The 280,058-nt window shown below is 43.5% G+C and overlaps 7 protein-coding genes and 2 long non-coding RNA genes across 24 annotated transcripts; 4 read left to right on the forward strand and 5 right to left on the reverse strand.

Moving 5' to 3' along the window:
• Window positions 1–250: 250 nt before the first annotated feature.
• Window positions 251–109,119, forward strand: MGAT4B (alpha-1,3-mannosyl-glycoprotein 4-beta-N-acetylglucosaminyltransferase B). Of its 3 annotated transcripts, none has more exons than XM_030572844.1 (15): window positions 251–439; window positions 79,051–79,230; window positions 79,840–79,980; window positions 81,548–81,681; window positions 84,798–84,844; window positions 88,009–88,122; window positions 89,640–89,715; window positions 90,552–90,666; window positions 91,779–91,909; window positions 96,601–96,708; window positions 98,167–98,360; window positions 100,743–100,806; window positions 102,335–102,422; window positions 105,238–105,350; window positions 107,954–109,119. In XM_030572844.1, the coding sequence occupies exons 1-15, from the start codon at window positions 343–345 to the stop codon at window positions 107,975–107,977; spliced, it is 1,626 nt and encodes a 541-aa protein (XP_030428704.1). In that variant the 5' UTR covers window positions 251–342; the 3' UTR covers window positions 107,978–109,119. The 3 variants fall into 3 exon arrangements, with proteins under 3 accessions (XP_030428704.1, XP_030428706.1, XP_030428703.1); XM_030572843.1 differs by having other exon boundaries at window positions 253–439; window positions 100,728–100,806; window positions 107,954–109,116; XM_030572846.1 differs by lacking the exon at window positions 96,601–96,708 and having other exon boundaries at window positions 100,728–100,806.
• Window positions 102,441–126,386, reverse strand: LOC115656308 (leukotriene C4 synthase-like). Of its 3 annotated transcripts, none has more exons than XM_030572852.1 (5): window positions 125,850–126,386; window positions 115,622–115,721; window positions 113,813–113,883; window positions 112,864–112,945; window positions 102,441–102,748 (listed from the first exon to the last, which is right to left on the reverse strand). In XM_030572852.1, the coding sequence occupies exons 1-5, from the start codon at window positions 125,905–125,907 to the stop codon at window positions 102,706–102,708; spliced, it is 354 nt and encodes a 117-aa protein (XP_030428712.1). In that variant the 5' UTR covers window positions 125,908–126,386; the 3' UTR covers window positions 102,441–102,705. The 3 variants fall into 3 exon arrangements, with proteins under 3 accessions (XP_030428712.1, XP_030428713.1, XP_030428711.1); XM_030572853.1 differs by lacking the exon at window positions 102,441–102,748 and adding an exon at window positions 110,055–110,171; XM_030572851.1 differs by lacking the exon at window positions 102,441–102,748 and adding an exon at window positions 110,816–111,974 and having other exon boundaries at window positions 125,850–126,384.
• An 11,452-nt stretch (window positions 126,387–137,838) lies between these two features.
• Window positions 137,839–162,887, reverse strand: MAML1 (mastermind like transcriptional coactivator 1). Of its 2 annotated transcripts, none has more exons than XM_030572190.1 (5): window positions 162,385–162,887; window positions 150,383–151,801; window positions 145,647–145,907; window positions 143,003–143,114; window positions 137,839–139,614 (listed from the first exon to the last, which is right to left on the reverse strand). In XM_030572190.1, exons 1-5 carry the CDS (start codon window positions 162,751–162,753, stop codon window positions 138,626–138,628), a joined length of 3,150 nt encoding a protein of 1,049 aa, XP_030428050.1. In that variant the 5' UTR covers window positions 162,754–162,887; the 3' UTR covers window positions 137,839–138,625. The 2 variants fall into 2 exon arrangements, with proteins under 2 accessions (XP_030428050.1, XP_030428049.1); XM_030572189.1 differs by having other exon boundaries at window positions 150,383–151,804.
• Window positions 162,888–169,630: 6,743 nt separating this feature from the next.
• On the reverse strand, window positions 169,631–201,042 carry CANX (calnexin). The gene is given in 16 exon segments (XM_030571498.1): window positions 169,631–173,170; window positions 175,866–175,960; window positions 176,146–176,290; window positions 176,394–176,513; window positions 177,264–177,461; window positions 177,463–177,480; window positions 178,009–178,165; window positions 179,945–180,058; window positions 182,375–182,564; window positions 184,993–185,185; window positions 186,913–186,994; window positions 187,848–187,989; window positions 188,413–188,471; window positions 189,040–189,113; window positions 189,570–189,755; window positions 201,019–201,042. Coding segments are annotated over 15 exon segments (1,806 nt in total). The 5' UTR covers window positions 189,753–189,755; window positions 201,019–201,042; the 3' UTR covers window positions 169,631–173,134.
• A 20,967-nt stretch (window positions 201,043–222,009) lies between these two features.
• On the forward strand, window positions 222,010–228,711 carry LOC115655747 (leukotriene C4 synthase-like). Its single transcript, XM_030571510.1, has 5 exons — window positions 222,010–222,227; window positions 225,888–225,987; window positions 227,286–227,356; window positions 227,618–227,699; window positions 228,346–228,711. Exons 1-5 carry the CDS (start codon window positions 222,170–222,172, stop codon window positions 228,470–228,472), a joined length of 438 nt encoding a protein of 145 aa, XP_030427370.1. The 5' UTR covers window positions 222,010–222,169; the 3' UTR covers window positions 228,473–228,711.
• Window positions 225,681–254,201, forward strand: CBY3 (chibby family member 3). The gene is made up of 2 exons (XM_030571509.1): window positions 225,681–227,699; window positions 252,685–254,201. Exon 2 carries the CDS (start codon window positions 252,724–252,726, stop codon window positions 253,207–253,209), a length of 486 nt encoding a protein of 161 aa, XP_030427369.1. The 5' UTR covers window positions 225,681–227,699; window positions 252,685–252,723; the 3' UTR covers window positions 253,210–254,201.
• On the reverse strand, window positions 232,254–234,386 carry LOC115655749. 2 transcript variants are annotated; one of them, XR_004001493.1, is made up of 2 exons: window positions 233,709–234,386; window positions 232,254–233,297 (listed from the first exon to the last, which is right to left on the reverse strand). It is a non-coding gene; the product is annotated as an uncharacterized LOC115655749 (long non-coding RNA). The 2 variants fall into 2 exon arrangements; XR_004001492.1 differs by lacking the exon at window positions 233,709–234,386 and adding an exon at window positions 233,519–233,702.
• Window positions 241,278–256,322, reverse strand: LOC115655748. The gene is made up of 3 exons (XR_004001491.1): window positions 256,235–256,322; window positions 245,165–245,248; window positions 241,278–243,821 (listed from the first exon to the last, which is right to left on the reverse strand). It is a non-coding gene; the product is annotated as an uncharacterized LOC115655748 (long non-coding RNA).
• A 167-nt stretch (window positions 256,323–256,489) lies between these two features.
• Window positions 256,490–279,680, forward strand: HNRNPH1 (heterogeneous nuclear ribonucleoprotein H1). Of its 10 annotated transcripts, none has more exons than XM_030571502.1 (16): window positions 256,490–256,573; window positions 257,439–257,543; window positions 262,069–262,146; window positions 266,504–266,539; window positions 270,740–270,874; window positions 271,788–271,943; window positions 272,141–272,284; window positions 273,886–274,024; window positions 275,081–275,259; window positions 275,469–275,540; window positions 275,614–275,753; window positions 275,848–275,983; window positions 276,399–276,482; window positions 276,617–276,667; window positions 278,142–278,228; window positions 278,906–279,680. In XM_030571502.1, exons 2-16 carry the CDS (start codon window positions 257,495–257,497, stop codon window positions 279,022–279,024), a joined length of 1,605 nt encoding a protein of 534 aa, XP_030427362.1. In that variant the 5' UTR covers window positions 256,490–256,573; window positions 257,439–257,494; the 3' UTR covers window positions 279,025–279,680. The 10 variants fall into 10 exon arrangements, with proteins under 10 accessions (XP_030427362.1, XP_030427366.1, XP_030427359.1 ...); XM_030571499.1 differs by having other exon boundaries at window positions 256,523–256,625; XM_030571503.1 differs by having other exon boundaries at window positions 256,523–256,625; window positions 275,620–275,753.
• Window positions 279,681–280,058: the final 378 nt, after the last annotated feature.

Genomic DNA, 280,058 nt, shown 5'->3' on the forward strand with positions numbered 1-280,058 from the left:
TTCGTGGAAAGGCGCGCGGCGCCCTTGCACACGCACACTGGCCCCCTCCCTTGCACGTCCGCCCGGCCGCAGCATGTGCGCGGCTCCTTTAACTCGGTGCCATCCCCGCCCCTTCCCCTCCCTGCTCCGGGGGCCGCGCACGGCAGCCCCATCCCGCTGGAGCTGGCGGCCCGGCCGGGCGCGGCCAGTGCATGAGGGCAGCGGGCGAAGGCGGAGGAGGAGGCGAGTCCCTCCAGCCCACCGCGGCTGCCCCCGCCGCCTCCGCTCCTCGCCGGGGCCCGGGAGGCTGAGGCCGCGCCGCGCCCGGGACATGCGGCCTCCCCCACCGCCGCGGAGGAGGAGATGAGGCTCCGCAATGGCACCTTCCTCACTCTGCTGCTCGGCTGCCTCTGCGCCCTGCTCTCGCTCTCCTGGTACGGGGCCTTCAGCGGGCACAAAGGTAAGGGGCGGCCGGGCATCGCGGCCCGGGGGTCCCCCCTCTGCTGGGGGGTCCCTCCCGCGGCTCCCCTGGCCCCTCGCCTTGCACCCGTGGGCAGGGCCTTTAGTGTCCGCACACCCTGAGCCCTCCCCCGCCACTCTCTGGGAACCCAGCCCCCAAGCTACCGGCCGGGGGACCCTCCTCAAGCTCCTGCCCGTCCAGCCTGGCACCCAGTACCAGGGTCCCCCCTCCCGCCTCCCTTACTCCTCCTAAGGCAGCCAGCCCCTTGCAAGCCCGCTTCTGCAGTAAAGCGATGTCTAAGGATCTCCTCCGGCTCCGACCACCCATTCTCCTCCTCAGGAGTAAGGGGCTGGCAAGTATTTCCTTTCTCCAGGGTGTGCACCCTAGATCCCTCCCCAGTACTTGGGGTATGGGTCAGGCAGAAAGGCAAGAGGGACCTGGGCACTGAATAGCTCTCTGGAACTGCCAGCCTTTTACCCCCTCTGTGTTCAGCTGTGCCTGTCCTCTTCTTTCTGCTGCAGAGTATGAAGTTCCCTCTCTGCCCTCCCCGGGGGTACCCAGGCATCCCCCAGATACAGTGCTGTATGCGTACACACTCCAGGATGCTTTCCTCTCTCGGGATTCCTTCTTCAGCCGGAAGTTTATTCTCTGTTTGCAACCAATTCCGCAGCCTAGAATTGAGCTCTAAAGGCGCATCCCGTGGGCCAATGCTTCCCAACCAATGATAATTCAGGCTTTTTAAACTGGTACCCTGGGTCAGTGGTTCTCCACCGGGGTCCAGGGCCTGCTGGGGGGCCGTGAGCTGATTTCAGGGGGTCTGCCAAGCAGGGCTGGCATTACACTTGCTGGGGTCCAGGGCAGAAAGTTGAAGCCCCACTGCATGGGGCCGAAGCCCAGGGCCCTGAGCCCTGCCACTCGGGGCTGATACTGAAGCCTGGGCAACTTAGCTATGTGGGGGCCCCTGGGCAATTGCCCAGATTACTACTCTTCAACACAGGTCCTGGCTTTTATATGCAGAAAAATAGCTGTGGCACAGATGGGTCATAGAGTTTTTAAATAGCATGTAGGGGGGGCTGAGAAAGAAAAAAGTTGAGAACCCCTGCTGTAGGTTCCCCTTCCTCCCCTCTGAACTAAACTCTTGTTCTCCCCCATTATGAACTTCCCATTGTTTATGTGTGCTCTGACCTGTAAGGATAAGACTGGTGTTGCGAGTAGCAAAAGCTCCTCTTTGGGGTTAGATCCCACGTTCTGAATGACAAGCAGCAGTTAATGCTCGGTACAGCCAAGTTTTTCGTCTGGTAAACTGATAGCTTCCTGAACTTGCTGGGAACCTGTTATCATAAACTGTACTTAATTCTCTCATTCCTGAGTAGCCTTGGCTGGAGACTGGATTTTCCTTTGCCTTGCTACCTTGTCATCACCTTGAGCTGCTTTATTTCTCCTGTAGCTGAGTTCTGAGTATGTCCATCTGTGGGTTAGCTGGTCTGGGGATTTCTTTTTCGTTGTAGCATGTAAGTATTTTTCAGTCATGGCTCGCCCCTCTTTCAAACATTTCTGCTCCCCATCATGGCCACAATTCATGGGCTGAGGAAAGTGGATGCAGAGCTAGCTCTGTGGAGCTGATTTGATGAGAGGAGTCTTTGCAAAGTGATGTAAAGCAAGTGCCTGTAGGTCAGGACCTGGATGAACAAATGAAGACATCTTTACCAAGGCTGTATGTGCTCTGTGGCAAGCATGACCTAAATTCTGTGGCAAGGCCTTTGAGTTTCACAGCACTCCAGTGCAGCAGACTGTAGATACTGCAGCAGCTGCAGAAAATTTAAAAAGAGTTTTGTATTGAATTAAATATGAAAATGAATAATAAAACCAGTGCAGTAATCCCTGTGTTATTAAATATGATATCAAATTAAATTTATTTTACACTTCCCTTAAATATTTAATTTTCAAGTGTGCTGAAATTTGCATTGAGAACACGTAACTATATTGTTTAAATGGTTGGGGGGAAGCTAGAGATTTTGGAAATGGAAAAGAGACATCTGGAGCTTTTGGCATGTGGAAAGGTGCGGGAAGCAGTTTAGGATAAGCACACTAGCTGAATGTTTGCTAAAATGATCAGCAGTGAAATAGTTAATGGTATTAGACACTTACATTGTCATCACTAGGTTTCAAATTAACACCCTATTCACTTTCTCTTTGAACACATATTTCAGATGGTTTTAAAATCCGGTCAGGTAGTACATTGTTGATTTCCAGTCAAATGTAGAACATTTTCTTAAGTATAAGGGCTAGAAATATAACTTAAAAAAATTAAAGCTTAGCTGATGGAGCACAATTCTGCAGAATAGACAGGGTCCTGCTTTTAAGTTAGATTCCATTTACAGCAGGACCCCCCTCTGCCTGCAGTTACATATATACGAGAGATTCTCCTGTGAGGCTTGGCCTTACTTTTTTCTAACAAGGTAATAGCCACCTTTCCCCAGCCTGTCAGTCACAGCTACAAAGTCTTGTTTTTTTACTTGGCTAGTGAAAAATTACTGTAGTTGCTTCTGAATTGCAGCTGTCTCTTTCTGGTTTGAGTTAGTGAGTACTGCACCTTCCTTACTCAGTTGACCCTTCGTTCAGTTAGTGACTCTACTCATTTAGAATGTTTGCTCTTCTAAAAGTCCATAAGTCTGCACTATCCATCTGTCTAAGGTAATGGTTGCCCTGCTCCCTCTCATCCTCCATTTAAACAACAATTATTTTTTATGGTTGTAAAATTGATTTTGGCTTTTTATGAAACATTATTCTGTTTTTCTGCATTACTCATCAACTAAAAGGTTCTGCTAACTGTTTCTAGCATGGTTTAAATCCCATTATAGCCACCTCCCTACAGAGCTTCAGATAGCAAGATTGTTGAGAATGATTTTAGGGCAGAAGTGTCTATAACTGTCTCATTGTCTGAATATTACTTCTGAGATTTCCCCTTTAAAAAGGCATGACCTGCTTTGTTATATTCTTTCAACCAAAAATGCCAAGCCCTGGGGTAACTTGCCTATATGTATGTGTACAGGAATGGTCTGGAAAGCTGCTTTCCTGTGATGGACACAGATGATGATCACTATTTTAAAAGAACCTCAAACACCTCATTGTATGAGCAGAATGGCTAATTAGTAACTGGAGTTTCCTGAAGTGTGGTTGCCAAGTTTAAAGAAGCAGGTGTTTTCTGCAGTATTCTAACCTTTCATTTAAGGATAATATAAGGTGACTGAATTTTTACACTTCCTATCTGGACAGAGGTTGAGGGGTAATAGGTGCCTATATAAGAAAAAGCCTCTATATTTGGGACTGTCCCTATAAAATCTGGACATCTGGTCACCCTAGGATAATACATTTAGCCTTGACACTGTTTTAGTTTATGTCGTGGCATGTTAAAGGATGCCTGCTTTTTCCCTCCTTCCCAGTCCTTGATAAGGTGCTAAACTGACCACACAAGAGACATAAAAGTACAGTGGAACCTCAGAGTTACGAACACCAGAGTTATGAACTGACCAGTCAACCACACACCTCATTTGGAACTGGAAAGTACACAATCAGGCAACAGCAGAGACAAAACAAACAAAAGCAAATATGTTGCAGTACTGTGTGAAATGTAAACTACTTAAAAAAAAAGAGCATTTCTTTCTGCATAGTAAAGTTTCAAAACTGTATTAAGTCAATGTTTAGTTGTTGACAGAACAATCACAGCTTTTTGTTCAGAGTTACAAACAACCTCCGTTCCTGAGGGCTCATAACTCTGAGGTTCTGTTGTATCTCAGTGCTGTTTTGAAACAACCATCTCTAGTGACCTGTTGATGCTCCAGCTAGAACTGTGATTTTGTTTCTCAGTAGTGTCATGGCCACCAGCTGATTACATGTAATAGGGTTCAGTGTGTGTCTATATAGCAGCTTTCCTGCTATTGCAATGGCATTTGTGTCCACACTTAGCTGGGACCAAGGCCAATAATAGGACAAGGGGCCAGGCAGATACCATAGCCATCCCCCTCAACACCCTCCACCTCAGCAGCCCTCTGAGTGCCCTGAGCTCATCACCTGGAAGCCCTCCCCCAGTCATCCACCCAGCACCCTGGCGCACCTCACAGGCACCCCCTGCCTGGCAATGGAGGAAGGACTCAGTGGCCGCCAGTGCCAGGTAGAGGCAGGTGCTCGGGTTGGGCCTGGCCATTACCTATGATGGTCCCAAATACAGCATTGTCCAGGCAGAAACAGAGTGGCACCGCAGAGCCCCAGTTCCTAGGGGGCTGTGGGGTTGATACTCCAGGAGGCCTGAAAGGCACAGATCGTGGGGTGCAGCATCTCAGAGCAGAAACAAACCCTCCAGCTGGCCTGGGAGCTGCTGCCTCTCAGGGTTGGCCCCTTCTCCTCGCCCTCCACCTGTCGGCTCCGCTTTCCCCTCCTGTGGCAGGGGTACTGTTCTCCTCTGGCCATGAGTGGGGGCCACTGACAACCACCACTCTGCCAGCAGGGGGCTGGCGTCCAGCTCCTTGGCACTGTCTGTTTCCCAGTCAGACAGGGTGGTGCCAGGTGCCCTGCGGGTGGGAGCGTGACTTCCTGAGGTGGAGCCATGACTCAAGCTGTTCGGGGGGGTGGCTGAACTTCTAAATTGTCCCTCCCTACTATCAGTCTACACGGTTTGGAAGGGGATGTTGCCTCCCCAAACTTCACCTATGGTTGTGCCAGCAGACCACCTTTGGGCCGTAGCCCACAGTTTGAAACCTCTGCCCTAGTGTATAATGAAAGAAGCATTTATGGTGATCTCTTAGGGGCATCCTTTCATACTCTCCTGGAGGAGAGAGTAGTCATGCAGTTTTGGACTGGGGTTGCATGCCCAGTGTGTGTGCACAAATTCTCTATGTAAGACTAAATTCTAACTTCTCTGTTACTTTTACTGCTATGATGAAAATAAATTATTTTTTGATTTAGTGCTTGTAGAGTTGTCTAGCACCCTCTTTTCAGGCTTTTGTGGTATTTTTAGAAACTGAAAGTTTGGACATATTCACAGAATGCTTTCACAGCAATTAGTATCCATCTTTTACAGTGCCACATATGGTGAGAATCACTTCTCCTATGTAAAGGTTGAAAATGTATTTTGAAAATAAATTTAAGAAATATACATAAAGAATTACCATTTGCATACTGGATTAGTATTCCCATTTCTTTGCTGAATAAGGGATCTTTATTCCCACCGACCGCCCTTGTTGGCTAAGGCTAAATCCTAGAGTAACAGAAGTGTCAGGCTGTGTGATGGGAAGAGGAATAATATTTAGATCACTTCCTGATAATTCCAGTAATGATCATTATTTCAGTTAATAGGTAAAGCATGGACAATGGCAGTAAGCCTTCAGATGAGGTGTGGGGGGAACCAAAACTCTGCTCTAGAAGGATAGTGTACGGAGGTAATTGAAAACATGGGTGGTTTTTAATAGACTTTCCTCCAGCAGCTTGTTGGTCCACTTTGTTAAAGCTGGAACTCCTGCCTGTTGTTGAAGTTTCTTTCTTGAGGGGTGACTGTTGAACATCACTTACACCAATGATGCAATTAGGAAAAATAGTGTAAAGCTTCATGGAGTATTTAATTCCTGATCCTGACTTTCAAGAGCCAGTCAAGGATCCTATTGGGAGGAGACCTCAATATTGATACATTTATTAATATTTTTGCATTATAACTTTTTAAAGTTGTTATAAACTTGTTTACTGCTTTACTGAATATTAAGGTATAGGTACCAGAGTATTATAGAGTAGAACACCAGAGTTATGAACCACCCAGTGAACAACACACCTCATTTGGAACCAGAAGAACACAATCAGGCAGCAGAGACAAAAAAAGGTGGGGGGAGGGGTGCAAATAACTGTACATTATTGTGCTAAATGTAAACTACTAAAAAAAGGGGGGAAAGTTTTAAGAGTTGAGATGATAAAGAAACTATTTCTATGCTTTAATTTAAATTAAGATGGTTAAAAACAGCATTTTTCTTCTGCATAGTAAAGTTTCAAAGTTGTATTTTAATCAGTGTTCAGTTGTAAACTTTTGAAAGAACAGTCATAATGTTTTGTTCAGAATTAACGAACATTTTAGAGTTATGAAGAACCTCTGTTCCCCAAGTGTTCATAACTCTGAAGTTCTACTGTAGCTAGAATGTTTAGAAATAGAAAATTTCACGTTTAGCTAATTACTTTCACTCCTGGCTTTATCATTTTGTAGTCTAAGTCAGGGCACTTACCGGTAGGGCCGGGAGAGAGCCTCTGCTCCCAGAAGGGGCGGGGCCTTGGGCAAAAGGGACAGGGCTGGGGGGGCCAGATCCCCCAGCCAGCCCTTCCAGGTCGCCTGGCTGATGCTGCTCGGGACTCCTGTGTTGATTTAAAGGGTGCAGGGCTCCAGATGCTGCTGCTGCAGCAGCATCTAGAGCCCCAGGCCCTTTTAGATCGGCCCCAGGGCAACTGCTCCCTTTGCGCCCCCCCACCTGTCGGAGGCTGCGGCAGGGGGGGCGCAAAAGAGGCAGGGACATTAAAGCGCTGCAGGGACATTAAAACCTATGCCACGGCAGCCCTTTAATATTGCTCCCCCCCCCCCGACCTGCTGCGACAAGCTAATCAAAGAAATTCCAGAAAATTTCTGCTTCTGTCTTCCAGGGACAAGCAAACATCAAGCAGACTAACCAAGTGAACACTTTTTTAGGAAGAAACGTGATTCTGAAAGGAATGCATGGTTATATTATACAAGCAGTAAATCTAGAAGTCAGATGGTCCTAAACCAATTTCCTCCTCCCCCTTTTTTTCCCCCAAGAAAAACTGGAGTTTAAACCCACACAAAGAATTCTAGAAATATCTGAATTAAAAATGGACTTCTTTTGTAAACACCCTGAAGTCTTCATTCTTCAAACTTGCAGAACATTTGTGGTGGAAAACATTTAACAGAACTGGTTACTTCCAACTTGTTTCATTTAAAGGTAAAAACCTTTGTTTCTCAAATGCTTAGGATGGCATAAGCTTCTTTTAATATGTATATAACTGCAAGCCTTCATATAATAATTGCCTGATATTGTTATATGAATGGTAAGATGTTTTTGTACACATACAGCAGAATCATTTGATGCTAGACTAATTTTTAATGTAAGAAGTCAATTAAATATAGGCTGTTTGTGTTAATGTGAAATTAATTAACTACTGTCAGCGTGCAAGCAAACCCTCACAGAAGGTGGGAAGACAAGAAAATCATTGTTAAAAAGTTCTGTAGAGCAGTGGTTTTCAACCCATGGGTCGCGACCCAGAACTGGGTCACAGAATGGAAGGGACTGGGTCATGGCAGCTCTGGTTAGCACTGCTGACCGAGCCTTTAAAAGTCCTGTTGGTGGTGCTGCCTGGCTAAGGCAGGCTAGTCCCTACCTGTTCTGACACCGCACTGAGCCCCGGAAACAGCCAACAGCAGGTCCAGCTCCTAGGTGGGGGGCCACAGGACTCCAAGCGCTGCACCCACCTCAAGCACTGGCTCCAGGCACTGGCCAATGGGAGCTGGGGGGTGGTGCGTGCAGGTGGGAGCCACATGGAGCTGCTTACGCATCTCTGCCAAGGAGCTGGACCTACTGCTGGCCGTTTCCAGGGTGCAGCACGTTCCGCCATGCCAGGACAGGCGGGAAGCCTTCCTCAGTACCCCAGCTGCGCCACTGACCGGGAGCCACTGGAGGTAAGCCCATGCCCCAATCTCCTGCCCGAGCCCTGAGCCGCACCCCAAACGCAGAGCCCTTTCCTGCACCCCAAACCCTTCATCCCTGGCCCCACCCCAGAGCCTGTACCCCCAGTCCAGAGCCCTGAACCTCTCCCGCACCCCAACCCCCGGCCCCAGCCCAGAGCACTTTCCCACACCCTGATCCCCTCGTTCCTGGCCTCACCCTGCAGCCCTTACCCGTGTACCCCAACCCTCTACCCTAGCCCTGAGCCTCTCCCACACTCCAAACCCCTTATCCCCAGCTCTGTTTGGTCGCAGGCATCAACAGTTTTTTTCAGCTGGATCGCCAGAAAAAACAAGTTTGAAAACCACTGATATAGGGTATGTGTACACTGCAATGTACACATACCCCACAAGCCAAGAGTTTGAACTCAGGCTCAAGCCTAATCCCCTTCATCTACACACAAATCATGCTAACCCAGGGCTCGGACCCTAGGTCCCAGGTGTCCACAGGGGTGGAAGGTCTGAGCCTGAGTCAAGCTGGGACCCAGGGTTCAAGCCCTATTGTTCTGCAGTGTAGACACAGCCCCACTGCATTCTTGCTCTGAGAGTCTGCCAAAACCCAAAAGTATCCCACAATCCCATGGGCTGTCTTTCTTTGTCCTCTGGATAGTCAAGTTTGGTGGACACTCAAGTTTTCTCTCACTGCACCATGAACAAAAGGCTAGAGTGGCCACATTTTGGGGGGAAGGTAGGAAGTCTGGGATATGGGTGGCAGGAGTCAGGCCTGCATAATGTAATGTAGGGGCTGGAGCCCCAGGTTGGGACTCCATTCAACAATTTCTTACTTGGGGCTGCAAATGAGTGTAGATACTCAAGATCTAGTTAACAAACCCAGGGTCTGCTAACTCAAGTTCTACTAACTCTGGGTTTACATTGCAGTGCAGGTATAACCATAGAGTCAACAACTGAGGCTAAATACATTCTAAGAGTTATAGTATTTAATTTTAAGACGGTTTTGAGAGCTAAAACCTCTTATATGAAAAACAGGAATGTTTGGACATTTTAAAAACAGTATTTAATTTCCTGTAAAACTCTAATAAACTTGAAACAACATCTCAGAAGAAAATGGACTGAATAAAAAGGAGCTGAAACAAACTTTCAAAGTTATCTGAATCTTTCCTGCCACAGGAAGAACAAAAGCAGTTAAAGAAATGTTGCATATTAATTAAAACAACTGAATATTCAGGAACTGAAAGTGTCATTAACACAATCCCGAAGGTCTGAAGCCAATTATAAGAGTGACAGCAACCAACTTGAATCCAAACAAGCATGAAAGAGGTGTGTTCTCCTATAATTTAATTAAAATAAGGAGAAGGGTGTAAAAGACTCTGAAATGAGCACCCCATATTCACAGCCCCTGCTACTCTGCTTAGACAGCAAGCACTCCACAACTCATCCTGTCCATCTCTACAGGTAAGGTGCGTCAGACAGATAAGAAAATCAGAGAAGACTCAAGAAGAAAACAATCCAAGTAATCCTTCTCACCACTTTAATGTGGATTGATGAGAGGAAGTTAACTAAGATGGTGCCAAGTGCTTAGATTTAAAATTCTGATAATGATTTTGTTGGAATATTGAAATACTGAAATAACTTAAAAGACTAACAGTTTTTCCTGTTAGTCCCTAGGTCAGGGATCGGCAGCCTTTCAGAAGTGGTGTGCCGCGTCTTCATTTATTCACTCTAATTTAAGGTTTTGCGTGCCAGTCATACATTTTAACATTTTTAGAAGGTCTCTGTCTATGTCTATAATATATAACTAAACTATTGTATGTAAAGTAAATAAGGTTTTTAAAATGTTTAAGAAGCTTCATGTAAAATTAAATTAAAATGCAGAGCCCCCTGGACCGGTGGCCAGGAGCCAGGCATTGTGAGTGCCACTGAAAATCAGCTTGCGTGCCGCAGGTTGCCTACCCCTGCCCTAGGTGGTTAGACCATATATTCCTGGAGAGGAGACGAGGGGTAAATATTGGTGATCAGAGAAGTAGTGGGAATTAATTGGATTTAAGATTCTTAGTATTGGTCAATTGGCCTGTCTCAAGACAACTCCTTAAAAGACTTCCTCTAATAATTGATTTAAATATTTTCTCCTGTTTGCCTAAGATATAGTAAGATTGCTTACTTTAATAACCACCAGCCAGTTTATAGTTGGCAATAACCAACAGGTTCACCTGCCCTGAAAGAAAGCTCTTTTGCCCATCTGTAAACCTCCTTATTTATGTAAGGATATACTCACAAATGGATTCACAATAATTTTGGGAAAGAATATATTTTGTTCTTAGTTTACAGAGAGAAGAGAACACTTGTTAAAAACGCACCATAGACATGTAGAAGAGACTGTAATGCAAGTAGCAAGTTTATCATTTGTGGTGTTTAATATTTTCTTTTCCTTTATTTAATAATAAAATATCTCTGGTTAATAATTGCGATTATTTTGGGTGGTCTTGATCATAGTGTCCCCTAAGGCAGTGTTTCTCAATAACCAGTCCATGGAGAGGCGCCGGGCCCTGAGATTTCCCTGGTGCAGTTTAGGAAGGCAGCAAGCTGGTCCCTGGTATCAAAAAGGTTGAGAAACGCTGCCCTAAGGTATGTGGAAGAATCTTTGTGACTAAATAGCGGGAGCCACACACCTGAGTTGGCACTGAGAGAAGCAGTGGGTCTTCCATTTCTTGTTTCTCTAAGTGAAATATTTTAGTAATTTTTAAAACAAAATTAGTTGACACCCAACGATTTAAAATTACCCTTTTCAACTCCTGTCTTGGTCTTTTGAGTGACTATGTGGCCCATAAACTTAAAGCGAAGAGGATCTCTCATGAGGTTAGATGTTAATTGATACCATTGATATTTATTACAACTTGGCTCACTGTATCGCAAACATTGCAATGATTCCAACTGTAACTTTCTAATGAGGTTGCAGTGGGGCAGGTTTAGAGACAGTGTTGCGGGGGAAATGGTGTTTACTTGACTAAAGCTGGATTTAGATGTCACACTTGTATGGTTTTGAAGTGCTTGCTTGGTAGGTGATTCTGAAGAATAAGGCTTACTGGGTGCCGCTTCAATCCCTAAAGAAAATGACAGTCTGTGACAAAGTCTCTGTATAAATATGCAAGCCAGTCTCTTCTCTACAGGCAGGAGGATCAGCGCTTGCTGTACCGCTAAATAAGGGGGTATATCTTTTATTCCAATATGCAGGACTTTCCTCATTTCCCATGTATGTTTCCTTTCATGTAAATTGTGAATGCTCTTCTGAGGCCTTGTCTGTGCTGGGGATTTGCTCCAATTATAGTTGTTGTTGGCCAGTCACAGGTGTAGCTGCACCAGTGCAACCCACAGTGTAGACAGGATAAATTAAGACTCGTACTGGTGTAGCTTTATCCCACCTGAAACTGGTGTAGACAAAGCCTAAGAGTTCACCAATGTAAATGGTTCCACAGGACAACAATGGCAACACAAAAGCCTGGTTCTAAAGTCCCAAAGAGCCAGATCCATACTGATTATCTACTAGAGGCCAACTCCTTCCTGGAGGCTGCAGAATGTAGAAGGCTATCATTCAAATGCGTGACAAACAAGCTGTGCATGAGCAGATCTAACAACCATCTCTTGCATGGGTATGTTGCTTATCATAACTCGTGTGATTGATGGCTTGAATGCAGCAGGATTTGCACATTGTTTTGCATACAATTTGATGACACTTAGCCTCGGACTGATACATTGCAGTCTGAGAAGACCTGAAGAGGAACTTTTTTTAAGCTCTAAAACTTGTCTCTCCCATTAACAGAAGTTGGTCCAAACACTGTCTCAACCACCTTGCCTCGCTAATATCCTGGGACCAGCGTGGCTATAACAACACTATGTGCAACATCGTGGCGTTCACACACACTTATCAGAATGGATCCCTCTCTGTTTGGAGTCAGCTATACTTCTGTAACTTGTTCTGTTTTTAAGTTGGACATTCTTGTTTGTACTTCATTTACACCTTTTTGTATGAATTATAGGTACAGCTATTACTCCTATAGTGACATTCTGATGAGCTTGAGAATTTTTGGGGCAAGGAAGGATGGTCCAGTGATTCGGGTACTTGTACTGAATTCCCTGCTCTGTCCCAGATTTTCTGGATAAGTCACTTAGTATCTCTGTGCCTCAGTTCCCTATCTGTAAAAGGGAAAATAGGGCAGTGCTATCTCACAGGGGTATTGTGAGGACAAATATTGAGGCACTCAGATACTATGATGACAGGGGCCAGGAATGTATCTCAGGTGGAAAAGTCATAACATACAGAAAAGAGGTAATAAACTGACCAAGATATATTTAGCATTTTCCCTGTACTTGTATACTATGGGTGGGCCAATTTCTCATTCATCTGATTCAATTGGATTCATTTAAAAGAAAACATTGAATTATGCTTATATCTGAACATACATTGACTATTTACTTGGTTTCAACTAGCAAACAATGGATTTGTTTTACATTAAAGTAACGCTGCCAGTCATCTGTAGAAGGCTTTGAAGTCTGCAGAGCTGTGAACTAACCTCTTTTGTAATAAAACGTGGTAAATGATTGCTCTGTCCCAAAATGTTACTACTAGTGGGCAGAGTGGATGAAAATTGATTTAAAACAAAAAAAAGTAGTCAAGGAAATTGGATTTTTAATTTAAATTGGATTCTTTGATTTTATTTAAATCATAGTTTTTTTTCTTTTTAAAAATCTGTTCAAAATGAAATCTTAATTTAATACAAAATATGTTAAGGCCTAAATTTATTATAATCTCTTAAAACATTTAAATACAAAATAAATGGTGCATCCATGAGCCTCTGTCAAAAACTTTGCATTAAAGGCTGCTGTTTTATATAAAGAGACATGTTTTACTCCTGATTCTAACTTTTGAGGTCACAGCTCTATAAATATGGCACAACAGTCACCCCAAGTAACTTCGGAGACTCGTTTTCGAGAGAATTAGGTGAGTAGGAACTTAAGCTCCAGTCACTTTCACTTAGGCATATTTAAATATTTTCCCCGGGCTGAAATGAAATAATCAGTTTAGTTCACTGACTACAGTTAATCCCTCTGTTTAATAAATTATTTAATTGTAAATGTGAAACATATTTTGATAAGAGAAGTTTATGTATCTAAAGTACTTGTTTGGTTTGTTTAAGAAAAGTAATTTTATATCCTGTTTTGTGTGTTTAATTAAAATCCAGTTACCATCCTAATGCAACTTGACACAAATCATAAGCAAAAAGTTATCTACTGAATAAGCAATATCTCATTCACCATTTTCTAACATACTAAAAAGCTACAATTAATAAGACTTTGAAAATATTATGATCTATAATTGCTTAAACAAATGTATATAGTCCTAGCGTACCTTCCTACGTAGCAAAAAGATGGACCAAACCTAGTGTAAAGGCTCTCATGAGTTGTAAATCAGCATGTTTTGGATATTAAGCAGTGAAAATACACCTCATTAAAAAGATAACTGAAATATAAATGGAAAGTTGATTAAATGGGTGATTTAAATTGAGGCTTTCCACGTGGTGATTTAAATCATCTTAATTTAAATGAATCCACCCTGTGAGTACATTACTGCAGATAGACTTTTGTTTGTCCATTGAATTTACCACCGTTCATTACAAAGTGATTTTTTAACCTTTGCACCAATTCTCTTCATAGTAAAACCTTCAGTTAATCTAAATACTTAAGTAAGGAAAATATGGCAAATGCCAATTCTGTGGTATAACTTAGTATTTGCATTACAGTAGTTCTTGGGGGGGTCTTGAAAGGGTTTTAAGGGGTTGTCTACACTTGAAAGGCTACAGCTGCAGTGCTTCAGTGTAGACAGTCACTCCAGTGACAGAGGGATTCTTCTGTTGGCATCGTCAATCCACCTCTCGGAGAGGCAGTAGCTAGGTTGATAGAGGAATTCTTCCATCAACCTAATGCTATCTGCACCAGGAGTTAGGTCAGCGTAACTACATCACTCAGGGGGTGTGGATTTTTCACATCCCTGAGGGACGTTCGACTTAACTTTTGAGTGTAAACCTGGTGTAAGATGAGATGCATCAGGTGGTGTAATAAGCAATGAGAAGGAACATGGGAGTGGGGCGGATGAGGGAAAGGATGATAAGAAATGTAAAGCTTGTGATAAGATAACTCAGTTCCTCTTTTTCTGCAGTATTTTTTCAGCTATAGAAAATCAGTGTTGTGTAGAAGAATTAATTTCAAGCTGAATGCTGTAGAAGTTGGAGATTTTGAAACTGCAGAGGGGTTCCTGTACAGGAGTTTTGCCTTGGCTTTGATATGAAATGTGTTCCAAGATGCAGTAAATCTGTGTGGTGACACACAATTCCCTGGAGACACTTCTTGTTAAAAATTACAAATCTTCATAATCCTCTTCTGCAAAATGAGTGTAGTTGAGCTGTTCTGGAGTGTTAGAAATGGGCTAAAAAAGTGTGAGTGTGTTTGAAAGGGAAAGCAGGTATTTTTTTTGTGTTGTTTTTTTTAAAGATGTGGGAGAAGAAAATAGAATTTTTTATATAGTCTGTCTTCCCCCTTCTCTTCCTGTGAATAGACAATGTTTTGAAAGGCTGTTTCTCCTACCACTTTCCTTGCATATTGTGTAAAGTGTTCACCTGATTCTGGGAAGGAGGAGAGAGCAAATTATAGAGTTGGTGTCTTTTCCCCCCCTGCCCTCTTATCTCCACACTCCGCAGTTTCCATCACAGAAGAGACTGCTCAGAGAGGGAAAGAAGAATGGTATAAATGTGAAGACACATCCCATTACAAGTTGTGGATTTTTATTGTAGATGGATGAATAGCTAATAATTCCTGCTGTGGAGGTGTGCGCAGCATAATGCCATGAAGACAAGAGCGCAAGAAAGTGTGGTGAATTTTCCCCTTTAGAAGCTGGCACTGACGGATCACAAAGATAATTTTAATTTGAGGTGGGGTGGGAGAGAAGATCTGTTTATAGTGGTCCTACCTTCATATCTAGCGAACTTCTCCATAGGCCTGGACATTGGGAACCATGGGCCAATGTGTTACTACACAGATGGCTTTTAGAAGAAAATGTGTTGTAAGTATAAGTGATCACAAACCACATCCTCAGCCCAGTAATGATGTCACCAATACAAAGTTTTGGAAACTTGATGCAATATCCCACTTTCCTTTTTTTTCCAAATCAACACTCTATCCTCCAGCCCTGTTGATTTAGAAGTAAAAGGAAAGTGTGTGTGTATTTTTTTTTTTCTTCCATGGAGAGCGAATATGATAAGCAAATGCAAGACATTTTACACGTTAAGATGAGAGATTCTAGCTCTGAATGCAGACAAAAGGACTGGAACTGCAAAGTTATTTTTGGAATGAGAATGGGCAAGAAAATCATTAGGTAAATCAGAACACCAATTTGGCAGAACCACTACAGAAAAAAAGACGTAACCTGTTTATACACTTCTTTCCGTTATAGGCAAACAGGGGAAGTTAAATAATGGGCAGCAGCCTAAACGGTTGCATTGCGAACATGTTGAGCTTTTTTTGCTTTAAAATGCTAAACTTTAATCCTTAAGTAGTAGCTGGCCAAATGTTTATTCACCATTGTTATTTCCGATGAGGTAAATGTGAGAGTCGGTCAGCATGTTTTAAATTCAAGGGTAAACAAACTCTAGGGTATTCTAGAAAGCTCATTTCTGAATTTGGTGTCTGAGCAGACACCAAAACATTGGATCAGGAAGCTTTATTACAGATGTAGCTTCAAAAACAGCTGCTTACCTCTTTGAGTTCCATTTGCAGTCGACTGCAAGTTTCTTTGCTGGTATCTCTTGGTGACATGGTACGTATGTGGAGGTATTGGAAAACCAAGGTTTTAATTTTTTTTAAGCTGCTATTTGTTAAGGTCAGTTAGTTTTGGATTTCACTTTTTAACAAATAGAAGTGCACTAGGTCAGCTGGCCTTGGTGAGTGGCAATAAGGTTGCCACATAGGCAGAAGTTACTGATCAGATTAAAAGATTATGGAAACTGTAAAAATAAACAAAGGGAGCTTTGCAGCTGGGGCTGGAAGGTTAGCTGTGTTGTTAAAGAGACAAGGGTATCTAGAAGTTACCAAACACAACTCTTAAATTAAAAAAAAAACCAAACGATGTATTATAGATTCCTGTTCCAATTTCTTTTTAACAGAGGGAAATGCAATTTATTTTCTGCCTCATTGTGGTTTTTGTATTTGACAAGGAAAAAAAAATTATTAAAAAGGTCAGTTTGATGTCTTTTTAAACTGCCATTAAAAGACAACTTGTACCAGACCTCAGACTTGAAGCAAGAATGTCCATAGAACAAAAAATCTACTTAAGCAGTCATTTTCTGTTAGCTTTATTATGATATCCTGTCTGTTCATTCCCTTGGGGCATCTGCCATTGGCCACTGTCAGAGGACAGGATACTGGGCTAGATGGACCTTTGGTCTGACCCAGTATGGCTGTTCTTATGTTTTTATGATGTCAGTGCGTTGTTATAGAAATGACTGTGCTGTCACAAAGGCAGCATTGTGACTTCGTAGTAGGATGAGATAAAGTAGGATTATTGTGGTATCAGCTGCCTTGTTGTGCTAGGCACTGTACAAACATAAAAAGACGGTCAATGCTCTGAAGAGAACACACACTTCAATAGAAGTAAAATATCTTACAGTCGGCAAAATTAGCAAAAAAAAATGCGTATGAGTAGATTTGGGCTTTAATTCTAATATATGAAACCTTCTCCAGTCTCCTCACTTCATTTTTTTTGTTTTTATTTTATTTTGCTGAACTGCATAATTAAGCCTGGTCATTGCTTTTGGTCCCTGTCCATTGTATTAGCAACTGGTTAAGCACTGCTGTTTTGCTGCTAAGTCCTACCATGTTTACCTTGACCATAAGGAACAGGGAAGGGATGGCCAGCAGGATTTCGGCTACGGAGTAGGCATAGCAGAAGATAAGTTACCTGCATTTCTTAAATTTGTTCTCAAGACTTTATGAATCACCAGTCAAAATATTGCCTTGAAATTGCTGTTCTAGAGGTCTCTGTAGTGCTAAGAGCTTTCTAAAACTAAGATCTGACCTGGAGATTTATACTGGGACAGTCTGACACCCAGTATTTGTAGGTGGACATGAGCAGCCTTCTGTCACTGGTTCAGCTGACTACCCGTATGCCATGATACAGCAATTTTCATAAGAACAACTTCACAATACTAACCAGAATGCAGAAGTTGTACAGATATAGTCCCCAAATTGTCATAGCTTTGTACTGTATAAATTACTTGTTCCAGCTCTGAAGAGTTTCACACCTTGATATATTTGCTGTGAGGGCTAATGGCACCAAGGAATTTGCACAACCTTTAAGTGCTGTTATATGTGTTCATAGAAGCAATAGCAGCAATGTGAGATGCCTTGCTTGAAATAGGCAGGTTAATAATAGTACTTAGAGCAGGGATGGGCAAACTATGGCCCACGGGCCACATCTGGCCTGTCATACATTTTAATCCGTCCCTTGAGCTCCATTGCTCCACTCTGGTGCTCGCGCTCTGCCTGCCCGGGACTCCAGCTGGAGAGTGGGGTCGGGAGCTTGGCCCACTCCGCCCGCCTGCCGGGAAGCTGGGTCAGGGGCTTGCCCTGCTCCAGCTGCCCAGTGCTCCTGTGTTACGGGTGTGAAAACACGCGTTACTCCGGCTGCACAGCCCAAACACACGTCATATGCAATCAGAGCCTAGAATGTGCTAGCCCGGGTGCCTGCTACTTGTCAAACTATTCAGCTAACATATTGGTGAAATCTGAACAGTATTTTTGCCACCGTCTGTTTGACTGTTCCTGCTTGCTTGAACTTCCTTGCTTTTGTTTGAGCTCCATCCTTTTCCTGCCTCAACTCTGCTAATTTTCCTATCACAGATCATAGTGTATTTTTTTTCCGGAGCTTTGGTGTCTGTTTCCTCTTTGCTTCTCTCTCCCTCCATCCTTGTACTCCCCCTGCCATCTCCTTCCCTCCGTTTCCCTTGTTGTCCCACTTCTGCTCAACAAAATCACTCTATTTTGTTGAACTTATTATAATAACCTTTCCCTCGCTTATCATCCCACCCACTCTCATCTACTCACCCACTCTGGAAACTTTACCAGACACTTAATAGCGAAGTAAACCTGTTAGCCCATAAGTCATACCAAAAACAGTGTGTGGATGGAACACTGCCCAAGAGTGACGTTAATCACAGCCTTTGTCTCTGGGAAAGAGAAGTGCGTTAGGATTGCATTCTAGACGCTTACAAGAGCTCCATCTTTTGTATCCTCTTCCAGCTAGTAAGTCTGTGATGGATTTGAAGCCTAGATACCACTCAGGGTACATGTGCACTTCAGCTGGAGCTGTAATTTCCAGCTGAAATAGATGTCTATATGCTAGCTTTGACTGAGCGAGTATGCTAAAACTAGCAGTGTAGCCATGGTGGCGCAGGTGGCAACATGAGCTAGCTGTCTGAGTTCAGTTTGGTGCGAGATCCTGGATAAGTATTTGGACAGCTGGCCCGTGCCGCTGCCCATTCTGTTACACCTCCACTGCTGTTTTGTAGCACACTTGCTTGATCAAAGCTCGCATGTGTACCTCTACCCAAGCTGGAAATTACACATCCAACAGCAGTAGATATGTACTCCTAGACTCCTCCAGCAATGGGCCAAGTTTTCCCCCATGATTCTTCAGCAGCCAGGAAGGACATGAGGATTCCCATGTGCAGGCTGGAAAGTGTGTACAACACTCAGTACTTAGTGAGTGACATTAGGTAAGATTCAGGCAAAGATGACATTGATCCCCTTAAAATGTTTCCCTCCATCCCTCTTCAGGAACAATGTGACTTATTTGCAAAATATCTTCCCAATGGGAGGAACTTGATTTGGGCACCATGCATAGCCAACCCTTGCTGCCTGTGCTATGTGCCAGCCCCAAAACAAAGCTGCTGATTGAGCCTCTGCAGATGCTGTGGGGAGAGTCAGTTAAGCACTTCTGTGCCTCCTGCAGAACTGTAATGAAAGAATTTGTCTCAATGAGCTTTGCTCTGAGATTTCTGCCCCTAGTACTTCAGCAATCTTCCTTCATGTTGCAATTGTCTTAGGCCATCCATAAATTAAGATGATCTTTTGAGGCTCAGGCCAGGAAGGTGGGGGGGGGGGTGGAGCGTGCATGGTCGGGGATGTGGGCACCTTATCAATGGCTGAGTACAAAGAGCATTAAAAAATTCCACCAAACCATTGACAGAGAGGCTGCTGGCAGGGCAGCATTCTCTCTCAGATCCCTCTGGAAACATTCAGGGTCCATTAGTTTCCTAGGGCAGTCTAACAAAACAGGTCAATTCCTCCAGCTGATGAGTGCTCCTCACCCTTAAACTGAAGGAAGTAACAGCCCGTTTGTGACGTGAATATACATTGTCCAATCTCTGATTCCAGTCCCAACCCAAATGCACAAACAAGAGTGAAGCTATCAACCTCTTGGGATAGCCGTTGCGGTAGCTGTGAAATCCTGAATCCAGTTGACTCATCCTCTTTATGGGTGTTTTAAGTCACTGCGTAGTATCAGCTATGCACCCTCAACGCCACGGTGGTGAGGAGCATCAACAGCTGACGGACCATGCAATACAGTGGGATGGTTGATGTGCCCAAACCGCCCAACTGCCTGTATTCACTTTTTGTCTCTTGTCTTACATTTAGAATGTAATCTTCTCCTGTCTAGGATTATCTTTGTACAGGGCCTAGCAAAATGGAGCCCTACCGCAATACAAATAAATAACTTAACTCCGTCAAGGGATTCTCATCAGAGAGGGACACACCTGATCAATAGTGAACTTAATGTTGCTTCAGTGCACAGATGGCTAGTTACATCTGATATTGAATAAGTTGTTAACTTTGAGCAAACCTCTACAATAGCTCAGCTGATTGAGTTTGCCTTTGTGAGAAAGCTCTGATGTCAGTGGAGAGCAGGGGATCTTTATGGACATGATGAAACTGGGCCAAGGAGCGTCGGGTGCTGGCACTACATTGCAGCTTATAGAATGACAGGTGGCTCTGAGGAGTAGGGCTTCCCATAACTCGACGATTGTGGCTGAGGTAAATAGTGGGGGCGAGGGAATAGCACTTCCAGCAAATGACAGGAGAAGTCATTTGGTGCTAATGGCAGATACATTTGCAGATATCTGGAAACAGGATTAACAGAGTAAAATAAAATACCTATTTAGAAAAAAAAAATTGGAAGTGCAAACTTCTTGGTTTGTATCTTTAAAATCTTGTCTGCTTTATTGTTCCAGTAAACTTGCATGAAGTAGCTATTCTGGCTAGTGTGATAATAGGCAAAAGCTGATGGGGTTGAGTGTGTTGTATAGGGAGGGAACATAACAAGAATATGGGCTTTGGGTTCGCTGCTTATAGGTCAGTTTGTGTACTATTAATATCTGGTTCTGCCCTGCCTGCTGTCTTACTAGATTCATTTATTACTTTTAAAAGTACCTCTCCAGTGAGTTGCTAAAATATCTAGAGTCACTAGAAGTGTTTAGATTGTTTGTCATGTGCGTGACAAGCATTAACTATCTTGTGTTTGTTTTGTGATTGTTTAAATCTTTTTACCTTGGCTGTTGATAAGGTTTCCTATGGCCTTGTTAATTATTTGCTAATTTTGAAAATAATGATTTAAGAGATCAAATTCCCCTTACTTATCTTACAAGTATCTTGATGTGCTTTCCTGACAGAATGGAAGCTGTACTGCATCGTTAGAACTAGTTACTTGTGAATATATGGCATCTTAAAAAGCTCTTCTGTCTTGAGAGAATAACAACCATTGTTGGTATCTTCATCTTAAAACGGAACACAAAATTATAGACAGATTTTCTAACATTTTTATCAGTAGGAATGGCTAGATTCTATACAACCAAAATAAGAGGGGGAATAAATGCTGATTAGTTGGTTTGGTTTTTTTTTAAATGTTCCACCTTCTGTCCTTTGAAGAATTGTTTGCTGGTTGTGACTCATGGGGTAAATCTGTGAAATGGACGGCAGATATGTGGTGGTTATGAAACAGCATAGCATCTTCATTTGGAGGGGGGAGAGATGAGAAATATTCTGCAATATTTGTATGGTATCAAAGAAGTGTGTTAGAGTAGTGACATATCTTGCTTTCGGGGAAAACTGAGAAATGGAAAGTCCTTCACTGAGAGTTAAGAGAACTGGTACCAGCTATCACTATAGCTCCTGTCTTTATAACTCGGTGTAAATACAGCTATGTAAGACAGCTCTCCCATGGAAACAGTTGCAGAGCTGTAAAGCATATCTGTTAAGGACTTGCGCTTGTTAAAATGAGGTCTCATACATAACTTCCTCAAGTTTCTAATAATTCTGATGGAGAAAAAGACAGATCTTTTTTTCCCCCTGTTGTTCAGGAACACTTTCCTCACTATTACACATACTTTAGTTTTGCCCTCTGGTTTTTCCTGCAGTGCATAGCTGTAGCCAGATGAGATCTGTCATTAGGATAGCAGATTGAACATACTGTCTCACTGTCATGGTATAATTCCCAAATCTGAACCTTAGAGTCCAAAAATATGGGGTACCAGCATGAATTTCTCTAAGCTTAATTACTAGTTTAGATCTGTTAAGCTGCCACCACCCAAAAATATATAGTGTTTTGGGGCACTATCCCCCCAAAAAAACCTTCCCTGGGGACCCCAAGACCCAAATTCCTTGTCTCACAACAAAGGGGAATAAACCATTTCCCTTCCCCCTCCTTTCTTCCTCCCAGCTCTTTCCCGTCCTGGGTACACTAGGAGATCACTGTGATTCAAACTCCTTGAATCACCACACAGAGTGGAATGTTACCTTCCCCCCCCCTCCTCTTTTCCCCTCACCCAGAGGCAATACAGATTCAAACTTCATGAATCTAAAACAAAAGGATTCCACCCTTCTCCTTCCCTGTTAAGTACAGACTCAATTCCCTTGAGCCTTAACAAGGGAAAAAATCAGACAGGTCTTAAAAGCAAAACTTTTTTAATAAAAGAAAGAAAAAAGATTATCTCTGCAATTTAGATGATAAAAAGTTACAGGGTCTGTCTGCTTATAGAAACTAGAAAGAAGCCTCCTCCCAGCAAAATACAATTTAAAATACTTCCAGCAAACCACACATTTGCAAATACAGAAACAATCAAAATACTATAACCGCCTTTCTTACTAAAAACACTCACTATTCTGAATATATAAGAGACTGTAGCAGGGAGATTGGCAAGAAAACTGGTTGCCCATCTAGTCCCTTCCAGGACCCAGAGAGAACAAAGCAAAACCCAAAAAACACAAAGGCTTCCCTCCACCGAGATTTGAAAGTATCTTGTTTCCTGATTGGTCCCCTGGTCAGGTGTTTGGTTCCCTGTTTGTTAACCCTTTACAGGTAAAAGAGACATTAACCCGTAACTATCTGTTTATGACACTCGGGCAGAGGCCAGTACCTGGAACAACACTTAATCTCTGTACTAGAGACCTTGCCATTTGTGTGTTAAAGTAGTTGGGTGAGGAATCTCTTCCTAATCGCTACAGGTCTCTTAGGCCCTGAAGCAGGGGATTTTGTTGACTGTTGAATTATCTTGGTGTTATCACTTTCTTATTCAGAATGAGGTCCATAGATCCATGATGTTGGGCACTCTTCTTTATGCAGCCTTGAAGGGAAACCAGACTTGTAAATCAGAGGCTTTACCTCTGGAGAAACCGCTAGATTTTGTTCCCTCTCCAGCTGTAGGAATGTTGATCAGCACCTCCCTGCTGCAGATCAAATTTAAAAAAGAAAAACAAGAGTGGAAGAAAAATTTGAAATCTCCAGACTGTCAGGGTCTGCCTTTATTGGTAGAGAGAATTCCCTTTTTCTTCAGTTGCTAGGACTCTCTCTGCTCCCGGCTCACTGATGCAGAGTGCAGCATGGCAGACAAGGCTCAGAACATATCTGTGCTACAAACATCTGGTGATTCAAGCTGTCTGCATACAGCTGCTGAATTTTTTATATCAGTTGTGCGTGTGCATACTTGGCTGCTTGGATCAGGATTGTGCACACTTACCAGGAGGCTTGCTTTGATGTAAATAGTGTGGTGCACCCTTGTAGGTATCCCGATGTGCCACATGCTGCCATCTGGCACAATGCCCTTTTGGGTATTGTCTCAGTGTTTTGTGGGATAGTAACAATTTGTGTGGAGCCAGCATGGTTGTTGGACACAAACAACAAAGGTAAGGAGGTAGGTGTGCTCACTGAGGTGGGCGATCAGGTACTTAAAAAACACATGGCGTTTTTAAAGGGGTGGGGGGCAGGGTTCTGGTCTCTGACTCATAGGCAGTGGAGCTCAAAATTGGGACCAGAGCAGTCACTATTGTAGAGACTGGGGCCATTACGGGACAGGACTGGAGGGCTGTTAAGGTCAACACAGGCAATGCAGTGTTATACACGTACTGTGTATAGTCAGTCGATCATGGCTCTTCGGTGGTTTTATAACAGAATACTTACATTGGCCAGATATGGGAGCAGAACTCTGACTTGCTTCAAGTGCTGATCGTGACAGACAACACCTCAGCTGGGTCATATGTCAACAGATGTAGAGAACAAGAACTACAGTCCTTCAAAGAGAAACCGACCTTCTGATGACTTGGGTAAAGGAGGATCTGTAGTCAGTTTTCATCCTTTACATCCAAAGCAAAACTGAATGTTACGGCTGATTGGCTCAGCAGGCAAAAGTTAGATCATCCAGAATGGGAAGCACACAAAAAAGTGTTTAATTAGACGTGTTCACTTTTCACCCGAATCACACGGTGTCAATGTTACTCTCTTGCTGGTGAGATCAGAGGCAATGCAACAGATTCCTTGTTTCAAAGATGGCCAAAATATACTCTATCTTCCCTCCCATTCCCTCTCCTCACCAGAATGCTAGAGAAGGTCAGGAGAGAAGCAGCACTCGTAATTCTTGTATCGCCGTTCTGGCCAAGGAAGCCTGGATTCTCTGATCTCCTTGACAGGGTGCAAAGAGCTCCATCTGCTTTCCTTCTAGAAGAGATATTGTATCGCAAGGACCAATCATGCATCAAAATCCAGACACTCCGAGCCTAGCTGCCTTGTTTTGAACAGACCCTCTTAAACCAAAGAGGTTATTCAGAGAGGTAATAGCCACAGTTTTAGCTTCCAGAAATGAGTCTACTAACTCAGCATATTCAGTGGCCTGGATGAGCTGTAAACATTAGTGCCAGGACAAGGGTTTCCCCCCCCACCCTCCCTGCCCCATCTGCAATGATATCACCAATTCTTGAATATCTTCAAAATGGACTCAGGTTAGGCTTGGCGGTTCAGACTCTCAAAGGTCAAGCATCCTTTGTGCAGTAGACAAGAATGAATTTTATCTTGCCCAGATAATGCAGCATTTTTCTTATGAGAACAGCTTCTCTTCTATCTCCTCCCAACTAACAAGCATACATTTCTTTTATGGGATCTTATCTGCCATAACAGGCCCTTCATTTGAACCACCTGTGAGGATGCCTCTTTACTTTCTAACTGCTAAATACCTTTTTTTGGGAGGAGCAGGAGGGGAAATCAGGTCTGTTCACAGGGTGTTCGTGTTGGGAGTTCTTTTCCTGGAACCTCCATACTATATGTTCCATAATGCTAAAGTGGTATTCAGAATTGACCCTGCCTTCATACTCAAGATTAACTGTAGCCTCCGCAGAGCATAGGAAACTGTTCTTCCATCCTTCTGTCCAGTCCCAAAGAAAAATTGTGGGATGCCGTACTTGGGATGTCTGCAGAACCCTCAAAATGTATATTCACCACTCAGCTCAGGTCAGATAGAAAATGCTTTATTTGTGCTTTATCCAGTGTCAAAGGGAGAAAAAAAGGGTTTGAAATCCTCCATTTCCATGTGGCTCAGAGATATTGTCTGACACAAATCAAAAAGCCTAACTCCATCTTCCAATATCACAACTCACTCCCACAGAGCTGTGTCGGCCTAATGGGCAGAAAGATTATATGCCTTATACAAGAAAATCAGTAAAGCAGACGTCTGATCATACCACCTTCAGAATTCTACAAGCTGAACATCCAGTCATCATCTGATGCTGCCTTCAGCGGGTGGATGCTCCTTGCTGTAGCATCTCAGTAATTATTAGGAAAGGGTTATCCCTTTTTGCATCTGTCCATAGTATCTTTATATAGATCTCCCCCTGAATGGATATTGCTATAAAAAATCCCGGTGTCATGGTGTCACAAAGTAGGGGGAAGTCAAGGCCCTGCACCCCCGGCTTCCTGCGATTCGCCATGACTCTCAGCCAGCCAGTGATTCAGAAGGTTTATTTAGACGACAGGAACACAGTGCAAGACAGGCCTTGCAGGTACAGACAACAGGACCCTTTCAATTAGGCCCATCTGGGGGGCCAGGGAGGCCAGAGCCGCACTGGGAGACCAGAGCGCTGTCTGAGCTCCCCTCCATTCTCCCAGCCAGCTCCAAACTGAAACTCCCTCCAGCCTCTCACTAGCCTCCTCCGGCACCTCCCCCACCCTTTGTCCAGTTTCCCAGGTAGAGGTGTCACCTGGCCTCCAACCCCCTTCCTGGGTTCTCATGTTACGTGCTCAGGTATCCTCCCTTAAGGAAAGTCTCCCATCCCCAATGTAGACAGTCCCAGCAAAACTCCCCCTGCAACCTCCCCAGGCCAACACTTCCCACTCAGCATTCAAAGAACATTCCCAGTTCATCATACATGGATCTGTGGACCTCATTACAAATAAGAATAAGAAAATGTAATCATGACTCACCTGAAAAATTTCTTTCTTGGAGTAAGGAGGGCCACAGAACCCTGAATGCGTTGTTAATTGGGAAAATAAATTTAATCATTAATAGGCACTTGACATTTGTTGTTCATTGCATTCCTTGTTCTGTAGAAGGATTGTTCTATTCAGTCTTAATGCTTAATTTTCCTTACTGCTATAAAGGGTCTCAAGTGGTGGTTTCTTGGAGGTAGAGCTGCACCTTCCCTGCCTTTGACAGGTTTGGTCTGCCTCCAAGGGTGCACAGAGCTGAGTACTCAGTTTCATGGATCTCTGAAAGTTGTGTCAAAGCAAGAGCAACCTACTAGAAGGCCACAAGTTAATGCAGCTGTGATAATTATTTGGAACCCAGGCGATAAAGGAATCTCAGAAAAGAGTGCACTGCAGCTAGTCTTGGAAAGTGTGTAATCTTTTCTTGATACCAGAGTATAAAGATAATTCCAATTGGGATTGAAACAGAGGGCAAATAATAGTTGAGGAATCCGCTTATAGTATTCCAGGGCATGGATAAAACCCACTAATGGGATAAAGAGGGATCCAAATAATTATCTCAGCTGCATTAACTTTTGGCCTTCTAGTAGGTTGCTCTTGCTTTGACACAACTTTCAAGTATATAGAAAGTTAAAGCTATCAAGATACTTTCAGGATCTAACTGGTTATTTTTTTCTAAAATGGGGTATTTTCCCTTCAGGATCTGTATCTCTTTCCTTGGTGCCCATCTGCATTACTCCTGCTTGTTGGTCCCAATGAATCTGAATATGTTCATGTCATGTATGTCTTGTCTTTTTGTATTGAGGATGGGTCATGCAAAGCCAAAGTTTTTGAGTCAATGTTTGTTTCTTCCTTGTCTAAACAAAGGTTGAACAAATAATTACTCAAATAAAGCAATTGATCTGTAGAGTTGAGGTTATATTTTTTGGCACTATTGGTGCATTGCTCAAAGATTTGGCAGTGAGTAGTCAGAGATGGAAGATCTCTCTATCCTAGTCCTCTTTTCTACAGGAGATTAAAATTAGGTGATGTGGATTTCATATAGGCCAGTTTTGGAAACCTTCTTTGTATCTTTGATTGCTGTGATTATTAAAAAAAAAAAAAAAAAAAAAAGAGTAAAAACTTGTAGTTGAAGAGCTGCTCGTAACTTTAAGGTATAAGAACACTCTTTATTTACGTAATCACGTTATTTTTTTCCAAAGGACCCCTGCCTCATTTATTGGACAGGGTGGACTGTGCTCAGTTTATCAGGGTTGTGTAGTTGATGGGACTGTTGTCTGTAGGACTCCAGCTTCAGCAACAAAATCAAGCAGTAAGGTGAGTAGAAACGTGGCAGGGAATTGCAGGAAGAGAAAGGACGTTCTTGTAGTTAAGGCATTTGAATGTTGCCCTAGAGAACAGGATTGTATACCTGCCACAGAGTTCCTATGTCAAGCTGGGCAAGTCACCTAAACTTTTTGCAGATTGATGCAATCTGTAAGTTCTTCATTTTCTGGGCATCAATCTTGAGGCAGCTATAATCTGATTCGCTGAAGTGCTAATCACTCACAGTGCAACTGAATCCGTGAAAGCTATTTTCTGAATCAGTAATATCTTATAAAATGCTAAATTATCTGAAAAATCAGACAATCGGCATCTCAAATTGGGCATCCAAAATTCATTAATATTTGCAAAGCACACAGATGCTACAGTGATGAGCATCATAATAGAGACTATGAAGAATTAAAAAATTCAGCATTCAGAGGAGGGTTTAATAATGTGCAGAAAATAAGGTATGGGATTGCTCGCTGAACAATGAAGATGAAATAAAATATTGAGTAGCTACTCATCAGCGAGTTCCACCCACCCAATGCAATGAATGAAGCTGGAGTCCTGTGAACTAAACAATACGTGATGGTGCAACTACAGAATGTATCATCATGTATAGGCAGAAGGTTACACAAGCAGCCTTAGTTCTGCCATTTCCAAACTTCTGAGTGTTTGACTTGTAATCTTAACGTTCTATTAATTTAGTTTTTTATGTAATTATTTAGATTGTGACTGCATCTAAAACAGAAGTGCTTTCCAAACAGAAAGCCACAGTCCCTGTCCACAAAAGCATATCTGTTAACTTCCTATAGTACTAAAAATGATTTTTTTAAAATGTAATGTATTTGTCACCATTCTTGTGATTTGCCTTATGAATTCTCTGTTGAACAGTTCGTGTTAGGCTAGTCAGTTTAGCAGTGTGGATTCCAGCACATGAACAGTACCTGATGTGTTGAGATACTAACATTGAAGGGGACTGTTTTAAATCTAAGCAGACTTTGTTTAAACTTCATTTAATTAAAAAGAAATTCCAGTGTATCTCTTAATACTGTGTTGTAAATCTTTAAGCAAAGCCTATGTTTTGACCCTAAATTACCTAACAGTTTCTCTTCAATAGTCTTGAGTTAGCAGCCTAGACTGTTGTTATAATCTCTGTTTAGGGCTACCCTTGAAATCTATCTACAGAGAACCTCAGAGTTACGAACACGTTGGGAATGGAGGTTGTTCATAACTCTGAAATGTTTGTAACTCTGAACAAATATTATGGTTGATCTTTCAAAAGTTTACAACTGAACATTGATTTAATACAGCTTTGAAACTTTACTATGCAGAAGAAAAATGCTGCTTTCCCTTTATTTGGAAGTAGTTTATATTTAACAAAGTACTGCACTGTATTTGTGTTTTGTGTTGTTTTTTGCTGCTGCCTGATTGTGTCCTTCTGTTTCCAAATGAGATGTGGTTGATTGCTCAATTCGTAATTCTGGTGTTCGTAACTGAGGTTCTACTGTAGAGCATAGTAGCTCCACCTAGCACAGCTAGCTGCCAAGTCGCTGAGTGGTTTGGTCCAAGGTGAGTCATTGTATTGGCTACTTGTTAACTTCCAGATACAGTTCAAGGTGTTGATGATGATCTTTAATGGTCAGGTAAGATGATGACCCTGTAGTCCTTCATGGCAGTTAAGATCAGCAGGACAGTGTTTACTGCTGGAATCTAAGGTAAACACTCTATATGAGGGATTTCTTAATCAAGACTCTCCATCTTTTGCAGTTCATTTTCCTTAAAACATCAGAACCAAAGATAGCAGCCTTCTTATTCGTGTATCACAGTAACTAACGACTGCCCTATTGTGCTAGGAGCTGTAGTACACACAGTGTTAAAAAAGTAAGTCTCAACCCTGAAGAGTTTCTAATCTAAATACTGTAAATAAGACTGACAAGGTTTGGTAGGGGAAACAGAGGCAGAGAGAGGAGATGTTATGTGGCCAAGGAAATGTAGCAGATCTGTGACTGAACAGGAAATAAAACTTAGATCTGCCAACTTCTTTTCTAGTGCCCTCTTCACTGGACTTCACTGCAATGATGCACACATCTTAAGTTTTGCATCATCATAGCAAAATGTGTGTTGCTCAGTTCTTTGTTTTTATGTCTTAATGAACCAGAGGTTTTCCCTGGGCTGCTTAAAGTTTTTTTTTCATTCTTTTGAATATCTTTGTCATGCTGGAGTACTTACATGAGCATAACAGTATTTGAAAGAGTTTAGCTGCTAGACACACAGGGCTGTAATTTCACTCTGAATACAAACTTCATTCTAAAAAGTTAAAAGGAAAGTAATGAGGTAGCAAGGCTCTTATTAGGCCTACTAGACTTATCAGGAGACTTCTAGAATTGACTGGAAGTGTAGACGAGAAAGGGAAATGAGTGAATTCATTGATGACTGGAGAGTGGGGTGAGGCAAAGGCTAGTGGGTGAAATCAACTCTCATGAGATGCTAAACAGCGCAGAATGGATGACCGTTCCCCCAGCCCACCATGAAAAGAGAAGTTTGTTTTTCTTTCCCCTCCAATTTCCAATTCATTCTCTCATGGGCAATTATCTGCCTGCCTAAATTTCCTCCAGCAGTTTGTTGGATATAGTATTCTTTTCTCCTAAACTGCCGTAACTTGTAGCTGTGGTCTGTAAAACACCTGCCATTTTCCAAACCTAGATGTGTCTGGACTTCACTGATAAGTGAAATGATCTTTGTGTATAACATTTTGTAAAGCACTTTGGGATTCTTCAAGATCAAAAACGCTGTATAACGATAAGATTACAACCTGTTCTTACATTATAGAGGATTTTGATTTCGGGTGGGGAAATAATGATCCCTTTAGTAAGAGACCACTACAGGTAATATGAAAAGAGAGGCAGAATTGTCTTTCAGTGGAATATTAAAGCTTTTCATGAAACCTTAGTAGTCTTTTAATGGGGACATATCTTGCTGTCAGTTACATCAATATAAATCCTGAGCGACTCCATTAACGTCAGAGTTACCTTTAGGTTTATGTGATTGTAGCTGAGAGCACTGTCCGTACCTAGATCTTATCTGCTGAAGTAATGCAGTCTTATCAAGATTCAGTCTCAGTGCAGAACCAAATTCAGAGAAACTACAAAATTGGACAGTTGAACCTGCCCGTTTAGTATACTAAGGTCACTGCTGCCCTTTTTGCCTGTACAAAGTTAATAGTTGGGCAATAGTTGGGCAATAAACCAAAAGTATTTTTGGCCTTTTTTCCTCAATTGCTAACTTGTAGGGCTGTAAATTAATCGCAGTTAATTCATGCGATTAACACTTTTTTTTTTTTGTTAACAAATGTTAATTGCACACCTCTGGAGACAGGATTCAGTGGCAGCCAGGTGGGGAGGGAAGCACCAGCAGCAAGCAGGAGATGGCCAGGGACAAAAGACTCCATAATAGCCCGATGAAATGCGCAGCTTACTGAAATGCCTGCCAACTTCTTGGAGCTGGTTTCGTGCCTACTCGACCCCCCCCCCCCCCCCCCCCGTGATAATCTAGTGATTTGTTTTACATGAGGGGGGAGGGCTAAGGGCAAGGGGAAGTAGCCACGAGGACATGAAGCAGGGAAAGGGTGCTTTGGAGCCACTGTCGCAGGACCTCACCTACCCTGGGTGACTTCAGCAGTTTTCTCCACCCCACCCCCCTCCGCTCCGCTAATGAATCTTGATCTTGTCTGGTAGTCTGTAAATAAGTGGGCAGTATTATCAGGGCCGGTTTTAGGAAGTGTTGGGCCCAATTCAAACAGTTTCGATGGGGCCCCGGCAGGGATGACTCAAACAAACAAAAACCACATATAAAAAAACACATAGGGCTTGTACTCACTGGGCAGTGCTCAGTCTTCTGCGGCATTTCAGTGGTGGGTCCTTCACTCACGCCAGGTCTTCAGCAGCACTGAAGGACCTGCCGCCGAAGTGCCGCCAAAGACTCGGAGTGAGTGAAGGACCTGCCACCGAAGACCCGGAGCACCGCCAGGTGAGTAAAAATTAGAAAGGAGCCTCTAGCCAGGGAAGGGATTCTCACTGGGTGTGGGGCCCTCTTAGGCACGGGGCCCAATTTGGGGGAATTGGTGGAATAGGCCTAAAGCCAGCCCTGATTATTATCTACTGTAAATGTAAACAAACTTGTTCGTCTTAGTGATGGTTGACAAGAAGTAGGACTGAATGGACTTGTAGGGCTCTAAAATGTTACATTGTTTTTATTTTTGAGTGCAGTTATGTAAAAAAAAAAATCTACATTTGTAAATTACACTTTCATGATAGAGATTGCACAATGGTACTTGCATGAGGAGATTTGAAAAATACTATTTCTTTTATTTATATTTTTCACAGTACAAATATTTGTAATAAATATAAAGTGAGCACTGTACACTTTTGTATTCTGTGTTGTAATTGAAATCAATATGCTTGAAAGAGTAGGAAACGTTCTATCATTGTTTAACAGTTTGGTTAAAACTGTGATTATTCACAATTAATTTTTAAAATTGTTTGACAGCCCTACTAATGTGCTAAAGCTGAATGAACTCTTCCATTATACTGGAGAAACGTGTCTTATGGTCTAAATTGGATTTAATGAGGTTGAATTAAAGCATGGCTAAGAGTTTAATGGTGAACAACGAATATACAAATCCTGGTTTGCAAAATGATTCTCTTGTACCTGTGTGTCTTATCAGAATGTGAACTAGCACAGTTTATCTAAGGAAGTGATTTTTTTTTTTTTTAGATGGAAGTGGCTTGATACAATCAATTTGAAATCTAATTTATTTCTCATTTCAGGCCTATATTTTTTTGCATTCCTTCACAAGTCTTCCTGAATTGCTGATCAGTAGTCCTTTCTTTATATGCAGTAATGTGTAATATTGCATTCATGGTAAATCTGTGTCAAAGGTCAATATTTATGGTAATACAAATAATAATATGTGAGATTGTTATATGAAGAACGTGCCCTGTTTGTGGCTCAGCCATTTAACAGATTGGAGTAATTTTATAAGAGAAGTATCTTAGGTTTGAGGAGCTTTCCAAATAAACTCCTCAAGGACTCTGAATACAATATGAAAGTGCTTGTGGAGGCATATAACAAATCACAAGAGTGGTATTGACCAATGACCTAAAATAACCTTAGTTTCACACTGTTCAGTAAAATAAACATGAAAGTTGTAACTTTCTGGCCGTTGGACAGTAACTTGTTATTCAAAGTGCCTAACTTGATGTTGCTTATGCTTCTTGGCACCTTCCTACTTTTGAGTCTTTAGGAACTGAGCTATCATAGACTGAATGTGCTGACTTGCTGTGAGATAAGACTGTTTCCTAAGGTGGAGGAACTGTCACTTGGGGCATGTGACCTGTTGTTTCCTGTGTTTCCTTAGAAAATATCAGTTCCTTTGCTGGTATCTTAGAAGTGGTTTGTTTGGAAAAACTAAATCTTGTTTGTAAAAATTTGAGAGGGGTTGGGATAGAAGCTCCATCACTAAAGTACTGTGGCAGAGCAACTGTCCCAGACATCACTGGTGTTGGTGATGGTGCCAAGTACAACTCTAAAGAGAATTGTCATGTGAGCATTTAGGACAGGAGTGGTCAAACTTTTTTTGGCCTGAGGGCCACATCGAGGTTCCAAAACTGTATAAAGGGCCAGCTGTGCTCCCCAAACCCTAACCCGATCTGCCCCCTCCCACTTCCCACCCCCTGACTGCGCCATCAGACTCCTCCAACTGCACCTTCTCCTTGTCTCCTGACCATCCCTTCTTGGGACCCCCACCCCTAACCACCCCCCCCAGGACCCCACCCCCATCCAACCCCCCCCTGATCCCTGATGGCCCTGACTCCTATCCACACCCCTGCCCCGACAGGCCCCCCCCGGACACCACGCACCATCCAACCCCCTTGTTTATCCCCTTTCAGAATGCAGCCCTGTGAACATGAGCGAAGGACTCAGGAGGAGCAGGGGCAGCCACGCAGCTGGAGAGAGGCAGCGGTTTCCCCTTCGTAGCGCCACTTCTCTCCGGTTGGCTGTGCAGCCACCCAGTGCTCCTCCTGAGTCCTCTGCCCATGTTCGCCACACTCCCGCCACCCACACTGCCCACCTGCTCCCCTGAGGCTGCAGGTGAGCTTCACTCCCTACTCTCCCCTGCCCCCGCATTGCAGCCCCCTCCCGTGCTCGTGGTGCGGTGAGGTGAGGCTGTGGGGGCGGGGGGGGGGACAATGAGGGAGGAGCCAGGGGCTAGCCTCTCTGGCTGGGAGCTTAAGGGCCAGGCAGGACGGTCCTGTAGGCCGGATGAGGCCCACGGGCCATAGTTTGCCCACCTCTGATTAGGACCAGGTTTTCAAAAGCACCAAAGCAGGTTAGGTCCCTAATATATTGATTTCAATGGGAGCTGGGCATCTAACCTGTTTAGGCGCTTTTGAAAATCCCACTAGGTGCTTATCATCATCTTTAGACACTTAAATACCTTTGAAAACCTGGCACGTAGCTCTTATTGGCAGGGAGAGCTGCAGAAGCAGCTCGCTCAAATTGTTTAGGAGTGCCTTGCATCACTCTGTAGTGACTCTGTTGACTGACTGGGAAATGGCATTATTGGATTAAGAGTGGGCTGTGTGCATCCTTCTTGGCCTTGAAAGATTGTCTGACAGTGCAGGACTCTTGAGAGTTGGGCAGAGCAAAAGAGAGGCATGTCCTTGGAGTAACTGTAGAAGCTGCATGGGATCCCTGGAGAAGACATCAGTGTTTCTTGGTGCTGAGATACTACAGGTGGATTTGGATGTCAGGATCTTATTCCATTCCCCTACAGTTTGTACAACAAGACTATTGCTTTGGCAACTACTTCTTATTGCATAGCTGTTACTGGAAAACGGCAGTTAACCATTACTTATCCCAACCTTAGAGTGAATTAAATTGATTCTCCTATTGTGGAAACAGTTATGTTTCCACAACAGCAGATATGTTCTATATATAGGTCCCCCTAGAATCTGCTACCATTGCAGATGATTGCAATAGATTTTCTTTGCATCTTTATAATACCTCTTGTTATCTGTCTTCATATTTACAGCCTTGTGAGTATTTTTGGTAGCCTGGACACTGTAACGTCAAACGATTCCTTGGTAGCCAGGAATGAACTGTTCTAATCATTTATAGAAGGTGTTTGTAATTCTTGGGCATTCCTCTTGTCTCAGAAGAGACACTGTCAACTTGAAATCTAGACAACTAAAAAAACTCCAAAAACTAAACTTAGTTTTATGTGCTATGCCTGCCCTTGAGCAACTCTGTCAATTTCCGTAGTCTTCCAATCACACTCCTATATATTTTTTTAATAATGTATCTGCCATCTCTATTGCTTCTGAAAGATCCACACAAATTGATTAACTCGCTCACTGTGGAAACATGAGACACTTCTGTATTATTTCTATGACTATTAAAGGTGCTTCAGTTTACTCGCTCAGTTTTGTAGTGCTGCATATCTGGACTCTCCAAGGGTTCTCCTATCTGAGCCACGATCTGTCTGTATGACTTGAGATAAGCCTAGTACCATATTCAAAAGGCAATACACATGTGAATTCCTTTGAAGGCCTACCTCTGATAGAAGTCTGCCTGGGCTGGCAACACCAAGAGAGGAGTAAGACTCCTGGGGAGAGGCATAAACTGGTTCTGTCTAGACCAGGGGTCGGCAACCTTTCAGAAGTGATGTGCTGAGTCTTTATTCATTCACTCTAATTTAAGGTTTTGCGTGCCAGTGATACATTTTAAGGTTCGTAGAAGGTATCTCTCTATAAGTCTATAATATATAACTAAACTATTGTTGTATGTGTAAGCGGGGGAATGGTCCCGCTATTATGGGGAACTTTCCTGGTTTCTGCACTACCCCGGTGAAGTGGGCTAGCGAAAGGATCTGAGTCCTCGCTCCCACTTCCTTTACCCAGAGGCCTCCCTGCCCTTGAGGACTCCCCTTCCACTCTCCTGTCTGGCAGAGTCCTCGTAACCCCAACAAGGCTGGGCCCAGGATTCCTGGGGGGCTCAACCCCCAACCCTGCTGTGGTAACCCAGGACAGGGGCTAGAGTGTCCCCACTCTGGGGTACTCTCTTTGCACTGCGCACCTCCCTGACCCACTGTTCACATCATACATTTAAAGCTAATACAAGTTATTTAATTAACAGTTAATTTAAAAAAAGAATAAGGAAAAATGGGAAAGGTTAAAGGAAAACACATCACCCTGCTCTGTGGCAGGGAACATCACAAACAGTGTCTCTGGAATGTCAGGGCAGTTCAGTCTGTTCCTTGTAGGCCCCAGGCCTCCTTCTCAGGCCCTGGCTGTGCTGCAGGGACGCTGCGGGTCAGACAGTTGCTCTGGTGGTGGCCACACGCTCTCAGGCTCTGGGTGGCAAGACCCTTCTTCGCGGAACCCCCCCGCCCTGTCAGGGTTACGATCCCCCTCCAAGTCTGGTCTGCAGGGCCCTGAGCTGGGCCCACTGCTCAGGGTCCCCCTTGCTCTCCCCAGTAGCTCACCACACCCAGCTCCGGACTGCTCCAGCTCCACTCTGCCTCAGCACGAGTGCTGCTGCTGCTCTGCCTTCAGCTCCCTGGGTTGCTTCTCTGGCCTCTCTGGCTCCAGTTGCTACAGCTCTGCTCCCAGGGCAGGTCTGCTCTCTCTGGGCTGTGCTCTGGCTTTTTGGGCTGCAGCTCTGCTCCTAGCAGCTTAGCTTGGGCCCTTGCTGTCTCCTTAGCTTGGCCCCCCTCCATCTGACTCAGACAATTCCAGCTCACACGGAGGATGGGACCCCCCTTGGTCGCCTGACTCCTTGATTAACCTGCCTGCCCTGTCAATCAGGCTGATCAGGAGCATTGGCCTCTCCACATTGTTCCTGGAGACAGTCAGTCTCAGGCTCCTGATTTCCCATCGACCCCTCCCCTTTTAGTGCTGGAAGTTAGCAACCAAACACCCCCACTGAATGTTAGTAAGGGGGCAACAGTCCCCTTACATATGTAAAGTAATTAAGGTTTTTAAAATATTTAAGAAGCTTCATTTAAAATTAGATACAATTCAGAGCCCCCGGAACCAGTGGCCAGGACCCAGGCAGTGTGAGTGCCACTGAGAATGAGCTTGCGTGCCGCCTTCGGCACCCGTGCCATGGGTTGCCTGCCCTGGTCTAGACTGAGAGCAAATGAAAAGACTTGGAAGATGACAGCATGGGGGAAAATCTGGAACAAAGACCTTTGAACTGGACCCCTGTCACTCGTGTGTGTGTGTGTGGTGGTTGGGGGGTCGGGGGAGTAGGACTGTGGGAGAGGCTGACTGGGAGTCAGAGGTAGAAGCGGCAGGCATGCGAGCTCTCTCTTCCAGCCCAAGGCTAATGGTTGCCTGGGCTAAGCAGGGCCTATGTAACTGAGGAAGGTAAGAGTCGTGCATAGAGGCTTTTGTTGTTTTAATCCATTTCTCTGACTAGTGTTGACTAATAAATACTTCTTTTTGAAAAGGCTGAATGGTGCCTCTGCGTACATTTTCTGGCTACAGAGCTCCCAAGAGAGAAGACTCCGGCAGGACACCAAGCCCAGTTGTCCCTGCTAAAGGAGCCACAGTGAGAAATCTGGGGTGCTGAAGCCCTGGGGCACAGTCTATGAGTGCAGAGTTGCAGGACTCCCTCTTGAGTGAAGTGGAGGCTGAGGGAATGTCACTGGGAAGGGTGCACTCATGGACACTGCAGAGAGGTACAAGACATGGCATATTCTGTCATCCATGACATTATAAAGGGTAACTAGATAAACTGATCATAAACAAAGTGCTGTCAAATGCAATATAAACAAAATGCAGACAAAAATATTTATTCTCTTATCTCTGTTACAAGAATGCTCGGGGATTAGAAACTGTAGGAAGGAAACATTTTTTAAGTAGAAATGATTTTTTTCTTAAAATGACCTTTTGATTTCTAGGCACTGGCTGACGCATAGTTCTTTGTCTCTTGTTGCAGTGCTTGCTTTATTTCTTCTCCATTGCAATCAAGATAATCCAATAAAATACTGCACTAAGAATTTCAGCTATTCACTTACTTTTCAGAAGTTGGCTTAATTGTCTCTTGCTTTGTTAAATGATAACTCTCTACTGTACATAGTCACACTGAATGAGGGAGCATTAAACAGATAAAGGATTTGGTTTTGATAAGTAAATAAAGGCTTTTGAAATATTACTACTTACAATTGTAAATAGGGTAAATTACACAGAGAAGAATGGTCCTAGCATTCTGTTGGGCACAGCTGTATAACAAAGCAAGAACTCTTTGTTGCAAGCAGGCATTGATTTTACTGTGCATTTCAAAGAAATCCAGTCCTTTTCCTCTCAGATGTTTTCCTATATACAATATTGCTGAAGACCAAAAAAGTCTGTGCTGCTGAGCTTAATACACACAGTTTGGAAGATCCTAAAATACAGGGAATGATCAATTAGTTTACACCTCAGAAATTATGCAAATGAATATGTGACATGATGAATAATTCAAAATGATGATGTGAGGCAGAGGGAGATTCCTTGGTTCTAAATGGCATGTATATGAAAAATGAAGTTCTCCAATGGCAGATACTCTACAAACTGGTAAAGAAGGGAGCTCCCAAATTATGAGAGAATAATTATTTTTATTAGTCAGTAGTTCAAGATACTTATAGCAATTGAGGGCTTTAATTCCCATTTACATGTAGGGAGGACTCTAGTCCATTGCTACTTATCCATTGATAAGAAAACTCCCTGTATTGTGGGGTGCAATACTAGGAGTGATGGAGGGCCGTAAGCCCTGTTCAATGAGAGAGAATTAAAGGGTGTACTGGAAGTCAGTGCACATTGTCTCCTTGTAGAACCTGGGCATGGGAGGTGAGTGGTTCCACAGTGGATGAAAGAGACCACCAGGTGCCTGGACAGACAGACTCCATTGTGTTAAAGCAGAACAGTTCTGCATGTGGTTTTATCCGTGCAACCTCCTGACTTATAATGTTTACTAGTGTGCAATGGTAGTGGTTTTGCATTTATTATATTTGTTTCTGCCGCTGCTGTTTTATACTGGTGTTCATGATGCAAAGTACCCTTTTTTGAATCTGCCACATTCCTAGTTCACCTGAACAGTGTATTTTTTAAATAAAGTTCCCAAGCTCTGTATTTTGTAGTGAAATTAGATAGTGATGAATTTGAAGGGATGGAAGTAAGGAATATGTCCCCCAGCCTCTTCCCTCATCCCTCCCCGCAAAATCTGTTTCTGGGACTAAACTCTCAGCACATTCACAGGAGTGGAACGTGTATTCTCTTATTTCTCCACTCCCACTATTTTTTCTTTGGTTTGTTTTACTATTTGTTAGCCCCGCCTTGCAACATTCAGCATGTCCATTAACCTGGGGTAAGTCACTTTGCAGTGCAAAATTGGTGGGTAAAATAAATAAATACTAGGGCTGTCAAGCAATTTAAAAAATGAATTGTGCTTTATCACACTATTAAACATTAATAGAATACCGTTTATTTAAATATTTTTGGATGTTTTCAACATTTTCAAATATATTTATTTCAGTTATAACACAGAATACTCTGGTGCTCACTTTGTATTTATTTTTTATTACAAATATTTGCACTGTAAAAAACCAAAAGAAATACTGTATATACTCACTCATTAGCCCGTTCATTAATAAGCCAACCCCCCCCCCCAAGAGTGTTAGGTCACAATAGCAAAAACTATATGACCCTTTCATAAGCCAACCCTGTATTTCAGGGGTTGGCAAACTTTGGCTCCTGGCCTGTTAGGGTTAGCCGCTAGCTGGCCTGGACGTTTTGTTTACCTGGAGTGTTCACAGGCACGGAGCCCCTCAGCTCCCAGTGGCCACGGTTTGCTGTTCCCAGCCACTTCCTGCAGCTCCCATTGGCTCAGAAAGGCGAACCGTGGCCACAAAGAGCTTGAGGGGCTCCATGCCTGCAGATACTCCAGGCAGGGGCGGCACAACTCATTAGGCACCTAGGCGGTTGCCTAGGGTGCTAGCATTTGACGGGCGGCAACTGGATGTTCGGCTGCCCCGGTCGTTGACAGTATTTCAGGGGCAGGACCTTCTGCTGCCTCTGTCGAGGGTGCCATTTCGGGGGCAGGACTTTCCACTGCCTAGGGTGCCAAAAAAGCTGGCAGCGCTCCTGGCTCCAGGTAAACAAAACAACAATGTATTAGATAGTCAATGATTCCATAGAGTTTTAAATCATCAAATTTTGGTGTAGACATGTTTATAAGCTGACCCCCGCTCTTTCATGCATCATTTTTTGCCAAAAAGATTTGGCGTATGAATGGGTATATACAGTAGTAGTTTTTGATTCACGTAATACAAGTACTATAGTGCAATCTATTTATCATGAAAGTTGAACTTACAAATGTAGAATTATGTACAAAAAAACCCTGCATTCAAAAATAAAACAATATAAAACTTCAGAGCAATGGTTCCCAAACTTTAACAGCCTGTGGACTCCTTTCACTAGCAGGTCAAGTCTCGTGAATCCCCTCTTAAAAATGAATATTTGCAGGGATTTTCTCCTTTATCTGATTATAAATTATAAAAACAGTGATCTTGGAAATATAAAATTTGTTTTATGACATGATTATGCATTATTAATTATTTATCATTATAGCATTTTTATTACATTATGAAAACGGCAACACTCTTTCAAGATGTCACTTTTGTAACTTGTTTCACTTTGAATAAGCCTGTTATAAGACAAAGCTTCTGTGTTTCATCAAGGAATGTCAGATGTGAAACAGCGTGAAGGTATTTAAGAAGCCAACTCCAAAGCGTTCCTCCTACAAGCATTCAGGTCTTCAGCAGTCCAGGCAAACAGCGCACGTTATAACAAAGCTTAAACTTGTTCTTCATAATAATTTTAAAAACAATACTAGCTGCCTATTAATTTTAAAAACAGCAAGAAATATTCACCTCCCTTTCCATTTCTTATAAGGAGTCTTGAAATTTAAATCTCCGCTTGATAGATATGTTTGCTTTGATTTGCTTAGCTCTTGGAAGTCCAGGGGCTGTGGGCTGCTGGCCCTGTGCTGCCTGGAGTCCCTAGGGACAGTTCTGTCCACTATTAGGGAATTTTTTCCCAAGAGCTCCCTATAACATTTCGCAAACCCTCGGGGTTCACGAACCCCAGTTTAGTTACCACTGCTTTGGAGCCTACAAGTCCACTCTGTCCTATTTCTTATTCAGCCAATGGCTCAGACAAACAAGCTTGTTTACATTTGCAGGAGAGAATGCTGCCCACTTCTTTTTCACAGTATCACCTGAAAGTGAGAACAGGTGTTCTCATGGCATTTTGTAGCTGGTGTCGCAACATATTTACATATCTGATGCACTAAAGATTCACATGTCCCTTCATGTGTTTCAACCACCATTCCAGAAAACATGTGTCCCTGCTGATAGCTGGTTCTGCTGGATAACAATCCAAAGCAGTGCAGACCAACACATATTCATTTTCATCATCTGAGTCAGATGCTACCAACAGAAGGTTGATTTTCTTTTTTGGTGGTTCGGGTTCTGTAGCTTCCACATTGGAGTGTTGCTCTTTTAAGACTTCTGAAAGCATGCTCCATATCTCCTCCCTTTCAGATTTTGGAAGGTACTTCAGATTCGTAAACCTTGGGTTCAGTGCTGTAGCTGTCCTTAGAAATCTCACGTTGGTACCTTCTTTGCATTTTGTCAAATCTGCTATGAAAGTGTTCTTAAAATGAACAAAGTGTGCTGAGTCATCATCAGAGACTACTATAACTTGAAATATATGGCAGAATGCAGGTAAAATAGAGCTGGAGACATAGAATTCTCCCCCATGGAGTTCAGTCACAAATTTAATTCATGCTTTTTTTTTTTTTTTTTTTAACAAGCATCATCTGCATGGAAGTATGTCGTCTGGAGTGGTGGCTGAAGCTTCAAGGGGCATACAAATGTTTAGCATATCTGGCATGTAAATACCTTGCAGTGCCGGCTACAAAAGTCCAATTGAATGTCTGTTCTCATTTTCTGGTGACATTGTAAATAAGATGTGGGCAGCATTATCTCTTGTAAATGTAAATAAATTTGTTTGTCTTAAGTATCAGAGGGGCAGCTGTATTAGTCTGGATCTGTAAAAAGTGACAGAGTCCTGTGGCACCTTATAGACTAATAGAAGTATTGGAGCATCAGCTTTCATGGGTGAATACCCACTTCGTCAGATGCATGTTGTTTGTCTTAGCAATTGGCTGAATGAGAAATAGGGCTGAGTGGACTTGTAGGCTCTAAAGTTTTGCATTGTTTTCTTTTTGAGTGCAGTTATGTCACATACAAAAATTTCATTTGTAAATTGCACTGTCATGATAGAGAGTTTGTACTACAGTACTTGTATGAGGTGAATTGAAAAATACTATTTCTTCTGTTTATCATTTTTACAGTGCACATATTTTGTAATCAAAAATATAAAGTGAAGAATGTATGCTTTGTATTCTGTGTTGTAATTGAAATCAATATATTGGAAAATATAGAAAAACATCCGAAAATATTTAATGCATTTCAATTGGTATTCAGTTGTTTAAGAATGTGTGATAAAAACTGATTAGTTTTTTTTAGTTAATCTTATGAGTTATCTGCGATTAATCAACAGGCCTAATAAATACTTTTTCCCCTTTGTCGTTTGAAGGGATAGATGAATAGATCTCGTGTCTGATATCTTTTCTTGACAGTCTTGTAAGACAAAACCAAGTATATTATTATGCACCTTAGGCTGCAGATTCAGGACGTTTTATATACCTGTTCCCTTGTAGGAATTTAATAAATAAATCCGTGAACCAAGTTGTATCTTGGATTTGGCATAGAAGTGTGCATGTGTATGAAGCCTTGTCTCTTTTACTGTACTTAATTGAAAATAGTCTAGAAATTGTGGTGTTTGCCAGAGTGCCCTGATACACTTAGTAGTTTTAAATGTGTTGTGTTTTTTTAATTTCTGATAGTTTTCTTTGTGTCGCCATTGAATGGTGGTGGTTCCATACTATATCAAATAACCTAGATTTAATAATTTAATAAAGAGTTGTTCCGTAGTAGTCTAGTATAGTCCTGCACTGGCAGACAGCAATAGGACTAGAGACAATCTAACATAATTTTGTACACTTTCAATTCATTTTTGCCACAGTGGAGTTTTGCTGATCACATTAATTACAGGATTACCCCCATGTTTACTATGCAGAAAACCATTTGATATGCAACACTTTTTGGTTAACATTCCTGTAACACTTTAGTTGCTGTATTGTTCGTAGCTTTCTCTGTAGAGCATTGGTTAATGCAGGCTGGGGTGATGGGAGAAAACATTTTCTCATTATGAGTCCATATTGGGGTTTCCTTTGCTCTCAGGAGAGGGTATTAGGATGGAAAGCCTTGTACATTTTACCATCTGCACAAAAAGAATGGAGCATTTATTTTTCAAATGAAATTTTGTGTCTGCTGCATTACCAACGATGTTATTGAGTCACTATTTTAGTGAAATATAACCTGAGAATTTGTATTGACCTAGCACTTAAAATGTAGCCAGAAGAAGGTGGAATATTCATCTTTATGATATTAGTTTTCCCCATAATGAGATATTACTTCCTTTATGATAGGAAGTCATCTTGGGCCCAAACCTACTGTGTGCATATTCAGTCATTTCTTCCTGCTCCATTAATTTGTTCAGAGTCCTTTTATATGTGTGGATGCCTTTCAACTCGGTTATAATCCCTGCCAACTGCTCTTCCCCTTTCTGAAATTCATTTCTCTAATGCTGGGTATTACACAAATTTGCTGGAGCTCTTAATGCAGATAATGTGGGTGTGAATCTATCTTGCCCACTCATTGCATTGCGACTTTCTAGTTTTCATCAGAATTACACAAATGGCTTTATTTCTCACTGAAGGAATAACATGTCTGCAGTAAAGAAAAATAAAATTTGAAGGAGCAACCAGAGTACAGTAATAGCACATACATACTGCTTTGTAAAGTCAAAACACTGTAAAAATGCTACTGCCAAATGTATACTAAGGAAATATTTTGACATTTTTCCACAATTGCTAATGCTGGGGTAGCAATATTGAGAGCCCTTCTGTAAATAGACCCCTGGCTATTATTGCTATTTTAACTACTCTGCCATATAAAACTTTTGGGGCGGGTCTCATTGACATAACTAAAATGGTGATGAGAGCTGGCAGCCTGGCGGCTGATTGTTTTTATGAATAGACATATGAATCATTTTATTATGTAGGTTGTAAAAGGGCAGACCATTGTATTGCAGACTGATTGTTTTTTGTTGTGTGCATTGGGTGTGAAGTATTGTTGGACTGTGTGTTGCATGTGGAGGAGGATGTGTATCATGATGGTAGTGTGCTACTGCCTGGAAACTAGAATTGTGCTGAGTGTGGACTGTTTTTTTAATTTGATTTCTCTGATTTGCGGTATCTGTGTAGAAGTGTCTAGTAGAAATTATGATGCTCCTGACTGTTGTGCCATTCTTTCCCAGCTGTTTTAATTTATTGAATTCACCCATAATACTGTGACCAACAGAAATTACTACCTGCCAATACCAACAGTACTAATACCTGTCTGTGCTTTTTCTTTTCCAGTGAAGTATTGTGGAGTTCATTCAGGCTCTTATTCCTCAAAATACTTAAGCACATACCTAACCTTAAGCATATAGATAGTCCCATTGAAGTGCGTGGGACAACTTGCATGCTTAAAATTAGATATGAGATTAAATACCTTTCTGAATCTGGGCCTTAATATCCCACTTCCATGAATAACAAAAGGCATCAGTGCTTTGTGGCACATTTTGATGACTTGCATTGGGAAACTTCATTTTATAATTTTTTTTTCCTTTCGGATTTCTTTCCTAATTCTTTATTACTAAGAATACTTGCAGAATCTGCTTTTAATCCTTTGACCACATAATCATTTCCACAGTGACCTACTTTGATGGCACAAACAGGATTTTGACATTAAATGGGGAATAAGTTGCAGGACCAGATGAAGCTTCAAAAAAGATGCTTTTATGGCAAAAGCCTAAACGATAAACTTTTAAACAAAGCTCTATAGTTATGCAAGCAATAAATACCGCATAGTAGAACAGCGCAGTCAGACAAAGCTTAGGGGAAGAAAGTTCTTATGTCTTACGGCTTTTGTTCTGTTCCTGTTGATTAAAATAGTAGAACTTGTACTTTTGTCTCAATGGCTGTCTTTAAAAGATGGTGTTGGCCATTTTTTAAAATATATATATTTTTTGACTGGGCTTTTCAAAGTAACCTAAGGGAAAATGTATTGAGATTTGGGAACCCAACTCCTTAATGCTTCTTTGAAATTCCCAGCTTATATTTTTTGTACTCGGATAAGAGGACATGACAAGGTTATGTTGCTTTCTTGCTTGCTTTGTTTTTTCTTTTTCTTGCATTATTTTTTTAAGGATATGACACATTTCACAAGCATGGAGTTCCATCCCTGTAGTAATTTCTCTTAGCTACAGAATCTGTAGAGGAGAGCCCATGACAGTGCAAGGTGCCGCAAATTGCCCTGCCAAAGTGTTTTAACCGCAACCTTCAGGGACCACTTCTATCAGCGAGAGGGATTGGTTGGATTAACAGATCTTTTCTCAGTGCCTGGCTTTGGTTTATGTACAAAGTCTTTTCTGACTGTTTAAGGTAAATTAGCCAATTAGGCCATACTGCTTATGTAACTTTTTAATTTAGAAAGGAAGCTAAGGGTATGTCTACACTACCCACTGGATCGGCGGGTAGCGATCGATCTGTTGGGGATCGATGCATCGCGTCCAGACGAGACGCGATGCATCGATTGCCGAATGTGCTCCCCGTCGACTCCAGAACTCCACCAGGATGAGAGGCAGAAGTGGAGTCGACGGTGGAGTGGCGGCTGTCAATCCCGCACCCCGAGGACACGAAGTAAGTCAATTTAAGTCAATCTAAGATACATTGACTTCAGCTACGCTATTCTCATAGCTGAAGTTGCGTATCTTAGGTCGATTCTTCCCCCTCCCGCCCCCTGCAGTGTAGACCAGGCCTAACTGAATAAGATGCAACACACATCTGGAAATAGTGTACCAAACATGCTGCCACCATCTGAGCCAAGGAAACTTGAACGAAGTTATTTACGCATACGAGATGCCCTCGGAACAGCAGGCCATAGGTAAATTTAGTCTTATTCCTGAAAAGGTTTCAGTCTGGAGCTTGTTCCTCTTCATAAATCAGGGCCCTGTTTAAAAAGTTTTTGCACAAAAATTGACCAGTAGCCTGTCCCTTAACCTGCATATTCATCTTCAAACGATCTTTCATGAGCTTTGGGGAAGCATCTAATGTCAGTACATCCAGACTACAGCTCACGAGGTTACCTGATGTCTTAAATGTGAATTTAATTGTGCGCCTCATTCATGTGTGAATCATAACAGGTGTATGTTACTACTAAAATTGCAACAATTATTTTTCCTTGAACAGAATTCATGAATTGTAGGGAGGAAAACTAGAGCAGAGGAGCTAATCAATGCTTTAGAAATTTAATGGGATCTGTCACTTTGCTGGTCTTGGTAATGTAATTCTTTAATGTCTGTGTAGTAAATAACAAATGAATGTTGTAATGGGTAGAGTTATATAGTTCAGCAATTCTGTGCTTCAAGAAACTTGGCCAAAACAGATTTCTAAGAAATCATTGCAAGTTTTGGGGAAACTGTCTTAGGTGTCTGTCCTGCCATTGATGCATATTATTCTCAGTAAAGGAGTTATGAGCATTAACAGCAAAATAGATTTCCCTTAATGTATAATGTTACAATATAACAGCACTTCCTCCCTTTCATAGTCTTGTAATCTGATGCTGAAGTCGAGAATGAATTTCTGTTAACATGCATAGTGAAACAGCTTAGTATGCAAGATTATGTATATTTCTATCTATGTATTGATCATTAAGGCTCCATCAATATACCACAGTGGAAAGTTGCATTTTAACGAATTCTTGAGTTGGAACTTATTATGTTGACAATTTAACAGAAGTGTCCTCTGTAAACCCATTCTCATTCATAAATGATCAGGTACCAGGTGGTGGTGATATGCAGTTGTTCTTGCCTGGCTATAAAATGTTTATGAATTCAACAGGGAATGCCTCAGGGAATGCCAGCACTGCCACCATTGTTGCAACACCCACTCCCAAAAAGGATGCCAAATCACAGCACTTCATCCTTGCAGCCATTGGGCATATCTTCCATGTGTAGCCCCTCCATGTTACTTCTGGTCCAACTGATAGGGCTGCACTTTGAAAGCATTTTGAGTCGCTTTATCTCCATTTCCCTACCTTGCCAGTAGGTGTTAGGCAAGCTGCCTCCATGGTTCTGCCAGCTCCTGCTTTCCTCCAGCGCAGAGGGCCCCAGTTTCAGTCCCCCACAAAAGCATAGTATACTATCATTAGACCACCAAGTTGATCTCCATGAGTGATGATCTTCAGGTAACTAGTTGTGAGGGTTATTAATATGGAGGTATCCACGGTAATTAACCTCAAAGTGCTATAGTGAGGACTCAGTGGGAAGTTTAGGTTACAGGGGGCAGGAGGTATAAAATAATGGCCCCTCCCAATAAATAAAATATTTGGTACCCCACATGCCCAAAGGGAGAGGTTACATCTGTATTCCAGTATAGTTGAAGATATTGACAGGCAATGAGTGTATAAACAATTTCCCCCGGCCATTGCAGTTCATTTGACTCTAACAAATCCTGCTTTCTCAGCACAGTAGGGGCTCAGGTTGGAGGATCAAACCATTCATGTCTCGGGTTCCAAGCATGAGGCCCGTTTTAATCTGTGTCTATTAAATTTGGTTTCTTGTCCTGTTCTATTTACTTGTTGTCTCTTTTGATTATGGAGCTCTCTTCCCACTGGGGGATTTGCCCCGATTTCACCCATCAGTGCCCGCTAAGTAAGCAGAACCAGCGCAAACCCGCAGTGTAGACATGGTACAGTGCCATAAACCATAGTTCGCAACAATGTAGCTTACTGTGGTTTCAAGCAGGGGTTAGCTTCAGCAGTACAAATAGTGCCCTTGGTTATCTAGACAAGGAGCTTTTATTGCGCAGCTGCCCCAGTTACAGCTCTTTGGTAGAATATCCAACGTATAGAACGTCTGAGTCTCTTCTTTTACCTTTCCAGAAACCATCTGGACTAACTCCCCACCCCTCAACAGCTGAGTCTCCTTTATCAGTAGTCCAAGTAGAATGTATTTTTCTTGTTTGCAGTGCATGAGAGGAACACAAAGGGCGGGCACATGACCTCCCCATGTGACTCCTTCTTGCCCTGTCCCCAGCTGGGGCCCCCACGCTCTCCCCATCCTAAGTTACCTGGAGTGGAGGTCCTGTTCTCCTACTGTTCCGGATACCCCAACTTCTGAACCACAGGGCTCTCCGGAACCACAGCAGCAAAAGGAGCAGAACATGGGGCCACCGGGTGGCCCCATGCCAGCAGCTCCTCCAGCGCAGCTGTACAGCCCTGTCCTCTGGCGGGGCCGTACAGACCCTAGACAGGAGACGCAGCTGCATGGAAGGGCTGGGGATGGTGCAGCCATGTCAGAGGAACTGCTGGCCTGGGTCCGCCCGGCAGCCCCACATCTGCTCCTGTGTCTTTCTGGTATGGCATATCGGCAATAAATGTCTTAATGGTACAGTGAACCGGACCGGACTGCCCTACTCGCACCACTGCCTTTTCTTTGTCTTTTGTCTGTTTCCCAGCCCCAAGTTCTTTCCCTCACTGTCACTTTAACTCTCATTTCTTTCTGTTGCCCAAATTAAAAATATATTTCCTCTTGTCAGAGCCTCACTGTCTCCAGTATAATATAAAATTGATTGCAGTTTGTGTTTTTGTTTATTTCTGAGATATGGTTGACAGTGCACCAGGTTCATCCAAGTGAAACTCAGCTATGCATGAAAGAGTGCATTCTCCTTCCGTGGTCTGGATGTTTCCTTTTAACTTTGTCTTGGAATGAGAATGTCCTCTTTAAGTATTCATAGCTGTGCTGGTGCTTTCTGTGCTGAAGTCAGTCATAAGATGCAATTGTTTGTCATATAAAAATCCTTTATGGGCTCTGACATTGATTGTTGGCGTCCATTTTGTGAACTCCTGTAAGAAGCTGAGGTTTTTTTTTTCTTCTTGAATGAAGAAAGCTCTTCTTGCATTTTCCTTGCAGCAACTAAATGTGTCAAATTGGATCTTGCTTTTAACATGACTTCCCTGTGGGTGTAAAATCTGGAAAATTGAGTCATGGCACCACATAGAGTAATTAGCACCAATAAAAGAGAACCTTGTGTGAAATACTGAAAATCCAGCTTTATGTACTTAACGTATTTAAATGGGCTTGTGCTAGGCAAGTGGACTATCTGAAGAGAGTATTTTTGTAGAGGTTTTTTCTTTCCAAAATGTCTTTGTTCTGATTTGATCTTCGTCCAGCACTGATTCCTGTACTCTGCTTACACTAGCCATTGGAAAACAGCGTTTTAGGGACTTCAGTGAAATAATGTAATGTGGCTTTGAATTTTGCAGGGCTTGTTGTATGATATAGATAGTGTACAAGTAAGAACTGGTTGAAAAATGCACCAAGCATCTGCTAGTTGGAGGTAGGCACAAAAGAGAGTGAGAAGCACCAGTAAGGTCTATCTTCTCAACCCCTGCCCAACCTGCCCGCTTGAATTGGGAAGAGTGAGATTTCTAAGAGGATAATGTCAGTGGACACTGGTTAGGAGCTCCATCTTTTTGTACATACCTGAGGCTACAAGGTGTCAAGATTTATTCAAGTTTTTCTTCTGCCATTTCTAAAACTGCCTGGCTGCTGTCAGATGGGAGGGTCTCCGTTACTCTCTATCCCTTTCCCACATCATCTTGGATGCAGGGTGGAAGGGAAGAAGGTCCTGCTAATCTGCTACTCCAGCAGTCTGTGTTTTGAGGTCTTTCTCTCCAGGAATTATCCCAGTCCCTGCTTCTGTCAAATAAGTTTCCACCACATGAAATTAGTTTAATGCCCAAAAGGTTTTGAAACTGACTAGTCTTACTAATTACACTCTGCTGCTGCTTGTAAATGCTTTGAACAGAAACAAGATACTAAAGCTGTCTGTCTGCAATTTCAGAAAAAAAACCCAGAATTATTTGGTGTTCATATTTGGAAGGTTCTCTTTGCAATCTTAAAGACTAAAAACTTTTTAAAAAACAACTTAAATTCTGAATAAATCAGTAATGTTTGGCCCCCTAGTTGTTAGGGAAAGCTTTCCACTTGCTACGAGCCAGTGGATTTTTCAAGTCCTGATTATATGAATTCTATGTGTAGGGTTTTATACTGTGCTCACCACTGTAGTATCTGAGCACCTTCCAGCAGTGCAGTAAGCATGGTTACTAAGGAGCCATAAGATGCTGGGTTGACAACCTTGCAGTCAAGCCAATGGACATTCCATATCTTAGCACCATGTGTATATATTTTATTTTTTATTTAGAATTAATAAAAAGTCCCCACAAAGGTTATCTAAGCACCCTGCCAATTATTTAAAATTATGAAAACAAAGTGCAGTTCTGTCAGCTCACCCCATAATCTGTATGTGTTGGTTAAAACGATGATTTTTTTTCCTACCCACTGGTACATCTTGTGCATCTGATCAGACGTTAGTACAAAAGAGGAATTGTAATTTGTTTGCCTCTGCATTATCTCTAGTTAGAGAAGAAATACAGCTCATGGGCACAGCCAGCGGAGTTGATGTCTGAAGGGTAAATGCTGAACACCCCTCCACTGTGATACAGTCTTCAGTGCATGATAAATAAGCTAAGAACCAGGGGTGAAATCCTGATTCCACTGAAGTCAGCTCCCATTAACTTCAGTGGAGCCAGCATTTCCCCCTAGATTTCGTGATCTGCTAAAGCCTTGCTGTATGACCTAGGGCAAGTCACTTAACTATTCTGTGCCTTTTTTCCCATTTGTAAAATCATGTGTAAAGTGCTTTGAGATTCTCAAATGTGCTGAAGATCTGTTAGCTAAAAAAAAAATTCCAACATTTCTGCTTGTTTCTGTTAATAGCTTCAGTGTGTAACACCAGCACTAAAAGGCCTTTTTGATGAAAAGGAACAATATCTGCATGTATTTTTTGCAGGGATTATGATGAATTCAAGGTACTTTTTAAGGTAAAAAATACCACACTACTTAGAAGTATTTGAAGCTTCCAGAATTCCACTCTTGGAATAATTGATGCTGCTTTCTTAACTTGCCCCTCTGTGAGTTTATTGAAAAGGGGTGATAATAGCTTATTCCATACAATAAATTTACCAGTAAGTCTGCCGATTTGAGGGTTTTTCCTTCCACTAATTCTCTATCTGTTCTGGATGCTGGTCTAGCTAATTCATCACTTGCTACCCTAAAGTGTCAGTGATATGTCGTAGTTTGAAAATGTTGTTGTTGGATCACAGTAATGTTACAAGAAGGATTAACAAGAATTTTATTTTAACTCCATCACAGGTAATTAGCCGCAGCTGCTGTTGGGGAGAAGGGGAGAGATGATTAACAGAGTGACATTTCCAAAGATCAGCTTGTCTTCCTGAAGGAATTCCTTTCTAGTCAAGCTTATGGGGGAGGTGGATTGGTGTGGTGGTTCAGCAAAAACAAGATCCCGTGTTCCTGTATAATGAAGTTAATTTCAAATTAAACACCAAAATGCTGTAGAATTCTGGCATTGACTAGGCTTGAAGTGCTTTTTTGGAAAGAAACGTTCACTTTTCCAGTAAGCTATCTTTGTAGTACCATTGGAGCAGAGCAGTGCTGCAAATTCCAGACGTTTGTACTAATGTCTTTATCTTAGGTTATACAGTTCATAAAATTCTGACTACTAATTTATTTTGGAACCCACTATGAGCACTGTATTAAGAGGAAGGGGAGGACACAGGGTTTGGAGGCTCGGAAGACCCATGTTGCGAGCAGAATGAACTCTTAATTTAGCTTCGGGTAAACTAGCGTTGCAGGGACATGCAATAAACCCTAAAGCTGGTATCCACAGGCATGTCATGGGGTGTGCCACTTATTAGATTCCAAGACCAGAAGAGGCCATTGTGATTATATGATTTGTTCTACTGTATAACACAGGCTAGAGAACTAGGTAATTCCTAGAACATGTCTTGGAAGTTTTTCTAATTTTGATTTAAAAATTGCTAATGATAGAGAATCCACCACAAGCCTTGGTAAATTGTTCCAATGACTGACAACTCTCACCGCTAAAAATGTTTCTTTCCAGTCTGAATTTGTCTAGTTTCAACTTCCAGCCATTGGCTCATGTTATATCTTTCTCTGCTAGATTGAAGAGCACATTATTTAATATTTGTTTCCCGTGTAGATGCATATAGATTGTAATCAAGTGACCCCCTTAGCAGTCTCTTTAAGTTAAATAGATTTAGCTCTGTGTGTCTATCACTAATCCTTTAATCATTTTTGTGGCTCTTCTCTGAAGCCTCTCTAGTTTATCAACATCCTTCTTGAATTGTGGGCAGTAGAACACCAATGCCAAATACAGAGGTGAAAGAACTTCTCTACTCCTACTCAAGATTTCCATGTTTATCCATCCCAGGATCTCATTAAATCTTTTGGCAACATTATCACATTGGAAGCTCAGCGGATTATCCACCATGACCCCCAAATCTTTTTCAGTTACTTCTTTCCAGGAAAGAGTCCCCTACTGTGTAAGTGTGGCTTACATTCTTTGTTCCTAGATGTATACATTTACATTTAGCTGTATTAAAACACTTTTTTTTTTTGCACCCAGTTTACCAAGTGATCTAGTTCACTCTGAATTAGTGACCTGTCATCTTTATTATTTACCAGTCCACCAATTTTTGTGTCTTGTGCAAATTTTATCAGTGATGTTTTTGTTTTTTCCAAGGTCATTGATAAAAATACAAAATAGTGTAGGACCAGAACTGATACCCCTTTGGAAACACAGCCATTTGATGATTCCCTGTTTTCAATTACATTTTGAGACCTATCTGTTACACATTAAATGGATTAAAAACTGGTTATGCCATGTTAATTTTGTATTATTCTAGTTTTTTAATCAATATGTCATTCAGCACTAAGTCAAACTATATTATGTTAACACTATTACCTTTATCAACAAAAATGATAATCCCATCAAAATATGAAAGTTAATTTGACAGGATCTGTTTTCCATAAACCCATGTTGATATGCATTAATTACGTTACCCTCCTTTAATTCTTTATCAATCAAGTTCGGTATCAGCCTCTCCATTATCTTGCCTGGGATTGATGTCAAGCTGACAGGCCTACAATTACCCAAGCCTGTTTATCTTTTTTAAAAACTTTCTTCTAGTTGTCTTGAACTTCCCCAGTAATCCAAGATTATTGAAAAGCAACATTAATCGTCCAGCAAGCTCCTCAGCTAGCTCTTTTAAAACTCTTAGATGCAAGTTATGTGGATCTGCTGATTTAAAAATGTCTAACTTTAGCAGCTTCGGTTTAACATTCTCCAGTGGATTTAATGGAGACTATAGGCTGATAGGCCCAGATTTAACTATTTGAAATATCTCAGTTAATATCTCTGTTAATCCCTGAAAATATGTATTGTTCCCCCAAATAAGGCTGCAAAATAAGTAAAATCTGTAGGGTTTCCCTCAGAATATCTAGTAGCATATTTAGGGTGTTGCGATTTATGCACACCTAGCTAAGGCTAAGTGTGTTGTTTGGCAATTTGATAACTAGTGATTTATTAAAACATACAAATCATTCATTTCCTGACTCTTCTTGAAGTTAAGATCTTCCCAAAGGGCAGGTATCAAGTTAGACCAAATTCTAGGCCTCAGTTTTGTGTGCCCCCTTTAAAAATCCTGTAGAGCTATGCTTATTTTTAGGTTTAATGGCCCAGGGTTTCTGTCTTATGTTATTCACTTCCAGCATGTTTTTATTCCCCAACCAAATAAGAGCTTAAAAAAAACAGCGAAGCCTTTTGCTTTGTATGTGAGAGAAAATGCTTAGAGAGCTTTATTTGTGCTGCACAGATAGAATAATTAGATGGCTAATGAAGTTCTGCTTTGGAAAAAAAAACCCATAACATTGCATTTGCAATATCCATGTAAACTTGTAATACTTGTAGGAACTTTCTGGCCCTGTTTATAAATGTTGGGAGCATAGGAATTGCTGCACTGTGTAAGACCAGAGGACCATGTAGTCCATTATCCTGTCTCCAATGGAGGTCATTTCCGGGTGCATCAGAGGAAGGTGTAAGAACTCCGTGGTAGGCATGTGTGGGATAATCTGCCCCCACATTCCATCTTAATCTGATCTCTAAGGATATGTCTACACAGCAATTAAACACCCACAGCTGGACCAGGTCAACTGACTCAGGCTTTTGGGGCTCAGGCTGCAGAGCTGTAAAATTTCTGTGTAGATGATCAGGCTCAGTCTGGAGTCCAGGACCCTCCTCTCTCACAGCGTCCCAGAGCCTGGGCTTCAGCCCGTACCCACATGTTTACACAGCAGTTTTTAGCCCCACAGCCCAAGTCTCATGAGCCTGAGTGAGTGACCCAGGCAAGCCACAGCCATGCCATGGGTCTGTTACTCCAGTGTAGATATACCCTCATCTTTGGATTTAAGCCCTGAAGCACGAGTTTTTGAATCCTTTAAAAAAATGTTGTTAGCATTAATTATGATAACTCTGCATGTACTTGATATCAGTGTAAATGTACAACTCCTTTTTGAATCTTGCAAAGTTCTTGCCCTCAGTGACTTCCTGTGGCAATGTGTTCCACGGTATAATTACATATCATGTGGGAAAAGTGTTTCCTTTTTATCAATTTTGAATTTGCAGCCTTTTAATTTAATTGAAAGCCCGTCTTGTTCTTATATCGAGACAGAGGACAGAAGTGCTTGATCTACCTTCCCTAGACCATTCATTCTTATGTACTTTCTATCGTGATCTCTGTTGTTCATCCCCTTTCTAAGGTAAACAATCCCAATCTTCAATTTCTCCATCATTTTTGAGACCCTTGACCATTCTTGTTGCCCTTCTCTGAATCACCTCTCATTCTGCAACTATCCTTTTTGAGATGGGTAACCAGTATTTCACATGGTATTCCAGATTAGGCCACATCATTGATTAATATAGTGACATCGTCCGTATTATTCTTCATCCCGTATTATTCTTATGCATCCTGACATCCTTTGTTTTTTCAACTCCAATTGCACATTGAACAGAGCTCTTAATTCTGCTGTCTACAATGACTGCCAGGGCCCTTTTCTGAGCTGGTAGTTAATTTTGAACCTTGTAGGGTGTATGAATATCTTAAATTTTTCTCTCCAACATGCATTACTTTGCATTTATTGACATTCAGCTTCATGTGCCTTCATGTTGCCTATTTCCTGTGCTTGTCTAGTTCTCTAAAGTTCCTCTCAGTCCCCTCTGGTTTTCACTAACCTCGTTTCATCTGTAAATTTTTGCAACTCACCCCTCAGATCATTAATAAATATATTAAACATTGAATTTGGTATATAGAAACTTGAGGCCTTCATTGTTAACTGGGTGCCAGGATGAAAATTAGTCATTTAATCCTGTACTTTTTCTATCTCCTAGCCAGTTTTTGATCCATGGTGATACTTCTCATCTCACTTAGTCATGAGAATACTTTACTTAGTTCCTTTAGTGCCGTCTTGTGAGGGACCTTGCTGAAGGACTTTTGCAAATCTAAATAATAGGATTGTCAAGCGATATTAAAAAAATTTATCACGGTTAATTGCGCGATTAAACAGTAATAGAATACCATTTATTTAACTATTCTTAGAGGTTTTCTACATTTTCAAATATGTTGATTTTAATTACAACACAATACAAAGTGTACAGTGCTCACTTAATATTTATTTTTATTACAAATATTTGCACTGTAAAAAACAAAAGAAATTGTATATTTTGATTCACCTAATACAAGTACTGTAGTGCAATCTCTTCATAATAAAAGTTGAATTTACAAATATAGAATTATGTAAAAAGAAAAAAAACCTGCATTCAAAAATAAAACAATGTAAAACTTTAGAACCTACGAGTCCACTCAGTCCTACTTCAGCCAATCGCTTAGACAAACAAGTTTGCTTACAATTTGCAGGAGAGAATGCTGCCCACGTCTTGTTCTCACTTTCAAGTGACATTGCAAGCAGGCATTCACATGGCACTGTTGCAGCCAGCATCGAAAGATATTTAAATGCCAGATGCTCTTAACATTCATATGTCCCTTCGTGCTTCAACCACCATTCCAGAAGACATGCATCCATGCTGATGGGTTCTGCTTGATAACAATCCAAAGCAGAGTGGACTGACACATGTTCTTCGTTTTCATCATCTGAGTCAGATGTGACAACCAGAAGGCTGATTTCTTTTTTGGTGGTTTGAGTTCTGTAGTTTCCACATCCAAGTGTTTTTCATTTTTAAGACATCTGAAAGCATTCTCCACACCTCATCCCTCTCAGATTTTGGAAGGCACTTTAGATTCTTAAACCTTGGGTCGAGTGCTTTACCTATCCTTAGAAATCTCACATTGGTACCTTCTTTGCGTTTTGTCAAATCTGCTGTGAAAGTGTTCTTCAAATGAACATGTACTGGGTCATCATCCAAGACTGCTATAACATGAAATGTATGGTAGAATATGGGTAAAACAGAACAGGAGACATACAATTCTCCCTCAAGGAATTCAATCTCAAATTTAATTAACGCATTATTTTTTTAACTAGCGTCATCAGCATGGAAGAATGTCCTCTGGAATGGTGGCCAAAGCATGAAGAGGCGTATGAATGTTTAGCATATCTGGCACGTAAATACCATGCAGCGCCGGCTACAAAACTGCCACATTAAAGCCTGTTCTCACTTTCAAGTGACTTTGTAAATAAGAAGCAGTCAGCACTATCTCCTACAAATGTAAACAAACTTGTTTGAGTTAGCAATTGGTTGAACAAAAGGGAGGACTGAATGGTCTTGTAGGCTCTAAAGTTTTAAATTTTTTGGTTTTGAGTGCAGTTATGTAACAAAAAAAATCTACATTTGTAAGTTACACTTTCAGGATAAAGGGATTGCTCTACAGTACTTGTATGAGGTGAATTGAAAAAATACTATTTCTTTTGTTTATCATTTTTACAGTGCAGATATTTGTAATATAATACTATGAAGTGATCTCTCTACACTTTTTCTGTGTTGTAATATAAATCAATATATTTGAAAATGTAGAAAAATATCTAAAAATTTAAATTTAAATTGATATTCTATTGTTTAACAGTGTGATTAATCATGATTAATTTTAATAATGATTAATTTTTTAGTTAATCGCGTGAGTTAACTGCGATTAATCGACAGCCCTACTTGCTTCTCTTTCATCCACTAATGTATTGACACATTCAAAGAATTCTAAGAGATGAATTAGAGATGATTTTCGTTGACAGAAACTGCTGGTGGGAACCCATCATGACATTTTCTTGTTCGTCATCAATTTTCTGCAATTTAAATGCTAAAGCTAGAAGTGCAGGTTGAGGCTCAACCCATTCAATCTGATTCACCCCCCTTGGATCTAATTGAAGATTTGTCACCTAAAACCTGTTCTGGGAGTGGGTGATGACAATTTCATTGTTTCAAGTTCTCTCCCTTCTCTAAAACTGGAAGCGTCAGGCAGGCATACATGATGGATTCATCACCTCGTTTTTCAAACAGTGAGTCATAGACTGCATGGATTATAATCCATCAGAATGTTGCATCTGTCAACTATGTGCTCCAGCAAGCCTCTGCATCACAGCACTGAGCACTGTTTTGGGCCGTGGATCTAGACGTTATCTCTGCAAACTGATTCTAGTCCCTCCATTCCCATATGGCGTGGGATATGAGCGTTTATCTCCGGTATCCATGTATGTAGGGGTGTGTGCACCGAAGATGGCAGTGCTGCCAGTCTCTGAAATAGAACGTGCTAAAGGTGTGTCTTTAATGTTTTCAGAAGGTGTGGCTTGCATAGTTTCTGAGGGTAGATTTGAAATGCCAGCACCCACTCCTGCTCTGGAATTTTGGAAGTACAATATGGGGTACTCCATATAGATATATAGATAGATGTATATTTTCCCCTCCTTTGAGTGTGTGGTGGGATGAAACTGAAATCAATAAGGAGATGGATTAGAATATCATTGCATATTTTGCTGTAAAAATGGTAACTGTGTGTTATTGAGTGTTCCTCTGATTGGTGGTTCTTCAGCATCTAATCACACGTTGCATTTCTAGTTCATTCTGTGGAGTTGTTGCAGGTTGAAATGTTAAATATACCACAGGCTCTTACTAAATGACTAAATACAAAATCCATACAGATTGCAGTCTGTGGGAGTGTTTCCTGCACTTTTTTTTTTCTTTCTTTCTAACAGTCTGACATTTAATAAATCTATGAAGACTGACATGTTGGCTCAGCACAATAGTGGTGTAGTAAGTGTGCTGATTTGTCTTTCAAATCCAGGAGCTACTGTCAACACTGGGGCTGGAAGAAGTGCTGTGAATCAGGGATTAACATGCTAGTAACATCAATAAGGTGCTGAGCTAGCATGTTGGCCCTTGGGAAGACTTACTAAAAATCTGCTTGTTCTCTAAAAGGCTGAATTATATTTCTGACAATCTCTGCAGCCAGACTGTTTTGTGGCGTGAAGAGCTTACTACTACTTACCAATCTGATAAATCTACTAAATAAATACTCTAAACTCGACCTATGTGGAAATGCAGTCTCTCTTAAGCCATATATCCCCAAAGCAGGAAAGCACTTAAGCATATGCTTAAAGTTAAGTATCACTGATGTCACTGGTGCTTAAGTGCTTTTTTGATTAGTGGATGCTTTCCTGAATCTGAGCCTTATGTGTTCAAAAAATTCACAATTGTAAATAATCCCAGTTAAGGAAAATTAGAAAACTCTCTAGAGTTCTTAGTCAATGACAACTTCTATTTCAAGGCAGTTGTTCAGTGAGAATGTGCCATACTGCATCAGCCATGAGTTATTTGAAAATGGCTCAAAAGAGGAAGTAACTTCCTGAGTTGTACAAACAGTGCCTTTGTATATAATTGCTGTTGTATAAAATAAGATTCCAGCCAAGTTAGGGTTTTTAATCCGATCTCTCTTCACCTCTTTGACAGGCTATTTAATAGACCTAGTTAGAGCCCTGCCCAGATACAAAATTTGTATCTGCATCTGATCCACGATTCACAGAAATGGTCCACAGATGGTCCATATGCATGGACATAAAGTGGTTATCTGTGAATTTGCAGGATTCTAGACATTGTAGTTACTTTATTTAAATAATAATCCCCAAGAAAATTTTGAGACCACTGTCACTCCTCAGAATAGGGGAGGGAGGCAGTTTGACCTGCTATACGCTACATCTGAGCTGAACACTTTTGTGTGTTACAGTGATTTGGAAAATCTCCTGCTTGTTTTATTTTTTACTTAGTTTTGGATCTCCTAGCTCCATGAGAGTCTAGCAGTATTTTCCAATGATAAGCAAAAATGAGCATCCCAGTATTACCGGTGATTGTTGTCCATATTGCTTTACTATTGTGGCATAAGGTCTTCTAACACTGTAAAATGGGACAAGATGTATCCCTTCTTTGGCTTTTGATTAACAGTCTGGGATTCCTTGAGGCTCTTGAGTGGCTTAAATCAGATGGCTGGTGAGCATGGAGTAATGATCACTTGGGATATTTACAAAGTGGGAGTGCGGATATCTTGTGAACAAATAATGGATGTCTCTCTTACTTAAATAACATTTATCCAGCTATTGCATATACAACATTTTATTTAAGGGAAGCAATTAACTCAAGGTTACTCAGAGCTTTTAATTCTCTTAAATGTGGTGTTGATTATGGATAAATCAAAATAAAACTGATTTTTTTTAAATTTTTATTTATTTATTTTTGTTAGGGGAAGCACGATAGGCTATGATTGGGGGGCATAGGGAGCTGACAGGCAAATTAACTACTAGGCCATGAATATTCTCATGGATGTGCAGACATTGGAAACAGAATCAGCTTCTGTGTGGCATAAAATGAGGGTTTTTAAAATTTTATTAATTGTTCCATAGAAAGTGCATAGACCCAGGATAAATTGTTGTAGTGCTAAATGTACATATTATAAGGTAGGTATAGAATCATAGACAGTTAAGGTTGGAAGAGACCTCAGGAGGTATCTAGTGCAACCCCTTGCTCAAAGCAGGACCAACCCCAAATAAATCATCCCAGACAGGACTTTGTCAAATCGGGCCTTAAAAACCTTGAAGGATGGAGATTCCACCACTTAAGTAACCTATTCCAATGCTTCGCCACCCTCTTAGTGAAATAGTTTTTCCTAATATTCAACCTAGACCTCCCCCACTGCAAGTTGAGACCATTGCTCCTTGTTCTGTCATCTGCTGCCACTGAGAATAGCCTAGCTCTATCCTCTTTGGAACCTTCCTTCAGATAGTTGAAGGCTGCTATCAAATCCCGACTCACTCTTCTCTTCTGCAGACTAAATAAAACCAGTTCCCTCAGCCTCTCCTCGTAAGCCATGTGCCCCAGCCCCCTAATAATTTTCTTTGCCCTCTGATGGACTGACTCTCAAATTTGTCCACATCATTTCTGTAGTGGGGAGCCCAAAACTGGATGCATTACTCCAGATGTGGCCTCACCAGTGCCAAACAGAGGGGAATAATCACTTCCCTTGATCTGCTGGCAATGCTCCTACTAATGTAGCCCAATATGCCTTTAGTCGTCTTGGCAACAGAGGTACACTGTTGACTCATATCCAGCTTCTTGTCCACTGTAATCCCCAGATCCTTTTCTGCAGAATTGCCACTTAGCCAGTCGGTCCCCAGCCTGTAGCAGTGCATGGGATTCTTCCATCCTAAGTGCAGGACTCTGCACTTGTCCTTGTTGAACCTCATCCGATTTCTTTTGTCCCAATCCTCCAATTGGTCTAGGTCACTCTGAACTCTGTCCCTACCCTCCAGCGTATCTACCTCTCCCCCAGTTTAGTGTCATCCTCGAACTTGCTCAAGGTGAAAACCATCCCATCATCCAGATCATTAATGAAGATGTTGAACAAAACCAACCTCAGGACAGACCCCCTGGGGCACTCTGCTTGATACCGGCTGCCAGCTAGATGTTGAGCTGTCGATCACTACCCATTGAGCCCGATGATCTGTCCAGCTTTTGTCTACCTTATAGTCCACTCATCCAATGGTAAAGAAATAAGTATAGGAAACTTAAGGTACATTTTGTGTCAGATTATTATAAAATGTCTATTTTAGACCAAGATCTTGTAATATCCAGATGTTTCAGAATATTTTCAGCATATTATATGTTTACACAACGGTTCATCTGATCTTTCTCTGAGCAGACACAACAAGAGCTGTTAAATCTAATGTTGGCACTCCCTAGCATCTATCTTACCTGACATGGGGGAGAAGACTATTCATTCTGTGGCTGAATGGTGTTGATGCTTGTCTTTGTCTGGACACTCAAGTTCTCGAAGAAAATGTAGTACTTGTATATGGGCCTGTTATATGGACTAACTTCATGACTGTTAATGATTAGATGCTTTTTTCTCTTGTTTTGTTGTCTCCTGAATTTTACCTAAATACTGAAATATTAAAGCAACTGATTCCGATTTGGGATTTCTAGTAGCGGTTTGGTGCCAGATTTTCTAAAAAGCTCAGTTTGCATTTGGACACCAAATGAAATAGCCGGATCCTCAAATGAAAGCAGCACTCCCTTGAAAATCCAGCTTCCGTTTTGGATGTTGTGCATTCCTGAAAATCTGGCCTTGAGTCATGATTAATTTGTTACATAGTTTGCTCCTTTGCTGACTTTGAAGTGGGTTAGGGAGTTCTCTATGTTCTCTTTTGTATGAGTATACCTATCCCATTAAATTAAAATAGTTCAGTAATAAGATATAGTTCCCTAGTCTGTCTCTAGACTTTATGCATCAAGGAAGACACCTTGTCAATCAAGAATCTTCCTGGTGAGGGTAGTTACTGTGGTGTTGTGCTGAATCAGGCATTCAGCTAAGTGAAGGAGACAGCTAACTATTTTGATTTCCTGGTAAATCAGTGCTTGCTTGAACTCACTCCGAATGCTACAGGCTGTCACAAGCATGATCTGTAGCTCCAGATGGTCCAGCAGAATTGCCTTCTGCTCAGGTTCCTTGTGGGATACATCTAAAATCATGTTTCATGCAGCGTTTTTCTCCTTCTAGGAACAAATTAGCAGACGAGAGGTCTAATTTAAAGACACAAACTTATTCTTGGTGGCATGAACAGTTTATTATGTAATCATTACTGATACCTGTGTAATCCATGCAGGGGTTTTCACGCTCATAGTTCTGGTTGCAATGAGGTTTACATTTAGAAAGAACTAACGTTCCTCTTTTTCACACTTAAGTAATCGAATTTAGTCCCCAAATTTGGGACAATAATTTCACACATGCAAACTCATTGGTTCTATGGAACTTGTTGAACCAGAACAAGATACAGTGAGTGTAACTTAAGAAACCTACACGGACCCATTCATAACTCACTTAACTACCAGAACACGCAACCAGTAAATACAGTCTGCGTTCAAGGGTGCCTGGTTGGTTTACTTAGGATGAGGTTGGTGAGATGTGAGTGGCAGCAGGGAGGTAGCCAAAATTGAGCAGGGGACTGAGGAGTGGAGTATTCTGGGTGTTGAATTACTTAGAAGCTTGATTTCTGCTTTCTGCAGTTTGCCTTGGTGGACAATGCTGTCTAGCAACCTTTACTCAACCTCACCATTTTTTGTGAGAATTTTAAAGTACTGGCCTTTGCACTCCAGACAGGTCCACCTTGTGATACTAATGCAAAAGTGTCTGGAATTAGTAAATTGTATTGCAAGGTCTGCCGTATATAATTTGAGTTGTAATATTAGCTAATTTAGTGCCCATGAGCAAGGCCTCAGAATCAGATGCTTGCATATTAGAGCTACAGTGTGTTGGAGGCAAATATAACCTGTTCTAGCTTGATGATAAGCATTTTACCCATATTTGAAGCAAAACCAGAAGGGGTGATCCTCTCAGATTAGAATTAAATTCCTTGTTAGAGAGTTCGCAGTTACCTGCACTAACTAGGCTTGGCTTGTAAGCAGAGATCGGGAACTTGTTTTCCAGCTAATTGTATTTGTTTCCTTACCTTTCTGCTTTTAGGAATGAGCATATGCTTCACAAGACTGGAGAACTTGAAACAAAATAATCAAAATATACAGTTGCCCTCCCAAAACCAAGATTTTATAAAGACAAAAAGTCTGGGTTTTTTAAATTTTATAAAATTTTATTGAGTGGCAAATGCAGTTTGCAAAGACTTGGTATTCATTTGCTGAAAAACTAAGGTGGAGAAATCTCAGGCTTTGGACATCAATATGCTCTGCTGAGAAAAGTTATCTTCAAAGAACAAAAACAAAGCTAGTTGGTCCTGAAATGCTGACTTATTTAAAATGCACAAAGGGCTTTCTGGGAGATTATGATGCTGTTTTAAAGACTAATACAGACTGAAGACATAGAACTCCTGACAAATGTGGATGTGAACTAGTCTCAGAGGCTCACAGGCCTGGAATTTTAATTGCACTTGTGATACTGTGTGACTACCCTGCTTAATTCTAAAGTTATATCTCTGCTTCAACATTGAAACTGAAAACCTATGAGGAAGTGGTAACCTTGCTTCCTCTCCTCCCCAACTAGCAAACATGGTCATTGTTTTTATAGCAATTTAAGAAGAGCAGAGCCACAGAGACTTCTCTGTGGTGGTGAAGTATTTGCACGTTAAGTGGGCACTGTCTTAGCTGGCCCAAAATTTTATCTGCTTCAGTGTTTCTGATCTGTTTGCAGAGTCCATATAAAGCTTATTTTATTTCCCCAAACAAATGTTTCAGTCATCTTAAGTGAGTCAAGAAAGACACGTGGGTGGGTCCCACCACAACCAAAAAAACTATGATGTATGCATGCCATTGATTTCAGTGGGGGCTGCTCAGCATCTCTGAAAATCAGGCCGCTTGTACAGGTGTCTAAATATGGACTTGGAACACTAACTTTAGGCACACTTTTAAAACAAATCTTGGCCGTTGTTTTAAAGAGCAAACCAGTGCAGGGAAGGAAGCCAGAGAGAAGAGCCTTCTGTGTGAGACTGTAAACTATTAAAGTGATTCTGAAAAATGTCACTCTAGCTGTTCTAGTGCAGTTATCCTGACCGCCAGCCTCGCTGTGCTCCAATAAACTTTGTTTGTAAGATAATAAGCGACACCTTTGAGAACTAGCTGACTGTTCTGGGACTCAGTAGCTAGTCTGTAAACCGAGCCATCCCCTGTGTAGACTGTACAGCTGTACAGCCGACTGTGTTGTAGAATAATTTTCTCAGTTCTGACTTTGATTCCTGAATGGGGATAGGTTTCAAGAAAGACTGTCGCTAATGGCTAAGGACGAAACATAGCAACGTGTGAAACCTGGCATTCTCCCAGGCCTGTAGATTTTCATTTTGGCACAGAATGTTCACTGGGTAGCAGAATACCATGTCTGAGATATTCTGGTATCCCATTTGTTGTTATCAACTCTCTCACGCAGCACAGACATGCACTACATCACAGGTCAATTTATGTTATGTTTGCTTTCTTTGCAGCAATATATTGTATATCCAGAAAAGGGAAACCACAAAGTAACAGACACACTTTTGGTTTTTTGATATGTACTGTGAGAATTTGTATCTGGATCTCAATGTGCTTGATTCTCCAGATACTTTACGAGAACTACTGTTGCGATTATTTTTACACCTGAAGGCCGTGGAAGAAAAAAATGTGTTTTTTTTCAGAATCTGTCTATTTGAGAGGTGTAGCTAGGAGCTATTTTGAACAGACACTAGCACAGAAATTTGTTCAGCCTAATTAGAAGCAAGTCCTGTCCTCTGTGTTTTGAACTTGCTTTTATGTGTCGGAGCTAAGTCTGTTTTTCCTAATGACTTTTCAAAAGATACCTTCTGTCACTCAGGAATTGGGCTCTTTTTTTGTGAGGGCAAGGGAAGGAATCTTCCAACTACACATTATGTGCTGACAATTACAAAATTGCATGATTTGTAATCCAGAAGAAATAAAATCATTCTGTAGTTGCTTTAATGCTTGGTTCTCACTTGTCCAAGCAGGAGGCACTGTAATTAAATCACAAGATCACATGTAACTTCACAGGGAAGTGAAAAATCTTCTATAGACATTATAGAATAGAAGCATTAAAGTTAGATACAATTTCACTTTTTCTACTGTTAGCTGGAAATGCAGCAAATTGTTACAATTGGGCATCAGCACTCCGGTTTAATGAAAAGTACTGCTGTCTGCTTGAGCAAGCAGGTCATTAGTGAATGAATAATCAGTGACATTTTCCATTTAACTCTGACATGAGCAGAGAGTAGTGCTCTAGAAAAAGCCATTAAGCAATGCCTTAACCCTGTTGCAGACCAGGCCCCAATATCCATCTTCAGTTATTAGGAGAGGAAAAAAAATTAGATGATGTTGTTTGGTTTGTTAGTAATTACGTTGCTACTGCAGTTGCCCCAACCATACTGAGAACCCATTGCAGTCGGCACTGTACAAATATAGTAAATGACAATTCTTGCCACAAAAATATTCAGTCTTGTTTAAATAGCTCTTGTTTTTACTCCTTACTGGATGCTCTGTATGTATTGTTTGGCTCTGTTAAAAGGCATACATTCATAACTTAAGGTCAGAAGGGACCGTTATGGTCATCTAGTCTGACCTCCTGCACAATGCAGGCCACAGAATCTCACCCACCCACTCCTAAAACAAACCCCTAACCTATGTCTGAGTTATTGAAGTCCTCAAATTGTGATGCAGAGACCTCAAGGTGCAGAGAATCCTCCAGCAAGTGACCCATGCCCCATGCGGCAGAGGAAGATGAAAAACCTCCCGGGCCTCTGCCAATCTTCCCTGGAGGAAAATTCCTTCCTGACCCCAGATATGGCAGTCAGCTAAACCCTGAGCATGTGGGCAAGACTCACCAGCCAGCTCCAAGGAAAGAATTCTCAGTAGTAACTCAGATCCCACCCCCATCTAACATCCCCTCACAGACCATTGGGCATATTTCCCTGATAATAATCAAAGATGAATTAATTGCCAAAATTAGGCTATCCCATCATACCATCCCCTCCATAAACTTATCAAGCTTAGTCTTGAAGCCAGATATATGCTCACCAGGTACAAAGTTCTGCATAGGTTTTCAGTAGAATTTTAACAAACCCTTGGATTCAGAGAACACAAAGTTGAGACTGAAACACTGATCTGAAGTGAAGCACACAGCAAAAGCAGATGCAAACATGAAGAAGTGGAAGACCACAAATTTGTACAATGCATAAATGGTAGAAAAGCAATACTCTAGAGCATTTGGGAGTTCATGGGCGTCTGCTTGTATTTGAGTTAGACATCATCAACCTAAAAAAAGAAAAAATGTTTCAGGTGCTACACCCTCCTCTGAATCCCCCTGCCAGTTTTTTGTGGTTTTCAGAATTTTTTAATGTATCTCTAAATAGACTCATAGACTGTAGGACTGGAAGGGACCTCAAGAGATCGAGTCCAGTCCCCTGCCCTCATGGCAGGACCAAATACTGTCTAGACCATCCCTAATAGACATTTATCTAACCTACTCTTAAATATCTCCAGAGATGGAGATTCCACAACTTCCCTAGGCAATCTACCCTGACAGTTAAGAACATTTTCCTAATGTCCAACCTAAATCTCCCTTGCTGCAGTTTAAGCCCATTGCTTCTTTGTTCTATCATTGGAGAATAAGGTGAACACGTTTTCTCCCTCCTCCTGATGACACCCTTTTAGATACCTGAAAACTGCTATCATGTCCCCTCTCAGTCTTCTCTTTTCCAGACTAAACAAACCCCGTTCCTTCAGCCTTCCTTCATAGGTCATGTTCTCAAGACCTTTAATCATTCTTGTTGCTCTTCTCTGGACTCTCTCCAATTTCTCCACATCTTTCTTGAAATGCGGTGCCCAGAACTGGACACAATACTCCAGTTGAGGCCTAACCAGCGCAGAGTAAAGAGGAAGAATGACTTCTCGTGTCTTGTTTACAACACACCTGTTAATGCATCCCAGAATCACGTTTGCTTTTTTTGCAACAGTATCACACTGTTGACTCATATTAAGCTTGTGGTCTACTATGACCCCTAGATCTCTTTCTGCCATACTCCTTCCTAGACAGTCTCTTCCCATTCTGTATGTGTGAAACTGATTGTTCCTTCCTAAGTGGAGCACTTTGCATTTGTCTTTATTGAACTTCATCCTGTTTACCTCAGACCATTTCTCCAATTTGTCCAGATCATTTTGAATTTTGACCCTGTCCTCCAAAGCAGTTGCAATCCCTCCCAGTTTGGTATCGTTTACAAACTTAATAAGCATACTTTCTATGCCAACATCTAAATCGTTGATGAAGATATTGAACAGAGCCGGTCCCAAAACAGACCCCTGCGGAACCCCACTTGTTATACCTTTCCAGCAGGATTGGGAGCCATTAATATCTACTCTCTGAGTACGGTTATCGAGCCAGTTATGCACCCACCTTATAGTAGCCCCATCTAAATTGCACTTTCCTAGTTTATCTATAAGAATATCATGCGAGACCGTATCAAATGCCTTATTAAAGTCTAGGTATATCACATCCACCGCTTCTCCCTTATCCACAAGGCTCGTTATCCTATCAAAGAATGCTATCAGATTAGTTTGATGCGATTTGTTCTTTACAAATCCATGCTGGCTATTCCCTATCACCTTACCACCTTCCAAGTGTTTGCAGATGATTTCTTTAATTACCTGCTCCATTATCTTCCCTGGCACAGAAGTTAAACTAACTGGTCTGTAGTTTCCTGGATTGTTTTTATTTCCCTTTTTATAGATGGGCACTATATTTGCCCCCTTCCAGTCTTCTGGAATCTCTCCCGTCTCCCATGATTTCCCAAAGATAATAGCTAGAGGCTCAGATACCTCCTCTATTAATCTCTTGAGTATTCTAGGATGCATTTCATCAGGCCCTGGTGACTTGCAGGCATCTAACTTTTCTAAGTGATTTTTTACTTGCTCTTTTTTTATTTTATCTTCTAAACTTACCCTCTTCCCGTAAGCATTCACTATATTAGACATTCCTTCAGACTTCTCAGTGAAGACCAAAACAAAGAAGTCATTAAGCATCTCTGCCATTTCCAAGTGTCCCGTTACTGTTTCCCCCTCCTCACTGGGCAGTGGGCCTACCCTGTCCTTGGTCTTCCTCTTGCTTCTAATGTACTGATAAAAAGTCTTGTTTCCCTTATTCCCATAGCTAGTTTGAGCTCATTTTGTGCCTTTGCCTTTCTAATTTAGCCTCTGCATTCCTGTGTTATTTGCCTATATTCGTCCTTTGTAATCTGACCTAATTTCCATTTTTTATATGACGCCTTTTTTATTTTGTAGGTCACACAAGATCTCGTGGTTAAGCCAAGGTGGTCTTTTGCCACAGTTTCTATCTTTCCTAACCATCGGAATAGCTTGCTTTTGGGCCCTTAATAGCGTCCCTTTGAAAAACTGCCAACTCTCCTCAGTTGTTTTTCCCCTCAGTCTTGATTCCCATGGGACCTTACCTATCAGCTCTCTGAGCTTACCAAAATCTGCCTTCCTGAAATCCATTGTCTCTCTTTTGCTGTACTCCCTTCTACCCTTCCTTAGAATTGCAAGCTCTATGATTTCATGATCACTTTCACCCAAGCTTCCTTCTACTTTCAAATTCTCAACGAGTTCCTCCCTATTTGTTAAAATCAAGTCTAAAACAGCTTCCCCCCAGTAGCTTTTTCAACTTTCTGAAATAAAAAGTTGTCTGCAATGCAGTCCAGGAACTTATTGGATAGTCTGTGCCCCGTGGTGTTATTTTCCCAACATATATCTGGATAGTTGAAGTCCCCCATCACCACCAAATTTTGGGCTTTGGATGATTTTGTTAGTTGTTTGAAAAAAGCCTCATCCACCTCTTCCACCTGATTAGGTGGCCTGTAGTAGACTCCCAGCACAACATCACCCGTGTTTTTTACCCCTTTTAGCCTAACCCAGAGACTCTCAACACTTCCATCTCCTATGTCCATCTCCACCTCAGTCCAAGTGTGTACATTTTTAATATATAAGGCAACACCTCCTCCCTTTTTCCCGTCTATCCTTCCTGAGCAAACTATACCCATCCACACCAACATTCCAGTCGTGTGTATTATCCCACCAAGTTTCAGTAATGCCAACAATGTCATAGTTGTATTTATTTATTAGCACTTCCAGTTCTTCCTGGTTATTACCCATACTTCTTGCATTTGTATATAGGCATCTAAGATACTGGTTTGATCTTGCCTCCCAGCTTTGCTCTGACCCTCCTTTCTCTCTGCCATTATAGCCCGTGCTCCCTCCTGTTTCCAACCCATCTTCCAGGTCTTGTTCCCCACTTACCTGTGGGGTTTGCTCACCTGTCCCCGTCGAACCTAGTTTAAAGCCCTCTTTACTAGGTTAGCCAGTCTGTGCGCAAATAAGGCCTTTCCCCTCCTCGAAAGGTGAACGCCATCTGTGCCTAGCAGTCCTTCCTTGAATAGCATCCCGTGGTCAAGGAAGCCAAAGCCCTCCTGGCGACACCATCTTCGCAGCCAGGCATTCATCTCCACGATGCATCTGTCTCTGCCCGGGCCCCTACCTTCGACAGGAAGAATCGAAGAGAATACCACCTGCGCTCAGAGCCCTGTAGTCACTCTTGATCTGCTCAGTGTCATGCCTCACAGTATCATTTGTGCCCACATGGATGAGTAGCATGGGGTAGTAGTCAGAAGGCCGGATAATCCTTGACAATGCCTCTGTAACATCTCGGATACGGGCCCCTGGCAGGCAGCATACCTCCCGGGATGAAAGGTCAGGGCGACAGATGGGTGTCTCCGTCCCCCTCAGCAGAGAGTCTCCAATCACCACTACCCTACGTTTCTTATTATTAGTGGTGGCAGCAGACCTCCCAGTCTTAGGGGTACGAGGCTTCACCTCCTTAACTGTTGGGGGTGATTCCTTCTCTCCTGTATCAAGAAGAGCATAATGGTTATCTATTACCACAGCAGGAGGGTTCGCAGCAGGGGTGGAGCACTGCCTGCTGCCAGAAGTAACCAGCTGCCAGTGTCTACCCTGAGCCATCTCCTCCTCCACTGGTGTGTCAGTAGTCCTGTGAACTGGGACAGCTACGTCAGCTGTCTCCACATGGATACTGTCCAGGAATTGCTCATGGATACGGATGTTCCTCAGCCTAGCCACCTCCTCCTGTAGCTCTCCCACCTGCTGCCTGAGAGATTCCACCAGTAGGCACCTTTCACATTGGATGTGTTCTCTCTCTTTCTGCAACATTGCAGTGTGAAAAACTCAAACACAAAAACCAGAGAAAACTAACTGTTTAGAGGGGGGGGGAAAAGTAGAAGGGCTTATACATAAAGTGCTGTCAAATGCACAAAGTAAACAGGGAGGTGGAGGGAGTAAATAATTTTTCAGTAATCTTAGCTATTGCTTGTAACAGCCTTAATCCTAGTAGAGAGGATAGTCTGTTTTATATGATTGAGAGCTTCACAACTTTGAACAAATTTGAAGCCCTGGTTTCATCTACTTAAATTATTAAACCTTTTAAAGGGGTGTGTGTGTGTGTGTGAGAGAGAGAGAGAGAGAGAGAGATTGGGGGGAAATTGGAAGTGAAAATTAACTTTCCCTGCAAATTCCAGCTAGGGGAAAGGATTAATTACAGAATTCACTGAAAACATGTCATGCCTTGGAAATAGCATTTTATAAGTTATTATCCACAGTTTTAAGAGGCAAGCTGCTTCTTATTTTATCATCTAAACTCTCTCTTATGAACCCCAAAACTGAGAATGCTCATGGAATCTTCTCTCTCATTAAGGGGCCTAAGCTTATACAGTATTTAGAATTGTATTTGGAAATTTAATTGTAATGTTTCAGTCCAGCCAGTTTGCAAAACTGCAGAGTGGTAAACTATTGGCAGAACCAAACTAAGCCTCTGGAGTCAACAAGAAGCTTACATAGCCGGTGCCACAGTCAGCAAGGTAAAAACAGAGCTCTTTTTCCTCTTTAATTCATTCTCAGACAGAAATGCAGATTATATGTGTTTTAGCTGTGTGTGACACTCTCTTGTTCTAAGGTAATATTTTTGGGGCATTCATAACTTCTAAAAAAGAAAACCCATCTTTAGCTTCGCTAGCTGTTTTCTTGCCTTCAATCCAGGGTGACTGTGTGTAAAAGTTTGTTAAAATCCCGTTTTTCCACTGCAGATATTGAAATGGGGAAAATGTGCTTTTCATGCTTCTAATAAACTTCCTTTTGTGCATTAAACTTAGATGGTTTCATTTTTAAAATTAAAACTTTGCAATGCCTGCCTTCCTTATTAAGGAATCTGTGTAAAATAGCAGATAGTTTGGGTTAGGAATAGATAATAGAAAATCTGTACTTGTGGAGCACCCTTTGTTTATCAGTCTTTTTTAAAGCCTGCACAGAATAGTGTATCTGCACTTTGAAATAAAGGTAACTGCTGTTAAATGTATGCTACAAATACTTGTATGAGAACACAAGATAGAACAAACGTTGCAGACTCAAAGCATACCAAATAGTGGTTTCTTGCAATCCTCTTCTTGTCAGTATAGACAGAGCCCTCATCCCATATCTGTGTTTACTTAACAGATATGCATTAATTCATTGTCTTTATTATGAAAACTGGCATGGCCTCTTGCCTGAGTTAGATTTAGTAGTCTAATATTAGTTGAATAAATTTTCCTTGGGCTAGGGTCTAGTAAGTCATTCTGTAGCTTCTAACTGTGGTCAGTCGCACAGGTGTAATACTGAATTGCCCAGTTTCATGAATAATAGAGTAAGAAGAAATACAGGAAAATTAGAAATGGTTAATTTATTAAAGTTTCTAGTCTGTTGTACGTGTGTAGTCAAATACTACTGAAAACAATTCTTTCCATGTTTGCTTTAAAAAAAAAAAAAGGCAGACTGACATGTCATTTTGCTTTGAAATAAGATTACTTGTGTGTTTGTAGTGCACCCTTCACCATCGTCTGAGGGGATTTGTGGTTATATAAGCAACTAGGCAGTTTGTTGCAGGAGTCACTCTGTGGAATTCTTGGCCCTGCATTACACAGGATGTTGGATTAGATTATTGTAATGATCCTTTCTGGCCTTAAAATCTATTAATGTGAACATACAAATGGATCCCTTCTTAAGCACTGCGGGAGAGTGCGCTTGGTTGGTTTGTTTCTCCTCCCACCTCACCCTACTTCTCTTCCTTTTCTTCTCACATTCTGTCTGTCCTCATTGAGCTATTCTAAAATTGTTGCAAAGAGAGAACTGAGGTTTACTGTTAGTTCCTGAGTATGGAAAGCTTCATGACTATTCACATGCCTCATGGACAAGGGATCCTTCACCTCTTAGGGCCAGCTACCATGCAGGCCTGTTTCCCAGCTCCTGTTAGCATTGTTCTTGATCATTACTGATGACCACAGCTATGGTCTGAGGTAGCCAGGCCCAGTCTTATTTGAAAGCCTTGAAGATTAGGGTCTTGTGTGGAATCTCTTTTTGGAAAAGGGACTCAGTGCAGCCTGAGGCATGCTGTGGTGGTGTGTCTTATTTGGCTTGTGTGGCTTAAAAGATGGTCTACTGTGTGTGGGACTTGGGTCTGTTTTGTGAGAGTTTGTGTGAGTTCAATCCTTGAGGGGGCCACTTACGGATCTGAGGCAAAAAAATCTGTCTGGGGATTGGTCTTGCTTTGAGCAGGGGGTTGGACTAGATGACCTCCTGAGGTCCCTTCCGGCCCTGATAGTCTATGATTCTATGATATTAAGTGTCAACCACAGGTGCTGTGCATTGCAGTAATTGAGCTTGGAGGAGATGAGCATGTGGATCAGTCGCAGCTACATCTTATAGCAAGGAATGCTGCTTCCTGGCCAGTTAAATATGGTAAAAGGCATTTCTGATTATTGGTGCCCTTAGGGTCCCTAGGAAATCTCTAAGACTGAGTACCACCTTTATTCCTTAATAAAGAGTGTTTATAATGTTTTCCTCCTCCTAACAGTATTGCCTCTGTCTCTACAGGTTTTCATTTGCACCATCTAGTTGTTATTCAGGTGCTTATCTTCCTCAAAAATCAGGGCAGCTGAGTTCCTGGGTTCTGTGTCTGATGTGAATGTGGTGTAGAGCGGTGTTTCACGTGTTCACTGGTGTAAAAGTCCATGTCCTCTCACAAGCTCTAGTAGCAGTTTTATTTAAGTTGTTGGAGCAGTTTCTCAAGTTGAGGGGGAGAAGAGAGGGCTAGAATTGAGCCATGTGGGACTCTGCAGGAGAAAGCTATCAAGGCATAGGAGCAGCTTTTTCTCTATCACCACCTTTTGGGTAAGACCTGTCTCAATTACTGTGAAGCTGACTGCCTCCGTGTAAGTTCTAAAGCTTGTCTCTGTCACCAACAGAAGTTGGTCCAATAAAAGAATTACCTCACCTTCCTTGTCTCGCCAATACCTCTAATCAGAGACATAACTTACAAAATACTTTAACAAAAGGCTGTTTATTAATAAAGTATATTTCTTTAAATGCCCACTCCACCCACAAGTTTTTTGGGTGGTTGTTTATCATCCCAAGAGCCTTCTTGTGCCATCTGACAAAGAACACACTCTGTGCAGGCTGAGGTCCTGCACCCTGTCCTTAATTATACACGCTGATCCACTTGAAGCAGCTGGGACTATGGACACAGCTGGAGATTTGGCTTTTGGTCCTGGCTGTGATTTCCATACCCCATCCTGGAGTGGGTCGGAGTGATGGTTGCACTATTTCTAGCTGTATGTCCAAGTAGTTCATATTTATGAAGTAGGAAGCAATGTTATTACTGAGCTTTTAAACTACAATTTTAATCTAACCAGTCTGTTTTTCCTTCTTACCAGCTTCCCCACTTCTTGGATGCCACACTGCAATTGGTACACAGTACTATCTGGAGAGTGGAAAATAAACTTTCATGCAGGAGTCGGGCTATTTTTTGTGTCTTTTCTGGCTGCTGTTCTGAGTTGCCATAGTAAAAACAGTAACATCGTCTTGTGTGGAGGCATCCCCTTTTGCAAAGTGATTGAAAGCCAGTTCAAAGAAGTCCTGATAACTTCACCCTCACTTGGACATAGCTCTGTCATTTTCAGAAGCTTCTGGTGCTGCTTCATATACGGAAATCGCTTAGGGCAGCATGAACAAAAGATGAAAGTGCGGCCCTGAGCGACTCTTAAAGCTGTGACCTACAAAGGATTTTTTTTTTAATCGGGCTCGTGCCTTCTTTGGTTCCCCTGTGATGTATAATAGAGACCCAGGATGTGCTGTGCTGTGTTTTGTTTAAATGAAGTTTCAAAGTTTCCAAAAAAAAAAAAAAAAGGCGGGGGGGTGGAGGGAAGGGAAAGAGAAGCCAAGGCTATCAGGAGCATCAAGCTCATAGACTCTAGGACTGGAAAGGACCTCGAGAGGTCATCGAGTCCAGTCCCCTGCCCTCATGGCAGGACCAAATACTGTCTAGACCATCCCTAATAGACATTTATCTAACCTACTCTTAAATATCTCCAGAGATGGAGATTCCACAACATCCCTAGGCAATCTATTCCAGTGTTTAACTACTCTGACAGTTAGGAACTTTTTCCTAATGTCCAACCTAAATCTCCCTTGCTGCAGTTTAAGCCCATTGCTTCTTGTTCTATCATTGGAGGCTAAGGTGAACAAGTTTTCTCCCTCCTCCTGATGACACCCTTTTAGATACCTGAAAACTGCTATCATGTCCCCTCTCAGTCTTCTCTTTTCCAAACTAAACAAACCCAATTCTTTCAGCCTTCCTTCATAGGTCATGTTCTCAAGACCTTTAATCATTCTCGTTGCTCTTCTCTGGACCCTCTCCAGTTTCTCCACATCTTTCTTGAAATGCGGTGCCCAGAACTGGACACAATACTCCAGTTAAGGCCTGACCAGCACAGAGTAAAGCGGAAGAATGACTTCTCGTGTCTTGTTTACAACACACCTGTTAATGCATCCCAAAATCACGTTTGCTTTTTTTGCAACAGTATCACACTGTTGACTCATATTAAGCTTGTGGTCTACTATGACCCTTAGATCTCTTTCTGCCATACTCCTTCCTAGACAGTCTCTTCTCATTCTGTATGTGTGAAACTGATTGTTCCTTCCTAAATGGAGCACTTTGCATTTGTCTTTATTGAACTTCATCCTGTTTACCTCAGACCATTTCTCCAATTTGCTCAGATCATTTTGAATTTTGACCCTGTCCTCCAAAGCAGTTGCAATCCCTCCCAGTTTGGTATCGTCCGCAAACTTAATAAGCGTACTAAGCTGGTCTTCTCTAGTTTTGCTGGAGGAAGAAAGCATGTGTATCATGAGTGCTCATGGCTTAATTCAGCCTTGCAGAACTACCAAGATTTGACAGGCAAAAATCTGGTAGCCTACCCTTCCCATCCGCCCCACATACCACACATCGATGCTCATTTGCATGTGCACACCCCCTCTTCTCTGACTCATAAACATCCCTTGGACATGTGCTCGCAAACTTGCACAGTCTTAGAGGCATGCGTATTGTAATTCAGACTCTCGTGTGTTGTCAGGTACACACACCTGGACATGCTTTCTATTTCACACACACTTGGAATGTCTTTGTTTTGTTTTTAAACCCAGCGTTCAGGTCACCTTTACACCGTACATTATAAAGAAGCGGAGAAGGGCAAATGCCCAATTTCTTTTCCCTTGTAGGAAATCTTTCACAACATGGGCAATTTTTATATAGCACATTTTCAACTCAAGGTGACTTTAAAATCAGCCAGGTTATATATTAACCCCCTGGAAAACTGAGTCGAAAAGAGAAATCGAGATTGTGCTTTAACTATAGCTTTGCTACTGTAATTGCCTGTAGATTCTGGCCTCTTGTTCCAGGCTATAGACTTGAGGCAGAGCTTTAAATATTTAATGTTCTAAATGGGATTACACACACAAACCAATGTTCAAAGAACACTATTAAGTTTGCAAAGTCAAGCACTCAGTCCCAGCATTAATGGTGCCTGTCCTAGACCGGGGCTATAAGGGCTTTCAGGCTCCCAGCTGCATGGTAGGAAACCTAGAAACCCTGGCATGGTAGAATGGCCCTGGAGCTGCCGGTCCCCAGCGGCCCACCAGGCGAGCTGATAGGGAACCCGGGCAGGTATCTGACAGAATCCTGCCTGTGTTTTGACAAAATTTCTTCAAACCTGAGCTGTTTTCACAAGACATTTCTAGTTTAGAGTAGCATTTTCCAACAAAACTTGGTTTCAGGGGAAAATTTCCAGCCAACTCTATTCTGGATGTGAGTGCTCAACACTTCTACAAGTCAGACCGCAGTATATCAAGTTGGGCATGTAGAAATTGATGGACATACAATTAATGGGCACCTGTGAACAGTTTGGTATAAGTGACTAGACCGGGATCATATAAGAACTCTGTGGCAGACATAAGGATAGAATATAATGATCCAGGGCAGTACCATAAGACGATCCTTTCTATTCCTCACCCACTCTCTACATCCTTTCTAACTTCCTCAACAAATGAGGCAGAGATCTTACAGACCACAGTCTTTTACTACACAGTCCTGGTTCAGCCATCCTGTGCACTAAATGAGCCAGGGGTCCTTTGGAAAAAATAGTAATTAAAGCATATCATAACACACATGCACAAGGTTGCGCAGGCAGTCTTAATTCTGCATTTCCAAACTTTTGAGTGCTTGACTTTGCAATATTAATGTTTTAAGTTAGCTTTCTTATACGTAATTTCCTAAGTTTCTAAAAAAGCAAACTGCAAAACTAGAAATTCTCTTATGTGGCGGTGTATTGACAAACACGTGGGTCATCCGCAGGATTGGAAGTTTTAGATCCACTGCATAGATCTCTGCCGCTGGAAATAACAGAGTAACTGATAGGAGCAGTAGTTTGTAATGGGCTCCTCCTCTCTGTTGCATCAAACATAAATTACTTGTCGTCACTTTCAGGGCTCTTCTCTTCACTACATATCACTATCGAGATGTCAGCTTTTGCCACCAATCAGCCCATGATGCCTGCTTCCATTGTTCCCTTGTTAAACTTTCAAACAAACACCTTTGTGCTTTATCTTATGCTGCCACTTGCACTTGGGAGGACCTCCCCTCAACCATCTGCAGAGTTGTCTCCTTAGCCTCTTTCAAACTCTGTCACAGGGTCCGGGCAGGTTTCCTCCTTCTCTCCCTGTGCTTAGGCTGGTAAAAGAAGAGTTCTCACGCCTTCTTCCAGTGTTTCACCCTTGTGCTTTGTTGTACAGTGCCACCGTGTAATCCCCTTTATCCCCTTTCAAACCCATTCCAGGGTCTCTTGGCCCTTGAGGCTCCCTTCCTGTGGTGAAGAGACAGAGCTGTAGCCTCCTGTCCCCTCCCAGGCTAGCGTCCTATCCTATCTCATAGAACTGGAAGGGACCCCGAAGGGTCATTGAGTCCAGCCCCCTGCCTTCACTAGTAGAACCAAGTACTGATTTTGCCCCAGATCTCTAAGTGGCCCCCTCAAGGATTGAACTCACAACCCTGGGTTTGGCAGGCCAATGTGAGTTTTGTTCATGGCTTTTATAGGCCTCTTAGCCTTCAGCCCAGCTGTCCCTGCTTAGCTTAGTCTATTGCAGTGAGCCAGCCCTCATTAGGGCCTGCAGCTGGGCTCCCTGCTGGCTGCTTTGAGCCTCTGCTCCTGGCCTCTCTGCCCAAAAGCAGGGCTTAGCCAGCATTTTAGCAGGGCATTCAAGGGGTGTTACCCCTGCCCTGCCACACTTTCCTTTTCCATGGAGCCTACAAAAACTTAACAGCTGAGCTGCTACTGTGCTGAAATCTCTGCCTATCATGCTAACCCAATATTGTTTCCTTTATACTCCCCAATCTGTCTGTATTGTATCATCTGTTGTCTTATATTTACACTGTAAGTTCTCTGGGGCAGGGGCCATCTTTTTGTTCTGCGTTTGTACAATCCACAACACAGTGAAGTCCGGGTCCGTGACTAGAGATTGTATATGCTATAGTAATTCAAATAATAATGATGGAGGGTGAGACACCCGCTCTGCCGGTGTGTTTCACAAGGATTTGCTGCCTGCAGAGGAATGTTGAGACAAGAATCTTGGGTTCCATTCCAAGCTCTGGAGGGGCGTGTGCTCTCGTGGGCACAGACTCTTCTCCAAGCGTAACCCTTTCTGTGCTGTCTCCTGCAGCCTGTCCCTATCCTGGCTTCTTGTCTCAGTCTCCACTTCCTCAGGCTAATCTTCTCAGTTCCAGTTTCCTTGGCCATGAAATCCTGGTTTCCCCATCTGTCAGATCCCCAATTCCCACCTCTTCCCCAGTGTCTCCTCCACAGTCCAGTCCCAGTTCTCCCACTCCTGCCCCAATTCTTTGTCCCCAGTCTCCTCGCCCAACCAGTTCCACTCCCCCACCTGCTGACATCATATCTGGCTAGCCTCTCTCCTCCCTAGTCACTGGCTCTTAGTCCTAGTCTTCCTTTTGGGGCTGCTCATCCAATCTCAATCCTCATCCCTTAGCTTCTTCCCCAGTCTCCCCCCTAACTGGCTCCTTCACTCATCTCATTGTCCAGGCAGTCTAGGTTTTCCTCCCACACCCCAGCTCATGGGCGGCCGGTGACCCAGCCATCCGGTGAGGCTAACTCCTGGCCCCTCCCCTTGTGCCCAAGACCCTGCCCCCTTCTACTTTCCCCTCCCCCACAGGAACCCAAAGCACCCCCACTGTGGCCCCACTGCTTCCAGGTGTGGGAGGGGGCAAGGCCCCAGCCTGGGTGCGCCAGCCTCAGCACCCACAGCCGTTGGGTGGTGGGGTCACTGCGTCCCCAGCCTTGGGGCTCCAGGCAGCCAGCGCGGCCCAGCACCAGCCGCCCTGGTGGGCCCCAAGTTGCTGGAGGAGGCACACTGGCCTCGGGGTGGTGCCATGGTAGGCTGTTTTGGGAAGGCAAAGCCTCCTCTTGCCTATGATACTCACCACCCAGGCCTCAGCTCCTTGTCAGATCTGTCTCCCCTGCCCTCATTCCCTCACTGGTTCCTTGTCCAGCCGCTCCTAGTCTTCCCGCTAAGCCTCATCAAATCTGTGTCTCCCCCAAGGCAACTGGGTCCCAGTCCTGTTCTCCCCCTTCCCCACTGCCAGTTTACCTCACAGTGGGAGGGGAAGTTATAAGCAACTGACAACAGGGTGTTTTAACAGGAGGGCCAGGCAACATTAGTAAGTGGTGCTACCCGCTGCCTGTATTATAGAGCCCTCAGGTAAAATGGCCAGTGCTCTGAGAATTTTACTTGCTGTGAAGTGCACATGGGTGAGCAGTTACCTTGGAATCAGCCAGTGATTTGGCAATACTTCTCCCTCCCTCTGTTTTAGGTTTGGTGCCTAGGGCTGCTGAGTGGGAGAATGGCTGACTAATGACACTTTGCCTTTTGGAACCTGTCACAGCAGGGGAAAAAATGTGTTTACTCACTCTTCCCTCTCCACAGGTGAGGTTGTGGATATCTATCAGCGAGAGTTCCTAGCGCTCAGAGACCGTCTGCATGCTGCTGAACAGGAGAGCCTGAAGCGCTCCAAGGAGTTGAATCTGGTCCTAGACGAGATAAAGAGAGCGATCTCTGAGAAGCAGGCCCTACGGGACGTAAACCGGACATGGAGCAGTTTATCTGGTGAATCAAACTTTTAACAGAGAGCAGCTGTTGCTATAGAGGAGGTAGCGAGGTGTGTGTTTGTGTAGGGCTGCAGATAGGGTGGGCAAGCATAGGCCAAGGTCCAGATCATCTCTGATTTAGCATGAGGGGCTTAAGAGGTTCAGAAAATCTGTTTGAATGGAGATGGCCATTAGACATGCACCGTTAGGCACTGAATCACGCTTCTGCAGATAGTATGCGCTAACTTGCTTGCTCATGAGCTTTTATCACCAATTGTATGCTCAGTATTGAACATTTATGAAAAGCAGGTCACAGTGGAGGGTTTAGATTTGCTCTTATTTCAAAGTGCAAAAGTTGATTGGATAGGAAAATTGGATCTTTTTGATAAAATATGATTGATCTTCGTTCTCCTCCCCTCAAAGATTTTGGACCTTATTCAGTTCCTTTACATACAACTCCCACTCATGTTAGTGGGAGTTGTGGGTGCACACTGAGGAGGCTGGGTGGATTAATCTAGTGATAGTCTAAAATAGCCAGATTACCCTGTGAGGGGGTTTTATTGCTAGAAACCTTGTGATCTCTTCCTGTGTGGTATCCTGCATATTAACTTCCTTTTCCTCCTTTAAGATGAAACCAAATTAAAACTCTGGAATATCACCAACAAGAATGTGCTGCATCTTCCCACCATCTTTCATCATTTGCCACATTTGCTGTCCAAGGAGAACAGTCTACAACCAGCTGTGCATGTGGGACAGGGGCGCACTGGAGGTAAAAGCGGCTGCTCTTCCCTTCACTTTTCGTGTGCCCTTCTCCTCCCCTCCATTCCTGGCTCGAGATGAGCAGGACTGGAAGTAGGGGAGCACATTCCATGCAGGCTTCCTCACTGCATCAGTGCATTAGGGTGGATGCACAGAGTGTAACCCTTGTAAGTTAAGAGATGCAGGGAGATACTGTCTGTGCTTTAACCGGCCCTAAAGTGATATTTGACCCTTCTCTCTGTGTCCATCTGACGGTTTTACTGCCACCCCTCAGGGCTTGTCTACATCACAAAGTTGCAGCGCTGGTGAGGGGGTTACAGCACTGCAACTTAGGAGGTGTACACATCTGCAGGGCATCACCAGCGCTGCAACTCCCTGTTTGCAGCGCTGGCCGTACTCCCGTTTTGTCTCGGGTGTAGAGGATCCAGCGCTGGTGATCCAGCGCTGGTAATCAAGTGTAGACACTTACCAGCGCTTTTCTTGACCTCCGTGGAATAAGCAGGTATCCCAGCATACCTGAGGAAGCCTCTGGTAATCAAGCTGATCTCCTTCCCTGGTTTGCTCTCGCGTTCCCCGAACCCCGAGCAAGCAGGTCTCCTTCCCTGCGGTTTGCAGGGTGGTTCGGGGAACGCGAGAGCAAACCGCGGCGAAGCTGGTCTCCTTCCCCAGTTTGCTCTCGCGTTCCCCGAACCTCTATGCAAGCAGGTCTCCTTCCCTGCGGTTTGCAGGGTGGTTTGGGGAACGCGAGAGCAAACCGCGGCGAAGCTGGTCTCCTTCCCCGGTTTGCTCTCGCGTTCCCCGAACCCCCCTTGAAGCCGCCCAACAGCGCTGCAGTATGGCCACATCTAACACCACTTGCAGCGCTGGTTGCTGTAAGTGTGGCCACTCTGCAGCGCTGGCCCTATACAGCTGTACTAATACAGCTGTAACAACCAGCGCTGCAAAATTTTAGATGTAGACATACCCTCAGTATAGTATCTGAGCCGCTTCCATGTAAAGTCAATGGAATGGCAAAGCCCCTAGTGGACTTCATGGAGTCCCTGACACTTTTCCTCTTCTTGGGGTAACAACTCTGCTTGGGATAGGGGTGTGTGTGTGCATGTTTGTTTGTTAACTTTTATTAATTTACTTTTTGTAATGTTGATTTGTTAAGGGGTTTGTTGGTTGGCCTGTTCTGGGCAGAAGAGGTCTCAGTGTTGAGTGTCTTTTTAGGGTTGAAAGGCCTTTCTGAAGAGGATCATTTTGCAGCATTTCCTAAATATCAGTCTTAAAGTTGTAATAACTGTACTGAACACTTCAAAGGGAGGCCCTGCATGCTAGCACACCGTTCCTTTTTGTTTCCTGGCCAAACTCTTCATCAGAAAAAAGTTAACCTGCTGATGGGGATAATTCAGTGAATTAGCCCTGGGTAGCCACAGGTGTTTTGATCACTAGGCCATTTTCCTGTTGATGGAACATAATGCTAAAAGCCAGTAGAAAGTGAGACTTCGGGGGCTGAGTGAACAGTCTTGTTTGTTTTCCTGGCCCATTGGCTTGTGTTCGTCTTTCTGAAAACACTTTGCTTTGGTTCTGAGCAGTGTCCATAGTGATGGGAATCCCCAGCGTGAAGCGAGAGGTGCATTCATACCTTACGGACACCCTGAACTCCCTGATCTCAGAGCTCACCCAGCAGGAAAAGGAGGACACTGTGATTGTTGTTATGATTGCTGAGGTAACGTGACTTTTGTATCTATTTATCCCGCTTCATCAGCTCTTCGTCCCCTTTCTCCGTCTGACAGGGATTTGGTGCTGGTCCAAGAGGCTGAATGCAGCCATAAAACAAAAGGATGTCTTCTCATGGATGGGGGCCAGATCCACCGCTGTAGAGGCAGATAAGCCCAATCTTGGGCTGTTGTCTGACAAGGTTCATCAGGCACATCCCCCTGATGGGGGCCAGCAGCCTGTTTTTAATTTGAAACAGTGCTTGGATGTGCTCTTCTACAGAGGATCAATATATTAGCAGATGTTTACATTATTGCTGCCAACATGGCCCATGCATTCATCTTTTTCATTTAAGTTGTGCTCTTTAACCTCACTCCTACAAACTCCAAAGCATCTGTTGACGAAGCCCTGCAAACACCACTTCACCTCATTCATGTTGCCCTCCCAAGACTCCATCATGTTTTCTCTACAATCCCCCAGCCCATTTCTCCAAGGCTGAGACTAGCTTATTTTGTTGCACTGATGCCTGGGGTCAGAATCGGTTGCTAAATTCAGGAGCTATAAAGCCTTGGTGCGTTAATCCACTAGAGCTGCTTTTATCTAGGGGTTTATATGGTTATTTTTCGCCACCGCTTTCCCCTGTGGATTATTTTCTCAAGCCTAAAATGCATTTGTCTTAGTTTTCAGAAATCCACTGAGCAATCAAAACCTCAGTGGTGTTTTGCTGGGAGCAGAGTGAAGATAAATGCCTGTCTTTTCTACCTGTTTACTAGCAATTAGATGGTTTAAGTGGCGTTATGCTTACAGGTCTCTAGCTTGCATTTTTTATACAAAAGGAAAGCGAACTCTTGAGGAGCGAGTGGCTGTTATCCAAAGTGCTAAGGGTGGGGATTGGATTAGTAGGTTCCTCCTGGGACTGAGGGGCCTGGGTTTGATTCTCTCCTAATCTGCTTGATTGGCAGGCTGTGATTTTGGGCAATCACTTAATGCCTTTGTGCTTTAATGTACATATCTGAAATGTACTTCACAGGTTAATCGTTTGAGGATTTAAAGGGAAGCATCAATGTGAAATTACCTTTTTTTTTTTTTAAATCGATTCACAAGAATTTTCAGGTCCTGAGTTCCCTTGCCAATTTTTTTCCCTTTACTATATTTTAAAAATGTTTGTTTTTTCCTTCTTTTGAAGTATGACAGACTATCTCAGATAGGGGAAACTGATCGTGGAGAAACAGTGAAATTAATTCTTAAATAAATTGCCAAATGCACAAAAACAGAGGAAATCTTTCTCATGTCTGTTACAGTCATAGTAGGTGTTACAGGTAACAATAGAAGGTAAAACTACTTCAGACAGAAGGAGTCAGTAGACTTTATCCTTTTAACTGTCAGATGTTGCAAGATCTGCAGGAGGGTGCTATAGAAGTGTGAACTTTTGCTATGCCTGTTACACACCCAGTCCTGACAGTGCATTTCTTCGTACATCACTGCCTGTGGGTCACGAGTCTTCAGGCCTTGGGTAGAAAATTATATGAAAGATGGTATGAGATTTTGAACAGTCATCAGATAGCTTGAAGAATCTAGGCAACATCAAGCTGCCACTGTAGTCTTAGGAGGAGCAGGGTCAAAGATAAGAGAACTGACATCATTGTGATGATATGGGCCCCACCCTGAGTGGTTTTAATGGCTACCTTTAAAATGTAGAGTATTTCAGAAACTGAGAACCAACTCCCAGTTCAACAGTATCTGGCTCTGGCAGCTAACTTCCATCCTATGAGTTGTGAAAAAATTCCACTGGGTCACCGAGAGAAGCAGCCTGCTAATTATGTTGTAAGACTCCAGCCTGAGTCCTCTAGCTGCATTGGCACTGGGACAGCTGTGCCTGTCAGAGCAGTTAGACACAGCTGTAATAGGAAGAGCCCTCTTGGAGTGGGTTTGCTGCATTGCAATTTGCTGTCATGGTGGGGAGGAGCCCCATTCCTCCCCTACATCATCATTTAAAGCAGGCTGGCATGTGTGGGCAGATGTGGTGTTTGGTATTCGATGCCAAGTGCTGAGGCAGTTATAGTGACAGATGGGAGTTGTGTGTTCACTCCCAGAATATAAGACCATATTCTTTCCTTTTTGTGGTTGTTTTCCCAGCTCTGCCAGTGTAAGAAATCAGTCTCTCGTGGTGGTTCTGAGAACCCCTGGAGAAGGGGAGCTTGTCTCTCTAGAAAAATTTGACTTCTCTTTTTTCTAAGTAAAGCACTGGCCTTAGCTTCTGACATAAACCCCTGACAGCTCACTCTTCACCCCAACGTGGCACCAAATCTGACACCACCTCAGACCGAGCAGGACATTGCAAGCAATTATTTAGCACTTACTCCGGGTGATGGTAAAAGTCATCGTCTCTATTTTTCAGATCCCAGCTTAGGACTAGAATTCGCTGTTTCAAAAGCAGTGGAACCACTCAGAGCAGTAAAATCTTTGGAGGCCTCTTGATCCAGCATTCTGGAATAGAGGGCATGGGATCTTATTTTCTCTCCACTGGCCCCCTGCATGAGTCTTTGTATTTATATCTTTTCTATTATTGTCATGCAGCATGATTAGCCTTTTCCCCTGAGCTGCTGAGAGTGACCAGGTCAAATCTTAGGATCAACTGAGAGATTCAGGTTCGCAGCTGAAATTACCCAAAATATAAATACACGTTATAGTAGAAATCCATCTGTTTTGCTGACAAAGATAGAATTCCTTTTCTGTCGGGGACTGTTCATTTAGTTAAATGCCAGCAGCCTGCTTGCCACTGTACAGAAAATAGAGGAGGATGTGATCCTTGGCCCCTGACAATTAGTATTTTTATTTGATTTAACACTGGTCAAACCAGAGAGATTTGAAGAAGAGTTTGGTTTTGAGCCACCAAAATGGGGAGGGGATTTCAGGCACAAGGGCCGTACAGAAGACGGCCTGGAGATGAATGAATAAATAGAGTATGGAAGTGATGACAGTACAGACTAGAGAGTACTAGCAGTGGCTTCTGAGATGCAGGCCCGGGCAGAGAATAAATCCGGATGAGGCATTTCAAGTATTGATGGTTGGTTTCTCTGAACCTGAATGATCTCTTCTTACAATTTTTTAACTTTTTATTTTCAGACAGATGAACAGTATACAACTGGAGTGGCAGAAAACATCAAAAACTTGTAAGCAATTCCCATTAATTACCCTGATGTGAACGAGGCGTGTAACAATGTAGCAGCCTCGTTAAAGAAAATAAATGTCTTTTTGTTTGCTTGATTTTTCTATTATAAATTCTAGAGTCTCATCCTGTCTCTTAAGCTGATCCCAAATTCATCTCAGTCTAAAACAATACATGGTATTGTAACTTTAATTTCTTTCTGATCGTATCCAACCAGTCTTGTGCTTTCATGTACTCAATGCACATGATCATACCATCTGAGTCACTCTTCCTGTCCTGTGTTATGAGAAGATGGATTATTTATATTTACAATCATCCTGTGGGAGGTCCTATTCTCGTATAGTTCAGCATCCTGCCTGCTCATAGAGTCAGAGCAAGTGAACTGCACGACTGGCACACGTGATCTCAAAGCAAAATAAGGCTGTTACTGCCTAAGTGTCCATTTCTCTTCCCCTTTTTGCTACACCAGGTTAGGTTGCGTTCATTCTCTGGCACGATAACTGTGATCGCTCTGGAATTACATGATAGTGTAACAAACTTCTGCCCCAGAGTTACAGCGGTGGCCGCAGCTTCACAATTGTTAAGTGTGGGAGAGAAACCTGTGGTAGATGGTTATTAGAGAGCTGGTTTAGGCATTAGCAGCATCAGCGCTCAAAGAGGAAGAAGAAAGCAATTTTAACAACAGAGGCTTTGAATCCAGTCCAGCTTCTGTGCCTGCATGTTTCCAAAGAACCCCAGTAACCTTAAGAGCAAGACTTTTAAAAGGACGATGTGACCTAATGGCTCAATTCAATTCCTGAGCTGGTGATGGGAGAGGGCTTGGGACATGCTTCCAATAATAGAGAAGCAGAAGAGCATTGTATTCCCGCTGCACTTGTAGAAGAGCTGAAACAGAGCCCTCTGTCTTGCTGTGCAAAGTGAGGCAGATCTACCCTTCTGCCTTTGGTGCCGTGAGTGTGTACTTAGCAGGGGATAATGAGCTGATTGTCTGATGTACCCTGATGGAATTAGCAGGCACTATCGAAGGAAGGGCTCCTCTGTGAAAGGTCTAAATCTTTAATTAACTTAGTGATTTGATTTCCCCCCCAAATAAACTCATAAATTATCTCTTAAATTCAATTGGAGGGGGAAAGCCTACAGTCTAAGCGTGTGTTGCTCAGGGAAAGTACAAGTGCTCCTGTATCAACGTCCCAGCATTTGTAATGAGAAGCCATGTTTCAGATATCGCTTGAGGAACGATAATTTAAAGGGACACCATGACGTCAGCTGGAAATGGTATCAATTATAAAAACAAGTTAAAAGTAGTTTTGGGGACTACTGTCCTGGAGTCTCTGTCAGTCGTCTCTGTTCCGCCCCTTGCTGCGGAAATGCTCACACATAAATAAGGGAGACTGGCCGACTGACTATAGGAGTTAAACAATGAAACTGGTGATTAAGGCTACGATTGTCATGGAAGTCATGGAATCTGATTTTCATTGACCTCCATGACATTTTCTGCCCTGGGGCTGGAGCTCCCAGCCAGCCCCGCCCTTGCAGCTCCCAGCCCCCAACCTGGTGGGCGGACCCCGTGCTGCAAATAAGCAGGAGGGGGACCCTGTGCCACTGCCCAGGCAGGCAGGCAGGGGGACCCTTCAGCTACCAGCTGCCTGAGGGAAGGGGACCCCACACTAGCCCAGCTTCAGGGGCAGGGGGACTCCAGAGCTCCCACGGATATTTTTAGTAAAAGTCAGGGACAGGCCGTGGGCTGCGATTAATTTTTGTTTATTTCCCATGGCCTGCCCCTGACTTTTACTAAAAATATCTGTGACAAAAACTTAGCTTTATTGATGATACACAGACTGCTGTCAAAATGTACAGTGTAAAACACTGGGGAAAAGCTGCCTTTCTGTTAATTCCTTGCAGTTACAGTAATACTGTATTTGGATATTGTTTGTAACAATAATGGGTACACATTTTTCAGACAAGTGACTTTTTTTAATTGACCGTGACCCTTTAAATTGTTCTTAACCATATCACAGAAAATATACTTTGGTAACTTTGGCACGGTAGGAAATCAAATCAGCAGTAGAAAACAGGCAACATTCCTGGTGGTCTTCTAATAACCACTAAGACCAACTACAATGGTTTTGATAACCTATCAGATAAGCATAATATAATCTCTGCAAACTGGCATTTACTTTGACACTTTGCAAACACCTGTATATTCACCTTATATTAGTAAATCAGACTTTGGTCCTCCAGATTTCCGGGGTCAAGCTAATTGTCTGTAGGGTTTGACCTGTAAATAAATGCTTATGCGTTTCTTCAAAACAAACTAATATTTTTAAGGGGTTAAATGCAGAAATGGTAGGTGGGACACTAAAACATCAATGGATCCAAATTGCTTCTTCAGGTTCCCCCACCTTTAAGTGGCAGCTGGTTTGCTCCCACTCTTCTGCGTCACAACTACCAGGGGAACCCACTGGAGTGAGTTTGTGGGGGAGGGTCTCGTAAATGATCTTTTTTAAAGCATGTGCTGGGGCTTTGGCATGTTACTTTTAAAATATTCTAGAATCTTTGCAAAACCTCATCATATGCTTATTAACACCCCGATGGTATTCCCCTCCTCTCCCAAATGTGCCAACTTGGTGCTCCTACAGGGATGCTGCCTTGTAGCCATGTTGGACTATTATAGCACAGTGAGAACTGGACAGGGTGACTTGAGGGGAGGAACTTAAAAGGAAGAAATCAGGCTTAGATTCTCTTGTGTGGTGAGTGTTGTTCCTCCTGCCAATGTTTGAGGCATTCCACACACAACACTTGTGGATCACTTAAAAAAGAAAATCTATGCTATCAGCCCAGCATCCCTGAGCAGCCTACAATAACAAATCAACATGTTTGCATGTAGTAGAGAGACAAATACTAGTATACAACAGATGGCAGTTCCAGGCTTACATGGGGCTGTTAAACAGTTGTGGGAAGAGAAGATTTAAAATCCCATGACAAAGTACCCTGCTGCTGTCCTTTTGTTAGAACTAAGCCTGCAAGTGCATTCACTACTATAGAGGTTTTATCTTGGAGGTTAATTTTATTTGGCTCCACTGTCTGGTGTTTTCCAAGTGACTTCAGTTTGAATCTGTCATGTTACGCCTGGTACAGCAATTGCCTGCTTCCACCTTTCTCTCTCAGGTTCCCCAAGGAAATACACTCTGGTCTCCTGGAAGTCATTTCCCCCTCTCCACATTTCTATCCAGACTTTTCTCGCCTCCGGGAATCTTTTGGCGATCCCAAGGAAAGAGTCAGGTAATATCAGAAGATTTAAAACTCTGAATAAGTAATACTTACATTCTCTATACTCCTGACTCAGAAGGGATAAATGCTTCTGTAGATTTATGCAGGGCCCTTAAATTTGCTTTTTGTGAGAATTAAGAAATTAGCAAACATGCATTGTTGTTAGCTTCATTTGGCTTGGCTTGCTCTGCTGTGTTTCCCATGTGTATTTTCCACAAGTCAAAACTGAGACAGAGCTGCTAACCTACAGGATACTTACCTTGAGAAGCCACTTGTTTTCCTGTTAACTCCAAACTAATCATACAGTAAAGAACAGGCTTTCTTTATCCCATCTTCTCCTCTCGTGAAAGTGAAAAGTGTATTGTGTTGGCTCCCTGTGACATTACCCAGGGTACAATCTGGACTGATTAACAGCTCTGTCCTCTCAGTTCTCCAATCTGGGATGCCTTTTAACACTGCTTCGCTGTGAGAGCAGCCACTCCTGGTCTGCTCACACACAGTCTCCAGCATGTAAATTACTCCCAGTTATAGTATGAGAGTGCTATAGCCAGCCACTCATGTGTTACACTGCAGAGCAACACCAGCAAATTCCCAGTCCCAGGCTTTCCCCCAGAAATGTGTCTTGTACTGCCCAGCCCTCTCCTGGACAATGCAAGCTCATATAAAGTCTGTCATTTTATTGATAGAAAATGATATGCACACACCCTATTATCCCAAATGGAGTGTGTCTGTCTCTCTCTCTCTGTCTCTCTCTCCAAAAGATAGATTTTAAGTGACTACAAGTAATGAGGCATAAAAGTCAGAATTGGGTTACAAGAAAATAAAAGTAAAATGCAACTAATGCCTAATTTAACAAGCTAAGTGAATTCAAAGTAAAGTCTCTCTCACCACATGTTCTAGCAGTTTTACTGGCTGACTTCCTTTTAGTCAGGATCCCTTCCCCCATCCAAAGCTTTTTCCTTTGTCCTTCAGGTGTTGTGGATGCCATTGAGAGAAAAGGAGGGATCATTTGTGATGTCTTCTCTCTTATAGTTGTTTCTCGTATTCAGGAGTCATCTCCAACTGAGATTTAGGAGACAAAGTCTGTGTGGATGGGAACCCCCAGCTATTTCTTTGTCATGACGTAGATTTTTCACCCACATCCTCTTTCCTGCCAAAGAATGGCCACTTAACCAAGCAGTGGTTCATTTGATTTTTGTAGACACCTGGCTGAGGCGTTGGCTAGCCTTTTGTCTCTGGGGAACTGGTCTGTGGTTGCTCCTCCAGACTTGGAACGTGTCTTAATACCATACAGAGGAATCTTATAAATTTACATGCAGTGTTGCCACACATACTTTACCAGGACAATAATGATCAGCAAATTATGAGTTTTCAAATGACACCTTACAAGGCATACTTTGTACAAAATTTATCATAGTCCTGTAAAAGGGTGAATATATGGGTGCACAGACTGTCACACTCCCCAAACGAAGCATCTGCTGGCTGGTAGTAAGGCAATGTTGTTCTCATCACATTTGTCTGGTTTGCAGGTGGAGAACTAAACAGAACTTAGATTACTGCTTTTTAATGATGTATGCTCAGTCCAAAGGCATTTACTATGTGCAGGTAAGTTTGGTGGTGGGGTGGGAATGTATGAATTCCCTGAGACACGTATCTTGTACCAGTGAGTGTAGGGAGGGGTGTGTGTGTGTAAAACATAAAGTGGAGTATTTGATGTGGGGGAGGGGAAAAAAGGAGAGGTTAATTCAAATGGTGTTGGAGTGTTTCTGGTGTTGACTGTTCTCCACATGTGACACCCATAGGATATGCTGTCTCTTTCACATCCAGTCCTCCCAAGTCTGATTCAGGAACTCCTCTGCATTTCTCCTTCAACCAATATATCTATATATCTGTGTGTGTGTGTGTGCGCGCCCGCGTGCACAGCTATTTACTTTGGACCAGGTTAGATTAACCCTTTGCAAGCCAAAACATAAGTCTTCATTGTAGCGTGAAGTAGATTCTCCTGAAAACAAAGCATATTAGTTCTACATTATGGGCAGCATGCGACTGTGGGAGGGATGACTCACTTTGAAATATGCCGACCTTTGGTGCCACACTGCAGAAAAACTTTACAATGGAACCTGGTCTAATGGCTAGAAAAGTAGCAGTGCCTTTGCTGTCATGTATGAGCTGCAGCTTACCCAACGCAGCTGTTAAAGTTCCCTTTGGCCAAACAAGCTAAAGAATTTTGCCCAGGAATGGAAGAGGTGGAGATTCAGAAAGAGTAGGAGTCAGTTTTCCTTTAGCCTGTTGGATTAGATTAGAAGTGTATGTTCCCACAACAAACTCTGTCTTTGCCAAAACCTTCCCCTGCCTTCCTGTGTCGAATGTTGTGCTGCGGAGAGACTGGAACAGAACATGTGTTTTTGTTGCATGTGCTAAGTTTCCTTTTCCCCTTGCAGCTCGAGGACGACATTGTAGCCAAACCAAACTATCTCAACACAATGAAGAACTTTGCTCTGCAGCAGCCATCTGAGGAGTGGATGATCCTGGAATTCTCACAGCTTGGGTTTATTGGTAACTTACTTCCTCCCCCTCCCCCCCAGCACCTTCCATATGTGGCTATCACATAGCTGGCTAGATCTTACAAACAGCAACCTCCTTGCTTAGAGATGTTTTCCCATAGTAAGGGTAAATTCCGTATGCTTGGCTTCTTCTAACACTTCTATAGTGACTCTGACTTGCTCAGGAAATAAACTATCTCCAAGTTTTCTGTCATGAGCCTCCTGGTCCTGGGGTAGTTACACAGCTGGAAGGAGAACCTGTGTGTCAGTCACCTTCCTGTTGACGCAGTTCAGCTAAAACACAGAGCATGGCAACAGCAACTGCTCCTAGCTTCTCATTGCCTTTTATGTGGCGTAATGTTTTACTGATGTGGTGAGTTAAACAGGCCAAGCTTCCTATGAGACTTAGCTTACAAGTGGGTAGGGATGGTGCTTGTCCAAGTTACATCTTCCACAAGTATTAAACTTCTGATATTCTGATTCATTTTTAATTAAAAAAAAAAAAAATCTGCCCAGTGGCCCAGCAGAGAGGCTTGCTTCCTGGATGTGACTGGTTGCTTCTTGGTTGGACGGGATCTAGAAGCACCTGCAATAACACGCTCAGTCTGAGGGCCGGAGGAAGTTTTATATCAGCTGAGAACTATTTCAGGAGCAGCACTGTATGGTTATGCAAGCAGTTTGGATATTCCTCTGCTGGGTGTTGGCTACATTCGTTTAACGGGGTTTGATGTTTTTCTGAAGTCTCAGGGCAGGAGAATAATCTGTGCTAGAACTGTGCATGAATTCCATTTTCACCCATACCTCTCTGGTGTCCCCTCCCCACCTGGTGTGAATGTTCCATGCTATTGACCTTGACTTCAGTGGGACTCACAACGGTGTGTGTTGCTAACTCGCTAGCAACAGTTCTATAATGAATGCTAATTTTAGAACTGTGCAGGCAGCATCAGTGATGCTGATGCATAAGCTCCAACTGCGCAAATCCATGGTTACTTGAAACTCCGTTAGAGATGCAAGGAGAGAAACCAGTTTTTCCCCTGAGGAACCTGTAATTCTTTTCAGTTGCTGGATCTTGTTTGTTTCATACTGTATCTGCTTTGTCTCTTCTCCATCCAAATATGCTTTCAGGAAAGATGTTCAAATCACTGGATCTCAGCCTGATTGTGGAGTTTATACTCATGTTCTACAAGGACAAGCCCATTGACTGGCTCCTTGATCACATCCTTTGGGTGAAAGTATGCAATCCAGAAAAAGATGCGGTAAGTAAACAATCCCCACGGAGGGCTCGGAGAATCTTTCCACTCTGCACTGCCTCTGAATTTCCAGAACTTGTTGGGAAAGATGGGAAGATCTCTTTTTATAAGAAATAGTGATGATGAAATTTTGTTCTGAATCTTTGTTAATCTCATTTAGCCAGGAAAGCTTCCTTGGGATCTTACCTAGGAAAAAAATGTTTGGAAAATTCAATATGTTGCCTTCCAGATGAGCATGTTGCTAAGAGATGCTTTATGGGGATTCTTTGTGATGGGTAGAAAAGTCAGAACCTCCCTTCTGTAGAAGGATACTTCCCATTCCCATAATCTCTCCGATGCTAGGGGAAATTGAGACCGGCTCCTTCTTTAACTCCATTATTAGAGGATTTTCCCATAAACCCTAAAGAGAGTGGTCTCTTCCCCTCCATGCTTTTATCTTAACTATGTGTTCCCTTCCTTGAAGCCTGTCTCCCCTCACTCCCTTTACTTATTGTAACAGCAAAATAACCCTTTAGAATTGCACTTGAGTGCCCCTGTCAATTTGGAGCACACGTGCATGCTGACTTGTGTGTTTCTACTTAACCAGAGCAGATCAAGGATCCCATTTCAGCTCCCTGAGCTTCTCCACAGCCAGGAGGGTGGTAACCATGTAGAGACGTAAAGGGTGGGGGAGTCTAGGGGAATCCTTATTGCTGTTTTGTGGTCATTTTGATCTATTGTTTACCGTGCAATGTGTGTCTGATGCTTTACAGATGACAATAAAAAAGCGACATCCTTTCTGGTGTTCTAAATGAAACTAGCAACAAGAAATCAGAGTAACCAGGATGGAGTGGAGTGGAGGGTATGGGAGGATGAGGGTTGCAGCCGTGAGTGTGAGATGAACTCATTGCCAGATGCACACCCTGATCTTGTATTTGAATACATTTAAATCTGAGGCAGAGGTCAGTGCCGCAGAGACCCCCAGAGAAGCAGGGCTAGTATCTGTCTCTAGTAGGTTTTTATCTTTTCTCTTCTGTTCACTCTGAGAGAGAGGTAGCAGTATCCATTAGATCCTCTTGCGTGTAGGGTGATTTGTGGTCTGAACACCATTTGTTTGTTCTCCAGGCGGTTTTGGCCTGGTGTGCTCTTGGGTGACAGACCCATTCTCAATCAACATATCCTACAGAACCTCTTTTGGTCAGGGCAAGATTGGGATTTGTTTGTGCATCTGCTCCATGCAGGAGTGATGAGATGCAGCTGGTGCTTCCCCGCCCCCTCTCTCCCCCCCCTATTTAGCTTGAGTGGTGGTTTAATGCGATTCCCACTGCACAGCCAATTTAACTCATACTCTCCTACCTGACTGCTTCGCCTCCGCTATCTTCTCAGGGGATGCTGCAAACCTCTGAATTGTTGCTTTTTTACAAATTTAACCTAATTCTAGTGTGGATTTCTCACTCCTTCTCCCACTGTGTGCATGATTAACTCTCTGCAGCGCCCCTTTAAATGTGACTTGTAAATCAGATTGGTAGCTGCTAGGATTTGCTTTCTTGATTGAAAGTTTGCTTGACCTGAGCTCTTTGGAAAATGCTTTGCCTGATCTGCATACATCCTGTTCTCTTTACATTTGAAAACTAATTGTAGATTTACTTGGGATAAAGTTGCATATGAAGAGCTGACCTTGCTGTGACTAGCAGAGCAGTTCTCTACCCTAATGTGCCTAGAACAATGTTGCTTTCATTAAATGTGTCCTTAACAAAATGAGTAAAGGAGGGGGGGAGGGGTGTTAAGGGCACTAACAAATACCCTAACCTGTTTTTCCCATCTACGTTAAAATAAGGACCTGAAATGAGCTGGTTTTTTTGCTGGCAGTGCAAAGAGATTCTCCCATTAACATGGCCAGTTTTAATTTTATAATGTAATGAGAGTTGGATTACGGGATTAGCTCTGCAGGCTGCGTTTGAGAATACCCTGGAATGTCCAGGTTCCGGGGAGGCACAGCAGACTTGCCAACTCTTGCGGATTGATCATGAGAGTCACAATTTCTGAGTAAAATTATTTCACAGTAGAACTCTCAAATGTCAGGATTGTGGGCTGGGGGGTTTCCAGCTTGGGGGCTGGGGGGAAATCCTGACATCTGAGACCTCTAAAAGTAAGGCTTGATTTTACTTAGCAATTCTGTCAGCCATAGCGGGGGCTCCCCCTGTCAATCCTCGGGTGTGGGGCGGCGGGGCCAGACTCCTGCTGTCAAGCGCAGGTGACTGCTCCCCTGCCAGCCTGGGAAATGGGAGAGGGGACCCCACTTCAGGCTGGGAGGGCTGAACCATGGCCTGAGGGCTGCAGGGGGACTGAAGTGAGGAGGGTGGGGACTGATGGTGAGTTCTGAGCAGATGGGGTGAGTTCTGGGAGGGTGAACTGAGGGCAGTAGGGGTTGATGGGGTGAAGAGCTGAACTGATGGGGTGGTGGTGATGTGAGTAGGAGGACTGAATTGAGGGTGGTGAGGGCAAACTGATGGGAGGGCTGGGGGACGGGATTAATTGATGGGCAGATGTGGGGCATGAGAGCTCCTGCAGCAGGGGCCAAAGTCACCTTATCCAGTACATATGGGAGAGTGGGCAGCACTACTATGTGCTCACCCTGGGGATGGGCGGGGTGGGGGCTCAAACATCAAGAGACTGAGCTAAAAAACACATCATGGGGTCAATCTCATGATTTCCTGGAGTCAAACATGAGTTTTGGTCTCTTGAAGTTGGCAGTACTGCACAGATAACTGGGGCTGTGCCAAGGGCTTGCTTAGCAGGAAAGGCTTGAGCACCACTGATGGGATTCTATGCAGCTTGTCCCCCTTTTTAGATGTTAGTATAGTGCAGGGACTGCATTCAGAGCGCCCATCATAAAGGGTACGTAGACAGACCTCATTGAATTTGATGCTTTGCAAACATCCTTATAAGTGGGGTCACAAAAATTTTTGTACCCCTTCTTTCCCTGTGCTTAAATCCATACTTGCATTCCGTTTCCCTCCCCACAAGGAAAACTTAAATATATTTCTAGCTAATGCGACTCCTGTGCAATGTACTGTGGATAAATCCCCACAAGCCAGAGGCTTCTAATAAGTGTCCTGGATATGATATAACTATCAGGGGGCAGCCGTCATTCTATGACAGTTTTAAAAGTCACTATTCTTGAACAAAAAAACTTCAGAAACAGACTTCAAAGAGCAGGCATCTGACGAAGTGGGTATTCACCCACGAAAGCTCATGCTCCAAAACGTCTGTTAGTCTATAAGGTGCCACAGGACTCTTTGCTGCTTTTACAGATCCAGACTAACACGACTACCCCTCTGATACTAAACTTCAAAGAGCAACAGCAGAACTAAAATTCATTTGCAAATTTATCATCATTAATCTGGGTTTGAATAGGGACTAGGAGTGGCTGGCTCATTACAGAAGCAGCTTTGCCTCTCCTGGAATTGACATCACCTCATCTATTATTGGGAGTGGACTACATCCACCCTGACTGAACTGGCCCTGTCAACACTGGTTCTCCACTTGCGAGGTACTCCCTTCTCTTCATGTGTCATTATATAATGGCTGCAGCTGTAACTTTCATTCCATGCATCTGATGAAGTGGGTTTTTTACCCACGAAAGCTTATACCCAAATAAATTTGTTAATCTTTAAGGTGCCACCGGACTCCTTGTTGTTGTTTTTATGATATACCTAGACTGTCTTTTCCCTAGACTCCTCTCTGCTCCTTTCCCCAATCTCTCTCTGTCTGGCTTCCTCTCTGCTCAGGGCCGGCTTTACCATTTTTGCCGCCCCAAGCAAAAAAAAAAGAAAAAAAAAGCCGCTCAGACTGCCGCCCGAACTGCTGAAGCACACTTGGACTGTGCTACCCTGAGAATGGATGGAATGCTGCCCCTTAGCATATATCCCCACTTAGCATGTGCCACCCCAGGCACATGCTTCCTCTGCTGGTGCCTGGAGCCGGCTGTGTCTCTGTTCCACGTTCCACAATATTTTTCTCATTCTTTTTTCCCTTTGTCCCTTTCTGCTCTCTCTCTCCTCTGTAGAATGTGAACCTGATAACAGTAGTTCAGATTAGAGTTGAACTTTCAACTTCACCTTGTTGGGGTGGTTTGAAATCAGGCCAAACAGCTTTGCCAGAGGAACTAGCAAACTAATAAAAACCCTACCAGAGCTTGTACCCAGCTTGCCCAAAGAGAGGAGCATTGTTTGGGAGGAAGAGCTAAATCAGCTGAGCTCTCTGCTCTTCAGTCAATGAAAATCCAGGGATTGAAGGCAGGAGCGAAATGAGTTTCCTGGGAAACCAGAGAGGTTGATCTATTTTGTTCCTTTGAAATTAACAGCTGAGAATTTAGGGAGGAAGGGCACTGATTAGGCAGACAGCAGAATACACTTGGCAGTGTTGGGTGAGGAGGAAGAGTTTTGAAATTTAGGCCTTGGAATTAATAAGAGCATAGGTGCCTTTGCTCATGCTGGTGGACCAGCTCACCGAATCCTTCTGCATAATGAGTTGAAAGTCACTGACAGATTCATCTTACTTGCAAATCAAAAGCAGAGTAAAGGGTGTTTCCCACAGTTCTCTCTCCCCCATGATCTGACCTGACCTTACCTTTGCTTTCCCCCACTCCTGGTGATCCAGGCGCTCTGCACGACAAAGGCAGAAGCCAGAGTTCTCACAGTGCTTTCTCATTTCAGAAACATTGTGACAGGCAGAAGGCGAACCTGAGAATCCGCTTCAAGCCCTCACTCTTCCAGCACGTGGGAACCCACTCCTCCTTGGCTGGGAAGATACAGAAATTGAAAGTGGGTATCTGACACCATGGCATTGCATTCTTCCCCCACCCATAAAGATCTCCCGGATGTCAGGCCCTTCTTGCACTCTGGATTCACATGCATTTGCCAACTTGCCACATTTGGAAATCAGATATGGTGCTTGGAATTTCATATCTTAATGGCCAGGTTTCCATTTGGGAGTGGAGTAATGCAGCATCTCTGCTCCCCCTTTTGTCTTTTCAACAAGGGACACCTTCAAGCTCAGCAAATTTAAATGAATATTTTAGACACCTTTATTAAACTCTCCTTTTTCCTCCTGTCATCACTGGACTGCTGGTTGCTAGGTAATCTGTACTAAAAACTGCTTGTTAATGCTACGGTGGTTGGTGTAATGCAAATTCATAGATACCATTGTATTTGAGTTTTCTAACTTTTTGAGCAGGGGAAGCAGATGCTTCATTCAGGGCATTACAGGTGGAAGGGAGGCACCAGACAGAAGAGGAATGTTTTACTTCCCGAGATAATGAAGTTTTTTAAAATGTGTTGAAAGGAAATCGGAATTCAGTCAGGAAACCAGGTCTTGAAGCAGGGCATGTGCTATGACTAAAGAGGTTAGGACACATTCACTAGCCAGGTTTCCCTAATCCCATTTGTTTGAGTGCATCAGAGCTGCAATGTACTTGAAGAGAGGTTGAGGTTGACTGGTGTTTCCATCCGCCTCCAGAGGCTGGAGGTACTTGACCTTCAGTCTTGAGCATCACAACCCAGCTGAGCTTGTAGTGTAACAGCCCTTCTTGTCATGTCGTGGTCATTCCGGGTTGCTGTGTGTTACCTGATTCTTGGTGTTTATTTTTAGGCAAATTAAGGCTCACTTCTTAACCGTGTAAATTGTATGGCGGGGGAGGGGGACTATTTAAATTTCAACAAAATCCAACTACAAAGGAGTGCCACTAATTTTTTTCGTAAAGTATTATGCAATAAAAATGCGAGAAGCATGATTTGTACTCAAGTATGGCTCTGTAACTGATACAAAATATCACTTTATGGTATAATCCAGTCCAAATAACCCAGTCATTCTCTGATATAACTCAATCACTGGCAAGTAATTTGACTCAGGTTAATAAGACTTTCCTTAGCTTGTAAGATGCTTGAGGCAGGGTTCTGTGTTTGTATGGCACCTACCATTATGGGGCCTCGGTCCTGATTGGGGCTCCTATGTGCTACCACAGTGCATATGATGATTTCCCCTTTGCAGCCCTGTGCTTCTGGGAATCGGCTCCCCAAATGAACCCGAGGGCTCTGCTGTTCCCCATGCCCTTTGCAAACCAGCTTCCATCTCACATTCTGTAAATGTTGCATTGATACTTTGGCATTGGGATGTTGGAACCTTTAATCTGTGTCTCCCTAAAGCTAGAAACCCTATTTATTTCTCATTCAATGAAAGCCTTGTGTGAGATTTCACTCTTGCTTTGCATTGTATGTGTTGAGGACAAAGACTTTGGAAAGCAAGCCCTGCGAAAAGAACATGTCAACCCTCCCGCAGAGGTGAGCACCAGTCTGAAAACCTACCAACACTTTACGTTGGAGAAAGCCTACCTGAGAGAGGACTTCTTCTGGGCATTCACCCCCATGGCAGGAGACTTCATCCGATTCAGATTCTTTAAACCACTCCGCATCGAAAGGTCAGTGTGTTGGGGTGTGCTCAGCGGTGAGGGAAATATACAAAACTAGGGGCTGAGATGTGCTTCCCTTTTTCTGTCCCCATATTACCCTGATTTTTATCCCAAGTGGTGCAGGCTGCTTCTCTGACTCCATTTTACTTTCCTTTGCATTTAACTAGTTGCTGCCCTGCCCCTCCTTGCAAAGGCAAGCCTTTGTCATTTCACTCCTTATATTAGATGTCTTGATTTTCCTCTCTGGAGTGTTGTCCCTTGTGCCCAGACAGGTGTCTCATCCTGCTGGCTGCAGAGCAGAAACTCGCACACCCTGATTCTAGTTTTGGCTTTGCATAGCTCTGACCACTGCCAGGGAAGAGCAGCACGATAATAAAAACAGCTGTATTAAACTCCCTGTTCTGTGTTGCTGGCAGATAACACAGCTCTGTGAATGCATCGTGTCTAAAGGGCGGAGTCTCCTGACTCAGGGCAGTTCCCTTGGGAAGCGTCGGGGCCTTTATAAGAGAATAAAATTGGAACTGAGCTGGGGAGAGTAGTTTATGGGTCAGATTTCTTGCTGCCTTGATAGTCAGTAGGAAGGCCCTGACCTTTCTGGGAAACAGTCCTGCCTGGGTTTTTTCATCTCTAAGCATGCCCCAGAGTAAGGCCTTGCTCATCCCTCCCCTCAACGCCCCTGACCACTGCAAGTAACCCTTTCAATCTTTCAGTACCCTGGTAGCAGGTGTTGCAGAAACCCTTTCTCTTTTTGAGGACAAGTAGTGGTATCAATGCTGCTCCTTGGCTTTGCCTACAATATACTTTATACTTCCAAAATGGTATGCAAACGTCCATCCCAGAGCCTCCCCTCCCCCATGAGGCAAGTGTGCACTGTTGTCGCTCTCCCACTTTTGCAGATGAGGGGAAGCTGTGCCAGATGGGAGGGGTCTAGAGGGACCTGTTTTTCCAGAGAAAGGAACAACTCATCTTCACCTAGCTTTGTTCAGGCCCAGGATGTGATGGTGTGTGCAGATGTCACTTCACCAAGCTTGGCAGTTTTGTCTCGATCTGGTATTGAGGCATCTCATCTCTGAGACTCCTTCTTCCACATGTGTCTGTTAGTCATAATCCCAATACACCAGCAGCAATGGTGACATGAAAAACCCCTTATCCAGAAAGTCCATTTTATGAAGCCTGCCCAGAACTCCCGCAGCCCTCCTTCACCCAGAGCTCACTCTGTTACCTCTCAAGATCATAGACTCATAGACTTTAAGGTCAGAAGGGACCATTATGATTATCTAGTCTGACCTTCTGCACAATGCAGGCCACAGAACCTCACCCACCCAGTCCTGTAACAAACCCCTAACCTATGTCTGAGTTATTGAAGTCCTCAAATCGTGATTTAAAGACCTCAAGGTGCAGAGAATCCTCCAGCAAGTGACCTGTGCCCCACGCTGCAGAGGAAGGTGAGCCTGACCCCAAATATGGCGATCAGTTAAACCCTGAGCATGTGGGCAAGACTCACCAGCCAGCACCCAGGAAAGAATTCTCTGTAGTAACTTAGATCCCATCCCATCACAGAGCATTGGGCATATTTACCTGCTAATAATAAAAAATCAATTAATTGCCAAAATTAGGCTATCCCATCATACCATCCCCTCCATAAATTTATCAAGCTTAGTCTTGGAGCCAGATATCTTTTGCCCTCACTACTCCCCTTGGAAGGCTGTTCCAGAACTTCACTCCTCGAATGATTATAAACCTTCTAATTTCAAGTCTAAACTTCCCAATGTCCAGTTTATATCCCTTTGTTCTTGTGTCCATGTTGGTACTAAGCTTAAATAATTCCTCTCCCTCCCTGATATTTATCCCTCTGATATATTTATAGAGAGCAATCATATCTCCCCTCAGCCTTCCTTTGGTTAGGCTAAACAAGCCAAGCTCTTTGAGTCTCCTTTCATAAGACAGGTTTTCCATTCCTCGGATCATCCTAGTAGCCCTTTTCTGTACCTGGTCTCGTTTGAATTCATCCTTCTTAAACACGGGAGACCAGAACTGCACACAATATTCCAGGTGAGGTCTTACCAGTGCCTGGTATAATGGTACTAACACCTCCTTATCTTTACTGGAAATACCTCTCATTGGGATGACAGCTGCTCCCATACACACTGGAACCCTTCACTTGTAAATGCAATGAAACAATAATCCATAATTCGCTGTTTTTGCATAAGGAGCCATCTCAGTGTCCCCATTGCAATGAAAACAACTCTCCATGAGCGTAAAGCTGCCTGTTGGGTTCAGACATTTGATAAATCACTCCTGGCAGGAGACATGATGGTCTCCCCCAAACCTCTAAAATCCAGTCAGATTCTTACAGTTTTGGTCTCTGTTACACAGATTCTTCTTGCGCAGTGGCAACATTGAACACCCTGAAGACAAACTCTTCAATACGACTGTGGAGGTTTTGCCCTTCGATGTAAGTTTTGCAGTATCAGGCTGGAGGTTGAGGGTAGAGAGAAGTGGAAGTTTTGCAGGGGGGGTGTGTGTTAAAATTCTAAGGGAAATGTTTAGTAAGTGCATGTGATCTATTGGCTGTGACGTGTTTGCTGGTCCTGCTAATATCAGACTATTCTGACTTTGTTATTAATAATCGTGCCTTTAGTGCCTACGGTTTGTGTTAGGCACGCCACAAATACAGAGCAGCAGACAGTCTCTGCAGAGCTTACAGTCTAAACAGACGAGACGGACACCGATGGGGGAAAAAGTCTAGCATGCCAGCAGAGTGATTGCAGCAAATGTCATGTTTGTCCCATGACTTTTGCTGTGCATTTGGTTTAGTTCAGAGGGGATCAGCTAAACAGACAGAAAGATGAAGAGAAAGGAGCTGCTGAAGGGAAGTGGGGTGATCGGGACAGGGCAGGGGACAAGAGGGTAAGAGGGGCAGGTATAGAATGAAGCTGAAGGGAAGGGCAGGGAGAGGGTTGGAGTAAACAGCCAATCAGCACAGGGTAGAGAGAGCCCCGTCAAAACTTTCTACAGTTTTGAGTGTCCAGTGGTCCCTGCTGTGGCTACTTCTGCAGCTGCTCCTACTGCCTGGAGTCTCTGGCTGGCTCCATTCTGCAGGTTTCCCCTACAACCACATGGGGAGGAGAGGCACTGGGTGCTAGGGCCGGCAGAGAGGGGCAGAGGTCTCCCTTGCATGCTTCTGAGTTGGGGCAAGAAGTGGCCCAAGCAGGGCCCCACCTTATGCTCCTCAGTCCCTGCTTTGGTTGCATCTGCAGCTGCTCCTACCAGCTGAAGACTCTGGCTGGTTTCTTGCTGCAGTTGTCCTCAAAGTCACATGGCTGCCTGGTGTTGGATATATAACTTCTGTATAGGTTAAAATTAGATTAGGACCTGCAATTCAAAACCAATCAAATGTATAAGGTGAGTGGGAGGGCAGGTAGATTCAGATTCCCAATCTGAACCATCCCCCTATGGTTTTTGTTCCAATTCAGATCAGAAACCATTGGGTGCATACTTTCCAGTCCAGAGGCCAATGGAATCTTGCAGAAGACCACCTGTTCTCTTGTGATTCTAATCCAGGATCTCATTAGGCCTAGAACAGATGATCTTGTCAGATTTCCACCACTTTGGGATAAAATCTTTCAAGAAGATCATGTAAAACTACTGTGCTGTCTAATCGGAACCCAAAACCTAGTCCTGGCTCATACCCGAAGCCATGGGGTAAACCAGGTGCTGCTGCTGCCTCTGTGTAGTTAAGACACAAGCACGTGGCAGTAGACACACCTCATGGTTTAATACCTCCCCTGTATGTTTTAATATACTATACTTGTGCTTGAAAGGAAAGACCTTACAACAAGTCTGCATGTTGCTACAGTGCTTTCCTTTGAAACTTGCAATGCTGTTTGCTTTATGGCTCTGGCTATTAATGCTGTACCCACAGCAGGCTTCCTAAATTTTTGCCACTGGCTTTCTGCAATGACTATCTGTTTCCCACACAGAGTCTCCAGTCAGATAAGGAAGCCCTGCAGGAGGGAAGAGGGACAGCGTTCAAGTACCACAGGACATCAGATGGCTACATACAGATAGGTAAATTACTGATTCAAGGCAAAAGCTGGCCTGCTGTTTGCTGATAATGCACCACATTTGTTGATCTTTAAATGAATAAAGACCACTAAAAACCTTGCTTGGAACTGATCTGCCTGGAAATGAGATTGAAAGTCAGTCATGTAGAGCAAGTTAGGCTTTTATTCTCTCCATGAGCCAAAACTTGGATGGGTTTTAATCACAATTCTCCTTTCTGCAGGACACGCTCGCGCTCTCTCGTGCTCTCTCTCTCTCTCTCTCTCTCTCATGTAACAATATAGCAGGATTAAAGCTGATTCCTAGGGCAGGCAAAGAGGAATTGAACAGACCTGAAGGGAATGAACAAAGTTGGCTTTCAGTTAAGCAAAATGCTGTTGTGGTGCATTCATTAGTAACTTCCAGCAAGTTTCCTCTCAGCACCAACAGCAGTAGTGTTCAGAGGCCTTGTGCTAGGATTCTTGCTGCTGCCATGTAGCTTTGAGGGTTCCCAAGTGGGGCATTGTTGGAGAGAGCAAAGATTTCACCATGAGGCGAAAATTATAGATGTGATTTTTTTAAGTCAGTTGCACCTTCTTTTTTCTGGTTCTGCTCTGCAGAGCAGACAGTACTGTGGGCTCATGCATACATTGGTGTGGACACATGGACCAAATACAGTACCTAGGGAGATCCTAGGGTTGGAAAGGTCCCTACAAGAACGATTTCTTCATCACACCTTAAAGAGCAGAAGAAAATCTCTGGAGATGGTGCTCCTTTCTCACAAAGTACAGGCTCCAACTTGTGGTTCAGGGTAGCCAGTGCTGTGTGGGGAATTCCTGTGTTGCTGTTTGCATTCTCGTGGCTTTTGCCACCATACAGACATGTTCAGGAAAATAAAGGGACGAAATATTCTTCTTACAGTGTCCTTTTCTCCACTACCCTGTTCAGTTTCACAAGATTTAGGTAGATTAATTAAGTCGGGGGTCGGCAACCTATGGCACACGAGCCGATCTTTAATGGCACGCTGCTGCCTGCTGGAGTTCCAGCAGGCAGCATGTCATTAAAAATCCTGCCCAGCCCGGCCTGACCTGCTCTTCTCTGCCCTCCGTTCCCCCCCCCCAACACACACACACGTGGGTTCAAGGGGCAGAAGCTTGGTCCTGCCGGCTCCCCTGCCTCTTCCTGTAGTGTGCTGGGTTCCTGCTCTCCTCTGTCTCCCCGTCTCTCCCTCCCGCCCTGCCGATCAGCTGATGGCCCTTGCGAGGGAGGGGGTCAGGAAGGAGCAGAGTCAGCGTGCAGAGGCAGAGAAGAAGCGGGGACAGGGCCTTAGGGAAGGGGGTGTGTTGAATAAGGGCATATCTCCTCCAGCCCCCTGCCTTGAAACCCACCCCCCAGCCCTGCACACCCCCCATGCCTGTGGCCTGGCCCCTGTGCCCCACACACAGCCCAGGCCCCTGCCTTGACTCCTGTACCCCCCTCATACACGCCAGCCCTCTGCTTGACTCCTTCACATGCACCCCATGACCCCAGCCCTGACTCTGCCAACCCAACACATGCCCTGCCCCCTGCATACCCCCTCACATGCCCCCAGCCCTCTGCCCTGACTCTTGCACCCCACCCTGAGCACCAAATGGGAGCTCCTGCACACACACACCCCACATTCCCACCTGCACCCCTCACACCAAGTGGAGCTGCCCAGGTAAGTGCCCCCACACCCAAACCTTCTGCCCCAAACCTGAGCCCCCTCCCTCATTCTAGCCCCTGGCCAGACCCTTCACCCCCAGCCCTGTGCTCGGTCCACTCCCATCCTCAGCTCAGTGCAGAGAGAGGAAGAGAATGGGCCAGAACCAGGGAGAAGGTAGGTACCCACTGTATGTGGGCAGAGTCGGGACCCCAGACCGGCAGCGGGCTGAACAGGTCCAGCAGCCGGGATCCTGGCTGCCAGGAGCCAGCGGATGGAACCCTGAGCGACTCAGCCCACTGCCGGTCTGGGGTCCCGGCCGCCAGACCCTTCCCAGCTGGGGTCCCGGCCGCAGGCCCCACTCAGCCCACTGCCGTCCTAGGTGAACAGAACCCCAGACCAGCAGCGGGCTGAGTGGGTTGGTGGCGTAAGATCAGCTTTTTAATTTAATTTTAAACGAAGCTTCTTAAACATTTTGAAAACCTTGTTTATTTTACAATACAACACTAGTTTAGTTATATAATATATAGACTTGTAGAGAGAGACCTTCTAAAAAACATTAAAATGTATGACCAGCACGCGAAAGCTTAAATGAGAGTGAATAAATGAAGACAGCACAGCACTGCTGAAAGGTTGCCGACCCCTGCATTAAATGTTAACTTATGAAACACTTCCACCTACTGGCCACGTAGGGCTCTGCATTTCTAGACTTCTGAATCCCGTTTCTTTGGTTGTGAGAGACATCACTTTTTTTAAAGGTTTGCTATTCTGGGAAGGGCTTATATTTGACCTCACAATGCCCTGAGTCCCGTTCATTTGAGAGAGTGCAGTGGATCAGTCAGGTAGTTTGGTGCTCTGTGCAATCTGAAAACGATGAGCACGTGCAGTTACCCTCTCACAGGTTCAGTGGTAAGCAACACTTAAATGTTGCAGCTGCTTAAAGAGTAAGAGTGGTTTGTTTGTACAGGACCATAATCTATCAAAGGCTCCCAGCGAAGGCCTGGGTCAGAGCTCTGTAACAGTTACTGAAAACAAGACTGAAAATGACTCTTGATGCTGAGGGAGTCCTCAGGGACCGTGCGCTTAGCAGTTTGTCTAAGTTCAGTTCAGCTGCTCTTGGGAGGATATTCTACCCCAGACCTGTCTGCTTTTCTCCATCAGGCTCCTTTTCTAAGGGTGTTGCAGAAGGAGAAGTGGACCCTTCATTTGGGCCTCTAGAAGCCATCCGTCTGGTCATCCAGACTGATTCTCCAGTGTGGATCATCTTGAGTGAGGTAACCTGTTTTTCTGGCTTAAAAAAAGCAACTTAGATCTGGACAGTGCCTTCCACCAGCCTGGAACAGACAGAAGCCCTCCTCGCCCCCTGAATTCTTCCCACGCGGGCAGAATAGATATCAGGGTAAAAGGGGTGGGGGGGATTTTGAGTTCTCCTTGAAAGGAGAGAGGAGAAGAATTAAAAGGCCACTCACCCTGTTGAATCCAGAGTCCCTGGTCTTAGAAGCACAATCCTGCTCCCATGAAAGCTAATGGAAAAGCTCACCTGGATGTCCATGGGGAGCAGGATAGGCCCCTAAGTGGCAATGCATTTTGTATAGAACTTTTAATATAAAGCTGAACCTTGGGGTTCTAGTGAGTTGCACAGTGGGACTGTTACTCTAGTTGGGGCGAGTGCTTTCCTGGCAGTGTGACTGTTAAAACCAGTCCTTTGGAGAAAGGAATAGGTGCTTACCCCTTACTACTGGCCAGACAGCTGAGAAGGGAGAAAATGGGCTTGTACAACACAAGTATTCTTTTAAACACTAATTAAATTCTTGATAGTGTCCTTTCAAACCCACTACAGTTCTAATAGCCAGGGGTCGACAACCAATGGCACGCGTGCCGATTTTTTATTGGCACGCTGCTGCCTGCCGGGGTCCCTGCTGCCAGCCTCGCCCAGCCCGCTGCTGAACCCAGGCCAGGAGCAGGCCGAGCAGGGCAGGGCCGGCAGCCAGGACCCCGGCAGGCAGCAGCTTGCCATTAAAAATCTTGCCCAGCCCAGCCTGCTCTTCTCCGTCCCCCACCCACCGCTCTCTCCTGCAGGGGCAGGAGGCAGAAGGTTGGTCCTGCCGGCTGCTGCTGCAGGGCAGCTCCCACCAGCTGCCAAGCTCCCTCCTCCCCCACCTCATCCCCCAGCTTGCTGGGTTCCTGTCCCTCCTTCTCTCCCTCTCTGCGGCAGAACAGCTGATGGCCCTGGAGAGGGAGGGGGAGAAGCGGAGTCTGAGCTGCAGCCACAGCGTGCTCGCTGCTCCAGAGAAGAGGCGGGGACGGGGCCTTGGGGAAGGAGGGTGGAATCAGGGCATATCCCCTCCAGCCCCCTGCCATGGCCCGCTCAGGGCACGGGGTTGGGAGCATCCCCATGACTCCATCCTGCCCCCTGAACCCCTTACCGTGACCCCTGCCTCCCACACAGCCCCCTGCCCTGCCCCCTGCCCCCTCACACATGCACAGCCCCCTGCCCTGACCCCTGCACCCCCCACGACCCCAGCCCTGATTCTGGCACCCCACAGTCCATTCCCTGACTCCTGCACCCCCCTCACATGCCCCCAGCCCTCTGCCCTGACTCTTGCACCCCCCACATCCCCCCACCCTGAGCACTAAATGGAAGCTCCTGCCCCCCCCATTCCCACCCGCACTCCTCACACCAAATGGGAGCTGCCCAGATAAGTGCTCCACACTCAAACCTCCTGCCCCAACCCTGAGCCCCATCCCTCATTCTGGCTCCTGGCCAGACCTTTCACCCCCAGCCCTGTGCTCGGTCCACTCCCACCCTCTGCTCAGTGCAGAAAGAGAGGAAAATGGGCTAAAACCAGGGAGAAGGTAGGTACCCACGGTATGTGGGCAGGGCTGGGACCCCAGACCGGCAGCGGGCTGAGCGGGGCCAGGACCCTGACTGGCAGGAGCCGGCGGATGGAACCCCCATACCGGCAGCAGGCTGAGCCCCCCCACTGCCTCTCAGCCCACTGTCTCGGTTTCTGGCTGTCGGACCCTTGCCAGCCGGGGTACCAGCCACAGGCCTCGCTCAGCCCGCTGCCAGCCTAGGTGAATGGAACCCCAGGCCGGCAGTGGGCTGAGCCCCCCACTGCCATTCTGGGGTCCCAGCTGCCAGTCCCTCTCAGCCCACTGCCAGGCTGAGGTTCTGGCTGCCGGACCCTTGCCAGTCGGGATCCCGGCCGCAATCCCCGCTCAGCCCACTGCCGGTTTAGGTGAATGGAACCCTAGGCCAGCTGTGGACTGAGCGGGCCGGTGGCATAAGCTCAGCATTTTAATTTAATTTTAAATGAAGTTTCTTAAACATCTTTAAAACCTTGCTTACGTTACATGTGACAATAGTTTAGTTATATATTATAGACTTAGAGAGAGACACCTTCTAAAAAACTTTAAAATCTATGACTGGCATGCAAAACCTTAAAGTGAATAAATGAAGACTCGGCACAGCACTGCTGAAAGGTTGCCGACCCCTGTAATAGCCCGAGGGTCAGGGGATTTGGCTTTTTCTGCCCTCTAATATCATTTGTGTCCTGCAAATGGGGCTGTCCCCTTGCTTGCTGGTGCCCACACTAGCATCGTTAAGTAAGGGGTGTGTGCACTGCCCTTTGAAGACTAGTCACAGGCTGCAGTCACGTGATCTTCTGGTATCACCTCAAGATGGTGTCTTGTCAGCAACAAGTTAGCAGAAGAAACCCACCCTCATTCTAATGCCCTTCATAGGTGTCTTCACCCTCATGTCCTCTCTCCCTGCTAGCGTGGGGACTGCCTGGAAGTTTTCTACCTGAGAAAGTGCCCTACCCTGAGGCCTTTTGCTTCCTGTCTCTTATTCTCCCCCATTCTATCTTTTCAGATTTTTCTGAAAAAAGCAGAATGAAATTCCCAGGACGAAGGGTGGATGCGCAAAGGAGTTGCTCAATCCCTTTTCCCAATCTTCCGCTCCCTTTTATTCCCTTCCCTCAGCCTGCAAACAGTATGAAAGTGTTGCATGCAGCGCACCACCACCTGCTGCAAGCCAGGAAGAAAAAAAAAATCTGTGGTCAAAACACACAGATCCTGGCAAGCTCTGCAACAGACTACATGGAGGGGAAACCTTTCCATAGGTGGGTGCTGGCTGGAATTAAACAAGATAACACCAGTGCCTGCACTGGCACATGTTGGCTGCAGCTGACTTTGCGGGGTGGTGGTCATACTGTCCGCTCTTGCTGTATAGAGACCAAGGGAAAATAATCCTAGTTTAAAGGTTTGGTTTGTTGCCCTGGGCGAGGACCACACTCTCACTCATCCGCTCAGGGATATGGCTCCCTGAATGTAGCAGTTGGGTCACACTACAGCATAGTTTGGCATGCTTACAGATCAAAGGATCTAATGAGCAGGAAGGCCAAACGTATCTTCAGCCCAGGAAAGGGCAGACCCTAGCTATGGTGGGTGAGTGGGGGGCTTGGTAGCCCTATTGCCAGAGCAGTGGAGAGAGACAGTTTTTTGGCTCTGGGCGACTGAATTCCCCTTACAAACTGCAGAGCAGGGTTGAGGTGTATTGGGGAAAACAATCACAGCTTGAATCACTTCATTTCCCCTTGCCCCAGCAAAAGGCAGTTCCTCCAGGACTACAGCTGAGGATTAAGTGAGCAGGAAGATGGAGCTCTCCTCTTGGTCCAGGAAGGGTTATGGTTCTGCCAGAGGGGATTATGTATATCGGAATGGCAGGGAAATACTAAACCACACTGTGCCTGCCAGGGTTGAACACGGCCCCTGAATAAAACTTATGTTGAAGGCCCCAGTGTCTTCATGCCTTGAGATTTTGAGTGCAAAATCCATCTTTTTAATAAATATTTCAGTTACTGGTTGATGTGAATTTTGAAAATAAGAAGCCCAGTTCTAAAATGGTCGGGAGTCATGTAATTTCTCAGAAGTTTTTTCTGAAATCCCAATGTCTCTTCAGCTATACACTGGAATGCATAATACTACTTTAATGTGCTGTATTTTTTATTATTGGATACATTTGATTTTTCAAGTACATCTCTATATAAATATATATTAAAATAATGTGCACTGTAATAAAGTTTAATTAAATTTAAAATCCTTGCCCTTGTCTTCACTCAGGTTTTAACTTTCTAGCAAGAGGCTCTTCATATTTGACTTGCAGATTGTAAAATTGCTTTCCCTTTCCATGGCTAAGCAGTGTAACTGTTGAATAGGGTTATAAATTAGCCAAGGGAGTGCTCCTCGTGCCAGGGGCCCTGCTTTTACAGGCAGGTTGCTGTAGTTGCATAACTGAACAGACTGTAGTGCAGCTCTGCATATACTAGGAAAAGGAACCATTGCTAAACTCTCACTCACTGTAATATATTACATGTAAAATGTGCCTTTTTTTTCCCCTTACTAGTCTACTATTGACAAGGGCCACCTGATGCTGAAAAGATCCTCAGTGGCTCTGTATCCAGGTAGAGGGGCTTAATTCCTCCCTCCTCAGTTCACTTATTAAAACCAATGCAAGTTTCTGTTGGATTAGGAGAGAGCCTTTCTTTGAATGGCCTTTGCTTTTAAAGTGTGGTTATAAAAGAAGAAAATTGCTAAAGTACTGTGTGTTCCTCCCCTTCAAACCAGTATATCTAAAGCTGTACGTTTGGGAAACTATCTCTTCATCTTTTCTGGCTATTTTCTGTCTCCACTCACCAACTGTGTATGCAGTGCACCCCTGGACTGTCCTATGACAAATGCATTGACTCTGATAGCAGAAAACCTGTGTATGTTTCCCATTGCACAGGTAAGTGCAGCAAGAAGTAACTACAACAGAGTAAAAATGTTAAATGTTTGAGGCAGCTTGTAGTTCAGCAAAGGTCAGCAACATTAGGTGGATGACAAATTTGACAAGGCCATGCCTGCAGGTGTAAGTTCTGAGCAGTATTAACTGATACTTGCTTAATCTAACTCACTGGCATAATTAAAATCTATCTTCAGAGGACCCAAAAGGAGGGTAGAATTGTCACCGGCTCTTTCCTGAGATATAGTGAGTTCTGCTAATTTAGCAGCTTTCTCACTCCATAGGTTGTGCAGAAGGATCCACAATTCTGTCAGACAAAGTTTAGGTTCTTGCGAACATCAGATCTACCTCAGTTCAGGGCTATCCAGTATTAGCAAGATAGACTCTCTAGGCCAGTGCTCACCGACCAGTCGATTGTGATCGACTGGTCAGTCCTGGAGCCTCTCCCAGTCAGTTGTGATCTCCGGAAGCTGCCAAGTGTGGCCTCGGGGTAGAGGGAACAGGGGTCTCCACGGACTGCTCCTGCCTGCAAGCACTGCCCCCACAGCTCCCATTGGCCGGGAACAGGGAACTGTGCAGGGTGCCTGCAGAGAGGAGTAGCCCGCGGAGCCATGTTGGTCCCTTCCAGGAGCGGCGTGGGGTCACAGCTGCCTGAAGTAAGTTCCACCCCCTTCAATGGGCAGGTTCTGAATGGCTCTGCAGCATTAAGACCAGGCGTAGTACGAGTACAGCAGGCCCAGCTATGCTGGACCAGCATTTCTCTTCCCCACCCAACCTGCAGCCTCCCAGAGCCAGCCCCAAATACCCCCTCCTGCACCCCCAGCCCTGAACCCCTCCCAGACCCAGCATCCCGTACTCCCTCCTGCACCCCCAGCCCTGAGCCCCCTCCCAGAGCCTGTACCCCCTGCACCCCAACATGCTGCCCCAGCCCAGAGCCCCTTCCTACACCCCAACTGCCCCCGTTGCAGGCTCAGCCTAGAGCCCCCTCCCACATTGCGAATGCCCCAGTCCAGAGAAAGTGAGTGGGGGAGGAGAGCAGGGCTTTGGGGAAGGAGCGGGGTAGATCCTGGATTGCCCTTAAATTCAAAAAGTGATCTTGGGCGTAAAAACGCTGGAGACCACTGCTCTAGGCTAAAGACTGTGCCAGCTCTTGGTTTGGCCATGGAAATTAAGGCTCATCTTTTTCAGTTATTGTTGCGCTTTGAGTGCCCAGTTTGATTGCTCGGCTCTCCTTTGTTGAAGTTCGGGGTGCTCCTAGCAGCTTAGGTGCTCAATGCCACAAGCCATTAGAAAAACATGGGCCTAACAGCGTTTAAAGTATTATATGAACAAATGTCCTAGAAGCAGGTGGTCTAGACCTTGCCTCCCACTGTTTTCTAATACTCTATTTGAAGTACTGCTACCTGCTGCATAGAAGAAACAGTTGAGAATTACAACATCCTCTTTTTATTAGCTTAAGCAACATCCAACAGAAGCTGATTCTAGTGGCAAAATCCTTAATTTCAGCTGGGTGCAGAAAAGCATGTGCTAATAATCACATCTGTCTTCAGCTTCTCGAGCAAGCCTGTGCTTTTCTACATGCACAACTTTTAGTGGGGGAAGAGAAGGCATTTTAAAAGCCAAATGAGGGAAATTAATGTAGCATTGCTCTATTCTCCACTTGCGATTAAAGCTGTTTCCTGATAAGTGGCACTTGCTGCGTATAACTTGGGGTGGGGAGAGGGAGAGAACCACTTTCTCCCTCTTGCCTCTCATTAAGGGAAGAGAATTGATGCAGGGGACAAGTGGCTGAACATAAGTTTGGGAGTATTTTAGGTCTCTTCAGCCACAGCACGCTGGTGCTTTTTAGCTCTATTTTGAACTGCTTAAGTGTGAAGAAAGTGAAGGTTAAATTCTCATCAGCCTGGAGGAGTTATGGGAGATGCTGAGCTAAACCCACAACTCAGCAGTCACAGGGGCTGTTTACCACCGGAAGAGCAGTTGCAGTTTGCTTGGAATTGCCATTCTCCCCACAAAAGAATTCAGAGACAGGAAGTGACCCAAGAGCCCAGCTACGGACAAACCAATCAAAATCCACAGAACTTTGGCACTGAAGTACATGGGCCCCAATCTGTGTGAGGAGAAAACACAGTTAACTTGTGGATAGTCAACCCTGGGCTATTGCTACTGCAGCGTTAATACGTTCATTAAAAGAGAACAATGTCCTCCTCTGACAGGAATGATTTTTTTTATGTAACAGGCTTTGCAAACAGCCACCTGCCCTCAAAAATCCAGGGTGTTTTAAAGATAGTTATTTTCAGTTCTGTGCAGCCTAGCAAGGCATCTTCACCACTGACAAATAGTAAGACCCTCATTCTTGCGTAGGTGGTTGTGACACTGAAGACGCTACATGCTAGAACAGCCAGCTTCACAAGTGCTTGTGGGTGACAAGGTGGGACGCACAACCTCAGTCAGCCATTGAGAGGCTGGGCCAGGCAGTTATTTAACAGGAAACTTTTGTGTTGGCTTTAGCATGCATAAATCCCTTCAGCCAGTACAGAATCCAATTACTTTGTTATAACCTTTGTCTCAAACGAGTAACCTTCAGCAGCAGTATGTTTAACGCCATAAAGCCAGCTGGCGAGAGTTAGTGTTCAGCACCATGGAGTCAGCCTGGAGTGCAGACTGAGTGTTATGGACTGCGACCGTCCCCAGGAAAGATGGACTCTTCATTTAGAGGAACTGCACTGCCCACTGGTACCCTCCAGTGCAGAGAACTTCTGCAGTTTGGTTTAGACCCACTTGATGAACTGGTAACACGTTCATGGTGCTGTTGCCAGGGGCGGCAGGGAGAAATTAATAGCAGCAGTGGGTTTCTAACAGCAAAGGGGGTAAGGAGACAGGCCCAGAGCTGCCTCTTCAGGTATTTTAGCACCTGCCTCCCACTGATTTTAATGTGTAGAAGGCAGGCTCCTTGGGCACTTTCACCCACCTGCTTTCATGCCTGGCTACTTACTCACCTTCCACGGGCAGACAGCCTGTATCCCTGGAAGTACTGGTACCGAGCATACAGGTAGAGTAGCCCACAGACTGCAGCCACCCCTAGACGTGAAGCCAAGAACCAAAATTATTATTGGGCAGTGCCCCAAATGCTTCACTGCCAGGGTCTGAAGGCAGGGATACACAGGCTGACAAGTAACTGGCAGAGAACAATTCAGCAAAATCAAAATTACAAATTGACAGTGAGACACCTGCCCACTGCATCCTGTGCTGCCTGGGAGGCAGGGGCCCATTGCCCTCCCACTATTTACTGGCCATAAGGACAAGTAAAAGGGGGCAGGGCCTGTGGGGAGAGGCGGCGTTGTAGTGGGGCCTCAGGGGCAGCTTAGGGCCTGGGACTTGGAGGGGAAGGAAGGGATGGGGATATGGGGGGAAGGAAACCTGCCACCCCTGCTGGGAGGGGTAATCATGGCTTTTTCCCCAGGCTACAAGCTGTATTCCCACACCCCTCCCTCTTTAGGAGAAATAAATGAATAGTAGTACAGTGCCTGAGCCTTTTAGGAACTACTGCGTGTCAGGACCAAATATGAGCAAAGTTAGCAGCTTAAGTAGGAGGAAGACTGGACTAGTTCATCTCCAAAGGCTAGAAGCACTAACTAGCCAAAGGACAATGCAATGATGTAAATGTCTCCCTTGGGAAAGGCACAAAGACCTCCCTATATTATCAAGTGGTTGGCATGTCACATTTTCCGTATTAAAATGTAGCTGCCCAAACCAATGGAGGTTCATTTAAGTCTGGCCTATTTCTCCCCTTTCCCCTCCCACTTCTGCATGTTGAAACAGCTCATCCTTGAGCTGTAGGACGCTGCTTGCTTCCAGCAATTAGCTAGCCACAGTTTGATGTAAGTGCACCAATGTTATAAACCCAAGCCAGTGTCTGGATTTTGGTGGGATTTTTAGTTATTTTACCTTGTTGGAAGAAGATTCCAGCCACCCATAGGACAGACACAAAGATTGGAAAGTATTCAGAGCAGTTCGCCCTAAGGAGAACCAGAGAAGATAAAGTTAAAACTGCATCACTACAAAAAGCAAAATCCCATATAAACCCCCTTCCAGGACTGTGCATTTAGCAATTCAGTTTCAAAAATATATTTTGTCGCAAGTGGGCAGGATGAGTTTGTGGCATTGTGTGCAATGCGCTCCCTTTCGGCACTGTAGGGCAAATATGCAGCACAGGCTAGGGAAAAGCACCAGTAAACCAATATTTGCAGTGCTTTCAGTCTTCTGAACACTGCCAAAATTAGCATTTCCCACCAAGCCTGAGTGGAAGTGGCAAAAGCTCCTCTTCAGAGACTTACGCAGGGGTTATGTAATTTGCCCCAAACCACAGGCTTTCTGCATCAGAGCTGGAATTAAACATGTGTAAGGTATTCCCCCCTTTAAATTATTAACAGGAAATTACCCAATCACCTAAAGCATAAAGTCATAGGTGTTTAAGAATTGCTCTGTGCCACGCTACTGTGCTGAGTCAAACTTTTGCTCAACCTTAAAAGTCCCCAGCATCCCGAAAGGAGCATTCTGGCATTCGTCACTTAGCAATGGGGAATAAAATCTCCAGCTCTTTTTTTTTTTTAATGGCAAAAGGCACTAAATCTTCTGCAAGCAAGTACATGGAGCCTCTTCCAAATGTGAAAAGTTTTACAATTCCATGGACAACTCATCTAAAATTTGGCCAAAAGAGTCTCCTCTGGTCTGAGGGGCTATGCCACGTTTGAGTCAGAAACAGGAGTGCTGCAAATTTTATAAAACACATGCATTTAAACCCTTAGCTAGAGAGAGGGGCTGCCGGTTTTCCACTATGAAGTAATAAATCTGTTTTTAAAAACATCAAAACAGCTCATCCATCAGAATCAATTTCCACAGAAATAACTTTTCCCAAGTAATAATTATCACATCACCTCCCCCACAAAAGATGCAATATTGAGTCTCAGTCTCACATCTGCCATGCACAGAATTAAACAAAGAGGTTTGTGGTCTGGAACTGGCTGTTGCATTTCACCCTTGGTGGCATTTCCGTGTGTCTTAAATGAACTCAAGGGAACATTTCGGACAGTCCAAACATTTACTGTTTGCTGGGTGAGGAAATACAGCCTGTTAGCTGTTCAAAATTTACTGCTGTATTGAAAGTAGCATTCCAATTGTCAGCAGGAATCGCAGCCTATTTCTTGTAAGGCTCTATTGAAATAAGCAGCAGACCATGGCTAAAATGAGCAAATTCTTCCTCTCCTCTTCTGACTGGGGAAACAACAGAGTCCCATGTTCGTTAGCAGTGTGACGGACCTGAGCAAGAGCCAAGGCCTTGTGTCTTTCCTCAGGAATCGCACTGATTCAGTGGTCAAGGTGGGTGCATCCTCACTGACCCTCCTCAGAGTGGAAAGACTGAACAAAGGCTGGGCCTCAGGGTTCTTACAGATACAGCAGTCCCTTGCCTTGCACCCCTTCGCTCAACAGAGCAAACGGGAACACAGACTGGGCAGAATTAACTTAATGAGCTGGCTGGAACAGCTCAAAATAAACGTTTCTGTTACACTTCAAAGGAAACCTGCATGACCCCTTCAAAAAATGAGCCTGGGCGCTTCCAATCATAACTTTGCTAGGCAGCAGCGAGGATCTGTGGCTGGATCAGTCTTCCCAGGAGCTCAAGGGAGGTTGGACGTAGCGCCTGGCTCTAGCCTCGGTTTAGATGTGAACACAGCGAGTAAAGGAAAAATCTCATACTGAGCTCTGAAGACTCTCTCAAATTCTGGTGGGCCTGCTGTATCCGGGGGAGAGACGTTGTACTTCCGCCTGGCATAGATCACCTGCAGTGCAAAATAGGCTGGAAGAAACGAACAAAGAAAGTAACACTGATAGCTGTACATTGCATGTTACACTCATTACACTACCCCAGGGGTCAGCAACCCTTTCATAAGTGGTGTGCCGAGTCTTCATTTATTCACGCTGATTTAAGGTTTTGCGTGCCAGGCATACATTGTAACATTTTTAGAAGCTCTGTCTAGCAGTGTATAATAGATAACTAAATTATTGTTGTACGTAAAGTAAATAAGGTTTTTAAAGTCTTTAAGAAACTTCATTTCAAATTAAATTAAAATGCAGAGCCCTCGGGACTGGTGGCCAGGACCCAGGCAGTGCGAAATGGGCACGTGTGCCATAGGTTGCCTACCCCTGCACTACGCCATGCATTATCTGGTTTGAAACTAAGGGAGTTCTAAAAATAGCCACCCTGCTTCTAAATTTTCATTACAAAGTCTATGAAAATCAGACACTGTTAATGAGTGGACTAAATAAATTACCCCACTTATGTTATGTATGTGCATTGTATGGAACAGATTGTATGGCACAGACAATTTAGACTTTGCCTTGTGCTTTGCATCGCAATCTCACACACAGCCAGCAGCAGCAGCAGCAGTAACGGACACTCTGGCGTATACTGTTTCATAACAAGCTAAAGTTAGCCACAGTTTTGGCCAGTCTTCTGGTTAACGCCCCTAATGATGCTCACCATGTGTGGGGTGATTACAGCATACAAATGATCATAATAATTAATATCCTAGCTCTTATATAACACTTCTAATCAGCAGCTCTCAAAGCGCTTTACAGAGTGAAGTATTGTTGTAGCCCCATTTTACAGATGAGGAAACTGAGGCAGAGCCAGAGTCACTTGCCCAAGGTCACGCATAGTCCAGTGACAGAGCCAGGAGTGTAACTCAGATCTATAGAGTTCCAGTTCAGTGCTCGTCCACTAGCCCACAGGTCCTCTGGCCCCAGGTCCTCTGTGCTCTGCTTCTCACAACTGGCTTCCCCGAAAGCTGGCCCACCTCCAAGGGCCAGGGCTGCCCTGGGAACGTACCTCCATTAAAACTGCCTGAGGTGAGGCTGCAGTGCAACAGCTGAGCTTTGGGAAAGGAGGGGCGGAGGCAGGAACACAGCCATACAGCGCTACTCCAGCTTTGACCCACTCAGCTTGGAAAGTGGCGCCTGGCGGCTGAAGGAGGAACTGCGGGCAGCGCTGGCCAAATTCCTGAGCTGCCTGTGTTTTCTGGCACGACCACATAGTGCCACCCCAATGATAACAGTGGGAGGGTTGGTGACACAGGCAATGGCGCTGCCCCTCAAGCCCTAAGAAAAAGGAGCTGTTTAGGGTGAAAGCAAAGAACAAAGGGACCTCATCAAAACCCACTTCCTCCTTTTGTTAAACACAATCAGTGAGGAAGTAGCTGGAGCCAGGGCCAGTGCAAGGCTATTTTGCGCCCTAGGCGAAACTTCCACCTTGCCCCCTCCCTCCTTCCCCCACTTTATAAACTTTCAAAAATGAATCCTGCATAATGTGGCATTGTTCATTAGCATTAATACACATTTGGCTTGAAAATTTATTAATTTCATTACTTAGTTTACATATTTAATGAATAACCTGACGGGGGGGGCTGGCTGGCTTCAGGTGGGGGGTGTGGCGGGGGCTGGCTGGAGACCAGGTGGGGCTGACTTTGGGCATGGGGGGGGGCCCTGGGACAGAGCCAGAGCAGCAGGGAGCAATGCTGCGCCCTTGGCAGCTGGAGGAGTAATGACATCACTTCCTGGCTTGCCAGTCGGAGCTGATCAAAGCCGCAGCGCCCCCTCGCACAGCGGCGGGAAGAGGCTCACACGTTTAGCTGGCGCTAGGTGAGCATCCCAGACATTTTGGGCACCGCTTTTTGGTGCCCTCAAATCTTGGCGCCCTAGGCGGTGGCCTGGTTTGACTAGTGGTTCCACCGGCCCTGTCTGGAGCCTGGGGAATGGACAGCTGACACATAAGAAAGTGTCAGGATCCAGGCACAAGGACTAGGAACACTGATGCTGCCAGAGCTAGAGCCAAAGACTATCAGCTGGCATCTGTGTAAGGACCAGCAACACTCATCCCGGGAAGGATGATTGTTACAGCTTTCGCTCTACGGTGTAGCAGCTTGCGTCTTTTTAAACTGAACTTTGCCAAATTCCATTCTGTGCCTTCTAAGAATGGCTGCTGGCTGCTCCTTTGAGGCCTGTACCCGCTTGCTACACTCAGCAGCATGTTCACCAGGGTCAGATTCAGCTGTTCTACCGAAATTCAGTGCCTAAGGCAGCAGTCAGGTGCAACGCACGCAGCAGATGAAAAAAAAAATGTCATTTTGGAAAAGCACAACCTTGTGGGCTTTCAAGTCACTAAATGCAGTCGCTGTAGTGCACACACGGAAGAGGGGTTAAGAATCCCCCCCCCCAACACACACACACTATTGTCCTTTTTGCCCCAAGCTTGTTTACACAATACACATACTGAAACCTAACTGGAAACCTGGGTGATGTAATTCCCTGTTTTCATAGGGCAATTCCAGTAAGCAGGGGCTCCTCCCTCTCTCTCTCCCTCCAGTGTCATATTCTGATGGGATCAATGTGTCAATAACGATATCTATTATCTTAGCGGTAACCTGCAAAACATTCACTCTTGTGTAGCCATACTGGGTTTTTAGCACCTCTAGGCTGCAGCCACTAGAGGGAGACATTTATATGGCTTTGGAAAGCTACAGCGGCTTCACAGAACATACAAAGATACAGTCCCAATCCAGAGCCCTTACAATCAAGTGACAACCAGGACAGTGGTTCAGATAAAGGAAAATACTGAGAGATCAGTACAGATGGGAATAAGGAACAGAAATCAGTTTTAAGGAGGAGAAAGCCATTAGTCGAGCGGCGCTCATGTCCCGTATAGTACAGGAGGCTGGTATAGACACACTTGGAGGAAAGAAGAATTATATTAGAGATTTAAATAATCTGATGTTGTAATGCAACTTCAATAAATTTTACTTAATTATTTTAAAAACACACACTTCCTTATCCAATTGTTGATCTGTTCAGCACATTTCTCCCTATTAATCAGCATTCAGCTGTAAATATAGTATTGGCGGGACCTTACAGAAGAGCTAGAACCCGGTGAATAAGAGCTACAGCAGCACTTTGATTGTGTTATGATAAACATCACCCATCTACCATTCAGCTACAGAGTTCAGTAAAACCCCAAGAAAACAGCCAGAGAGCAGATAAGTCTGATATGATATGAACCTCACAGTTCAGCGCTATTTACAGGATATGTGGGGAGAGCTTCAGAAGAAGATCTAATCAAATATTAATTCCTGTCAACTCCTCTGTGCGTCAGTAAAACACAGACCCCTAGTAAATGCTTTTTCTTTTCCTCTTAATTTTGTCATTCTCAAGGCACCTCTCAAAAAAGTGCAGGCTGATGTAAAGTCACTGCATAGACTAGCACTAACAAATCTGTTAGTCTTTAAGGTGCCACCGGCCTCCTTATTGTTTTTGTGGATACAGACTAACACAGCTATCCCCTGACGCATAGACTAGTGATCACAGTGCTAGATTTTTGGCATAACACTGAGCACATCAGGTGTCACCACATATGCTTAATTCAGTCCTATAAACAGTCAATAATACATGCGATTAGTTTCTTTTTTTTTTAATGCTTAATCAATAAACCAAGTTTAAACCTGTTACAAGTTTACTTGCACCTGGGAACAATTGAACAGTGAGTTCCCGTAGGAAAACGCATGTGCTCAATGAGTATTTATATAATTAACCATCACCATCAGAGGGCAATCAGGTCCGCTTGAGACCCCCTACCCCCTGCCATAGGGATCTGAAATATCTGCACAGTGTAAGAGTGAAGGATTACACACTACAGGTGGTGCTTAGAATGATACATTACAAAAAACCCACCTCGAGCTTTGCAATACCCACATTCAAGCTTTTTCCTCAGAGGCAACTCCCAGAGGGAAGCCAGTTGAATCTGGTCAGACTTTATGTTTTTTGTCAGTAGAGCCTTTTATGCATCGCTGGACAAACACAATGTTACACTGACACAAGGGGGGGCAAAAGGGGAAAGCTTTTCCTGAAAGAAAAAAACAGAAGCCCAGTGTGCTTTCAACACTTTGGTATAGGACATTTGTGTGCATTTACTGAACGCTAAGCTTTCACCTTTGTTAAATTGTGATTAAGTGTTTTAATGATTTACTATCAGCCAAGCAACCTGTGACGTTGCACGCTATATGATTTTATGAACGTACGCTGATGACTGTGAATATAATAGAACTAAAGTATGCTTCATGCAAAAAGGTCTCTTGTAATCTACTGAGTGTGGTCATCCTATTCGTATAAATGTATCACTCTTGTATCTGAAACTAGAACTATGAAGTATAACTCTGAGGGCCTATTGTAATTATGCAAAGTGTGAGCCAATAATGGTTTTGAATCTTGATGGCTGCCATTAATCAGGACAATTGACTGTAGACGGCGCTGCTTTACTTGCAAGTCTTCCTGGATACCTGTGTGCTGGCAAGTGGGTAATGAAGTCTTACAGTGACATGTGATCATGTCACCTGAACTGGAATCCATCTTTAACCTGTTGTTTTTCCATTGAGAAGGAAGAGTGGGAACCCAGAGGGACAAAGGCTTCTGGCCTTATGCAAAAGATACATAAGTGGGTGGAACAGACAAAAGGGGGCTGCAATCATGAGAAATCCCCTAGCTACCACCTGAGCTGGAACAAGGGCTGTACCAGGGGAAAGGATTGTGCCTAGACTAGGAAGGCGTCCAGTCTGTGAAAGAAACTTATTGAAACATCTCTGAGGGTGAGATTTTATCTGTATTCAATTTTATTACTGTGTTAGGCTTAGATTGTGGGTTTGGTTTTTTTTTTATTTGGCAATTCACTTTGTTCTGTCTGCTATTACTTGGAACCACTTAAATCCTACTTTTTGTATTTAATAAAATCACTTTTTATTTATTAATTAACCCAGAGTATGTATTAATACCGGGGGGGGGGCGGGAAACAGCTGTGCATACCTCTCTATCAGTGTTATAGAGGGTGAACAATGTATGAGTTTACCCCATATAAGCTTTATAAAGGGTAAAACAGATTTATTTGGGGTTTGGACCCCATTGGGAGTTGGGCATCTGGGTGTTAAAGACAGGAACACTTCTTAAGTTGCTTTCAGTTAAGTATGCAGCTTTGGGACATGTGGTATAGACCCTGGGTCTGTGCTGGAGCAGACTGGCGTGTCTGGCTCAACAAGACAGGGTGCCGGAGTCCCAGGCTGGCAGGGAAAGCAGGGGCAGAAGTAGTCTTGGTACATCAGCTGGCAGTTCCCAAGGGGGTTTCTGTGATCCAACCCATCACACAGCCCTAACTCAGCCTTGTCGCATCGTCCTCAGAAATGCTGGGAGAAATCTATCTGTCCACAACATTTTGATCCCTGTTTCTCCTCCTTAAGTCCCCAAATAAATGAATCTTACTTTTAATTGTATAATTCATGCAAAGAACATGCCTTTGTTAGTTCCAGAAAGAGACCATCGCATTTAAGTAACAAAACAGCACAATGAAGGCAAACATTTTTTGCTATTCAAAAAGGGAGCATGTTCGACAATAATCAGATACATAGCACAAAGCTACTGTACCTAGGCCTGGTCTACATGAGAAAATTAGGCGGCATAACTACATTGCTCAATGATGTGAAAAATCCACCCCCCTAGGCGGTGTAGTTATGCTGACCTAAGTCCACGTGTAGACAGTGCTAGGTCAATGCAAGAATTCTTCTGTCACCCTAGCTACTGCCTCTTGGGCTGGTGGATTATCTCGATAGCACAGATAGCGTCTACATTGAAGCACAGCAGCAGTAGCATTGTAAGTGTAGACAAACCCATAGACAAACTTCCTAGGCATAAAATGATGCTACTTTGCATGATCAAGGCTGTGGCACAGTACAATATTTGTTAGCAAAGACCTGTAGGTATCAAACCAATGTTCTGTGACTCATTCCCTATAGGCCATCTGTAAAATGCAAGAAGCCTACAGCAGAACACTTCTAAAAGCCCCTGGAAAAATTCCTTGATCTTTCCTTGAGACAAAGTTGTCAAAGTGGAAATTGGATGTAGGGACATTCTAGGGGAAGCTGCTCTAAACATATCTTAAAAACCTAAATAATAAGCAATTTACTACAGCCAAACAGTAACAAAAGATTTATAAGCATGTGATCAAAATACTTACAAGTGGGCTAAACCCAGGGGTATTTAGACCCATTTTGGTTGGCTCCAGAATGATCAGGCAGATATTCGCAATGACCCCTTTAAGCATTTACTTTTTAATATCCTTAAACAAGCGATGTCACTGCCAATTACTGACTTCAGCACAAAAATTAAAAAAAAAAAAAAAAAAAAGTTAAGGCCTGGTCACCCTTATTTTAGAAGAGCGGCAAATTACTCTTTGTACTGAAACTAGTTTTGAGACCTTAACTACACAGGGATGACCAGCATCTTTACAATGACAAAAATCAGGTGAGATAGTACAAAACCTGAGTCTTCAATTGCAAGTTCAGATGAACTGAATGTTTTGAGGGAGGTAGAATTCCTCTGCTCAGCTGCGGCGTACACTCAGAGTAATTGAACAATTAGACCTGAAAAAGCCAGCTCATCTCACTGGCAATGGAGGATTACCTTGTTACACTACACTTTCAAATTCCTTGTTCAGTCTAATTTTAAGTGTTGTAGAGCAATGGTGCTTCCACCATCTACTAATTCTTATGGTCAGGAAACATTTCTTTAATCCCAGACCAAGCCTATGTTAAAATGGAATTAAAGCTGACTTCTAAGTAAAATACAGTACAGGGATATTTCAATTATTCCCCCAATCAAGCCTTAAATACCCAAGAAATTTGGAGTTAAGCTTAAAATTAAACGAAATCCTGACATGGAAACAAACACGCACTCAAAATGACCTTCTCTCTCTCTCTCTCTCCTATAGTCACAATATGGCTAAAATCATGATAGTGTTTGGGGCCCAAATTAGGTTAAAATAATTTCTGAGGACACGTTACTTAAGGCAGGCCATTCATCTGGTTTTAAACTGAATGGTCCTGTTTTCTCAAGTTTGCCATCCACCTGGCACTGAGGCAAAATCAGTCATGGTTTTGTCTAGCTGACAGGGGACACCATGTTGAAGAATGCACTACCCTGCCCCTGTGACTGTGCACAAAGGTGACCTGGGCGGGGCAGCATGCGCTTCAAGATAGCTTGCCAGGTAACCTTGCATGCGCACATGCCAGCATGGGCAGGATCATGCAGGCCCATGTCATTTCTAAAAGTACCAGATTGTCCAGTGTTGTGGCGATCTGTGAGTGGCCAACCTACATTATTTCCACCTCCCCATGGGAAATTAGGCCTTGTCATAATTTTTCATAACAAGTTTGTCATATCAGAAGCTGACACATAAAAAATCTCTTTCAGAGGAACTCATGAACAAGCGCCCTCTTTCAAAACAGCCACCATTTCCCACTGTTCTCAATGGGATTGAGCTGACACAATGCTCCTCTGTGAAAATAGTGTCTATCCCTTTCTAAAAATGGCAAATTGAGGGCACGCTGTAGCCTCACTCCCAGTGGGAACAATGGTCAATATAGAAGCCATTTTGAAAGAGGGCAGTTCTTTGTGCAAGTTTCTGTAGAGAGAACATTCTTCAGCCTCTACTTGAAGAAACTTTCAGTTAATGAATATGAAAAATGACTATTAATTCCAAAAAGTGTGGCCTATGGCCATGATTTCAGTTGGCTTTAACTGAAAGAAAAGTTTGAAGAGTCTGTATCATTCCATTATTAGGACTTCTAGGGACAAAAAAATGGTCTGACAAGGTGCCAGATTCCTTAAAGGACATATTTTAAAATTAATTATAACTCCTAAACTAATTAATAGATTTACTTGTAAATTCTCAGCAAATTAATTCAAACTCTAAAATGTAATTGTAGTGAGATTTCTATGTATGAAAAATATAGTGTAAAGAGATTGAATCCCTACCTCAAGTAAAAAAACAACCTCCCTCCGCCCCCAAAACCCATTCAACTCAACCTTCTCTATATAGCTGCAACAGTCTCCTCCATGATATTCAATCTGAGGATCTCGCCTCTTAACTCTAATTCCAGTACTGCTTGGACTAGACTAAATAAATTTTCTACCTCTGGTATATATTGTTCAAATACTGGTTGTATGTAGTGTTGTTGTAACCATGTTGGTCCCAAAATAACCTCTACCCCATTGTAACGCCACCCGTTATAACACGAATTCGGATATAACATGGTAAAGCAGCACTCCAGGGGGGCAGGGCTGCGCACTCCAGCGGATCAAATCAAGTTCGATATAATGCGGTTTCACCTATAACGCGGTAAGATGTTTTGGCTCCTGAGGACAGCGTTATATCGGGGTAGAGGTGTATTAGAGAGACAAGGTGCATGAGGTAATATCTGTTACTGGACTAACTTCTCTGGGTGAGAGAGACAAGCTTTCAAGCCATATGGAGCTCTTTTTCAGGTCTGGGAAAGGTACTCCCAATGTCACAGCTAAATGCAAGATGGAACAGATTGTTTAGCATATTCTAATCTGTTCCACCGTATATTAAGCTGTGACACTGAGAGTACCTTTCCCAGAGCTGAAGAGCTGGGTGGCTCGAAAGTTGCTCTCACCAACAGAAGTTGGCCCAGTAAAAGATATTACCTCCACCACCTTGTCTCTAAAATAGGGGTTGACAGTTATAGTCTGCCATACTGCTCCTCTCTCCTCTGCAGTCATTACTGCTTAATCAAGAGGTACTTCTTAAAAATCTCTTACCTCAAAAATTCACTTTCTCCACCTCTTGATCAGTTTTGTTGCTTTTTTCTGAATTCTTCCAGTTTATCAATACCTAAAATTTAATGCAGGGATCTAGGCACGGGCTCAGAGTTCAAGAGTAGTGGTTCTCTACTGGGGTACATGTACCCCTGGAGTTACACAGAGGTCTTTCAGGGGGTACCTCAACTCACTAGGTATTTGTCTAGTTTTACAACAGGCTACATAACAAGAACTAGCAAAGTAAGTACAAATTAAAATTTCATACAGACAAAATGAGAAAATCAGCAATTTTTCAGTAATAGGTTGCTGCGACACTTTTGTATTTCTATGTCTGATTTTGTAAGCAAGTAGTTTTTAAGGAGGTGTAACTTGGGGTGGTACTCAAGACAAATCAGACTCGTGAAAGGGGCACAGTAGTCTGGAAAGGTTCAGAGCCACTGTTCAGGGAGTTAGACTAATTAATGCCTCCTGCTCTGAAGCATGTGATGATACAGCCTAGAAAGTCACACTGGCTTTTTTGTTACATTGCATTATCAGCTCTTCTGCTTCATCATCCACTATTAATACATTTAATAGATTTAAATAAGCTGTATAGAAACAGAATACTTACTACAGAGAATGTAGTGTACAATATGTTGGCATTGCTTGTGAAGCAAGAGGAATAGATCTGTATGTGACAATGTACATCTGTGCCACAGAGATTTTACACCTCTGCGTGTGCGCCCGTACTTTAAAATACCATAAAAGTCTCTTCAAAGCACTGAGAGTATCCCCCTGACTTTAGTTTGGATACGTTGCCACAGCTCTTTTATTTGTGCAAAATTACGGCAACTTAAATAATATAAATATAAACCGTGGAGCCTAGTTAATCGATAAGGCCAGTGAGTCAATTGTTAGTTTCCAGTTAACACTGCCTTTCCATTTCTGAAGATTTCAGAGTAGCAGCCCTGTTAGTCTGTATCCGCAAAAAGACCAGGAGTCCTTGTGGCACCTTAGAGACTAACATTTATTTGAGCATAAGCTTTCCTGGGCTACAGCCCACTTCAGCGGATTCGTTTCTGTAGCACGAGGAGGTTTGAGGGCTGAAAGTCATTTGAGTTCTTTGTAACTCAAATGCCAGCGGTGGCGATAACCGTTTTCATCCCGAGCATCCCCCAAACCATGTGCATCCTTTCCTGCCCAGGACAAAAGCAGCCTTCGGGTAACCCCGTCCCCGCCCCGGCGCTGCACTGACTAGGCGGTAGGCTAATGGGAAAGCGGCCGGGCACCCCACCTTGCTCCAGGACTCCCAGCACGGTCACAGCGGCCAGCAGCGCGATCTGGTCCAGCATCTTGGTTCTGACGGGCGCTGGGGCCAAAGAACCGGTCCCAGCTCCGGCAGCGGAGTGACTGCGGAGTGCGGTCTGCTCCCCCTGCCCCGTGTGCACACCGCCACCTACTGCTGCGCGCTAGCACCTGCTTCCTCCTCGCAGCGCTAGTTAACCCGTGGGGTGCTGCAGAGCTGTTGCTGGACATCGGCGGGGAAGCCGTGGGACAGCAGGGAGCTGGGGCCTGGCCAGCCAGCCCCTGGGGACCGAGGGCAGAAAAGCAATGTCTTGCTCTTGAGTGGGCTGCGGTGCCCAGAGCCCTTCACGTGCGGGCCCCCGGGTTCCCTGCTGTGCTTGGAGGGGGCGCCCCGTCCCGAGGATGCCGCTTTGCTCCGCGGGGCTCGCCCCGCTCCCTGGCTCTCAGTTCGCGCCGGGGGGTTCCCAGGCTGCGCTCCCCCACGGGCTCTGCACTCGCGCTGCTGCAAACGGGGGTCGCCGGACTGAGAGAGGCGAGCAGGGGGTAGGGAAGAGGCAGGAGAAAGGGGTGGGAGCGGAGCCCGGGGGAAACTAGGGCATGCCTGCCTGGAATGGTACTAAGGCAGAAGGGGGGAGAGAGGAGTTGTTTTTCCTTTTCTTGCCTAGCTCCAGGAGCCTCCAACCCGCACCAGCCAGAGAGGTTGTTTTGTTGGTGTTTTCTTAAGCTGCAAACCAAAAGTTGGAATCTCTCCCTCTGCTTTTTCTTTGGGGCTGTTAGTCTTGGGCATCTTGAAATACTTAAATCAGTGGTTCTCAACTTTTGTACTGGTGCCTCCTTTCACACAGCAAGCCTCTGAGTGCGACCCCCTTATACATTAAAAGCAGTTTTGAATATATTTAACACCATTATAAACGTTGGAGGCAAAGAGGGGTTTGGGCTGGAGGCTGACAGCTCACAACCCCCATGTAATAACTTCGTGACCCCCTGACGGATCCCAATCCCCGACTTAAAGACTGTACCTGGAAGAGATCAGGTTCTAGCCTGCGCTTGGGCTAGGGATTTTAGGGAGGCTGCACTGCTGTTTTTCTTTCTCATTACATGTTCCAGCTTTCAGCAGCTTTTTACATCCCACGCAATGCATTTTTTTCCCTGGCCAAATTCTCAGCTCAGGAAGGAACTGTTAGCATAGCCAGTGGGTAGCTGGGGCAGTTGGAACAATATAAAATACATGGGAAAAGATTAAATATTTTTTAAGAGATAGTAGTTTACCAACATTAAAACAGGCACCATTCATTCACTTCTGCTCTTAACTTACACAGCAACATTTTCCTGAAGTAGGCAAAAGTGCAAGAAAGCACGTTTGAAAATATTGCCCATAGTTCTTCCGGGTTCTAATTTGGAATCTCCCTTAGTTGCTGAAGTGGAGCAACTGTTTCCTTGTTTAAGGGAACAGAACAGTAAATTGAGTAGAAGATTATGGGACAAATAATTTTAGACTGGCATCAGAATCTTCTAAAACACAAATCTAAGATGTAAAACTTGGGTAACAAGAGTTCCATAACTCTTTAACTATGCTTCTCCTTGACCCACAAGTGCCTAATTTGCTTTTAGTAAAATGCTAACAACTTCGTGCTCCAAAACATGGGATGTAAATGGAGATTGATTTTGACTTCCCCTCTATAAGAAAACAAAATATCGTTCAACATCCACTGAGGATGTTTTCCTTAATTTCTGTAGGAGAGGGAAGATCTTATGCCTGAAAGAGCCTCTTAAAAATTCCATAGACAATAGGAACAGTGGCTTGCCAATAGCCTCAGTGCACCAGCCAGAGAAAAATACACAGGCTGCTGTCCCCACTGAGGTAAGACTTCATGATACAAGTCGGAAGCTAGAAATTGTAGTTTAGATTGTATGTCACTTATCAAGTTAAAATAATTCAGTAAATTCAAATGTCCACTACAGATAAGCCCAAATTTTGCAATACTCATCCAACATGACTGTTTCCTACGAACTTAGACTATTTTCTTCCAATTATATTACATCTTTAGGTGTCCTAACATTTTCATAAAATTTAGATTTTATCCATTTTAGGTCTCTATTATAAATAGTATGGGAAAGGTCACTTAGGGCCTGCTCTCACTCCCATTGATTTCAATACAGTAGATCCTCAGAGTTATAAACCCCATGGTAAGGGAGGGTGCTTGTAGCTGTGAAATGTTTGTAACTGCAAAATTATGGTTGTTCTTTCAAAAGTTTTACAACTGAACACTGACTTAATACAGTTTTGATCCTTTACTATGCAGAAGAAAAATACTGCTTTTAACCATCTTAATTTAAATGAAACAAGCACAGAAATTTTCTTTACCTTGTAAAAGAAAAATTTAAACTTTTCCCTTTAATTTTTTAGTAGTTTATGGTTAACACGGTACTGTACTGTATTTGCTTTTCTTTTCATTTATTTTATTTATTTAGTTTGGTCTCTGGTGTTCAGAACTCTGTAGAAGCACAATCAAGATTTAGAATCTGCTGATAAAACCACACTTATTTTAACTGCAGACAAAAGTCATCAGTTTACAAGCGAAAGATACAGACAAGTAGCCAAACTGACAGACAAGAAAGTAGAAAAAGCCAATTTCAGAGCTAAGGTTGCATTAGCCCCCAGAGTGTGCAGTGTGCATTAGCCCCCAGAGTCCTTGGAAACTCACACGCGTGCACCTATGCTGATCATATAGCTGGGTAGCCTAGAAAGATCAGCATTAGTCAACAGTAAGTTACAAAATAATCTCTTTAGTGTGAGAATACATTGATTGTAATGGAACTGTTCCACTGAGGTTACAGCTGGTGCCTTCTGGACCTGATGCTTTTATTACTCAGACATGAACTGGATGTACAGAGTTGCAACCTCCCCCCAACTCCAGCACAAATATATCAAACATAAAAAGGGCAGGAAACAGACAAGAGTTTTGAAGGACACACAGCTGAGGAGTTTGCAGGGTTGTGAGCAATTAGCTCTGTTGCGATGAAGTTTTTCCTCTACTACATTTGATTGTTTGGGGGATGAAACTAGCTGAAATCAGACTCCTTTCCCCAAGAACTGACTGATGGAGAACCTAGAAGTTTGGAGACCCTCACATCTAGCACAGACTTCTAGATGTAGGCCAAAGTCACACGCATTGGCTGTCTGCAGCATCCTCTGGCTAATGGCAGCCCTCGGTTGTAAGGGAGGCTGCAGTGAATTAATTCCCAGTGCTTTTCAATAGTTGGGATTAGCTGGCAAATGAAGGAAGAGCAGCAGGAGGGAGCAGGCCTCTTTTTAATCCACCCTCCACTGTTAAAACATCCCTCCTTCCTTCCCTTTTCTTTTGGGTTTAGTGGTTGGATGTGGTACACTTGTCACACTACATATATCAGGCTCAGGTTGATCATAGCCACTGGTGGGGCACAGACGCATCTGGACATTGAAGTCAGGGGCGGCTCCAGGCCCCAGCACACCAAGCGCGTGCTTGGGGCAGCAAGCCGCAGGGGGTGCTCTGCCGGTCGCCGTGAGGGTGGCAGGGGCAGCTTGCCTGCAGAGGGTCCGCTGGTCCCGCGGCTTCTGGACCTCCCGCAAGCAAACCACTGGAGTGAGCCTGCCTGCCGTGCTTGGGGCAGCAAAATGCCTAGAGCCATTCCTGGCTGAAGTAGTCTGTGTACCATTTGACTGGTGCAGGTACATGTCGCAACTGATGCCTTCAATGTACAGGATCACACTTTCAGCAGCTGGTGCTAGTTTTCCCTCACAGGAGCCAAAATTAATGGAGGATGTAATTGATGCGCCTAACTCCTCTAATTGTGAACTCATAGTCATCTTGTATGTGATGTTGGTTTAAGTGATCAGGCTTGTGACTAAGGTAAGCCCCATAATTCTAGGAAATGTTAAAATGCAATGAATTTGCACATCAAGAGGGTGCAGGCCCAGAGCAGTTTCAGTGAACAGGGGCCTGAGCTCCCTCAACCCTTCACTACTTCCAGGACAAGGAGCTGTTACGAAACCTTATAGTTAGGACCCTACCAAATTCAAAGACAGAAAAAGCTGTGAAAGCTGGTCTTGTATGCTTTTGCCTTATTAAATATGGTTTTCACAGAGCAGTCTAGTGTTTTTCAAAGTGGAGGTCCTGACCTAAAAGAGAGGTGCAGTGCAGTTACTGAGTGGGCTCATGGTATTGCCACCCTTACTTCTGCACTGCCTTCAAAGCTGAGCAAATGGAGAACAGAGGCTACTGAGCGGTCACCCAGCTGTGAAGGCAGCACCCCAGCAGCAGCAGCACAGATGTAAGGGTAGTAATACCATACTATATGTTCTTGCTTCTACTCTGCTGCTGGCAGGGCCTCTGCCTTCAGAATTGGGCTCCTAGCCAGGAGCTACCACTCTCCCGCTGCCCAGCCCTGAAGGCAGCAGCGGTACCAGGAATGGCAAGGGTAGCAGTACTGCAAACCCCCACCCACATCCTTTTTGGGTCAAGACCCTTACAATTAAACTGAGAATTTCAGATTTAAATAGTGGAAATCATGAAATTTATGATTTTTTAAAATCCTGTGACTGAAATTGACCAAAATGGACCTTGAAGGTGGTAGGGCCCCACTTCTAGTAAAAGGTATGCTGCGGTAACTTGGCCAAAAGCTATCACTCTTATTTCTGGCCCTGTACCATTCACAAAATAATTAAATCCAAACCCCAGCTTAACACATTGAAAATAGATGTAGCTCAACAGCATGAACTGATACAAGAAAGTACAGGGTATCAAAAACATCTCTTCACAGGAAGTCAGGCTGGATCTGATTTCTATTGAAAGTCCCTAGAATGATGTTACAAAACTCATTATGCAGAAAAAAACTGCAACAAAGCACTTAATTAACTGATCTATCTAAAGATTATTTACTAAGATTCAGCATAAATAAGAGGATGAATGCCATCCAACCCCAGTGCCTTGTTTTTCAGCTTCTGCAGGTTTTTTACACTTCTTCGATTTTTACCTCAGATACATCTATATCTAGGTCTAATGGTTTTGTCAATGTTAAATTCCAGTCTTGTAAACTGGTTCCAGGTGGTTTAGCACTTCATTGAAGCAGTTCACCAATCTAGTTTCTTGTTCCTCCTCTGTTTTCAAATTTTCTCCTCGTTTCTCATTTACTGAGACACTTCTGAATTTTGATCCATATCCTATTAACTATTTCAGGATCATGTAGATGGTTCTGGTATTGTTTCTTTCCCCTGCTTCAGCTTCACTAGCCTTACTTTCTATCCAATTTTGCTTATCTTTTTTGCATTGATTCTTTACTGCTTTATCTAGGTTCCTATAGGTTTGTTTAGTTTCTTCAGTCGCATGTTACGGCACTAGAGCCTTTTACTGTCTTCTTTTGTCTATAATTTTCCATGTTTTGTCTAAGATCCACTGTTCTTTATTGCTTCCTCTCTTTCTACCTATTAGCTATGTTAGAAGCAGCTGAAAAAGATGTTTTGAAAAGATCCCAGTATTTTTCCACTTCGTTTTCTTCAAGATCTTAAGAGCCTCAAACCTGTTCTGGCCCTCTATCTGGCGCTCCTTTTGTATCCTCCAATCCTGTAGTTTCTCTGTATTGAATCTGAGTCTATGTTTTCTTTTTTGAGTGCTTTAAACTTCAATTTGATGTTTGCTTTCAGCAAATAGTGATCGCTCCCTATATCTGATCCTCTGAATACTCGCGTCTAAACACTAATGTTTTCCACTTCTGACTAACACAGATACAGTCAATCTCATTTTGCGTACAGCCATCTGGTGAAATCCATGTCTTTTGTGTATGTTTGTATAGTGGAATAAAGAATCGCAGGCGCTAAGATTGTTTTTGGCACAAAATTCAAGAAGTTTTGTGCCACTGTCTGTCGTCGTTCCAGTTGTATGTGGGCCGATGACTGTTTCCCTGCCTCTTCTTTAATTTCCAGTCTGGGCGCCCATAACCAGGACAAGATCATGGTATGGTATTTCTTTCATTAAATTGTTCAATTCTGTATAGAATCTTTTTGTCCTCTTCATCTGCATTGTTTGTTGGAGCATCTGCCTGGACTATGGTGCACTTAATGTGCCGAGAGTGGAACCTAGCTGCCAGTAGCTTATCTGATATTTGCTGCCAATTCATAAGTGATTTCTTTGCAGCGCTATTCATGAGGATCCCTACACCTCTCTCATGTTTGGTTTCACATGAATATAACATTGTTTTTTCTCCAGATGCTATCATACCTTGAGCTTCCCATCTAACTTCACAAAATCTTAGTATATAAATTTTATATCTATCCATTTCTTTGATTACCTGTGCTAATTTTCCTGCACTATTTAAAGTTCATACATTACAAGTAGTTATAGATGTACTCTTTTTAGCCGACAGAATTGGACCATTGAGTGGGTGACTTCCAGGATCAAGACAGATGTAAGGCAGGTCCATCCTGTCTGCTTTTTTGTTTATGCTAGTCATAGACTATGGATTAAAACAATGTGACAGGGATACATATGGCCTAAAATGATCTAGGCTATTTGATCTAGACTTTGCTGATGACATTGCTCTTATCAACGGAGATGCCAATGGACAACAAAAATGCACAAACCAATTAAAAGTAATGGAGAAGATAGGTTTGAGATACAATGCAAAGAAATGTAAACTCATATTGACAGGGGCAGAGGGATAGCTCAGTGGTTTAAGCATTGGCCTGCTAAATCCAGGGTTGTGAGTTCAATCCTTGAGGGGGCCATTTAGGGATCGGGGCAAAAATCTGACAGGGACAGTACTTGGTCCTGCTGTCTTGATGACCTTTCAAGGTCCCTTCCAGCTCTATGAGATAAGTATCTCTCTATATACTGAAGTGAAGGACAATTTTACATATCTTGGAAGTACCATCAGCCAAGATGGTACCAGTTCCAAAGAAAATAAGAATGGGAAAGGCAGACACTGCATTTGGAAGACTCAAAAAATATTTCCCTCAACCCAAAACTGATCATGTACAAAGCAATTATCACATTAACATACAGCAGTGAGACATGGCAATTTACCAAGAAAGATACACAAAATCTGTATGCATTTCATCACACATCTGAGAAGAATATTGGGAATAACAGAGAGAGGAAGACAAATAAAGAAGTTAGAAAAAAGTCACTAGACATGGCACTCTCTCACAAATAATCTACAAAAGACGACAGCAGTTGGGACACATACTGAAAATGGAAAAAGAATGCTTACCAAATACCACCCTTAAATGGAAGCCAGAAAACTCAAGAAAAGAGAGAGAGGGGGAAGATGGCAAACAACATGGAAATGAATAGATCTCAATGACATCAAGCACCTCAACATGAAATGGGAAGATTTAGAGAAGGGCAGCTGACAGGCAAGGATAGCAAATGTGGGTTCCGCCATGTGCAGCAAAGCACAGGATGAACTAAGGTCTAAGTAAGAGGACTTTGCAAATACTCAAACATGGAAGAGAAGTTTTGGACTAAAATATGGACCCTCTGATGGCATATTTAGCAAGTTTTCTAATCATTGGTGTTAATCTGTGGTCAAAGTAGGAGATGACTAAGAGGGAGGTTCAAAACTTAGGAAGGCTAGAGATGACGTTTGTCAATTATTGTAATCTATGCTGTATCAACTGTTCTGATAAACAGAAAACACTAAAAACAACTTTAGGTCTGCTTAGTCCCTTTGTGTGGTGATATGGCTCACCATCATTTTCCAATGTTTTGCTTGTCATACTATGCACAACCTGCTGTCAGAATTTAAGATCCATACTTTCTGAGAAAATTGCAGTGGATGCTGGTATCATCTAAGTGGGCATACACTGACCCAAAGATTTTTTGTTCAGAGCTATGAAGCCTTAAGGTCACACACTATTCTAAGCAGAATAGGCAGCCCCTACCAAAAGAGATGCAACAAGCCATAGCTAGCCCAAAGAAAGAATCTGAAGTAACTCTTTCCCCATTTCCTACCCCATTCTTTCCCACCCACATCAAGCAGCACTGATATGCTTTGAAGGAAGCAGCATTCATTCCTCAGCCAAAGGAAGTCAGAGCATTTAACAGAAGAGGAAGATCAGAGAACTCCACTTCAGCCTTGTGTTTTGATGGACAAGTGCAGGGACTATAGTAACTAGGGTTTTTGCAAAATATATTTCTGTAATGTTTATTTCAGAAAAAAATTCCACACTTTTTCATATCAGTGTCTTTAGTGCAAATTTTGTCATCGAACAGAAGAGACAACAGTATAAGTGTTACATTGTAGAATGTTTGAGTCAGCAATTAAAACAAAAACAAACTCACTTTCGTACTTAAAGTACTAATAACCTGAGGCCTAAATTTTCAAGAACTGAGTTGCGTACATTTTGGTACCAGTCTGAAATTTTTGATCTCCACTGTTAACAGTATTTCTGTTGTCTTTCAATGGTTTAAAATAGGGAGACTGCATGAAGAGCAGCGTAACTTCATTTTTGCAAGTTTTACTAATGCCACCTTTTACTTTTTGGAAAATTGGGCACAATTTAAAAGTTCAAGTAGTCAATATCATCCATAGCAACTCACTGTTAGAGTCTCTCCAAGACAAGTGAAAAAAAACATTAAAAATCTTTTATGCCTAAAATCTGGAAATAAGAGTAGAGAGGGAAGTTTGAAACCAACTCTCTCCACTCACCACCATAGGATCTAAGAAAGAAATGCCATTTAGAAAAGCAATAACCATCACTAACACATAGGATCTAGTTGAATATTAGACATAGTATTTCAAATTTAAGTGAAGCCTCTGGTGGTTGGCCAGAGAATATCCTTATCCTTCCTCTCTTCGCTCCCACTGCAGTACAGGTCTCAATTTGGAAAGGACTTAGAAGGAAGGAAAGTTATGTTATGAAGACAGACAGAATATGAGCATTACTAATCAAAGCAATAGGTGTCCACAAATCTTTTGCCACCATCTATCATTAGGCTAAGGACAAACCTCACTAAGAATGACAAGGCAAAAGTCCTTGCTCAGCTCACACAAAGGTATAAGGTCACAGCCATATATGTTTAATACACTAGCAAAATATTTATTTTTATAACGATAAAACAGAAATGAAGGATTTCTTTTTTGGTGTGCACCAGTAATTGTAGTAAAAGAATAAGGGGATTAATGGGCTCTTCATACATTTCAATGACAAAAACAAAAGTTAAACATCAAATTCAATTATTCTCCATTTACAAGCATAAAACTTAGCATAACCCCCCAAAAACACATATATAAAGAATTATAGTTTTAAAATCTATAAAAAGTAAAAAATATACAGTCAGAAGATCTAACTTATTCAATCTTTAATATAAAACTGTAAACATTTATTTACACAAAGGAAATGTGTATAACAAAAGTTTGAGCACCCTTTTCAATTGAGTTGTGGTTTTTGGAAGGCAGCGGATGTTGCACAGTGACAATTCTGACCCCCTTCCCAACTACCCAAAACCGCAGTTTATAAATAAAGCCATGGGCGGCTGTGGCTAGGTAAAGGCGAACTACATCTTATTGCTCTGAAGCCGCATCAAAATGGAAAACCCAAGTGCATATATAAACAACTACATGTAGAAGAGTTTAAGGACAACGCATAGCCCATCTTCATCCATGCACTTATGTACAACTAGAACCCATTTTCAATGTCCACTGAACTGTCTTTAAACACTGTTTTAAGTTTCATCGTGTTGTGTAGTCGGGGACAAACAACGTGTGTGTTTAAAAATAAAATAGTCAAGACCAAGTTCAAACAGTTCTAAACCCAGGTTTAACACTGTTTGCACATGATGACCAAAAGATGTTATAAACCAGTTTGCCTACAACCATGTTTGAAAAGTGTTTAAACAGTACCGTGGCTATTGCAGACAAGGCCCTACAGTCAAATCAGGACACCACCATGAACAAACTCTCAAGTCATGTAGGGCAATATCCATCAGCTTCCACAACAATGGAGGGAACAGTACCTCTGTAGTTTCTTCTGTGTGAGAGTCTATATGTATATAGACACAGTGTCTTTTTTGGTAGCAGGTATGCTAAACAGATCTTCTGTCCCTCAGATTATGGAATAATGATGAATTATATTTTGTTTTTAGAACTAACTTCCGTGTGTTAAATTCACTGAACAATGTGGAGGATTTCACCACATAATAAACAGGGAAGAAATAGGATTTAAATCCTACCACCCTGTTATTTCTCAGTGTTTGATAAGTAGGAAGAAAAGTGACATTACAGGATGCCACTGTTAAGAATGAGGTCCCAAGCACCCCCAACATAAAAGGAAGGCACACTGGTGCAAAGTTAACACATTAAAAAAAAAGTGTACAATGAATGCCCCTTTCCCCCGTCTCTCCTCCCCCCCGCCCCAGAAAAAAAAAAAAGGTTAATAGGTTCAGAAGACTATTGTGAAATTTTTCTTGGCCCAATTTTTTGTTTAATGCAATATTAAAACCAATCTTACTAAAGTTCCCTCCCCCCCACAGTTGTTGATACCAGAGAAGTTAGGATTAGTAAATTTAAACCTCAGCTATTTTACCTAGGAAAATCTTAAAAACAGTGTCACTAATACCAGTGTCACTGGCACTTACTTCTCATTCAGTGATCAACTTCCTATCTTACCTTGTTTTAAATAACCTACAAGGGATTTAATTTGCTTCAGTGGAATTTCAATCTCTATCTATTCAATGGCAAAATCCACTGGTCAACATACAGCTATCAACAGCATCTATATCATCCAAACTCTGTTTAACAGGGCATAATTAACTCACATTAGGTAAATAAGTACGACAAAACTAGGTTCCTGTGTATTTGGACAGGGTTAAATTAAACTTATTAGTGTTAAAAGCAGTTTGTTTTTTAAAAAGTGCAAGTTGTCTGATAAATGAGCTGCAGAGACAGTAAAATATTTTCCTTCCTAGAATTAACTTTTATCCTTCACTCTCCCCTCATTCCCCCGCCCAAAAATAAAAAAAGCTTAAAATCCCCCATGCTTCTGCAGTGCAGAAAGGCTCCTGAAGATACAAGTCTGTGTTGAAGGAAATCCTTTTAATCATAATGCTGGAAAATTTTAAGCTTTACAAAAATGGAAAAAAGTTGGCCCATTGTTTTTTTTAAATGGGGCTTGGAGGGAAAGAGGTATTTGTGCAGCTAAAACAAATAAAATTTATTTCCATTTTAAATTAAAAGTTAAGGCAAGGTGGTTTGTTGGTGAGAGGGGAATATTTGGTAGCAAGTAAGGACTTCAGAACATTGACTGCTCTCATTGCTTTTCATACCCTGTGTGAGACTGAGCCTAACACATCTGGGTGAGGGTGAACCATCTCCGTGGGCTTCTGTTTCAAGTGAGATTAGAGAAGGCAATCCACCTGTTCACAGAAAGATTAACTAAATACTCCCTCCCTCCCCCCCAGTTTGTGAAAGTGGGAGATTTTCACATTGGAGCAACCTTGAAACAAGGTTAATATTTTTCCAGGCTCCCTGTGCTATTACTTGCAGATATTTACATTTTAATAAGGACTTTACACTTCTCAGCCCAGTGTGGCTTTTATGCACTTGATCCTAAAGTGACAAAATCTTGTGCTTATGGCATTTCTGTATTTAGTTTTGGAGAAGACTGATCTCAAAGTCCACATTAGAAATACACTGCAGAAACAAACAGTAAAACAAGATGAGCTGTGAAGCCCTCATTTAAACACAGCTACCTTTGGAAATGAGTTATGATGAAACATGTGCAAATTAAACTGGTTTATGTTTTAAGTCGGATATATCTGAAAAGTTCTCCCATAAGTCCCTCTATAAACTGAGCAAGGTAAAAGCCAGGAACTCTGTGTCCCTCCACAACAGAGTGCAAACTGGAACTTGGGAGTCCACAATTAGAGTGACCAGACAGCAAATATGAAAAATTGGGACAGGGTGTGTGTGGGGGGGTGTGTGTGGGTGTGGTGGGCAGGGGTGTAATAGAAGCCTATATAAGAAACCCAAAAATCAGGACTATCCCTATAAAATCAGGACATCTGGTCACCCTATCCACAATTCATAAGGAAGTCACTAACCTAGGCCAGCTGGCCGGGTTTTAACACTTTCATCTATCACCAGCATTCAGAAAAATTTGCTGTAAATATTATTGTGAAATATCACTTGCCTGTTGAGAGTACAGGCACACACTTCACTGGTGGGGAAAAAGGACTGACTCAACATAAAGAATGTTTTGCAAATGTACTGAGGTGCACATCTTCTCCTCTGGCAAAAATGAAGTTAAAAATTTGGTAGGGCAATACTGTAGCTAGTAGCATGCCAAGCTGGGAACAATAATCAACTCAAGTATTACCTGCAGGAGAATAAGCCCTAAACACAAAATACTTGCAGTTTTATTTGCTGTCTTTCTGCACCCCCATTGTTGTGGGTTTTTGTTTATTTTTAAATAATTAAAAACCTAAGTTTCAAAACAATGCAAGTGAGATTTCTGAAGGGCCGACTTGGATGCACACAAATTTGCCTGACCTGTTCAAATGTGCTCCACAGATGCCACAAAAATAAACGCATGGTCATTGCAGACCTGCTTGGTGCACCATTATGTGTCGAAGCCTGTTGGGAAGCAGCTCCAGTCCATTTCCCAACCATTTACTTCTAATGCCTGCAAGTCTCTTCAATGCCACAGGTTTTTGGTCCAAGTGTAATTTATATTTCACGAAATTTAAAAAAAAAAAAAAAAAAAAAAGTAGAAAACCCTCAAGCCTCATTTTAATGATTTCCTAACAGTTCATCCAAGTCATTCATCCATTCCTCTGAAGTCCTGTTTTTCAGCAAAGAGTCTATCAGGTCTGTGTCACCAGTCAAGCTCTGCAGTCCATTATTGCCTGATTGGCCACTGTAGGCAAAAGGCAGCTCCTGACTGGTTGTCCTCACAGAGTAACCTTGAGTACAGTGCAGATTGGCTCTATTGGGCAGTTGCTGATTTGGATTCTGGCCAAAAGCAGTCAGATCTGGAACGGCCTGGCTCATGCTAGGCAAAACTTGTTGCGAGGGTACCTGCTGTTGGGTAGGTGGGTTTGTCCTCTGCTGTGCACCTAAAGATGACAACAGCTGCCCAGAGACGGCAGAGTTCATGGAGGCCACTGATCTGCTGGTGCTTAGGCTGACCTGAGGCATCCCTGGAGCAAACTGCTGGCTGGCCATCTTTAGGTGAGTTTGCTGCATGTGGAAAGTGGAGCTAGCAGTAAATGACCCTAAGCCACCATTTCCTTGTGTCTGGTTATTCATATTAGGCATACCTTGGTGTTGCCAAGATGGATTTTGGGCGCCAATAGCTGCTGGCACTCTTGCCATCTGTGGCTTGGCTATGGTTGGATTCAGTGCCCCCTTATTGTGCTGCTGAGAAATGCTTGGGTTTCCCAGGGTGCTCTGCCCATACCCTGCAGGAACAGGAGTGCCCTGACCCAAGCTGGGCTGCCTTTGCATCTGTAGTTGTCCGTTGGCACTTTGATTTGCATGCTGTGAAATCATTTGGGTCATACCAGATGTCATGCTGTACAGCCCCCCTCGCTGAATGTTTTGCATACTAGTATACTGAGTCACACCTCGATCCTGCTGACTGGAGCCTGATTGGAGAGGAGGAACAGAGCTGTGTCCAGATCCAATCTGAATCATGTTCTGGGTCTGAGAAAACATCCGTGGACTGCTGGAGTTGGGCTGTCCTAAGTTACTTACCCCGGTCATGGCTGGAGACGACCCTGTAATACACAGAGATTATTTTCTACATTAAGTATTTCAGTTTATCCAGAGCCTGTCTAGACCTTTAGACGCTATTTCACATATATGTAATAGATGCCTTTAACATACATATACACACACAATATAAATGGAAAAGTTCTATATTACATCTTCTCCTGTATGATCAGTCTTGTGGTATATCAGTAAAGAAGTTTCCAACTGCTGCCTCGTAAGTAAGGCTGCGAGTTGGTCATGGATTTCGTGACCTTCTGTGACTTCCGCAGCGGCCGGTGCACCTGGCTCAGGGGCAGCTCAGGCAGCCCCTGCACCAGTCGCACTAGGTGCTGCTGGGGCAGTCTCAGACCATCGTGCCCCCATGCCCGCCGCCTAGCAGCTGCAGAGTTTGGGTGCGGGAGAAGGCAGGGGGTTGAGGCATGGGATGGGGTAAGCCAGGCTGAGCGGCACTTACCTAGGAGGCTCCCCAGAAATAGTGTCATCCCCCTTACCCAGCTGCTAGGCAGAGGCAGGACCAGGCAGCTCTGCATGCTGCCTCCACCCAAAAGCGCTGGCTTTGCAACTCCCGCTGGCCGGGAACTGTGGCCAATGGGAGCTGCGAGGACAGTGCCTGTAGGCGGAGGCAGCCACACCTCTGCCTAGCAGCTGAGTGAGGGAGATATCGCCACTTCCGGGGAGCCCCCCACGTAAGCACTGGCCAGAGCCCATCTCACACCCCATCCCATGCCCCAACTCCTTGCTCTTTCCACACCCAAACTCTGCTGCTGGAGGGGGGTGGGGGGATGCTAAGGCATGGAGCCAGGTAGGGAGTGTGCCAGGCCCCCCCAGCATCAGCTGGGGTCCAGGGCTGCGCTCTGCACCCCCCCTCCAAAGTTTTAGTCAGGGGTATATAGTAAAAGTCATGGATGGGTCACAGGCCATGAATTTGTGTTTACTGCCCGTGACCTGTCCATGATTTTTACTAAAAATACCTCTGACTAAAATGCAGTCTTAACCATAAATCAGTGCTCACTACTGATTAGCATGCACAGGTGAGATTATAACAGATCAGCAGCAATTTAAATGCCACTTCTTTTGGAGAAAGCAGAAACCAAGATCACAAGGGTCAGATTTTTAAAGGTGTTTAGGCTCCTAAAAATGCAAGATAGGTGTCTAGTTTTTAAAAGCACTTAGGAATCTAACGCTTATTGAAATCAATTGGAGTTATGCATCAAGACACGTTTGAAAATCCCACTAGGAGCCTATTTGCATCTTTAGGCTCCTAAAGATCTTTAAAAATCTGACTTCAGGTGCCTATTGCAGGGCTAATGAGATAAAGATCTAGGTCCTTCACATCAGAGTTCATGTCTGTGAAAGTGCTCTGAACTGGGAGAAGAGGGTCAACTTGCTGAAATATAGCATCAGGCTGAGAAGGAGGGCAGACTCTCCAACTTGTTCATCTAGAGTGGATGCAAATAATTTAACTCATTAGGGTATATGCCAGATCATCTCTTTTACTGATAATACATCTGCTTTATCTGTTTCAGTTTGAATGTTAGGACTTTCAAACCAGATAATGCATCTATTTTCAGTTGAGTACCTTTTGGATTTTCATATTGAAGCATTCACTATGCATCAACACACAAGACTGATATAAGCATGATGAATCACAGGAATAAGCAATATGCTCAGTAAACTACCAAGAGTGTGGCTCCTTTTTAACTCTACTTAAAAGCATTTATGCAGAACAGCTCCCTCTCCCCCACTTAGAGTCCAAATGATATAAAGAGACAAGGGGAATAAATAAGAAAGTGTACAGAAAATAATTCCTAGAAATAGTTCCAATGCATTTTTTGCAATGAGATATAAAAGGAGTCCCAAGTCCCTCTTTCAAACTTGTTAAACTGAGGCAGCCACTCTTACCAGAAAAGCTGAGGGTGAATGTTTCGAATTCAGGATAAGTGCAAACATTTGCTGGTTTGAATGGTAAGGCTTTCAAAGCATTAAACAAGTTATCAGGGAATATACCATAAAAGAGAAGTTCAGAAGTGGAGAAAGTCCATTTTTTGCCATGCTTATAGGCAAAGAGGAGGTACATATGCCTGGATGTAACAATGATAAAATAACTAGAGTTAACATGCCTATAGGATAGAACCAATGGTATTTTTAACTATGCGGTAACTCTTGCAAATTGTTACACACTCAGTATTTCTAACTGATCTATCACTGCATTTCTGGTGGTAGTGGTGGGGAGAAATAAGTACTGCAACACTCAGACTGAGGGACAATACTCACCACCTATCCTACATACCAATCTGTTATAGATGTAAAGCATTTCCTCTCTTATGACTGTATCAACTTACTTCTGTTAAGTATCTTGAGGAATTAATTGCCTGGCCATAGAAGCCACATTTCATATCACTGACTAATATGTTGCATGTTACCATCCATCAGCATTATTAATATAATGGTATCTTGTTTATATTTCCACATTAAGAAGTTGCCCTTCGATGGGGATATTGGAGGTGAATGGAGAGCAGAGCAGGAGGAGGAAGGAAATTAGCTATTTTTTGTAAGTTCTTTTACCTCCAGAGGAAGTGAGTGGACCAATACCTGCAGACTTAGTTATACTCAAAGCAGTTTCTTGCCCCAGTGCAGGTGAAGCCTCTTTTTGGTACAAAAAGATGGGTGGTTATTGGCTTCCAATGTTTTCACATCAATTATGCTATTCCACCTAACTGGTAATTACACCTTCTTGCTACCAGCATTAGTAAGCTAACAGATGTAGCGAATTCCACCCCTCAACCCCCATAAATAAATGCAGACCCGCACCCTAAAATGCAGAGGATCAGAGTTTACATTCCTCACTCAAATCAACAGGGATAAGAGTGGTGTGGACGCAAAACAGCAATGCTCTTTAGTGGGGAAAAAAGGTTCTTGTGTTTTTCTTATGCGGCCCTGGGATGAATATAGGGAGTGATGCCGTTCAGCTTCAGAAACAGCTGTAACCTTCATGTATTGGAGGCAAGGTAACTATAACTTGGGGTCTCCACAGGAAGAGGAAGGAGGAGAAAGTCACTAGATCTCCAAGGGCCCTTGGGAAAATGTAAAGACATTTAAAAATTTTCATACCATCCCTTATCCAAGCCTTACAGACTTATTCTTAGAGATGTATTAAAGAGTTGGATACTTAAGTTGTCATAAAAACATTCAATTAATGTATGTGGGACAGACAGTTTTGTTAAACAGCAACTGAAGTCAGAGTATATATCAAAATAATTTAAAGAGTACCAAAGAAGGTAACAAAAAATATTAACGAGTTATGAAGTCCAGGGACTTTGCTCCTTGGGAATAAACATAGGTGGTCTTCAATCTCTTTTCACCATTATTAATTCAAATCTCATGTTTGTTTACCTGTGAACTGTCCAACCTGCTGCTGGTAAGGGTTCTGTGCCTGATCTTGGTATTGAGGGGGTGGTCGGGTCAGGTGCCGCTGGAGCTGCTGCTCTTGTTGGTGCCGCTTTTCCTACGAAAGGTTCAATACAAGAGTTAAAAAAAAAAAAAAAAGAATCAATACTTAACTTCAAATGTGACTTCAAAGCTATCTATGCTTTGTTCAGAGGTCTGATAACTATGGGGGCTTTAATAGTGTTATATAGCCAACCCAGAAGAATACTCTCTTTTTACAGGGGTCAAATGCAGTAATTTTTATTTGAGAGAGAGAGGAAAGGACAGGAGGGCAGATTAGTGAACAGCGGTTGACAGACTTCTGATACACTCAGGGAAAAAAAAAAAAAGCACCAACTGAAAGCCAAGATGACTGAAACATGCATCAGAGGTTGATGCAATGCACATCTAAATGCTCTCAGATGCTAGGAAAACTGGAATGTCAGTCTTTCAAACACATTCCTATTCAGTAAATAGACCTGAAGAGCTTTGTGTAAACTCAACCTCCCCACCCCCACCTACAAAAGTTGGTCCAATAAAAGATATTACCTCACCCAACCTGCCTCTCTAATATTCAGTAAATAGCTATTTTCAGTAACATTTCTGAAGACACTACAGGGAAAAAATGCACTTTTACACAACATCCCCCACCATCAATACATCTCATTTTAAAGGGGCCCCGCAAAACAGAAAAGTGAATTTTCTTATTTTTATTATGCATCAAGAAGACTGAAAGGTTGTTTTAAAAGATTTCTCCAGCCTCTGCCTATCCCAGTTTTCCTAAAAGACCATGAAACATACTAGTTCTCTAGCTATGATAGAGAACCCATACCAGTGACGTTAACTCAGCTGAAGGAAAGCTCTCCATTAAAGAGTCAGCAATCTTGCCTCTTTAATTTGGTGGAGAAAGCTCCCAAGCCATCTAACAAATCCACCAGCAAAAGCAGGGAACCAACAGTTGACATTCGGGGGAAGTTGGTGGGAGGGAGGAATGAAAGGTATTAAAAAAGTCTTTTCAGGCTCTCTTTGAAGATCATAAACCCAAAGGGGCACTGACACAGTCAGAGGCACATTTGAGAGTAAGCACCGCTGGTCCTTCTTCTGGGGATTGGTCTTGAATGGCCAGGGAATTCTGGGAGACAGTCTCTAGGAGAGAATGATGTAAATTGTAGTCCCAGATCCTGCAACTGCCAGGCTATACTAAAAAGCTACCCCTGGCTCCGAAGATGAGAGCCGGAGTGAGGCAGAGGAGAAGCCTACAGGAAAGGAAGAAAAAGGACTCACATCAAGAAGCAAGCATTTGAAGGAAAGGTTTTCAGAGCAATACAGTAAGGGTATAGGGCTGAGGCCTGTAGTTGGGCTGTATAAGTGGGAGCATTGTCAGCAGATGGAGGGACGTGATCATTCCCCTCTATTCGGCATTGGTGAGGCCTCATCTGGAGTACTGTGCCCAGTCGTGTGTCCCATACTACAAGGAGGATGTGGAAGAATTAGGAGGAGTCCAGCGGAGGACAACAAAAGTAATTAGGGGGCTGGAGCACATTACTTATGAGGAGAGGCTGAGGGAACCGGGATTATTTAGTCTGCAGAAGAGAAGAATGAGAGGGGATTTGATAGCTGCTTTCAACTACCTGAAAGGGGGTTCCAAAGAGGATGGATCTAGACTGTGCTCAGTGGTACCAGATGACAGAACAAGGAGTAATGGTCTCAAGTTACAGTGGGGGAGGCTTAAGCTGGATATTAGGAAAAGCTTTTTCACCAGGAGGGTGGTGAAGCACTGGAATAGGTTACCTAAGGAGGTGGTGGAATCTCCTTTCTTAGAGGTTTTTAAAGTCAGGCTTGACAAAGCCCTGGCTGGGGTGATTTAGTTGGGGGATTGGTCCTGCTTTGAGCAGGGGGTTGGACTATATGACCTCCTGAGGTCCCTTCCAACCCTGATATTCTATGATTCTATATATGCTTATTTAGGGGCCAGACTGCCTAGAGGGAGAAAAACTCTTCAAGCTGTGTGCCAATGTGGGAATACAGCACCAATATTAAGGGCAGTAGAGAGTTTACAGCTGCTCTAAGTTGATGGGAGAGAGCTCTACCGTTGGCTTAACTACTTCCATATTAGGAGAGATGAAAAAGACTAGGACTTCTCAGCCTGGAAAAGAGATGACTAAGAGGGGATATGATATAGGTCTATAAAATTCTGAATGGTATGGAGAAAGTGAATATGGAGTGTTATTTACCCCTTCACACAACATCAGAACCAGAGGTCACCCAAAGAAATTAATAGGCAGCAGGTTTAACACAAAAGAACTACTTCATACAACACAGTCAACCTGGGGACCTCATTCCAGGCGATGTTGTGAACATAAACTACAACTGCTCTCAAAAAAGAATTAAATAAGTTCATAGAGAATAACTATCAATGGATGCAATTTCATACTCTGGGTGTCCTATGCCTACACTGGCCAAGGCTGGGAGTGGACAACAGGAGACAGATAACTCAATAATTACGCTGTTCTTTTCATTCCCTTTGAAACATGTGTCATTGGCCACAATCAGAAGACAGGATATTGGGCTAGATGGACCATTGATCTGATCCAGTTATGGCAGTTCTTACCTGTTCTGCTAGGAGTTGTTGCTGCCTCTGCCCTATTAGGAACTGCTGCTTCTGTTGCTCCATCAGCAAATGCTTTTGTTGCTGCTTCTGCTGGTCCAGTAACATCTGGTGTTGCTTCATTACCACTGCTTGCTGCTGATTGCTGAGATAGGCTGTGTTGTTATGGTTACCTGCCATGGAAATACTGGAAGGCTGAGCACTGACACCAGGGCCTGGGACAGAAACAGGAACACGAGGAACACTGGGAGAAGGGTTTTGATCCTGCAGAATATAAATAACATCAGTTATAGGAGTGACTTGGGTACTAATGAATCTACAAGTGCTATATGAACATATTCAGGTCAGCAAGATCATCACTCATGACAAATGATTACATAACTAGAGAACGGCAAAGTGTTTTTATTACTCTCTCTCTTACAGGACACACATAATATAAAAATATCCCTAAGAAAACAGACACTTGGCAAGCTATATCCATTTTTGTGTTTTCACACAGTCAATTAATAAAATTCAGTGTAAAAATTGAGTGTAAAACAAATCTAGCAAAATATTTTTAATTCTCAATAAAGAAAGCTTCAGATTAACGCATGACAATGCCAGATTAACTGCCTGGGAAACAAAAAGAAACACAAGGTGGCCAAGGAAAAATGTGTATCAAGGGCCATATATGAATAAAATGAATAGAGGACTATCTGGAGCTACACAACATTCATGGAAGGAGACTGCAGTGTCAATTTTATTTACAACACTTCCCCCATACCTCATGCACATGAAATGGCCCTATGTATGCTTCTACACAGCTAGGAGCACACTGCCAGATATTAATAGGAAGGTGTAGGGGGGGAAAAAAAAATTCCACAAATCACCCCTCTGACATCCTGCTACCATCCTGGTAGTGGACTAACTATTAATCTTCATTCAATCCTCTAGAACTTCAGCGCTGTTTTCAAAAGCATGTTGTAAGCCATTAAGTATAATATGCATCTGTGCTCTCAAAACCCTTTTTTGAAATGAAGAAACATTTTGAGTTGTACCCCCATTACGGTTATTTGGGAAATTTATTATAGGCAGAGATTAATTCAATTTAATAAGCTACCAGGAACTATAGCATGTGATTAAGCAATACAAGATACCAATTCTGCAAGAGTTTATACATTATTAGTTCCACTGAATTCTACAGCACTATTCATGTAAGTATTTGCATTCTCCGCTAAGCCCCTGATCCTGCAGATAGCCTTTCAAGTATAATCCTCTCTCTACCATAGGCTTTTGCTTCCTTGATTAGGCTTCATACATCTTATTCATTCAACATTAATTACTCGCAGCATACCACAACTAGGGTGAAGTACACAAACTTTTTACATTTACTTGGGTGGCAGCATTTCAAATGAAGACTGCATTAAGCAAATTTGAGATACATTCTGTTTGAATGTGAAATTATACCTAGTAGATACCAACACAAATATCACAGCAATCCTGCTTCTTTCAGTTTATGATTGTACAGGTGAGCCTCATCTTATGCACATTTAACATGCGTGAATTCAGCTTTGCGCGCTCAGCAAAAACAAAAGTGAGAAAAACAACAATTTTAATACTGTACCTGTAGTGCGGGTGATTCCGCCCATTACACTCAATGTTATTTTGACTATATGCGATTTTCGCTTTACGCACTGACAGCGGAACATAACCCCAGCATAAGACTCACCTGTATAACTGAATTATTGTTAACCAGATAAAACTATTTGGGGTGGGTGGGGGAGTTAAAAACCAAAACATAGTCCAAAAGCATGATTTTTAGTGTCCTGAATCATTAGACGGTCTCTAGAAGAGCTGACAAAAAAAATTAAAAAAAAAAACCAACACAAAAACACAGACTAACAATACAGAGAAGTTTGGGTCTTTAGTTTAGCATCCAATATTTACTGTTGTATTTTCGCCACGTAGCTGAAAACTGCAGTGTGAAACTCTGCTCTTTTAGGAGTAAGAGACTTGAATGAACATAAGTGCTACCTACAAAATAGCAACAATATCAGAGAAGACAAATACTAGGTCTGCTTTGACAGTTTTACAGGTAACCACATCAAAGTCTTATTTGCAGTTCCTATGGTTACCTTCAGACATCTTGCAACCCCAGCTGTAATCTTGATCATATATTTTTCACACTTTTTTTTTTAAATTAAAAGTGTCAGATACTGGGGTGTGGGGCCAGCTCCTCTACTCCCAAGTTAATCAGATACTGTGAACCAAAAGTAATTGATATTGCACTGTATAAGGGCTGGTCTACACAAACTTGCAGCAAATTAACTAGATCTGTTTTAATTAACATCTTTTGTTATTTCAATGCACGCTGATGTGTGGAACTGCCTCGAGTTAGCAAACATGAAAAAAAAACAGCTGTTGAGGTGTTACTTCCCCCTCATTTTATCAGTGCTGTGTTGAAAGTGACTTCCAAAAGGAAAAACACTGGAACGATGCCTTCTTTGCTTTTCATGAACTATAAGGTAGCTCTAATTTACAAAAAAAATTCTGCTTGGTCTTTACCTTAGAATAGGGGTGTGCAAACTTTTTGGCCCGAGGGCCACATCTGGGTATAGAAATTGTGTAGTGAGCCATGAATGCTCATGAAATTGGGGTGTGGGAGGGGGTGAGGGCTCTGGCTGGGGGTGCAGGCTTCAGGGTGGGGCCAGAAATTAGGAGTTCAGGGTATGGGAGGGGGCTCTGGGCTGGGACTGAAGGGTTCAGAGGATGGGATAAAGGCTGGGGCAAGGGGTTGAGGTGGGGGGTGGCGGCGGCGGCTCAGAGCAGCGCTTACCTCAAGTGGCTCCTGAAAGCAGTGGCATGTCCTTTCTCCAGCTCCTACGCAGAGCGCAGCCAGGTGGCTCTGCTGTGCACTGACCCATCCGCAGGCACTGCCTCCACAGCTCCCAGCATGGGAGCCAGAGGGGGGAAAATACTGCTGCCTCCAGGAGCTGTGCGGAGCCCAAGACCCCACTTCCTAGCAGGAATTCGAGGGCCGGATCCAAACAGCCGGCTGGTCGAATCTGGCCCACAGACTGTAGTTTGCCCACTCCTGCCTTAGAAGCATCAAATCATTCTTTCCTGTTTTTTGATTGAGGTAATCTTGAAGAACCATATTACTGGAATAAGAGCTCTAAAAGCCTTTAGCTGGAGGGACAGGCTTACAGTTTTTAAAAAGATCTTTTCTCTCAACTGTTCCACAAGCATGTGTGTTCCAGGTATTAAACACTACAGTTTTAAATATTCTGACAAGTCACCCTTAATTGCACAGATTTATATTTGTGATACCATTTGTTTATTTGTATCCTATTAGTTCTACAGTCTTCCAGGATTAACAGAGTAGACAAGACATGAATTTTTTTAACATAAAACAAGCACTACAAGCCTTTTGGGGAAAAAAGCATTAGTACACCGTAAAGCAAAAGAGGACTAACTAATTTTTTTCATTTGTAGGTCACCTTTTATTCTGCATACTGTACTCCTGGAGGAATTCTGCACCAAAAAATTAAAAATTCTGTGCACAATATTTTAAAATTCTGCTATTTTATTTGTCAAAACACTATATAATCATGGCAGTTTCAGTTATTTTGGTAACTTATTTCAAAATATCTGTCAGCAATTATGTCTGTAACAACACAGACACAAATTCCCCCAGGATTAGAGAGTTAAAGAAACCCCCTAAAACAACCCAGTTCCTGGTTCTTCCCCCTCCCTCAGTCAGACACCGTCAGATACCTGCACCCCCTCCCTTCCCAGAGCCCAGCCACTGGACACCCCCCTACCCGAGACACTCATACCCCTTCACACCAGAGCCCAGGGATTTAGAGGTAGAAACAGCATGATGCTGGGTCCCAGGCTTGTATGGTGTTTCCTACATGGTGCAGCCTTTCTGCAGCTGCTGGAAATCCTCCAGCTCCTCCTCCCACAGCAACATCATCTATTTGAGAGCTGGGTGCTCTGCTGGGTCCAGCAACCCCTAGTGGCAACCAGCAGCTCTGCAGCCCATATTTGCAAGGGAAAAAGGAAATTCTGTGCACAATATTAATTCAGTGCAAATTCTGCATTGCACATTGGCACAGAATTCTCCCAAGAGTAAAACTGCCTCATGTAGACAAATATTACCACTGTCAATTTCCACTGGGGGCTGGGGGGAAATAAATCTCAGCTGTTGAAGAGGTTTGTAAGATAAACAATCCTTAGATTTCACTTAAAACACAGTCCATTTGTTCTCCCAATGGCCCCCAACTGCTCATATGAGCCACAACACCCTCAGAAGTAAACAGACCTAAGGTCTTCAAACAAGTCACCCAAGAAGAGGAGACATTGATTAAAAAGAAAAGTAAAGTTTCTTTGAGAATTATTTTTAAGTTTTAAACAAGAAATTTTAGATAAATGTTTACAAAGTTTTCAAGTATCTTTACAGATAGCGACTTTTATATTAAGGAATTTGGTTCCCACATGCTGTATTAAGTTGGAAATATTTTTTACCGGCCTAGTTATTAGTATTAACTATTAGACACTATACTCAATGAAAATTTGTTTATTTCTAGATGGTTTTTCCTTGGTCATGTCTTGGTTTTGCTTGCTTTAGAATGGAAAATTAGGATATTCAGTAAACTGTATTTCCAAATAATTGCAACTAATAATTGGATTTAGTCCTACCCACCCAGCACTCCAAGATCTGTTACTTCACAATGGTAACGGTCCTGAACATTTACCTGGCTGTGTGGTACTAGAGGTCTGTAGGCAATATTTCCAGACTTCTGCTTCATCAGGAACATCCCATTTTGTTCTTCACTCATCTGAGGCAGTGGCGGTTGCTGGCGCTGCTGAAGATATGCCAACATAGGTGGCTTGTTCTGGCCAGGTACTGTAACTCCTTGCTCACACTCTGCTTTGTAATGGGAAAGGGGTTTTGTGTTGCCATAATCTAGCATGGAGCCTTGGTTATTTACAGGGTTCTGGTTCAGGCTGTTTGACTGATGACTCAACATATTCACATGGTAATTGCCTCCATTCCTGGGAGAACTCTTATTTGTCATACTAGGAATTACGAGTTTCTGGTTACTGAAGTCCTGTTGGTAAACTGAAGGACTGGTGGGATTGTCCATTGTGTAGGGGACACCCAGTGGACTATGAGAAGGTCCAGACTGCTGCCAGCTGGACAGCTGACTGGTTTGATGGACTTGTGAAGCCTGCTGCTGGTTCTGCAACATCTGGTCTCTCTTCTGCTTAGCAGCCATCTGTTGAAGTTGGTGAGCAGAGGACATTTCTTTGGCATTTCCTGTGCCCTGTCCAGATAATAATACATTGGGTAGAGGCCTCTGCACATTTTGAGACTGGTTTGATGCCTGCATCATAGACTGGTTAGGATTTTCAGTCACTGGCTGACTGGAAGACTGGAACATAGTCTGAGAGCCCCCAACTGCTGGAGAAGCAGCACTAACAGGTACAGAGGAGGCTCCAATGAATGTTGGACCTGAAGAAGTGGATCTGACTTGTGGAGACCCCATCTGCTGTTCCTGTTCAAAGGCTGCTGGGGAAAATTCAGTCTTTATGTTAATGTCTTGTGGCAATGGAGTTTGTGCAGCTGAATTTGAAGAATCTGCATCCTTCTTCTCCTCAAAGTCTTCATTAAATAGATCCTTCATGTCTTCATCGGGCACTGATCTATTAAGTTCATCAATGAGCTCCTTCCATTCCTGCTCATTAAGATTAAGATCAGGCATCAAGTTGTTCTGAGATATAGAACCACCTGCTCCAGCAATCATACAAGGAAGGTCATCCACAGGCTCTTGCTTGAGCTCTTTGTTCAAACCCAAAGGAAATGAGTCATCAGCATCACTACGCCCATTCAGCTGAAGGTTAGAATCTGGAAGACACTTTTTACTGATGCTGTCCAGTCCTACTGAATGTTTTCCATTGAGCTGTAAGGTATCTCCACCGGAAGATTTCTTGTCAAGTTGATGAAGTGGGGATAAAGGAGGTATACCATTGGAGGAGCCACTTACCCCACCAAGACCATCCTCACGACGTAATTTCTTGGACACAGAAAACATATCCCCATACCCATTCTGTTGATCTCCATTCTGAGGGGAAGCAGCGCTATCAAGTTTTCTTTTCACCGTCTCATGGAGCTGCTGGAAGAAAAAAGCCATTTTAAATGTTTTATACATTTCACTACAATATGACCATCATCTCCTATCATATCAACAGCTAGTCCAGCTCTTTCTATCCTCAAACATCCAAAGGCTAAAGTTTCTACTATAATGGCACACTGCATAATGAGTGAATGTTTCTGAACCAACGGATTTTACTCAGCACTTCAGGATATGCTGAACACAACTACTCTTGAACACAAGAGCAGCTTACAAAAATGGAAGACAAGTCTTTCCTCTGCCATGAGCAAGCTCTTTTGGAAGCCATCTCCCTATGGAAATCTTCTGCTCAAGAAAGATTAAGCTTTTAAAATTGTCTGAAATCATAACTTCCTGCTTTGAATGGAAGCAAAAAAAGCTAAAGAATCTAAAACCTACAGACAGAGGGGAAAAAAGTGTATAGAAATTATTGAACCTTTCCCTCTTCAGAAATCTAACATATTGACGTAAGGTTTTTTTTGCAGGTTTTTTTGTTTTTTGAATGAGATGTTATATAGATAACTTTAAGAGATAAGTATTTGGGGTGAGAGAAGGTCTGCTATGCTATAAGCCATTTATATAGTGGTCTCATTTATATGCCAAGGTAAATAGATCAATGTAAATTCTTTGTACACAAATCATTGTTTTGTGCAAACATTAACCCCTCTATAAATACTTTATGATTCACGCTTATCTAAAAGCGATTCAAAGCACACTGATCAGTGTTCCTATGTCACATTGGGATGAATTTGAGTGACATTTTCTTCCCCAAGTATTTAATTGCCTAGCATACATACTACCACCATGGACAAATCAAACAGCTTACTGCTAACCCTATACAGTTAGCTTGCCTCACCAGACTGTACATGCAGGTTCTCTGATTTCATAGTGCCATCTAGAAGCAGTAGAGGGAACAGCATCAGATCTAGTCAGTCATGTCATTACAAAAGCTTGGGATCCTCCATTCTTATCTCCTCTGACAGCACTCAATCTATAACTTGCTACCAGTGATGCTAAACAAGGCTTGAAGCGTGAACAGGAATCTTTCCCAGCAAACGTCAGAAACAAAGCTTAATTTAAAAAGATAAACGCCATCTACATTGGGATATTATATGCAAACGCCTAGTGTGTAAACACTGCAACAGCAGAGTGCTGTGTGTTTGGAGCAGGGTGGCTTCTGCTATCACCTCCTCATCTGGGATGCCAAGGACCCCTACACACTGCCTTAAGTAAGGATGGCTGCAGAATCCTCACAAGATGCATCAGCCGTACAACAGCTCTCTGATATGGTAGAAAAAAGCCTGTCTTTTTTTAAAAAATACACTAAATGGAGCCTCCCTACCCAGTCCTCTCTTCCATGTTCTTGAATGGGATAAGCCCAGATAAAGAGGAGGGAAACCTCAGTCTCGCACCACTCAAGCAGAGTCAGTAAAAATAGATTGGGGGGGGGGGGAACGGACATATACACTGATTTAGGGATAGCAGCTTTAGTTAATATATCAAAATGGTAGCAAAGTATCAATTGATTTTAGGAGGGAACATTGATTATTTTGATGTCTGCATGGATAGGGTGTGCTATAGTTTAATTTGAAGCACAGAATTCAACTAGCAGGAGACCAGGATCTTCCAGCCCTAGCCTGGGAATGGTTGGAAGAGGTATCTGACCACTGGGAGACTAGGCACAAATGGGTAAGGCTGGAGGATGAACATGAGATACTGGTGTATTTTGGCTTGAAGAGTAGGCTTACAGCTTAGGCTAGGAAGTGTTGGGTAAATTTTTCAAGCCTTGGCTATAAAGAATAATAAAACCCACACATTTGATAAAAATCTGGATTTGTTTTTTGTTAGAAAATGTTGCTGGCTCTGCATTAATTTTCTTTTTTGTAATTAATTGACCAAGCAGCACAGTACAGATGCAATATTCGCCTTTCAGCATGTTTCCTATTGTTTAGTCAGTTTCTCAACTGGGATAATTGAAGCACAAGGTAGTTGAGTAACTTGCCCACAGTCACATAGTGAGTCAATGGCTCAGATCAAAAATAGGATCCTCCTTTGCTTTAAACCATTAGACAACACTCCCTCAATACTCACATGCAGGTAGCTTCAGAAAGAGCTGAAACCCAAAAGCGGTGATTGAACTTTTAATACTGAATATATTCTTCCCACAGTTGGAGCAAATTCTTATGTTAAGAACATATACCTTACATCTTTCTTAGTATCTCCTCAAACTTTAGAAACTTCCCATTCATTTGAAAGAACACGTGTGTTAAAATGATTTTGTTAGTGCTCAGATATCTGACCACAAATAGTAACAATTTCATCATGGAGACAGTCCAAAAAAAAACAACAAAAAAACAAACAACACAAACCACTTTATCACCTCAAGCTGTACTTGCATCTTCGCTCCAAAGTGGAGTGAATTCAAAAACAAAAACTTACCTTTCATAAAATTACTAAGAGTGTGTATGTGAGGTAAGTTGATTTAAGAACTGATTAAGATACACCTTGCTTAGCCTCATCGAAGTCAGAGGACATTCTAAAGACATCTGGGCCTGTATGCAGCATCCTGTACAGATGCTGCAGAAAAAATTGCCTACATATTTGTTATTGTTGACATCAACGCACAAAGTTTAAGCCTAAGAGAGATCTGTTAGCAAAACACTGGGTTTGGGCTTATATACAAGCTATTACTGACTTCACCTTCTTCCTGGTTTATTTTTTACTTCTAAAAAAGCCAAGAGTGCATTTGGATATGTGGATTTCCCCAATGGCAAGACATAGCTACAAAAGTTTCCAACAGCCAAAATCCTTTTTTCCTGTATGTCAATATTTGTGCCTTTGAAGATTAAAAGTAGTAATGGAACTCAAGGTCCTCCCAATTCGTAAAGTTGGGTAGTTGCCTTGCAGATTACTCACCTTTGTTTTGTGGGGTATCCCTTTCTGAAGAGAAGACTAAACAAAATTTTCCACATATCAGTTCTTGGCTTCTGCTGAGTAGAAAAATGATATGTTTGCCAAATCAAAGTACAGTGACAAGACCTATACTTCTTGGGTGCAGTTCCAAGTACAGCCAGTTCACAAAATCCTGGCAGCTGTGAGTTATGAGTCAGTCAGTCAGTCAAACTCCATGAACAATCAGCAGCCCAATCAAAGAGATCTTGAAGCAAGAAAATCCTGTTCTATTATGATGAAAGCCCAAAAGGAAGAGAAACACTGTTTGCTGGTGTGTAAGGAAAGCTGTTTAGACTGTTTAGGTATGTTGGCCATTGTCATCATGTTAAGTGCAGTGGCCTTTTGGCATGCTGCTCTTGCTAGTTGTTCATAGGACAAATCATTTAATCCAGTGACCCCTAAACTGAGGCACACCTCCCTATAGAGGAACAGAGGAATATATTTTGGGGGGCACAGGGGGGTGGGGGAGAAGACAGGCAGCAGGGCCTGGCCAGCCCCCACAGGGAGTGGGGAGGGAGTGCCACCCAGCTCTGGCCCCAGCCACAGTTCCACTCCCAAGCCAGTTCTGCCCTCACTCTTCCTCCTCCCCCAGCTCCACCTTCAGCCCAAGCGCCTCTGCTGAGCCAACTGTGTTGTAACACAGGGGGTGTATGGACAGATTCCATTACTGGTAAGTCGGGGGGTGGGGGGAAAACACACAACAGGAAAAGTTTGGAAACCACTGATTTAAACAATTTGAGCCAGTGTTTTCCCATTCACATGAGATCAGCGTTGGATTTCCAAGTCTGATTTCTCTCCCTCCCAAAGCTGGAAGCATTGAAGCAGCATCATATTCAGGGCCTTAGTGAAAGAAGAGTCAAAATACTGTGCTGCAGACCTTTAAATTGACTTAGGGCTTACCTACAGTGGCATTTTTGTACCACTGCAAGCAAGTCACCTTATACACTAGTGTGCTGCATCTATATTAGGAGTTTGCACCAATGCAGCAACCTCACTGCCAAAAGGACAAGCATGGACAAGGCTTTAACCCATCAGGTTAGCTTCAATGAAGCAAAGCTCATCAAGCCCTCCTTACTAGGCAAGTAGACTACCAGGATATAATGCCTTCAGGGGAATAGTGATCATAAACTAATGGAGAAATCTAATAAGGAGAACTAGGAGGGCCTCAGGAGTCCAGAAGTGGGAAGAGCTGGAAACCCAGCCATTACACATCCATCTGCAGAGATCAAATCTTTAAAACAGCATTACTTATGGTGAGGAGAAAAAAGATTCTCTTCGGGCTTTAACTATTTCACATGCTATTGTTGGAAGTATCACATCAGGTTATTTAGCAAAAAGATTTAAGAAAAATACTCCTCTTTCTTCAGTTTACCTTGCACATTTGATAGTATTTTCCATATATACTCAGTTTCCTGTTTGTCCATGTCTCTTACAGCAACAGGGAAAAAGCATTTTTTAAAATAGAAAAATATGTTATTGCAAAAGTCACAAAAATTAGCAGAGACCTAGTGTAGTACCTGACTTAATCATTATTTGAAACTGTTCAGATTTCAAATTGGCATCCCTTACGTAGATCAGCTTTACATCAACATTACTAAGTTGGAGACTAGAAATAAAGTGTGGCTCTCACATTTAACAGTAATTTCAAAATAGTAGTGATAGTCTCCTTATCTAACTATAATAGATATTAAAGGGACAGTCAAATCCTATTTTTGAAAATTCTGTACTTTGTTATACTATCTTGAGCATTATAAGTTGAAGGGTAATACAAATTTGGTTTTTTGATGTTTATTTTGTGTATCTGCTATGCACATAGTCAGCAATCCCAAAAGTTGAACTGATCTAGAAAATATAACACAATGTAGTTTTCTCCAAAATCAAAGTTAGTAATAAACACTGATTTCTTAGGGCATGCTTATCTCCCTGTGCCAAACCATGATTAGGAGCAACTGATGGCAAATATTTTTAGAAGTATTATTATTTCAGTACTGCCTACAAGCTCCAGCTGAGATCAGTCTCACTGTGCTAGGCCTTGCACAAACATAGAAGACAGTCCCTGTCTGCCTGGACAATGGCTGAATCTCACTCAAGAGCTAACCTTGTGAGGTGGAAATAGATGCACTATGTGAGGTCATGATCTGGGAGTAAATACAGAGTATTTTAAATGATTTTCTTATTAATACTATACATTAGGAATTTCTCTACTTTTCATAAATAGCTTTTATAACTATGTTCTGCTTCTTTCAAGAAAAGCTTTTTATTACCAAATCTGTTCCCATACCCTAGAATGCTCACCAGGCTGTCAGAGAACCACAACAATGGACTAATTTTAATTTGACTTTTACTTTCATTCCAAAAAATGTGCGCGTTTGGGAGGCAGCTTAGCTTGGGAGGCAACTGACAGACAAACAGCTACAGATGTGCATGTATAAAAATGTAAAAGCAGCAAAGTGTCCTGTGGCACCTTATAGACTAACAGACGTTTTGGAGCATGAGCTTTCGTGGGTGAATACCCACTTCGTCAGATGCATGCATCTGCAGATGCTTTGCATGCATGCAAAGTGGGTATTCACCCACGAAAGCTCATGCTCCAAAACGTCTGTTAGTCTATAAGGTGCCACAGGACACTTTGCTGCTTTTACAGATCCAGACTAACACAGCTACCCCTCTGATATAAAAATGTAAGCACCTGTATTATTCACAATAGGCAGCTTCTGCTACAGGAACTGTTCTGCTGAATCAAAACTGCTGCTTTAAGCAGCAATGCTAGGTTCTCCACCTAAGTTGAACTTCAGCAGTACTGATCACTCCTAGTTCTTTACAGTTTAGGAAACACCACTGCAGGCCTTAGCAATCCAATAAAAAAAGTGTTTTAAGCACATTGCAACAACTTGTGCGAAGAAAAAGCAGACAAAAAAACCTGCTTGAGTTGTTTGGCAACAAACTATCAGACTTGTCAGCAGATGATGGCAATGGTGTAATTATGGTGAGACGACACTACATTTACGAATAATTTTGCAATACTCTACTATATTTTGCTATTTTGGGGCCGAAAAGTAGTTAAACCATTTCTGACATCCACACACAGCTAATGCCTCCTCCTCCTCCCGTTGTCCCCTACGCCTCCCCCGCCCCAAAAAAGGTTTCAAATAAGTTAAATTGCAACACTAGGAACCTTTGCAAGTCCAATCCAAACAATACTTCATTTATTTTCTGCTACTACTCTAGATCTTAAAGTCAGGACACAAGTATAGTTTTCCCCACTTTCTTTTACTTTGTGTCATTCATCTTTTACTTCTGGACAACCCACTGCCATAAGAGCAGGTAAAATGTACTTTGTTGTGGGCAGAAAAACAACCCCAAAAAACAGACTGTCGTTATTTGCAGGAAAACAATCGCTTGGTTTGTCAAATAGAATTTCAGCAATGTAAAGCAAGTTTTTCTTTTTTTAAAATAAAGGTTTTAATATTTAAATTTAAGCAAGGGATAGAAAGATTTGATGTCCATTATAACAGGAGTTAAAGGGGTTTTTTTTACACGTTTAAGCAAGATTTATTTCATTCTTTTGTGGTAAAAACTGTCTGAATTCTGTTTATTTATATATACACATTATATTAACTGACTGTTCTGGGGCTTGTTGTTTGTAGTAGTATGGGGGAATCTGTCCCTCTTGAAGAACTTAAGGTTTTTGCAGGTGAGAGTGGGATAAAAATGCAAGAAATAATGCAGGAGCGGGTACTGCAGGGCAGGACCAGAGTGGGATTAAAAAAATTATCCCACGCAGGCTCTAATCTAGGACACCTTTATTTCACTGGGCTTAAACAGAGCAGAGAGGTAATTTTCAGTGTAACATCTCTTCACATCAGACCCAACTAACTGCTCAGCTCCTAAAGACTAATATTGTGTGCTCTTAAGATTTAAGAAGAATCTTTCCCCATTACAGACAATCAAACTGAGCTTTCCTGGCCACTGTAGAAATATCATTCTAGGTTTTGAGGCAAGACTAGAAAAAGTGAATCATCTATACAACAGCTGTTCACTGATGAAAGCAAGTCATAAGAAATGTGTAAGCAGATCTGTTTAGTGCTGGTTGGTCTCCTGGCTAGGAGAGCACAACATGAAATAAGCAGTGGAGATGAAAATCCAAATCTTTGAATTCTTCCAAATCCTGTATCAGAAAGAGACTTCCTAATAGTGAGCTTTTGCGTCCATGTTAAGAGTCTTTCTAGGGAAATGGAAGGACCCCCGCCCACACACTATGGACATTTACAAGGAAGTTTACCTTAAAGCACTGGAAGAAACTGAAAGCAGCAGTTCTAGACTGGAAATTAGGAAAAGAAGAAGAGGTGTGCTATATGACCTTTAAGTCTTTCTTTTCTAATGTAAATGTTTCTGAAACACAAGATTAACATGAGGGATACCCAGTTATCCAAATACTAACACTTGCCTTCATAAGGCAGAAAATAGTTAAGACTGAAATGGAAATCTGACATTTCTATATAAAGGACATTTTAAAACCTTAAAAATAGCCTCACATTAAAAGAGGAAACTAAGCATTGTTTCCCGTTTTTTTTTTAAACTGGAGGACAAGCTTAGGTAGCACACACCCTCAACTAAAAGTATTTCTGTGTCACAGCATATTCATCCTGGCAAACACACGGAGAATTAAAGTGACCCACACTTCTGTTTATGCCCCAAGACTGTCTTGTTTCGGGGTCTAAAACAAAGAAATAACTATCAGACAAAGCACTTGATTTCTAACATCCCATGTGGGGATCACCACCACATAAAATGCCAAAAAAGAAATGAAGGTGCTCCCCTTGCACTATTCTGAACTGCTATTGAGTACACACAGCACCTTGGAATTCACAAGCAACTAAATACAGTTGTTTAGCATCTGATAACCTATAATGAAAGGACATTTCTGTACAGCTTGGCAGCTCACCTGCATTTTTATTACAAGTGGCTTAAAAAATAAAAACGAACATCAGTGTTCCATTAGCTTTAAATGAAAGTAGCACTATACAGAGCAAAGCCTTCTAGAAAATGTTTTATATGGATCTCTTTCAAAAAAGTTCCATGTAACTCAACAGCAGCATTTGCTGGTGTATTACCTGGTTAATGGCTTACCTAACATTATTTTGAAAGGAAGATATTTTAAAACAAAATAATTTTGTTGTGAAAACACAGGTTTAGTGAACATTTCAGACAATACTCCACCCCCTCCCACCACAGTATGCTCAGTTTTGATATTTGTTACCTGACTGTTGGTGGTGAAACATCAGGATCTGGGTTAAAGTAGTACAGACTACAAAGAACTGAAATAAGCAACATACAAAGAGGGATTTTTTTTTAGTTGAATTACCAAGTGATCCGACTTTATAACCGAGAAACAAGATGAAGCAGCAGCAGCAATTTATCTTAGTCATGTATACTAGGAAAGAAGCAACAGGTCAGCACAAGGAAGAGTCATTCATACACTAAAGGCCTCCTCTGTTGTGTAAATCAACAGTTGGAGGCAGCTTCCTGTACAAGAAGGGCTTCCCTAGATGCACAGTGCACTTCAAAACCACACTGTTCTTGGGGAATTTAGATTCCTCATTATAATGCAAGCTAATAAGACGAAATCCACGTACAGAGCAACTTAAAATAAATGCCAGCAGTGATTCAAGACATTTTTTCAGAGGTTCAGTATGAAAAAGAGTGCTTACAGTCTAAGCAAGTGGATTCAGCGTGTTAATCTATATTATCTAATGAACTGAACGAGCCACAAGTGTGAATCCCCAAGATCCAGATGCAAAGCAAGCAGAAGCCTTAATTTTATGATCAACAAAACAGGCATTTAAATCCTGGGTTCCACCACAAATCTTCATTCAAAATCCAGCCTGCTAAGCAAAGTCTCTCTGAAGTGATATTAGATATTCTCATTAGGAAAGTACAAATTGTTCCTTCTTTCAAGGATTTTTCTCCTCTTCTATTGTGTGAAGTTTTTGATTCAATCATAAGGATTTTTTTCTTCAGAAGGGGACAAGAATCCAAAGGACTCATCAGAAAGACATGCGTCCCACCACTCAAGAGATAAGAAATGATTCACTCAAGTGATACTTGTCGTTCACATTACAGCCATGAAAAATGCAAGTTTGTAATCATAGTCATACTACAGGCTAATTCATTGTGACTGATTCTTCTTGTCTTATGTAGTCATATATTCCCGTACACAGTGAACATAAAATGCTACCATTGGTGCGACCAGACATTTCTGATTTAATAGTATTTTACATCCTTTTTTCACTTGGATAAGTGTAAAAAAGTGGCGAATCATGCCCTCTTTTTCCATCTAGATTTGATCAGTGCTCAGGAAACCAAACTACACTGCATTCCACAACTTCAGTGTGGGCTGCATAACACAAAAGGTAGTTAGTTAATTTGTTTAAAATAAATAATTAAATAAAAGCATCAAGCATCTCACGGACACGTCCAACATGCCAGATTTTACCCTGGAGAATTCACTTCCAAATCCCAAAGGCAAGTTAAAGACAAATTTGTGACTACTACTTTTGGCTGTAACTTGAATCAAGTATCTATAAATGGGTCCTAGTGAATATTCCTCCAAGACAGTTACCTTACATAAAACTGTGATGTTAAAATATGCATATAGCTGGAAAGGTGCTCGATTAATGGCAAGAGGCATCTTGAAAGGGGCTCAGGATAATAGTTTTATGATGGACTTTGGGATACAGTTTAGAAACTTTACTTTTCTATGAAGACAGTGGGTCACTTTTTAAAATGTGTTCTTCTACACTGCATTTCCCTGCTCCTTAGCCATATCATACAGACCACTTTAAAGAGCCAAGAACAAACTAAATACCTATACTGATGCACATAAAACATTATTTACAGGACATATTCACAACCAGTAGTGCTAGTGAGAAGAAAGCTTATCCTTTTGAAAATCAAGCATTTTTAAATGGGTGGCGAGTGATCAGTGTATTGGTCAATTAGCTCACATTCAGCAGAAAAAGTGGCAAATCATCAGCTGCCTTTCTAGCACCATTTCATTTAGTTGTTTGCACTGTGGTGTAGTATTAATGGATGTTATTATTCTGAAAAGCAGAAAACGTCTAGTTTGTAAGAACTGTCTTTACCAACCAACTAGAACCACTGACTAATGCCTGACAGCTTCGATCTCCCTTCTTGTTCATTTCCAAACAAACAGAATTATGTAAACAGTCACAGAACAAGTACTACCCGGTTGCTCCTGCAGAGACGACTGAGAGTCAGGTTTGTCAGAACATAAATAGCCAGGCTACATGGAGCACAATTCTAAGCCGCTAAAACTTCTGTGATTGTTCTAAATGGAAGTTACCCCTGTCCCTTCCATATCCGTTGCTGGCCGCTTCTGCATGTGTAATCAAGGCAGGAGAATGGCAGTCGCTCCGTTTTCGTATGGACTGCACAGGGACCTAACAATGTAACCCTCCCTCCTGCCAGCATGGGCCATGATTCCAACTCTAGAAGGGCTGGAGGGCTCCTCTCCTGCACCAGCCTGGACGGGGAAGTAGCTGTGCCAGCTGGGCACTGTCTCACCCGCCACGACCTCGGGGCCCACTCGGGAACAAGCTGCTCCTTACCGCTATCAGGGTACTGCTGCGGCCGTGCTGCTCGCTGCTCGCGGCGTCAGTGTCGAGGCCGTTGGCTCCAGTCCTGTCGGCGTTGCCCGCAACCACAGCAGGAGGAGGAGGAGGGGCAGGCGGCGGCGGCGCCGGGGGAGGCTGGCGGTGTTTCCCGGCCCGCTTGGCCTTGGCCTGCAGGCAGCGCTGGTGCAAAGCGAAGGTTTGTTGGCGCTCCAGCTCCAGGCGCTCTGGGGACACGGCCTGGTAGCGGGACTCGCAGGCGCTGTGGTGCCGCCGGCACAGCTCTATGCGCCGGCGGAGCCGCTCCATCACCGCGCTGTGCCGCGGCACCACGAACTCCGCCATGGGGCAGGGGGGCAGCACCATGGGCCGGGGAGGCCGCCGCCGTTCACCGGCTCCTCACGCCGACCCCACCATGGCCAGGACCCCGACAAGGGAGAGACCGGGGTTCACCTCGGACCCTACCCAGGCAGCCCTCAGGCCTCGCCCCCTCCCACCCGGGTTCCCTCAGGCCTCGCCCACCCCCCACTTCCTTCTCTCTCGGGTCCGGCCCGACTCCGTTCCCCGCAGCCTACTTCCTCCTTCGGCCCGCTGCCGCTCCCTCCACCCCAGTGCTGCCCGGCCGGAGCCCGCTCCGCTTCCCCTCAGGCGCGGCGGCCGCCTCGCTCAGGCCCAAACCCCCGACTCCCCATTGTTAGCTACGCGGCCGCCATCTTGAATTTGCTTTTCCCCTTAAGAGCCGAGTTCAGAATAAATAGGCGGAGCTTCCTGGGTGGTGTCTGACGTCACATACACGTAAGTGCCGTCGCGGGGAGACGGACAATTTCTCAAGCCCAGCGGATTGGTGGAGCGGGGAGAAGAACGGGTGTGGCCTAATGACGATGCTGTGGGCGGTGACCCTAACCGTATTTAAAAGGCATCGAGGAGGAAGAGGCGGGGGTGGTTTGGAAGCGGCGAATGAGAACTGCGGGCAGGGGTTAGGTGTGATTGACAAGTTAGAACATCCTTCTCCAGCCAGTAGAGGGCGCGGGAAGCCAGCAGGGCGCGTTATCCCCCCCCCCGTCCTGCTAGAGGTCTGATGAATGACGAATTAAAGAACAGAAGTAGTAGAAAGCAGCAAAGAGTCCTAGGGCACCTTATAGTCTAAACGCAGTATTGGAGCATAAGCTTTCAGGCACAAATACCCCCACATGCCATTGATGAAGTAGGTATTCACCCGCTCCTAGAAGCTTATGCTCCCACTACTTCTGGTACTCTATAAAATGCCCCAGGACCCTTTGTTGCTTTTTACAGATCCAAAGTAACTTGGTCACCCCTCTGATACTAGACATTATGCAAGGCGCCAGAAGTAGGTGGTTTGCAGAAAAGAGCCTGTCACCATAACCAGGGCTTTTGAGACTATACATTTTATAGGGACAGTCCCAATTTTGGGGTCTTTTTCTTATATAGGTCCCACCCATCCTGATTTTTCACACTTGCTGTCTACTCGCCCCAGCTAGATGAAAAGTAAGAGGGGTACTGTAACATACTCAGACTTTTATAAAGCATTTGTCTTGGTATTACAGCATTTTTTTTAAAAACAAACTAGAATATAAAATTAACCTGGTATGCATTATATAGATTAAAAACTGGCTAATAAGTGTCACTACATAACTGTAAACAGAAACTCAGGCCCAAGCAGGTGTAGTTTTGAGTAGGGTCCTATAGGGCCTAGTTCTTGGCCCTCTGATTAATCAGAGCTCCAGAACAAAACAAAATCACTGGTAAAGTTGGGATATGAAAAGTGTTAAGGAGTAGTAAGAAAGGAAGAGAACAGAGCACTGATAGACTAATCTGGATCACTTGATAAAGTAGGTGCAAGCAGAACCACATTTTCGTACAGCTAAATGTAAACCTAGATATCTTGGTATAAAGAATATAGGCCATACTCATAGGATAGGGAATTCTATCCTAGGAAGCACTGACTGAAAAAGGTGAGGGGAAAAGGTGGGTGGAGAAAGAGCATGTGATAGTGGATAATCCAGTGAACATGAACAGCCCCTTTGGCCACAATGTTGCAGGGGCAAATATGCTCCTTAGATGCATAAAACAGGGAAACCTAAGGGGAGAGACTGCACCTCTATTTCACATGAATACAACCACGGCTGGAATACTATTACCAGTTCTAGTGTCCACAGTTCACACAGGATATTGGAAGAGTAGAGTGAGGTTCAGAGAAGAGTCACAAGAAGGATTAAAAGAGTAGGAAACACCTTATAATGACTGAGCTTTTTGTGTCATCCACTGATCAGGTTTTAAGTACCCCTAGAGAGAATATTTGATAATAGGCTCTTAAATCTAGCAGACATTTTGTATTTGTGCAGAACACACCCATTCAAAAAGATGTCCATCCAAATAGCATGCCCTGAGGGGAAGCATGCATGGATCAGGATGGCTGATGCTGCCGTTGTGTCAGTAGAGCAAGGAAAGGGAATTGGGGGGCATGCAGAAATGTGACGGAGGTTGGGAAACCAAAACAGTCCAGGCCAGTGTGATGTTATCAGGATAACTGTCTCTGTGTCCTGTTTGACCTTGTGTGGTACCCACAGTATGAGCAGGAGAGGAGGGAAGACAACTGAATTGATCCAACCAGGGTCGGATGAGAGCATCACACTAAGTGCTGCTCCAGACCTCCACTTGAGCATTCACAAAGGATGCAAAGAAGTCTCTGGTCAGAGTTCCACATTTGTTGAAGACGGCTTGTAGTACATTGTCGTAGAGTTCCCACATGTAGTTGTTCACGAACTGTTTGCTAAGTCAGTCTGCAATCACTTCAGTGTCCCTGGGGGAGAGGCTGTAGACTAGATTATCTTGTGGTCGATACCCCAGTTCCAAAGGGTGATTGCTTATGAACACAGAACTGGTGACCTCATACCCAGTTTGTTGATGTAGCACACCTGTCGTGGTATTGTCCAACACAGTAAAAATATGGTGGGAACAAATGCGACGGAGAAGGGCCTGGTATGCCTTTCTTACATCTTAGCACTCCAGAATGTTGATGTGCATCCTGGATTTCCAAGGGGTCCATGTTCTGAGTCATGTCCATCCATATGTGCTCCCCACCCTAAAAAGGGAGGCATCTGTGATAATAGTCTTTTCCAGGAAGGCGGGGTGGGGTGGGGGGCGAGAAGGGAACTCCTCTTTCACAGACCTGATGAGGTTCCCACCACCACTGGAGGGATGAGAGTACCTTTGTGGGAGGAGAGGAGAGCCACAGTATCATGAATGACAAGTAAACCTTCTGGTGCCACATCCTGAGGTTGTGAAAAAGTGAAGACGAGCAAAGGTGGTGAGATACGTGCACAAGGCCATGTAATCCAAGAGGGAGAGAAAAGTCCTGGCCATGACTGACATTGTTCAGTTCTTGCAGAGTTATGAGTTCTTGCAGAATCTGGAACCTGTCCCATGGTAGGTAGGCTTGAGCTGTGACCGAGTTGATTGTGGCCCTTACAAAGTGTAGGCTTTGGGTAAGTTTTAAGGCTGACTTTTCTGTTTTGATACTGACCCCTACGGAAGAAAGGAAGCCCAGCAACAGAGGTTGAGGCCTGAGCTTCTTGTCTGGACTGTGCTGCCAGAAGCCAGCTGTTGAAATGCAGGAATACAATAAGTCCATAACGTCTTATGTGAACTGCCACTGAGAAAAGCTTGGTGAACACTCTGGGAGCCATCATGAGTCCAAAGGGGAGTATTCTGTACTGGAAATGTGAGCTGACCATATATCTGAGGAACCATCTGTGGGCCAGATAAACATCTATGTGAAAGCAGGCATCCTGCATATCAAAAGCTGTAAAGCACATGCCTTTTTCTAATGAGGGGATGATTTCAGATGGTAATACTAGCAGCAATCTTAGCTTTAGGATGAATTGACTGAGAAAACAAAGATCCATAATAGCCAAGAAAAAGGGCGGATGGAGACTTATCAGGAAGTAAGTTGAATAGAACCCCGTTCCTCAATATTCCAGAGGGATATGCTGTCTTGTTCCTCTCTGTAGTAAGGAGCATACCTCCTGGGTGAAGGTGATGATGTGAAATTGATCCCAGAAGAGGGATCGGAGGGGGGCTGTGGATGAGGTAGCATGCTGACCTCTATCATAGCCATGGTGGATGACATTTAGCATCATCTGTCTGTTATTGCACTCCAAACTGAGAAGAATACAGATTACCCCCAAAGGGCTGGGGTGCTTGTATGCAGTAGGTATGTGTGATTTACTGCTCTCTAAAGTTTTTCTGAAGTATTGTCTCTCTGGTGGTTGACATCTGAGAAGAAGAAGAACGCAAAGGTGGTCCCCAGAGGATGTGATCTGAGAGTTTTCTGATGCTTGGCGTGGCAGTTCATAGGACCTCTGATGGAAGAGATGCTTGGTCCTGTTGCATTGTGTAGGTGGAGCTGGGTTATACTGGCACTCCATGCAGGCATCTGTAAATACGCTGGGTATGCACTGTAGCTCTGGAATCCTTGAGGGTATGCAAGGAATAGTATTTTTGGGTTAAAAAGATGGGATTTGTTGAAAGGTAGATCTTAGATGATATTTTGTACCTCCCTGTGTAAATTAGAGGTATGGAGCCACAATTCCTGCCACAAACTATACCCACGGCCATGGACCATGCAGAAGTGTCCACTTCAATCAGCTGAGAACGCAGCGAAGTCCTCACCACTAGTTTACCCTCTTCTATGATCACTTGGAGTAGGTATACACACGGCTGATGTGTGCCAAGCTGTCATAGGCGGTTCGGGTAGAGTGTCGTTGATGAGTAGCTCAACTTTTACCCAGTGCCACTGAATAAGGATGTCCAGGAGCTGGTGTTGGGTATCTCTGTACCTCCTCCAGTGGGAAATAAAGCTCCCTGCCACCCTCCTTAGGAGATCCTGAAATTGGCAGAAGTATTCAAGGAATGAAGAGGACACCAAAGCAAGTGCCACATCCATAGAGGAAGACTGAAATCTCTCTTGCTGTGTTGGTTACCATCGGAACCAGGTCTGAGCAGCTATTCCTCTATCGCTGGTCTGACGTCTCTGGAAGGCACGCAGGCCAGGAAACTGAGAGAAGTATCCCTTGCCAAATGTGTAGATTCTTGCCGATGAGTATTGTGGCAAAGGTCCCCCCATAGGGCTAGTATGACTGATCCCAAAGGTGTTGAGAAGGACCCCCATGGCGTGGGAACCCAATGATCTGAAGCAGCTGCAGCCTAGGATCTAGTGCTACAGTGTAGATGGCTTTCTTTCAGGAGTCCTGACAGCAGTATGTGATGGACGGACCATGCCCCTATCTCACTCATCTGACGATGAGAATCTAGAACAGTTCTTCAGGTAGCACTGTCAGAAGCATGTGGATTGCTGGAGCGGGAGGTGAATGCTAGACCCAAGTGTGGCATGTCTATAGGGGAAGTTACAGTCTCCCCTAGAAGTGGAGGGTCTGGACAGGCACTGGAGAGGTTTAGGTCTCCCAGTGCAAACATGTCCTGGGGTTTGGTGCCCTCCCCGGTGTCCCAGGAGTAAGGGCACTCTCGATACTTGGTAATGGTGCCAAGTTGTAGACTTCCCCACAGCAGAAACTGGTATCATCTTATGGGGCGCTAATGCTGTTGGGTCAGTTCTATCCCTGGTACCAGGAGATCAGTCCCCTGTGGGACCTCTTCTCATGCTTATGAGGTTGGCGGCGTGCTCCTTCACCATGACTGGAGGACAGTGGAAGGAGTGTCTCCTTTCTTGGCCTTGGAGGAATGCTTATGACCCGTATCTTTGCTCTTGACGTAGGCCCCAGCATAGGATCCATAGTGGTGGTACTGCTGGTCCCGGACTCGGATTCTGTAGCAGCAGAGGGCACTCCCACCCTGTCTCAGGCCACTGTACAGGGAGGTTCCCCAACCTGATTCCAAGGCCTCATGGCAACTTCCGTTCTTTTAGGTTGGAGAGTCAACCTTCCAGGGTCACGCTCTTGCACCTAGATGCAACATGGCCCTCTCCCAAGCAGTAGAGGCAGCGTTGGTATTTGTCGCTGACTGAGAAGGAACTGGGCAGGAGGCCGAGATTTTAAGACCAGAGGGTGTGTTCAGCAGAGTCCAGTACACCTGCGTATGGGTACAGAGACAAAAGAAGCCCCCAAACAATTCTACTCTAAAGCTACTAGAAACTACCTAAAAATAAACAGTAAAAATCTGTAAACACTATATACAAGTTTAGAAAGTGTGTCATCAAGCAATGGATACCACTCATTCGACCAAGACCACGTGGCAGGAGAAGGAATGGGAGTTTGCAGTCAGACCACCTGGCTCTTATGACTTCGGAACCTAAACCATGAAGGGAGTTCAGAGCACATGCACAGACTAATGACACTACTACTTTTAAATTCTCTGGCTCCAGCACGCATGGTGTTCCTGTGTAACCCCAGTGGGAATACAACAGGGACATCACTTGAAGAACCATCCATATGAAATAATATTGCTGAATTAAAAGTGAACTCAGTTGTAAACAAGTGTTGGTTTGTGCAGGAGAAATATACAAGTACAGCAGGTTAAACTGCATGTGCAGCAAAGTGGAAAATGAGGTTCTGCTACTTTCCAAGTCCAAGGCTTGGAGCCGTCCAAATCCCACTGCTTATAAAATGGAATGAGACTGCAGTCTCTGGCTATCAAAAAAACAACAACAGTCAACTAGTGGAGTTAGGCAATAAGGTTGGAACAACTTAAATGCACAACACAAGGGCACATCAGAATTTAACAGATTTCCAGAGATACCAAATCCTTGGATTCAGTTATTATCTAGCTTTAAACTAACAATTTACATACCAAGATTTTACTTTATATCTTAAAATATAATTTACAGACTTCATTTAAATGTTTAGGATTCACAGCTTTAGCAATGAGGCAATGTTTAAAGCAGAGCTGGAAGATATCATGGGCTGCCTATGCCCTGCAGTTAGAGCATACATAAAATGTTGGTATTTTATTCATAATTAAAAAAACAAGACAAGACTAGTTTACTTTCATGATCCAGTGCTAAAAATAAATAGTTAATATATCCAAGGCTTCTGGGCCAAATCATAGCTACTAGCTTCTTGACGACGCTACATTTACTACCTTTTCTAATCAGATTGTGGGCCTATAACAAATCCCATCTGGCATTCAGCTCCAATAGCTGCCCCTTTCTCCAGGTGTTCTGTAGAACCTCCTGACGGCACTGTGGCCCTTTGCTCAGTTGTTAGAGTAGCCATTAAGCAAGGCTGCAGCTCCCCTTCACCTCAATACTGAAAACCCAGAGATAAAAGCCTTTAGCTATTTTTTAGCCAATTAGACAAAGAAAGCTGTATAGATTTAAGTTTCTTTATTAATCAGAGTAAACTTACATTTATAACTTATCCAATATATTTATATATGCATACTGCATCTACAATTATCCTTTTTCAAACAGACAGACAGGACTTTTCTGTGAGAGAAGTCACAGTTCTCATTTAGCAACACTTGAGGATTTTGTTTTTGAAACAATTTATGGAGGCAATACTGGCATTTAGAGATAAGTGCATATGGGGATAGCAGAGGGGTGCAGAGAAACTGGTCACTAGCACCATGTTTGCTGCCACAGGTTGGAGTGGAGCCATATGTAGAGGAGATAAAACTTCTTTACTAGTAATGAATAATTGTAAGAATACCCTCTCCATCCCAGAGATCCAAATCTTAGACACTGTCAAATACATTTTAAAATCCACATTCTCAAGTTCTGTTAATTCACTGGATAACCAAACACTCTGAAAGGCCAGTTTACATCCCCACTTACTTTTTACTAAGAAAATATCAGTAAGTTTGCTATGTTTCCTTTACTGCCTTTCACTGATCACAATTCCAAGACGACTATTTTTCAGTCTTTCCAACATACTCTTTACTATTTCAGACATTAAAAATGCCAAGTGAACAGTGACACTCAAATCTATGGTAGAGTCTGTTGGCTCTGTAGAACCAGTTATCTAACAGATTTCTTCATTAAAAAGGTGAGAGAATTCAGGTTTTGCTATATAAAGACCAAAAGACCCTTTATAAGAAGTCCATTAACCACTGCACTTATGTGCAGTCAAACTGCTTTCCACTTACTAAAATGCAGACTTCTTTCCAAGTACTTTTAAGAGTCACTAACTGTTCAAGTCACAGGTGGGAGATAACTGAAGCTTCAGGTAGTCAGAAAATACTGTTAGCCTTAATATATTCTCCTTTTACTTGGAAGTGGATAGCTAACAATGCCAACCCTTTTAACGAAATTGGCACCTTATCCTTTTATCTATTCAAAAGAGGCTTGCCATTTAAACACTGGAGGCAAAGTTAGATGCCATGACAAAAGTTAAAACTGAAGTTTTCTATCCATTGTGGAGATTCACCATTTAATGTAGTGACTATTTAAAAGATTTACATTATGGGACCAAAGAAAGCCATCACATGCAAACAGGAGACCCTTTCAAAGAGGTCCAGTAGAAGCAGAAAGATGTGTACATTCAGCTTTAATGCAATACCATTTAATAGCTGATGTCTGAAAAGCATTTCAGAATTTCACTTCTAGTAGTGTTTTGGAAGAGAGGGTGTGTGTAGGAGAAAGTACTGGAAATTAAGGCAGTTTGTACGTGAAGATAAAAACAGCATTAAGTGAATTGCATTAAAATAGGTTTGTAAATTGTGCCGAGATAGTAGCTGAACACCAGAGGCCATCTATGAATTGGCAAACCTATCTACACCTATTTTTATCTGGGAGGGACTAAATCACGAGTAGTACTGCTACTCTATAAAAGCTATCTGGAAAGCCAAGAAGAATTAAATTAAAAGCAGTGCCTATAAAAACATGGCAGTTTCCAACAGCAGAGCAGAGCTATTTTGGAGAGAGTAAGATGAGGTGTTTAAAAAGTGAAGAGATGTCCCATTTCTAGAAGTAAGTTTAAACAGAAGTCTAAATTTACCATGTTCTACTTGCACACTACAGAGCAGTCAAGCAATCCTGCTATGCATTTACGATCACTGGTATTAAAACAAAACAAACCACCAACTCTCTTGGTTAAGGACAGGCAGCCAGAGTTTTTGTTTTTAAATGTTAGACATTGGTAAGATGGTTTTCAAAAACTGGGGTAATTTTTTTTTCTAGAATTGTTCTTCACCTTCTACCCTACTCTAAACAAAAATACAAATGGAACATGGAGTGTTTCTGTTCAGTGCAAGGAGCAATTTAGGACATTTAAAGTTATTTTGAACAAAGGGCAAAAAGCTAGTCTTTGTAGACATTAACCTTCCCTCTTTAATACATTTTGGTACACTAATGAAAGCATCAGAGTCTACCATCTTAGAGGTATGCTCTGGTGGTGGTCATTTGCATTCCACAAACAAACAAAACAAAACAAAAAAAAAACTTTTAGAACAGTATAATATACTAGACGTGACATTTTTTTTAAAAAAAAATTTATTTAACTGGATTTGGAACCCCCTATATTCACAATATAATTTAGAATGCAACTGTTACATGAAAAGCAGATGAAAGACTCAAATGGTTACACATATCAAGTAGGTTATTCCATGTGCTCCTTCCCCATCTACAAATACTGACATCTTTGCTTCTGATATGAGTCTTTAGGTCTACTTGTCTATTCTTTTCTCACCTCCCTGTCTCTATGCAGGAGTTTAGATACAGGGCAACAATAAGGAGATTAGGGACACTGTCATATCCAGTGTTTGGACCCTAGAAAGAAGTAGGTGTAGCTTAAAAAACAAAAAACACCCTTTTGCCCCACAAAAAACCCAACACACCTATAAAAGTTTGATAGTGAGCCAAGCATAAAGTAGTTTTCAGTAGTGGAGGCCAACCTACACTCTAAAGAAGCTGCATAGTAGCAGAGAAAGCTAGGGCCGGAGGAAGGGAAAAGTATTTAAAACAAACAAACAAACAAACCAACCCCCGAACAACCACTGCCTACTGTGAAGAGCTCAAGAACTAAAGAAATCAGACATCCGGCCTCTTTGAGTCTTGCAAGATTAAGTACCATAGTTAAACCTACCCCCGCTACCTTAAGCCAATTGTGAACACTTAACTGGGCAACAGCCATAGGCAACATGCTTATTTCATTGCTTACCTATGCTTCTCCCTCAACAAGTAAATGAGAGGGCTTTCTTGGGAATATCAACACATCTTAGTTAGATAGTTTCTTGGACTTAAACTTCCTTCCCATCCCTAATTTCCTTATTTGAGAGGACTTAAAAAAAAAAAAGGTGTCAATGTAGCCACTGACAGCTAACACGACCACCAAATTTAAGGGATATACAGGCATTGCCAGTAATTTCCATGTTTATAAAAAAAAAAAAAAAAAAGTTATAAAAACTGCATTTCATCAACTAGCATTTTTCTAAATCTGTTATTTTTCATTGATCAATTAATACATTAAATTAAGCTAAGGTTGAGAGACTGGCAAAGTTCTACCAATCTATTTAAAAACTAAAATAAAAGGTTAGTTTTGTTACATTCCAAAATCCACAGCCCATTACATTAAATGCATCTTTCTACAGGAATGGTGTTCTTTTTAAAGAGATGATTGCAAATATTTTACTGCTAGACACTCAGTTACATTGGATAGTGCGACTGGAACCTGCGGATGGTGAAGTCTTGAGGTTTGTTTGAGTTTCAACATAAGGTATCCAAGGTCCTCTCCCAGAACCATGTTGGGGGAAAATATAATCATAGATGAAGTTCTTATGATTTTTTCAATCTATTCATGCTTTCTTCCTCCTGCAGTATTAAAAGAAAGTGAAAGTGTGGTTTAAAAAAAAAAAAAGTCTGGTCTCTCTCCTTCTGAATTTGCTATTAAGGTAGGAAATACTCTAAAGCTAATTTACAAATTAACAGTTGTAAACTACTGCAATACTACATTGGAAATAGAATGAACCTTTCAACAAAAAACAACAATTACCAAAGCTTCCACTTTGTTTTTTTTCCCCTGTACTGCTGATATACTAACCCACTTTTCAGGGCTGATCTACCGTATTTTACTCTGAAGTTTAGATGAACTGTGATCTTTTATTTTCACTATGAAAGTTCACTTAAATTTGGTTCTTATACTATGATGCATTCTAAGAGGGAAAATAAATACTTTGCTACCATGAACGCACGCACTCCAAATTCCTATGCCTACAGCAAAAGTTGTGTGTCATCTTTTCTTGGCTTACTGGTTTTATGCTCGGACATTTGTCTTTTACTGTAATAGTGTCAACCACAATTTCTTGTCCTCTCTACAGGGCAGCTGCTTACTAGCAGACTTCTAATTTCTGCAGGCTGCTACCATTATTCCAGTCCACCTCTTTGCAATATTAAGGATAAGTTATACTACTCTACTTGTATTTGGGTACCAATGTAGCTTTAGTCAGATATTAAATACAACTGCCATATATACTCGCTCATTAGCTTATTTGTTTATAAGCAACCCCCAAGATGGTTAGGCAAAAATAGCAAAAACTGTATGACCCTTTCATAAGCCGGCTCTGTATTTCAGGGGCTGGCAAACTTTGGCTCCTGCCGTCATGGTAAACGCTAGTGGCTCAGGACGTTTTGTTTACCTGGAGCATTCACAGGCATGGAGCCCCTCACGCCCAGCGGCTGCGGTTTGCCCTTCCCAGCTAATAGAAGCCATTGGCTGGAACGGCAAACCACAGCCACTGGGAGCTGAGGGGTCCATGCCTGAGAACGCTCCAGGTACACAAACAACAAGGTATTAGATATTCAATTCAATGATTCCATAGGGTTTTAAATCAAATTTGGTGTAGACCTGTTTATAAGCCGACCCCCACTCTTTGATGCATCACTTTTACCAAAATATTCGGCTTATGAACAAGGTATATTACAGTACTTCCAAAAAGCCATTGTAGCAGTAGGAATCCTTGCTAGTTTGCCTGAGTGAGAGCAGCAAAATGGTGAGGGCAAGATTTTCCAGAGTTTCATGGAGGTTAGCTACTTCCACTGTCTTCAGTGGGGAGTCTTACCATAGATTCAGTACACTCCACAACCTACTATATGGCAGCAGTCAGGCCAATAAGGACTGCTTTGAAAAAAGCCACCCAAACACACTGTATAGAAGGCTCAACATTCTTTCATCTCTAGAAAAGGTCTCTCCCAAAACAGAGAGAACACATTGGTACGGTAGTGCTTTGCTGCTGCTCTGTATAAATTGAAGGATTTCATTCCACATATCCACATTGGTCCAGGGGTTCTCAAACTGGGGGCTGGGACCCCTGAGGGGGGTCATGAGGTTATTACACGGGAGGTTGCAAGCTGCCAGCCTCCACCCCAAACCCTGCTTCGCCTCCAGCATTTACAATGGTGTTAAGTATATTTTTAAAAGTGTGTTTTTATCAGGGGGTCGCATTCAGAGGCTTGCTATATGAAAGAGGTCACCAGTACAAAAAAGTTTGAGAACCACTGCACTAGTGATTCTGGTACTGTTCAAAATTGCAAAGTTTATATAAGATTTAAGGACCAATATTGGATCATCTGTCCATACCCAGTGCCACTATTACAGATTACTGGATTTTGTACTAGCCAAATCATGAACATCTCAGAAAACTGCACCCCATGAGTACTGGAACCCCCTGCCCAATAGAGTCCACCTCCTGAACCTGGTCCTTCACTTCCCCTGTGCAGGCTCTATCTAAGATGTTGACGATCCCAGGCTGAAGGACTGCGAGAGGTACAGATTGTGTCAGTACTCCTTGAGTGCACCCTCTGGCTCTCTGCTTGCAAAGTACCCATGGCCTTCCCAGCAGAGGAGGGTAACTGTCAGCTGGGTAGCTGTGGCAGTGGATGAGTGAGCGGGGCAGGGAGCCTGGCTTGACCCCTGGAGTGAGGTCACCCACACAAAGAATAAACTAACTGTTTAACTTGTCAGACAAAGCCCCCTCCCCTTCACTGCAGTCCCATCAGGTCCTTGCTCCCCCAATAACCTCATTGTGCTGCTCTTGTGGGGGGCATGCCCCTCCCTTTTGGGAAACTGACATATGTAAGTATAAGAGCTTTATAAGTTTACCCATATTCTCATATCCTGCCCCATCACTGTAGTACTGCAGTGACTCTAGGCAAGTGTCCCCGCTTATGACTTCTCCAATATTTCAGATGTCATAGCCCATTAGAACCCATTTTACTATAGAAACTAGTATAGACCAGGACATAGGGGTTATTCCCTTTCCTCTGTTTTCATATCTTTAGTCTCAAATTCTTATATTAGCACTGTCTCAAACTTCAAAGTATCCATCAGAATTTTTTAAATCATCATGGACTAAGCTCAACTATACTTTTGTCACATGCCAGTGGAGTTGGATCATGTGTTTTAAAAGTTGCTTCTTTTTTTAAGCAAGCTATGCAATCATTAAATATCACTAGCGGACCACCTACATGATCACTTCTACTTAGAAGAGCACCAAAACGTTGCTTTTACCTCTGATGTGGGTTTTCCATCTTCTTCCTCTTCCTCCTCCTCCTCCTCCTCTTGACTAGCACTTCCAACATCAGCATCACTCTTTTGCTTCTCTTCTAACCAAGCAAACATCAAGAATTAAATGAATGTATATTCTGTTGTCTAGGGAGAAATGATTCACCTTAAGTTCTCCACTGACTTCCGTCTAGGTCTACCAATAGCACTACCCTCACTTTCTACATGAAAGAGTAAATCAATTCCAGGTTTCTACTCCATTTCAAGACGCCTCCATTATGCTTACCCTGCTTGTCCTCATTTGATTCCGCTTCCACCTCCTCCTCCTCTTCCTCCTCTTCATCTGCCTTGTCTTTTCCCTCCTCTTTCTCCTCATTCACATCAGGTTGAGGAGCATCAGTCTTTTTGTACTCTGCAGCGCTTGGCTGTTTCTAGAATTTGTCAGAAGAGTCGCACAATAATCAACTGCCCATTTCAGGTTCTTGTACAACCCCATTTTGACTATTTCTAGGTATTTCAGAAGGAAATTTATACCTTTCCAGAACAGCAGAAGAGGACAACAAGGAACACAGGAAGAGCCACAGTTAGGATGTACACCACCCACAGCCAGGGACGCTCTTCAGCAGCTGCCATCATCTGGCCCACAACACCAGGCTAGAAGATAAATTGAATCCTGAAGGCTTGTGTATTCAGCTCTCTTACTCCTGTACACAGCAAGTTTTATGGCTACCCGTGGGCACTAGGTAATTGTCTCCAGTCATACTTAGTAGGAACAGCCTCATAATATACACAGAATTAGTCTGTTATTGCAAAAGCTAATTATTTGCTTTACTGTAGCACCTAGGAGCCCTAAATCATGAACCAGAACAACACTGTGCTTGGCACTGTTCAAACAGATGGTCCCTGCCCCAAGCTTAGTCTTCAATGAATGATTTTAGTCTTCTGAAGTCAGAAAAGTATGTGGAATAATATTCGACAATCTAAAATAAAAATTAAAAACAACGCAACATAGAGCTATGAGGGTGGCCATTTGTCATGGGCAAGATAAAAAAAAGTTATGTTCCCAACAATAAGACAGGAAAAGGAGAGTCCAGCATTCGATGAAGGCGGCATGCCCCACAAAAAATTTTTTTAAAAAGTAACTAAAACACATTACATTTGAACAGAAAAATCCATAGAGATATTTATGTAGCCTGGTTTTGGCAGAGAAGATTATATCCTTCAATTTGAAAGCTTGTATCAGTTCATGTTTGGAGGAAAAAAAAAAGTTATCTTTAAACAAGGACTAGCAGCATAGTTTTTGTAAGAGCGAAAGCTAGAGGAGCTTGAAGCTCTTCTAGACAAGAAACAGATACCACTGTTTATTGTTAGAGGTATACAAAAATAAAAAATTTTGCTCCTCACCTCTGCAGCACCATCAGCTGCCTTTTTTAGACCCCAACCATCATTGGCCCAATCTTCTGCCACAACTCGGTCTGTACAGATGATGAAGTTGTCAAAGAAGATGTCAGAGGTCATTGACCATAGTTCAAGGCCCACAGCATTGAAGGGAGTCATTTTGAAAGGTTCTAGATCTTCAAAGAAATCTGGGTTTGGGATCTTCCCTGGGCTTCCAGATTCCCTGGAGAAGGCAAAGAATACTCAGCATCATGCACCACACCAAAATTTGTTTTTATATTTGGGTCAAAAACTTGGGAGGGGAAAAAAAGTTTGTTTCCCCCACACTGTAACAAAAAGTTGCATTCCTAATTACAATGGATAGTCAGTTTAGGTAAATCTTTATTATGTAAAGAGGTTTACAAACCAACTACAAATCTTCTGGGAAAATATTTAGAAGAAGAGCTTCTCCCCCACTCCACCCCCATTTAAACATTCCCCTGCCACAGCAGCTGTGAGCTTCATTTATTTTGGCTTTCATGGGTAAGTTGTGACATTTGTTTGTTTATTAAGGGGAATAAAAAGTTGAACCAGTCCCCTTAGCATGCACAAGGATTGAGGTTATGGGATTTGCATTCCTGGCTATGCCACCACTTTACAGAGACTACAAGAAGCCTCTTGTCTTTCTGTATCGCTTAGTAAACTGGTATACCCTAAGAGGGAGCAGTGTTCTGATTCTGGCTAGCAAGTTACCTAGAAGCATGAGACCTACCTGGTAGTTGGGATTATCAATCATAGGAGGCTTCCATTTGCCTTTGTAGTTGGGATTGTCAATCATAGGTCGTTGCCAGGTACCACAGCCAGGGGCTGACTCACATTTGGGATTTGCAATCTGAGGTGCTTCCCATTCTCCATCCATATCCTCATCCCTGGAAAAGCAAACATATTAGGGGAAAGAGGGTTTTTTTTTTTGTTCTAGGTCTAAAAAACAAAAACAAGGGGCGTGGGGGTGACTCCTTACCATTTCTACATTGTAAAGTATCATCCCCATCCCCAAAGTAAAGTAGTAAAGAGTTCTATGGATGGAAAGCAATATGAGGGCTAAGCATTAGTCATGTTTTAAGAGTAAAGTTATTGGTATTACAGCCACACCTAAAAGCCTCAGTCATGGCCCAGGACACCACTGTGCCAGAACCAAAAGATGATCCTGCCCCAAAGAGACCACAGAAGGATACAGATGGAGCACAAGAAAACTAGACAATGACTATATGTTCTGTTCTTGCTACTCAAATTGTGTCTTATTCTGGCACAAACATTATTAGCAACTGTGACACTCTGCACCCCATATTCACCATAGTGATATAATTATCATGTATCTAGTACAAAATGTGTCACGTGAGGTGTCAATGGAAAAGTTATGGTTTGCAGAATATGATTATCCTATTTGTATGCATGTATAATTTTTGTATCTGGAGTTATGAATATTGACTACGCATCTGTATTTCAAATGTGCTTGCTCCTGGGTAACTCCCACAAGTTAGTTTACATTCATTATAGCCAGCACATTGGGAGTGGACTATTCAAGATAATGACCCATCGATGAACACAATGGGCCATGGGAAAAGCTTATTCTCACTTGATGGACTTCCCTGTGAATGCTTCAGCCAGTATATGATTAATGGCTGCTATGACGCATCAAAGCATGTAAGGGCATGTGACTAAATCATGTGATTCTGGACTCCATCTTGTGCCTGTACTTTTTCACAAACTGTGCAGGGAGATTTGCTTGGAAATTGGAACAAAAGTTCCCTCCACATGGAAGACGCTATAAAGGGGGAGGTGACATCACCACTGGGGCTCACTCTCCCTACAACTCAACACCTGGAAACACCTTAGGAACAAAAACTGAACTGAGGAAGGTGGTCCCAGGCAGGAAAGAAGGAATCCCAGCCCAAATATGAAAGATCTGTAAACTGCTTGTACTATCAGAGTGAGATACTACTCGATTCAAATCTTGTCTAGTGTATAGAATTAAGACTGCAATTTTGTTTATTTTTTAGGTAACGAACTTTGATCTGTATGCTATTACTCATAATCACCTAAAATCTTTCTGTAGGTAATAAATCTGTTTTATATTTTTATCTAAAACAGTGTGTTTGAAGTGCAAAATGGGAAATCTGCTCAAGAGCAGAGGCTGGTGCATTGTCCTCCCCATATTAATGGGGGGGCGGGAGATACAGGGGGGACGACTGGGAAATAAACTTACACTGGTCAGGCTTTTGACCAGAGCAAGATGGTACAGCTCTGGGGTCTTAGGCTGGGGAGGGGGATTGGCTGGAGCCTCTGTGGTTAGCAAAAAACATTTATGTAACTGCAGCTAGGGGTGTCCTGCCTATGAATGTTTGTGTAAGAGCAGGATCTGGAGGAGTCTGCAGCTTGTCACAGCATCACAGTGAGTGAGGGAGTCCAGGATGGAGAGAGAGAAGGCTCAGTGGTACCCCAGTTCCAGGATGCACCCCAGGGAAGTCCATGACAGCAACACCTTCCTCTAACAGTTTATGTCTGGTCCATGGTAGCTCAAGTGCTGCATTATACTCCTGAAACCCAGTCAGTGCCTTTGGGTCACAAAGTGAGTATCTGATAAACTGAAGCACAGCAATTACTGCTTTCATACAAGACAGACGACTGGAAGTCTAGTAACAGCATACCAGTCCTCTGGTTTCTCTGCATCAGGATCAGCTACATATTCTGGCTCATCATCCAGCCAACCTTCTGGCTTCACAGCATCATCATCTGAAATCTTCGCAGGAGCATCCTCATCCCTTGGGAAAGAGATACAAGGCTGCTATTATATATTCCTGCCAAAAAGATTTGGCAAAAAAAATAAAAATAAAAATAAAAACACAACCCATAAGGCTTAAGGTACTGTTGCACTAGATACAGATCCTCATCTAGCCTGATTCCTAAAACAATGACTATATAAAGAGGATTACCAACTGACTGAGCAGTTATGTTTTGAATATGAAAAGGCTAAGTACTAACTGTGGGAGGCTTTTTGCTACCCCACCATGTTAGTCAGAGTACGCTCCTATTCCTTTATCTGTCTCAGGGCACATTCCTCCCAACACAATGGAGAGAAGTGACAACATTTCATGTATCCTCAGAAAGAAGCAGCCCAGGGAAAGCATGTTAATGAGCAAATATGTCATGTATTGTACCCAGTAAAAACGTTTTCTCTCTCAGGAACAAATTCTATTACCCCTGAACTTTTAATTATTTACTATATGTCTAGTCAAATTGACAAGGGAACACTAGTCAAAATTCAATTGTGTTGATTTAGCATTTTATGACTATCGAGAACAGAAGACAACATACCCCCTTTTCCAAATCAATTATGGATAACAGCGAGGTGGCGAAGTTTCCAGATGATACAAAGTTACTAAGAGTTCAAAGCTAACTACAAAGAGTTACAACAGGATCTCACAAAACGAGGTGACTGGCCAACAAAATGGCACACTTAATTTAATATTAAGTGGATAACAATCCCAACTATACACACAAAAAGATGGGGTCTAAATTAGCTGTTATTACTGAAGAAAGATTTTTGGAATTATCATGGATGTTTTCAGAAAACATCTGTTCAATGTGCAGTGGCAGTTAAAAAAGTTAACAATGGTAAGAACCACTAGGAAAGGGACAGATAAAACAGAAATCATAATACCACTATATAAATCCATGGTACGCTCACATCTTAAATACAGAAAAGGGCAACAAAAACGATCATCGGTATGGAACAGCTTCCATATGAGGAGAGATGTAAAAAACTGGGACTGTTCAGCTTAGAAAAGAGATAGAAGTCTAGAAAATCATGAATGGTGTGGAGAAAGTAATAAGGAAGTATTATTTATCCCTCCCCAAACACAAGAACCAGGGGTCACCAAATGAAATTAACAGGCAGCAGGTTAAAGACAAGAACATAAATACTACTTCACAACAACATGCAGCAAACCTGTGGAACTGGTTGCCAGGGGATGTTGTGAAGGCCAAAAGCATAACTGAGTTAAAAAAGGAACTAGATAAATTCATGGAGGAGAGGTCCATTTACAGCTATCAGCCAAGATAGTCAGGAATGCAACCCCATGCTCCGGGTTTCCCTGAACCTCTAACTACCAGTAGATGGATCTCTCAATAACTGCCATGTTATGTTCATTGCATTTAAAGCATCTGGCACTGTCCAAAGACACGATTCTAGGCTAGATGGAACTTTGACCCAGTATGGCCACTCATGTTCATAACTGTCAGTCTCTCAATGGCTATCTGGATTGAAGGTGTCAGATTTTAAACTGTCCATTTGATCCCCATCACAAGAGCTTTTTTGCCAAAATAAGCTCCAGGTATTCTTTATTTAAGTGTTCTAGCACTTGATCCTATGCCTGATCAGACATCAAATGAAGCACATCTATGGCTAAGCAAGGAACTTCATGTAAATGTTACCTGGCTTGCCAATATTCCTGGCTTGCCAATATTAATTAGTGCTGAACTTCATTCTGACACTTATTCAAGTGCAAGGGCATGGAATCAATCTGCAGTCTACTACCAGTCGGATACTAGGGTTAGGCTTGGAATAATTCATCTAAATAAAACATCATTTACCATGCACACAAACTGACAAAAAAAATTCCAGTCAATATAGAGATAGGCAAAGAACAATGTTGCTTCAGAACTTAAAGTAAATAGCCATAAATTAATGTATGTTTTGACATGTTGACATCTGTGTTAATAGTTAAAGCATTAACTTTTTGAATCTCAGTGTCTACTCTCATTAAATAATTGTCTGACCCCCATAATTTCCACAAATTGTGAAAACTGAAATACAAATTAAAAGAAAAGCCTTGAAAATTATAAAAGATAAAAATTGAATTCTGCCAAGCTTAGCTACAGTTTAAGCAGATAAATAGCTTAACACACAAATGACTGCATGTCCAGTGTCAGATTGGTCAAAACTAGCCAGTTAACTTGAGTACAGGGGACTAAAAAATAAAAATAAAATGGACAAGTGACTAGCTAAGAACTGTTTTAGACCAGCACTAGGTTATCTCGCAACAGCTTTCCCCAATTCCACCACCCAAGCTACTCACCAATCCTCTGGTTTAACAGCATCTGGGTCTGGGATCTTGGGTCTCTCGTCCCAGTCCTCTGGTTTCTGGTCATCTGGGTCCTCAATCTCTCGGGGTGGATTCACAGCAGGAGTCACATCATTTAGGAGATTCCCACTATTCACCACAGTCTGATCAACCAGGATTTCAAAACTATTATCAGGATTCAAGACTGGATAGACAGGGACAGGGAGAAAGAGTTAATAGAGCCTTTTTGGCTAACATAACGAGAAAATTGAGCTCTACAGAATCTCATTGCCACTTTCTATTCTCCTGCCCTTTTCTAAACCTCAAAACTATTACAATCATCCTTCTAGCTGAAGTTACCTCCACAGTAAACAATAATGCCCAAATGGGGCTGCCAAGGGGAAACAAATAACCTATTTTGTCTTGTGTCAAGGAATAAAAAGACAAAGATTTTTAGAGAGAGTCCTCCTCTGGATACCCAATAGGCATGAGTATTACATAGCCCCCTCAAATCAATTACATCTGGAAAAGAGTTCTGCTCTATACACACCTCACACCTGTTACCCTACTTATAAAGAGAAGAACCTAGTATAGTGAGATTTATCAGGTCCCCTCCCACCCACCCCCAAAAAAATACATCAGGCTTTGCCACTTCTATTTTCTTAACAGAAAGGACAGGAACTTTAAAGACTGTGAAGTGTAATTCCTTATTTACTTGAAAAGTAACTGGAAAAAACCTGCACCACTCTTAATGGATCTGCTCTGTATAAATTCAAGGCCCCATCTCTGGCCTTTTGTGAAATTAAAAAGCTTTTTACTACTTTTAGCCTTGCAAAGTCATCACATGTAAAACTAGCAGAACTGTGGATTCTATTCTGCCCCATCCATCAACAGAACAGTTAAGAAAGTTCCCAACTGTCAATAGGAGGGGGTGGGGGAGGTTTGATAAATTCACCAAGGATTTCTTTATTACTGGCAATGAGGCATGAAGTTAGACAAACCCAGTTTCAATCTGGACCAGCAATTAGAGTGTCCTTTTTAAACATATATCCTTCACATTTGATAACGAAATAATTGAGACCACAAAACATTGGACCCCACTATGCCTTTAAAAAAAAAAAAGTCAAAGTCACTTTTAAGACTAGATCCCACACCTGCCCACACTGCTTAGAAAGCTCCCCCTGCAATTAGTCAGCCTCAGAGCACAGCTCCATGTTCTATTCTGCACAAAGAAGAAATGCAGAAAAACCAAAACTCGGTGTTTAATCTTGAAACCAGTAAGACAGCAACTCATAGTTTCTATACTGCTTTCATTCATGAAGTCAGGAGCCTTGTTTCATTACTAGCCACATCCAGATCTAGTAGCAAAATATCTTGAAAAGCTGATTCTAAAGGAGAAGATTCGGCTGTGCAGTTGTAAAAGTCAGAGCTCCAAAGCCAAAAGCTGCCTAGCAGAGTGAGGCCCAAGCTAAGAGTGTAAGATCTTAGCAAAAAGGACAGGAGTCCTCGTGGCACCTTAGAGACTAACAAATTTATTTGAGTAAAGATTCTATGCATCTGATGAAGTGGGCTGTAGCCCACAAAAGCTTATGCTCAAACAAATTTGTTAGTCTCTAAGGTGCCACAAGGACTCCTGTTCTTTTTACAGATACAGACTAACACGGCTGCTACTCTGAAACCTAAGATCTTAGCAGGATTCAATATTCATATGGCCAATAAGAACATTCAGAATTAGGTTAACAGGACTAAGAACTAAACCAAGAGTTCTGAAAGGAGTAACTCCTTCGTAGTTAAGGGCATAAGCCAGCCTTCAACAGATAGGTGTTAGGAAGAGACTGTCCCTATAAGGTAAGTTATTCCTACTGCAGGGCCCCTTGAACATTTCTCTGGGGCTTCTGAGGATAGCCCCAGCTGTAAACAGAATATTGTACCACAACCACTGATCTTATCTAGTGTGGCAATTCTTATGCTCCTATCACTATTTTAACCATGGGTATGACCAGTCTTCACTCTCCAATACATATTCCCTATCTGACTTTTTCAGCTCTGAAAACCTCAGTGAAACAGCCAGTGAAAATGAAAGCCAATTAAAGTGACACATTGAAACAGATGCCTGAAAGGAGGGCTTCTAACACTTTGTCTCAGGGAGACACAGCATTGCTATTTCCTCCATACAGTTTAGAGCCTACTGTCCCAAAAAATTAAAGAAAAGATAGCTATGCATGCAACTAGAGAGCACGTGAAATCCCAAGTCAGTAACAGAATGCATGTAATTATACTATAAGTTAAGGTATTTAAGATCATATTTGGAAAGCCAATTTTCCTTCACCTACCAAGTTCAGAGTTCTATATTTTCCCTGCAAGAGTTAAGACTCAAAGCAATGCATGCTCCTTGATGAGATTTCTTGCATGGAAGAACAGAACAAAGAACAAACGATTTCTGCATGAGGATTCAGAACGTATGTTTTAGTTGTATGAAGTCCACATACATAGTATATTCAGTTACTCTTTTAGGACTCCTTTCCATTTCTCTTGCACCAAAGACACAAAATAAATATCCATCCTCAAACTTTTCGAGATCTGCACCTTGTTTTTTAAAAAACACTCCCCTCCCCCAAGTTTATTTGCTTTACCCAGAGTATAGAGGTGCGTCTTCTTATCAGTAAAGTAGGTCTTCAGATCTGCATCTGGACGCTTTGCATGCTTCTCTTCGTATTTGCCGGTTTTGGGGTTCTTGTGCCGAAAGATGAAGTGTAATTTATAATCTTCTCCACATTTATCAGGACCAAACATGATTGTGTAGGCAGTTTTGTCATGAAACTGATCCTTTAAAGAGAACAGTTGGAATAAATCATTCTAGAGTTCAGGTTTAGACAACACAGTGTTTACCGCAAATGCACTTCACTCATTAAGCTGCCTGATTATACCTGAGATCAAAACCAGCAACAGATGGTTGATACAGTCACAGAAATTTGAAATGGAAGAGGCCAGTTAGGACAATCCAATCCTTCTCCCTACTGCTGCTTAGCTGGGCCCTACATTTTCCATCATCCTATCCAACTGTCTTTACTTTTCCCTCATTAGTAGAAGGCCGTTTTCAAGAGTGACAGGTAAGATCAAAAGCATTAAGCCATAAAGTTGTGCAAATGTAAAATAACCTGTTGGAATTTTTTTAGTTGATGTCTAGCTAATCTAAGTCACAGAAACCCCACAATGCAAAAAATTTTTGTTTTTAAAATAAGTTATTGTCAACAGCGATTATCAGCACTGAAAGAAACTGAAATCTTTGCTGTGCATTTGACATTGCTGTGTCTCGTCAGTCTCACAGTTTCCCAGTCTGAGTAGTTCTCTCTCACAACAGGGAACATAAGAGGCATTAACAGAGTAAACTCAGCTGAAAAAGCACAGAAAAGTTAGTACCAAGCATAGGGCTGATGTATTATATGAAGCTTTTAAGAATTAACTAGATGTCTGATAATGCCATCCCTTTAACAAAAGTTATTGCAAGCAAGCTTGTCTACTCTCACTGACCCTATTCACGCATTCAGTTAAAAAAGAACTGAAGAAGTGATTGCACAATCATTAAGTGGCCTTTCACATCTTGAATAGCATATCCTGGTCAGAGATGGATCTGTATCAAGAAAGATTCTGACAAGACAGTGAAGGGGAAAGAGTCGGGACAACAGTTTTGACTTCTATTTCCATGGAGGGGAAGCCTACAGAAAACTGAAGGGCTTTGATCAAAAATATCCAGTAGCTGCTGTATACAAAATCCTCTCAAATTTTATATCTTTCAGATAATGCTGCTGGAATAGTGACCATGGGCCAGGTACAAGATGTGTTTAGTCCAAGACATTTACTGACCATAGTACATCCTGCTAGCCCATCCTGCAAGCAGCAAGTCTCTAGTACTTTCAGACACCACACTCCTTACAAAAACATTGAAATGTAAGAAGTCTGGTGTAGAGAAATATGATTAGGATCATCTTAGTCTATTTCTCTTTGATGACTCTCTCTGGAACTCATTTTAGACAACAATTGTCTAATCCCAGTCAGTCAGCTTCCTTCCACAATTGTCTAATCCCAGTCAGTCAGCTTCCTTCCACATAAAGAGCATAGTTTAATTGTGGAAGGGCTAAAGTGAAATTTACAAGATACACGATTTAGCGTGCCCTCTACAGACCTCCCATATGAGATGGCTACTCTTATAGTAAGGGGGGTGGGGGGGGGAAAGACATCCCAAAAGTGTGTGGCAGTTAATAAAAAAAGTGTTGTGGATTCTTATGGGGGAGGAGTAGGAATGCTCACCACCTACAGCATCGCAGAGAGTCAACTGTGGTAATCGGATTTTCAGAAGAATTCAGCATCCATCTGCTCCCACTCACTCAGGACAATGCAAGCTTCTGGGTGCAGACTACTTTTGCAAGTCTGCCCCTAAACACAAACAACTGCCTGCAGGCCATTAGGATCATAAGAGTTTCTTTGGGGAGGAGCAAGAGAAAGACAGGCTTGTCTTTGGGGAGTAGTAACTAAACAGCATGCACACCACTCACCAGGTTCAGCTCGGTGGTTTTAGAAAGCAGCTTCACATAGGCACCGCCACACTCGATCCCATTTTGGAAATTCACTTCATACCTGATTTTTATTTTGGGCAGAGAAGCAGAGGGCACATTATAGTACATGGATTGAAGTAGACAACATTCCCTTCATATAATGATGTAACAGAGCTTCCATACAAATTAGAAAGGTTTTTTAAATGAGTGTTTCCCACATTTCATAACGGAACTTAGGCAGATACATAAGAACCACAAAGTAAACAGCTAGGCAACAGGCAGAATGCATGAGATAATGAGTTAATCAAACTGATGAGCTGATTACCCTCCTTTCTTGCTGGGAAAGTCCCACAGATCAGCTACTCCCAATAAATCTGGATTCTTATATGTCTGCCATGACCAATCTAACAATTGTTGCTCAATTGGACAAGCTGTGTGTCCCCCATGGCAAAAGAGCTGAATCACAAGCTAGGTTTGCCTTGCTACCAGGGAAAGAGAAAGGACAATTTGCTGGACAAAAATCTATTCACTCATGAATTGTCTTTACACAGTCCCTGCTAACTGTTTGACTCCTCCTGTAAATCACAACAGACAAGTCAGTTCTCTAGGCCCTTGCTATTACAGCTTTAGCACAGAAGTGGAAACAACTGTAGTCAGTGTCACATTGCAAGGAAAGGCTAATTTCCAGAAATTCAGACAGCTAGTTTATTCAGATGGAAAAAGAAGCATTTCCAAGAACTTGAAATGGAAAGTTATTGTACACTAAAATACCCCTTTATTTATTTGCACATAAGAGTGGTAGCCAATATTCTGTGTGGTAATGGGCTACCATGCTTTACTACGGTTTGGTCAACCAAACTATGTAATTCTGGAACAAGCCGCTAACAGCCACCTGCCCTTTTTGGTGCAGTAAACACTTGTTATCTTCCACTTACTGTACAATGAGGGGTTTGGTATTAAATATGAAGGGCTTTGTCAGTTTGGCAGAGATCGCATGATGCTTGGCCCGGGAAACCAGTACAAGTCCTTTGTCCCCTGGAAGTTTAGTGTCCTTCATTTCCTCTACTTCCCATTTACCTGCAAGGAACATACACCATTTCATTACTATTATAACCCACAATTCCTTGTTTTCTTATTTTAATGAACTTTAACAAGAAACTAAAAATTGTTATTCTGTACAATATGGGTTATAACAGCATTTCCAGAAGTCACATTCAGTTATATTATTCAAGTTAGAAATTGGTGTACAGACTAGCCTTCAAAAGATGAAATTTTAATTAGGAACGGAACACATTTCAACACTCAGGAGGACTTGCTGCAAAATCCACAGCTCACTGGACGTAAGTAGGTAAAAACAACACCCAAATGCCCACCCACTTTTCATATGTAATATATTCTTGTGTGTGTTTAGTCAGGGTAAGATTTGCACCTTAAGTCTAGCTCTACAGTACAGACAACCAAAAAAATATACCTTCTGAACAAAAGCTAGATGGCACTCACCATCATATTTTGCAATTTCATCATCTGTGTCATCCTTCTTGGCCTTGGAAAGAACCCATCTGAAATGACATCCCCAGCAGAAGTAAGGGACAGCTATACAGTTACAGACTTTTATACAAAGCCAGCTCTAAAGAAACACCTAGCCACTGCAATTACCCTTTAACTAGACCCTACTGTATTCTGAACCCCATCAATGATCAGTCTCTTTGGGAGTTCTGCGCTAAGTTCTCCAACACATGAAGCAAATTCAGAAGTAGGCAAAGTGGCTTTGTACCAGTGTTCCTATTATCAGTACTCCACTAGAGATAGTGCTTGTAGCGCCATTATCTCCATCTTGTCATATTACCAAGAGAGGCCAGCATACAGGATTCTGTATGTGTACATGGTACATTGGACCTTCAGTAAGGTGTAATGAAATACCTTTCCAGAGCACCCATTCTTGAATAGCTATTATTAATATGACTAGAGTTCAAATGACCCCATATATAACCACCTTACTGTACTTTTCTCCTAACCTTCATATCTCTTGAAACCTTGAAGGATGTTCAAATAAGCATTTGTTAGGTGCCCATTAAGAGGGGCAAACGGACTAATTAATTTACATTAAATCTTGAAGATTACACTTACCCTTCCAGGGTTCCCTTATCAAAGTTTTCCACAAAATAAACTTCTCCTGTTGGTACTGGGGGCTTATAGCTAACCTATTGGAGGAGGAGAAAAATGTTTACACAGACCTTTAAACATCTTTGCTGCCCTAGGAAACTACAAGGCTTTGAGTTCATCCCACTTTTCCTGACTTAGACAAGTTTTCTACTTGAAACGTCTTAAGTTATTTACACTCCCCAAAGTCTGGATGCCATTGCTTGAAAGTTATAATTTTATTTTGAAGATAAAAATACCAAAGTCTAAGAGTACTAGTACTGCTAAATCCTGGTATCACATCACAAGATTCAAATAGCCTTAAAGAAATTTTCCTGCGGAAGAAATGCAGCTCAAGTGCATTTGCAATGCTTCTTTAAAATGAATGCAATTACTCTGTTGTCATATTGAGTTTTTATGCTCAAGATAGTCTCCAGATCAGACCAAGATGGGACAGGTTACAACAGCCACACTACCCAAGCATAATTTTGTTTTATCATTGTAAATTTAAGTCAAACCTTCGGGGATGGAGGAGGGCTGCTGGCTTCAGGCTTCGTCTCTTCTACGTCCTCAACACCATCTTCCAAGTCATCCTCAATATCAATTACATCATCATCATGGTCATCTTCCTCATCATGTGTCTGGACATCAACTAATCCAAGTATCAGCAATGTCGCACACAGCAGCCACTTTAGTTCCATGGTCTGTACACACAGGAAAGATCAAACATTATAAACCTATACTCACTAGCGAAATAAAGGGTACGGTCTTCCGTAGTTCAGTGACAAGTACGCAATCGCAAATGAGCAAGTACACTATAGAAGAGATAACTTCATGTTACGTTTCTCAAGTCTCTGTACTTTGTAAGCCTATTAATTTTCTTTCTCGGTACACTTTATGTTGCTTTTATCTTAGCGCTGTGCATATCCTGTTTTGTACATGGCTTGCAGCAGTGTTAATGAGACAAAACATCTGGAGTATAGTGTATGAAATGCTACAGAAACAGCAATTGCTATGTAGGGATTACACATACTCTTCTACAGCATGAAAATAGGAGCCATAGATACCTGCCTGCTAAACGCTATTTTCTTCTTCCTGCCTCCTCTATGAAAGTTGCAGGCCTCCATCAACTGACCAAGCACAGTATATTGAGGATCACTCTTGAAGAAGATACTTTCTTAGTCTAGGATGATGCACTGTGGACTGCTCTGCAGCTCAGATCTCACAGGCAGTTTCATGTTTTAACTACTGCTTACACCACCACCACCTAACAAGGTGGTTAAAAAGAATTTTTTTAAAGTACAGACTTTTTAAAAAAAACACAAATTTTTAAACAGATTTAAGTTCTGACAACCTATGTTAAGGCCTAAACTTACTATAATAGATTAGTGACAAGCAAAAAATTAAAATATTAAGAAGCACATGTTGACTGCCAAGTTTTAAAAGAAACTCAAAATGACTGAACTGGTGAAAGTCACTAACTAAACATGTGGAACCAGAATCTGAAGTACTAAGCTAACTTTTGACTCCAATAGCCTCTTCTTCAGGTGCACAGAATCAATTTTTTCTTTTCATGTATTCAGCTAGTTCAATTCAATGACTTGCTGATTCAAAGTTAAGAATTCAATTGCGAGTTTTAAAACAGTTTTTTTCTGCTTTTTCTCTCCAATATATGAATAAAAACTAGGCATATGACGATGTGATCTACTAGTTCTAAAAATCTTCAATGACATGGTGATCGGAAACAAAATCAGTTAGTGAGTTTAACTACATATGCTTCCTTAGTTTGAAATCTAAAGAAAAAAAAAAGTGTTTTGGTAAGCTTTTCTTTCCTGTGTATCAAGCATATTGAATGTCATTTTATTTAATAAAAGCATTTTAAAGTGCTGTTTTTGTGCATAAGTGAATTTTAATTTCCATCACAATTAGAAATAATCTAGTAAATAAGGTCATCCACCATTTTCAAACAAATGTAAATATTAAAAGGATATTAAGTGAGACAAGATGGTTAAGGTAAAATCTTTTACTGGACCAACTTCTGTTGGTGAGAGAAGCTCTCCAGCTTGCAGAGCTCTTCAAGCCAACACACCCCTTGAAGGCCTCAAGAAGAGCTCTGTGACAGCTCAAAAACTTATCTTTTATTGGACCAACTCCTGTTGGTGAGAGAGACATCACCTTAACCACCTTTATTTGGGCATAATCTTTCATGGGCTAAATCCCACTTCATCAGATGCACGGAGTGGAAAATACAGTAGAGAGGTATAAATACACAGCATATGAAAAGATGGGAGTTGCCTTACCAACTGGGGGGTCAGTGCTAAGGAGACAATTCAATTAAGGTGGAAGTGGGCTATTCTCAACAGTTGACAAGAAGGGAGGAAATTCAATTTTTTGTTGCTAATGAGTTCAATGTAATCAAGGTGGCCCATTTCAAACAGCTGACAAGAAGGTGTGAGTATCAGCAGGGGAAAATTAGTTTTTTGTAGTTACCCATCCACTGTGGCCTTGGTTACACGGGAGAGTTGCAGCGCTGGTAGTGGCTTTACAGCGCTGCAACTTACCCCCCCATCCACACTGGCAAGGCACATACAGTGCTGTATTTTCCTGGCTATAGCGCTGGTTGTACTCCTCTTTATTCCTCTTGTCCACGTGAACAGCGCTGGTGCTGCAGCGCTGGAGTGCGAGTGTAAACAGTGATTAATCTTACTACACTGTAACTGACCTCCGGAATCTTCCCATAATGCTTTTAACTAAAGAACTCTTTGTTTTGTTATGATGCGTCTTTGTTTTGTTGTGAACTCAGGGCTCCCGGAGCTGCTTATCTAAAAAACAAACACAGCTACTGTTTGCTCGAGCAGAGGTAGGCAGGGAATGTCCACAGCTAGTGTTTGCTTGAGGAGACAAACAGCACAGGGGATAGGAGTCCTCGGAGCAGCTGCTTATCTGGTCTGAAGGCTATTTGCATTTAAGAGTGAATGAGAGAGGGGTGGGGGAAGTGGTCGGAATTTGCAAGGCAGGGTGCTGACACATTGGTGGCTCCAAAAATCCACTCACTCTCTCTCCCCCACACTCCCAGTCACATTCCACCCCACCCTCCTCTTTTGAAAAGCATGTTGCAGCCACTTGAACGCTGGGATAGCTGCCCATAATGCACCACTCCCAACACCCCTGCAAATGTGGCTACACTGCAGCGCTGGTAGCTGTCAGTGTGGCCACACTGCAGCCCTTTCCCTACACAGCTGTATGAAGACAGCTGTAACTCCCAGCGCTGTACAGCCGCAAGTGTAGCCAAACCCTCAGTCTTTATTCAGACCCAATTTGATGGTGTCCAGATTGCAAATTAATTCCAGTTGTGTAGTTTCTCATTGGAGTCTGTTTTTGAAGTTTTTTGCTGAAATATATCTACCAATGTGATGTATGCCATCATGTGCCAACAATGCCCCTCTGCCATGTATATGGGCCAAACTGGACAATCTCTATGCAAAACAATAAATGGTAACAAATCTGACATTAAGAATTAACACACTCAAAAACCAGTAGGGGAACACTTCAATCTCCCTGGACACTGAACAATAGACTTAAAAGTGGCAATTCTTCAACAAAAAACTTCAAAAAGACAGAGACTCCAATGAGAAACTGCAGAGCATAAGGTAAAAACCAATGTTTGCTAGACTCTCAGAGCTGTAGTTCAAAGGATCTGGTTGAGAAGGATATTTTGGGGTGCTGTAAGTATTGTTTTACTTTTTGAACAGAAGAAATAGGGATGGAGAATGTGCAGTTCCCAGGTAAGTAGATTGACACAGGGAGTTGACGGCAAATCCCTGACAACTGTATATTAACAGGTGGCCAAGAGTTATCCATCCCTACCCATCACTATGGTGCCTAAGTGCAAAATGGAAAAAGTATTCCATTTAGGTAGTCTTACTACATTGTGTTTTTACTAGGTGTTCTGAGTCTAGATAAAGTTTCCAACTTCAACTATAAATCCTGCCTTATCCCCCAGTCTCCCCCAAAAAAGCTTGTAACTTTCTGCAGCTCACATACAAAAGCATCTCCCATAGACAGTATTATTTCTTTGAATCAAGGACAGGGAATGTCTCCCTGCATAGAAGGATACCACTACTTCAAAAAACTATGTTTATATAAAGTTGACAGATCATTCTGAAGACAGATACAAGGCAGATGAACATTTTGCATTGCCATCATCATCTGCAGGTATTCCATTACAGGAACAGTAGATTTTGAGCCTAAAATGCATTCCTATGCACAAGTACAGCAATTTAAATATTGTTTTTTTTTAAATCCCATCCCTCCTCCCTCAACAAAAATCCCAACACTTGAATCATTGCAGAAAGCTAAACCAGTTACTTGTTTGAACAAGTTTGCAAAGCTACTTGCTCAAAATCAATGAGTTTGTTGGGTTGCAAAAACCCAAGACAAAAAGCAAATCAAGAGACTTTGCAGTTCTAAATATGACAGTACTGTAGCACTGCCAGGCATTTTGTAGGTCATCGTCACATCACAAAAGACTCAAAGGACAAGTTTCAGCATGTCATTTGTTGATTGCTCATACAATACCTGTCACACTGTGCACTTGTTTACTTACAGTAAGTTATGTCTCAGCTTTCTTCTAAAATTAAGCTGCAATTTCAAGGCCAAAGAGACCACAATTAAGTTCTTCTAAAAATGTGTTGTTCCATATTGAAAAAAGTCTTATATGTGGGCAATTTGATAGCATGATGTCAACAATGTTATCTGGTGCACATATATGCTTTTGAGAACAAAATGTTGCAACTTGCTAGATAAAGTCCTGAGAACATCAAGTCTTTCAAGGGGGAAAAAGTGAAGTTCAGATTTTACTATTATATGCAACATTTAGAGAGTCTGATCAGAAAAAAAAAGCAGGATAGATTCTTTAAGCAAAAATGGAAAGGGACTCTCTAAGACTATAGCAATGTTGTATTTCTACAGTCCTGCACTAAATCCATCTTCAGCTTGTATTATATGCTTTCTACCTATAGCAACATACCAGCCAGACAACTGCTGCACCAAGCAGCTCTGTGCTAAACAGGATTCAGTTCATCCAACTAAAAGGTAGAAGACATTACGCATCACTATGCAACAGCCAGATTTTTTGTTTGTTTATTTTTTTTGAGCTATGCATAAACCACACAAAATCTCAGAGAGGTTATTGACCTCATAGGGTAGGGGTAGTCAATAGGTGGACTGCAGGCCAACTCCAGACCACCAGACTTTTTTTGAACAGACCATTAAATCTCTTTACTTATTATTGTGGGGGTGGTTTTTATTTATTTATTTCCTGTCTGGACCCTGACTACCTTGACTAAGAAATCTGGACCTTGATAAAAAAATAATTGAACACCCATGACTAGCCTGTGTCTGCTGACTGGTTTGTGGGGCTCAGGCTATGGGGCTGTTTAATTGCAATGCAGATGTTCAGGCTCCAGCTGGAGCCTGGGTTCTGGGACCATGCAAGGGTATTACCAGGTAGGGACACAACCTGAGTGAAGTGTCTGTCTTGTGACTGAAGAACCACAATATGAAATCAGAGGAACAGAGTTTATAAACCCACAACCACAAAGCAAACATTGCTATCCTTAAAAGCTCAAGCTCTGTTTTTGGTAAGCAATCTGGTCTCTGTGCTAGCTCACTGGCCACTGTTGGGAGTGAGTGCCCAACAGGATTTTACAGAGCATACTGCCCAATGGAGAAGCAAGAACCTCCAACATTTCATTTGGAATGTTGGACTAAACATCACCAGGCGACTAGAGAGTTTACTGGGAAATGCTTCGCTAATCAGACCAAGAGTTACCAGGAGTCAAATTCTGCTTTGCCTCATTGTCTGCTATGGCATTTAAAATTAATGCATTTGTTTAAGGTATAAGTCAGGCCAGATTTTAGCTCTCAGGTTTCCACCTCAGGTATAATCATTCCAATTTCAATATTTTCAGAGTTGAATTATGATGAAGTCCCTACTTAAAAGATGCCCAACGGGGCGGATAAAAATCAATGATTTAGAAAAAAAGATTTTATTTAAATCAGATTTTTGATAAAATGCTTTCTGAGGAAAAACCTATCTAAAGATAGTTTTACTTACATTACATTATACCTCATATCTCATCATGGAATAGGGATTATACATTCTAATTCTATAGTATGAGACAATATATTCATGCAGTGTTTAAGGAAAGTTTTGTAAATTAGTTCCAATAGTTCATGGATTAGGGACCCAATCTTATGGGGTTCCAGGGGCTTCTGTATAGATTATTTAGGTTGATCTTTCTATCTACCCAATGGGACTCAGTGCTCAGTCTAGAAGATACCATCAAAGATGCTTAGTTTTGCAGTTCTCATACTGTAGATTTGTGTCTCCAGAGGTAACATGCTTGTTAACAGCAAAAATGTTTTTAAATAAATATATAGAGGCAAGAAATAACAAACCTCAACCCTATTGTCCCTCTGCAAATTTGTGTACAGAGTCAACCCTTACCTCTCTCTAAAAGTTCAAAGTTTCAAAAAGTTCAATAAATAGAGGATTGTTGGAGGCAGAATAGATCTGTATACATTTCAAGCTGTCAGCAGATAACTGTTTAAAGATTTTACACACTAAAATAGGAAGAAAGTCAAAATCTGTTTCAGAACACAAGGAAGTATTTGAAAGTTTAAAAGAACAGGAAGGATGAAGTTTAGTGTATGTGCTGCAAATGGTGTGTCCCAATTATTAATGTAAATATTTGTAGGCTAATATTTCTAAGTCTACAACAGTAAACTGTTTATTCAAAGGAAAAGTTTTATGTGGGGATTAGAGATACTGTTTTCTTAAACGCAGAGGTGGCATTGTTTTCAGTTCTGCAGAAAGCCATTACTGAACTCCATTCATCAAAGTCTTAATCTACCAAATACTTCCCCTCTCACCCCTCCTTAGTCCATCAAAATAAACTCTGATATTTACCCAGAGAAATTAAGGTTTTTGCACCAATTTTCACCTGTTATTTTAGTAATAAGCACCAATAAATTCCTGGGGAAAACTAAATAAAAAAAAACTGAAAATGAAGGGCTCTGGGTATGCTGGATTATTAACTTGTTGACTGACAGTCCCCCAGCAGCCCTAATGTTTCTTAAATAGAGGCTTAAAAAAAAAATTCTTGTAATACACATTTGAAATAAAAACATCCCCGATGACCTACATTAGCCCCATCATGAGAGTTTTGTTTTCCTGGCCAGGAAAATATTCTTAAAACCATTATGACAATCTATGAGGGAAATCTGTCTTTAGTATCAAGAGTCAGTATTATGTGCAATTAAGACACCTAAAGAATAAACGCATAAAGATTAAAGTGTTAATAGCTTTGCCTTCATAGTCTGTTCTATAACGATGAATTTTAAACCACAGCAAATTATAGTAACACCATAAAAGGAGTTCCAACACTTGATGATCCCTCACATACTGGCTGAATCACTGTGTAAGTAAAAATAGGAACAGTAGGAAGAACTTCAAAAGGGAGTCAGGGTGCCATAATGCAGAGTTCTCAAACTGGGACTACGTCTTCACTACCCGCTGTATTGGCGGGTAGCAATCGATTGCTCGGGAATCGATATATCGCGTCTCATCTAGAATCGACAGGGGGAGCCACGGCCATCGATCCCGCCCCGTGAGGACGGTGAGTAATTCGATCTTAGATACTTCGACTTCAGCTACGTTATTCACATAGCTGAAGTTGCATATCTAAGATCGATTTTCCCCCATAGTGTAGACCACCCCAGGGAGTCAGGACCCCTCAGGAGGTTGAGAGGTTATTACATGGGGGGTCACGAGAGGTCAGCCTCCACCCCAAACCTTGCTCTGCCTCCAGCATTTATAAGGATGTTAAAACGTTTTTAATTTGAAGGGGCGATCACACTCAGAGGCTTGCTGTGTGAAAGGGGTCACCAGTACAGAAGTTTGAGAACTACTGCTATAATGGAAATACTGACCAGTTGGTGTAGTTAAAATGAAACCATGTGGACAGGGGGAGGAAAGTACTACTCCAGAACTTGAAGCAGTAGGGCTCTCTCTTAAGCTATGTACATAAAACAAGAACACCTGATAAAGCTGTTTGCTGAACTCCTCAAAAAGCCCGCAGACTCAAGGTAGCATTGATGCCAGAAAAAGACGACCCACAGAACAGAATTTATTTGTGTCAAGTTTACAGTGATCAGATAATTCAAAGCTTCAAGTTGAAAGCCATCCTAAATTAAATGCCATCCTAAGTTAAAATTCAGCTGATTTGGTTAATTGTCAGTGGGGGACACTGGTCATCCTCTGCCTTAGATCAATTTTCTTCCTACCTTTTTCTCCTCAGCAACCTGCCTTATGGGACACCACTCAAGTCTTTGTTGTCTTGCATGTATGAGACCATAAGCTCTTCAGAGCAAGGAATATTTTTATACATGTACAATGTGAAGTTTTACAACACTAAAAATTGTTAATAGCCACAGAATTTTCCCTGTTACGAGGCATCTGCACTTATTTACTGGCTGCCCAAAGTTCTGCCCATTTGATACAGCATTTCTTTTTACAACCAAGTCAAGAAGAGCTGATAGCAAGTGAAGTTTTGACCTATGATCAGCTTAATCACTGCTTGGTATCCTTTGCACGTGTAGCCTATAAAAAAGGAGGAAAGATGGCTCTATTCTTGCGGCATCACATTGGGACTCATGAGACCTACATTCCACAGGAAAGTTGGGAATGGACTTCTCACATGACCTATGCCAAGACTTGCTCTCTTGGCCTCAGTTTCCCCATCTATAAAATGGGGACACATTTTCCATTCTTCCACTCTTTGCTCATTGTGTTTATTTAGATTGTCTCACCATGTCCTAATATAGAACATAATATGATTGGGCCCAGACTTCAGCTGGGGCTTCTGGGGGCTACAATAATAAGTGACCCCCAGACTACTTGACTTAATGCAAAGAACGTGCAATGTTGATTAGTTGTATGAACATTCAGATTTATTCCAAAAGACACTGATGACAAATGCAGAAATCACATGTACTTAGCTGCAGAGAAGATCAATCAATCAACATGACAGAAGGGTGAGAGAGTTAAGTGATGGTATGAGAAGAATTATGGCACAGTATTTTGCCTTTATATAGTACTCTGAGTGTTCAAACGTTCAAAACTCCAATTATAGGATATCACACACAGTAAACATGCTCATGGGTAGACAGACATACCCTGCTTCCACCAGCTATGTACAAAAATCTGACCCCAGGAATCAGGAAAGTTTTAAATTTTATATCTTAAGACTCTCAAATTTTGTTTAATGGAATCTCTTTCCTACAATAGGCCACAGATTGGCAATCTCCACCTAGCACGTGTTTTGGAGCTGTTCTGCTCCAATAAACTTCACAACTATTGCCAGGTATCCAGAGCTTTGCTTGGAATCTTCAAAGGTATTTCCCTTGAGGAAGAGTAGTCTTCAAATTTGTGCTATCATGAGCCTAACAATTAGTTCAGAAATGACTCTTAAAAAGAAAGTTACAACACCCAATTAAAGCCTGTTTTTAGTAAGAGTGTTTCACATACATCAGCTTCCAAAAATAAGCTGCATCAATGGAGATATAGGAAGGAAAAGGAATTCTACACTACTGCATCAGCAAAAAAACTAATTCATGCATATCTGGAAGCCCTTAGAGATCAGTGGCAGAACTGCAGATTTTGGACCATTAAATCAAGGCGGATAGGCTTGTAGTGCTTATAAAAAAAATTATAGAGATACCTCAAGATACAAGAATTCTTTAGTGGGAAAAGCATACTTAGCAGTGTTGTTGACATGTTCACAAACCAACTCAAATTTGCCTTGGGATCAAAAGCAACAGCCTTCCTTCCAAATACAGAGTTCCTCCAGTATCGGGCCAAGTTAAATGGATGAAGATAAGCACTGAAGAGACAAGAGGATGAATGCCAAGATTTACGGCAGGGGGGCGGTGGGAGTGACAAAGTTAACAGTCTATTTGGGAAAGATTAAATATATGTTACACTGGATTCTTAAGAGCAGAAATCTGTTGAAATGGGAAGGTTTTAAATGCAGGGATGCTGTTACATTACAGAGTACTTCTGAGAAATTCTTAGACCTGCTAGGAAAGATTGGTGTTTATATTTTACTATTACTCATCTTAAAATGAGAAACCAAGTCAGCTTTACTTAACATCTCAGCCCTTACCCCATTCCTGTAGTATTTGGATTACAAAAGCTGCAGAGAAATTTTAATATGTTTTATTTTGTAAGGCACATTTCTATTGAGTCTCTTTAAGAAGCTTATACATACATCCTGAATCTGGGTCCAAATTGCTTTAAAATTATGTTAAAGTGCTTTGGCTAAATCCAGGTGATATTATGGCTGGATTCCAATTGTAGTATCTTTGGAAGAGACCATTATGAGAGTTCTGCAAGTCAATTCTAATTGACTGTGTTCAGTCTGACGGAAATATTTCATTGTTCTCAGTGGCTGTTCAGAAAAAAATGTATTATCCTACACAGTGTTACCTCTCCAATTTCACTAGAGAACAGCTGTTCACTGTCATTCTGCCTACAAAGCAACCCTCAAGTGCTTTGGGGCACCACACCCAGAGGCGGAGAACAATATTATTGCCAAAACAGAGTAAATAGACACACACTTCTATTCAAGAACACTCCTAAGCCTGATTTTCAAGTGAACACAAATCTTCACACTAGAATGATTTGCAGTTTTATATAACCCACATGGAAAGAATATGTGCAGCAACTAAAGAGCACCGTTAACAGAGATAAGCCAATTACCTTCCACATTTTAGTCAATATTTACTATTATTGTCTGGTATTTGCAATGAGAAATTAATTCATGCTACATCTAGACAAGACACTTAAAGGCAGTTGTCAGCTTAGCTGAAGTTTCAAAAGCAGATGGCTGCTTACTCCATAATCCAATCACCTGTAGCATTTCCTGTTATACAGTCCAGAGAACTCCACCTCAACTCTGAATGGGAAAGTTTGTTCTTTGCAGAATGATTGGCGGGGAGCAAGATAGAGAGCATCTGCTTCAATCCAAGGTTTGTATGAGGGCATATCCAATGCTGAACAAGGGCTAAGGTCCCAGTTACATATTATTTTGAAAGAGACGATAACAGCCAATAAAGTTGTTTAAGTTCAGGAAGTATACATTTTAAGTTTGCAAAATGTTAAGGAGGTGCTGTTGAACAGTCTGCACTTTTTAAGTCATCTTTGTTCTCCCATGCTTTTTACTAGGTATATTGTTTAATTTCCGTTTCCTCCTCTACACCTGGTGGCTCTTACTGCTCATCTGAACTCTTCCCTTCCAGTAACTAGCATCTGCTTCCCTCCTCACCCTAGCTCTATTCATAGGGGGGAGGGATAGTTCAGTAGTTTGAGCATTGGCCTGCTTAAACCCAGGGTTGTGAGTTCAATCCCTGAGGGGGCTATTTGGGGATTGGCCCTGCTTTAAGCAGGGGGTTGGACTAGATGATCTCCTGAGGTCCCTTCCAACACTAATAATCTATGATCTCTATGATATTGCTATAGTCTTGATATTATCTTTTATCCTCTACATCCCCCTCTGCAGAACTGTCTGTTCAGAAGAGCCATTTCTGAACATCCTGATTTTTACAATGAGATATCTAATCCTAGTGACTTTACTTCCCACTTTCAAACAATATTAAAAACCCACCAACTCTGCATCCATCTTACATCCCTCTCACCTAAACCCATAATCTTTTTCCCATAGCACCCTGGGATGACTAGATGCCACATTAGCTTCTCCCTGGATGGTCTGTGTCAGTCACATTGTCTACTCACCCCACCCAGGAGAACAGGCAATCTCAGAATCTACCAGAATGGACTAGCTGTTCTCAGCCACAATTGTTTTACGTCTAACACCGTTTAATAAAACTGCATGGGTCACTTACGCTGCTTACATGGAGTCCTGTGGGCACAACAGACTCGGCTACCTGTGCTAAGATCATCGTTCAGCTCATGTTTCTGGACTCCCAGTTCAGCCTGGCCTCTCCCCGGCTCAGTCAGTGTGTACCCAACCACTGTACTCCCACTTGGGCATACTTCCCCCGGGGCACGTCCTCGGACACCCTCACCATACCGCCCAGGGCTCCACGCTTCCAGGGCTGAGCCTCACCCACACCCCGCACACCCGTTACAGGCCCAGCCCCTCCCCCCCGCACTACAACCGTCCTCTAAGGGGCCTAGACCCACCCAAGCTAAGTCTCGCCTACCTCCCACCCCAGCCTGTGCTCTGCCTTTCACACACCCCCCCCCGCCCATGCGCTCCCCCCATCCCCGGCCCTGCTACGCCCCGCCCCTCCCAGTCGCTGCCTGCCCCCCCCAAACACCCAGGCCCTCCGCGCCCTCACCCCGCCAACACCCCAGCATGCCCCGCGGGCACGTCCTTTCCCTCAGCCCCCCGGCCGTTGCCCAGCCTCCCAACGGGCTTGGGGGAAATGCAGGCCCTGCCCCCCACTTCTACCGGGCGGGGGTTACAGCACTCACCTCGCCGCGCGCCCTCCACAGCCCCGACTCCCCCGTCACGTGTCCTGGCCAGAACTGGTCAGCCGCCCGCCCGCCTATCTACCGCGCGCCAGCTGCGCCCCACCCCGACGCGCCCATTGACTGAGCTCTCAACCGACCTCCCGCGCCAGAGCTTATGTCGCATTCCGATTGGCCAGCGGCGCTGCCACTCGCCTGTTCTCCCGCCTTAAACCACGCCCCAACGGCGCTGCCTTTCGTGGAGCGCAGCGATAGGCTGGCCGGCTGCGCAGGAAGTGTGCTCTGACTGGCTAACAGGAGAGAGGCCCTGGAGTGTGAGCGAGACAGAGTCGGATTCTTGCAGAAGGAAACGTTGCGCTTCTTAAAGGCGCAGTGGCTGCGTTCCCCCCCCAACTTTAAAATACCCCAATTTAAAAAACGTAGTAAGAGAACGAGAGAAGAGCCACCATAGTTAAACAGCAAAGCAAAAGAGGCAGTGAGAGGCAAAAAGGATAAATCCTAATGAGGAAAATAGAAAACTCTTATTAAACTCTTGCAAATTGAGTGTGAAAATATAATTAACCCAAAAAAGAATTTGAGGAACAGCCAGCCAAAGACTCCAAAAGTAATAGCAATTTTTTTTTAAATACATCAGAAGCAGAAAGCCTGCTATACAACCCGTGGGGCCTCTGGATGATCGAGATGCTAAAGGAGCACTCAAAAATGATAAGGCCGTTGCGGAGAAATTAAATTCTTTGCATCAGACTTCACTGCTGAGGATATGAGGGAGATTCCTAAACCTGAGCCATTCTTTTTGGGTGACAGATCTGAGGAACTGTCTCAAATTGAGGTGTCATTAGAGGAGGTTTTGGAACACATTGATAAACTAAACAGTAATAAGTCTCCAGGACCTGATGGCATTCACCCAAGAGTTTTGATGGAACTCAAATGTGAAATTGCAGGATTACTAACAGTCATCTGTAACCTATCATTTAAATCAGCTTCTGTATCAAATGACTGGAGGACAGCTAATGTGACGCCATTATTTAAAAAGGGCTCCAGAGGCGACCCTGGCAACTACAGGACAGTAAGCCTCACTTCAGTACCGGACAAATAGGTTGAAACTATCATAAAGAACCAAATTGTCTGCAGAGCTGTAACATGGAATTTTTGTGCCCGAGGCAAGGGCCGGCTCCAGGCTCTTCGGTGGCAATTCGGCGGCATGTCCCTGAGTCCCTCTCGGAGAGAAGGACCCACCACTGAATTGCTGCCAAAGAATTAATGAAGCGGCAGCAGCAATTGGGTGGCAGGTCCTTCCCTCTGCGAGGGACTCAGGGACCCATTGCCGAAGAAGTGGCAGCGGTAGAGCTGCCACCGAAGCGCCGCTGATCACAGTAAAGCTACGCCATTCCGTTTTGTGCGCCCAATGCAAGTGCCTCACTCGCCTCGCCCTTGTTACGACACTGATTGTCAGACACATAGATGAACATAATTTGTCAGGGAAATAGTCAACGTGATTTTTGTAAAGGGAAATCATGCCTCACCAATCTCCTAGAATTCTTTGAGGGGATCAATAAGCATGCGGATTAAGGAGATCCAATGGATATAGCGTATTTAGATTTTCAGAAAGCCTTTGGCAAGGTCCCTCACCAAAGGCTCTTAAGCAAAATAAGCAGTAATGGGATACGAGGGAAGGTTCTCTCATAGATTGGTAATTGGTTAAAAGATAGGAATCAAAGGGTAGGAATAAATGCTCAGTTTTCAGAATGGAGAGAGGTAAATAGTGGTGTCCCCCAGAGATCTGTACTGGCCCCAGTCCTATTTAACATATTCATAAATGATCTGGAAAAAGGGGTAAACAGCGAGGTGGCAACATTTGCAGATGATACAAAACTACTCAAGATAGTTAAGTCCCTGGCAGACTGCAAAGAACTACAAAAGGATCTCTCAAAACTAGGTGACTGGGCAACAAAATAGCAGATGAAATTTAAAGTTGATAAATGCAAAGTAATGCACATTGGAAAACATAATCCTAACTATACATATACATAAATTAGCTGTTACCATTGGAGTCATTGTGGATAGTTCTCTGAAATCATCCACTCAATGTGCAGCTGCAGTCAAAAAAGCAAACAAAATGTTGGGAATCATAAGAAAGGGATAGATAATAAGACAGAAAATATCATATTGGCTCTATATAAATCCATGGTACGCCCACACCTTGAATACTGCGTAGAGATGTGGTCAGGACTGGCGCTTCCATTTAGCCTAGGGCACCAGGATTTGGGAGGGCAGCATTTTGCCGACCTCAGTGGTGGGGGGTCCTTCCACGCTCTGGGTTGTCATCGGCAATTCTGCGGTGGGACTTCACTTGCTCCGGGACCCGCCACCGAAGTGCCCCGAAAACCTGGAGCGCGGAAGGAGCCCCCCATCGCAGAATTGCCGCCAACAACCGGGAGCGCGGAAGGACCCCCGCCTACGGTGCCAAAAACCCTGGCGCCGCTCCTGGATGTGGTCGCCCCATCTCAAAAAAGATATATTGGAATTGGAAAAGGTTCAGAAAAGGACAACAAAAATGATAGGGATATAGAATGGCTTCTGTATGAGATTGGGACTTTTCGGCTTGGAAAAGAGATGACTACGGGGGGATGTGATAGAAGTCTATAAAATCATGAGTGGTATACAGCAACAAAGAGTCCTGTGGCACCTTATAGACTAACAGACGTATTGGAGCATAAGCTTTCGTGGGTGAATACCCATTTTGTCGGAGTACATGCATGGGGCCAGTACTGAGAGGGGTTGGGGGGGCTAACAGAGGCTAGCAGGGCTGGATTAACCTTTTGTGGGACCTCATAGAGGCAATGGAGCATGGCGCAGGGAGATCAGTGCCCGAAGTGAGGGATCAGCCAGAGATAATGGGGCATGGCATGGCAGGGGAAGCCCCACTCTGCCCAATGCGAGGGCACTATTTACAAACTGGCAGTTGCCAGACACACAGTGGCCTGCCCGGCCCTATGCTGCCAGCATGTCCCTTCCTCTTGGGGGCAGGCCCATGCCACACAACACAGCCCCACCCCACCCCATCCAACAGCCCCCGATTCTCTATGGCTAGAGGCCCCCCAGACCCACCCACAAATGCACAGTGCTGTGCACAACACCACCCCTGCCCACAGCCCCACCACAACTGCCCAGCGCCCCCCACAGAACCCCTACTCCCTATAGGGGCCACTTCTGGGAGGGATGGGAGGGTTGGCAGAGGCCAGCATAGGAGCCAGGGGCGGGGGGATTGGTAGAGGCCAGCATAAGGGCTAATGCTTGGGGAGGGACAATCAAGCAACCAGTTACATCCATGGTCTATTCCCTCAGCCCAAGTCTGCCCCCATATAACTGCAGGACAGTTATAGCAGCTTGATAGCACACCTCTCATTGCATCTTTCACACCCTCCCCTTCCATCCTGAGCACTGTGCCTGGCGCAGGACCCACCCATCAACACATAGCACTGTGACCAATAGTGAGAACAAGACTGAAAAGAGGATGTGTACTACCTAGGCAGGCTATTCATTCAGTTTTAAGCCAGACAGTCCTGTCTTCAGTACTGACGGGTGATCATGCTCTTTAAAATGGTGTCCTCTGTGCAGCATAAGTTAGCACACACTGTGCTTGAGAGGTCATGCTGGCGGAGGGCTGGCCCACTGTATTCTGGAATTACCTAGATGGCCAATATTCTGGAGATCTGACAGTGGTCATCCTAGAACTACACCTAAGGCCTGGGTATGATTTTTTTTAAATGAAATTTTTATACCTGCAAATATTACCAGATTTAGCAACACTGTCACTCCACATGTATCATTGTGCTGGACACTACTTAGGACTTTACTGCAACAGCAAGGACAGAATTCCCACCCTTCTGTTCCACATAGGGTGACCAGACAGCAAGTGTGAAAAATTGGGACGGGGGTGAGCGGTAATAGGAGCCTATATAAGAAAAAGACTCCAAAATAGGGACTGTCCCTATAAAATTAGGACATCTGGTTCCTCTAGTTCCACAAGTATGAACTAAAAGAAGAATCTAGCAGAACACAGGGTCTGTGACACACAGTTGAGCAGTTCTGATTCTATCCAGTAGATGGCAGTGACGTACATACACAGGCCAGTTTATTATAGTAATGAGTGCCATTGAGACAGTGCTGGTGTAAAACAAACTCTTGCTGGTTGCTTAGATAGGTTTTGCTGAATGATATAAAAAAATAAGCAATGTTGTATTAATTTCTCTGAAACAAGGTAACACTGCAGATGTAAAATGTTTTGTTAATACTAAGCATGTTGCAGATATGAGCTTCATAATTCTCCTACCAATGCTGTGAAGTGAGGGAAGTACAGTCACCCATTGTTTAGACTGGGAAACAGAGGCACTGAGCAGGTGAGCAGTTTGCACAAGATTACACAACAAATTATTAGCACAGAAAGGATGAAAACCAAGAAGTGTCTGGCTCCTATTCCCTCTCCATAACTTACAACAAGGTCAGTGTAGGCCAGCAGCAAATAGGGATCTCAAATTAGGGAGAGCTGAGACAGACTGCTAGCATCATTAATCCTTTTAGGCAGTGTGATGGGGCAAGGTCAGATGGCTACAGTAAAGTAGTAAGGAACAGGTATGTTAGCCCCAGGCTAACCAAATCCCTAGGACCATGATAACCAAATGGCAGTTGCTCCAGGTTAATCAAGACACCTGGGGCCAATTAAGATCTTTCTAGAAGGCAGTGGAGATAGCTACATTGATGGGGCCACCTGAAGCCAATCAAGGGCTGCCAGAAACTTGTTAAAAGCCTCCCAGTCAGTGAGTGAGTTTGGTGTGTGTGAGGAGCTGGGAGTATGCTGCTGGAGGATTGAAGAGGACAAGCATTATTAGACACCAGGAGGAAGGTCCTGTGGTGAGGCTAAAGAAGGTGTTTGGAGGAGGCCATGGGGAAGTAGCCCAGGGAATTGTAGCTGTTACAGGAGGCACTACAGACAGCTGCAATCCACAGGGCCCTGGGCTGGAACCTGGAGTAGAGGGCAGGCCTGGGTTCCTCCCAACTCCTGATCCAACACAGGAGGAGTTGACCCAGACTGTGGGTTCCACCAGAGGGGGAAGATCATTGAGGTGAGCGAATCCACCAATAAGTGCAGGACCTACCAAGAGGTAGAGGAGGAACTTTGTCACAGCAGATAACTATTTGTGACCCTTCTCCCCCTCTGAGTTGGCAGCAACAAGGTCTGGGTTCAGTATCCAGGGGTTCTGTTTCAATAACACAATGCACAACCAGCTCGAGCCCTGACCCAGTGACCTGGGACACTTACATACCACACCCCTCTAGGAGGCAATACTTCCCCTCTCGCAAGCACAGAGTCTGAGTGTAGCAAAATCCTTTTAATAAAGGAAGGAATCAATGCGGCATCCCATTGGAGAAACACCACAAACAGGATTATAACACAAATCATAAGCAAAAACCCACCTCCAAGTATGTTTGGCAATGTCCTTTCCCTCTTAGGGTCTGAAGCCCAATCACCTTGAAGTCCAACAACCCAAAAGTCTCTGGTCAGTGCCACCCCAGAATTCAAAAGTTTATCTGCAGAGTTTTACCCCCTCAGTCTGGGTGGAAATGGCGGGGGGGAGTCCACACAAGGTGTTAAGGGGCACCTTACATGGGCTAGGGCCAACAACTCCACCTCTCCATGGAGTTCTGCTGTAGCCTTCACGATGACCAGCTCCACTTCACCAGTCCATGCAAACTGCTTCACTCAGCTCACTGTTCCATGGGCTGCTCCAACATGCTGCAAACTGCTCTGCTCTGACAACTGCTTAATGATACATCTTCAGGCTCCCCACTAGTTAACACAGCACTCAGTGATTTCAGCTCTTAGTAGGGGAGCCCTGGTGCTGATGCACCATTGGCCCAACATGAACTCAGCTCAGCAGTCTCTAGATAGACTCCTAATGGAATCAAAATTAGCTCTACTCTTTTACAGTGAAGAGGAGGCTGTGCTATGGGTGTTTCAGGCCCTCAAAAGCAGCAAAGAATCCTGTGGCACCTTATAGACTAACAGATGTCTTGGAGCATGAGCTTTTGTGGGTGAATACCCACTTCCTCAGATGCATGTAGTGGAAATTTCCAGGGGCAGGTATATATATGCTAGCAAGCAAGCTAGAGATAATGAGGTAGTTCAATCAGGGAGGATGAGGCCCTGTTCTAGTAGTTGAGGTGTGAAAACCAAGAGAGGAGAAACTGGTTCTGTAATTGGCAAGCCATTCACAAGAGGCCCATACCATCAGGTACACACACCAACCTCTCTCAATTTACTGGGTTTTGGAATCCATGTCCCTTGTTTAGCAAGTGTCACTTAAGTTATATTGAGACATCTCTGTCATAAAGGCAGTGTCCTATTTCCTCATTCATATAATCAGCTGGCAACACTTTATTTATCTTGCCCCAATAACAAAGAAATTGGGGATCCTAGAGCTGTCAAAATAACCATCCCAGGCTGCATTGGGCTATGCTGGGCGTGCCCATGCAAATATCTGAGAATTCACAATTCCTGAAATTCTTTCCACACTTCCCATAATTCACCACCAGATGTCAGCGTAGAGCTCATCTTGACTCTGCTTACCATTTAATGCCCTATTCTAACAAAGTCTGGGTTCTAGACTAGTAGTGTTTGATTTTATGGCCCAGGTGAGGGTGTAACAGGATTTTTTTTAATGTAAAACTGTTTTAGGATGACATAATGAATCAGCAAGATGAATGTCACCAGGGAAACAATTCCACCACACTGAGCAAAGGCCCAATACCAGGTTCTCTAGAAAGGCACTAAAATGGTTTCAAACCTCATTGTGGTTACTCCCAGAGACTGAGTACATGTTGTGGATAGGAGTGCAGAGAAACAGCAGCAAACAAATCACACAAATATGATTGCTTTTGAGATTAGGGGGCCTTAAATGCCAAGGTAAAAAAAGCCTTCCAGCTCAATACTTTTAGCACAAGGTAGAAAGGAACACCCAACAGAATCATCTGAGAAAAGTCACAAAGACATGATAGTGGAGAGACTGGAGTTTAGGTAAGATTGATGCACAGTAGACACAAAAGCCTGCTACAGTAGACAAACCAGAGGGAGGGGAAACAGAAGCACACACCAGAGTTTTGGCTGAGTTGGTGGTTAAGCAAGCACAGGTTATTGAGATCAGCCCAAAGAATACCAGGGAGAAGCGTGAAAAAGAGAGACCACAGGGTAAACACGACTTTGTGACAGGAGGCCATTGTCTGTTTTTAAATGCTTCTACTGATAAACTGTTGTCTAAAGGAATAATTGCTGACTTTGAAAGTAAATTCTAAGGAGTGCTGTAGTGAGGGGAGATGAGCACAACTGAGGATGAGTCAGAGTCCAGAATATTCCTGTAAATGCATGAAATTCAAAAGCAAGAAGAGATTAGCCAGCCCCTGGAGTGAGCCAGCCCATGGAATAATTGGTTCTCCATCTGATACTACTACTTCTTTAGCACTGCCTCAAGATCAGATACAGAGCAGCAGCACCTCTTTTCCTCCAGCTACCTCCCATTTTCAGTTCTTGCCAAGTCTGGATCACTTACCAGTGAAAATTTCCTGTGTCTTGCCCACCATCTGCAATACCATTGCTACACCCCCACAGACTTTGAGCTCTGTTTTCACTGCAACTGACAGAAACAAAGCTGCCTGGATGCATTCACTCCATTGCTAATCAGCAGGCAGCAAATGAAAAATAAATCAGATTAACAGCTCTGGGGCCATCAATGGCTCTGTGCACTGACAGGCAGCAGGAAGTAAATACAACTGAACAGGAGGCGAAAATTGACTTTTGCTCACTTGAACTTTGCTCTGGGAGAGCGAAGAAAAGCCCCTTTCCATGTTGGGCAATAATCATAAGCTCTGGCAACCATTCCATGTAGAATAATGCATGACATGCTATTTCTGTAAAGAAGTTAGGCAAATACAGAGACAGCCCCTTGCAAGAAGAGGGTAGAGATCCAGGAAGGCAGAAAGAGATATGGACAAGGTCTAAAGGAAAGGAAGAGTGGACATTTTAAAAACAGTGAAGATGGATGCAAGGAATTTTATAGATTAGTTACAATGAATGGAGGAGGGAAAGGGGTAGGTGTTAAAAGGAAGAGGCAACTGAGGTCCAAGGTCAAACCATCAGTGAACAGAAAAGAGGAGACAGGGAAAAGCAGCAGTCAACTGCAGCTGGGTGGAGATAGGGGACTCCTGTCTAAAAATACCTGGAATTAAAGGACCTCCCCCCGCCCCAGAATAACAACTTTACAGCCCAGAGCACATTAGGCTCATAAAGCTTCAGACTCACCCAAGCAGAGGGGAGAGAGATGGGATCAGTTCCTAGGAGACTATCACCATTTGCTACCTTTTTAATCTCCTCAACCTGCCCACAACATCTCTTCACAGGAGCTGCAGCTCTCTGAACACACATTCAGATATAGCCACTGGCTGGATGAGGTGGAACACAGTTGTTACAACACCCATATCCGGAAGCTAGACATCTCCACTGCAGTTAGTATGAAACTGGCAGCTCCTTGAAACTCAAGCAGCATGAAAGCTTGAAATAAACAATGAGGTCAGGTTGTTGTATTAAACAATCCTATATGCTTCCCAACATAGAGGCAAGGAAGGGAGTTCATCCTGGCACAGACACTCCAGCTAGCATAGGGACAGAGTTGAGGGGGCTGCCTTGTGCCTGTCTGAATCTCTATCTACCCGGGGCCAGTTTGACCCAGAGAATTGCGAGGTCACTCCTGAACACTCCCCTAAATTACACCCTAGCTTTCATGACTCGTATGGGCATTGTGGCTGCATGGGACTAGCCAAGGTACTGGATTGCTCCGCCCATGTCCTTCCCACTTCCTCTGGCCCTTGTTCTGCTCCAGAATGCCCTCTGGGCCAGTGGTATTCACTGTGAGAGCCTTATGCCTGCATTACTGTACTTTTGTACTAGCATATTTGTCATAAGAGGTCATAGACAAGCATAAATCGGTCTTCTGCTAAAATCTGATCTACTGTGAACTCTGCTCTGGAAATCCAAGGAAATGCAGTGCCGGATTCCCCCTTGGGTACAAACACAGTAGGAGTGCTCAACTGAGAGAAGCAAGGGACTTGCAGATATAAGTAATATTATTACTTATTTCTTTATAGTGCTTTTGATTAGTAGATCTCAAAACGCTTTACAAAGGAGGTTAGTATCATCCCATTTTACAGATGGGGAAACTGCAGCACAGAGCAGGGACATGACTTGTAGTGGGAGTCTCTGAGCTAAAGGGAATGATGTGATGAGACAGTTTTTCAGTGTTAGTTCACTAGTTCCAGTTTGGCCCAGGCTGATGATGACTGACAGATGCTGCCATCTGACAGCTGTTCAGTAGCTCAGGTGGAATGAACTGGTGGTCTCACTGTAGTTTATAGGAAACTGGTGTCTGCATCAAAGATCACCATCACAAGTTGTACCCTGCTGTTACCTGGAAGACCCATTAGCAGAGCTGGCTCAAAATATTGTGTTGAGAATATTTGAAAATTGAAATTTTCTCCAGACAAGCTTCCTTTCTTATTGAAAAAATGGAAACATTTTCATTTTTTCCTGACCAAATACCCAAATGCCTCCATTTCTGACAACTAAAACCACTTGGTTTTAGATGTCAAAAAAAATAAAAATAAAAAAATAAATCACTGAAGACCCAAAACATGCAGAGTGGTTGTGTGGGGAGGGGGAACTGAACTGTTTCCCTCTCCTGAAAATAAAAAAAATTCAAAACATTTCAAAACCAGCTCTATAGTGAACAGACTGAACTACTGTCTTCACTACAAGCGGTTGACCCAGGTCATGACCAAGTCACATTAGCAGGACTGTGTGATCAAACCAGCCCCATTGTCAGGGTAGTGCCAGGGCTGCTCCCTAACTTTAGAGTCTGCAGCAGAAGTTGAAGACTCAGAGCCAAATTCATTTCTGGTGTAGCTCATTGACTTCAGTGTGATGTGATATCCTTCAGCAGTTGTCTGTCTGCCCTACCTCATCCAGTACTTAGAAGCAAGTAGGGGTCCATGTTAGAGCAGCTGCATTAATTTCATACTATGTAATGAACACAGATGTTACCCTGTACCCCCAACCTATCCTAGTCCTGCCCTGCAGCACACAATAAACAATTGGACAACTTACAGTGCTAACCTACTGAACTCTTTCCAAACTCTGAGCTGTTTTCATTAGACCTAATCCTGGAGCTGGACAGCCCATATGTAGGCTGTGTCTACACTGCCACTTTCAGCGCTAAAACTTTAGTTGTTCATGAAAAAACACACTCCTGAGTGACAAATGTTTTAGCCCTGAAAAGCACCAGTATAGACAGCGCTTCTCCCAGCAATAGAGCTACCACCCCTCATCCAGGGTGGTTATTTTTTATTGCCGGGAGAGCTCTCCCCCGACGATAAAGTGTGACTACACTGCCCATGTCACAGTGCTGCTGCGGTCACGCTGTAACACGGGCAGTGTAGACATACTCTACACTGGCAAGTTTCTGCACAACAAGTTATACCACTTTTATTAAAGCGCTGGAATTAAACTGCTGTTGCATGTCCATACTGTGCTCCTTGAGATGGTGGAGCGCATCCCTATTAGCAGCTTTTGCAATGGCAAAGAGAACAGTGCATTGTGGTTGCTGTCCCACTGTGCAACTGGCCACGGGATGCTTTGGGAAAGGTTTGCAATGCCTCATGGGGAAGGCACAGCATCACATGATGCAGGTTTCCCAATCCCATTGTTCCGTGGGCATCCTACTACATTGCCAGCTGCTTTTCAACTGAGGAGGGGGTGGCTGGCAAAGTGGGTGACAGGGAATGTGTGTGTGTGTGTGTATGTACAGGGGTAGGTGGGAGAGACAGTGTTTTGGGGGAACAGTGTGTGTCAGCATGCTGTCTTGTAAGTTCAGACAGCGGCAGGAAGCAACTAGTCCTGAGGCAGGGGAAGGGGGAAACCCCAACATCAGTCCTCGCCTCCCTCCCCAGTTCTCTGCACAGCAATCTGTCTTTCTCTCTCACACACAGGCCTGCCTCTGTGTTCAACAGCAGGAGCATTCTACATTAATGGTTTGCCTTGTGTTCCCGAGCAGATCAGCACAGCACCTAGAAATGAGCTTTGAAAGCACTGGAATGGGTTACCTAGGGAGGTAGTGAATCTCCATCTTTAGGGGGTTTAAAGGCCCCACTTGACAAAGCCCAGGCTAGGATGAATTAGTTGGTGTTGGTCCTGCTTTGAGCAGGGGGTTGGACTAGATGACCTCCTGAGGTCTCTTCCAACCCTAATCTTCTATGATTCTATTAAAGGGGAGGGACACTTGTCTTCAGAGCAGCCAAGTTCAAACACATGAGCAGAGTGTCCACTTGTGGGATTATGAGGCACTTCCGGAGGCCAACTGATTGGTTTCTGAGCAGTAATGTGTTTACATGGCCAATACAGTGCTGGAGCCTCTGCGCTTTAAGGCTTACGACTCATCGAGGTGGCTTTTTTGCAACGCTGCAACTGAGGAGTTTCTGCACACAAAGTGGCTTGGCAGTGTGTACACCTCAGGAGTTACACTGCAGAACGCTGCTTTACTTCACAGTACCTTCCCAGTGTAGACAAGGCCTTAGTGGGCACTTAAAGATTTGAATAGTTCCCCTGAGCCTTCCGCCTAACATAGCTCTCTGTGACAAAACAAAACCTTGCCAACCACTTCCTCCTTCTAAAGAAGACAGACAACCAAATGTGGCTAGTGCTGGAGGATGAAAGAGAGGTTTCTGAGGCTCTGCAGTGGTTCATTTTGGACACATAGTAAGTCACTAATGTGAAGAAGGGACTCAGTCCCAATGAAGTGGACCTTATAGGCCACAGAATTTGAAGCTTCACACTCCTGTTCCCCACCAAGCGTGAGATTCAAGGAAGGACACAATTCACATTTTCTAGCATATACATTTGGCCAGGGCACTTCAAGTCCAGCCAGAGGAGGTTTCAGTAGCTGAAGTGGAAGACTGGATTTGGGTGGGTTCTTTTAACTTGATTAAAGTTCTGGCCATCACCAAGGAAATTTGTTTATTTGCATTTTGTATCTAATGTTATTATATTTTAATATTTCCTGGTGAGAAGGTGCAAATATTTGCCTGCAAATCAGAATGGTTAAAGAATGATTTGCAGTCTTTGATTTTTAACTAGCATCACCTAGCCAGTATCATTGTTGTGGTCACAAAGGTGAAAGAGGGTGGGGAAGCTCTTTCTGGTGCTATGCAATCCATCCCCCATCCCTGGGCAGAGTTTTTGTTTTCCAGTGCCTTGTTAGGTTTACTTTTAAATGCCTACGTGGTGGGTGTTGTTGTCTTTCTGTTCCGCTACTTTGTGTGTCACCTGAATTAATCTAGTCGAAGGGAAGGTCCCAGTGCACTACATGTGTAATATCATTTTGCTCTAACTGGTGGCCACAACATCTTTGGAAGGATTGTTACAGGCTAGGATTCCCTCCCTATTCAAGCAATTCATAATTTGTTACCCCCTCTGGGGCTACAATGTACACAAGCTAGAAGCATATTTCAGAGGGTTTTACTGGGCCTAGCACATCTTGCCACCTGCAGCTTTTGTCTGTGAGATAAAACGGATCACTGTGGCATTTGGACACATAGGGTCAGAAATACCCTATCTAGATTTACAAGGCAGGAACTATGCATGTAATTGCCCCAGGAGGCTCTTTTACAGTTATTTATCAAACAACAATAAAGAGTTTCTCTCTGTAAACTACAACCCCTAGTAGTTATTGGTGGGTTTTCGAGGGGTGTTCTGGAAAATGAGGGATTGATCCAGGGAAAAATGAAGCACAAGTGTGATGGGGTGAAGGCCTTCACCTGTTCCTAACATTTCTCCATTAGGGAATCAGCATCAAACTGGTTCTGCTACAGCTCCCAAATGTTTTCAATTTGCAGCCCCTTACTGCTTTCTGGTATCAAGAATGTGTCAATGTCTCCCTACCAGAGCAGCTTCCCTCCCACCCCACACAGTATCTGCTACTGCTTAAGCTTCACTATGTGGTTTTGGGCCTAATTCTGCCTTCTTTGACAGTGTTGAGTGGCCCTTTACTCCTCAAGGAGTTTAATTATTTGCAAGAAAGGCACGGTTCAATGTGAGTAAGAGGAATATGGGCAGCATCAAGACTTTTTATTTGTATATTCTAAGGATCCCAGCCTGCCCTCTGTCTCTGTGAGTGCCAAGGAAAAGAACCCAGCAGAGTTGGGTACAGGGTGCAGAAGAATGTCTCCCTGATACTGCATTTGCAAGTAAAACTGGCTACTTCGTATTGTTTATCAAGTCTATCACTTCATTAACATTTCTTCAGTTAAACACAAACATTGCATTTTGTACCTGTGATAAAAACATACCTAACTGATACCAGACTCTGCTACTGCCTCAGTTTCCCCATCTTGGGGTTCTCAAGAGACTGTCCCCAGACTCTTGTACAAATAACACCCTTCTGTGGGGTCTGATTTATTAAAACACAGTTTAATTGACAACTTAAACTAAAACCAGTCTTTCCCCAGCTCCACAGTTTCTTCAGCTCCTGGCTGGGCTCAACAGTTCTTTCCCCTAAGCCATTGGTGCTGCTGCCTGACAATTCCTTAAGCCTCTTCAGACTATTTCTCCTTATACAGTTTCTGTTGCTGCCCTTCACTGCATGTCACTCTAGCTAGGTATTTTCATCTGGCTGGCATAGAGAGCCCCATCTTCTCTAACCCTGAGTCCCATGCAGGTTTTTCTTCTCTCAGTGATGGAGTAGGCTCCCTCTCACAGGAAGTCCCACCCACTAGGCCATCAGGTGATCCTGGTCACTTAACCCAACCACTGTCCTCTGGGGCCAGAAAACTAGTTATCCATGTTGGGCTGAGCCCAATTCCCTAATAGGGTTAGCCCACCCTGTGACAGTAACCCATGAGTTTAGTGATGTTTAAACACATGCTCCAAGCATAACTTTGAACTAACTGCCACATCTATGTCCACAACGCCTCCCAGTACAGAGCCACAATGGTTTTGGGACTGAATGTCTTGTTGAACGTTCACGGCAAGCCTGAAACGCTATCTCCTTCTAACAGAGCCTAATGATGGCATACACAGCTGCTTGCACAATCTCTCAGGCATTTTCTCATGGTCCCATGCAATTTCTGTCCCTGACTTCTGAACACCTCGTTCATTACATTACAAGCACTTACCTTAAACTCTCACCTTAAACTACCCCCTTCTACCTCACCTACACCTAATAATTCCCACCTACTCCCTCTATATAAGAACTTGTTATTCTGAATAGTCACCACAACACTTTACTGACTGCTGCAGCCTTATATTATTTCACTCTATAGTGCGTTTTGGGAGTGCAGTTTGCGTGGGAGAAGCTGTCAAAGACAAAAGTTAAATTCCTCAGCGGGATGCTTCACTGTATTGATAATACAATCATCATTAAAGAGCTGTTGCTTTTCATTTCTACATACAACACATCACTAAAAATTATGCAGATGCATTTTAACTATATTACTGGGTGTTTCTTCCTAGCCAGAAATGTTGCTGCCATTGTGTTATTTTTTGGTTTGCTCTCTCTGGTAGCTACTGAAAAGCCAATAGGAAAACTGGCAAAACAAAGGGAAAAAAGATGTCCTATATACACAGAAAACCCTCTTGACAGCACAACAACTTTGGCTTGTTTAAAAGCTTTGAATGGGGAACATTGTTTTTACTGTATGTCTCAAAGGATGTAGACAATCCACCCTTCATAACCTATGTAAGTAACTTCAACATTGTATTTTGACTTTTTAACCATGTTGTGTGCAGGCAGTGTGGGGTTCTATTCATTTTATTGTCTCATAAAATACACAAAGCATACTTTATTCCACAGCCTTTTACTGTCCAGGAACTCCTCACTTAATGCTGTGGTTATATTCCTGAAAAATGCGACTTTAAGTGAAATGATGTTAAGCGAATCCAATTTCCCCATAAGAATTTATGTAAATGAGGGGGTTAGGTTCCAAGGAAATTTTTTTCCACCAGACAAAAGACTATATATATACACACACAAACACACAGAGTATAATTTTTTTAAACAAACAATTTAATACAGGTACACAGTGATGATGATTGTGAAGCGTGGTTGAGGTGGAGGAGTCAGAGGGTGGGATATTTCCCAGGGAGTGCCTTACTGCTAAATGAACTAGCAATTGACTTGAGCCCTCAGGGTTAACTCTCACAACACTCTACAAGGCAGCAGGAAAGGAGGGAGGGCAGACAGAGACACACACCCTGTGTGCGAGAGAAAAAATGCACATTTCCCTTTTAAGTAGCTGACCCCAGAGTTAAGTACTCTGCCTTGTTAATTAAATTAGCTTGAGGAAGCTACTGCCTAGAAGCTCCCTCCCTCCATAGGGTGTCCCCTCTGCTCTATGGAAGGTGGGGTAAGCAGGGTGCAGGGGAAAGGGAGACACCCTAACATTAGCCCCCTTCCCCCTGTACAGCAGGCAGGAGTCTCTGGGAGCAGCTCCAAGGCATAGGGCAGGAGCAGCACATGGCAGTGGGGGAAGGGACAGCTGCTGCACAGGGAACTTAGGGAGCCGATAGAGGGGGGCTGCTGGTCCACTCTGGTTCCAGCCAACCACCAGTTTGCTGTAACAGGCTGCTCTTCCTGCAAACAGTGGACAAAATAGACAGCTGCCAAATAATGTTAGAAGGGAGCATTTCACAACTTTAAACAAGCATGTTCCCTAATTGATCAGCAACTTAATATCGAAACAATGTTAACTGTGAGGACTTTAAGTGAGGAGTTCCTGTAGTGAAGTCTTCCTAGTTTTCCTGCAGAAAGACTTGTTGGGTGTTTTCTAGGTTTTTGTTTTGTGTTGTTTTTGTAACCATTTTCGCTTTTATTTAAAGAGGAACAATAACTTTGATAACTCAGATGCCTTAATTAAACAAACACCTGCCTGAATTAAATGCACTTTGAGCCTGAATATTATCTGTCTTTTTAATTTCACATCATTCCCCCCCCTCCCTGTTCTACTTTGTATAATGCTGCACATACTTACTCATGAATGGGATTAGAATAACACATGTACATTTTAACTAACAAGCCTCTTCTTTTACATTTTTATTTATTATCTGAGCCATTCTCTTATAAGAAATTGTATAAAACTTGTTTTACAACATAGTATATACACATAAATTGGCCTAAGGAAATTTCTAATATTGTATTGGTTAAACTGGGTATTGGTGACTTTCTTCAAGTTTATCATATTGATCACATATTGTGTGGTTGACACTTTTCTACTTTCATCTTTTGTCTTCTCAGTTGACAGTGTTGGTTTGAATCTTTCATAATCTCATGTTTAGGTCCAAACTTCTGTTTTTCTTATATGTCTACTGTAGCCTATTTATGAGTTGACCTATCAAAACTCTATGTAATATTATGCTTTTGTCCTTTTTCTTCCCATTTACTTTCATTAGTTTTATATCTTAAATTTTAGTTTAATTTTGATTATTGTTGAAGATGTTTCTCCTTTCCTTAGTATTCAAAAAAAGTTCTAAACAAATCAGGTTTGGTAGCAGGTGATGACCATCTTCCAGCAAACTCCAAAAAGTTCCTCCAGATTTCTTAGTAGTTGTCATTTGGCCTTCTCCCCTTTAAAGCTGACTTGATGAGTTAATTTTTCTAGTACCAGAATTTCCCATGCTTTTTGATAGCCGTCAGTAGCTTTAGGGGAGTCACTCCTCTTCCACCACCTTGCTATAGTAATTTTAGCAGCAACTACGAGATAAGCCATAAATTCTTTACAGCGTTTTTTAAGACACTGAGTTTTCTGGACAATTTAATTCAAATACTAAAGGGTTATCTGACAGCTGACACCCTGTTATCTCCCTTATGGACCCCAACAGCTTTCCAAAATGTCTTAATTTTGGACCCATCTACCATATATAGAGAAATCCTCCCAATTTCATCACATTCTCTCCAGCATTTACCAATCCTGTACCATAAATCTATTTAATTTTAAGGGGAGTAAGGGCCCACTGATAAAGAATTTTAACATAATTTTATTTTATTAATGTATTTATTGAGATGTGGGGGGCCATTGCTCCATATGTTCTCATATTGTTCAGATTTGCTTGTCTATGCCCAGGTCAACTTTCCTTCTTTTCATAAACATAAGTTGTCTTCTCTAACTAAACAGAGATGACTTTTTGTATAGAACGGACAGGATGCCTTTCTGTTTCATGGATGTAGGGAGTCGTTTCTCAAATTCTTTCAACTTTCTGCCTTTTTGTAGAGGTGGGGTGAAAAGTGTATCAATGGTAGGTATTGATATACTGCAATTTCAATGTCTTTTGTGAGCTGTTGTATTTCATCAACTGATCTATATGGATTGTCTCTAAAAAGTTGCCCAAAGTTTGATATCCCTATACATTCCCACACTGCAGAGGGAGGCAAAAAACAAACAGACCAAAACAACAACAAAAATTTCCAATGTCACTGCCAGTCTGATCTGAGGAAAAAATTCCTTCCTGACCCTACATATGATGTTCAGTTAAACTCTGAGCATGTGAGCAAGAACAGCCAGCCAAGCACCTGAGAGAGAGAGAATGCTTGGTGCCACCTCAGAGCCCTGGCCCACCCTGCCCAATGTCCCATCTCCAGCCATGGCCGGCCCTGATGCTTTAGAAGGAGATGAAAAACCCTCCAACAATACATTGGGGTGGAGAGGAAGGGAATTCCTTCCTGACCCCTGGTGGTGGCTGGCTGAAATCCTGAAGCATGAACTTTAGGAACGTAAGAAATAAACCATAAGTAAGCCCCTGTTGAGCCCTGCCCTCTACCATCACAAGCAACCCCGTCATACAATTTAATTAATAAATTTGTCTAGCTCTCTTCAAACTAATTGTTTGCACTCACAGCTCCTGTTGGGAGGCTGTTCCCGAATCTCACCCCTCTACTGGTGAGAAACCTTCTAATTTCTAGCCTGAATTTGTTCATGGCCAGTTTATATCCACCTATTCTTGTACCAACAATGTCCTTTAGTTTAGATAGCTCTTCACCCTCCCTGGTATTTTACCTCCTGAGATGATTTCTCTCTATAAACGCATCTCCTCTCGGCCTTCTATTTGCTAGACTAAACAAGCCAAGCTTTTCCAGTCTCCTCTCATAAGTCCTCCATTCCCCGATCATCCTTGTAGCTCTTCTCTGCACCTGTTTCAATTTATCTTTCTCAGACATGGGTGACCAGAACTGTACACAACAGTCCAAATGAGGTCTTATCAGCGATTTGTACAATGGCATTAATACTTTCCCTTCTACTGGAAATGTCTCGCCTACTACCCCCTAGGATCGCATTTACCCTTTTCACAGCCACATCATGTTGGTGGCTCATAGTCATCCTGTGATGATCTACACACCCAGGTCGCTCTCCTCCTTTTTCTTTTCCAAGGGATGACCCCCAGTTTGTAGCAGAAATTGTTATTAGCCCCATATGCATGACCCTTGCACTTTGTACTATTGAATTGTACAGTGAGAATTGAAAAAGAATAAATGCTAAAGGTTATCTGCATAGGGAAGAAAGGGGTAATGCCATGAGGCTAAAGGTGGCCTGAAGAATTTTGGCTACTCAGAAATGTATTGATTGATTTTGCTTCTGTTTAATATTAAAATATCAGACCCTGTTTTTGTTGGATGACTGGACAATTGGAAGGATTATGATGTCACATGATATTGAAAGGTTTTTTAATTCTTTAAAACTCTTCACACCTGATTCTCTTCTCGTTTGCACTGAATTTATAATTGTAGAACTCCACTGATTGCAGTGCATATTGTCGTGATTTTACAACAAAGCAAGTGAGAGAAGAACTGATTTTTGTTTGTTTGTTTTTATTTCCTGTTGTTAATAGACTCCAACCTGATTAACGGTTGGTAGAAACATTCTTTTTAAAGATTAAAAGACTCCAACCCCTTGGACTGAGGTCTGAGAACTCCTACCCCTTCTTGTTTCCTCAAGAAAAGCCAGAGATTAGAAGACAATATTCCTAATACTTCTAAATTAAAACAAACAAACAAGGACATTCCTCTGGTATTCTTATCCATCATAAAGCAGCAAAAAAGGGCACCAGTTTATCGGCTTCCTTTGCAGTTCTATCATTAAAAATATATATATTAGAAAATGAGAAGCCTGTTCATGTTTCTTGATCTTTTGTTAAATTCCTGTCAGCTAGGTTGGGTTGGCCTTGTTTTCTTCCATAGTCACATTTAATGATCGTGTTATCTTATTCCTCTCTCCTTTTCTGTGTTTGGATTAAAGGGAAACTACTCAGCAATAGCACGGAGGAAGGAAACAAAGGGCTGAATTCAGCTCACATATGCCTGTTTTACATTAGCAGGAGGATATTCATTTCAGTGGAATTGTTCCTGATTTACAGTGGTGGAAATGACAGAAAGAATCATTGGAGTTTTTTGCTACGTCCTAATGCATCCTGCAACCTTCACTCGGATAGAACTCCCACTGATGTCAAGGGGAGCTTTGCCAAAAGTGTAAAAAAATGTGGGTGAGAATTCCAAAGCTGACTGGAGGATTTAGGTGCATGACTGACTCCTATTTGTTTCACTGGGAATTGTGTGTCTAAAGCTCCTTGGTGTCTTTGAAAATCTCAGCCTGCAAGATTTAACAGAATCACAGAAATGTAGGGCTGGAAGGGACCTCAAGAAGTCATTTAGTCCACACACACCCTGCACTTAGACAGGACCAAAGTAAAGTATTACCCTGCAAAATAGATTCTGTTTGTCTTTGAACTTCCCTCACCATCCAATGCCACCATTATGGCAGAATCATCACATGGGAACTTTATTTATTAATTATTATTATTTTGATGTCACAACCATTAGTAAGTTCTTGTTTTGACAGTTATTTTTGAGGATAAGTAATCTGAAATTAATTAGTAGTATGAAAATACACTGGCAGTGTTACATCACTATTATCCAATAAGCTGCAAGATACATGCACACTGCATCTCAAACAGAGCGGGGTTTTCATCTGCGATACCAGTAGGAAAAGCATCTTTTGGCCATCCCTGGGTATATATGTGAGAGTGGTCAGGACTTTTAGTTTTAATCAGACATCTTCTAGGCAGCTGATTGTTGGGATGGTAGTGCTTATCTTCTGCTCCCAGCTGCTGGTCCACACCTTCCCCCATTTCCCTACCATACGTTCCCAAAAGGAAGAGAGTAGGGATGGAAACTCTGAGCTGGTTAAAGACTCCTATCACATCCTGTTGCTTCACTTTGCGTGTGTATGTGTGTGTCAAAAGGAAAAGCAGCAACTGCCCAGTTGGTAGAATCAATCTCTGGAGCTTGCACAAGGTGGCAAGGAGCCAATCTTTCCTGCTTTCTATAGCACATACTGCCCGCCTGATCAGAGGAGAGTGAAATTAATTAGCAGACCATTCTAGCACAAAACAGACACCCCTAGTCTGGAAGAGACAACATGCTGGATCAGATTCACTTGCTGGCTGCTGTGACAGTCCTGGGAGTCCTGGAGCAAGGTATAGTGATTGAATATACATTCCCCACAATTGGATCAGCCAGTTTACATCCTTGCTGTTCTCCTCCTTTTATTTGCATGAATTAATAGCTCCTGTGATGGGGTGGCTACCCCACCAAAGGAGAATTAACCTTAGTCTGCACCTGGAGGAAACCCAGGGCTAGGTCTTAATTGCTGGTGAAGTCCAGGTTGGGGAGGAGCTGGGCAGGATCTATAAAGAGAGGAAGCTGATAGGCTGAGGGGGTAGGAAGATCCGCAGCTATACTCCCTGATGCAAGGGGGCAAGAGTAAGAAGTGGTAATGATGGCCTATGAAGCAGGCCAAGGAAGGAACAGTAAGGGCTGGAAGAGTAAAAACTGAGAGCTGCTGGATTAAGGGTCCCTGAACTGAAACCTGTTGTAGATAAGGTTGCCAACTTTCTAATTGCACAAAAGAGAACACCCCTGGCCTGCCCCTTCTGTAAGGCCCTGCCCCCCACTCACTCTAACTCCCCCGCCCCCGTTACTTGCTCTCCCCCACCCTCACTCACTTTCACTGGTCTGGGGCATGGGGTTAGGATGCAGGAGGGGGGGTGAGGGCTCTGACTGGGGGTGTGGACTACAGGGTTGGACCAGAAATGAGGGGTTCAGGGTGTGGGAGGGGCTGTGGGCTGGGGAAGGGGGCTGGTTGTGGGATGTGATGTGGGCTTTGGAGTGGCACTGGGGATGAGTGGTTTGGGGTGCAGGAGGGGATTCTGGATTGGGGTCAAGGGGTTTGGAGCGTGGGAGCAGGTTCAGGGGTGGTGCAGCAGGGGTGTAGGCTCCTGCTGGGGCTCTGGGCTCTGGGGTAAGGCTGGGGATGAGAGGTTTGGGGTGTAAGAGGGAGCTCAGGGATAGGGGAAGGGGTTGGGGTGTGGAAGGGGGTGAAGGCTCTGGGAAGGAGTTTAGCTATGGGAGGCTAGGGTAGGGGACTGGGGATGAGGGGTTTAGAGTACATGAGCGGGCTCAGGGCAGGGAGTTGGGGTGAGGGAGGGCGCACAGGCTCCAGCTGGGGATGCAGGCTCTGCGTTGGGGCTGAGGATGAAGGGTTTGGGGTTTCGGCGGCAGGGGGCCCTTCAGACGCTCCACATCTTCAGCAGCACTGAAGGGCCTCCTGCCGCCGAAATGCTGCTGAAGACCTGGACAGCCGCCGGGCCAGGGCTTGCAGGGCCCCTGCAGGGCCCAGGGCAAATTGCCCCACTTGTCCCCCCCCCCCGGGTGGCCTTGGGAAGGGAATTTCCCTAGATCTGGTTACGCACTGCACGGTAAAAAGCAAGTGGCTGATAAGGTTTTCAGAAATCAGTGTGCATGGTTTTCTGACAGGTCCGACTTGGTGCTCGCAAACAGTACACAGGATTATCTGATGACATTGGCCATTTTTACACGCTTTCTAATGACCCTAGGCTACCAATTGTTCCTACATAGGATACACACATGCACATTACTTCTTCCTAAATCCAGCTCACTGCATCCAGGGGTATGAAAGTCACGAATGTGTGTGGTTGCCATGGTGTGACCAAACTCAGGAGGTGAAAGGTAATAGTGTGTTCCATCAGATTCCTCAGTCCTAGGAAATCTGGGACTTCAAAATCTCTTTTCTTTCCTTGGAAAATAACAGGCCTGATCTATATAATCACAGTTTGCTCTGAGTATAAGTAGATTGTAATGAGTCCCCTTTGTCAACATAGTTGACTTGATGGTGGCCAGGCTGATTGTCTAAGAATAATTGGATTCTACAGTGGTGTTTTTGCTGTGTAGATGGGGCCACTTATCCATGCCTGTGTAGCTGGGTTCATTTCCTTCACTAATGAAGGGCAGGGCTTGGATGTCTTCAGTGCTTTCAGAACTTCCGGTTGTATGAACAGGCCAGACTTTGTAAAGGCAGCTATTGTAGTGGCTGCCCACTGATTCCTAAGACTGCCTCAAATTCAGGTGACCTTTTCTAGGGAGCTTCTCACAGTGTGAGGTATTTGGATTAGAGATAAGAGATGGGACTGAGTCATGCTGGTTCTTCCTGGTTACATAGGTAGCTGTGCTAACATAACTGGCATAGGGCGAGTCCTGGGAGAATCTGACTTCATATTGAGCCTTGACACATAGTGCTAAGCACTTTGTATCCTCACAGAGACGTGGAAGGAAGGGGACATGTTGGACCCAATTATGGAGACATAGGAGTTCCTATCTATATGTTGCAGAAGAACAGAGCAAAGACAGTCTCACTTACTCCAGAAAATGGATTAACTTACTTACAGAAAAATTACACTATAGCCTTGGTCTCAAAGTCTGAGCATCGTGTACGCCCACCTCATTGTGAACCATCCATTACCATGTTGTATACATAGATGTGCATTATGATGGTAATCAGCCATGTTAGAACCAGGTGACACACATGGCAAAAAGTTATAGCCAAGACCAGACAAACCACAGGAAATTATGCCTCTCTCAGACCTCACAATGGACAAGTCTGATAGATGGACCTGTCCCTAAAAATGTCGGTCCATTGATCATTCTAAATAAAAAATCCAATACAGAAATGAAGAGGGTGTTGTCTAGAGGCAGAGTGGGGTAGTCAGAAAGATGCGGTGGAAACTGGGCTGGAGGTGTATTACAGGTCTGAAACTGGAGAAAGGGGACGTTTGGACATAAGAACCATCTTCCTAAGAGTGATCAGGCAAAGGAACAGCCACCAAGAGCATGCCGAAGTAGTCCAAGGGACATTACTATATGGATTTGGACTTTACTGTCTAGGAAATTCCTTCCAGATTTGTCATTGATATGTTGCCAAACTTCCAGTATGGAGCTCACCAAAAAATTGGGCCTGATTCTTATTTACACTAAAACCAATTTACACCACGTTTATCATGGAAAGGGGTCTTGTAAGCCTACTTTAAAGGTTACAATTGGATTAGAAGGCCCCTTTTCCAGAACCAGTGGGGTGCAGGGATGGTTTCATGTAAATGAGAATCGGGTCTCTTCATTCTTTGTGAAACACCAGTTCAGGAGGTGCATGCGTTGCAGAAAGGAAGGATGAAGGATTAGGAAATTGATTTGTCTTCCATTTTAAACTATTGTTTTCATCCTCAGAACTAAGATGGGAGAGGATACCATGGGGTAACTGACACTATATCAAGTGCACAGGCTGGAAATATTTGTATTATATTTGTTCCTGAAATTAGACCAATATCTGGGTAGTGTAGCATAAGTCTGTCACTTCGCTGCTCCGGCTGGCCCGCAGGTTTTTTTGTTTTGTTTTTTTGCTTGGGGTGGCAAAAAAGCCAGAGCCGGCCCTGGTGGAGCCTTGTCAGAGCTGGAGATATCCTCTCTCTGGAAACTCTTGAAAATATCTCATTAGTGGAGAAATCTGGTCCCTTCCAAAGGCATCACTTTTTTTTTCCCCTTCAGAACTATTTGTCTGAGTCCTGGATATAATTATTTTATGGTAGAGATAATATAACAATAGCGGCATAAGGTGTGGGGGGAATGACTCCACTGCATGCAGGGACATTACACCAACCTTTTCTTTCATGTAGTGGTGAGATGTTAACAAGCCCTTGTATCACAACACTGAGCTCCATCATCTGTGACAGTCTCCTGGTCTCCATGAAACCTGCTAGGATCATGGTTTCTTGTTTCTTTCTTTGCAGCTTACTTCTCCCTCCAGGTGATCTATGCCAGACGGGTGTACGGGATCTCTCCTCCAAAAGTCTCAGGGCCACCTGATTTTGAGAGGGTCTTTCGAGCACAGTAAGACTTTTTTTTTTTTTAAATGACCTGCTCCATGGGGCCAAGAGTAGCCTTCTATGTTATCTTTGCTGGCAGAGTTTGATCAGTTTGCTCACAAGACTTCCTCCAAGAATGCAGGTGGTTACAGTATTGAGAGGTCAGAGAGAGGGAGCTGTAGGAGCTATATGGCTGACAGAATGGCAATGACTAGTCACGCTGCCCATCCCCCTGCTCTATCAGCCTGCTGTCTTGGTGGAAAGCTTGCTGCGTTTTAAACAGAGGGGACTGATTACTGGTATAAATCCCTCCTACTCTGGCTGGTTCAGTCTGGCACTGATGTCAGGGTTCCATTGCAGGGAGGACCCCACAATGCCAGAGTCACATGGATGTATTAGTGTCAGTGTTAGGACTGCTCAGAAGTTAGCCACTATGGCTCAGTTTAAGACTTTCACTTATACACCTTTCAGCTATAGATGGCAGAAACCAGCCTTGGGCACAGCACATGGAATGGAGTAGGGAGGATGATGGGGATTCAGATCTAGATCTCTGAACCCAGACTGGTTTTATGCCAACCCTGACAGAGTTTAGAGTAGCCTAATTGTAGCGCTAAACTCCATCAGCTGGTAACAGCTCCCAGGGAGAGATTGTCAGCTGGGAATAGCCAGAGTACAGAGCCCCTGACATAGCCCCTTTGCCAGGTACTGTCATGGGAAGAGACAATGGCCTAGGAGGCTCTATGTTAATTGGTATAATCCCTTGTTAAGGAGATGTGGCCAGTTTCCATCTCCTTTGCATCACCAGAGCAGGGCTGCAGGATCTGATCCTATACATGGAAAAAACCTACTGGATCATTTATTCCATTTCCCTGACAGTGCAGGAGATAGTCCTCAGATCTGTAATCTCAGACTAGAGTATTAGTGAAGATGGTTGCAATGGCTAACAGAACACACAACCACAACTTGTAACCAAAGTTGCCAAGGAAAACATAAGGGAAGGAGAGGAGGAGGATGCATATATCAGGAACCAGGCTCACTACTGCCCATGGTGCTGGGTGAGTGAAAAGTACTCTGAAAACTAATGGGAAGAAACCACAGTAATTTAATAATATGGCCCGCATTCTGCTCTGAGTTACTTCATAGAACCCCATTAGCTGGGGTTAGATAGGAGATTTATTCTGGAGACCGGGGCAGGAAAGGAATGGGTGCAAGCCACTGAGCATTACTTTACAGAGAAGTCATCTATGGAAAAGCAGAAGCCTGGAGCCACTGGAAAGCCTCAGAGGCACAGAATGCTGACCTATTCTTCCTCTCTTCCTCCAGGGTGAATTGCTCTGAGTATTTCCCCATTTTCTTGGCTATTCTCTGGCAGGCTGGCCTATTCTTCCATCAAGGTGAGACTGGCCGGTTAGTTGCTTAAACAGGGCGGGGGAAATGCTGGATCTGTTCAGCTCCATGTGTTTATGTGCTGGCCCAGTGGGGAGAATCAACAGGACTTGCTTCCTCAGCTCTCTGGCAAGATTGCACCCGCAATAGAGAGGGAACGGTCAGGATCTTCCCTGGAGACTTTCACCTTAGAGAGACAGGCTGGTCAAATTGTTCCAAAAAGCCTTTGGTGTCTGCTACTGTAATTTGTCATCTCCTCTCAATTTCAGGTCTGACTGCTGCCTTGGGCCTGCTGTATCTCTACTCCCGCTACCAGTATTTTATAGGGTATAAGGAGTCCTCCTCGGGAAGGTAATGGAGCCCTGCTATGGTTGGGCATGGATTTTTTGGGGCATCTTTGGCATGGGATTTAAAGCACTTAGGGTGTGGAAGAGTTTGGTTTCTGAGACTGCTGTCCTTCTGCCTATTCAGGATGCAGCAGGATCCCTAAATCTGTTAGAAAGATCAGCATGAATCAGGACTGCCAAGAGTTCTCTTCCTGGAATATAAAAATACAGTTAGATTAAGGGCTGATTAAGGGAATTAGAGCCCACAGAAATTTATAGGGACCTCTTTAACATCATGATGTCACAGCCGGTGTTTGAGTACTATGTTAAATATTACAGGGAGCCAGTAGTCACTAATATGTGCTTGGGTATAGGATTAGGGCTAAGTGTGCAGAAGAACACAAGGAGAGTTTTCTGCTTCCTGGAGTTCTGAGTTTCCTCTGATCATATGGGGTATTTGTGTGTGTGCGAGCACACACCTGGGGTGAGCTAGAACAAGGGAAAGGGACTTAGTACAGATGGGACAGTTCTAACCTAGGGGGCATAGGGAGGTGGGAATGGGAGACTGATGGATTTCACTGTACCCTCTCCCCATTTCTCTCTCTTGGGGTATATTACTCCCCTTATAAGAGGCCAATGCTTCTAAGTCTGAGCACTCTGTCTCCCTCCAGGTTAGCCCCAATGTATTTCAGCGCTGGAGTTCTCTGGATTCTTATCGGACTTGCAGCAGTTGGGATCTTGCATTTCTTGCTCTCTCACTATGTGGGGATTAATATCCTTCTGTTCAGTAGCTTGTGAAAGGAGCGTCTCCTTGGACAACACCCTCCCTTCTTGGCCCTTCTGAATGTGTCCCCTTTCATTAGGTCCACATAGCCTGTCTCCTGCAGGCAGTGGTGAGCTGGAGCCGGTTCGCACTGGTTCGTGCGGACCAGTTGTTAAATTTTGAAGCAGTTTTAGAACTGTTAACCCACTTCCCTGTGAGGGGTCGCTGTGGCTTTGATGGGCTCTGGCCGGAAAGTGATAGGGTGGGGCGCTGTGCTGCAGGAGCCATGTGGGCCGCTGCCTGGCCCTGGGCGCAGGCCCTGTTGCTGCTGCTGCTCCACCGACCTCTGGCCCTAGGGCTCCTGCTGCTGCCTGGTGGGTCCCTGGCTGCTCTGCTGGGCCTGGTCTGCGTCCTGCTGCTCGGGCTGCTCCAAGCCGCTCGTCCCAGGAGTACTCTCCACCCCGCCTGCAGCCAGCCCATCTCCTGCCAGCCCCGCACCCCCTGCCCGCAGCCAGCCTCTGCCGCACCCCCTGCCCTGCCCTAGGGTGACCAGATGACATGAACAAAATATTGGGACACATGGAGGGGCAGGTCTGGAGCACCACCAAAGTGCCCCCCCCAAAAAAATCCAAGCCGGAGCCCCGCACCGCCTGCCCTGCCAGAGCCGGAGCCCCGCACCTCCCTGCCCTGCCTGCTGCCAACCCCTGCTGCACCCCCCCGCAGCCCTGCCCTGCCTGCAGCCAACCCCTGCTGCACCCCCCTGCCCTGCCTGAAGCCAGCCCCTACCTCCAGCCAGCCCCACACACCCCGCTTCCACCCAGCTCTGCACTCCCCACCCTGCCCACAGCCAGCCCCGCACCCTCCAGCTAGCCCTGCCCCATGCCCATGTCTGCAGCTGGCCCCACGTCCACTAGTGCCCTGCAGTTCCCAGGGTAACCCTGCACACCTGCTTCAGTGAGGGGGGCAGGGAGCAGCTAGGACCCACACATATGCACACCCTAGGGAGACCAGACAGCAAGTGTGAAAAATTGGGAGGGGGTGCGGGATAATGGGAGCCTATATAAGAGAGAGACCCAAAAATCGTTAAAAATTCCTCCTGGGAAAATACAGACATATGGTAACCCTATTGGTACAAAAAATAAATACTGTGGCACATCCCTTAAATCAGAACTTTTTATAGGGAACCGGTTAAGATTTTGGCAGCTCATCACAGCCTGCCTGCCTCATATGCCTGCTAAGAGAATGGCGGTGCATAGCACTGCCCTCTAGTGGTGTAATGTTGGACACACTCGGTGTCTGCATTCTAAGCACTTCACTTTCCTGAGCAGAGCCCAGTCCTGCTCCTACGGAACTCACTAACGTCCATGGCAGCTGAGCCCAGGTGGCAAGGGAATGGAGCTGTTTTGTTCCCCTGTTTGTGGCAGCTAATGGTCGTGGCTGCATTCTGCATCTATGGGTGTGTCTATGCGATTCCTAGCTTGAGGGGAGACACCCATACTAGTGCACTAAAAGGTAGCCAGAGTGGTGCAAGCAGCAGGAGGAACTAGTTATCCTGAGTGTGTGTCCATCAGAGACCAGAGCTACGTCCCCATGATGGCGGGCTTCTCCCATTGCTCACACTGTGGTAGCTATTCTCTAATTCTAGCATGCTGGCTTGATCAGATGTCTCCTGGACCTGGGAGTCTCACCCCCTAGCTCCAGGGTGAGAACACCTTGTGTGAGTAGCTGAGGATGGTAATGGCTGCAACCCCAGATGGCTATGTGCCTACAGTCTTGTATAACGGGCACAGTGCTCTTCTGTTTTGGGTCTAGTTCACCAAATCCACTGCTATTTTGGAAGCTGTTTGGGATCCTTTTCCATTGTGCAGGTTTCTCCAGAGGTGGTTCAGTCTTGAGGACTTCGAGATACAAAGTCCCAATGTCTTGTCCCAGGGGAAAATAGTTTATTCTCCTCAGGTGTATTTTCTCATAAGCAAAATGGAGCTATTGCCTAAAACGTACTTAGTTAATATTTATGCAGTGCTTTAAAAGATAAAGCACCAAGCACTACCTGTTACTCACTACCTAAAAACCCACTAGTTCAGAGTAGCTGGCTGGCCATGCCCATACCCCTCCTGAGCATTGAGTAGACCTATATTTAACTGAAAACTAGCCCATAGAGAGCTTTGGTACACACCAGCCCCAGCCCCACCCGCACAACCTTAACTCTGCCCCTTGAAGCTGACAAGATTCACTGGAGATATACTGTAAGTACGCTTCAGCCAGGGCAGCTCTATAATAAGTAGATGTGAGGAATGATAGAGGAATGTGGTATGGTGACCTACAGAAGTGTATTCACTCATTCATTTGCAGGCACTCCCCAGCTTCCCGTCAGTGTTAGGGACAGCTCTAACGACTGGTGCAAGGAGTACATTGCAGCAGAGTGATACGGTGCTGGGGTGTCTGGGGCACCACTCAGAGAGCACAGACTTAAATTTGTGGGGCAGGGGCTGGTATGTACCTTAACTCTGTATTCCCTGGTTTTCAGAGGTGCACTCAATGCCTGGAAGGGTGGGAGGTGCTGCCTGTCACCCTTAACTCCACGTGAATAAAAGATTTTTGGACAATGAATTTCCCCCTTTTTGACAGCCGATTTTTCTAAGTGCTCTAAAACCCACATGCTTACTTTGAGTGCCTTGAAAATTGCTGTGTCAGTCAGTTGCAGGTTACTAGAGAGATGAGGTAGGTGAGGTAATATATTTTATTGGACCAGCTACTGTAGGTGAGAGACACAAGACATTACCTCAGCCGCCTTGTTACTCTGGCTCATCCGCTTGGCTTGAGCCACACTATAGATCCAACTTCTACCCTGAATAACTTCTAAAATATTGCTTCCCCAAAGGGACAGTGGGTGCCAGATGCAAGCTGAGATCAGCCTCAGGAGGGTGATCTCAGCTGGCATATGTTTGGGGAAGATCAGAGCCATAGGTGAGCCCTAGTTGTATGCAAAAAATATTAAATCTAGAGAGATCTAATGACTGCATTCCTATATGTGTCTCTATACAAAAGCTCATTGTTGTAATGTTGTTTTGGTTGATATATATATGGCAAGGATTTGTAAACTTATTAATACTTCCTTACTAAATAAATAATATAGAAAGTGTGTGTATATATAAAAACTATAAAAATTTGATGTCACATGATTTAAGTAAGGTTTTTATATCAGGAAACCTTTGTTCTAACAATCTAAACTATGTACCACTAACTCCATCCTGGACCTTGGTGAAGAACAGCAATTTTCAAGGCACTCAAAGTAAGCATGTGGATTTTGGAGCACTTAGAAAAATTGGCTGTCAAAAAGTAAACTAAGCTCAACCTTACTTCCAGTGGTGTTGCTGCTGCCACCCCACTGTACTAACCATTATAGTACATTCTTGCTCCTCTGCTGAGGCTGTCACTTGACTGTTTTTTTAGTTAGGCATTTACTGATTCATATCTTGAGAGCCACGCTGTCTCACAGGACCACACTTGAGAAAAGTATTCTCCTTGTGGTCACTGAATGGCTTTTCTTTTTTCTGGAAAATGCCTTGGCTCACAGATTTAAAAAAGCCTTGTGTGCTCATGAGAAAAATCGACATTGAACAGTTCAGGTAGTGATCGGCATCTTTATGGCTGTGAAATAGTCTGGTCAGAACTTTGATAGAACACCCTCTCCTTGTACAGATCAGGAGACCAAAGGAAAGTTTACAAATATCCCTCTAAAGGGACAATAACCCTATCAGTTAATAACCCCTGTCCCCGGGTGGGACGGTCTGTAAATCAGACTGAGTAACTCTATAGCAATTATGTTGCGTTTATTTCAAACATTACCATGCAACCATATGTATGTAAACCAGCTGCAAGAAAAATACAGGAGGAGGAAAAAAAATAATTTGTGATGCATTCTTCAAGTCCACCTGCAGCACAGAATAATGCAACTAGACTGGTTTTGGGCAAAACATATGAGGTCTCTGCCTCCCTTTTTCCTACCTGAAAACAGGGCTACTTTTTACCTCCAGAGGAGGGGTTTTGTGATGCTTTATAAATTTGAGCCTGATTGCCAGAGGCCCTGAGCACCTGCAGCTATTGACTTCATCTGGAGTTCTGGAGGCACAGCCCCTCTGAAAGACAACCCCAAAGGATCAGATTTTGGGGAGTTCAGCAATCATGCTTGAGGCCAGATTTTCAAAAGAATTCAGCATCCAGTGTGCTGAGCTCCTTCTGAAAACCAGATCCTGAATCTCAATGCTGTAGCTTTAAAAAACAAATGCACTATAGATGTGTTAATATTATTAGTTACACAGGGGACTCCACCTCATTTCCCCAGTGCAAAAAGCCATTAACATAGCATGCTATCAAATAATAAATCTTACTTAAAACCCAATTTCCTGCCTGTGTAACATGTAACACCTAAGATTATGAAAATCAAAAGGTTTTTTTTTTTAAATGATTCATTTCACAATTTTTCTAGGCCCTGCTTTCTTGTATTTCACTCAGCTTGGACAGTTAAACTAACTCACTTTAGAGAGACCTAGTGTGTGAGATGATATCTTTTATTGGACTCGCTTCTACTGGTGAGAGAGACAAGCTTTTGAGCTGCTTCAGAAGAGCTCTGTGTGGCCTGAAAGTGCTCTCTCTTAATAGCCATGGACCAACATGGTTATAACAACACTGCATACAACAATGGAAGATGATAAATCACTTTCACTTTCTGGCTTTCATGCGCCTCCTTGCAGTGTCTGGGGTAGCAAACACTTGCAGAACAAGGTTCAAATGCAGACAAAAACAGCTGCACAATGACCTAGCACAATATCCCATCCTGACAGAGATCACTGGGTGGGACTGCAATAGAAAAACAAAATAGTTTTCTTCTAACAGTTTTTATAAAAATCTTAAACAAGACGGACATTGACATTAACACTGACAGCATCTTTTTAACTCAAGTGATGAACAGATATTTTACATCATCTGTCACCTAATGAGATGTTTCTTAATTCTTTATACAACAAATGACATATTTTAAACTTTATCCCACCCCCTATGGTGTAACCAAAATAACCTACCAGTTCTAGCATTAAAACAAAATAGCCAATTCCAGACTGCCACTGCAGCTCTCCTTTCTTTGTTCAAAGCATTGCTGCCTGATTTAAATTCAATGTGTGGTGCTCACCACTCCTCCAGAGGCCAGTTCCATCTTTCACATAATCAGCCAGTTTTACAGCCCAGCCATCTCAGTCTGCAGATGCTACCCACCTTGAGCTGTCCTGCTTGTCTTCTCCTGGTTTGTCAGACACAGCTGCAGAATGACTCAGCAAAAAGAAGTTAATGACTCAGCAATATGAAGTGACTACAGCAAGCTTTCTTCTTCTCTTCTCTTGCTTTGTGGGAACATAAGAAGCACAACATGGAGCTGAGGGGCTTTGACACCAGCTACAGTGTGTCTTTGAATCCCATGGAAACACCTTCTAACCCATTCTCCCTTTAAAGGTGCTGTGACTTAGAATTTGTGTCTTACTGTCCTGTGTATTAAGTACCCCGTGCAAACCAAAAGCTCCTCCCCCTAACACGGATACCACTCTGAAACCTGACATCCAGTGATGTTTCATACCACTGCTGCTTAATGATCTTTAATCAAACCACAGGACTCAGTATGAGACTGAGACACAATCTAAAAGCGTAACAGGCACCATGCCGATAGATGTAAAAGAACAATCAATGCAACACAGTCTCCCTGCAATCATGTAACCAATATGTGTTTTAATGCCATCCACAAGCTACTCCAGTGTCTCCTGTCCCATTCATTTCAGGAGCAACAGCCCACATCCTCAAAGGTATTTAGGCATCTATCTAGACCTTTCTGCCTGTCTGAGCACCTCTCAGTCTTTAATGTACTGATCCCATTTTACAGATGGGGAACTGAGGCACAGAGGGTCCGAGCCTCAAAAGTATTTAGGCACCTAACTCCCCTGAAACCAATGGGAGTTAGGTGCCTAAATACCTTTGGGGATCTGGGCCAGAGAGAATAAGGCCTTATCTACTCAAAAAAGTTGTACTAACTGGTAAAGTTGAAGCAGTACAACCCCTGAATGTATTCACATAATTATACCACTAAAAAGATGTGTTATATCAATATAATTGCGCACACACACTCAAGGTTTTTCACATAAAACTATTTCAGTAACCAAAATAGTTATACCAGTAAAATCAGCATGCAGTGATCAGGTCTAAGTGACTTGCCCACAATCCCATAGGAAATCTGTCACAAAGCAGGGAATTCAAGCTAGCTCTCCCATGTCCCAGATGAACATTCTCCCCACTTCACCATCCTTCCACAGTTATACATGTTTTTTACAGCATGCATCCTGTCTCTTTCCTGCTTCCCTCAGCTTGTCTGTTGCCAGTCTCCCCTCTCTCCCTTCTTGTGATACCTTCATCTTTGTTAGGGCAAAAGTTTTCTCCCCTGCAGTTCCTGACACAAGTTAGCTGGAAGACAACTTTCTTGCATCTCTCTCCCTCACTGAGTTCTTCTTTCATTTGAGACTAGAGAGGCCATACAGCCTAGTGGTTAGAGTATGGCACTGGGTTACAGCCAGCAACTTCTGAATTCTGATCTTGGTTCTGCCACTGACTTGAAGTATGACACTGGCCAAGTCACTTAATGGCTTAGTGCCTCAGTTTCCCCATCTGCAAAGCAACATAATGACTTATTTGCTAACACACACAGGTGTGAGGATTTTTTAGTTTGTAAAGTATTTTGAAGATCTACATGTTCTGTGTTGCCAATTTACAATTTTATTGCAAGTCTTGGAAGAATTGATGTTTGTTAAAGCCCCAGCTCCTGGAGTCAGGTGATTATGGGAGAATAACAGTGTTCATTTAAAAATATATATATTTTCTACCTCACGTGGTTGTGAAGAAAGCTTGAAAATGTGACCCTATAAAGTCTCAAAAGTCAGAAGCCAAGTAAAAAGAACTGAAAATGATTTTTTTAAAATCTCTTAATTTTAAGACAATCTAATTTTTTTTTTGAAGTCTGATGTGATTTTTGAGCCCTTGAGGTTGGCAATAAGCATTACTGTACTTTTTCTTCTTAACTACAACTCTTAGGCTATGACTACTCTACTCTACCACTTATGTCACTATAATTTATGTCACTCAGGTATGAATAAGCCACCCTCCTGAGCAACGTAAGTTACACCAACCTAAGTGCTGGTGTGGACAGTGATGTCAGTGGGAGAGCTTCTCCCATGGACATAGCTATTGCCGCTCATTGCGGAAGGATTAATTAAGTCAACAGGAAAACTCTCTCCCATCGGCTTAGAGTGTCTATACGAGAGAGCTTACAGTGGCTCAGTTGCATTGGTACAGCTGCACCACTGTACTTCTCTAGTGCAGCCATGGCCTAAATGTCTGTTCTCCTTAGCTGTTGGTCTTATAATTGACTGAATGCTTCAGTATTATTCAATCTACACTATCTTTTCAGAGCTGTTTTCAGTCACAAACTGCTGGCTTGTAAGTTTTAATAGCTAGGTATGGCATTACAGGAGACTCACTATATCAAATACAATTTGATATTTTCCACTATTATTTGCAATGTTGTAGCCCTGTTGGTCCCAGGGTATTAGAGAGACAATGGGGGTCAGGTAATATATTTTACTGGACCAACTTCTGTTGGTGAAAGAGACAAGCTATTGAACTACTCAGGTGGTGTTGGTAACTATGAGGACTGGGTTCAATATCTCGGGGTTCTTCTTAACAATACAAAACAGAACCAGATTGAGTCCCCACCAAGTAATCTGGAAAACTAACACCACCTTGGGTTCCACTAAGAGGCCAGACTTCCCCACTTACAAGCACCGTATCTATGTATAACAAAAGAAAACTTATATTACAAGAAAAAGGAAAACTAGCATTCATCTGGGAAAACACAGCCATGATTCAAAAACATGTATCCATAAGAAAACATGCATCCTGCAATATGTTGGGTGGTGTTCTTTGCCTCAGTTTCTTGCCTTGTGGTGTGAAAGTTTTAACAAAGGAATATCCCTTTAACATGCCACTCCCTGTTCCCTCTGCTGCACCCCACTCACAGTTGGTTATTCTTGGTCAGGGAAGACCCAGAGTTCAGAAGTGTATTCACCTAGGTTCACCTCCCATCCCTAAAAGGGACAAAACCTGAAGAACAGTGCTGTGTATCTCGAATGTTTGTCCAATAAAAGATATTCCTTCACCTATCTTGTCTCTCTGATATCCAATAAAGTTGTTTTCTTATGTATTTTACCGCATACTTTACACACTGCACCAACAGACATAGAGGGACTTTAGGAAAAGCCTCTGTAGAGATTGCAGTGGCTAGAGAATTAGAAGGCTAGAAGTAGGTATGAGAGCACAGGGGCAGGGTGGAGAAGCCAGTTTCTAATCATAGTTGATATGCATTCTGAGAATGTGACATTTGCCTACATTAGAATATAGGTGAAAAATAAAACTATGTTCCACTGAGGGTTTGGGACAGACCTTTTCCTTGGCACATTCTCAGGGCCTGATCCAAAGCCTATTGATGTCAGTAGAAAGACTCCCATTCACGTCAATGGGCTTTGGATCAGGCTCTTACTGTTTGCCCTAGGGTGACTAGCTCTAGCTGGATGGTCTATGATGAACATTAAGGGATAAATCTTGGTTTCACTGATGTCAAAGTTTCAATGGGATCAAGGTTTTGCACTAAATCTGTTAACACATTCTTGTACCTCCATCCCTCCCCTTCCTTCCGGCTTTGTGGTGTTAATCAATTGTGGGACATAGACCCTCTTTCCTTCTCTTCCCATAGAAAGTGTAAAAAACTCTCAGAGATTGAATTGGAGTCTTTGACCTTTCATCCCATTTAGGCCCTTTCTACACTTGGAACATAGTGGTGTTTGAAAATTGTAACAGGATTTAATAATGATACACAACAGTGTTGCCAAGTCTCACAAATTTATTGAGAGTCTGGTAGTATTTGGTGTTTTAATTGAAGCTGCAGTTTCCAGAGTCAAGTGATCACAGAGAAAACCAGCTTCCATTTTAAAAATAAGGAAGTTTCTAGTTCTCGTGGTTGCAGAAAAAAGTTTGAAAATGTGACCTGAGTGCACCCTAAAGGCTCAAAGACCAAAAGGGAAATAAACAATCTCATTATTTTGGGGGCCAGAGTTACAATTTTTGAATGTGTGGTGTTGGTAACATTGACCCAATTTTATAATAAAGCCAAAGCCTCAGAAGTGGTGAGATTTGTACTCTACACAGTGTGTGTCCTTTGTTTTAGAGCAGGGAAGGCATCTGCTCATGGCATTATCTTCATTTTGCAGATAGGGATACTGAGACATAGAAATTATTTGCACAGTGACAGAACTGGGGAAAAAATCCAGGTTCCTCTGTTCTTTTCTTACCGAGGGAGCACACTTCCACCTCCACAGCTTCTGACTGCCAAAAGCTGCTTTACAGATGTCTCCAAAAATGACATACTTAGTTTCAGTAGAAATCTACTTACGCTGTTTCTGCTGCTCAGTTTGGGGATGAGATAAGTGGGATCAAAAGGCATTTGTGTGTCTGCTCTGAATGACTTAGGGTATGGCTACACTCGAAACTTCAAAGCGCTGCCACGGCAGCGCTTTGAAGTGTGAGTGTAGTCGCAGCGCCAGCGCTGGGAGAGAGCTCTCCCAGCGCTGCATGTACTCCACATCCTCATGGGGTTTAGCTTGCAGCGCTGCGGCACTGTTTACACCGACGCTTTACAGCACTGTATCTTGCAGGGCTCAGGGGGGTGTTTTTTTTCACACCCGAGTGAGAAAGTTGCAGCGCTATACAGCACCAGTGTAGCCATGGCCAAAGGCTCTGGCCAAAGCTGGCTATTCCCTTTTTGGGGCTGCATTAGGGTCAGCATCTCACCAGGTGGCGGTGTTTATGAAGTCACAAAGGCTACTGTTGTGTGTGGGAGGAAAGATTGACAAATATATTCCAGTAAAAAGCATTTCATGATTAGTCATGTTGACTCGGGGAAAATGCCATTATTTTGCCACTGAGGATTAAATCCATCCAAGTGTAGAGGGCTTGTGCAAGGCCCTATTATGTGTTATCTCTTTGTTACACACCAACCAAGCTCCCCATAAACTCTTAACACAAGGTTTTCAGAGGTGACTAGGGCCTAATTTCAACCTCAAAAATGTGTGTGTGTGTGTGTGTATTTTCATACGCCCATATGATTTAACATGCAAGTGCATGGGTAAACAGGCAGATATACACATGCACACACAATCCTGTTAGCTTTCAGTCAGCTACCCATTGATAAACAGCCACTAGCAACACAATTCCCCTAATCCTGTGCTACAGGATTTGGTAATGGACTATATCCAAGCAACAAAGGGCAGCAATGCAGGACCCTGAAGACACAGCTGGGTGGGACAGAATGAGCATATCCTTCCCCTGGAAACTGAACTGCTAACTTTCTAACTGGGTGTGTTTGTGAAAGAAGCCTGCTGTGAAACTGAAAGCAGTAACTGATGCATAGGGCTCATTTAATGAACATCTTCCTTTGTGATGCCTGCATGTTACACAAGTTACCATAGTAGCAGCATCCATATCAAACAGGCCAAGAAGCTGGAAGAAGTAGGTCAGTGTGGTCTAAATAATACCCAGACATGTCAGTTTCAAACTCAACTTGATCAAGGGAAGAAAACAAAATCCAGAGACAAGATTAAAATATATGGCTTCAAAAGTGCATTTCTTTTAATCAGAGAAATACACCATGAGCAACTTTTTCAAGCTACTTATCTTTTGTGTTATTACGAGAGATGGGCCTGAATCAAACACCAGAAACCAGACCACAAACTATAAAAGAATATGGATGCTACTTTGGACCTCAGCTTCTCAGCTGGTCTTTATTTCTCTAATGGCCCAAATTAAAACTCCCACACTCTAGCTCCATGAAACTATGATGAAGTTCAGATCTGGACCCAAATTTTGCAGACTAGCCCCCATATTTAGTTATTAACTTTGCCTTATTTTTATCTCATTAAATCAAATTTACTTCAAGGAGCAGAGAAAGGAAAGGAAGTCATGCTGAAGTTATGCAATGTACATTTTATTTCCTTCTGTGGCATACAGAGGCGTCAGTGTTCTCATGCTTGGTTTGAACTCTCTGTATTGTTATGAGATACATTCCAATATCAATTTTATAGATTTAAAAGCAGAATGTTTCAGATAGGCTTGCTGAGGGCTATACCATCACTTTCAGGGGGGCTCTCCCCTTAACATAAGGTGTAACCACACAAGGAAAAAGGGGTATTCTTACCTTATGCTAGCTAACACGTGATAAAATACTGTTGAGGACAAGGCAGCTTATAGGTTTCACACTAGTTAGCAGGTCAAGGTAGAGATTATATGGGAGTATAGGGTTTACCTTGACTTGCTAATGTTTATTACTGTAACTGGCATTGCCTGTCCTTCGCTAGGATTTTACTTCACATTAGTTATGATGATTAGTGTACACAAGGTCAGAATGAACATATCTTTTTTCCTAGTAAAGACAAGACCAAAGAGTTTAACAGATGCATAGGGCCTTGTGTTAACTCTCTGCTTATCAGTGAATTTCCTTGAGCGAGAACCTTGAAACAACTTAGCCATTCATTGCACTAAAATTTGGAAAAATTGTGTCTTTTCCCCATCCAAACAGTTAACCTCACTGTTGTACTGTGGGTTCTTATATTTCTAGTTTTTAAAAAAATGCTTTAAAAGTAATAATTACATAAAAACTGCCAAAGCAGGACTCATTGAGCAAGAATTAAGAGTCTTACAGACAAGTCCTTGTAGAAAAGGATAAAGGAGAGGGAATAGGGTGAGGAAAGAGACTCAGTTAGCTTGACAAAAATACAGATGTTCAAGGCACTGACATGTTACTTGCATCAGAAGCCTTAATTAGGTATCAAATTACCTAGTTTAGATACATCCTTAATCCTAAATATTTAAAGCTCTGAGTTACTTGCTGGTAACTGAGAAATATAAAAGTGACCACTCAGATATCCCTCATGTGTGAAAATATGACTAGCTGAAACAGGGCAATTGTGAGTCACTGCAAGCAAGGTGATGAGGTTGAGCCAGGCCAAACATCCAGGGTGATAGCGAACAAGCAAGCCCCAAGCAGGTGAGCTCCTGAGCTAGCCCTTCCTGAGGGTTTACTGAAGCGAGAATCAATTCTGTACTTTGGTGAGTGGCTGAAACAAAGGTCTGGTTACTGAGCAGGATGTGTTTAGAACCGTATCAAAGCATTTTAGGTCTGGTTCTGCATCTATGGAGTAATTGGGAGTTTTGCCATTGACTTCAGTGGGTCCAGGATCCTTTTTGAGCTGGCTGGTGACCTCACAGGTTTGTTCTGAAAGCTCACTGTATGGATTGCCTGGGTAACCAGGCACTTATGAGTCATCAGCAGAGATATTACCTGCATATAACAACATGAGATCAGGCCTTACTTACACACAAAACATATGCCAGTATAGTTATAGTGGTACAACCTCACTCCCTCAGGGCTTGGCTACACTCACACTTTACAGCGCTGCAACTGGGGTGTGAAAAAACACCCCTGAGCGCTGCAAGATACAGCGCTGTAAAGCGTCAGTGTAATCAGGGCAGCAGCGCTGGGAGCGCGGCTCCCAGCATTGCACGCTACACCCGTAAGGGATGTGGTTTACATGCAGCGCTGGGAGAGCTCTCTCCCAGCGCTGGCGCTCTGACTACACTCACACTTCAAAGCGCTGCTGCGGCAGCGCTTTGAAATTCCAAATGTAGCCATACCCTCAGTGTGGATGTAGTTATACTGGTATAAATGCGCTTATATCACTCTTATCTTCAGGCTCTGTGTACACTGTGCACCTTACAACAGCGTGGTTGTGCCACTAAGCCGCACCATTGCAAGGGGCGGTAGCTTTGTCAATGGCAGAGTGGCTCCTGCCGATGAAGTGCTGTCCACGCTGAAGCTTTTTGTCATTAAAACTTTTGTTGTTCAGGGGAGTGTTTTTTTTCACTCTTGAGTGACAGAAGTTTTGACGACGAAAGCGCAGTGTAGACATGGCCTTACTCTCTTATGGGAAGAGGAATAATCTATGCTTGTATTAGGCAGCTTTATATTGGTATAACTGTGTGCACACTAGGGATGGAACCAGTATAACTATATCAGTAAAAATGTCCCACCCTTAACTACTACACTGGTACAAAATGTGTGTGTAGATCAGGCTCAGTTTAACTAATGAATAGAAAAGCAGCAAACAGATGAGCTCCCAAATAAGTGCAGAGAGATCTGAGAAAAAACATGGTGGATAGAGGTGATCTTCTCAGATGCTTCAGGTCCCAAGTGAAAACTGATGCTGGAGACAACTCTGGAGATAAGATGATGGTGTAAAGAGGAAGGTTGTGGATTCAAAAAGCATAGAAATGGTTTCTGAGATGAGAGATGACTGGATAAGCTGGTCAACACTTGAATGTCACCTCCCCCAAAACAGCCAGGCTTATTAGTGAATTTCAGTTTAGGACTATTGGGGCAGGGGAGTTCTCATCCAGTTTCAGTAAGCAGACAACTACTTTAATGTAATTAACAAGGAAGAACACATACTCTGTAAGAAAAGGGGAAGAATAAGAATATAAAGGTGCAATGGATGCTTGAACCTTCATCATTTGCACAAAATGAATGGGAGGCCCATTGTGGATTATCTAATTTTGTGAATTAGCAAAAAGAAGAAAAGACTAGCACACAATACACATTTTTATGAGTATGGTTCTGCTTTTATTAATCATGACAATGTACCTTAGGCTTGCTCCAAAGCCCATTGACCTCAATGAAAAGACTCTCACTGACATTGGGGCAAGCCCATGACACTTAAAAAAAAATCCCAAAGCAAAAGGGGAGTAGAGATCTCCTGTATCTCCCTGCTTTAATCCTCTCATGACAGATGGAGCAATGTCAGACTGTCAGGGTTTTGGTGAGAATTAATCTGGTTTGCAGATCAACTAAGGGCCTCTCTACATTTAAAATGCTACAATAATACAGCTGTGCGGCTGTAGCACTTCAGTGTAGACACTCCCTACACCAATGGTGGGGGTTCTCCTGTCAGGGTAAGTAATCCACCTCGAGAGATGATAGGTAGGTTGTTGACCAAATGCTCTCTACACAGGGCCTTGGGTCGGCTTTTGAATTTTTTACACCCTGAACAATGTAGGTGGGTTAACCTAATTTTCTAGTATAGACCAGCCCTAATTGAGAGTTAATGAGGTTTAATTGTGTATTAAGTGTCCATACATAAATGCAGGGAGCAGAGGGAAGCAACACAATCTAGAAGTGATTCCCAGCAGTGGGGAGAACCACCTAGTGCACACAGCTGAAACATGGTGGGATGATTCTCATAACTAAGGTGTGAATGTTAGTTGGTACAAGCTATGTAAGAAAGACATAAAGGGAAGTGGTACAACAGATAATGAATCCCATCATCTTTTAAGCAGCAGATTTGTGAACACTGATCAGTTCTCCTTCTCCCCAAAAGGGTGGTTTCTGACACATTATGTATTATTTGTATTGCAGTAGTGCTGAGGATTCCCAGTCTAGTCTCAGAGCTCCACTGTGCCAGGCACTGTACAGAGAGAGTCACTCCCCCAGAATGCTTACAGTCTAGGTGTCAGACAGGGTGAGACAGAGGGACAAAACAGACAGAGTGGGGATGGGCTGGGAAGATAAGTTAATAAAATTAACAGGGTTTAGTCGAAAAGTAGCAGTCTGGGCTTGCCCTTTTCCCAGTCAATGCCACGGGGCAGCGATGTGAAGGCATCATGGAGGCGGCAGGTAAATTTTAGGAGGGAGTTAGAAGAGGATCAGGTGGTGGATTTACACACAACAATACTTTATTACTTGTAGAATGGTCTTGATTTGCTAGAGCTGCTGGTTCATGCAAGACAATCCTAGGCTGACAGCCTGGCAGTGAGATTTTTTTCACTTCTTATTTTATACTGACTTTGTTTGACCTTCAAATAAGAGAGGGGTAAAGCTGTGAAGGCTATTAATAACCATGTCCTGGGCCAGATATCTCTTCCATGGGAAACCCTAGAGAGAGGAAATAGCTGCGAAGATTCTGTGGCGATTTTTCCATCTGCAGCAAGGCACAGCCTCCTCATCCCTCCACCATGGGGCCTTCCCCTCAACATGGTGGATCTCCAAGTGTCTGGGGCAGGCCAGGGGTATTTGCCTAGATGCCCCGCTTACTCAGCACTGCCTCTTTGGTCCCCAGTTTGCTGGCAGTATGGCTTCACTGCAGCCATGGTCCCAGGGATCTCCACCTCACAGCGGTTGCCTCTGTGACTCTGGGAAATAGAGAAACTTCATAAAAAAGCTAGTATAGCCTCATGCTGTATTATCTTTCCCAGGCAATCACCACAAAGATAGAGGATGGATGATGCATGTTGTTGTCTCCCAATCACACATGCCTCTTTCCCTTCCTCAGTGAAGACCTGCAGAGCATCCTCTGTTAGCTCCAGAGGAGAGGGGGGCAATGCCACTTATACTGACCCTTGCTTCTGCATTGATGGGAGGAGAGCCACAGATATTAGAGGCCCGTGTGGGGGGATTATCTGAGCATGTGATTTCTAACTTCAAGGTGCAGTCTGTGTAATTCTTACTATATGGACAACTAATGCTTCCAGTACTAAAACATTCTTGAAATTTTTAAATATTATAGAGGACAATTTACTAACTCAAAAAGTGTTGCAGCCAACATGGGGGAATTCTATATTAGACCTTGTCTTAAAAAACAAGAGGAATTGATCATAACAATAAAAATGAATGGTAGCTTAGGTACAAGTGATGATGACTTGATCACAGTTATAGTCTGCAAGCAGAATAAAGTCCAGACCACTAATATATACACTTAGAGCTTTAATAGGGTCAATTTCACAAAGCTGAAAACAATTATGAGACAAATGAGCTGGAAAGAAGTAGTTAATCAGAAAAATTTGAATGATAATTGGGAATCATTTAAGAGCATCTTATTTGTTGCCCAAAAAGCCACAATCTCACAATCGAAGAAAAAGGCCATACTGGTTAAGGGCATGGCTACGCTTGCAGACGTAAACTGCTTTGAGTTAAACCAGGTTTTTGAGAGCACAGCAGGTTGATAAAGGTAATAGTGTAGACGTAAATAGACTTCTGTAAAACATCTGAATTGGTACTGCATGAGATTTTGTTTAAAAAACTAAAATGATATAAAATTAACATGGCACACATTAAGGGGATTAAAAACCAGCTAACTGATAGGTCTCAATACGTAACTGTAAATGTGGATTCATTATTGAGTGGGTATGTTCCCAGTGGGGTCCCACAGGAATCAGTTCTTGGCCTTATACTATTTAACATTTTTCTCAAAGACCTCAAAGTAAACATAGAATCATCACTGATAAAGTTTGCAGATGATACAAAAATTGGGGGAGTAGCAAATAACGAAGAGGACAGGTTGTAAATAAACAATATATGCTTATTTCTGTATCAAGGACCTGTCCTCTTCATTATTTGCTACTCCCCCAATTTTTGTATCATCTGCAAACTTTACCAGATAAACAATGTGTGTTTTAATATGGCTAAATGCAAATGTATACATTTAGGAACAAAGAGTGAGGTCGTACTTACAGAATGTAGGTGAGGTCATACTTACAGTTACTCCGAAAAAGATTTGCGGATTGTAGTAGATAATCAGTTGAACATAAACGCCCATTAGGCCAAAAGGGCTAACGCAATCCTGGAACACATAAAAAGACGGTTACTCACCTTTGTAACTGTTGTTCTTCGAGATGTGTTGCTCATATCCATTCCAGTTAGGTGTACGCGCCGCGCGTGCACATTCGTCGGAAAACTTTTACCCTAGCAACTCAGTGGGCCGGCAGGTCGCCCCCTAGAGTGGCGCCACCATGGCGCTCCATATATACTCCTGCCGGCCCACCCGCTCCTCAGTTCCTTCTTGCCGGCTACTCCGACAGTGGGGAAGGAGGGCGGGTGCGGAATGGATATGAGCAACACATCTCGAAGAACAACAGTTACAAAGGTGAGTAACCGTCTTTTCTTCTTCGAGTGATTGCTCATATCCATTCCAGTTAGGTGAATCCCAAGCCTTACAAAGGCGGTGGGGTCGGAGTGAAATGTGGCAGAATAAAACTGCCGAGCCAGAGGCTACAGCCTCTCTTGACTGCTGAACCAGGGCATACTGCGAAGCAAAGGTATGGACCGAGGACCAATGGAGCTTCGCGACAGGTCTCGTGGGTAGAACCACGAGCCAGCAAGGCGGCAGATGAAGCCTGAGCCCTGGTAGAATGCACGGTGATGTGGCTTGGGGAAATATGAGCCAAATCATAACAAGTGGGGATGTCCGCCATCACCCAAGATGAGATCCTCTGAGAGGAAAACAAGCAAGCCCTCCCTTTGGCCCGCTACTGGGGCAGAGCTGGGGCACCTTAGGAAATGATTCTGTCAGCACAATATAATGCGAGCACTCCACAGATGTCCAAGGAGTGCAACGGTTATGCCCATTGCGTTGAGCTGTGGGTAACATGAAAGGCCAAAACACCTTAGGGAGGAAAGCCGGGTGCGGTCATAACTGCACCTTGTCTTTGTGGAACCTTCGTAAGAGCTCTGATCTCAGAGACCCGTCTGGCCAAGACTAGGTTGAGGTCCCAGGGCAGGGCTGGGCGGCGCACCCGAGGGTGCAAGCGCTCCAAGCCCTTGAGGGACCTTGAACCCATAGAGCGTGGGACACTGAACGTCCATCTTAGCCTGCTGGAAGGTAGGGATGGCCACTGAGAGTGTCCTCAGCGATGATACCGCCAGATCCTGCCGCTGAAGGCCAGAGGCAGGCCAAATAGAGGGGATCGAGACCTCAGCAGGAGCAAGATCGAGCGTACTGCAGCTGTAAAGGAAACGCTTCCACCTGGCTCGGTACGTTGACCAGGTGGAAGGCTGCCTGTCACCCCGACTCAGGTACGCAGGAGCCACCGTGAGGCGAAGAGGCTGCAGGTCCGAGTGACGAAGCCTGTCATTGCCCTGAGTGATGAGGTCTGGGCTGACAGGCCGAGCAACGTGGTATGTCAGTGCTGCCTGGACCACTCTGGAGTGATCATGATGATGCACGCTCTGCCCCTGCGGAGTTTGAGCAGGACGTAACGAACCAGTGGGAACAGTGGGGAGGCATAATGCAGTTGGCCGTTCCACGGCATCAGGAATGCGTCCAAGATCGATTCCGAGGAGAGACCTTGGAAGGAGCAGAACACCTGGCATTTCCTGCTCTCGCGGTGAGCGAACAGGTCTGTGTGAGGAAACATCTCCACTTCCGGAAAGCGGGACGCCTCACATGGGGCAGAGTGATCACTCGTAAGACAGGAAAATCCTGCTGAGTCAAAGAGTTAAGACGTTCCGAACGCCTGGGAGAAAGGACGTCGCCAGCTCCATCGAGTGGGCCATGCAAAAGACCCGGAAATGGATGGCCTCCTGACAAAAAAGGGGGGAGGACTATGTCCCCCCTGAATACTTATGAAGCACCTGGCCCTTGTGTTGGCTGTAAACACCGAGATACAACGGCCTCGCAGCTGCCGCTGGAACCCCTGGCATGCCAGGCGGACTACTCTCATTTTTGGGGCATTAACGAGGAATGCCAGCTTCTTAGAAGACCAAAGGCCTTAAGCTCGGAGGCGACCATGAGCACTCGAGCAGAGAGATGATGCGTCCGCCGTCAGGGGCAGTGAGGGCTGGGGCGGATGAAACCGCATCCCTGTCCACACCAAGGAGGGAGTTAGCCACCACTCTAGGGAGCCTAAGACGTTCGAGGGAACGGTGACTACCATGACCATTAGCTCCCTGACCAAGCGGTACGCCGAGGTGGGCCGGACTTGGAGAGGACGGAGGCGGAGCTTGGCGTGTTTGGTTACAAACTTGCGGGCAACCATGGACCCAGGAGACTGAGACAAGAGCGAGCTGAGGTCGTTGGGAAAGCCTTCAGACCTCAGATGATTGTTGCCCTCGCCTAAAACCGCAGTTGTGATAAGCAGGCTCCGGCTAGGTAGGAGACCAGGATAGCCCCTAGGAAGCCCAACCTCTGCGTGGGAACCAGAGTGGATTGCTCTATAGTAATCATCAGGCCTTGATCTGTGAATAAGACCGTGACGATGCCCACGGCTGAGCGGTTTGTGTCTCAGAGTCTCCTCGGATAAGCGAATCGTCCAGATACGGAAAAACGCATATCCGACATCAGCGACGGAAGGCGGCGACTATGGCCGTAAACCGGGAGTATTCACCGCTGGCTATAAAGCGGAGGCATCTCCCGTGTGGAGGGAAGATGGCACTGCGAAAGTACGCGTCCTTCATATCCAGGGCGGCATAGTAGCCCCCAGGAGGCAAGGATGGAATAATGGTTCCCAGGGATACCATGTAGAACTTCAACCTTATCCTAAACCTGTTGAGTCCATGCAGGACCAGGGAGGTCTGAGACCTGTGTTCGAGTGGGGGACTAGGGCATAACGGGAGTAAAACCCCTTGCCCCTTTCGTCCGCTGAAGGGGGACAGGGCTGGAGCAAATTAAAGGTGGTACCTATGCTCCATCGTGCGCAGGACCCAGCGATCTGAAAGTAACTGGGGCCATGCCAGGAGAAAGCGGGATCGGGATCCCGTCCTGCGACTGGTACACCGCCCTCCGGCGAACCTTGGAAGGTCCGTCTTTGGTCCCAGTGGTAATTGCGAGGGACCTTGACTTTGGCTTTTTAGGGGGCCTGACGTTTGTCTGCAACCACCTTGGCCTTGCCGTTTTCCAGAGTTCTGCCTCTGGCTAGGCACAGAGTATGGCGGCTGGGGCCATAAAGGCCTGCGTTTGGTCGCTGGCGTATACATGCTGAGACGCATTAGGACCCTATTGTCCAGCAGGCTTCGCAGTCTGGGGCTGTCTCTGCCGCGAAGATGCCTTTACCAACAAAGGGTAAATTCTTTCCCCCGTCCTCCAAGACGGCAGCGAACTCCAGGTGGGAGGTTCGAGGGAGAAACTCCTCCACCCAGGTGCTATAATTATCGCAGCTAAGCAAGGCTTGTTGCTTTGCTACCCAGAGGTGCAGGGCCCCTGCAGAGTACACCTTGCATTCGCCAAGGCTCTTTCTGCTTCGGGGCTGGCGCCCGCTGGCCATCATATCAGGATCGTGGTCCTGAGCATAAAATCTGCGCATATGGGCTGACACGGATGCGTGTCCGGACGGCCATGGAGGTACTAAAAGAAGGCATGGGCCGAGTCTCTGACTCACTCGGACCTTGCCCAACTCGGCACCGGGGACCGGCATCGGGAGGCGTATCGGTACCTGGAACGAGATCCAGACCCGCAACCAGAACGGTGTTGGGAGGTCGACCGAGATCTCGAGGCTCGGAGAAGAGCTACAGGAGTCAAGGTACCTGCCCCGGTGCCAGATGTCGGAACGGTGCCGATAGCGGGTCGGCGAACGGGATACCGACCGGTGCAGCGAGTGTGACCAGTACCGAGGAAAACAGCACCGGGACTGCCAGTGGTGTCCGGCGTGCCGACAGGACTTGGAGTGTCTGCGGGACCGTGATCATGAACGGTGCCGCTCTGCTGTACTGACAGGGGACAGTCCCTTGAAGAGACTGTATTACCCGTACCGGCGGTGCCCGGGTCAGGCAGCACTGACTCTGTCATGGCACTGAGAGCCCTCGCCGTTGGTAACATCTCCGGCGTGCAGGGAACAGCAGGCTCAACCACAGTGCGTACTGGGGAGCTGTCAGGCACCGGATTCGACGGCCCTCGTGGGGCCGGGATCCACGGTACCGAGGTCATCAGAGCTTCGGTAGGAGCCGGTGCCGGGCGAACCGATTTAGATAAGCTGTCTGGCTGCGGTGCCGTCAGCACTGAAGCAGCGGGAGTAATACGCTCAACCACGGCGCGTGCCGGGGAGCCGTCGGGCACCGGATTCGATAGCCCTTGTGGGACTGGAATCGACGGTGCCGATGTTGTCGGTGCCTCAGAGGCTTCGGTTGGCATGGAAGCAGCCGGAGCAGGAGCTCAACCACGGCGCGTGCCGGGGAGCCGTCAGGCACCGGATACTACGGCCCTTGCGGGACCGGGATCGACGGTGCCGACGTCATCGGTGCCGCAGCAGGTGTCGGTGCCGGGCGATCCGACGTAGACGAGCTCTCTGGCTGCGGTGCCGTTGGCACGGAAGCAGCAGGAGCAATACGCTCAACCACGGCGCGTGCCGGGGAGCCGTCAGGCACCGGATTCTACGGCCCTTGTGGGACCGGGATCGACGGTGCCGACGCCATCGGTGCCGCAGCAGGTGTCGGTGCCGGGCGATCCGACGTAGACGAGCCCTCTGGCTGCGGTGCCGCTGGCACGGAAGCAGCAGGAGCAATACGCTCAACCACGGCGCGTGCCGGGGAGCCGTCAGGCACCGGATTCTACGGCCCTTGTGGGACCGGGATCGACGGTGCCGACGCCATCGGTGCCGCAGCAGGTGTCGGTGCCAGGCGATCCGACGTAGACGAGCCCTCTGGCTGCGGTGCCGCTGGCACGGAAGCAGCAGGAGCAATACGCTCAACCACGGCGCGTGCCGGGGAGCCGTCAGGCACCGGATTCTACGGCCCTTGTGGGACCGGGATCGACGGTGATGACGTCATCGGTGCCGTAGCAGGTGTCGGCGCCGGGCGATCCGACTTAGACGAGCTCTCTGGCTGCGGTGCCGCTGGCACGGAAGCAGCAGGAGCAATACGCTCAACCACGGCGCGTGCCGGGGAGCCGTCAGGCACCGGATTCTACGGCCCTCGTGGGACCGGGATCGACGGTGCCGACGTCGGCGGTGCCGGGCGAGCCATCTTAGACGAGCTGTCTAGCTGTGGTGCAGCTGGCACAGAAGCAGCAGGAGCAGTAAGCTCTACCACGGCGCGAGCCGGGGAGCTGCCAGGCACCGGATTCCATGGTCCTGGGGGACTGGAATCGACGGAGCCGAAGTCATCGGTGCCTCTGCAGGTGACGGTGCCGGATAACGCAACTTAGGCGAGCTCTCTGGCTGCGATGCAGGTGGCACGGAAGTAGCGGGAGCAGGGGGCTCAACCACGGCGCGTGCCGGGGAGCTGCCAGGCACCAGCAGGAATCGTAGACTCTCTCGACCTCGGAAGAAGGGAGCGGTGCCGAGTCGACATCGGTGCCGGCGACGGTCGGTGCCGAAAGGCCTTGGTGGTACCGGCGGGGTCCGGTGCCGAGGAGGCGCTTCTGCCCGCCGCTTGAACACCGCTCGGCGCCCAAGGTGGAGGGATAAGTGAAAGTCCCGCACCTTTTTGTTCTCGGCTTAAAAGCCTTGCAAATGGGGCACTTATCTGTCAAGTGTGATTCCCTGAGGCACTTCAAACAGGAGTCATGTAGATCTCTCTTCGGCCGCGGCTTCTGGCAAGCCGGGCCCCTTTTAAAACCGGGTGAGCCATGCATGGCTCCGGCACTGGGCTCATGGAAGGGCTACTTCCTGAACCCCGCTAACTAAACTAACCATGTTAGCAAAGAAACACGTATAACCATACAAATATATATATAAAAGTGTTATAACTGCATAATTATATACGAGAAAACGAGTAGCTAGGGAAGTGGAGGTCAGCTAAGCCGCGCTCCACTGTTCCAACGACCGACACGGGCGGTAAGAAGGAACTGAGGAGCGGGTGGGCCGGCAGGAGTATATATGGAGCGCCATGGTGGCGCCACTCTAGGGGGCGACCTGCCGGCCCACTGAGTTGCTAGGGTAAAAGTTTTCCGACGAATGTGCACGCGCGGCGCGTACACCTAACTGGAATGGATATGAGCAATCACTCGAAGAAGAACTGGGGAATTTTGAGTAGGAGCAGAGAGGTTATTTTACATTACATTTTGCACTGATGAAAGCTGTTGGAATATTGGGTCTAGTTCTGATGCCCAAAATTCAAATTGATAAATTGGGGAGGGTTCAAAGAAGAGCCACGAGAACAATTAGAAGATTAGAAAACATGCCATACAGTGACAGACTCGAGCTCAATCTATTCAGCTTAACAAAAAGAAGGTTGAGGGGCAACTTGATTATAGTCTGTAAATGCCTACATGGGGAACAACTATTTAATAATGGGCTCTGCAGCATGGGAGATGGGTGGAGTCCCCCTTTGGGAAAGCTAGCCCCCAGCTCTACCCCTTCCGCGCCCTGCCCTGCCCCCCCAGCAGGAGCCACAAGCCCCCTCACTCCCAGTTGCAGGATCCCCGAGCTGACCTCAGTCTGGAGTACCTCCCCACCTCCCTGGCTGGAGGAGCCCTGGGCTGGCTGCAGCCCAGAGCGCCCCCTCCCACCCTCGGCTGGCCAAAGCCTTGCCATGCCTCCCCTCCCCGGACCCAACCCCACAGGAGAAAAGTGTCTGTTAAGGTGCTTTTGATATGCCTCATGCAGGTTCTGGGGCAGCTGAGGAGGAGGTATGTGCCTCCTCAGCCACCCCAGAACCTGCACGGGGCATAATAAAACAAAAACTTCACCGCCAAACCCCGCAACCAGGTGGCCCAGCGGCAGTGGCAGCACCAGGGGAGGCAGAGCTTCCCCTGGCCTATTATACCCGCCACCCATGCTCTGCAGTCTAGCAGACAAAGGTATAACACGATTCAATGGTTGAAAGTTGACGCTAGACAAATTCAGACTGGAAATAAGGTATACATTTTTAATGGTGAGAGTAATTAACCACTGGAACAATCTACGAAGGGAGGTGGTGGATTCCCCATCATTCACAATTTTAAAATCAAGATTGGATGTTTTCTAAAATATGTGCTTTAGGAATTAGTTTGAGAAAGTTCTATGACCTGTGTTACACGGGAGATCAGATGAGATGATCATAATGGTTCTTTTTGGCCTTGGAATCTATGAATCCATGGAAATGAAAACTATATGCTTGGATGCCTACTCAACCTGTGCACCAAAGCTCCATGGTTTCTGTATGATTTTCATGTTCAGTAAAGAGAGAAATAAAAAGCTAGCAGATATAATTTTATGATTACCCTAGACACAATTACTTTGGCCAGATGGCAGTCTCTAGAGCCTAAGTTTTAGCTACTGGTTCTAATTCAGTGCTGTCCTGTCTGTCCTCTCAGTTTTGTAACTCATGCTGCAGGTTGGATTTGTATTTCACAATTTTCTGCAATAGGTTTCTTGACTGATCCCCCTGCTTTCATCCTGCCTCACCATGAATACCATCGCTAACATAATGCAGGAGCTGCGTGACTATTGGGCAGACCATTTCTCACGCAGATTTCTACCTAAGAGGCCTCCCCTTCGCCGAATCAACTCCATTTCCACTTTCTACCTCCTGGACTACAGAACCCGGCAGGCTGAACTGGGTTTGGATTACGGTCCTCCGCGGGCTCAGCTGAGTGATGCCAAGTTTGTCTTCCAGGATGGCAAATGGCAAGGTGAGAGTGGCCTCTCTCATCGGCCACCACTGCTACAGTTATTCTCCTCCCATGACCGGGAGCAGTCCTGTAAGGTAATGAAGAAGGAGAACAAGGCTCTCCTGGAGGAGAACAATTACCTGAAGCTGCAGCTCGAGCTGCTGATGGACATGCTGACAGAAACCACAGCCAGACTGCACATGGTGGAGAAAAAGATGGACATCCCCACATGGCACACCAAGATCAAGAAGCCAAATAAGGTGTTGATGCTTAAGTCCTAGCAGGAACCTTGGATGCAAGACCAGGGAGTTTACACTGCTTGGTTCTAGAAGTCTAAAAAATTCCTGAATCAAATTAACTTGTAGAGTGATTTTTGCTTTAATTGTATGTATTAAGTAAATTAGAATTTATGTTATGACTGCGAATTAGACAGCAAGAAATCAGTCAGTACAGTTCATTACACTTCAAAACCAAACCTGACTGTTCATGGATTGTGTCATATAAACAACAGAAAAGCAGTTTTACCCATTATTCAAATGCAGAAGTTGGTATTTAAGAATATTCTTGAACTTAAAATCACTTTTAACTAACAGTAGAATAAAATAATAAAACTTAGCACTTTTACGGTGCTGTTCATCTATAGAGCTCAAAGAACATTAAAGGAAATATCATTACCTCAATACTACAGTTGCAAAACTCATGGCAGATAGAGAGGAAGGACGATCCAGTGGTTAGGGTGCTTAAGACTCAAGAGACCTATGTTCAATTTTCTACTCTGCCAGGGGCTTCCTGTGCATGATGACCTTGGTCAAGTTGCCTAGTCTCTCAGTTTTCCAAATGTAAATGGGGGTGATACCTCCCATCCTCTCAGTGGGGCTGTGAGGATGAATACAGTCTTTTTAAGATGGTGAGGCACTAAGGTGATGAGGATTCCCTAGGAGTGGGAGCTCAGCCTTTATGATACTCTTCAGGCTGAATCACCTGCATATGATCTGGGTCAGTGGTATCATCTCTTCTCCCTCAGGATCTGCTGGGAGTTATTAAGACCCAAGCAGAATTATTTCAGAATTAAAAAAAAACCCTTGTAGTCTTCTGAGCTCAAAGGTATTTTAACGAGACTGTAGCAGGTCCACTGTAATATATATATAAAAACGAGGCCGAATTACTGTCTTCGGTGCAGTTTGTGCAGCCTGGCAGTAAGAGGGAGAGCCCCCCCACCCCAGACCACCCTGTGGCTATACTCCAGATTCAGGGATCCATTTGCCTTTGTGTTGCTTTGGCCATGTCTACATCTAAAATTTTGCAGCGCTGGTTGTTACAGCTGTATTAGTACAGCTGTATAGGGCCAGCGCTGCAGAGTGGCCACACTTACAGCAACCAGCGCTGCAAGTGGTGTTAGATGTGGCCACACTGCAGCGCTGTTGGGCGGCTTCAAGGGGGGTTCCGGGACCGAGAGAGCAAACCGGGAACGCCGCGGTTTGCTCTCTCGGTCCCGGAGCCAGCCAGCAAACCGCGGGGAAGGAGACCTGCTTGCTCGGGGTTCCGGGACCGAGAGAGCAAACCGGGAACGCCGCGGTTTGCTCTCTCGGTCCCGGAGCCAGCCAGCAAACCGCGGGGAAGGAGACCTGCTTGCTCGGGGTTCCGGGACCGAGAGAGCAAACCGGGAACGCCGCGGTTTGCTCTCTCGGTCCCGGAGCCAGCCAGCAAACCGCGGGGAAGGAGACCTGCTTGCTCGGGGTTCCGGGACCGAGAGAGCAAACCGGGAACGCCGCGGTTTGCTCTCTCGGTCCCGGAGCCAGCCAGCAAACCGCGGGGAAGGAGACCTGCTTGCTCGGGGTTCCGGGACCGAGAGAGCAAACCGGGAACGCCGCGGTTTGCTCTCTCGGTCCCGGAGCCAGCCAGCAAACCGCGGGGAAGGAGACCTGCTTGCTCGGGGTTCCGGGACCGAGAGAGCAAACCGGGAACGCCGCGGTTTGCTCTCTCGGTCCCGGAGCCAGCCAGCAAACCGCGGGGAAGGAGACCTGCTTGCTCGGGGTTCCGGGACCGAGAGAGCAAACCGGGAACGCCGCGGTTTGCTCTCTCGGTCCCGGAGCCACCCAGCAAACCGCAGGGAAGGAGACCTGCTTGCTCGGGGTTCCGGGACCGAGAGAGCAAACCGCGGCGAAGCTGGTTTCCTTTCCCGGTTTGCTCTCTCGGTCCCGGAACCCCGAGCAAGCAGGTCTCCTTCCCTGCGGTTTGCTGGGTGGCTCCGGGACCGAGAGAGCAAACCGCGGCGTTCCCGGTTTGCTCTCTCGGTCCCGGAACCCCGAGCAAGCAGGTCTCCTTCCCCGCGGTTTGCTGGCTGGCTCCGGGACCGAGAGAGCAAACCGCGGCGTTCCCGGTTTGCTCTCTCGGTCCCGGAACCCCGAGCAAGCAGGTCTCCTTCCCCGCGGTTTGCTGGCTGGCTCCGGGACCGAGAGAGCAAACCGGGAAAGGAAACCAGCTTGATTACCAGAGGCTTCCTCCTTCCACGGAGGTCAAGAAAAGCGCTGGTGAGTGTCTACATTGCATTACCAGCGCTGGATCACCAGCGCTGGATCCTCTACACCCGAGACAAAACGGGAGTACGGCCAGCGCTGCAAACAGGGAGTTGCAGCGCTGGTGGTGCCCTGCAGATGTGGACACTCTCAAAGTTGCAGCGCTGTAACTCCCTCACCAGCGCTGCAACTTTCTGATGTAGACAAGCCCTTTGTCTGTCTGTTGCACGAGGAGAAGAATGGCCAGTGAGTCTGTGTAATGGCAGATAAGCGAGCCCCACCCCTAAATCCCCCTATAATGCAGCAGAGAACAGGGACACCCCCCCCTCCAAAACAGGGCTCCATGATGCTCTCTCTCATGAATGTAGTCTCACCCAGTGTAGCGGACCTGCCTGCTACCCCTAAATGACAAGCTGTCGGTCGCCAATTTTAGCACAGCTGCCTCACTGGATTCTAAGAATAAAATATTTGTAACGTTCTGCTTTAGCATCAGAGACTCAGGGGCCAAATAAGCCACTGATTTACATCTCATGCAATCTCTGCAGGATAGAGACCACATCTACCTTTCTGTACAACCAATGCCTGGCAAATCAGGAACCCGATTCCGGTTGTAGCCGGTGGTTGCCATCATAATATAAATATAAAAAGTATTTCCCCCTGGCGTGGGCTATATCTTAATACAATACACTGTGAGCCGCTTCTACCCTTCCTCTCTCATTTATATTCATGCCGCTCCCCATTACTCCTCCCATTTGCAATCGGGCAGCCCCCCTCAAAATGCGCAACCCACCTCCGATTTGCGCGTGCGAGACAATTTTCTGGCAATTGCTTACACAGGAGCATTCCGTTACTTTTCACTCTTTTGCGGCTGGTTCCTGAGACGGAGGGTGGCTTCCATTTCCTCTCCTCCGCTGGAGCCGCAGTGATCCGTGGAGGCAGCCAGACTGCCTTCCCCCACCCCGCAGCCGTCTCCGCAGGCCTCCACGTTCCTCAGCCGATGCAATGGGGTGTTAGCAAAGGCAACTGGGAGCCAGAAGGCGGGGCCAGAAAGCACATGACGCAGCCGCTTTCCTCGGACCGATTGCAGCCATAGTGGGTCCTTGCCCTCCCGGTTGTATCTCCCGCCTTGGTGGGTGGTAGCGGCGCCTTCTGCGGGACCGAGTGCCTCTGTGCAGCGCGTTGTAAGGTTTGCGGGGATTCATTCACGCGTGGGGCTTGTGGCCGACGTTCCGGGCAGGGCTGTGGGGCGCGGAGGCTTTGCCGCTCTGGGGTGCGGGGGCAGGAGCTGCCGCCTTCAAACTCACATTTTCTCCGTGGAAAAATGTCACCGAGCGGCCCCGCTGCTTGAGTGACCCCCCCCCGTGTTTGTGATACTGCGTGAACGGTTATTGCGGGGGACGTGGAAACGCTTCACAGACGCCGCAGCCATGTTGTGTGTACGTGAGGGGACCGCGCTTAATAACACTCCTGTGCTGAGCGCGGCTCCAGCTCCGACCCCAACGGCTGGGCGCTAGAGCAGCCTCGCTGCCCGCCCCTACGTTCCCCTCCCCCATCCGTGGCGCTTTTCTTGCCGCTTCCCCACGTCGGTTAGGGGCTCTCTGCAGGGCCCGGCCCCTTCCACGGCAGCAGCGCGGCGCTGCTGAGTTTCACCCTCTGAGCTCGGCTGCCTTCCGGGGGGGGGGCTGCCGCCATTTTACACCAGGGGTTGCGTTTCGCCTCTCGGCCGTACTGAGCCGCTGCAGGAGCCGCCAACTGATTGGGCGAGGGGCGGGGTTATTCCCCCTGACGTCACAATCCTGCAAGTCGGTAACCAGCTCTTTATAACCCTGCCCAGAAGGCGCCCGCTTGTGGAGGGAGAAGGGCGGTTGGGCTGGGTCCGGAGATAAGCACAGTTATACTTGAAACAAAAAAAAAAAAAGGAGGGGGGAAAAGCGCGAGCGCCGAGGCGGCCGTTACTGGGGGGTAGTCTGACGCCCTCTGCCTTCGTTGTCTAGCGACCGAGCCTTCCGCCTGCCGAGTTTTTTTTCCCCTCCGCGAGCGCCTGGGCACGATGGACCCTCTCCGCAGCGAGGAGACCGAGGGAGAGATTCCCGGCCTGGGTGAGTATCCGCTGGCCAGCGCGCGCCGCGTTTTCCAGAACCTTCCGAGGCGCGGCCTCGCGGGGATCGGCCCAGCCTGGGTGCCGCGCAGGCCCGGAAGTGGCGGGTTGGAGGCCCTGGACGCCGCGGCCTTCTCCTCCCCCCTCCCAGCCTCGTGGCGCACAAAAGAGCGGGGCAGCCCGCTGGGGAACGTGCCCCCCGTGCAGAGGGACCCCCCCACGGGCGGTCTGTGTCAGCCCCCGCTCCCGATTGCGGCGGATGGGCCCCGATCTCGGCGCTAGGCCCGTGTCGCGGCCCACAGGCCGCCGCGGTAATGGAGCGTGGCTTCCGCTGCGGCCTAGGCCGTGTCTGGAATCGGGGATGTGCACAAGCCGCTTCACTCCCCCCGCGCTTCTGCCCGCCTGTTGAAATGCCTGGCTCCCAAGGCGAGCCTTAGTCCCGCAGTTGGGAATAATCGGGAGCCCTAGATAAGAGTAAACCGAGAGTCGCAGGTCTCCTGGGTGGTTTCCGCCAATGCGGAAAATGGCGGGGGGTAAAGAGGCCCGTACTGTTCAGGTGTCTTTGTTATCCCTTCTCGCGGTTATTTTCTGCATTTTTAGAAGAGTGCTGGTCTTTCAACACGCCGGCCATTATTCAGTAAACTTTATGCTTTAAAAATATTCAGTCGCATTTGGGTGTCCGTATAGAAGGCTACATGTTTAAGAGTTCATTGTGGTTGAAATATTAATTCCAGTCATTAGTTCATGTATGTACTTAGTCATTAGCATAAATATTGTGAAACATTGACTCCATAATGCAGAAACTAACTGCAGAAGTTTGTGGCACCTCTAACCCTTGTCGCTTAAAGTGGTGAAATATGCCAATTGTGAAATCTTGGGGTTTTGATGATTTTCTAGTTTCTGGATTGTCAGCCATTGGTAGTTAGTTAACTTTTCTCCCCCTGACTGGTAAACACTCCCTTACCTTAAGTTCTTACTGGTGAACTCTGCTTGGTGCTCTGCTGTTGTCTATTTCTGGTCAATGGTATAGCACACTGGCTGGTTTCTTATTCAAGTTAGCATGCTCTGAGATTCTTGCTTCCCCCTAAATGCAGTTGATTGTTTGACTGGAAGACAGGCTGGAACCCTAGTACAACTACAGAGAAGGCTCTGAACCATTGTTCAGAGTCTTTTCAGTGGTGGAAAGGAAACTAATACTGAAAGTGACTGCTTCAGCAGTACTCCTTCTGTACCTCCTACAAGTAAATGGGAGACACTGTGTTGGGGTGGCTGGCTGGCTGGGAATTGTGCATCAGGCTATGTTTATACCAGGGGTTCTCAAACTTTATTGCACCCCAACCCCTTCTGATAACAAAAATTATTACATGGGAGGGGAGGACTGAAACCTGAGCCCCACCACCCAGGGCTGAAGCACTTGGGATTCAGCTTCTGCCCCAGGTGGTGGGGCTCCAGCCCCAACAAGGCTAAAGCCAGCAGCTCTGGGATCCACAGTTTGAGAACTGCTGGTCTACACTAAGGACCTTACAACAGCAGAGCTGTACCACTGCAGCTGTCCTGCTGTAAGGTCTCCTATGTACCCACTCTATGCCAAGGTGAGAGAGCTGGCCTGGTTAAACCACCCCCCATGAGTGGTGGTTGGACATGGCCCTTTTATCAGTGAAAGGTATATTGGTCATATCTTTCTCTTCTCTCCCCCCCCCCCCCCCTTTACTGGCAAAAGTGCTATCTAGACCAAACCTTAGTCCTATCTGCCCTAACACACAAGGCCTTAACTTTTGTGTGGCAGGACAATAGGGTATTTGCAAGAACAGTGCATTAATTTGTCTGTTACAAGAGACATCTATTTGCCTCTTAAAACATGTAAAAAGCCATGTTGGTGTAAAAAGTTTGAGGCTCAAACAGATTGATGGGTGAGTTAGGGGAAAAGGAAAATGGTCAGATGCAGAATCAGGGCTAAAGTTAACACAGCCTAAATAGCAACCAACATCAGGAGTTTCATAGTAATATTACACCACTGAATACACTTAATTTAGTTATGTACATCAGTCTAGACTTTGGGTTTCGTACAAGGTTTCTTTAAACTTGCAGGTAGTCTGATCATTCTTATTAATCTTTAAACATTAAGAATTAAAAAAGCTTTAACCTATTAAACAAACTCTATATGATTGAAGTGTTTAAAAAAAAATCTTGTGACAGTTTGTAACAAGAACAAAACTTGTTACTGTGAAAGCTTCCATAGTAGCTCTGCCTATACATACACCATTGACCTTAAATGCCCCTCTCTATTTGGCTTTAAATCATAAGATTTTAACTTGGTATTTGAGTGGATTTCCATGAAGTCTATTCTAAATGAATAACAATGCCCTGCTGGTTATGCCAGAGGAGGAGCAGGATTTGTGTTTGAGGGAGAGGGGAAAATCCAGTTTTCAGCATGCTGAATAGAGTAAGTGTTGGGGCTTTTAGATAGCTGTACAGAAAGACTGGAAATATATATTTAAAATGAGATGGGCTTCACTTTAGGGGGCAGAGAACAGAATATGAAATTAAAGTAGCTCTTAAACTCTAGGAAGAGGAGGGGGAAAAACAATAGGATATGGTATAGTATTCTTGTCTAACATGCAAGGTTATTGTAGTAGATGGGTATCACCACATTAGTTAAGTATCTTTTTGTAAGATCCTAGTGGAGACAAGCTAAGCAAGTATAATGTTGATCTTGCCTAGCTGTTGTAGTAAAAACTACAGGGGGCTTGTTACCTCTGGGGGGGGGAAACAATTGGCAGTGAAGATAAAGCCTTACGGGTGCAAGGTAGTCACTTAGGGTATAGCGCTTTGAAGTGTGAGTGTAGTCAGAGCGGCAGCGCTGGGAGAGAGCTCTCCCAGCGCTGCATGTAAACCACATCCCTTACGGGTGTAGCGTGCAGCGCTGGGAGCCATGCTCCCAGCGCTGCTGCCCTGATTACACTGACGCTTTACAGCGCTGTATCTTGCAGCGCTCAGGGGGGTGTTTTTTCACACCCCAGTTGCAGCGCTCTAAAGTGTGAGTGTAGCCAAGGCCTTAGTGGAGTTATGACTGAGGAACCTCTTAACCAAGAGCCGCAGCTGCCGCCCCCGCCCCCCCAATAATCCTGTGTAGGGGAGTCATCTCAGTTTAAAGTAAGGGACTGGGAGGTGAGGGAAAATCTGGTATTGATGATAAATCTAGTATGGCTTTTGCTATTGGTTTTCTTTGTAGCCTTAAGCAAATCACTTGAGCCTTATCTAGAGTAGGGCCAAAAAACCATTAAACTAGCTCTGGCTACCTAGTAAAGGTAGTAAACTGTGTAGACAGTGTCAGTCAAATTAAAGTAACTCAGTTGGGCTAGGTTGATGGGAAGGAGGATGCATTTTTCCTCCTAGTCAATGCTATAGGGTCCAACTTTATGGTGCATAATATCCAGGTTTCCGCTGCAGTCACCTAGAGTTGTACCCTTAACCTTTCTGTGCCCTAAATATCTCTCTGTGGTCATTCGCCCCCGCCCCATACCTCCATTTTCAGACAGCTAGTTAAGTGTTTTATAATGCTATCTGATAAGCAATATCTAAGGACAGTGGTATACACTGAAGAGTCACAGTCCTTGTATAGAGGAGACCCAAACAGATCATTTTTCTTTCTTTTTTTTTTTTTTTTTCCTTCTACCCAGTATCTGGTTTAAATGAAACTAGAAGGTAATAACAAGGGAACAAATGCTGACAATCCCAAGAGTTTTAACTATTTATTGTAGCATCTAGGGACCCCAGTCCTGTTGTGGTAGTCTTTGTACAGTACTACTGTTATCAGACAGTTCCTGCACTGAAGGTCTTGCACTAGAGACAAGAAAAGGGGGTGCATGGTATGGAGTTCACTATAAAACTTAATCACCATTGTCAAGGTTTCTGTAGGCCTTGTGGCAAAGGGGAGTCTTGAGGACAGTAGTAGCTTGTAGACATGTGACTTTTCCCATCCCTTTACAGGTTGTGTACAGTTTTAATGCAGACACTTTCTGTCCCTAAAACGTAGAATCAAACTTAAGTCATAACACAGATTGAGTTTTAAACATTGTCCCCAAAGCAGATTATCAATACTTGAAACAAAAGATACTGCAATTTGAAAAGTACGGTTTTAAATTTCTTTTAAAAAATAAAAAGAGCCGCCAGTTTAGGCTGACAAGTCTTGGTTGCTTGCTTCCTGCTTGAGCAAACACTCGTCCTTGACTGAAAGCCATTTCCTTTAACAAAACTCTTAATGCTTACTGTAGCTCTTCAGTGCTTTCGCTTAATCTCATCATTTTTAAAGTCATCTTTAACATCTAAAACAGGCACTTCTTTGGGGGTTGTCAAAATCCACCCTGCAAAATAGAGAGGTCCATATCATACTCTTAGCAGGATTTAAACTTTGTAGCCCTTCTGGTTGTGAGGGTCTGTGTCCAGTTATGACCTGTCATACAGTCTGCAGCTAGACTTAAACAATAGTAAGAAAAGGCATGAATTGTCGCATTTTTTTCTGTTAGATGTTAATGCTGATCCTGATGACCTAGCTAGCGAAAGATCTTTAATTCAGTCGCAAGGAATGACTTCTGTGGATGCAGGTATGTACTGGTCACTCTGCATTCTGACAATAGTACCCTCTATTTTAAAGGGGCTTATCACCCTAGGGAGAACTTATTTTCAGTCCCTTCTATGGAAACTCTTTCTGTGGAACACTTGTCAGCATTCTATCCTAATTTTGGGAGAAAGTGGGAGAGTTCTTGAAATGCTGATACTTTGTCTTTTTCTTGCTAGCTAAGTGGATTAGTGTATATAGTAAGATGCACTTGTCAAAGAAAGCTTTACAAGTTGCCCACGGGCTAGCAATATTTTAAACCTGTAGAGCTTGTACTTTACCTTTGGAACTGACTGTAACAGGGTGTTAATAACTAGCTTCTCTCTTGTTCTTCTCTACTCTTCCCCCCCCTCCTTCTCCCCCCTCAAAAACAGGAAACAGATTCAAAGTACCATAGTAGAGAACCTGAACCAGAATTTTAACTTTTGAAGAGGAAGTCTTCCTCAGTAATACAGGAAACTTGTCTTCCCTCATCATTCCAAACCTGAGCAGGCAGGCTAAGCATTCTCCAAATTCCACAATATAGGATGCACTCCCTTCTGCTGAAATATTTGTGTCATGAGTTCCACCCTGTATTAAGTTACATTTGAGAGTGTAGAGTTATAACTAGTGCAGTCTTGATGTGTTCTTGCTGGATTTAAGTGATAAGAATTTATTGCTATTCTATTCTGAAATGACTTTCTGGTTTCAACTGAAAAGTAGTTCTGAGTGCTAACCCATCAGAAGCATCCAGCTAATACGTGTCATGGCACCAATTTCTGCAAAAAAGATAAGGACTTCAGGCAGTAGCCAAGGATTTAAGCATATGCTGTATACTCTTCCCCCCTCTGACCATCTTCCCCCCCCTCCCCCCCGGTGGATTTCAAGCTTCAATAAAGAAAAATGTAAAACTTACAGCTGAACACACTTCTAAAACTTTAGCACTCAAATAAATAAAACTGAAGACTCTAGAAATCATTAGGGGAGTCTGGGTAATTTTTGCAGAGCTCACACCTCAATCTACAGTGAAAGCTCTTGTATGGGATACATCCTGCAGAGGCTTGATGGCTGGCTCTCCAACTGCTTATCTTGAAACTAGGATTAATCTTTAAACACCAGTTCAAATATTATCAGGTTGCCTTAGTTTAGATGTGATCAGAGGTTCTCACCCATATGACAACTAGAATTTGTTTGGTAAGCAACTATCTGATCAGCCAGCCATTATGGAAGGGCGCAGTAGTGGAGAATTGGACTTCTGAGAAGGCTCAAAATCTTAGTTCAGATTACAATTTTTAAATTTGCAGCCTTTCAATTAGCTGAAGGCTCCACACCTCACTTAGTAAGCACAGTAGCTAGATGTTAATACTGCAGAGTGAAATAATTTAAAGCTGACACTTAAATGGGCTGTAAGCTAAAGGTGAAAGTTTCATTTGGATGAATATGGCACTTAATACCTCATGGTACAGATTTTTAACTGTAGGTAACTGCTGCAGCTAACCTGCTGAGGCTGAGGGCTATCTTTGCTTCCAGAAATGAGGGTATCTTTTTCTCTGAGCTGAGAATCTTTCACTCCCATTTAGGCCTCGTAACTTTTCAAGTGAAATGTTATTTAAGGAAATGAAACCAAAATGCCAAAGGGAGACCCTGAATCCAGAAATTCTCAGAGTAGACTTCAAACCATGTGTAAACTGGGGTAAATTTACCAAAAAACCCTCCATTGACTTACTTGGGATTAGTGTTGATGGGAGCTGTAGTGTATGTAGACTTGGCTGAACACTTAAAATAGCTGAAACCAAGATGAGTTGCTAAGTGCGTTCTGTAAGTGCAACTCTTCCCAGCCGAACTGTTTTTTAGTTGTGGTCAGTCCTATGCTAAATTTAAGTTTCAGTTAATGTCATACTATCTCTGGGACTTGTAGAGTAAAATGGCTTCAGCCACTTAAGTAGCCCACCATGTCCGTTTAGAGGAGAGAGTCTTAACTTGATTGTCATTTCATGAAGCCACATTTCATGTTTATAGTGGAGGTTTTCCAAATACTCCAGCTCAGTTTCTTGCTCCTCTTCTGTCTCTTATCTGCAGCTTTTCCAGCATTTCTGCAAGAGTAAACAAAAGAATGTCTCAAACAACATTCATCATGTTTCACACTAAACATCTTGGTATAATAGCTTAAGCAATGCATTGATAACTTACAAATTTTTCTTAAATTAAAAGTCTCAACAGATTATTGAAATGTCAAGCCATAGTTTAACAGCTGTCCTTACTTGCAGTACTAATGCATTAGATGTTTAAAACTGCATTTTTTCATCTGTTCACCATTTAGGCACTTCCTTTTTGCTAGCAGGCTTCCTTTTTTATTTTTGTTTGCAGTATTTGTCTCTCTAATATCCTGGGACCATGTGGATGAGGTAATACCTTTTTTTGAACCAACTTCTGTTGGTGAAAGAGACAAGCTTTTGAGCTTACAGATCTCTTCAGGCCTGGAGAAGTTACTCAGTGTCACACAGCTAAATACAAGTTTGTTTAGCGTGAGGAATGGACAAGTTATAAGAGCCTGCTCAAGGTGAAGTGCATAGTAAACAAACCTGCAGTCCTAGGACAAAGGAAAGATAGTGAGTCATACATGGTTGTAATGAGCCATAAATCCAGTATCTTTGAGTCCATGATTTCTAGTGTCTAACAGTTAAGAATTTAAGCTTCCAGGCTTGTCCTTTGAAGGCTTTTTATTCTTGTGCACTAAGACATAAATACTGTAGGAACATGTGGTGTTTGAAGACAATCCAAATTAGAAACCCAAATACTTTTTTCCATTATCCTCCATCTTACGTGGATGAGATTTCTTTTGAATGGGATATCTAATGTGTAAATCTAACTTCTCAAGCAGTCTAGCCTGAACGTATGACTGTTAGGTCTAGTGATTTCAGACTGACCCTGACTAGTCTGTATACCAGGGGTCAGCAACCTTTCAGAAGTGCTGTGCCGAGTCTTCATTTATTCACTCTAATTTAAGGTCTCGCGTGCCAGTAATACATTTAAATGTTTTTAGAAGGTCTCTTTCTATATGTCTACAATACAGAACTAAACAATTGTTGTACGTAAAGTAAATAAGGTTTTTAAAATGTTTAAGAAACTTCATTTAATATTAAATTAAAATGCAGAGCCCCTCCCCGGACCGGAGGCCAGGACATAGGCAGTGAGAGTGCCACTGAAAATCAGCTCGCATGCCGCCTTTGGCACGTGTGCCATAGGTTGCCTACCCCTGCTATATACACTTTTTTATTTTTCCCCTCGTGGTGTTGTGTTCCCCCCCCCAAAAAAAAAACAAAAACAAAACAAAAAACAAAACAAAACACCTGAGTGGTTTGAGAACCCACTTACTCTAAGTGTAGGTTTCTTCACCAAAATGGATTTATGGAGATGTATAAAATTACAGGCTTTTTTATTTTGTTGCATGCTACACCTAGCAAATGACTCAGAAAACCACAGCCGCAAGTTTTCGATGACAGTTCAGGGTCCTTAGCAACAGTGGTGAATATAGAATTTGCTGACATCAGAATTGCAGTTTAGAAAAGAGAATTTTGAGTAGAATTAGTCTGTGAAAGAACTAGAGACTAGCTGCTGTCTGTAAGTATGCAATGGTGTTCTGTCCTTATGCTTGCTTAATCTTATTTCTAAATCGAGTTTGATAAGTGTACATACTTGGGTTTGTCTCAATAGCAGTGTAAAATACAGTATAATAGGATAGTGTCCTATATTCTCCTCTAGAAGTTACGATTCCTATAACATGTTATGAATATTAACTTAAGAATGCTGTTTGCTTAGTCTTCCAAATTAATTAAAACCCCACCACCTGGTGTCTGACTTTCAAAACCACGTTTTCATGAGCAAGAGTAGTTCAAGTTGTGTGGAATTTTGTTGAAATTGGCACAGGCTTCTAGTTTTAGACTAATTTGTATCCCTATCTCACTGTAATCCCTCAATGTCCATGTCAAGGAACCACTTCTGTATTAAAGTTAACCACTGGACCCCATAAATGCTGCAAACAAGCACTTGTGTAGTTGTCCATATACAACACATTTTCCTACTCTAACTCTTGAGGATGGAATGTTTTCAAACAAGAGCTAAGAACTTTCTTTAAGCAAATGGGCAGTTTCCTCAGAAAACAATGGAGAGCAAAAATCCCTGGGAAGACTGCATAGGCTCAATGACACATGCAGGGTCACAAGAAATGAGTTCATATTAGTGGTGATGGACCTAGACATTTTAGATGTGCAGATGAAGTAATGGTGTCAGAGCAATGATATGACAACCTGTTTTTTCCCCGAAAGCAAATTAAAATTTCATCATTTCCATCTACTTAATTTCAGGGTGGGGATACCCCTTCCCAGGGAAGATTGAGAAAGGTATGTGGCCACATCTATTTTAGTGTATAATTTTAATGAAATAAAACCTGATCTACCTCTAGCCATTAAATTAATGTCAGGGGTAGGGGAGACAAAGCACAATACTAAAATGTTGAGAATATCCTGGTGTTTCTCAAATATTGAAACTCTCTGTTCACACCCATTTCACAGCCCTTATGTTACATTTACTAACACTTAATCTATGTGCTGAACCCAAAACAAATTGAGTTCAATTTCTGTCTGATCTTGTACAGTAAAAATACCTAAAATTACTATATGGTTGCCTGATGTGTAATAACTTTAAATAGCCCTAAGTGAAAGGAAATATATAGGTCAGACTGTATGAGATGAGCTTGACTATTTTATATTTCCTGTTTTACAAGAAATGGCAATCAGTTCAAGTTTTTTCTGGTTCAGAAACATCTGGAAATGGTTATTTATTGCATGATATTGATGAGCAATTGTACCTCAGTTGTAGTTCAGAGGTAGATAAAGCCACTCAACTCTCTGATTCAAACTGGTGCATAAGCCACATAGGCCAATCTTAATAAATAGCTCACTCTGTTTCACTGATGTTTCCAAACTCAGATTGGAAGCAGACACATGCCCTACAACAAAAAACTCATTTTATAATCTGATGTTGGGGCGGGGGCAGAAATTTACAGACTGCTTGAAAAAGCTTTCTTAAAAAAATTAGAATGATTGAGAGTGCTGGTTTTCAGGTGAACAACTGTTAGAAATGCATCCTATAACTACTACCTGAGATTGTCTACATGTGAAAATAAATTTATATCCTACCATAAGTAACTATTCCCAAATACATACATATGTAGAGAAGCCTTTATGGTGTTACATAGTACTGCATAATTGGGTAAAAATTCTTGCTGCTATTTTTTTTCCTAGTCTTTAGGAAGTGGCATATTGCTCCTCTTAGTATCAGAGTTGCAGGTATGATGAAGTGTATGAGCCTTGCTTTTTACTAACATTCATTACTTGTTAGGTTGTTTACACAGCACAGGTTCATTGGGCCTTTCACACTTTAGTTTCAGTCTGCAAAATCTCCCTGGCAAGAAAAGGCTTTTACAGTTCACAACTAAAGTCAGCAGACTCTAAATTGGTCAATGGGATCAGAAGGAGAGAGAATAGATTAGGCATATGATTTATTGCTTTTTCCACCACATGAAGATGAGGGTTTGTCTTTGAGGAAGTTATTGACAAATAAGCTAGAGCAGTGGTTTCCTCCACTCTTCTGAGATGCTGCAGGTCATGGTGGTGGTGGGAAATTCCTAAGAGGAGTATTTGAGCATTCTCTTATTGATTTTATTTATTTATTTATTTATTTTACATTCTTGTTTGAGGAGACTGTAAGAATCTGTGGGTTTGTTTCCCCCTTAATTAGGAAGTGTGTTCTGGACACTATCTGCTTAACATGACTTATTTCAGCTGCCTTGTGTGAGAACTAAGAATTTAGTTTCTGTAACATGCCATTATTTCAGCATTTATGGCATCTTTGTAATAATAAGTATGCAACAAACCCAGATCTCCCCCTCCCTCAGAACATTCACTGTGTGGGTGGGTGCACAGGTGTGCTCTGCAGCCTTGAAACTGCACTTTCCTTTGAATGGATAACTTTTCACTGCACCCCGAAACTTCTGCTTTGGGAAAAGGCAATGGTTACTTTCTTTCCCTGGTTTTAGAGGCTTTTAAATGACAACTAGCATCTAATATAGAACTCATGGGATACTGATAGCTGCAAACTTTTTAACCAGGGATGTTAGACCAACTCCTTTATCTGAAATGTCTATGAATAAATAAGCAGACAAAACAGGAATGGGTTCTAAAATGCCTGAGGTTGTTAAAATTGTACTTAAAGTTCACAAATCTGGAAGTCATTGTCTGCCTTGCTGTCCTCCATTTTAATTGTCTTGTTTGCAACTTTAAGTCTTACAGATCTGTTTACTGATAGGTATATGAAATGTTTCTAATCAGAATCTCTGCTTAATTTGTATCTTCCCATTAGTATGTTACTGTCAATAATGTTTGCCACTACACAAGTGCCACTAAAACAACTCATTTGAAGCAATTAGATGTCATATGCAGCACTTGCTTTGAATAGTGAAATTTTTACAGCTGCTGGGAAATGCTCATTTTCATAAGGATGTTAGGAAGTGCTTGGAAGGCAGTGTGTTAATATGTGGAGCAGGGATTAAAAGCTGTGGAAGATGTTTATCTCTGCGATTGTAGGAACTGTTACCTTGCATGCAAAAGGAATATAGTATCTGTAGCACTTCTCAGTTCACAAGAAAGTAAATCTGGGCTGCCTTATTTACAATGTCATTAGGTGGAGCTGAAATGGTGCTGAACCCAGACCGTGGCTACATTTGCAGTGAAGAACTGTTGCCACCATTTTAGAAACCATGCCTTAAAAATAGAGGTGGGGCTTAGATGCTGCCAACACTGCATTCTTTATTAAGAGCTGGGGGAGGAAGAGAATACACAATTGCTATGCATGTGCAACAGAGCAATTGAGAATGAAATGGGTGGAGTCTGGGAAAACTCAATTCTTGATCTCAACTATATCTGCAAGATTACCAGAGTTAAGTACAGAAGGACTGAGGAGCCAGAGTGTCACTTACAGTATCTGTTTTGGGTCAGTGACAGAGGAACTAATACAGCAAGCGAGGACCCAGATTGTGTGAGAATCTTATTTAAAACCCATAGTAAAAATGCTGCTGCTTTTATTGTAGAAGAAATCACAGCTCCTGCCTGCTGGGGTCCTGACCATCACCCTGCTCAGCCTGCTGCTGGCCTAGGATTCTGTTCACCCAGGCAGGCAGGGGGCTGAGTGGGGCCAGTGGCCAGGATGCCAGCTGTCAGCAGTGTGCCAATAAAAATCACCCCCTACAATAATGGATTCCCCCGTCTATTCCCCCTATAAAGTGTAGTGTAGCCACCATCTTAGATACATGTGCTTGTCTGGTGTGACTAGGGGTTCACTTTTGTCACCGATTCTCTTGTGGGAAACTCAGAGTGAAATCTAGAGTTCTCCTGAATGAGCTGGGCAGAGTAATTGGCACTCTGTGTTCTGGTGGCTTTGACCCATGTCTCTTGATTACTCTCCTCCGAATGAGACTGCAGTTAGTGAAGCGAGCAGGCTCATCCCCACCTGGCGGGGTTCAGACATGCTCTGCTCCGCCTGCCGCTTGTGTTGGGCAGGTGAGGGTTACGGAATGGCTGGCCGGTTCCTTAACCCTGTAGGGGCAATGGGGGGATAGGGCGTTGGTCCCTGCGCTGGGCGTGGGCTTTGACCCCCCGCTGTGTCTGTGGGGCTGCATGTACCATAGCAGAAGCGGTTGGGGTTATTCAAGTAGCTATGTGGAAAACTGCGCAGGCTGGGTCCATGAGCCGTGCGGGGTTGAGGGCCCTGGTTTTGTTTACCACAGAAAGGCGAATGCTAGAGAGGAAACACATGCGCATACGGGCTGAGCGGGGGCACAAGTAGGGCAGGGGAACAGATGCGCGGAGGGCACCTGTTGCTGCCAGAGCATGCATAGTTGGCTCGCAGAGGAGGGGAGGGTTAAGCCATGCATGTATTACAGATGCGCAATGTATGGTCTGTTTATGCGCACGCACCATAGGCCTCATTTGTAGCCACAGCGCTGTGCAGGTTACAAACTGATAGTGAGCAGCGCGTGCTGCCCCCAAGTCTCTGCTGGCTGCTGTCCTCTAGCCACCCCAGCCTCAACCCTCCCGGCAGTGAGCGGGAAGAGCACGCGCTGTGCAGCGCAGGGGGCTCCGGGCCGTCGGCTGCCCGGGGCGGTGGCTTGGACCTGTCGTCTTTGTGCGGTGGCAGAGCCCGGCCCAACGGAAGGGGGGAGCACGCGCCACCATTTCCTCGTGCGCCCTCGCCACAACCTCATCCGCTTGCTGCTGCCTGACTGGGACTAGGCCATCTCTGGACAGGATCAGGCTCGGACCATGTGTGCGTGTGTGGTTGAGGGAGCTGGGTTACATCAGACTGGGCTGCACTCTTTTGTGGGGAGGGGTAGCTAGGCACTGCACTGGGCTGTGTGGGAGGAGTGGGGAGTGCAGGCCAGGGAGGGCGGGGGGGGGGGAGGGCAGCAGTGGGAAGGGCAGAGTGACCCATGTTTGGGCGGCCGGAGGGTGTTTTCCCTGCCTCAGTGTGTTGTCTCCCCGCAGCGACGGAAGGCGAATCGGAGCCAAGTCTTGCTTCCAGCATGATGCTGAATACGGAGGGCGGCGAGGGCTTCGTGGTGAAGGTGCGCGGGCTGCCTTGGTCCTGCTCTGCCGAGGAGGTCCAGAGATTCTTCTCCGGTAAGTGTGCGAGCGGAGGGACCACCTGAGCGCACATCAAGAGCCATCAGGAGTGGATCTGGCCCCTTGGTGGCTGATTGCATGGGGGAGGGGCAGGTTTCATGTGACTTATCCTCAGCGAGCCAGGAAAGCCAGGCAATCAACTTTGGAGATAGCAGAGGAGGTGGTAGAGAGGTGCTGTGGGGGAGTCACTGCACTGTTCAGGGGCAGCGCTTCTGTAAGATAAGGGCAATGGGGGAGATCAGTATAGAGTACCCTCCTTACTTCAGAAAAGCAACTTACTTTTAGTATTTGTTTACTGTAATTACTATATATTGGATGCTTAAAGCGAACAAATAGCTAGCCCTTTTGTACTTTGATATTCATTATAAGAGTTGGTTTGCAGTGTGGTTTAGTGTTTGTTTGAAAGAGTGTACTTATTTATGCTTAACTGAGCAGATTTTAAGTCCCATATTGCAACTGGTTAACTCTTGGTTTACCAGACTTCAGATTGATTTTTTTTCAGATGGGATAAGCATTCTTGCCATCTCAAACAAGACTTTGAGCATTTTCAATTAATTTAAAAAAAAAAAACAAAAACAACCAACAATATGGTGGATTTTGGAGGTCTGTAAGAAGGATGTAGCCTGGATTCTTTCACCACTCAAAATGTATCTTGTATAGCGACTGCCTTCTGGTCAAGATATTATGCTGACAAGGAAGCTTTCCATTGCATCTCATGATGGATTTCAGTCTCAGTGGTAAATTTAAAAGAATACTACGAATGTTAAATTCAGTTAAACAAAGAAGGAAAATCAGCACCTTGTATTATGGTAGATGGATATGTATTTAGGATTAAACTGGTATACTTCCAGGAATAAAAGATATGAATCACTGCTGTTGAACAGTTGGTGTTCTGGGTTTCTCTTCCTAGAATGCAAAATTCAAAATGGAGCTTCAGGTATCCGTTTCATCTATACAAGAGAAGGCAGACCAAGTGGAGAAGCTTTTGTTGAACTTGAAACGGAAGATGATGTGAAATTGGCACTGAAGAAAGACAGAGAAACAATGGGACACAGATATGTTGAAGGTTTGACTTAATTGGCCTAGTAATTGATTACATGTTTGTATTGACTTTCACTGTTTTGTAACTTGTGTTGTTTAAATGCATGTAAGTTGATTTTAAGTGAATTTAGATTATACCAGTTGACTAACTTCTCATGGCAAATGACTTAAAATGGTTTATGCTGCATTCCAAAATTCATTAATTCTAAGTGCCTCTTACAGTTTTCAAGTCAAACAACGTTGAAATGGATTGGGTCTTGAAGCATACTGGTCCTAACAGCCCTGATACTGCTAATGATGGTTTTGTACGTCTTAGAGGACTCCCATTTGGCTGTAGCAAAGAAGAAATTGTACAGTTCTTTTCAGGTATGTGGGGTATAAGTATTAGCTGTAGTGTTATGGGTCAGTGTGAATCGCAGTGGCACTGAGCTCTTGCCCATTAATGCTTTCAACAGGCCAAACTGTGCCACAGTTAGTGTGTTAGACTATATTGATCTCTGATGTGTGCAAATAAACCCTAAATTTAATCTAATAGTTTAATCGACCTAAGTTAAATTATAGGTTATCTAGATCATACTTACGCAAGTTTGTTTTTTAGCATCATAGAAAAATCAAGCTTTTTTTGTCCTTCGGATTGAAAATTAAAGTGGATACTTAAAAATTGGAGGATAATTCCTAATCACCATTTTAGCCATTCCACACGTGCTGCTCAGTTGAGCACATAAAATGGTTGAGCCTTTTTATTGCTGGACTGCGTAAAATGGGTGGAATTTTTAAAGGTGGTAAGACTAATGTTAGGCTTAAAATCTCTGAACTCAAGTATTGACCTACATGACTTGTAGAGTCAAATATTGTACAATAATTTTGTCTTTAAATGCAGAGTAGTTGTGGTACAAAACTTCAATTTTGTTTCATTTACACTAAATGAGTATTTTATGAACTTTGTTTAGGGTTTAAGACTGAATTGTAAAGATTAAAATGACTTGACTTGAACTTGATTTCAGATTCTTGCCAATTTGTATCTAATGTTTACTTCCTGTTTTGGGAATTGGAATGATATTTACAAATGCATACAGTCAAATCTTGACAGGGCCTAAACATGTCTCTTTTAAAGCAGAAAATATCAACTTCTAAATGTGACTTACACTTAAGTTATAAACCTGAATATTAGAATGTATAACAAAATAAATTGAAAGAACTTTGAAACATTGTTATAGGATTAGCAAGGGCTCTTTCATTTTTAATGTAGACTGAATCGATGCCTATTCTGATTAGAATGCAACTAAATTGTTTTATGTATTTTGGCAAAGTGATGTATTGAACTACCCTTTTTTAAAGCAAATAAATGCACTATCACTGTGTTCATGTGGTTAATAACTTATGAGCAGTGGTGATAGAAATTGTATATGTGTACCTAATATGAAAAGTGCTGCTTTCAGTTTAGCAATTAACACTTCTGAAATAATTCTTGGATTTCTTAGTGAAGCAGTACTCTACAAATATTAATACTGAATTTAGTGAGATTTAAAATGTTTACATAAGAGTATCATTGTCTTACATGAATGTTTTAGTAAATACTAAGATGCTGTGTAAAAGCTATTTTTACTGTTTTTGTGACTTATATTGTGTGAATTTCAACAGAAAAATTCTGTAAAGTATTCTTAAGAGTCTCTAACTTGTCATCTTCTTAACACACCCTGCACTAAATAAATGAATTGATTTTACTACTACAAAGTAAAAGCTTTTTTTCTGCACAGCAGGATGGGTTAAGAATCTAAACTGAATGGTATGTAATCATGAAGCTTCATGTTGATATGCTTTCTGCTAGAATGCTAATGTAGAACTAGCATACCATTCACTTACAAGTATTAACTTTCTGGTGTATTTAAAGCTATAAGAAAAATTCATGACTGGGCTTGTGATGTTAATATTGCCCCCTACTGGGGTTATTTGTCCTTGGGTTGAAGGGTTGGAAATCGTGCCAAATGGGATAACATTGCCGGTGGACTTCCAGGGGAGGAGTACGGGGGAGGCCTTCGTGCAGTTTGCTTCACAGGAAATAGCTGAAAAGGCTCTAAAGAAACACAAGGAGAGAATAGGGCACAGGTGGGGATGGATGGTTGGTTGGATACGTCACTTTTCTTATGGTAAATTCTAATTAAATCCATATTCTCTCTTCTTAAAGGACTGATCATTAAAACTTAGTCTAGTATTTTGGTCCCTAGCTTACTCACAAGTAAAAGTATCGTTAACACCTTGTTTCATGTGTACATCGTGCATACTTAGTAAAACTTATTCAGACTACAATACAAAATTGGGAAATTTAAGTTAAATACCAAATGTTAAGAGTAAATTCAAACTGTAAAATTGATAGCTGAAACCGACGAAGTTGAGAGATTATGGCTTTAAACATCTCAAGTAGCACCAATAATGTCTCTAGCTGTAAAGACACACATAGTACCTTATTACCATAAGAAAATGTGATAATTTCTAAACTTGTTTTTATAAGTTGAAATGTAACAAATTTTCTTATTGTATTTAATCTTCAATGTAATAAGCATAGCTTTCAAGAAATTGTCACAAAGGGTTTTTTATTCTATTTTACTTGTGACTATTTTTCATTGAAGCATGCACTTTTTCCTATGCTGAACTACTGAGGCATAGGGTGGGTTGACTAGCACATGCAAAGCTTTTTTTGTAGACTTCTGATGGGTTAAAATCTTGGTGGAGACTAGGTTTTTAACCCTCAATATATATTGCCACATGAGCAAAACGTGAAAGTGCTGAGTTGAGTGGACTTATCTCCCTCCTTTTTTTTTTTTTTTTTTTTTTTTTTTTTACTGACATGATTAAATTTAAGCTGTGGTGGGGGGAACTTGACTTGCTCCCCCACCCTTAAGGTTGGGATACTGTGAAGTATGAGGAGCCTATAAACCCTTCAGTAATTGTAATTTCTTGAAAATACACTATTTTGAAAGTAAAATAGTATTTGACTAGAATTTTGTCATTGCCTGTATAATATAAAGAAATCTGGCTTAAAATAAACTGCCAGTTTCAAGGCTATGACTAGAATGTCTTGTTCTAGTATGGTTTATACTGATTTGATATTCCTATGTGGGGAATTAAAGATTGACTGTCCGTCTTATGTGGAAAACATCCTAGGTATATTGAAATCTTCAAGAGTAGTCGAGCAGAAGTGCGTACTCATTATGATCCTCCTCGCAAATTACTGGCCATGCAGAGGCCAGGTCCCTATGACAGGCCTGGTGTTGGAAGAGGCTATAACAGCTTGGGTAGAGGAAGTGGTTTTGAAAGAATGAGACGTGGAGCTTATGGTGGAGGTGAGTATTATAAGACTTTCATTTATTTTAAAACCATAATTTATGTTGCATGTTCTGCTGCTTCATACCTATTGGTGCATAGATAAAAATTCATGGAAAAATCAAACTGAAGCTAAACTTCTATGAAATTATTTCTAGAAGCAGTATTTAACATACCAGTTTCTGTTTTAGAATACATATTAAAAATGCTTTTCCTATCTGTTTTACAGGTTATGGAGGCTATGACGACTACAATGGATATAGTGATGGCTATGGCTTTGGTTCTGATAGATTTGGACGAGGTGAGACTTCTTTAATGGGGGTGGTAAACAATTTTTAATACATGTAAAAGCTAACTTTCAATACATCTGAAAGATCTAGAATGGACTCTTCTCTCCACAGCTATGTCTGACCATAGATATGGCGACGCAAGTTCTACTTTCCAAAGCACAACTGGTCACTGCGTACACATGAGAGGATTACCTTACAGAGCTACGGAGAACGACATTTATAATGTGAGTTCAAATACTTCTGTGCAACAGTACATTCTCCTAAATCTGCAACAGTATTTTGCCAAATGAAAGTCTTATGTAAATATTTTTTATCTAGTTCTTCTCACCTCTGAACCCTGTAAGAGTCCACATTGAAATTGGACCAGATGGCAGAGTGACTGGAGAGGCAGATGTTGAGTTTGCTACTCATGAGGATGCTGTGGCTGCCATGTCCAAAGACAAAGCAAATATGCGTAAGTTTGACTAGTTTAAGAAAGAGAAACTATGGGTCTCTGTCTTTAAAATCAATGACCAAAATATGGTCTGACCAGAAGTTTAAAACATACCTGCTGAAAGCTTGTTTTAAAAAAAAACACTGCTCTTCTATTTTCTAACATGGTAGAATAGTAGTTACTTAAGACAAGACTGTCAGATGGATTAAAGTCATAACTATAACATGTAACATTTGAATCGGTCACATCCTCCATAGGAGTGACCTCACAGTGAGACAGATTGGATATGGATTCTGTAGGAATTAGTTAGTCTAATGTCAAACTTCCTTTTGACTACTGGGCTTTCTTAAATTGAAATGAGGCACTGTTTGTATCATGCGCAGGGGTTAATGTCCAGTACATTTCTATGCTCTGTTAAACATGCTTTTTCTTTCAGAACACAGATATGTAGAACTCTTCTTGAATTCTACAGCAGGAGGAAGTGGTGGTGCATATGGCAGCCAAATGATGGGAGCTATGGGTATGTGTGACTAGTCTAACCACATTTTTATTCCAACGCTTCATATTTAACAAAGCTGGTAATTTTATACAGCTCCTGCTTATTTTATGCCTGGCATAAAAACTGAAATTCAACATTCTGTCTTAATCACACAGTCAAGGAATCGGAAGGGGTAGTTCAAGATTGGAACACTAGCACATTGCCAGGTATATAAACCTTTTGGGAATACATTCAAACAATTAGGTTAAGTAAATTGTGCTGAATGTGAAGTGTGTGGTGATATGACTGCTTTCTAGGAGTGTGTGATGTTGCGCAAATGACATGGGAGATGCAAGTCATCCTTGTCCTGTTTTTTGTTTTTCCTCCTCTCCTCTCCCCTCCCCTCCCCCACGAGACCAGGAGTTGATAGAGGGTGTATCGGACTTTAAACTTATTGATCCTTTATCTCATGTGTAAAGTCTCATTGGAAACGGGGAGCAACAAAGCTCCACTCTAAAACTTGAAAAATCAACGCTGAAATGTTACTGCAAGCCTAAAATTACCAAATTAAAATATGGAATGTCCATTCTAAGTTCAACTAAAACTCATTACTGCTATTCGGAAACCGGTTTTTCCCTAGATGGCCATAGAAACTCTGATGTGACATGCAAAAGTAGATACTCCTCTTGAAATTTAATTTACTGGTCTCTTAGGATAAGAGCTTAAAGTGGTGGTTGATTTTCTATATCTGTTCTGGTGGGTGGGTGGGTGTGTGTGTGTGTGTGTGTGTGTGTGTGTGTGTGATGCTTGTACAGCACCTTGATTGTGGAATGAGATTGAACACTGTAATGCTTTGTTGCTTAAAAGCAAACTTCATAATTTCAACTGTAAAGTTTTTTGCAGAGGTTTTGTACTCTAGCAGATTGTGCTCTTCAAAGCTACCTTTGAAGAAGTTCATGGAGAACTTAGCTTATTTTACAAGAAGATTAGTTTTAGTTGCTGCTGACTCAATAACCTACCAAGTTCTTGTACAAGTATGGAAACTTTCCTATGTTGTACATGCAAATTCAGGATAGGAACAAGCCTCAGACGATCTGGAGGATTGACATTCCAAATGTTCTGGTATTGACTTCTCCCTTGCCTCTGAAAGCACATGTGCTGTTGTGGAGGATATCAGAGGTCTCAGTTGGCTTACCTAACAATTTTTCAAAAATTGCATTATGGATTTTTACTATGCACTAAAAGTCAGAAGTAAATTTCTCCATTGTACTTCTGAATAGTGGGCATTTGGGGGTGGGGATGTAAAGTCTAGCATCCCATTTAAAGTTTCTTGTCACTTGTAGCTGAGTGGAATATTTAAACATCTTAAATCCTCAGACATGACTTATTGCAGTGAGTGAACTGATGCTCTTCTGGTGAAATAGGGTAGGGCACAATATGACTTTCCTATTTTTAAGTTAGGCTGAAAAAAACCAAATTAAGTACCCTTAGAAGAAGCACGAGCACAAATATCTTGCTCTTGGCCACTTCCACTAGTGAGAAACAAGAAAAAATATCTAATCAGAATGGTATCTAAATAGATATTAGCGCTCATGGTGAGATGCATGTCTGTTAGGAATTTCATAATTAGGTAGTATGTAGATCTGTTTGGATGAATTTTGGGCAGTCAAGGTGTTAACGTTCATTTCCTTAACTTGAAAGGAAACCAATCCACTTATGGTGCTAATCAGCAGCTGAGTGGGGGTTATGGAGCTGGCTATGGCACTCAAAGCAGCATGAGTGGATATGGTAAGTATTTATTTTAAAGCCTTAGGTGGGTATCTGATACATTCCTACAAAGAGATCCTTGCACATAATGTGCTGTCCAGCTGTAAGGACAAACAAGGTAGGCTGTTGGGCAGCACTACCTTTAAAATAGTGCTCCGTTGTTGGCATACATTTTCAAAGTGAGTCTCAATGCCAGTATTAGGGGAAACTTGCTTTCCAAGATGAAATCTTCTGAAATGTGAAGAAACTGGGAAATTGTATTTTTCTGCTTATGTAGATACACTATACAACAACTACAAGCTTTATGGCTTGTCTTCTGCTCTCTCGCAGGTATAAATTGGGAGTAACTTCATTGCAGTTACTAGTTATACCACTGTGAGAAGGAAACCAGTCTTGCTGTTTCCCAAAATAAAAGCAGTATGTACTAGAACTGTAGTGTCTGGACTTAGTCTTATTTCATTGAAAGACCTGGGATACTCTTGCAGGTCTATTTTGTAAAAAGACAGCACCAGCTTTCATTTAAATATTTGGAAAGTTTGTCCATTTAATAGCATCGGAGCATGTGCAAGATGGTGGGTGGATCTGAGTCTCAAGAAGTGGGCACTTGAGGATAAAAGGGATGGAGTTGAATCTCGCCCCCAAACTTGTACTGGCAATAAGCTGGAACACTTCATTTACCTGCTTGATGTTTTTTCCAGGTAATCAGAGCGCAATGAACAGTAGCTACTACAGCAGTGGAAACCGTGCGTCCATGGGAGTGAATGGAATGGGTGGGATGTCCAACATGTCCAATATGAGTGCTGGCTGGGGAATGTAACTGACTTTTGGTCAACCTTTTTTTTAAAAAAACAAAACAAAACAAAAAACTAAGTTTAACAGTTTTGCAATACAAGCTTGTGATTTATGCTTTACTGTAAGTGAAATCAGGATTATTTTAAGACTTCAGGTTCAGTATTTTTGAACACATGGAAGAAATAAACATTCACTTAGGATGTAATAACCAAGTTGAGTAAAGACTATAACTGTTAAACAATTTTCAGCTTTTTCTCAAGTTAGTTTTGTTGTAGGAGCGTATTTAAGCAGTAAGCGTATTTAGGTTAAAGCTGTTTCAATTATGTTAAATGTTGCTCTTATACCAATATTACATCCAACACTGTTTTGAATGCATGTTGAAAAACATGCTCTTTTGTAAATTGAACTGTAGGAGCTGTGTCTGCAATTCAAAGTGAACATTTGGCATGTTAGTTCTAGTTTTTCTTTTAATATCCTGTAAGGCACGTTTAAGCTTTTTTTTTTTTTTTTAAGTTAATGGGGGAACATGTTGAGATGTGATACAGCTACTTTAGGATTTTGGTCTTGGTGTTCGTATAAAATTCTGAGGCCTTGATTTAATCTTTCATTGTATGGTGATTTCCTTTTTAGGTGTATTGCGCTAAGTGAAACTTGTTAAATAAATCTTCCTTTTAAAAACTACTCTCCACTTAATAATCTATGTTCAACATCCTTTGTAACTACAAAGGTGGGGGCGGGACAGTAAGTGGGAAGTTGTAATAAAATTTGCTTGTGTGTGTGCAAGAATGTTAATTTCATAACATCCACCCATAGCATAAATTCTGTACTTACTATCCTGTTTGTACTACTTGTAATGTTGAGTGCTGCCTGAGCTGCCAAAGGTGATGAAACTTAAAATTACAGTATAGCATTCCTAACCTGAAAAGTGGTCCACTTGTACTGCACGCCTGGAAACTACTTGTTTCTGGCAAGTGATTCTTCTTATCTCCTAGAACTAGAAAGGACCTTGAAAGGTCATTGAGTCCAGCCCCCTGCCTTCACTAGGAGGACCAAGTACTG

This window comes from Gopherus evgoodei, chromosome 8, assembly GCF_007399415.2.
Source record: "Gopherus evgoodei ecotype Sinaloan lineage chromosome 8, rGopEvg1_v1.p, whole genome shotgun sequence".
In the NCBI taxonomy this organism is placed as follows: Eukaryota; Metazoa; Chordata; order Testudines; family Testudinidae; genus Gopherus; species Gopherus evgoodei.

Excerpts from the sequence above, each read along its gene's own strand:
- MAML1 (XM_030572189.1), bottom strand. The coding sequence starts at position 162,753 with ATGGTGCTGCCCCCCTGCCCCATGGCGGAGTTCGTGGTGCCGCGGCAC. Across the intron at positions 145,908-150,382 it reads CTCTAGTACCACACAGCCAG|GATCAAAACCCTTCTCCCAG; the intron begins GTAAATGTTCAG and ends TATATTCTGCAG. Across the intron at positions 143,115-145,646 it reads AACAACTCCTAGCAGAACAG|GAAAAGCGGCACCAACAAGA; the intron begins GTAAGAACTGCC and ends AACCTTTCGTAG.
- MGAT4B (XM_030572843.1), top strand. The coding sequence starts at position 343 with ATGAGGCTCCGCAATGGCACCTTCCTCACTCTGCTGCTCGGCTGCCTC. Across the intron at positions 91,910-96,600 it reads GCAATCCAGAAAAAGATGCG|AAACATTGTGACAGGCAGAA; the intron begins GTAAGTAAACAA and ends TTCTCATTTCAG. Across the intron at positions 96,709-98,166 it reads GGAAGATACAGAAATTGAAA|GACAAAGACTTTGGAAAGCA; the intron begins GTGGGTATCTGA and ends GTATGTGTTGAG.
- CBY3 (XM_030571509.1), top strand. The coding sequence starts at position 252,724 with ATGAATACCATCGCTAACATAATGCAGGAGCTGCGTGACTATTGGGCA.
- LOC115656308 (XM_030572851.1), bottom strand. The coding sequence starts at position 125,907 with ATGCTGGACCAGATCGCGCTGCTGGCCGCTGTGACCGTGCTGGGAGTC. Across the intron at positions 115,722-125,849 it reads GCTGGGAGTCCTGGAGCAAG|CCTATTTTGCACTGCAGGTG; the intron begins GTGGGGTGCCCG and ends CGTTTCTTCCAG. Across the intron at positions 111,975-112,863 it reads AGGCTGTCTGCCCGTGGAAG|ATTGGGGCCCATGTACTTCA; the intron begins GTGAGTAAGTAG and ends CTCCTCACACAG.
- HNRNPH1 (XM_030571502.1), top strand. The coding sequence starts at position 257,495 with ATGGACCCTCTCCGCAGCGAGGAGACCGAGGGAGAGATTCCCGGCCTG. Across the intron at positions 270,875-271,787 it reads GGTCCAGAGATTCTTCTCCG|AATGCAAAATTCAAAATGGA; the intron begins GTAAGTGTGCGA and ends TTCTCTTCCTAG. Across the intron at positions 275,754-275,847 it reads CGGAGAACGACATTTATAAT|TTCTTCTCACCTCTGAACCC; the intron begins GTGAGTTCAAAT and ends TTTTTTATCTAG.
- LOC115655747 (XM_030571510.1), top strand. The coding sequence starts at position 222,170 with ATGCTGGATCAGATTCACTTGCTGGCTGCTGTGACAGTCCTGGGAGTC. Across the intron at positions 225,988-227,285 it reads GAGAGGGTCTTTCGAGCACA|GGTGAATTGCTCTGAGTATT; the intron begins GTAAGACTTTTT and ends CTCTTCCTCCAG. Across the intron at positions 227,700-228,345 it reads AAGGAGTCCTCCTCGGGAAG|GTTAGCCCCAATGTATTTCA; the intron begins GTAATGGAGCCC and ends GTCTCCCTCCAG.